At 35.7% G+C, this 244,068-nt stretch overlaps 10 protein-coding genes across 13 annotated transcripts in view; 5 read left to right on the top strand and 5 right to left on the bottom strand.

The window, feature by feature from the left end:
* The first annotated feature begins 3,327 nt into the window (after positions 1 to 3,327).
* On the top strand, positions 3,328 to 18,716 carry LOC131845304 (uncharacterized). The gene is made up of 11 exons (XM_059194348.1): positions 3,328 to 3,631; positions 4,426 to 4,562; positions 6,267 to 6,349; positions 7,803 to 7,936; positions 8,443 to 8,563; positions 9,285 to 9,435; positions 11,119 to 11,205; positions 11,814 to 11,928; positions 12,447 to 12,557; positions 14,453 to 14,559; positions 17,535 to 18,716. Exons 1-11 carry the CDS (start codon positions 3,562 to 3,564, stop codon positions 18,408 to 18,410), a joined length of 1,992 nt encoding a protein of 663 aa, XP_059050331.1. The 5' UTR covers positions 3,328 to 3,561; the 3' UTR covers positions 18,411 to 18,716.
* A 7,510-nt stretch (positions 18,717 to 26,226) lies between these two features.
* Positions 26,227 to 48,956, top strand: LOC131845305 (transmembrane protein 26). The gene is made up of 9 exons (XM_059194350.1): positions 26,227 to 26,429; positions 33,050 to 33,170; positions 34,157 to 34,316; positions 35,294 to 35,471; positions 38,160 to 38,316; positions 41,512 to 41,651; positions 44,425 to 44,532; positions 47,599 to 47,694; positions 48,785 to 48,956. The coding sequence occupies exons 1-9, from the start codon at positions 26,227 to 26,229 to the stop codon at positions 48,864 to 48,866; spliced, it is 1,245 nt and encodes a 414-aa protein (XP_059050333.1). The 3' UTR covers positions 48,867 to 48,956.
* A 4,763-nt stretch (positions 48,957 to 53,719) lies between these two features.
* On the bottom strand, positions 53,720 to 56,566 carry LOC131845255 (juvenile hormone esterase-like). Its single transcript, XM_059194295.1, has 3 exons — positions 56,396 to 56,566; positions 54,522 to 55,804; positions 53,720 to 53,900 (listed from the first exon to the last, which is right to left on the bottom strand). Exons 1-3 carry the CDS (start codon positions 56,564 to 56,566, stop codon positions 53,720 to 53,722), a joined length of 1,635 nt encoding a protein of 544 aa, XP_059050278.1.
* A 1,927-nt stretch (positions 56,567 to 58,493) lies between these two features.
* On the top strand, positions 58,494 to 60,513 carry LOC131845311 (zinc finger protein 26-like). Its single transcript, XM_059194358.1, has one exon. It carries the CDS (start codon positions 58,750 to 58,752, stop codon positions 59,311 to 59,313), a length of 564 nt encoding a protein of 187 aa, XP_059050341.1. The 5' UTR covers positions 58,494 to 58,749; the 3' UTR covers positions 59,314 to 60,513.
* Positions 60,514 to 65,308: 4,795 nt separating this feature from the next.
* LOC131845254 (zinc finger protein 70-like) lies at positions 65,309 to 66,004 on the bottom strand. Its single transcript, XM_059194293.1, has one exon. The coding sequence runs from the start codon at positions 66,002 to 66,004 to the stop codon at positions 65,309 to 65,311; it is 696 nt and encodes a 231-aa protein (XP_059050276.1).
* A 2,110-nt stretch (positions 66,005 to 68,114) lies between these two features.
* Positions 68,115 to 172,371, bottom strand: LOC131845225 (translational regulator orb2). 3 transcript variants are annotated; one of them, XM_059194263.1, is made up of 10 exons: positions 172,299 to 172,371; positions 129,506 to 129,590; positions 89,887 to 90,009; positions 88,979 to 89,107; positions 86,178 to 86,290; positions 84,532 to 84,742; positions 83,418 to 83,503; positions 82,681 to 82,782; positions 82,170 to 82,274; positions 68,115 to 75,988 (listed from the first exon to the last, which is right to left on the bottom strand). In XM_059194263.1, exons 1-10 carry the CDS (start codon positions 172,341 to 172,343, stop codon positions 75,872 to 75,874), a joined length of 1,116 nt encoding a protein of 371 aa, XP_059050246.1. In that variant the 5' UTR covers positions 172,344 to 172,371; the 3' UTR covers positions 68,115 to 75,871. The 3 variants fall into 3 exon arrangements, with proteins under 3 accessions (XP_059050246.1, XP_059050245.1, XP_059050247.1); XM_059194262.1 differs by lacking the exon at positions 172,299 to 172,371 and adding an exon at positions 167,510 to 167,743; XM_059194264.1 differs by lacking the exons at positions 129,506 to 129,590; positions 172,299 to 172,371 and adding an exon at positions 97,667 to 97,816.
* Positions 172,372 to 178,748: 6,377 nt separating this feature from the next.
* LOC131845253 (probable galactose-1-phosphate uridylyltransferase) lies at positions 178,749 to 215,426 on the top strand. Its single transcript, XM_059194292.1, has 8 exons — positions 178,749 to 178,779; positions 180,352 to 180,515; positions 181,215 to 181,342; positions 181,843 to 181,920; positions 208,674 to 208,826; positions 213,902 to 213,977; positions 214,323 to 214,542; positions 215,212 to 215,426. The coding sequence occupies exons 1-8, from the start codon at positions 178,749 to 178,751 to the stop codon at positions 215,424 to 215,426; spliced, it is 1,065 nt and encodes a 354-aa protein (XP_059050275.1).
* LOC131845241 (uncharacterized) lies at positions 186,088 to 187,099 on the bottom strand. The gene is made up of 2 exons (XM_059194281.1): positions 186,775 to 187,099; positions 186,088 to 186,428 (listed from the first exon to the last, which is right to left on the bottom strand). Exons 1-2 carry the CDS (start codon positions 187,063 to 187,065, stop codon positions 186,333 to 186,335), a joined length of 387 nt encoding a protein of 128 aa, XP_059050264.1. The 5' UTR covers positions 187,066 to 187,099; the 3' UTR covers positions 186,088 to 186,332.
* A 461-nt stretch (positions 215,427 to 215,887) lies between the features above and the next one.
* Positions 215,888 to 239,798, top strand: LOC131845308 (zinc finger protein 57-like). 2 transcript variants are annotated; one of them, XM_059194354.1, is made up of 13 exons: positions 215,972 to 216,127; positions 217,358 to 217,477; positions 219,407 to 219,578; positions 220,690 to 220,868; positions 229,595 to 229,819; positions 230,332 to 230,537; positions 231,486 to 231,596; positions 232,341 to 232,445; positions 233,336 to 233,548; positions 235,165 to 235,276; positions 236,803 to 236,916; positions 237,885 to 238,037; positions 239,440 to 239,798. In XM_059194354.1, the coding sequence occupies exons 1-13, from the start codon at positions 215,996 to 215,998 to the stop codon at positions 239,590 to 239,592; spliced, it is 1,995 nt and encodes a 664-aa protein (XP_059050337.1). In that variant the 5' UTR covers positions 215,972 to 215,995; the 3' UTR covers positions 239,593 to 239,798. The 2 variants fall into 2 exon arrangements, with proteins under 2 accessions (XP_059050336.1, XP_059050337.1); XM_059194353.1 differs by lacking the exons at positions 229,595 to 229,819; positions 230,332 to 230,537; positions 231,486 to 231,596; ... (4 more) ...; positions 237,885 to 238,037; positions 239,440 to 239,798 and adding an exon at positions 224,812 to 226,879 and having other exon boundaries at positions 215,888 to 216,127.
* A 4,045-nt stretch (positions 239,799 to 243,843) lies between these two features.
* LOC131845317 (U6 snRNA-associated Sm-like protein LSm4) overlaps positions 243,844 to 244,068 on the bottom strand; it is a 575-nt gene continuing 350 nt past the window's right edge. Inside the window, exon 1 of the mRNA XM_059194366.1 lies at positions 243,844 to 244,068. This exon is cut by the window's right edge and continues 350 nt beyond it. Within this exon, the coding sequence (XP_059050349.1) occupies positions 243,885 to 244,068 (184 nt within the window). The 3' untranslated portion in view covers positions 243,844 to 243,884.

Genomic DNA, 244,068 nt, shown 5'->3' with positions numbered 1-244,068 from the left:
ATAATGTGTTTGGCAATATCGTCATTTTGGCGGTTAGAATTTGTTTAAAAAAATATCATGTTGCTTTCCATAATATTTGTAATGGTGTATTTTTTTTAAAGGATAGATCAAAGCAGGCTTTGAACGAAAGTCTAACAACAATTTTACTATTTGACAAAATGGCGTCTATTTTAAAAGATATTGCGTTAATAATCTGCAGATCAATATTTTGACATAAAGTAGACTATTTGAATTACCATCACGTATGATTGTTAAATAAAAATTGTTTTCATTAAAAAATAATGAAATAACGTCTTTTTTATTCCTCGTAACTGCGTATAACCCCTTGAAGAGTGAGACGGCAGTGAAATGACAGCAATAATTAATAATTAATACTTAATTTATATTATTTTGTTTAATTCCGCTATCATTAGCATATGTGAGACCACAAATATTCAGTGCAACCTATAGCTTGTACTTGTTCTAAGGTTATTGGTAATCAAATATTTTTTTTTTGTATATACATTGAAAACACCCAGACCGATACAAACAATCATACTCATGAATTATGTAAAGCGGTGTGCTACCACTCATATTGTGACATGTGTTCGAATTCAAATATATTTTTATTACTTTTAAGGGTTACTTTACATAATAATAACCCTGGACAATTCACACAGTACCATTGAGTCCTAAGCTAAGCAGAGCTTGTGTTATAGGTACTATAAAACTGATAGAAATACATACATTTTTTTTTGTAACCAATAAAAACAATCATACTCATTATTATAAATGTTTCCATCGTACAAGGAATGGAACCCGCGACCATCGGAAGTGAGGCGGTGTGCCAAACCGTTAGGCTCTGCGTCACTTTATATTATGTATGTTTTTGTGGAGAAAAATAAATATTTTTATTATTATTAATTAAGATGTATCGAAATTATGTTTTGAATGTGGAGAAAAATAAGTATTTTTATTATTATTAATTAAGATGTTTCGAAATTACGAGGGCTTGAGCCAAGGTTCGTTCTAGCGGTGCCCTCAGACTTAAGTCGTATCCTATATATAGTGCAGATTAGGAAGTGAAATTACAGGATAAGAGGCGTGACATGTTAGTACTCTGGAATAACGCGTGAGTGGTATCACGGGTGTCACGTGATAACGTGATGTCGGTAGTGCTGTTCACGTATGCGACGGTTACCACTTACCATCAGTTAGATCATCATCTTCAATCCCTCGCCAATCAAACGGGTATCGAAATTACGCCGCCTGAGTCGAGGTTCGAGCTCCTAGTGGTGCTCTCAGACTAAAGTCGTATCCGTCAGGCGGGAGTTGTCTTTCAGCCGCTCAATAAGTCCTTCCTTTGGAGTGCCATCTGCACTCGCCCATATAGTCCGGTGAAGATGTAAAGGTCAGCTGCGATCAACAGCATTAGAGTACTTCGAAAAAACCCGCACTTATCCCTTCTTAATGTTATGTAAGTTATGGTTGGTTCCTCTATTATATGGTATATAGTTAATTTAATTATTTGTTATATTCAATATTATTAAATATATTTAATGAATGTAATCGCTATTACATATCTTGCAGTTTCATTTCTTATACCAACAAAAGTAGAAGAAATGCGAAATTTTATAACAAAACTAATATTAAAATCTTTAAAAAATGTAATGTAATAACTAATAGAACAATATGTTATCTGTGCTAATAGTTAACCTAAAAAATAGACTTATGTTAGAACTTTTGTGATATGTCAAAGACTAAAAAATAGACTTATGTTAGAACTTTCGTGATATGTCAAAGACTAAAAAATAGACTTATGTTAGAACTTTTGTGATATGTCAAAGACTAAAAAATAGACTTATGTTAGAACTTTTGTGATATGTCAAAGACTAAAAAATAGACTTATGTTAGAACTTTTGTGATATGACAAAGACTAAAAAATAGACTTATGTTAGAACTTTTGTGATATGTCAAAGACTAAAAAATAGACTTATGTTAGAACTTTTGTGATATGTCAAAGACTAGAAAGAAAGAAAAATGTAATGTGACAATTATCATGAGTGTTGCCTAGCAATAGTTGTTGACTGTTGTTAATTATAAAATAAAAAGTTCGTAGATGTTATAAATAACCCTGGACAATTAACACAGCGCCATCTAGTCCTACGGTAAGCAGAGCTTATGTTACGGGTACTAGACAACTGATATAAATACTTAGATGTTGTTTTTATAAATACATACATATTATACATAGAAAACACCCAGACAGATAAAAACAATCATACTCATGAATACAAATGTTTGTACCGTGCGTGGAATCGAACTCGCGACCATGGGACGTATAGCGGTGTGCTAAACCACTAGATTACCGAGGCCGTCATTAGTATCAATTATTGTAATCATTATTACATAATATAAAACAAAGTTGTTGTCGGTGTCTCTCCGTCCCTATGTATGATTAAATCTTTAAAACTACGAGTGATTCAAGAGGAAGGTTTATATATATAATACACTAGCTTTTGCCCGCGGCTTCGCTCGCGTTTTTATTATTATTATATAGGTATAGTTTTTGTGGCTTTACTTTTGTTTCCTATCTTAGTGGATGCCTACGTCATAATAGCTTTATGCATGCAAAGTCTCAGCCCGATCGGTTTAAAATTGACAAAGTTTCATATGTACAAACTTTCATCCCCTATTTTATCCCCTTCGGGGTAGACTTAATCAAAATCCTTTCTTAGCGGAATGCTACGTCATAACATATACCTGCAAGCCAAATTTCAGCCCGATCCGTCCAGTGGTTTAGGCTATGCGTTGATAGATCACTATGTCAGTCATCTTTGAGTTATATATATTTAGATGTACACAAGTTGTAAATTTGTGACAATAAACAGACATCAATTTTATTTATTTGTATAAATTGAGATAAACAAAACATTTATCAATTGGGTCGTTTATTGTGAAACACAATAAACCTTTGTTATTATTATCTCTTAATATTGAACAATAGCGCATTCAATGTCTGAATATAAATGTTAAACTACACTACCTATAGGGTGTTCATATTTTACCTCGGTAGACATTTTTTTTTTACAGATGTCAATGGAATGGTGCACCCGCCTGCGCTAACGATATACGCTGGCGGGGCACCAGTGGAGAATCATAAGATGAACATGAGGTCAGGTTAGTAATCGGGACAAATTCTCCAAGAATTTATCACTATAGTTTCCAGGGAGAACCGCGTGGAGGTCAATCTGCTGATCTGAATAAGGTCAACAGATTGACCTCCACGGGGTTCCCCCTGTTCACATTACTAACAATCCCCTTTCACCGCCAGGGACCTCGGTAGGCATTTTTTTTACGGATGTCAATGGAATGGTGCTCCCGCCTGCGCTAACGGTATACAGTGGAGGACGATAAGATAAGCCCATCGTGACAAATTCACCAAGAATTTATCTCGATGGTTTCCAGGGGGCACCGCGTGGAGGACAACCTGATAGGGTACATTGCTAGCAATAAGATCATCAGTCCACATTACTAACAAGGAGTTGCGATTCGTATTTGCGTATTCCATATGTGGCCAGGATGAGCCACCCAGTTGGGAAAATAATCCCAAGGTACCGGCCTTTCACCTCGCCGGGCTACATGCCAAAAGGTAACAATTGCTCTTACTAAAATAGCTTTTTTATCAGACTACTCTAATGCTGTTGGTCACAGCTGGTCTTTACAGCTTCATCGGGCGCTAGGGGGCGAGTGCAGATGGCACTCCAAATCTACGGAAGGACTTATGGCTGAAGGCCAATTCACACCTGACGGATACGACTTTAGTCTCAAGGCACCGCTAGGGAATCTCATAATTTCGATATCCGTTTGAATTGGACGGGGTACCGATTGGAGGGGCAATTTATTACTGTTGCCAAAATAACGTATCTACAAGAACAAGCGAAACGTGAAGGAGAAGACAAATGTGTAAATAATTAATACATAATCCTTGGGAATGGCAACACATGAGGTGTACTACTGATGTCTCATAATGTGATGTCCGTGTGGTTTAAACACACTAAACGGTTGGATCCAATAATATACCAAATCCGTAAAGCTATTTATGTGATTAATAATGTGATTACCATTTAGTTGTCAAATTACAATATGAAATCAAAGTGACATGTATCATATCCTTTGCCTTTCTTACAAGAATAATTAAAAAAAATAAGTGACAGATGTCACATTGACATCGTGTGTCAAAAACATGCAATTGGTTGAAATACTGTTTTATTGAAAATTATTTATAAGAATTTCTTTTTATTTTTTTTATGTAAGCACGAAATTATCATTAATATGTACTAAATAATTTACTTGTTATTGTATCTATATTTAATTACCTATATTAGTAAAAAATGTTAGACTTCTTGCTATATATTATTACATTTAGTAATTGCTGAATTTCAGGTCTGAATATTCATATAAATATAAGTTTGCTGACTATGGAACAAATATACAAATTGGAAAAAGATATACAGGAACTGCGCAAACTATTGAGAAGTAAAGAGAAAGAGTTGTATGTAATGAAAAAAGAATATTCACAGGTTAGTGATTTACTATCTTTACATAGTATAAATTGAAGTAGCTTCCGATATCTGTTCGCTTATAACTTTTAAAGTACGCAACGGATTTTAATGCAGTTTGTAGCAATAGATAGAGTGATTCAAGAGGAAGGTTTATATGTATAATACATGCTTATGAAGTGGGTAGCTTTTTAGATAATAAAAGAAATGTAAGACAAACATAGTATATTGTATATGCGGTATACCTGTGTCATGTGAAATACACCTATAATACTCTCTTATACATAGCTGTCTGTAGGTGAAAGAATTTTTAAGTCTCTCAACTAATTTATGAGTTTATACTTTACAAACATAATTTCTATTTCAATTATTTCTATTTCTATTTCTATAACGGATAATGAACTTAGTATGTTTTGGTCTATTGAGACAGTTATTTCGACTTCATACTAGGGTTGCTTATATGTTTAAAAACAGGGTGCAGTAATAGAATTGCAATCATTATTAAAAAAATAAAAAATTAAAATGTATTATTTTACTTATTTTCACTACATATTAATTAAAAATTAAAATACAAATTGCAGTGGTTAACACTTTTATTTTATTTTTTATTTTTTAATTAATAGGTATTGGAAATAGATGAAATATAATTAAAACAATCATATTTGTTGTAATTAAAATATTTGAAATCTTTGAAAAAATTATTGGCCTGAAAACTAGCTATTAAAACAGAAGCAAATTTTAATGTAACTCAAATAATCATATTTTTTGTAAACTAAGTATTTGATTAAAATTATATGGCTTGAAATATAGGGAAAGTTTGGACTCAGAGTGCAAGGGACCGAACCCTATGGAAATACTTGCAGGCCTATGTCACATGACAGACTGTTGACATTCAGATGTCGAAAAAACTTTATAGACTATCAGGACTGCAGTTACTGCTGTAAATTTGTAATGTAATGTTAACAGTAAATAACTCTGGCCAACTGAAGAGGAAACGCTGCTTCACATCCTATGTGGTTGTAGCCCACTCATGCATAAACGAAATATCTCCTTTGGAAAGTTTACACTCTTTCCCTAGGAGATAAAAACGATTGCTCCTAAGAATATCCTTCAATTCTTGTACCTGACGGGTCTAGGTAGTGAACTCCGAAAGGGCGAGCACAATAGATCTATGTAGGTCGCAGTGCGACAGGTGCTACACATCTGAACAATAGCCCAAACAATCCAATAAAAAAAAATACAGTAAATAAAGGCATTTATTATTATTATTATTATATATGGCTTGAAAATCATTAATTTTTATATAGAAGTAATAATCGTAATCTTAAAAACTCAGGATGCTACTTAAAAACTATTCAGAGCACAACAAAAGCTAGGACGTTATGGGAAAATGGGTAACTCTATACTTCAAGCTCTAAACTTCATACAAATATCTTCTGACAGACAGACGTAGGTCATTGTAATATATTTATATAAACTTTAAGGCACAATGTTGGAAACTATTTTATTTACCTTTTCTAGTGTCTATATTTTTTATATTATATTGTTTTTATATGACATAAGTCAATTTAATACAAAAATATTCTACAACTACAACGGTGCTGTTTTACTTATTGCTTGTCATCTTGGTCTCCATCCTTCACACACAAGTATGCACATATATGGCAGACTTAACTCCTTGAGGGAATACCTTGTTATTAACCCGTGTTTAATTAAAAATTTCAGCAAATTCAGCAACAACATACAAATATACAATCAGATGCTGTGTATGTGTGTGGAGATAAATTACCTAAATGGGCCATAGAGAGGTATGTTTTTTTTTAATGGATGATACTAGAATGATACATCTACCTTTGGTAATAGTATATGCTCGAGGCGCCAGTGGATGATGATAAGATGAGCATAAACTTAGCTCAGTTATCATGGATGGTTATAAGGTATAAGGGCAGAGGACGATCAAAAAAGAGATGGATGGACTGTGTGAAAGATGATATAGTAAGAAAGGAAGTAAATAACGCGATGACTCTGAACAGGGATGAATAGAAGAGAAAAACATATTACGACGACCACAAATTAATGGAATGATGATAAAGACAGGTCAGCAGATCATGATGAATGCACTGACCTCCGCCATTTTAAATTAAATATATAAGGTCTCATTTGAAAGTGAGAGACCTTAAAGGAGGTGAATGTACACGCCCCTTTAGGGTTAGGTTTATGACCTACTTTGTTGAGATCTTGGGAGCTTGTAATGATACAGCCGAGAGACAGATCAGAAGTGTTTTTATTGTAAATATATTTCAGCCTTCTACATATATGATTTTACACGTGTCGCGTTTAAGCTCAGCTGCAAGTAACGACGACTTGAAGGTCGCACAGCTGCGTTTCTAATAGAATAGAATAGAAAATCATTTATTCAAATAAACTTAATTTAAGCACTTTTGAATAGTCATAACAATTTGTTTTTTATCTACCACTCGTTCGGAAAGCTGTCTCATCACAAGAAGAACGAGCAAGAAACTTATGTGTTGCTCTTTTAAATAAACCTTGTAAGTTTACATTTACAAGTCGAAACGTGTGAATACAAACTACCAACCAGCACTAATTTTTTGGGTCAAATATAATCATGCAATAAGATTAAATCAGTCGTAGTGATAAGAGCAGACCAGTCCCTACAAGCAGCACTCGTTCACGAGTATGACGGATGAGCCAGCCATCTCTGCGCTCGACCATATTTTAGGGAGCCCATTGACCCGGCCCACCACGCCGCCACATGTCTGGACATTTTAGTGAGCATGACTACTCATTCCACACGACCACGTCACAGCTACAAAAATTACTATATGGTAGTTACAGTATTCGCACTTTACATAAGGATGCATGCGGCAATCAATACAAAAGTCGCTACGCTATCATATATCAAGAAAGCAGTATGAAAATTAAAATTATAACGCTGTCCGCAAATAAACTTATTCTTGCTATATATTGCTATCATCTATAATGTTACACCTGCCACGCGGTTCTCCCTGGAAACCATCTTGTTAAATTCGAAGTCGTGGGCGTAGGCTACTGGAACTCGATGATTAACCAGGACCACCAAAACAGACGATGATTCTGCTGGGAATCACGCTCTACTCGCGACGTAGCACCTACACCACATCTGTTCATAGTCTCCGACTGATTGCAGGATAGGCACAGAAAAAATCAGTTAAAATATAAAATATATAAAACATATATTATTATGTACTTCGATATTTGCAGGTACAGTCGCCAGATATTGCTGTCTGATATTGGAGTGGCTGGCCAGGAGAAGCTGTGCAGCGCGAAGGTGCTGCTGGTGGGAGCTGGTGGTCTAGGCTGTCCCGCCGCTATGTACCTAGCGGGCGCTGGAGTTGGTAATTTACTCTTCTTTTTTAAGTTCATTCATGCTTGAAGGCAAGAGATCGATATGTTAATCGTTACCGTGTGGTAACGATTTAAATTTAATTGGACGAGATGTGTATCTCGTCCAATTAAAACGAGAGTTGTCCTTCAGCCGTTGCATAAGTCCTTCCGCAGATTGGCAATGCCATTGGCGCATTTTCTTCTTCTTAATATAGTTATATACATAAAGTAAGTGTTTTGTACGTTGAGTAGTTTAACCCCTACTTATTTCTACGGCTGTAATGGATCGATTTAACACACCACTTTACTTCAAATGATCGCGGATTCGATTCCTTGTATGGTGCACATTTGTGTTCATAAGTGATTGTAACTAGGTATTTTCTATGTATATTATGTTGTATTTACATAAAAAAATATCTAAGTATTTATATCAGTTGTCTAGTACCCATAACACAAGCTCTGCTTTACGTGGGGCTAGGTGACGCTGTATTAATTGTCCAGGGTTATTTATTTACAGGTGAGATTGGCATAGTGGATTATGATGCAGTGGATCTTACGAACATTCACCGTCAGATACTGCACGGGGAAGGTGACCAGCACATCAGTAAGGCAGAATCTGCAGCCCAGACCTTGAGGAGGTAGGTCAGAAGTCATCCATTTTTCTGCTATACTCTATTCTTTATTGTGCCACACTCATATGTTAGGGATCACGTCAATATTGTAGAAAAATCCAATATTTTAAAAATATTTTTTTTTATTTAAATTTATTTATTCAGATAACAGAGATCCAATTTGTTAGTAACAATTGTACTTAGCCTACGTTAGTATATCTAAAATTACATATTATCATTTAAAGGCCCCCGTAACAATTTGGGTCCAAAAACAAAGTATTGGGCTGTCAAATTTATTGCACAGCATTTTTAGAATGCTGTTACTGCTGCCCCGCAGTCTGTGCAATAGAGAAGCGATCCGTTTGCGTCTGATGGCATACAGGTCGTCTGTTGATGCTGCTGCAAACATTGTGGATGCACTACAAAAGCGCGGCAAACGCAACACCATTCTGAAAACATTGTATTGAACTCGCAGAGCGCTGTATGCCTGCTGTGTATAGTTAACCCACAAGCTGCTTGTGTAGAAAGATTGACAGTAAGCTTTAAATAATTTATAATGAATCTGTATTATTGTAAACACGTACATTTATTTGAAAAGAATACGAGCTGAGTTTCTTGTCAGTTCTTCTCACCTAGAAATCATTCCGAACTGACGGTAGATATGTTACATCATAAGAGTTTGTAATAGATCTACATGAATAAAGATATTTTGATTTTAATGTTGAATAAATAAATATTATTGTTTCAGCATCAACTCCAGAATCACCATAACGCCGTACAATGTCCAACTGACGAGTTCTAATGCTTTGGACATCTCGTCTCGATATGATATCATATTGGACTGTACAGACAACGTGCCTTCCCGGTACCTGCTCAATGATCTCTGCGTTATGTCTAAGGTGTTTTTTTACCACAGCAATAATAATAATAATAATAATAACCAGGCACACAATAAGTACACACACACTCACACATACATACTCGCGCACACACACATACACACACTCTGCACTTACTTGGTTTCGGCCCGTAAGTGTGGAGAAAACCAGCAATAGCTGAGAAAAAATAAAGAATAATAATAATATATCTCAGGACAATTCACACAGCGCCATCTAGATCTAAGTTAAGCTAGCTAAAGCTTGTGTTATGGGTACTACACAACTGATACATATATATAGATTTTTTTTTCGTAAATACACACATATTATACATAGAAAATACTCAGACCGATACAATCATACTCATGAATACAAATGTTTGTGACGTGCGAGGAATCGAACCCGCGACCATCGGACGTAAAGCGGTGTGCTAGACCGCTAGACCAGCAAGGTCGTTAGTGGATGACTAGTACACCCGCGCAACTTCGTCTGCATTACACTTACTTGACATTTATCGTTATATTTTACCCAATTTACATAATATATTTTTAAATTATAGCCTATATGTTATTCTGATATATAAGCTTTTACCCGCGATTCGCCCGCTTGTATTTGTTTTTTTTTTAATGAAAAGTATCCTGTGTTCATTGTAAAACCTCCAAGAACATGTGTAATGTATTAAATTAAATTGCATGATGATCGGTTCAGTAATTTTTGCATGAAAGCATATAATATTAGTAAGGACGTTATTGTGAAGTTTCATCAAAATGCGTACAGTAATTTTTGCGTGAAAGAGTAACAAACATCCATCCATACTCAAAAAGCGTTTATAATAATAGTAGGATAATGGAAAGCATGCGCTAAATTTTGTATGTACTTACAAAAAAAAACATTAAAATATTTCTTTAGTCTAGATAACACAAGCTCTGCTTACTACGGGACTAGATGGTGCTGTGTTAATTGTCCAGGAATATTTATTATTTATGTATAGAAAAGTTGCGAGGTAACAGATTGAGCTGGTATGGGCATGTTATGCGGAGGAATGAGGACCATGTCTTATGGAAAGTGTATAATATGAATGTGGATGGATGTAAAGGGAGGGGACGCCCTAAGAAAAGATGGATGGATTGTGTGAAAGATGATATGAATAAAAGAAGAGTATGTTTAGATATGACGACCGATAGAGAGCAGTGGAAGAGAATGACATACTGCGCCGACCACAAATAATGGGATAAAGGCAAGGCAATGATGATGATGATGATGTATACACTAGCAGACCCGCCTCACGTTGCTGTGGCTAAGGTTCTTGAATAAAATAATATTGCGACTATAAATTGAGATGTAAGCTATCCTATCTTTCAAGTTGGAACAAATTGCACACAATGTGCAAATCAAATATGCAATCGATTCAGTAGTTTACGAGTCCATCGCGGACAAACAACGTGACACGTAATCTAAATATATATAACTCAAAGGTGACTGACGTAGTGATCTATCAACGCACAGCCCAAACCACTGGACGGATCGGACTGAAATTTGGCATGCAGGTAGATGTTATGACGTAGGCATCCGCTAAGAAAGGATTTTGATGAATTCCACCTCTAAGGTGATAAATTAACGCGAGTGAAGCCGCGGGCTAAAGCTAGTTTTTATATATAAAGATTATTGTGTATAATATAATATTATATTAATGTTATTCAACAGGTGCCATTAGTATCTGGTAGTGCATTGAAAATGGAAGGCCAACTGACTATCTACGGCTATAGGAGTAAGAAAAATATGAATGAAATGGTAAGAATTGTAACATTTATGTATTACGGCTACTAGGCTCATATTATAAATAGCTTATAGAGTAACATAGTGTATATATCTTATATATAAAATTCTCGTGTCACAGTTTTCGTTCCCATACTCCTCCGAAACGGCTTGACCGATTCTCATGAAATTTTTGAGCGTATTGAGTAGGTCTGAGAATCGGCCAACATCTATTTTTCATCCCCCTAAATGTTAGGGGTAGTCCACTCCTAATTTTTTATATATAATATGTTTTTCTCTTCCATTCATTCCTGTTCGCAGTCATCTCGTTATGTACTAGAGGTAATCCTCCACTGGTGCCCCGCCAGCGTAAACCGTTAGCGCAGGCGGGTGAACCATTCCATTATCATCCATAAAAAAAAATACTGGTGTAAACCATAATCCTATTTTATTCTGAAATTAAGAACTATGATAAAAATGTCTAGATTAGGTTGCAGGTTGTTTTTGATTGCTATCAAATTAGACAAAATAAATACACGTGATATCTTACTACACTCTTCCTCCCTCTTGTGATATTTTCCTGATCCCCCCCCCCCTCCCCCTCCTCTCAAGCCTCACGTGATTAATGGACAATCTCTTTTCAGGATGCCTCATATATAGGACCTTGTTACCGCTGCGTGTTCCCCTCTCCTCCGCCACCGGAGACAGTCGGCAGTTGCTCGGCGAATGGCGTCGCCGGTCCCGTGCCAGGGGTCATAGGTTCGTTACCAATTTATATTGTAGAGACGTAGGGAATTGTTAGTATTAGGTTCATAACCAATTTGTAAATGCGTAGATTATTAGTAATTGGTAATTAGTAATAAAAAAAATGTAAAAGTTCGTGTCGATAGCAATGTATATCTTTATCATCATTACATAGTATAAGACAAACTCGCTGTAGCTATCTGTCCCTATGTATGCTTAAATCTTTAAAACTACGCAACGGATTTTGCAGCGATTTTTTAATAGAGTGATTCAAGAGGAAGATTTATATGTATATATATACATGTACAACCACGCAAAGCCGGGGCAAGTAGCTAGTAATATTATAAACGCGAAAATTTATAAGTATGGATGTTTGTTACTTGTTACTCTTTCACGCAAAAACTACTGAATGGGTTTTGATGAAACTTTACAGTAATATACGTTATGCATCAGAATAACACCTAGGCTATATTTTTTATTGAAATTTAATGCGGATGAAACCGCGGGCACAGCTAGTATCTATTCCTCTGCAGGCTGTCTCCAAGCTTTAGAAGCTATAAAATACATTGTGGGACATACACACGAACAGCTGCTGGTGGAGAGAATGTTACTTTTCGACGGCGCAGACAGCAGCTTCAGAACTGGTATGTTTCTATGAAATATGATTTCACAAAACACAACCCTAAGAACTATAATGACCTGACCTCATGCTCTCATCTTATCTTCCTCCACTGGTGCCCCACCAGGGTATACCGTTAGCGTAGACCGTGCACCATTCCTTGCATATCTACTTCTTCCTTATCTCATTTATTTGTGGTCGTCGTAATATGTTTTTCTCTTCCATTCATCCCTGTTCGCAGTTATCTCGTTATTTACTCCCTTTCTTATATCATCTTTCACACTGTCCATCTATCTCTTATTCGGCCTTCTTCTGCCCTTATAACCATCCACATTTATATGTAACACCTTTCTTATGATATTATCCTCATTCCTACGCATTACATGTCCATACCACGACAGACGATTACTCTTCAACCTCTCCGACACCGGTGCCACTTTCATACTTCCTCTAATGTATTCATTCTTTATCTTATCCATTCTTGTCACACCACACATCCGTCTATCACATATTCTTTCGTCTGTTGCCATCCAATATCATGAATATTACATTATTTAAAATTAAGATACACTTAGATTGTGGAATGAACTACCTGCCGAGGTTTTCTCACGAGACTACAGCATGGGGTTTTTCAAGAAGGGTGTATTAAGGTTTCTTAAGAGTCGGCAATGCGTACGTGACATCCCTGGTGTTTCAGGCGTCCATAAGCTACGGTAACCATTTACCATCAGATGGGCCGTATGCTTGTTTGCCACCATCGTAGTATAAAAAAAAATAATCAAGAAAAAAATATATACATGAACAGCGTTATGAAAATCATGTTATCATTTGACGGTCGTGATACCACTCACGCGTTGTCACTCCAGAGTACTAACATGTCACGCCTCTTATATTGTAAATTCTCTTCCTAATCTGCACTACAACCGAAACAGCTTACAAAGCAAGCTGCTTGGCTGAAATAGGTGAGACTGAGGTACACACGCAGACGAGTTTTTACAGTCTATCTTACAAAAGAATTACAAATTGCAGTGAATTTCTTGCCTTTACTTCACCTCACCTCACGACAGAGGGCGAGTGCAGATAGCACTCTAAACGAAAGAAAGGACTTATGGAGCTGTTTTTTGGATGCTGTTGGCCGCAGCTGGCCTTTACTTGACCTCACGATAGGCCGAGTGCAGATGGTACTCCAAACCAAAGGAAGGACTTATGGAGCGGCTGAAGGACAACTTCCGTCTGACAGATACGATTGTAGTCTGAGGGCACCACTAGAGATTTGAACCTCGTCTCAGGCCGTCGTAATTTTGATCCCCACTTGAATTGGGCGGGGGATCGATCGAAGAGGTTCTCGTAATCAGCAGAAATAGATGGGTCTTAGGTGCGTGGGTGACGCAGACGACTTTGTACAGTCTACCGTACAAAATAGTGACATTAACTTTCAATTTGCAGTGAAAATCCGCGCTTGTCATTGTCGCGTCATACTCGTGAACGGGTGCTGTTTGTAGGGACTGGTCTGCTCTAATCACTACGACTGATTTCCTATTATTTAGTTATTTAACCACTTGGTTGTATATGCAATATTTTTTCTATTCGAGTATTTAATTGAATTAGTGCTAATTGGTAGTTTGTATACACACACTTAAACCTTAAAATGTAAAGTAATAATAAAATTATTTAAAAGAGCAACACGCAAGTTTTTTGCTAGTTCTTCTTGTGATGAGACAGCTTTCCGAATGAGCGGTAGATTAAAAAGATGTAATGACTATTAAAAAGTGCTTCAATGTAAGTTTATTTGAATAAATGATTTTCTATTCTATTCTATTCTTGTAAAGCTCAAATTGTTAAGACTTAGGTGCATGGGTGATGCAGGCGACTTTTTACAGTCTACCATACAAAATAATAACATTAACGTCCAATTTGCAGTGAAACTCCGCGCCCGTAATCAACAATGCGCGGCGTGTTCAGAAAACGCAACTATATCCCAACTACTCGACTACGAGGTGTTCTGCAAAGCACAGGCCAAGGAAAAGGTTAGAATTCACTTTGTAATCACCAAATTAAATAGTTTGACATGTTTGTTTGTCTGTGGCATCGTGACTCCTAAACGAGTGGACCGATTGTAATGCGGCTTTTTATGTTGAACTAGTGCCTGCGAGTATGTTAGCGTTATCAAAAACACTTCATACATGTTTTTTCGGTAACCTGAACTGTATACGCAGCGTGCTCAACGGAAGCTCGCAATTATGAATAATTTTCCACGTTTTTACATTTTTCACTGATGCTTCGCTTCTATTGGTCGTAGCGTAATGTTATATAGCTTAAAGCCTTCCTCGTGAAATGAACTATCCAACACAAAAAGAATTTTTCAATTTTAACAAGTAGTTCCTGAGATTAACGCGTTCAAAAAAATAAACAAACTCTTCAGCTTTATAATGTCTGTATATATAAAAATGAATTGCTGATAACTCGAGAACGGCTGAACCGATTTGGCAAATTTTAGCCTAGAAATATTCGTGAAAGTCCAGGAAAGGTTTAAAACAGTGATAAAATATGAATAAATTGCATAGCTTAAAGCCTTCCTCGACAAATGGACTATCCAACACAAAAATATTTTTTCAATTTGAGCCAAGCAATTCCTACGCAAGGGATTTTAATGGAATTTCTAGCAATAGATAGAGTGATTCAGGAGGAAGTTTTGTATGTATAATACATGTAAAACCGTGCGAAGCCGGGGCGGATAGCTAGTTCATAATACCGTTCTCTCGGAAACTGCCGTAAATAAATAATTGCAAAGTTTTGAAAATGGACATTAAGTCTATATAGTTAAAGTCGGTTTCCCAAAAAGAAATGTTTTTGAGTTAACGCATTTGAAAATGGACTTAAGTCTTTACTGTTAAAGTCGATTTTACAATAAAATATGATATTGAGTTAACGCAATAGAAAATGGACTTAAGTCTTTATTGTTTAAGTTGATGTTTGGGAAACTACTCTACTACCAAAATGTTAGGGAAAGTACTTTATATATATATATATATAGGGAAAAATTAGTGTGAGCGTCAGTTTCGTACCTTCTGTTTCCGTATGGTTCTGCGGATTTCTTGGGCTTCAGGGTCTCGAAGGTATCTTCGCTAGCTTTCCAGTTTCACAGTAGGTTTCACAGTTCTAATTTATTTTAATTCACAACACAATGCGCGCGCGCGTCAATGCCGTCGTACAGTCGGTTCAGTACTAGTTAGGGAGGGGAAGGGAACGCGCGGGAACAGAAAACTAACGGACTCTAATATAATATAATATCTGTGCTTACGATGATACAGAGTAGATTTTGAACAGGCGATTTTACAATAAAATATGATATTGAGTTAACGCAATAGAAAATGGACTTAAGTCTTTATTGTTATATTTTAATATATGATTGAGTTAACGCATTTGAAATGCTTAAGTCTTTATTATTAAAGATTTTACAATAAAATATGATACAGAAATTGGTTAAGATTTTAAAGATTTTACAATAAAATATGATATTGAGTTAACGCAATAGAAAATGGACTTAAGTCTTTATTGTTAAAGTCGATTTTACAATAAAATATGATATTGAGTTAACGCATTTGAAATTGGACTTAAGTCTTTATTATTAAAGTCGATTTTACAATAAAATATGATATTGAGTTAACGTAATAGAAAATGGACTTAAGTCTTTATTGTTAAAGTCGATTTTACAATAAAATATGATATTGAGTTAACGCAATAGAAAATGGACTTAAGTCTTTACTGATAAAGTCGATTTTACAATAAAATATTATTTGAATTACATTAGAAAATAGTCTTTAAGTCTTTATATTTAAAGTCTGTTTCACAAACAAAATATTTTGAGTCAATGCATGGGATGTAGTATAACGAAAATGTGTGAATTATTGTGCACTTCAAAACTGCGAATGTTGCATTCAAGGTAAGTTGATTTGGTTTTTTTTTGTTTAATTAAAAGTGATTCTGCTGCGACATTCGTGGTATTGAAAACTTTATATTTGTTTATTTGTTATATATAAAATATATCTTTATATATAAAAACGTGTCACGTTGTTTGTCCGCGATGGACTCCTAAACTACTGAACCGATTGCAAATTTGATTTGCACATTGTGTGCAGTTTGATCCAACTTGAAAGATAGGGCATCTCAATTTATAGTCGCAATATTATTTTATTGTAAACTAGCTGTGCTCGCGACTTCGTCCGCGTTGAATTAACTTTATTTTTCTAAAATAAAAGTAGCCTAAGTTACTCCTTATTACATTACATCAAAAAAGCTAAAATCGGTCCAGCCATTTCAGAGATTAACCGGAACAAACAGACAGACAGACAAAAATTGTATAAAACGTTATTTTGGTGTATGTACCGTATTTATATTCATTTGCATGTAGTAAAAAACGGTTATTCCAATATTATAAACAGACACTCCAATTTTATTTATATTCGACTGATATAAATTTATTTGTGTTATTTTATTTGACGGCCTCGGTGGTCTAGCGGTTGTGCACACCGATTTACTTCCGATGGTCGCAGGTTCGATTCTTTGAACTCACGAATGCAAATATTTGTATTCGTGAGCATGATTGTTTGTATCGGTCTGGGTGTTTTCTATGTATATTATGTATGTATTTATATAAAAACATATCTAAATATTTATATCAATAACATAATCATAATCTATACCTATAACACAAGCCCTGCTTACCATGGGACTAGATGGCGCTTTGTTAATTGTCAAGAGTTATTATTCTACTAGCTATGCCTGCGGTTATACCCGTGTGAGATTTATAGCCTATGTGTTATTCTGATGTATAAGCTATATGACTGTAAAGTTTCATCAAAATCTGTTTAGTAATTTTTGCGTGAAAGAGTAACAAACATCCATCCATGCTCACAAACTTTCGCTATTATAATATTAATAATATAATAATATGATTACAGTCATATAACAGTTTATAACAAATAAATTAATTTCATTTCAGAAGAAGAAAGAATCTCGTCTTAAATCAGAGCGCCGTAAACAAGAGAAAGAGAAACGCATGACCGGCCAAAAGTACTACGGGTTCCGTATAACCAAATCTAACGACACCAAAAAATGGATACAGGACGTGCCGAAATCTGAACGAAAATTGGGCTCCCCCTGTATATCGGAGTTTTGTGCGAAAGGGACGGCGCGATACTGCTCACAATTCACTGAGGAACAGAGACAGGAGATATTCACTTACTTCTGGAACTCCCTAGATTGGAAAGGGAAGAAGAATTACGTAAGATTACTAGTCGACAGTGTACCACCAAAGAGACGTAGACTAAAACATAAAGGCGAGGTATCACGGAAAGGCGATTCTAAACTCTACCACTTATACAATAAGGATCAAAGACAACCAGTTTGTAGATTAATGTTTTTAAACACTTTAGGTGTTAAAGAAGCTATGGTCAGGTGTTGGTTATTGAACGAGGACAAGCCGAAGTGCAAGAAGAAACCTTTGAAGTCGTTAAATGTAGATGGCTATATTGATAATTTGCCTAAAGTACCCTCAAAATGCCAATATTGTATAAATTCAGGCTGTAATATAATGTATATAGATCTCGATGTAAAAAGTCAATACCAGTTATATAATCAATATATTAAAGATATGAAATCGATCAACATAGTACCAGCGTCAAGGAAGACCTTCTCCAAAGTGGTTCTTATGAAGAATGTGAGGATATTTAAGCCCAAAAATGATACGGATGTATGTGATCTGGTCGCACAACATAATGTGTTGCCGAGTTTAGGATATCAGAGTGTGAATATGGATAAAAATGAATTGACTAGTCAGAATGTGAATGCGAGTTATTTTTATAATGCACAATGGTAATACAGTGGACCCGCGGTAATCCGGCCCCCCTTGTAATCCGACATTGTCTATTATTTGTTATTGAATATTACTTTGACAATATACTTCAGAGTGCATATACATACATACATATATAACATAGAATCTTATCACTGGATCTGTAATTTGTCGGATTACAAGATACTCTTTTGTAAAAAATTCCGGACTATAAGCAGAGGACCCTTAAGCAGCACTCTATAATCCGACAAATACGATGGTCCGACACTGCCCTGCAAAACGTTTGTCGGATAACCGGGGGTCTACTGTATATGTATATAATATAAAGAATCATCATTGGATCTATAATTTGTCGGATTACAAGGTACTCTTTTGTAAAAAAATTCTAAGGGGTCTTAGGCAGTACTCTATAATCCGGACTACCGGGAGTTGTCGGACTACCGGGGGTCCACTGTAATGTAATTGTAGTCGTAAGGAATTTACCACGATTTCCAGGGGACACAGCGTAGAGTTACAATGTACAATAGCAATGGGTCAACAGTCCACTAGTCCAGTTAATAACACTCCCTTTTGTTGTCACCATACCGAATATAGAAAAGTATTCTTTTTTTTTTTATTTCAATATCAGCATAAAATTAGTAAAATATTTTTTGATTAGCGATAATAAGTACAATAACATTATATGACATTTTTTTTATATAAACGTAAGCAAGTATGAATATGTAATTTGTATGCGTAATAAGTGGAACGACGTGGTGGTACGTGAGTGCGACGTTCTTCTGTCTCTTTCATTTTATTATCGCAAATATAAAGGATTATTTAAAAGAGCAACACGCAAGTTTCTTGCTCGTTCTTCTTGTGATGAGACAGCTTTCCGAACGAGTGGTAGATAAAAAACAAATTGTTATGACTATTCAAAAGTGCTTAAATTAAGTTTATTTGAATAAATGATTTTCTATTCTATTCTAAACGCGCGCGGCTACTGACTGCGTTCTGAAATGCAGTAAAAGGTCGCAACTATTACTCATATATTTTGTGACTGTTATTATATTAAATTTAGTTGCATTTCGGAACGCAGGGTGAGTGAAAAATATTGTAAATGTACCGATAATATGCATCATAACTAGATCTCTAAATATGCTGACGGCCTCGATGGTCTAGCGGTTATCACACCGCTTTATTTCCGAAGGTCGCGGGTTCGATTCCTCGCACGGCGCAAACATTTGTATTCATGAGTATGATTGTTTGTGTCGGTCTGTGTGTTTTATATATATAATATCTATGTATTTACGAAAAAAATATCTCTGTATTTTTCAGTTATCTAGTACCCACAACACAAGCTTTAAGTAGCTTAACTTGGGACTAGATGGCGCTGTGTGAATTGTCCTGAGATTATTGTTATTGTTATTGCTGTTACCTCTGAGAATGGCTAAAATATGCAAATGCATATGCGAATATGCACATGCATATAATCCGATCTCTAATCATGATAAATTCTCCGCAATTTGTCATGTTTCCGTCAATGAGCCAGCTTCATCAAATCAAATCAAATCGGGGGGAATGAGAATGTTGAATATGAATGGGAATGTGGAATAATTACCCCATTACTAATAATGTACCCTGCCTGGTTGACGTCCACGTGGTTCCCCTGGATACAATCATGATAAATTCGTGGTCAACTTGTTACGAGGGGCTAACTGACCTGACCTCATGCTCATTCTATCATCCTCCACTGGTGCCCCGTCTGCGTATACCGTTGGCGCAGGCGGGTGCATCATTACATTATCATCTATAAGAGAAAAATATTCAAATATACAGAGCGAAATGTGGTCATGACACAGTTGACAATGACTCTGACCACCCCGTCTGGAGTTATAGTCGTTATGATATATTATTTTAATATATTTTACTTTGAAAATAATGTACATATTTATGTATTAAAATGATCTGACTGCTTTTGTAAGTATTTATTGTAAATATAAGTGTGGGAAATAAATTATTATTTATTGAAATTTATTTTATTTACTCTGTGTCAAGTAAATATGTGATTTTATTATAAAAAACGATTAAATAGAAACCCATCTGTTTCAATGTTTTTTATATTACTAAATTTGAGAACAATCTCACCTGATATTAATTGATTATGCGGTTTTATCTGTTACAATCTGCAGATTTTGCCAAGCAGAAGAGGAAACGCCAGTACATATCCTATGTGGTTGTAGCCCACTCATGCATAAACGTAATATCTCCATTGGAAAGTATACTCTATCCTGAGGAGATAAAAACCATCGCTCCTACGAATATCCTTTAATTCTTGTCCCTGACGGGTCTAGGTAGCGAACTTTGAAAAAGGGCGAGCACAATAGATCTATGTAGGTCGCAGTGTTAAAGGTCAATAAATTGCCGAAGTCGTTTTAAAGATACAGCAGGTAAAAGAAAGAGCGGTTCGGAGCGGTGAGTTGGCAAGAGACCGGGCCTCCCTCCAATAGAAAAACAAGCTATTACAATCTCATAGTGCCTATACACTCTTGTCGCGTACAAGCAGCAACAAAACGCAACACAATGGGAGCGTTCTGATTGGAGCGCACACCCATCCAATTTTAAATACGCAACGTAACGTACAGACTTAAGAAGCTATCAAACCGGTTTTCGAAGATTCGAGGAGCAGAGACACAAAACAATAACGAATCTTTGAATTCTTTGATTTGGACTTTCGCTCCTAAACATCTTCATTCTGGTCCCAAAGTTGTTGAAATTGCTAAATATCAACCGATCTAACGTACTTTTGTTCACTCCACCAAAATTGTAATTTATCACAGTATTTACACATTAAATTGAAGACTATAAGCAAATCTATCATTTCTACAACCCTGTAATCTGCTGAAGACAACCTCATCTGCCATCTGAGCATTCGGGCCGCATCATCACGTACCACTCTTGAAAGACTTAATGCTGTATAAACACCAAGAAACCTAGATACATTGGGGGGAAATGGGATTGTTAGTAATGTGGAATGATAACCCCATTGCTAGCAATGTACCATGTCAATTCGACCTCCACGCGGTCCCCTGGAAGCCATCGTGTTAAATTCCTGGTGAATTTGCACGATGGGCTAACTGACCTGAGCTCATGCTCATCTTATCATCCTCCACTGGTGCCCCGCCAGCGTAAACCGTTACCGCAGGCGTAAAAGGCGTAAAAGGTTCTCCTGGAAAAAATCATGATGACTATCATGATGCACTGACCTGACCTCATGTTCATCTTATCATCCTCCACTGGTGCCCTGCCATTGTATATCGTTAGTGCAGGCAGCTGTACCATTCCATTACCATCTATAAGGTTGCCACAGTACAAAAAAGATTCTCACCATTTCACACATTTTAACTTAAAAATGTAAAGTTGCAATTATTTAAAAGAGCAACACACAAGTTTTTGCTCGTTCTTCTTGTGATGAGACGGCTTTCTGTATGTGCGTTGGATTAATAACTATGATTATTCAAAAGTGTATGACATATTATTATTTGCACAATTTGACCCTCTCAACACTTCCTACACCACGCTGTATTGGTTTGACTGGAAGAGATCTCTTTTAGAGATAAGTCCTCCTTTGTTAACATTATTTCTAATTAATATAACTAAAAAATGTATTTAAGTGCATTAAAAAATATTTGTAACATTTATAATGAAATTTCTATTCTATTCATCAAATAGAATCTTTCAATTATATATGTTTATTTACAGGATGTGGAACTGCATATATTACCGCCAGAAAGTCGAGTCTCGCCAAACCAACTGGCTGAGAAACTCAAGACAAACATAAATCACGAACAGCGCCATCTATTGGTAGATGTCAGAAGCGAGTCTGAGTTCAATATGTGTCGGATAGATGGCGCTGTTAACTGGCCCATAGAGAGTCTGCACGGGTCGCGATTCGAGCAGCTTTTAGAGCAAATCAAGAAGTGTTCAAGTGAAGGTTATTGTTTATTTATTTAATTACTAGCTTTTGCCCGCAGTTAATTTATCCCTTAAGGGGTGAAATTTATCAAAATCCTTTCTTAGTGGATGCCTACGTCATAGTAGCTTTATGCATGCAAAGTCTCAGCCCGATCGGTTTAAAATTGACAAAGTTTCATATAAACTTTCATCCCCTATTTTATCACTTTGGGGGTAGAATCAATCAAAATCCTTTCTTAGCGGATGCCTACGTCATAACATCTATCTGCATGCCAAATTTCAGCCCGATACGTCCAGTGGTTTGGGCTGTGCGTTGATAGATCACTATGTCAGTCCCCTTTGAGTTATATATATTTAGATAATACATTATTATTGTTATTATTATTATTATCACTATTGTCTCATTTTCTTAGCTTTTGCTGGTTTTTTACTCTGTGACGTATACCACATCTTGAAAATCTCTGAAATAGCTGGACCGATTTTGACAAGAAGTTCACATGCAGATAGCTAATGTTAAAGGAGAAACTTAGGCCACTGTAATTGATAGAAGGGAATTGTTAGTATTGTGAACTAATGACCTCACACGGCTCCACGCGGCCCTCGTCATCCTACTGCGCCTGCGCACCGTGCATTGTGCATCTGTGGTGCATTACGTTTGCGCGGGAAAAAGATTAACAAAATGGCTTCCTCTGACGACATACTGATTCTTAATTGTTTTATACTATTCTACATAAAGTTATATGTTTACTAGCCGTACCCGCGACTTCGTCTACGTGGAATTTAACTTTATTTTTCTAAATTAAAAATAATTTAAAAGTAACCTAAGTTACTCCTTATTACATCAGCTACCTACCAAAAAAAGTACCGTCGAAATCAGTCCAGCCATTTCAGAGATTAGCCGGAACAAACAGACAGACAGACAAAAATTGTAAAAATGTTATTTTGGTGTATATACCGTATCTATATTCATATGCATGTAGTAAAAAATGGTTATTTCAATATTACAAACAGACACTCTAATTTTATTTATATGTATAGATTTTCGGTTATATCAATATATTACTTTTATATACAACAAAGCGAATATGAATCAGCTTGCTTAACAATCTAATTACATACAAAAATGTTACCTTTTCAGTTACCTTCATTTGCAGAAGAGGGAACGATTCCCAAATAGCAGCCAAAAAGGTTCTAGAAGCAATAGAAGACGAATATAGAAGCAAGATTACTGACTTAACTGGAGGTCTACACGCTTGGTCTAGAGATGTAGACAACGATTTTCCAGTATATTAAATTTTTATTTCCAATGAGTGAATGAACGAGACAGAAAGTGTGGCGTCTTATTCTTTCTCGCAGAAGCAATAGACTAAGTTATATAGGAAGTGAAATGATTAGAATATATATTGAAATAAGTATATATGTACGTAATAAAAGTATTACTGCCACATTTTAAAAAAAAATCAAAATTTATCCAAAAAATAAAGAAAAAATGTTAGGGATGGCAACACATATCACTTAAGGGTATGAAAAATAGATAGCCTATTCTCAGACCTACTGAATATGCATGTAAAATTGATTTCATTTCATTTCCTAGACATAGACACTTTCATAAGTTCACAATGTAAATAAATTGGCTTTTAAATCTTGAGTTTTTTACCAGTTCTCAATAGAAATGGAATACTGAACTGAACTGAACTTACGTTCATAAGCGACTAAAATGTCCTACATGAAATAAATATTTTGATTAAAAAACCGGAACAGACAAAAATTGTAAAAATGTTATTTTAATTATTATGTACCGTATTTATATTCATATGCATGTAGTAAAAAATGGTTATTTCAGACAGATTTTCAAAAATATTACTTTTATATACAACAAAGAACTGAAATTACGAGCTGAGTTTCTTGTCAGTTCTTCTCATCTCGATATCATTCCGAACTGACGGTAGATTTGACATATCATAAGAGTCTGTAATAGACCTACATGAATAAAGATATTCTGAATTTTGAATTTGAATTTGATTATTTGTGTCAGTCTGGGTGTTTTATATGTATATTTCAAGTATTTATATCAGTTGTCTAGTACCTATAACAGAAGCTCTGCTTAGCCTGGGACTTACTGGAATTACTGTATTATGAATGTGGATGGATGTAAAGGGAGGGGACGCCCTAAGAAAAGATGGATGGATTGTGTGAAAGATGATATGAATAAAAGAAGAATATGCTCAGATATGACGACTGATAGAGAGCAGTGGAAGAGAATGACATACTGCGCCGACCACAAATAATGGGATAAAGGCAAGGCAATGATGACTAGCTGTGCTCGCGGTTTTACCCGGATGACCCGGATGATCCGGATGACCCGGATAACCTGGATGAAATTTATAGCCTATTTGTTATTCTGATGTAAATCCCTTCAGTAGATTTTGCGTGAAAGAGTAACAAACATCCATACTCACAAACTTCCACGTTTATAATATTATTAAGATAAGATTTCTAAAATTTAATAAATTGTTTTATTATTTAACCTTATTATTTGCGTTGATCTTCTTGTGTAAATTTCTTGCTCATTTCAGTGCGCAAGTTTCTTGCTCTTTCTTCATTAAAAAACATGCTGAGATCTGTATTCCTCTAATTATTGGATTGAGTTCCTAGCGATTTCTATATTGATCATCGCATGCCTCCACCTTGTTAATGTGTATTTACTTAAGACAACATTTAGTCAGAAGAGCAACACACAAGTTTCTTGCTCCTTCTTCTTGTGATGAGTCTGCGTTCCTAATGTGTGGCAGAATAAAAAAAAGAAGACTATTCAAAAGTAATAATAATAATATATTTTTTTTATATTATTAATTTGACGACCTCAGTGGTCTAGCGGTCACACCGCTTTACGACCGATGGTCGCGGGTTCGATTCCTCGCACGGTACAAACATTTGTATTCAGGAGTATGATTGTATTGGTCTGGGTGTTTTCTATACTATACTATACTATATAATACAAGCTCTGCTTAGCTTAGGACTAGATGGCGCTGTGATAATTGTTCTAGGCTATATTATTATTATTATGTTTATAAAACAGGTTTCATTCGTCACAAACTGACAAAATAACCAATAAAATATATATAACTAATATTCATACACTTTTTAAAGTTTATGAAGTGACTAATAGAGACTACCCTACTTGCAAAATTGCATTTTCAATTGGTAAACTCGGTTGACACGATTTTGAACTTTACTCCTAACACAATAAGGTTTAGAGGTAATCTATCGTTAAATTGTGGCAATTTTGTAATGTATCCCAAGCCTTTTTCTTGGTAAAGTAGTCGGGATTGGCTCGCTCCTGAAATGCGCGCGCACTACAAATTTGCAACAACAATTTTTATGCAAGAAAATGAATACATTGATGGTTTTGTATCATTTCATTGTTTTGTTGTGCAAGGGGAGGAAGCAATGTATTTCGTGAACTTAGATATCGAAATAAATCGAAATACAATGTTGCAATCAGTACCTTGGACTGAGAAGACATCTTTTCTGTTAGTTTGCTTCGTTTCGTGTTGCTCGTAGTGCTTTTTTTTTATAAAAAAATATGACTTTTTTAAATATTTAATTTAATATTAAAGTGTTCGTTGTAATATATAAAATGTAATTAAAAAATAAAAAATACTGCATCAATATCGTAAATGTGTTCTTAAAAAAAAAGAATAGTTATTAATTAAATATTTAATATAAAAAATTAGTATAAATATTATACGGTGATAACTTTTAAAAACATTTTTAAAAAAAGAATTGGTATTTTTTTTAAATAAAATGCATTCAAGGATATGATGTCATACAGCCATAACCCTTCCTGTGTTATGGAACGTTAGGTTGTATTGCCAGGTTTAAAATGGCGAATGTTACGAAAGTTTTGGCCACAATAAAAGCGGTTATTACAAGATTAGTGTTCGCGTGCCATGGCATCATAGCTATATGGCAGGTTACCGAGTTTAAGAACAGTATTGAGTATTGGTACTTGGCCTCTCCCATTTTGCTTCTCATTTTCGAAGGGCTCTTCACTTTGACCATAAAGGAGAACCAGGAATGGAAATGGTAAGTAATTTAATACTTATATATATGTACGTAGATAAGAAATTTGTTTGTATCTTCAGTTTTTTTTATTTTCTGACTACTCTAATGCTGTTGGCCGCAGCTGGCCTTTACGGCTTCACCGGACGATAGGGGGCGAGTGCAGATGGCACTCGAAACCAAAGGAAGGACTTATAGAGTGGCTGAAGGCCAACTTTCGCCTGACGGATATGACTTAAGTTTGCGGGCATCGCTAGGGGTTCGAGCCTCGGCTCAGGCCATCGTAATTTCGATCCCCGTTTGAATTGGACGGGGGATCGATCGGAAGGGACCTATCTTCAGTACAGTTCAGTTTAGTAACAAACCATTATGGTTATTAACAAGACTGCCAACTATGATTTAACTCTGTTCTTACTTGCTTAAACTTTCCTAAAAACCGGAAAAAAATAGTTTTAAAAATTATAATAATTAACAAAACTGCCAGATACGAGTTAACTCATAGTGTTTACTTATTAAAGTTTATTAAAAAAAAAAAACTAAAATATGTAGTTACAGAAATTATAAATAATTAGATTCAAGAAATAAAAAAGTTTATTTATAATATCAAATTCACATTTTGGCTTGATTACTGCAATATTCAGGAGCGGGCTATGTGTGCAAGATTAAGACGTGGCGGCGTGGTGGGCCGGCTCATTGGGCTCCCTAAAATATGATCTGGCTCATCCGTTATACTCGTGAACGAGTGCTGCTTGTAGGGACTGGTCTGCTCTTTTACGACTGATTTAATCTTATTGTGATTTTATATTTGAGCCTAAATAAATTAGTGCTGGTTGGTAGTTTGTATTCACACGTTTCGACTTGTAAATGTGAACTTACAAGGATTATTTAAAAGAGCAACACACAAGTTTCTTGCTGGATCTTCTTGTGATGAGACAGCTTTCCGAACGAGTGGTAGATAAAAAACAAATTGTTATGACTATTCAAAAGTGCTTAAATTAAGTTTATTTGAATAAATGATTTTCTATTTTCTATTATATAATTCCAAATGACCATACTTCATGTTTATACTAAAATTGCATTGGCCCTATTTAAAACATTTAATGACAGCCTTGTAGTTTAGTGGTTTAGCACGCCGCTTTAGTATCAAAATTCAAAAATTCGATTCCTAAATTCAATACATCTAAACAGTTCATAAGTATTAACACTAGTATTCAAGAGTATGATTGTTTGTATCGGTCTGGGTGTTTTCTATGTATTTTTTTACGGATGATAATGGAATAGAATAATATTTATTACATTCATAAAGATTACATACATAAAATTACAAATGGGGCACCCGCCTGCGCTAACGGTTTACGCTGGCGGGGCACCAGTGGAGGATGATAAGATGAACATGAGGTCAGGTCAGTTAACACATCGTGGTAAATTCACCAATAATTTATTATGATATTATGATTGTTTCTAGGGGGAACCGCGTGGAAGTCAATCTGCCATGGTACAGTTCTACCAATGGGTTTATCAGTCCACATTCCCCCTTCTGTGTATATTATGTATATATTTACAAATACATCTTATATATAAAATTCTCGTGTCACAGTTTTCGTTCCCATACTCCTCCGAAACGGCTTGACCGATTCTCATGAAATTTTGTGAGCGTATTGAGTAGGTCTGAGAATCGGCCAACATCTATTTTTCATTCCCCTGAATGTTAGGGGTAGTCCACCCCTAGATTTTTTTTTTATTTTAAGGCAAAACAACGTTTGCCAGGACAGCTAGTAAATATATATACATATATATGCGAGTATATTTATCAGTTGTCTAGTACCCATAACACAAGCTCTGCTGAGCTTGGGACAAGATGGCGCTGTGTGAATTGTCCAGGGTTATTATTATTTAAATATTATTTAGTTTCAACTCTTTCGTTCAGAAAGTGTCTAATAATATCAACGTTTATTTAAATCTCACGAACTGTCTCCGACATGGTAGGGTGAGTCTTCACAAAGCTACCAAATGTCACATAAGCGCCCAATAAAGCTGTATAAGGTCAAGATCAGGCGTTTCCCTTGATTTGGAATGAAATGAAAAAAAAAATAAAAAACAAATTTGGCGGGAATTTCTTTTCTTTTTATTTTGATGGTTTGGCTGAAAGTGTTTTCGCCAAAAACTGTTTTTGAGAAAGTTTACGAATTAAAGAGAATAATGAATATTCGGATATTACTACATTATATAGAAATACTAGATTAATAAGTTTAGTTTATTTATAATATTAAGTCTAGTGTTTTACTACCCAATATTGACCATAAAGATTGTTACTTCAAATCTCGTCGATACAAAAATAAAATAACTTTGACTTACATTTTTCTGTTACTTACTGACATTTCGGTGATGGAAATATCAACGTTAAACTGAACTAATCGGCTCGCTAATAAAAATGCCTCTGACAACCCCAACTGGACCTAGACCCATTGCTAACAATGTACCATATTAGGTAGATCTCCACGCGGTTTTCCCTGGAAACCATCGTGATGAATTCTTGGTGAATTTATCACCATGGCCTAACTGGCCTGACCTCATGCTCATCTTAACATCCTCCACTGGTGCCCCGGCAGCGTAAACCGTTAGCGCAGGCGGGTGCACCATTCCATTATCATACACTAAAAAAAAACCCCCCAACTAGGATAATAGAAGAATAAAATACAAAATCATTTATTCAAATAAACTTACATTGAAGCACTTTTGAATAGTCATTACATCTTTTTAATCTACCGCTCATTGGGAAAGCTATCTCATCACAAGAAGAACGAGCAAGAAACTTGCGTGTTGCTCTTTTAAGTAATTTTATTGTTTCTTTACATTTTTAAGTTGAAGTGTGTGAATACAAACCACCAATTAGCACTAATTCAAAGTCATTCAATAGTCGTGAAGGTATGTTAGTTGTTTCGTTATTTATTTAGCAAACATTATTAACATGTATTTACAAATAGTTGATATTTATGGCGAGGGGATTGTTAGTAACCCCATTGCTAGCATTGTACCATGTCAGGTCGACCTCCACGTGGTTCCCCCTTGGAAATCATCGTGATAAATTCCTGGTGAATTTAACACGATGTGCTAACTGACCTGACCTCACCTGACCTCATGCTCATCTTATCCTTCACTGGTGCCCCGCCAGCGTATACCGTTAGCGCAGGCGGGTGCACCATTCCATTATCAACTCATCATCATCTGCTTCTTCCTTATCCCATTTATTTGGGGTCGGCGTAATATGTTTTTCTCTTCCATTCATCTCTGTTCGCAGTCATTCCGTTATTAACTCCCTTTCTCACCATATCATCTTTCACACAGTCCATCCATCTCTTTTTCGGTCTTCCTCTACCCTTATAACCATCCACATTCATATGTAACACCGTCCTTAGGATATGATCTTCATTCCTACGCATTATATGCCCATACCACGATAGACGATTACTCTTTAACCTCTCTGACATCGGTGCCACTTTCATACTTCCTCTGATGCATTCATTCTTTATCTTGTCTATCCTCGTCACACCACACATCCATCTCAACATTCGCATTTCAGTTGCATGCAGTCGTCTCTCATCCGTCGCCATTAACAACTATATGAAAAAAAAATTCCCGATACAAAAATGATTACAAAAATTATTGCATTGTAAAAAAATAAGGTTTATTTAACGCCTCCTTTTTTAAGTAGGTTGTGAAATTCCTTCTGACACAACATTAGTTAAATGCTTACAAAGCTAATGTTCACATCCGGGCCTCTCCCCTGCTGTCTACATTAACTCGATGATTCTTAAAACTATCGCAATACGGTTTATTATAGCACAACAATTGATTTGTTCAATTATTTCTGCTAATACCTATATATCGTCGGTTAAATAGAAAAATGGCACTACTTATTATGTTGTTGGGAAAGTAATTTCGTTTTTTTCCTAACTTAGGATTTAATTGTATTTTTTGCACTCAACTTCACACTTAAGCTGTATAATTTTTATATGCTTTGAGAGCTCATATAGCAAGGCTTGTGTGTGAAAAATTACAATTAGTTCTACGCAGTAGTTTTTGGTTGGTGCCCTTTTAAATATGTCGAGCCATATGCAGCATTTTCGACATATCTTACTGTTTTACTACAGAAAGGGCAAAAATGCTGTTCAAGCCAGAAAGAAATTGACCGATGTGTGTGGAGGTGTGTTAACAGTACACCAGTGCCAGAACTGGTTCGCTAAATTTCGATCCAGCAATTTTGATGTCGAAGATGTACCACCCTCGGGAAGGCCGGTTGAAGCTGATAATGACATTGGTTGATGGGAACCTAATATATATTTATTTAAACTTTATGGCATTGTACAATAGGCGGGATTAATGCTATTAGCATTCTTTACCAGCCAACCTTAGGGAGTGCAGAGATACTCGATGGCGGTTTAGTATATTAAATAGATATGGGTACATAGAATAATAATAATAATAATAATTTCAGGACAATTCACACAGCGCCATCTAGACCCAAGTTAAGCTAGCTAAAGCTTGTGTTATGAATACTAGGCAACTGATACATAGATAATTTTTTTTTTTCGTAAATACATACATATTATACATAGAAAATACCCAGACCGATATAAACAATCATACTCATGAATACAAAATGTTTGTGCCGTGCGAGGAATCGAACCCGCGACCATCGGTCGTAAAGCGGTATGCTAGACCGCTGGACCACCGAGGTCGTCGCATATAAATAATGAAATATAACATACATACATATAATATATATTATAAATAAACTACACATATATATTAGATGATGATGAGTCTTATTACTATTCAAACTATACATTTATTTTCATTTGTTTTTTATTTAAATTGTATACAATGCTCTGGAGATGAGCGCAAATAACTGCAACACAGTTTTTTGTAAACTAATGTAGTTGTTTACGTTTAATATGTTATTGTTATAACTTTGTTTGTGGTTTAAATAAATTATTTAAAACTTCTATTCAAACTGTATTCTTTTACAAGACAAGCAAGCAGTTATTAAATTTATTTTTTAAATTAATTAAATTATTTTTACCTTCATAGTTTTAAATTTACAGAGGTAATATATATCATTTTAAAAGTATTTAGATAATGATTAAGACGGCGTGTTTAATTTAATTGACTTAAAAGGATGCAATTCTAGCTTCTAATTTTGAAAAATGACATATTTCTATTTAATCGATGATATGTATTATTTTTTTTTACATTAAGTTTTTTTAATTATATGTATGAATATGTATGTATATACATACATACTAGACGTCAAGATCTCTACTAACTTTTAATACCTATCAATAACAAAATGGAGGAAGGTGATTTTCAGTAATGAGAATCAAAAGGGCAAAGAACAATAGGTAATAATATAATATACTAACTGACCCCGTGAATGTTGTTTTTCCATATATATTACACAAACCTATCAAATATTAATATATTGAGAGTTGCGAGATAAAATGGTTGAAATTTTAGGGTTGTATTTTTAATGCCACATTATAAAAAAATAAAAGAAAAATTTTTGTCCATAAATAAATGTTAGGAATAGACAACTCTTATCACTTAGGAGTATGAAAAATAGATAGTAGCTGATTCGCAGACTTGCTGAATATCTCATCTCTTTTGTCATACAAAATATATCATAATATTAAACTCGGTCATTTCACATTTATGTTTTTGATGGGATATGGGATGTAACGATACATGTGTTTTTCCTTATATTATACTGTTTGTGCTTTTTAGGGTTGTCTTTTAATGCCACATTATACAAAAATAAAAAAAAAATGTCTAAAAAAAATATTCTATCTGATCTCTATCTATCATAAAAATCGGTCAAGGAGTATGGTTTAGTACTAACATTGTGACACGGGAATTTTATTTCGGATTCGATTCCTCGCATGTTACAAACATTTGTATTCATGAGTATAATTGTTTGTATCGGTCTGGGTGTTTTCTATATATAATATGTATGTATGTTTGGGAAACTACTCTCTGCTACCAAAATGTTAAATATATATCTGTCACGTACCTGTATGGTTCTGCGGATTTCTTGGGCTTCATTCTCGAAGGTATTCACTAGCTAGTTTCACAGTAGGTTTCACAGTTCTAATTTATTTTAATTCACAACAAATTGCGCGCGCGCGTCAAGGCCGCTGTACGGTCCGTTTGTTACTAGTTATGGGTGGGGAGGCAAAGGCGCGGGAACAGAAAACTAACGGACTCTAATATAATAATCTGTGCTTACGATGTTACAGGGTAGATTTTGAACAATGTATTTACGAAAAAAAATATATATCTATGTATTTGTATCAGTTATTTAGTACCCATAATACAAGCTTTACTTAACTTAACTTGGGACTAGATGGCGCTGTGTGAATTGTCCTGAGATTTTTATTATTATTACTAGCTACTCTCCCCGGTTTCGCGCGGGTGTACATTTATATATATATAAATATAAACCTTCCTCTTGAATTACTCTATCTATTAAAAAAACTGCTTCAAAATCCGTTGCGTAGTTTTAAAGATTTAAGCATACATAGGTACAGACAACAACAGCGACTTTGTTCTATACTATGTCATGATTACATTCTAATTGTCCCCAGGTTCTGTCCATCAGTCTTCATATACCTGGGCCTGGTGGTGCCAGCGATCTGGCTGCTGGAGCTACACAAGGTGGACATCAGGCTCGCAAACAAGAACAACCTTCAGAATACATCCCTTGACGTAAGTTCTTTTAATATACTTTTTTTAACAGCCTCAGCAGTTTAGTGGTTTAGCACACCGCTTTACTTTCGTTGGTCGCAGGTTCAAATCTTCACACGGTACAAACATTTGTATTCATGAGTATAATTGTTTGTATCGATCTGGGTGTTTTCTTATATATGTATTTACGAAAAAAATATATCTATGTATTTGTATCGGTTATGATGATGTAATCCTGGCTGATTTCGGCCACACCAACTGTCTTCAACTCCGGTTTTACCGTTGATGTTAGTAGTTATCTAGTACCCATAACACAAGCTTTAGATAACTTAACTTGGGCCTAGATGGCGCTGTGTGAATTGTCCTGAGAGTAATTAAAAGATTAAATCAGTCTTAGTGATCAGAGCAGACCAGTCCCTACAAGCAGCACTCGCATTATTGAAACTCGAGAATTGTCCAGAGTTATTATTATTATAGTTCACTAGCTGTTCCCGCGACTTCGTCCGCGTGGAATTTTGCTTTATTTTTCTAAAATAAAAGTAGCATTATTACATCAGCTACCTGTCAAAAAAAGTCCCGTCAAAATCGGTTCAGCCATTTCAGAGATTAGCCGGAACAAACAGACAGACAGACAGACAAAATTTGTAAAAAATGTTATTTTGGTGTATGTACCGTATTTATATTCATATGCATGTCGTAAAACGATTATTTCAATATTACAAACAGACACTCCAATTTTATTTATATGTATAGATGTACTTACAAAAAAAAATATTTCTGTAGTCTAAATAACACAAGCTCTGCTTACTATGGGACTAGATGGCGCTGTGTTAATTTTCCACGGATATTTATTATTTATGTATACACTAGCAGATCTGGCCACGTGCTGTGGCTAAGGTTCTTGAATTAAATATTGCCACTATCACTTTCAATGTTACAAACAGACACTCCAATTTTATTTATATGTATAGATGATCTTAGGTCTACAAGCATCAGTATCTTTTCAGATTGACATCGTAATACCAGGTGCTACGAAGATCCCCACCAACATGTGGGTGACTCTCATTGAGCAGTTCCTGATGCTGACGCTCATCGTGGGAAGATGGTTACTCCCGAAAGGGGACCTCACCAGGGACCAGCTCAGTCAACTCCTTCTTGTTTATATTGGTATGTTATTTTTTATGGTTATTAAGATCCAGTTGATATTTGTACAGTTCTTTATTTACTTTATGAACACACTAGTTGACCCGCGTAACTTCGTCTGCATCCCACTTACTTGACATTTATCATTATATTATACTAGCTGTCCCGGCAAACGTTGTTTTGACTTAAAATAAAAAAAAATTAGGGGTGGACTACCCCTAACATTTAGGGGGATGAAAAATAGATGTTGGCCGATTCTCAGACCTACTCAATACGCTCACAAAATTTCATGAGAATCGGTCAAGCCATTTCGGAGGAGTATGGGAACGAAAACTGTGACACGAGAATTTTATATATAACATTTCGCCCAATTTACATAATATCTTATTAAATTATAGCCTATATGTTATTCTGATGTATAAGTTATATTACTGTACAGTTCCATTAAAATCCGTTCTGTAGTTTTTGCGTGAAAGAATAACAAACATCCATAGTCACAAACTTTCGCGTTTATAATATTAGTAAGTAGTTATACAACAGAAACTTCTTAGATAAAAACGAACAGGAACAGAAAGCATATTTTGAACTAGCTCTACCCGCGGATTCATCCACGTGTTTCTAGCCTATATGTTATTCTGATGTATAAGCAATATTATTGTAAAGTTTCATTAAAATCCATTCAATAGTTTTTGCGTGAAAGAGAAACAAACATCCATCCATCCATTCACACTCACAAACTTCCCTATTAGTTAGACTATATCTGTATCCGCCACAGATTAATAACACATAATCTTGATATAGATTATAAAAAAAGTTTTTTAGAATCATCCGAATGATGTTGATCTCAGCTGACCTTTATAGCTTCACCTCACAATATGGACAACTTAAGGAGCGGCTTAACGCCAATTCCTGCCTCACGGCTACGGGACCTTGTTTGCGCAAACTTGTTTCCAATTACACAAAAAAATAAAAATAAAAACAAAAAAAAACTTATCAAACAGGAACAGCGGCAGATATCATCGAATTCTTCGACTCGTTCAAGGATGAGAAGGTCGCAACCGAGAAGGTTCTAGTACTCCTAACCCTGGCCATTTGGTCGTGGTCCCTGATGCAGTTCACAGTGGTACTCACCGCCACCAAGTCCAGGAAATCCCGCGGAGCTGCTAATAGGTCTGAAATGTATGTAAAATTACTTGGTACACCGCACGCAGGCCTAGCACGCTGATGCACTGATTTGTCGCTTCTGTGGACGAGTGGGATATAACATATGTTGGTAGTGTGAGTTATGTTCTATATTAAATAACAGTTATGATCGGTAAATGAAATATGTTGGTAGTATGAGTTATGTTGTACGGTAACAGGCCATTTATAAATCACGTCATACCGTTTTCACCCCCTTCTGTCACAGCTGGTCACACTTCGTCATCATCTACTCCTTTCTGATCCCATTTATTTGTGTTGTCGTAATATGTATTTCTCTTCCATTCATTTTTCGCAGTCATCTCGTTATTTACTCCCTTTCTTATATCATCTTTCACACAGTCTATCCATGTTTTCGGCCTTCCTCTGCCATTATAATCATCCACTTTCATATGTAACACCTTCCTTAAAATATTATCTGCTATTTTAGTTGATCACACTTCGTGTAACAGTAAAATTGAAATTTGATGTAACGAAATCTAAGACCTTCACTAGAAGGTTGGGAGAAGTTCTAGTATTCGTATTTTGGACGAAATATGTTGTATTTTTTTAATAATAATCGTTATTAGCCAATAAAACACTCTTATATTTATGATAGTTCGGCGAACAATACACTAGATATGCAAGTCTGTATCGTGTAATTCAGAGGATACCTTTAGACATTTAATATGTTAGGTGCTCGGTTGTGACTCATAAAACCCCTTGTAATTGCTATATCACACTTTCTCGACCCTTTACGTATGACGTAATTTACGAATGGCCTGTATAAAATATGTTGTTAGTAAGAGTTATGTTGTATTAGTACGGTAAGTACATTAGTTAGAGATATGTTGTAGGTACATTATAGAAGTATGTTGTATTATTTTTAAACTTTCAATATTAACACAAATTGTTTTATATGTAGTAAATATTTCTTTTTATAAGTAGATTTGTATTTATAGAGTAACTTAGTAGTTTTAATGTTGAGGTCAATAAAAGTTATCTTTTAAGAAGGATCAAATTAGGGGTCGTCTATAACTTGTCACATAAGGAGATAGCGGGGGTTGATGAAGTGTGACACTATGTGACAAGAAGTGGAATGAGTCATAAATTCTTCTTCTGCGTCTGTTGTAATATTATACAGTAGATATAGCTTGCACGCTGTTTGTTAGTTTATTATGTATTAATTTATATAAAAATACATTTTGTTATTGTCAAAATCTTTACATATACTATGTAAACATTTTGACAAAGCAGAGCGTCGTTGCTATCTGTTCATTTATATCTTTTAAATTATGCAACCAATTTTAATGCAGTTTTCAGCAATAGATAGAGTGATTCAAGAGGAAGGTTTATATGTATAACACATGCGTGTTATAGTATAGAGCAAGCTGGGGAATTCAAAGATTTAAAACATCCGTGCGTAGCTGGACTTGTCGCTGATAGTAGAAAAATCGGGGACTTTTTTTGTAAAGCATTCAATTATGTGTAGGAAATGGGTTGTTAGAGACCTGTGCTTAAGTAGAAATATTGTTAGCAAAGCAGGACATATCTCTAAAAGAGATTTTTCCAGTCAATATAAAACAGCGTGACACAGAAAGTGGGAGTAAAAGTTGAAAAAACAACTTTCCTACCAATGGGGTTCTCTCACAAGCCTTGATCTACTAAGGTCTAAGACCTTAGGTACTAATTGATCAACTTTGTTTGTCACTTTAATGACTTCTAAATATACGGTCATGAAACGAGAATTAATCTGTGAGACGACGGTAGGTGGCCCCCATTTTGTTTCGAGAGGAAATGTTAATACAGACCGCTTTTATGAAGGGGTACTGTGGGCTCCTGACCCATTAAAACCCCCTGGTTTTCCGCTCATACGCGATTAGTAGCCGACGTCTCAGGTACGCTTCCGCAATCGGTCGAGACGCGGCTCGTTCTCCACTGAAGGAGCCCCCTCCGAATGTGGGACACGGGGACCACATGCGCCCACTCTCACAGATCACTCGCCTCCTAGGGAGGCTCGCCCCCTGGCGCGTTGTATTTACAAAAAAAACTATGTATTAGTAATCTAGTACCCATAAGTCTGGGTGTTTTCTATGTATAATATGTATGTACTTACGACAGACAGACCGATACAAACAATTATACTCATGAATACAAATGTTTGTACCGTGCGAGGAATCGAACCCGCGACGATCGGAAGTAAGGTGGTGCGCTAAACCGCTGGACCACCGAGGCCGTCAACGTTAACAGTAAATTAACAAAACACACATGGACTCTGTTTAATGCAAGTTTTAGTAGCAATTTCGTAGATGACTCTATCCATATTTTACAATACCCATAACATATTATTATTATATTATATTACTAGCTATTCCCGCGACTGTGTCCGCGTGGAATTTAACTTTATTTTTCTAAAACTAGCCTAAGTTATTCCTTAACAGCAGCTACCTGCCAAAAAAAGTCCCGTCAAAATCGGTCCAGCCATTTCAGAGATTAGCCGGAACAAACAGACATACAGACAAACATTTTAAAAACGTTATTTTAGTGTATGTACCGCATGTAGTAAAAAACGGTTATTTCAATATTACAAACAGACATTCCAATTTTATTTATATGTATGTATGGATATTATTATTATATTATTATTATTATTATTATTATTATTATATCTTGCATCTCTTTCTACAGGAACAGTCGAGCATGCTGTTGTTCTATAGAGGTTTGTGCTATAATCATGAATATAGCACTGCAGGACGCCCCGTTCCTGGCGTTCCGGCTACTTATTATATGTCATTACAAGATTATAAATTATATGAACATATTCTTTACATGTAAAAATACATTGGTAAGTATATATTTGCAGCATTTTCATATCATTTCATATTTTAATCGCCCATAAGCAAATAAGATAATCGCAAGAAATCGCCCATAAGCATCTCAGTGTGTTGTTTGCCCCACCCCGACCACACTTTTACACACATACACGACACCGTCCTCGCCGGCGAAGACGACGACCTCAAACACACATTATCGCGCATTCTAGCGGGCGCTCCACACCGGCGCCCCAGGGCGCCCCTCAGATCGATCCCCCGTCCAATTCAAACGGGGATCGAAATTACGACGGCCTGAGCCGAGGTTCGAACCCCTAGTGGTGCCCTCAGACTAAAGTCGTATCCGTCAGGCAGGAGTTGGCCTTCAGCCGCTCCATAAGTCCTTCCGCGGGTTTGAAGTGCCATCTGTACTCGCACCCTAACGTCCGGTGAAGCTGTAAAGGCCAGCTGCGGCCAACAGCATTAGAGTAGTCCGAAATGAAAAGTGTTGTATGCGCGAGCGGTTAACCACTGATTTTCAACTGACATACGCGAGGATGCATGTAACAAGATCGACTAAATTACTAGAAGAACTAATAGTTCAAAATCAAAATTCAAAATATCTTAATTCATGTAGGTCTATTACAGACTCTTATGATATGTTAAATCTACCGTCAGTTCGGAATGATTTCGAGGTGAGAAGAACTGACAAGAAACTCAGCTCATATTCTTTTCAAATAAATGTTGTACATGTTTACAATAATACACAGTCATTAAAATTCAAATTTGGGAGAATAGAGTGACCACAAGCATATGCTATTGCAAAAAACAAAAAATCTAATCAGTGTTCGCAACCTGAACAGACGAGTCCCCACATGCAGCACCCGTTCACGATTATGACGGCTGAGCCTGCCATCATTGCACTCCACCATATTTGAGGGAGCACATCGACCTACGATCTACGACTTAGTAGCTGACGTTGTATTGCCATATAAATTAATATCGCTATTAAAAATAGGGGTTGATGATAGAAGGGTGAATTTAGGAGTGTATGTATTTTTTACATGCTACATTATAAAATATTAAAATAAAAATTAAAACCCGTAACATAAAAATAAGTTTTGCGGTGGACCGCATAAGGTTGAGCCTACACTTGTAATATTTCTGTCGACACTTGACACCCTTCCATTAGTTTACGTCTCCACTAACATAGATTTAAGTTAAGTGTAAAATCAGTCTTTATTCCCGACTCCGCGTCGACTGGAAGCGTTATTAATAAACCATGTTGATTAAAATAAAAATTAACACCCGTAACATAAAAATAAGTTTTACGGTGGACCGCATAAGGTTGAGTCTACACTTGTAATATTTCTGTCGACACTTGACACCCTTCCATTAGTTTACGTCTCCACTAACATAGATTTAAGTTAAGTGTAAAATCAGTCTACGTCCTGACTCCGCGTCGACTCGACGCGTTATTAATAAATCATGTAGATAGATAGATAATAGTTTTTATTTGTATGTTACTACACACATATAGGCCTAATTATAACATCACATGACAAGTACCTATAATATAACAATTCAATAAGGGTGTGCTACAGCAATACCGGGTCATTGGGCTCCCTAAAATATGGTCGAGCGCAGTGATGGCTGGCTCATCCGTCATACTCGTGAACGAGTGCTGCTTGTAGGGACTGGTCTGCTCTTATCACTACGACTGATTTAATCTTATTGTATTTTTATATTTGAGCCTAAATAAATTAGTGCTGGTTGGTAGTTTGTATTCACACGTTTCGACTTGTAAAATGTGAACTTACAAGGATTGTTTAAAAGAGCAACACACAAGTTTCTTGCTTATTCTTCTTGTGATGAGACAGCTTTCCGAATAAGAGGTAGATTTAAAAAAATGTTGACTATTCAAAAGTGCTTAAATTAAGTTTATTTGAATAAATGATTTTCTATTCTATTCTAATACAAAACTGGTACATAGCTCAGTGTGGAGAATCACTCAAGCAGCAAAACACTGATTTTCAGCTATGTCCTCGAGGGTCAATAATGTACCTTTTATTTATGTAGCACACAACCAATAAACTTAATAATGTCTTATAAATCGTGCAATCATTTCACCGGTATACTCACTACCTACATACTACAATAAATAATATATTATGTCGTGCCACCTCATCACAACATATATAACGCTACAGTGATGAGGATAACCACCGCGCTGCAAGGGTATGAAAATTCGTAGCCCTATTATAGGAAATTAAACCTCTTTCCCGAGGAGATAAAAGCCATCGCTCCTAAGAATATCCTTCAATTCTTGTCCCTGACGGGTCTAGGTAGCGAACTTTGAAAAAGGGCGAGCACAATAGATCTATGTAGGTCGCAATGCTACAGGTGCTACAAACATCTGACAATAGCCCAAACAACCCAATAAAAAAAAAAAAATAGGAAACTATTTTGTTTATGACCTATCCTCAGACCTACTGACTGCACACACAAAATTTCATAAGAATCAGTCAGCCGTTTCGTAGGAGTTTTATTACAAACAGTGACACGACAATTTTATATATTACATTAACTAATAATATAAAACAACAATTATGTATTATTATTTTGTATGTGTACATGTATATGTATGTATGTATGTGTGTATAATAATTATTATTTATGTGTATGCAACAATGCAATGATTGCAAAAAATATTTTCTGTCTTCCTTTCTAATTGGATTTCCTTATTATGCTGTACTTTGTATACATATATCTTATTATGTACACAATAAAGTTTTTTATGGATGATAATGTAATGGTGCACCCGCCTGTGCTAACGGTTTACGCTGGCGGGGCACCAGTGGAGGATGATAAGATGAACATGAGGTCAAGTCAGCACATCGTGATAAAATCACCAATAATTTATCACGTATGTTTTCAGGGGTAACCGCGTGAGGGTTCTGACCTGGTACATTGCTAGTAATAAGATCATCAGTCCATATTACTAACAATCCCCTTTCCCCCTCACAACATAGTTTTTTTTTATTAATTTTATTTGTCTCTCTACTGTTTTTATTATCACGCTTTTTTTTTGGAATATAAATATATTGTCTAGTACTTCAGCCGCGATTTGATACGGCCAAAGACACACAACATAAAATTAAATAAAAATTTTTAAATAAAATATTTTCTTTCTTTTCTTTCTTCTTTATATCTAACCATTTATGTTTCAGGTAATATTATTGCAAATATATAGGCTATATGTACTACATTTGGAGACGGTTGACGAGGGGAATGGAGGTTCAGTGTACAGGAAAACCCACAAGCACAAGTCTAGCGAGAGAAAAGACAAGGACAGGAAACACGACAAAAAGTGAGAGAAAAAATATTTTTATATAAATGATAATAATTTTTTTTAGGAAATAATTAATTTAAAAATCATAGCGCTGACAGTGTTGTCTGATTGAACAAAGATTGAGTGATTAGCGGTTTCTATGTTGATTGTCGCATGCCTAATCCTTGTTAACTTAACGTAAATCTACTTAAAACAATATTTATTTAAAAGTGCAACACACAAGTTTCTTGCTCATTCTTCTTGTGATAAGTCTGCGTCCCTAATGAGTGGCAGAATAAAAAATGTGACTAATCAAAAGTGCTTATATTAAGTTTATTTGAATAAAGTTTATACATGTAAGTATATATTTATATCAGTTGTCTAGTACCCATAACACAAGCTTTGCTTAACTTGGAACTAGATTTCGCTGTGTGAATTGTTCAGGGTTTTTTTTTATGTGTTATTATGAAATGGTGCACCCACCTGCGCTAACGTATTACGCTGGCGGGGCACCAGTGGAGGATGATAAGATGAGTATGAGGTCAGGTCAGTTAGCCCATCGTGACAAATTCATGAGTGCAATGATGGCTGGCTCATCCGTCATACTCGTGTACGGGTGCTGCTTGTGGGGACTGGTCTGCGCAGGTTGCGAACACTGATTAGATTTTTTGATTTTTTTATATAGCATATGCTTGTGGTCACTCTATTCTCCCAAATTTGAATTTAAATGAAATAGTATTATCGTAAATATGTACATTAAAAAAAAAATACGAGCTGAGTTTCTTGTCAGTTCTCATCTCGAAATCATTCCGAACTGACGGTAGATTTGACATATCATAGAGTCTGTAATAGACCTACATGAATAAAGATATTTTGAATTTGAATTTGAATTCACGAAGAATTTATCACGATGGTTTCCAGAGGGAACCGCGTGGAAGTCAACCTGACATGGTTATGCTAGCAATGAGAACATCATTCCACATTACTAACGATCCCCTTTCCCCTACTGTTCAGGGTATTAACAATAATAATATATATTGACGAATATATCAGTACATTTTTTATATTTAGCTCTGCGGTTACTATATTTGTTTCATAGCTACACGACTCTTCTACCAGATGGGGTAGCCAGAGTCATTGTAAATTGACAATTTCATAGTGATCACAACACTCGAGAAAATAAACAACATACATGTATTTGATGGCCTCGGTGGTCTAGCTGTTTAGCACACCGTCTTACTTCCGATGGTCGCTGGTTCGATTCCTCGCACGGTACAAACATTTGTATTCATGGGCATCATTGTTTGTTTGGGTGTTTCCTATGTATAATATGTATGTATTTAAGAAAAAATATATATCTGTATTTGTATCAGTTATCTAGTACTTATTACACAAGCTTTAGCTAGCTTACCTTGGGTCTAGATGACGCTGTGTGAATTGTCCTGAGACTATTATTATTTGGGGGTGTTTATCGGTAAAGTCTATCCATCGACTATTACCCCATTTTCCAAAATCTACTCGAATTCGCAAGTTACAAGTTACGGGGACTAAGTTGACCTCTTTCAAGCTATTATGTTACTCTAAGGTCATCCCAAGTTGACCTTGAGAACGACCTTGTGTCTTACAATCAAAGGGTGAACTTAACCTTACTTCCTGTTCGTTATTCGAGCACGGTGATGAATGACTCATCATACTCGTGAACGTGGCCTGTTTTAATCACTACGACTGATTATTTAGTTACTGAACAAGATGATTGTGTTATTGTGTATTTATTTTGACTCTAATGAATTGCGAAATGGTAGTTTGTATTCACATATTTCAAATTAACGTAAAGTTAGAATTATTTAAAAGAGCAACACGCAAGTTGCTTGTTCATTCTTCTTGTGATGAGACAGCTTTCCGAATGAGCGGTAGATAAAAAAAAAGCAGTGCTTAAATGTAAGAATAGAATAGAAAATCATTTATTCAAATAAACTTAATTTAAGCACTTTTGAATAGTCAACATTTTTTTTAAATCTACCGCTTATTCGGAAAGCTGTCTCATCACAAGAAGAATATGCAAGAAACTTGTGTGCTGCTCTTTTAAACAATCCTTGTAAGTTCGCATTACAGTAAGTTTATTTGAATACAATTAAATTGTGAATTGAACTATGTGCCGAGATTTTCTCACGAGACTACAGCATGGGGTTTTTCAAGAAGGGTATATTAAGGTTTCTTAAGGGTCGGTAACGCGCATGTGACACCCCTGTAGTTTCAGGCGTCGATAGGCGTTCAGGTTACGAATGCTGATAAGACTTTTTGCTTTTGCAATATCATATGCTGGTGGTCACTCTATTCTCCCAAATTTGAATTTAAAAATGTATCTGTATTATTGTAATTATAACATTTAATCGAGTTTTTTGTCAATTCTTCTCATCTCGAAATCATTGCGAACTGTCGGTAGATTTAACATATCATAAGAGTCTGTAATAGACCTACATGAATTAAGATATTTTGAGTTTTGAACTGTTCAGATATATAAGCTACAATTTGAAAGAAAGAAAGAAAAATATTATATTCAGTGCAATGTAAAAAATACAATATAAACAACAAACGAAAAAAGAGCAAATAAAATGTACATATAATTTAACTTAATTTACCATGTAGATAATTAAAAATAAACATAAAATAATCATTTTTTACATCCATATGTGCACTGAAATGGCTCCACTCAGCTTTAATGTATGTCCTAGGTGAACATACAGCTGGTTTTCAGTTGCACCATTTGACGTTAACCATCTGTTGCCATTAAAGAAAAAAAACTTTTTTTTAGGAAACATCATAAATCGAAGAAACACAAAAAGCATGATATTGGGGAAACTTCAATAGCAATGATCAGCGATCCTCGAAGACACGACAAGGGTGATGGCGGACGTATCAGGTAAGACTATCAAAATGTATAAATTCAAATTTAAAATCATTAAGTAATTAATTTTCGCCAACATCTGCATGAAATTTTAAATAATTTGTTTTTGTATGTAGGGTAGGGTAATGTAGGGTACATTACCCTACCCACCCGGAAATGTACCCTACCCTAGTAGGGTACATTTCCGGTCTTATGTATGTAATTTTTTAATACTATTATATTACTAGCTGACCCCGCAAATGTTGTTTTGTCATATATATTAAAATCGCTATTAACAAATAAGGGTTGGTGATAGAAAGGTGAAAATTTAGGGTTGTATGTATTTTTTAATGCCACATTATAAACGAATAAGAAAATAAAAAAAGGGATTTTTTTCCATCAATTTAACATAAAATGATAGGAGTGGACAACCCATATCACTTAGGGGTATGAAAAATAGATAGTAGATTCTCAGACCTATTGAATATGCATATGAAATTTCATAAAAATCGTTCAAGCCGTTTCGGAGGAGTATGGTAACTAACATTGTGACACGAGAATCTTATATATAAAATTCTCGTGTCACAGTTTTCGTTCCCATACTCCTCCGAAACGGCTTGACCGATTCTCATGAAATTTTGTGAGCGTATTGAGTAGGTCTGAGAATCGGCCAACATCTATTTTTCATCCTCCTAAATGTTAGGGGTAGTGCACCCCTAAATTTTTTTTTATTTTTTGTTTCTATTTTTTTATGATACAACATACAAAAATACATACAATCCTAAATTTTCACCCTTCTATCATCAATCCCTATTTTTTATAGCGTTATTAATTTATATGGCAAAACAACGTTTGCCGGGACACCTAGTTTTATAAGATACTAGCTGCGTCCGCGACTTCCTCCGCGATACTTCCATAGAACCTTTCATATTCCCTTTCAACCCCTTGCAACCCTTTTTTCACATTAAAAAGTAGCCTATGTCCTCTGTCAGGGTCTAGACTATCTGTGTACCAAATTTCATTTAAATCGGTTCAACGGTTTAGGCGTGAAAACGAGACAGACAGACAGACAGAGTTATTTTCGCATTTATAATATTAAGTAAGTATATATATAAAATTCTCGTGATAAGATGGGGTGATAGATTTATTATTATTATTACAATATAACTTTGACGGTAGACGAAGTGACCGTTCATTGAAAAGAAATCTAATTTGGTTCGAGGTTCGCGCTCGTAAGCGACGAAAAGTAGTTTTGAATAGATAGGGGTGGATATATAGGGGATGGGGGTTGCTCGTCACCTTGACACGACTTCAAATTACCTCTACTAGGGCTGCACTGCATGTCGGTAATGTCGATAGAAAATAATCGTCTCAAAATTCATACTGTATACTGGCAGACCCGCCCACGCGTTGCAGTGGCTGAGGTTCTTGAATAAAATAATATTGCGACTATAAATTGAGATGTAAGCTATCCTTTCTTTCAAGTTGGTTCAAATTGCACACAATGTGCAAATCAAATTTGCCATCGGTTTAGTAGTTTAGGACCCAAGGCGGATAAACAACGTGACACGTAATTTTTATATATAAACATTCTTCTTGTGATGAGTCTGTGGTCCGAATGAGTGGTAGAATAAAAAAACTGTGACTATTCAAAAGTGCTTATATTAAGTTTATTTGAATAAAGATTATTTCTATAGAGAATTTTCTCGATTTTCTAATTGTGAGTTGTGCTCGCAATTATTTAACCGTGGTTTTGAATAATGCTTACTAATATTATAAATGCAAAAGTAACTCTGTCTGTTTGTCCCGCTTTCACAAAATTACTGAACCGATTTAAATTGAATTCGGTACACAGATAGTCTAGACCCTGAGAAAGGATATAGGCTACTTTTTAATGCGAAAAAGGATGGTAAAAGTTTGAACGGGGACATTAAAGGTTGTATGGAAATATCGTCATTTTTAAATGTAGAAGCGTGAAACTTATTTTTTAGGCTGTTGATTAAATATAAATATATATGTCATTCGAAGAATGTAAAAATTTTACCCTTAGGAGGGGTCAATTTATTATTCAAAAAATATTTGAGGTCCTTTTTGAAGCTACAATGTTCAAACTTTATTCTTTGACTTTTTTTTTTAAAACACATACCCTTTTGTTTATTGTTAATCTGTGGTCAAATTAAGTATAGATTAATATTGTTTGTCTATAAACTGAAGGTAAAATGTAATATAAACTTAAAATTTCATTATAGTCGAATTTCGACCAATAGTATAAATATTTATGTATTTATATCAGTTGTCTAGTACCCATAACAGAAGCTCTGCTTACCGTGGGACTAGATGGCGCTGTGTGAATTATCCAGGGTTATTTATTATTTATATCGATAAAATGACTATCGACACATCCCCATACTATCAACTAAAGGGTGGGGCTAGCAAATGACTGGCCGCACAAATCGTTGGATGATCCGTGTCTCTATATATATGTACACATATATATGTATGTCTGTTTGTATATTTGAAGAAATACCAGACAAAGCCAATTTTAACAGAACTATTTCATCAGAATAGTCTTATTAATATTATAAACGTAAAAGTTGTTGAGTATGGATGGATGTTTGTTACTCTTTCACGCGAAAACTACTGAACGGATTTTGATGAAACTTTACAATAATGCATCAGAATAACATATAGGCTATAAATTTCATGCGAGTGAAATCGCGGGGATAACTTATCTAAATATATATATATAACTCAAAGGTGACTGACATAGTGATCTATCAACGCACAGCCCAAACCACTGCACGGATCGGGCTGAAATTTGGCATGCAGGTAGATGTTATGACGTAGGCATCCGTTAAGAAAGGATTTTGATTAATTCTACCCCCAAGGGGATAAAATAGGGGATGAAAGTTTCTATGTAACTTTGTCAATTTCAAAACCGATCGGGCTGAGACTTTGCATGTATAAAGCTACTATGACGTAGGCATCCCCTAAGAAAGGATTTTGATAAATTCTACCGCTAAGGGGATAAATTAACGCGAGCGAAGCCGCGGCCAAAAGCAGTAATAGCAGTATTCAATATCAACTATACTCCATTTTCAGAGCTATAATCCTAACAAATTCGGATGAAATAAGAGAAGTGGAACTGTCAACGCTTTTCAGAGATCAGATATCAACAGAGAATGAGAGGAAGAAAGGGTAAGAATTATTATTATCTTAATAATTTATTTATTTTAATTGCACACACATTTCTTACAATTGTGGTTCCATTATTTAGGCCTATGTCCAGCAGTGGACGTCTTTCGGGCTGCAATGATGGTGATGATAGAATAGAATTCTAAAATAAATAAAATTTTATTAACTCGTTTTTACAGTAATAACATAAGAAATACAAGAATAATTTACACGTTAAAAAACGGAATCAATGTGGACCACAACTCGGCATAATCCTGGAAATAGTTTCCAGCGCTGATTTTCAGCTGGGCCCTCAGTACGGACGCGCAAATATTACAATTAAAAAATAATATACATAATCTTAATAAATCAGATATTATACAATGATGATGAATTTACGTCACAGGTTAATAGATTCATTGTCACACTCTGTCCCAACCTCCCTCGGGTTGGGACAGAGTGTGACAATGAATGTATTTAAAAATATATTTTTTTTCGAACTGTTCTAATGGCCGCAACTGGCCTTTATAGCTTCACCGGACAATAGGGGGCGAGTGCAGATGGCACTCCAAACCAAAGGACTTATGGAGCGGCTGAAGGCCAACTCCTGCCTGACGGATACGACTTTAGTCTGAGGGTGCCCTCTAGCTAGGGATTCAAACCTTATATTAGCTGAGACGTTCGTAATTTCGGTTCCCGTTTGAATTGGTCGGGTATCGATCGGAGGGGGAGTATGTACTGACTAGTTGTGACAAGGAAAGGCCACCCCCTCTAACCTTTGTCACATAAGCTTTATTTTTTACCAAGACTGATACAAACAATCATAATGAATACAATTTTATTGTTTGTACCGTGCGAGGACTCGAACGTGCGACCATCGGAAGTAAGGCGATGTGTTAAACCGCTAGACCACCAAGGCCGTCAAATCACCAATAGTTCGCTTCTAAAACACTTTTAAAATATTTATTTAAACTACAATTATGCCTGAGAAACTAGTTTGGCGGGAAAAGTCATAGATTTCAGTATTATAACAAGTTTCTGAAATAGAGAGATATGCATATTACTCTGTACAAATTTGCCTTGTGTTAATTTGTTATTAAAAAAACTTTTTCAGGACCAAAAAGAAGCAAAAGTCGGAATCATCAGAGGAATCGTTGAACAATATTCATCATACCACAGACGATTCTGGTATTTGACATCACCGGGTACGTAGGGAGAGCCCGAAACGAAGTCCCAAACATAAAGACAAGCACGACAAGCGAAAAGACAAAAAGAGCAAGAGGAAAAAGGAGAGCACTGACAGTGAGACTGACAGCTCGAGTTGAACACGGCAGCATGACGTATGGTTCTTTGTCTTATAAAATGTTTGGTTATATAAAGTGTGTGGGCCACGTATGGCAGTGTGCGGTTATGTCTTTTGCCTGAGAACGGCGTTTAATAAAAATGGTATATTGGCAAAATGGCGGGCTTGGAAAATTGTGCACTTGAAAGGAAGTTCACAAAATGCACAGAATATATTTGTTATTTATTATATTTCATAATATAAGCGAATGTTTTTACACAATGAATAAGGAATATGAAATAATGGAGATTTTTTTAAAAGAATGATATAAATTCTTTTATTAAAAGTTGTTATCAGGTCGTGCGTAGTATTCTTTTACACTTTGATTAGTAGCTTGTTTAGTAATTAGCTGTTATTACATTAATATATTATATAATACTAGGCTCGGCCGCCCACCCGCCTCGGCTTTGTACGGGTGTATATGTATTCCATACCTACATATAAACCTTCCTCTTGAATAACTCTACCTATTACTAACCCTAATAAATTAGTGCTGGTTGGTAGTTTGTATTCACACGTTTCGACTTGTAAATGTGAACATACAAGGATTATTTAAAAGAGCAACACACAAGTTTCTTGCTCGCTCTTCTTGTGATGAGAAAGATTTCCGAATGAGCGGTAGATTAAAAAAAATATATTAACTATTCAAAAGTGCTTAAATTAAATTTATTTGAATAAATGATGTTCTATTCTATTCTAAAAACTGTATTAAAATCCGTTGCGTAGTTTGTAAGACCTAAGCGAACAAATAGCGCAAGCGATTCCATTTACACTATGTAAAGATAATATATAACTTAATAATAATAATATCTCAGGTCAATTAATAATAATAATAATAATCTCAGGACAATTCACACAGCGCCATCTAGACCCAAGTTAAGCTAGCTAAAGCTTGTGTTATGGGTACTAGATAACTGATATATACATAGATTTTTTTTGTAAATACATACATATTATACATAGAAAACACCCAGACCGATACAAACAATCATACTCATGAATACAAATGTTTGTGCCGTACGAGGAATCGAACCCGCGACCATCGGTCGTAAAGCGGTGTGGTAGACCGCTAGATCACCGAGGTCGTCAAATTCGTAATCTGTTTGAGAATATGGTCATAAAACAGAGTTTAAACGTGTTTTTGTCATTATATGGAGGTGAGATTATACTAAACACTGTAGGAACATGGTGTTAAAACAACAACATATAACTTTTTTTACTAAACTGATATTTGTATCTACTAAACTTTAGGTAAACATTAGATACTTTTAATATTGGTGCAATAAAGAATTATAAATAAAATAAAATAAATTAACTTACTAATCAAAGTGTAAATACACGAAGCACTATTGATATTTCAGCCATTTTGTAATCAGTGACGTTTTCGTAATAGAAAAGAATTAACTATATATTTTTTTGTCGTAAAAACATAATATATATATATTTGATTTTACATATTTACTACATATATCTAATATATTGATAGACAAATATAAATGAGGAATAATATATATTGAATGTTGAATATTTAGAAAATATATAATAATCTATATATATAAATAAAATTGGAGTGTCTGTTTGTAATATTGAAATAACCGTTTTTAAATGCATGTGAATATAAATACGGTTCATACACCGAAATAACATTTTTTGCAATTTTCGTCTGTCTGTCTGTTTGTTCCGGCTAAACTCTGAAAAGGCTGGACCGATTTTGACGTTACTTTTTTTGGCAGGTAGCTATTTTGACGTTACTTTTTTTGGCAGGAAGTTGATGTAATAAGGAGTAACTTAGTCTAAGTTACTCCTTATTACATACTAAGTTACTCCTTATTACATCAACTTCCTGCCAAAAAAAGTAACGTGTCCAACCTTTTTTTTTAGAATCTTTTTTTAGACTTAATTTTAGAAAAATAATGTTAAATTCCAAACAGCTAGTATACCTATAATAGTAAGATAACCACGTCAACACAGAATCAACACTCAGAGAGAATCCGTAAATGTATTATCAGCTGTAACACAGTTATAATAATAATAATATATTTATTTGTCAGAATATGGTATATACAACGGTGATAATTATATATATTATATATTTCATCATAATTCCATATTGCTTCTCTTTGTTAATCATATATATGTATATACATCGTCGATTGAATAGAAAAACGACATCTTACAAAATTAGAAGCTAGAATTGCCTCCTTTTTATATAAGTCAATTAAATTAACCACGCCGTCTTAATCATTATCTAAATAGTTTTAAAATGATATATATTACCTCTGTGTAAATTTAAAACTTTAAAGAAAATTATAATTTTAATAAATTTAAAGACTAAATGCTTCTATACAAGACAATACTAAAATGTACATTTTGTATACTGCCATTTTTTTATTTAACCGACGAAATATGCTCCTAATTGTATACATATATATATATATATATATAGAGAGAGAGAGAGAGAGAGAGCAATAATTACATATATATCTTATATATACTATACTATATTAATTTTATACACAAACTATGTAGCGTACCGTCCCTGATGGCACGGATACATTACGAATCATTGTTTTTCTCGGCTTGTTCTATACTATAACACGCATGTATTATACCTATAAACCTTCCTCTTGAATCGCTCTATCTATTGCTGAAAACTGCATTAAAATCTGTTGCGTAATTTAAAAGATATAAATGAACAGACAGCGACGACGATTTTGTTTTGTACTATGTAAAGATATATGATATAATAATATTTATTGATAATGAAAGATATGTATAAATATATTTATCAGTGCCTTAAAAGATTCGTGCCTGTTTTGAAATGTTTTATTGTGTAATAAATAAATCTATACATCTATACATATAAAGAAAATTGGAGTGCCTGTCTGTAATATTGAAATAACCGTTTTTTACTACATGCATATGAATATAAATACGGTACGTACACCAAAAATCACTTTTTACAATTTTTGTCAGACAGACAAGTTTGTTCCGGCTAATCCCTGAAATGGCTGGACCGATTTTAACGGGACTTTTTTTGGCAGGTAGCTGATGTAATAAGCAGTAACTTAGGCTACATTTATTTTAGAAAAATAAAGTTAAATTCCATTCGGACGAAGTCGCGGGATCAGCTAGTTGTTAATAAAATTGTTTATTACATATAAAACAATATTGATTTTTGTAATAAGTATTTGTGAATTTCTAGAATATTTATTATATATTATGTAAAATTAAGGCACGCACAATTAAGATGTAATCAATTATATAATAAATACATAAGTAATCAATTATTCATATTTTAATATGTTCAGTAGATTTTTATTAAAATTTGAAAAGCATAAGTGTCTTTTATTTTTACATTTATAATTAATATTGACTGGCCCGCATAACTTCTTATATTTCGCCCAATTATCATAATATCGTTTTAAATTTTAGCCTATATATTTTTCTTATGTGTAAGCTATATTACTGTAAAATTTCATCAAAATCCGTTCAGTAGTTTTTGCTTGAAAGATTAAAACATCCATCCATACTCACAAACTTTTATAGTATTAGTCACATTGAAGTTGTTTAGCAACTTGTAAGTTTAGTGGAAATAGTTACTGGACTGGCTACTTGCATATCCAGTGCTCTTATCACTACTTTATTTAATCTTATTGTTTTTATTTGAGCCTAAATAAATTAGTCCTGGTTGGTAGTTTGTATTCACACGTTTCGACTTGTAAAATGTGAACTTACAAGGATTGTTTAAAAGAGCAACACACAAGTTTCTTGCTTATTTTTCTTGTGATGAGACAGCTTTCCGAATAAGCGGTAGATTTAAAAGAAATGTTGACTATTCAAAAGTGCTTAAATTAAGTTTATTTGAATAAATGATTTTCTATTCTATTCTATTCTATTCAGTGCAGACAAATATTATATTTCTTTTGTGGAAATAGTCACTGTCTGATGAGACAGTAACTACATATTTTAGATTTATGTAAATTAAATATTGTAATGGGTGATAACTGTGATTGGTACAGTTTATGCTGTAAATAATATAAATGACGTAGTGGAGTAACTTGAAACAGTCATGCTCGCTATAAAGTTCAAACTTGTGGCGGCGTGGTGGGCCGGATCAATGTGCTCCCTCTAATATGGTTGAGTGCAATGATGGCTGCCTCATCCGTCATACTCGAGAACGGATGCTGCTTGTGGGGACTGGTCTGTTCGGGTTGCGAACACTGATTAGATTTTTTGATTTTTTTTTATATAGCATATGCTGGTAGTCATTCTATTCTCCCAAATTTGAATTTAAATGAAATAGTATTATTGTAAATATGTATAAAATTTAAAAAAAAATACGAGCTGAGTTTCTTGTCAGTTCTTCTCATCTCGAAATCATTCCGAACTGATAGTAGATTTGACATATCATAAGAGTCTGTAATGGACCTACATGAATAAAGATATTTTGAATTTGAATTTGAATTAGAGAGTTTATCTAACAAACTAAAGAGTGAAAGATTTGCGTACTAGTTCGCATAGTTTCCATCTTTGTTTTAGTTCATTCGTGAACTATAGAAGCATAACAAATTACAAGGTCATGATTATGTATTTTGAGGAATAATCTTCTCAGTAATAATTAATTTCCATTTCTTTTATTATTATTATATTTATAAGCAAATTAACACAATCTTAACAATAGAATAAGTTAATAAAAATTATTGTTTAAATAGAACTGTCAATATTCCCGCCAAAATCTATTTCGGCGCCATATTCGAGGTACAGTGAGCGCCAAAAGTACGCGCGGTCCGGTGTTAGCGGTGCGACGTATTGCGGCTCCAAACTTATCGCCAGGTGGTGTGGATACGGAAGCCATTGGCCATTATCCTGTTCTGGTGTTGGGGTGCTGAAAGGAAATCATAATGTTGACTTAGTAAGTGTTTCTATACTCTTTTACTATTATAATGCTGTGGCTATAGCTTACAGCTTCATAAAAGCGATGTAATAAAAATAATAACCCGTATAATTCACAAAGCCACATCATAACGGCCTCGGTGGTCTAGCTTTACTTCCGAAGTTTGCGGGTTCGATTCCTCGCACGGCACAAACATTTGCATTCGTGAGTATGATTGTTTGTATCGGTCTGGGTATTTTCTATGTATAATATGTATGTATTTACAAAAAATATATCAATGTGTTTGTATCAGTTGTCTAGTACCCATAAGACAAGCTTTAGCTAGCTTAACTTTGGTCTAGATGGCGCTGTGTGAATTGTCATGAGATTATATATTATTATATCTATTAATTGTCTAGTACCCATAACACAAGCTCTGTTTAGCGTGGGGTTAGATATAAATAAACACGTGTGAATGTAGACGCATATGTCTGCCCATAAAAGATTTGCCATCTACCCGCTGCTCTTCAGTTTACCCGTGATCATGGCGGTGAAAACACTGGCAAAATATCGGAAATAAAACGTGATAAGATTCCGTGATTGTCTGGTTTCATTAAAAACGATGCTACTCACCCATATTTCGCAAAGTTGGTCCACATCATGGTCATAAAAGTGACCATCCGCGCGTCATTCTCGTCCATCGGCAACGGCAGTCTCTCCAGTTCGAAAACATAGAACAACTCGTCTTGATTAGTCGTGGCCAATAAACTACTATTCGTTAACATTCTACCAAGGTTTCTATTACCCGTATAGTTGAATACAAATTCGTATACTGGCAACACTGAATTGTTAGCATACAATTCGGAAAGCAAAGACATTGGACCCACAAACCCAAAATCTGTATTCAAATTAATTATACCCCCAATAACAGTTTCTTCAGATTTTATATCAGAGAAGTAAGTTTCTTGTAACGTGGTTCTAAATTCTTCTACATCCTCTTTTGGAATAATGAAACTTCTTTGATCCAGAACAGAATAATCTTCATGCATTATTCTATCCATTTGACTGGTTATTGTATTATAATCTAACGTACTTGTTAAACCTTCTACTGTATTCAGACCGAAGACAGCGGGCACCGGATGAAATTTATTATCAACTATTATATTATAAGGCTTATCTGTTAAGAATGCTTCCTCTCCTTCGAATACTGTCTCTACTGATGGCACAAAAACGTTTTTAGCGTGCATTTGCTTAGATATAGCTTCTTCTACTTTCTGAATCTCAGTTTCTGAATAGATCTTCAACAGTTTAACAGGATCTACAGTATTAACGCCCAACGATTTGGCTACTTGACTGGCAGTCTCCAAAGGTTTAGGATCAAACGATCCAGGACTAAATAGCGGGCCGCTTTCTGATATAATTCTGTGGAAAAGACCTTTAGTAGAATCTGATAGGGTAAGATAAATAGCTGCTGTTCCGCCACTACCTTGCCCTAATACAGTTACATTGTCAGGGTCTCCAGAAAATCCTCGGATATTATCCTTAATCCATCTCAATGCAGCTCTGATATCCTTCAAACCAGCATTACCAGGTGCATCTACTGTGCCTAGATTCAGGAAACCGTATGCATTTAGCCTATAGTTGACAGTGACTAAAACTATACCATGGCTGACTAGGTATTGGGGTCCATAAAAGCTAGGGGAACCAGACCCAACACCAAAATCTCCTCCGTGTAAGAAGACGATTACAGGTAAACTAGTGTTAGTGACTGCACTAGGGGAGAAGATGTTGAGGACCAAGCAGTCTTCATTATCGCTGGGTGCAGCGAGAGGATCGTGGCAAGGAAACTGTGGACAGAGTACTGCTCGATTATCAGCTTTGTAGACTTCGTCGAATGTCGGAGGCTCTTCTGGGGCCTGTGGAATAATATTTAAAATATATGATTTACGAAAGCATTGCATTATAAATATATATAAATGTTATTACTATAGCGACAATTTAATATATTATAACATAAATTCTATAATAATTATCGTTCAATAAGTAGAACGGTGAATTTTTGGGTTATAATCTAACTAAATATCTATTTCTTTATTTGGTCATGCTGACGAAGCATACCACGCAGACGAAATCGCGGGCACAGCTAGTTCTATAATAAATCATTTATTTAAATATATAATAATTATATTACATTTCTAGAACTAAGAGAGTGTCATTACTTATAGGCCTAGAACTAGTATAACTGGTAGTGTATTAGATAAGAAAGAGAGTTAATTTTTTTACGAGGAAAATAAACTTGGAGACCTCTGCACTGACTTTAGGAAGCTTTTGATTGAAGGGTATTATACAAGATTTATATAGGTTATTTATTATTTGTGTTATATACAAAATTCATATTAAGAACACGCGAGGGAAACAGTTTTGATGATTTTGTCATAAAAGAAGGAAATATACTTGTATTATAATCTATTGCTATTAATTATTAATATTCGTTGCATAAAACTTACCCGAAATTTCACTGGAACTCCATATCTGATTCCTAAATACTCATAGTAGAGTTCGTTAGACGCCAAACTACCTTCAACTCGACCTTGCTTAGTTGCTACAATCTTCGTTTTATCAATTGAAAAAGCGACGCCAAAAAAGGCGGCAAAAATTATAGATGTATAAACATACATTCCTTTGCTTCGAAACTTACACCTAAATTTATTTTTTATTCCTTAACCTTTTTAAACATAGACAATTGGATTATAAAACAATTTATTTCGCACCTTATTGCGTAACGTTTAAAATTCAAAGTAAGATATCGATTTTAAAAAGTACGTGATCACTGTTTAAGATTTAATAACAATATTTTGTTCAATGAACTTACGTGTTTATATATTTGGTAGATAACAATAAAAATGCAATACTTGCATAATTTGTCTTATCGTGATTTGCATATATTAATCAGTAGGTATTGAATAATACTCAAATGATTATCGTACATAAATTAAAATGTAATATATATTGTGTAAATAATTATCTTTTACAGCGATGTAATTCTTTGATGAAACTTTAGTATATGCTTGTATCCCCGGCTTCATCTGGGTGCATAATACCACTGTTGCTCACATTTTTAATGTACAAGAAATTACTATTTTAAGTAACAAGTGGAATGTAACGTATTTAGTAACAGATAGGCTATGTATTATTAAATAATACATAACAATTACCATACAAACAGTGAAATCGAGTTTACTGTTCTCATAACAAAATCTCTCTTTAGAATATTATTAGGAAAATCTTAAACATGCAATGTTATAAGTCCGACTGCTAATTGATGGGTAGTTAGGCATATGTTTGTTGCTTTTTTTTATTAAGTATTTTACGGCCCTGGAAATTTCCTTTCAGCCAATTTTTTGCTTGTTTAATGGATATTGCTATCATTGTATTTTATGTATCATAGCAGGTCGACCTCCACAAGGTTTCCCTTGGAGTTTACTATGGTTAATTACTGGTCCATTTGCCGCGATAGGCTAAATAACCTGACTTCATGCTCGTCCTATCATCCCCCACTGGTGCCCAGCCAACGCAATACAGGCTGGTACACCATTTCAATATATTTAATTAAAAATAACGGCCTCGGTGGTCTAGCGGTTTAGTACATCGCTTTAGTTCCGATGGTCGCGAGTTCGATTTCTCGCACGGTGCAAGTATTTATATCGGTCTGGGTGTGTTGTGTGTATATTACGTAAGTATTTACAAGAAATAAATATCTAAGCATTCATATCAATTGTCTAGTACCCATAACACAAGCTTTTTACCCTGCGACTAGATGGCGCTGTGTTAATTGTCCAGGGTTCAAAAAAAAAGAACCGTTTTGGGAAAAGAGGGGACTTGCCGCCGTAACTTGAATTACTTTGAAACTACTGATTACAATGATAAGCCAAAATTAAAAACAGGGTAAGTGTCATAAGAACACAACAAGTCAATTACGATGGAGTGGAACGAGTAACTTGACTGAGTCAAAGAGAAAGAAATTGAGGGGAAAGGAGATTGTTAGTGATGTGAACTGATGATCCTATTGCTAGCAATGTACCATTTCAGGTTGACCTCCACGCGGGAACCATCACTCCTGGAAACCATCGTGATAAGTCCTTGGTGAATTTGTCATGATGGGCTAACTGGCCTGACCTATGCTCATCTTATCATCTTCCACTGGTGCCCCGCCAGCGTAAACCGTTAGCGCAGGCGGGTGCACCATTCCATTGTCATCCATAAAAAAAAGATAAAGAAATTGATCGACTGATTGTTTGTCATCTACGTAGTTTAAAAAAAATGGTAGGTAATGTCAAATTCAAAACATCATTTATTCATGTAATATATTATAGACCTTTAGGTAAGCCAAGATATTGTTTTATTATATATACCTTCAATATTTAATTGAAAAGAACTGGCAGATACTCAGTTGTTTTTAAGTCAATTTTTTTGGTCTGTTTCCCATCTCTGGGATTTAAGTCCAATTGCCAACTGTCTGTCCAATTGTCAACAGTCAATATTGTCAAATTTGAAATCTGTCACAAGCTGTCACTTCTGTCCGTTTAATTTTTCTGCCAGTTTTTGTGAACTTGTCACTTCAGTAACCAATAATACTCATCGTTATTTCTAATAATCTAATTAAAATTATATTAATTTTAGCACAATCTATCCGTTTTTCTAGTACATAAAACAAACAAGCTAATAAGTGATTATTTAATGGTGCAACACGTCAAAATTTAGTTCAATCACATGTACACAATATCCATTTGTCTACGTGTTTAGTACAATATTGAATAACTGTAAGTGGATTCATCAGGTATAAGGATAATAAGGCTCAATTATGAATAAGAAACCCATTAGAATGGGTCCGAAAATAAGAATAACACGGCCTGTAAATCGCGTAAGGAAACTAGAAGAAGGCATTATATCAGCGCCTAGAGTTGTGGACGAACGCAGCTATATATACACCTGCCAGTATTGTGGTCTAAAATTCTCGCAAAACAGTCATTTTTTCCGTCACATGACCTCCAATCATGAGAATCAGCAGCGCCAAGCTACTTTTCAATGCAACGAATGTCAATTAGTCTTCACAAAGAAAGCTAAACTCGATACTCACTGCCAAACTCAACATCAGACCAAAAGCAAATCTAGATGCGAGATGTGTTCCATAACTTTCAAATCGCGGTATTGTCTACGGAGACATTTAAAAATAAAACAGTTGATGCAAGAGAACTCCTGTCTAAAATGCCAAAAAAAGTTTTTATGCAAAGAACAGTTAACCAAGCACATAGAGAACAAGCATACATTTAAAAATATAATGTTTCAATGTGATTTGTGTTCATTGAAGTTTAAAGTTAAGGGATCATTGGTGACTCATTTGAATCGAATACACAAGAAGTTATGATAGTGTTGTATAGTTTTTTTTTATACATTTTTAGATAATATCTGTTTCTTTTTCTCGAATAAATGTTTACACTGTTACAATTTTACACTTTATGTAAATGGAATATGTATAATTATATTATTTATGAGCTGGATTCTATCACCTTGATAGCTCAAATACAAAGCTACTTGTAAACTCATTCCATAGCTAGTCATAGTATTCATGATATTAAACAACTTTGCCAAGAAGTAAATAGTAAATTAAAAAAAAAACAACTAAGTTACATGATCAACTTAGTAAAAAAATGTTTAAATATATTTTCATAAATCTACTTTGTTTGTTGGTAAAGATTTAGTTATATGAGTATTCCTACTTGTCCATTGCCCTGGTATACCATTTACCATTAAAGTCGTAATATATATTTATAACATTCTCTTTGTGTAATGTTTACAATTGATAAAATATATTTGTAATAACTTTGTAAAAGTTACATTACTGTACATATTTATATAAGTTAATTTATTTATTAGCTAATATTGTGTAGTACACCGGACTATATGCAACATAACCTGTAAATATACAAGAAAAATACTTTAAAATGACAATAATCTGGAATCTTTTTTTTTATATGGCATCTTAAAAACAGTGTATTTTATTTTCTATAAACTTTACAGTCAGACTTTTTATTAATTAATTAATATTCAGGATATGTTTTAAATGTTACAAACTAAAATATTGTACATAATTTTCTGGTATTGTAACTAGAAACAATCTGTAATTTTTTTGAATGTATTCACTGCAAACAAAATTAATTTTTGTTTCATACAAAAATTAATTTGTGTGATACCAACTGTGATACCAATATTTTTTTTACCATGGCATGTTTGTAAGCATTAGTATATTAATTTTAATAGTTTTATGATCATTTCCAAACATTTCTTACTGTAAACAACTAAGTTAAACTTCAAATTTTTTTTTAAATATCACAATTTGTTGCATAGATTAAATTTTAGTTAAAACAAACTTATTATTAAATATTGTGTTAATTACTCTGTTGTGAGATTGTTGTATTTGTTCACTATAAAATGTTTTTTTAACATGTCCGATCACCGAAGTAAAGCAATATTGGGTGTGGTCAGTACTTGGATGGGTAACATTTTTTTAATCTATTTCAAAAATATTCATATGTAGGTGAAAATGTAATAATATTCTAGACTATAGTCTATAGTCCGGTCTACTCTAGTTATTTTATTTTTTAGTATTAATTTTATGTACTTAAGTACAATTTTTTTTCTGTAACATATTTGCATAAGGAACACATTTTATAAGTACTTATTAGATAAAAGTTGAAAAAAAAATATTTATAATGAAAACTGGTTTTTGTTTTACGTTTTGAGATTCTCAATCCGGAATGGTCTACAATACACAACCTATAGCCATTGTTTGTTATATTTAACTCAAGCCTGTACATTTTTTTTAAGAAAAGTTATTTTAAGTACAATATGTTGTTTTATAATCTACATTTAACAGCCTGTGGAATATTTGAAAACTTGTTAAATGAAATTATTAAATTTTATTAGTATATTTATTTAAAAAATTATTAGTTGTTTTTTTTCGAATACACAAATAGTAATTAAAATCTCTTCTCTTTTTGCTTGCTGTTCCAACAGGGTCTATAATTAATCTGTTTCGAATTTAATCTACCTACCTAACCTATTATGGAATGCAAAACTGAAATAAAATAATCTATGCACTGCTAGATAGCGCTGAAAAGAAATTTTATTAATATACGTTGATAATAAATATTATTTACATTGTCTTCGAGGAAGACGAAATTTGTAATCAGAAATTGGAATATGAAAAAAATATAGTTTTAAAATTCACCCCGGCAAAAAATATGGCGGGCCTTTTGGTTTAAAATTAAATGTAATATTAATCATATCATAATATATTTATTTTAATTGATATTGAAGTGACAATTATAACCATTACCAAACCAGTTTGTATTCTCAAACCCCGGATATATATTTATTTAAATTTTTGCCCCGCCTCCAACAAAATTAAGATCGGGAATATAAAATTAGGATCTGAATTAAGATTAAGATCTGCTATCGAATATATATCGAAGTACTCTCATGTTGGTCGCAGATTATTAATAAAAAATAAATACTTTATATATAAACCATGTATTAACAATAATTAGGTATTTACATTTACATAATTATAAAAAAAATATAAATGAATTAGTTTCTAAAATTATTTACCTTAATTAGATTAAGGTATCATCATTGGGAATTAGGGTCTTACAAAATAATATTTTATGTACAAATAATACACAAAAAATGTATAAAGGGGGCCGTTCAAGTGTTACGTAAGCACAATTTGCTTTGCTCACTTTTGCTGACTGTAATAAATTTGTTACAATTTTTGAAATAGGAATAAATTTGCTTACGTATTTCTTGAACGGCCCCAAACTATAGTCAGGTATATGAAAAATAAATACATTTCTACATCATTATCTCTAAATTTGTCAGCCTCGGTAGTCCAGCGACTAGTTGTTAACACACCGCACACACTTACTTTCGAAAGTATCGGATTCGATTCCTAGCACGATACAAAAATTTGTATTCATAAGTATAACCCAGATACAAACATTTGTAATTTTATGTACAAGTATGTTTATATCGGTCTGGGTGCTTTCTATATATTTATATATGTATTTACAAAAAGTATCTATGTATTTATATCAGTTGCCTAGTACTCATAACACAAGCTCTGTTTAATTTGGGACGACATGTCGCAGTGACTTGTACTGAGATACTATTAATGTTATGTTACTGTACTTCCATGGCTTTCACATGTTGATCATAACTTTCTGAGTTTTTAGGAAAAAAAAAATGTTTTATTTATTTTTATTGCGTTCCCGATATTCCGGCAGTGATTCAAACGCCATGATCACGGGACGGGTAAACTGAAGAGCAGCGGGTAGATGGTAAATAAACTCTTTTATGGTCAGACATATTTCTGAGTTTTGTATATCTGGACAAAATATACACAGAATGTATATTTTGTCACCCTGGTATAATGTATCTTTCAAATAGTGAAAGTTTTATCAAATTAGTGCAGTTGTAGTACCGGAGTTTCAACTGTCTCGCGCTGAGCGCACACGGTCCGTGAAGCGTGAGAATGTAGACATTCCCCGACTAGACGCCGCGGAGTCGAGACGTAGCTGTGGCTAACGAGCCGATATTATGGCATAACAACTAATATACTAGGAGATCTAAGAAGACTTAAATAACAAATATGTTAACACTACACTTGTCATAACAAAATTTACTCTCCTTTTTATAACATTAGTAAAGATTTACATTTACTCTCTTTATATACAAAAGTAGAAAAGAAATATTAATATTTTTTATCTTACTCTTGTTTAGTTATCAAGAGATTCATTGTACAAATAAATACAGATCATAAAATGAGACTAGAATTCAGACTGATGGTTTAGGGATCATCTTTAAATGACGTCATTATAATTTAATTATTTTTACAGCGGTGATGGGGATAGCCCTTCTCCCTAACTATCACCGCTGGTCACATTTTAATATTTATTAACAACAATAGTAGAAGATAAAATAAACTCTGCTCTCTATCTTTATAATATTAGTAAAGATTTACATTTACTCTCTTTATGTACAAAAGTATAAAAGAAATATTAATTTTTTTAATATACTTTTGTTATGTTGTTAAGATATTCGTTATACAAATAAATACAGATCATAAAATGAGACTAGAAATTTACACCAATGTCTTTAGGGACCATATTTAAATTATGTCACTATAATTTAATTATTTTTACAGCGGTGATAGGAGAGTCCCCCTCCCCCAACATATCACTGATGGTCACATTTTAAGAGTTAAAATTCTTGTTATAAATATTATAATTAAAATGTTAATCACAACATTGTCTCAAATTACTTTTTAGAGCGGTGATAGGGAGACCCCCCCTCTCCCCAGGTCACATTTCAATAGTTACAATTTCGTGTTTTGATATTAAAATTAAATGTTACATTCACAAAATCTAGGACCCATCCCACGGTTGGGACCCCACCTAGATTTCATGATTTTTTACATGAAGATTATAATTTTACCAACCAGTTGTCACACTTTGACGCCCTCCCCACAACATGTGACGTAATTTACAGATGGCCCGATATTGATAGAATACTGATATAATTAGATGTTAATATTGTGATGAATAACGTATGTAGACACGGGGGAGATGAGTATGCCTGTCTACTTATATTATTCCAGGGAAGCACTCCCCCTCCCCTGAAAATAGTATTCTTTACCGTATAAAATGCTGTAAATAAACAAATTTGATTGCACCTCTAGCCCGTTTCTGGGTTCAGATATTGCGAACACATAATTGCTAGGAAAAAATATGTAGTTTTTTCTCTCTATGATTAATAAAAAAAATTTTGTATAAAAAAGTTATAAATAGAATGTCTTATACATAATAATATGCTATATCTTATAAATAAATTCATAGTAACAACTATATATATATTGTTTTCAGTAATGTATATCAACAACAATTTGTTTTATATTAGTACTAGCTGACTCCGCAAACATTGTTTTGGTATATAAATTAAAATGGCTATTAAAAAATAGAGGTATAAAAGGGTGAAAATTTAGGGTTGCATGTATCTTTTAATGCCACTTATTAAGAAATTAAAAATTAAATTGTTAGTGTGGACAACCCTTATCACTTAGGGGTATGAAAAATAGATAGTAGTTGATTCTCAGACCTACTGAATATACATATATAATTTCATTAAAGCGATTTCAGAGGAATATGGTTTATATTAGAAATAAATAAATAATAATAATATTTATTTACAGTAATATTAACTTCTTTCAAATTGTCAAATTATGTCAATGAACGCTTTAAATTTAAATTATATATGTCATATAATATAATTCCTCATGATGGTCTATTGGGTTAGCACACCACCCTACTTCTAATGGTCATAGGATTGATTCCTTGCACGGCACAAACATTTATATTCATGAGTATGATTGTTTGTATCGGTCTGGGGGTTTTCTATGTATATATATGTAGTTATGAAAAAAATATATATCTAGGTATTTGTATCAGTTATATAGTACTAACATAAGCTTTAGTTCGCTTTACTTGGGTCTAGATGGCACTGTGAATTGTCTTGAGATTATTATTAAAATCCTCGAGCCTCAACATCAATCTCAATGAAGTAATATTAATGTGGTAAACCGTACAGTCAGGTATATAAGTAATCTACTGTATAAGGTGGCAAAAAGCTTGTTTGCCATTCCAATAAAAAAAGCATATATAAAAAATAAGGTACATAAAAAAATAGATGGTCTTATCTATTACAGTTACAAAGCAGGTTGCATTCATATTATTCACTTATTATTCACACATTTAGTATAATAATGAATTAACTTAAAAATTACAAACATTGAAAAATACACTCTTAAGTACTAACTTTAAAGTCTAATTTCAAAAATTTCACACACTAAAAATGTGTAAAAATATTTATTTAAAAAAGGAATGCACAAGTTTTTTCCATATTGTTCTTGTGATGAGTCTGTGATCCAAATTAATGGAATTAAAAAAATATGACTATTCAAAAGTGCTTGTATGAAATTTATTTGTATTAGGAATATTTTTATTTTTAATTTTTGAATCAATCCAGTTTTGTACTAGGTGTGCAATATGCTAAGGTAGTAAAACAATAAACTATTATGAGGAGGCATAATACTTTAGTCCTCCAGAATGGCAACATATGAACAGGTTGTGCCATGTGCATATGTTGCCTGAAGAGGTGGGAGTGGGTACAAGGGGTGTCAGATTATATTCATGTGTATAGGTGACGGTTGCCACTTACCATTTGTTTTCTCTTCCAGTTACATAAAAATAAAAAAAAATTGTTGATATACATTAATGAAAAACTTACTATATAAAAGTATATTGACTTTATAGAATATCCGAGGACTTGATTAATTTACCATTAAGCAATCCCATTTTGTGTTTCTCCCTAACATGCCTGACTACATGGTCTTTCCGTTTGTACACCTGTCCGCAAATCGGACACACTACAAACTGGTTTAAATGCTGGGACTTGACATGTCTCAACATGTGATCTCTTCGCTTGAATGTCGTCTGGCAATGGGGACAAACATGCCGTTCGGTCAGCAGATGCGTCTTCTCATGACTGTCGAGTTTCGACAGCGTACCACACTGGAATTTACACTCCCTGCAGTGGAAAACCTCTTGATTCCCATTATGTTTTCTTTTAATATGCTTCAACAGAATGTCTTGACGTTTACAATCTTTCCCGCACACAGGACAATTGCAGTACTTCTGGTTAATATGCAAACTTTGTATATGCCTCTTCAAGTGGTCTTGGCGCCTAAAAGTGGCGTTACATAAGTTGCAAGCTACCACTTTCTTCTGACCATGCATTTCGACATTATGATGTTCATATTCGATTAAATCGTCAAAGCTCAAGTCGCAGTGCCCACAATAACTGCTGTACGGCTCTGGTACCGGCAATTTAGGTACTGATACCCTCTCAGAGCTATTTGCGAATGGATTTATCGCGTACTTAGTGCCGTCTGAACACTCAAATATAGCTTGCGTGTAGTAATTACTCTTTGAGGTATCCACCATATTGAATTCTGAATTATCAGTGATAATTTTAGTTTGTTATTTAGACATTTATTGTTTGGATGTTTTGTTATTTGCTGTGGTAAAAATAAACAATTTATGTACACCCAATACTTGCGCAAAATCAATGAAAATTGACATTGATTGATTTGACTGACATTTGGCTAGTGTTGCTTGTATAGTACACCAGTGTTGCATACTTCATTTTATAAAATTCTACTAAAAATGCATGATATACTTCATTGAAGTAACTTAAATAAAAATGTCCTATTTATTGGATTAATTTGAAGTTCATAATTTTTATATATTTTAATATAAATTATTAAAATTAGTTTATATATATTTTGTGGCGGATTACTTACTCAGTGTGGAAACACGGGAATAAGGATTCAGGAATGAAAATAAAAATACCGTCTTTTACTGGTTTTTTAAAATATACTTAATATGAACTTAATAACAATTTGTAATCTAATTGTATTTACCCTTACCTGTTCTTTATCTTTGCTTCTGACCTGTTTAAATGTGTAACTGTATAGTTTTTAAATAACCAATTTAAATGTAACTTTAATATTAAAAATAAATTCATGAGGTATCTGTTATTGGCTTTACTAACTATGTAATACTATATATTGTCTATAAATTGTATAGGCTGTTGATTACCTAAAATAAATAAATAAACAATCTCTAAATATCTGTAAATTTGAGCACAATAGATCTATGTAGGTCGAAGTACCACACGTGTTATACAACTCTCACGTCATACATAACGCTTCACTGGTAAGGTGATATATACACGTTACAGTATTGTTTCGTGAGAAAACGATGGTAGTTCAATCCAAATCTAAATGTACAAGCAAACCGCACTATCGGACCCATTCCAGCGTGATGGTTCTCTGTCGAAACGAGCGGTGATAAAAGGTAGCTATAAACATTTTTTATGCTACTGTAATGGCAAACAAGCATGGCTCATCTGATGGTAAACGGTTACATTAGCATTATACTTACTCTGGAACCACAGAATATTGTAGAGTCCTACTCCATGCTAAAAGTCAGACTGATTGCACTTTCCAATCAGTCTCACTCTGTCCTTCATAATCAGTCAGTCATCTCTTAATTAGTCATAATCTTATAATGGAGATACCAAAGGATTCCAGAGGCAGTGCAATATTTAAGAATAAAGATTTATACTACCTGTGCTACTCCTCACTTCTCTTTTCTTATATAAAAGATAAAGCGGACGGTATTGCTTTCACATCAATTTTTAAAGCATCAAAATAAATCAGAATATCCTTATTCATGCAGATTGATTACAGACTCTTATGATAAATCAAATCTACCGTCAATTCAGAGTGCTGACGAGAAGAACTGATAAGAGACTCAGCTCTGTGCTTTAGTTGTATGCGTCTAGTCCCAACCAAATAAAGCTTATTATAAGTAGGCACTGAACAACCAATAGAAATACTTAGATACATTTTTTGTAAATACATAAATAACTAATAAGTAATATTCTTTCATACAGTCTAATATAAACAATTATACTTATGAATCCAAATGTTTATATTGCGCTAGTAACCGAACGTGCGACCATCGGAAGTAAGGCGGTGTGCTTAACCGCTAGACCACCGAGGCCGATTACAGAAAACTTTCAGATGTTTTTTTCTGGTCCAACTATCCATGGCACATAAAATATCGCTCGTCTGTACAGGGCACTAAAATTCACCAATTCTCTTATTTAAGCTTACTTTTTGTGATATAGGTATTCAGTGTTCAAATATATTAGTAGTTTCCCGGTAATCGAATTTTGATCATAGCTTATTAAATTAGCCATAGTTGAAATTTGATTACTGAGACTCTATACGCCTGATATTTGATAACAGAAACTTAATATTTTATATTAAATATACTTGTCAAATACACCATGTATTTGACAAGTATATTTAATATTAAATATTAAATATATTAGATTAAAAAAGTATAAACATTCTGCTGTCCTGTTGCATATAAATTTAAACTGTATATACACGTCATGTGTCTTTTGTAAAAAGGGGTTATTTATTATATAATATATAAGTAATATAAATAATTAATAGGATCATAAAATAAAACAAGCATATAAAGATTTAATATTGGACTAATATTTAGTAAAATACCATATTATAATAATAAAATTCATATAAAAATTCAAGTATTTCAATTTTAAACAATACCTACGAACTTGCGGGGGCCAGCGTCAACGCGTTTGTACCAAGAGAATATTTCACATGAACACTATTACACACGATTTATTGTAGTTGGTTTTTTTATCGGCGACAAAAAGTCGCTAGTCTACCTGGTGTTCCATCTGAAACTCTAGCTTAGCACAGACGATTGCAAAACAAATTGAAAGTGTAAAACAACGTTTAAAGATTTACGTTGGTTATATGTAGTGGTCGATTTGCAGGCGAGCGACACTCGAGCGATAAGTAGAGGTAAGAATGGTGATAAGACGTCGTTGCGTCGCTCATGTGCAGTCGACCTAACAACTAACGTAACTCTAAAGATTCTTAACCACCGGCTCCCCACAAGTATTTAACGCTATAATTAATTTCTATTATTTCAAACAAGAAAAAAAATATAATTCACTCTCGATAAAAAATAATATAAACACAGGTAAATTCAAACTACATAGTTTTACGCCTAATAAGTTTTTTACATAAATATAAATATATAAAAAATGTACGGTATTAAATTTTAATTATAATACATAAAACGAAAACAACTAAAATATACGCTTAAACTGGTAAAGCTCTGATTTATAAATTTTTGAATCTACGTCGCGATGCAGTAGGTAGTTATAGTATTGACAAAACAGTTATTTTTTTACATTTTTCCGTAATATTACCATGTCATTAAATATACATAAATATCCTTAAATTTATTTCCTTACGGCCAATGTGCATTGTTAACTTTTTAATTCTTTATATTGGCGAAAGCTTAATCTAAGTTGCAGTGTATATTACTTATCGAAAACTCTGAAAATACTGAAAAAACGATTAACACTAATAATAAAAATATAAACAACTAACTACAGTGAATAAACATTACTATTTAAATAAAAAAAGTTATACAAAAAAAATAGTAAAAAATAAATAAATAGGAATAACGTCAAAATACATCAAAACAAATGGGTGATATATTAATTACAAAAGCTTAATTTGGGCCCGCAACACACGAGTCTACTGTAGCCATAAAACAATTTGTTTATCAAATGACTCCTAGAAAGTGACAAGAATATCGCTACTCGGTATCATGCGTAGCATATCTAAATAGAGATGCCAGTATCCTAGAAAGTATAGTCAGAGTAGAAATTTCTGCATATGGCAACACTATTTCTTTCTAGTTCCTTTACTGTAAACAAATTGCTTTCCGCTCTAGTTCGAAGACCGCATATGCGCCAGCTAAAGCCACTCTCCAGAATTAAGTAAACATTAGGAATCACTGGGCGTCGAATTCCCACCCTTGTCTTTTTGGTACTCGTCTTTGGTCAAATGGAGACGTAGCAAAAATAAATGTACTTAATAAATTAGGGCGTGACAACACAAGATTCAGAAATGTCTTTGGGCGACTGCGACGAGTATAATGCCGCAACTTGTGTTTACGCCATTGCAATGTATATATTCATGTGCCTTCGGCATAAATAAATAAAAATAATATAGAACCAATTGCACTATCCCAAACAAAACTACAAGATGAAACACAGGAGAAAGATTTCAAATTCATTTTAATAGTTCACAATAGTCTAAAATAATTTAAACAATCCGGCTACCGTTTACAAAAGCAGAGAGAAACAGTTTTAGCGTAAATTCACAAAACATTTCATTTATCTATTTAAAAAAACATGACGTACGCTCGCTCGATTCGGCTGTTTCGAAAGCCATGACATAAAAATACGCTTCGAAACTATAGTGTATGTCATCGCAGTGTGCTTAATTCTAAAACAAAGCTTAAAATTAATCTTAATTACGTCTCACTAAAGCTGTCACTAATTTAAAAGTCGCAAGTGTGGCGTCCGGAGCAGACTAGCGACATTCAGAATGGTCAAAATGAAATTTGAATACGGGCAGAAATTTCGAAAATCGCCGCAAATCCACACCGAACGTAAAACGACTGAATCGAGCGAGACAACAGAAAATGAGCACAAAGTCGCAAATTTAAATTATGAATAAAGAAAATCGATTACATTGGTAACGTGTCACTGAAATAACTGCCTATAAAAATATATAAATCTTATTTCAAATCAATTTAAATTATAGTTTTGCATTTGACTCCTGTACGTAGGAAGGAAATCCATTGGTAACATTTAGGATTTTGCAAGGAGTCATCTTTAAAAAGTCTATTAAAAAAATAATTTCAATGCACCACAGTGTCGTCAAAATATAGCATCGAGAGTATACGAAGTAGGTACACGACACACTTGCCATTATTAAAAAAACCGACGCCCGGTGCATAGGAAATATTTAAAAATAATATTGTCTAGCAACGTTTTCAAATATTTAGGTACTATTATCTCATACATTATACGTAACTAGGTAATGTATTCGATCAATTGCTCTACTTTTGCTATTATTTTAAAATTATGTTATAATTTTTAAGTCCGTACGCGGTATTCATCGATTTATTCCGTTGCAGAATTCTTTATTGCCTGCAAGTAAACAACTCCACTTCTAAATATGTTTATTAACTATTTTACACACGTTTTCTCCTCATGGCGCGTATAGCTCAAAATATTTTTAGAGAAGATATCGTTTACCTGACCAGGCTCATCCCATTCGCCTTTCGACACTACCAACCATGTCATGTCCCAAAATGTTTGAGACCAAAATGGTACCAGTGAGTAGACGGGAACCAATCGACGAGAATACCGCGTGCGGATCAACAATTTCACTAGAGACCCTAGCACGAATTTACATGGCGCCGACGCGTGCGAACGCTAAGTCGAAAATCTAACACGGTCCGCCGCCGCAAATTGTAAAAAAACGTCTTTTTTTGCGGGATTTTTCAAAATTTTCTCTATTCACTAAGAAAAGTTCAACGTACGAATCACTATTTACATGCAAGTGATATAAGTGCGAAAAAACTCACTCGGGAACGACGAGGGGTCCGACACAGATCAACAACAACAATACAAAGTTTATATCGTCGAGTACAAGTCTCACAAAAAAATGTACACTTATAAACATTTATTAAACAGTGACAATGCCCCCCGTGGTGCGTCGCAAGTGATATGAACGTCAAAATTACCGTCTAAAAGGAAAAATGTTACTAGCACACACCCTTAGCTCGAACAAACAACGTACAACAAGAACAGACCCGCAACGCGGTATAAACAAGAAAGCAAAACAACCTACAAACTAACAAACAGATAGAGAAAGCCTCCGCTCCGCAACGTACAAACCATTCAACAAAAAAGCCTCCTCTATAAACACAAACGCCTCCAAATTAACTAAATAGTATCAAAATAAAACTTTGCGGAGCGAAACAAGTTAATATAAAACTAAAACACACCCCCGACCAAAATGGATTCATTCCTTGATCTTTGTCAATTGCAGAGCAGAACACTATCGATACCAAAAAGTTCATATATTAAGTAACTTTTTGGGACTAACAGAAGACGAATCCACCTGAAATATTAAAGAATAAGATATTCGAGAACTGCCTTTGATCAGGGGCTAAAAAATAATAGGAAATCTCCTCCCATGTTTCAATTAAACTAGACAACACATCCAAACCGCCGGCTATGAATGAATTGGGCTCAACGAATCACTATTGTCCTCCAATGCCGTAAGATCGCATCTTAAACAAAGCGTATTAAGGATCTGGATAATTCGAGTAAAGTTACATTATGTTTTAATACAATGTGATTGTGAAAGAAGGCAGTTTAGTAAAACGACTTTTGTCCCTCATAGAAGCTCTTTAAAAATCCAATCGCTTTGTCTATGACAAATCCGTTAAACAATTATATGTACTGGCAACTCGAGGAGTCATCTGTATACGGTTTCCGTCTAGTAGATCTACATACAGTTTAGCACAATGCAAAAGCTTAGCAGAGACCAATATCCCAAACACCTCGGTCATAATCTAAACACCAATTAAGTTTATCGCTGGGTTTTTGACAGACCTTCAAGGAATCAGGGCGAATGTTCACAATTCGATTCGCATTCCTCTTTACCAATCATAGTTAACAACTCGGTACTAGCGTGATATTCCTGTACATTATATGTTTTAATGTGTTCCATGTATATATTTTGACTACACCTCCACGAAATAATTTAGGTATTATCAAAATAAATACGAGATAAAATTGAAGGCACCCCGTGACGGTGGCAAATCCTTGAAGATCTGTACTCGGGTCGAGACGACCGTTATATACAAAAACATAAAATCATTACCCAAGCGTTCAGCTACAAACGTTGCGCGCAAAGTAAATAACCACTTCCGAATTCACAATTGTCGTTTTTTATAAAAATACAAAAATACAAAATGGGACAGAGCGACCACACAACAACACTCACGCGTCCCACCTCTTTATTTCAACTAGGAGGGGTTAGGGGGCACCAAACAATTTCACCAAATATATATTTGAGCAATTTCATCCAAATAAACGGTAGGGTACATCAAACGCACAAAAACAGCATAAAACAAACCATAACAACAACAATGACGTCATACATCAAGGACAAAATAAGTAGGTAACAAACAATATTTTTCAAAAGTGTTGTCACATAAGAAAAATCTACCAAAGTGGAAGTTTTAAAAATGCAATAGAAAAATAATGTTGGATCGTTGTAACGGTTAAAATCGAGGTGCCGAGCAAAGTGACGATGAGATTATTAAGTGTAATCGGAGCATACTCAAGGGCGTGTCGAAATTATCTCCTAGGAAACTTCTAATTTTAATTTATGAACAGAGTACCACGAGCTGGCAATCTCAATTATTTGCTATTACTGAAACTATTCAATATTTCACTATAACTATAGAGTTTCTCTGTCACAGCGTGTGACCATCGAATCGTTCGACTTTTTGTATCAATATAAATACATATCAATATACTACATACTAAGAAAATATAAATATTTCGCAAATATTCCATTTTGTCTACATTTAATTGAGTTAGTTGAACATTATTTTTGAGTTTGCGACACAAAAAGTCGACAACACGTGCAAATATTATGGCAAAATTTTCACTAAAATGCTCTATTAGTAATAATACAAATTGTACCTACTTATCGTTTAAAAAATTGAAATGGACCAATTTCGCCCAACCAACCAGCAATATTCAGGGTATAATATTGCTTACAGCCTGCGAGGGGTAAATTGGAGAGGCAAAATTGTCCCGAAGGTATTCTCATCCCGATATATACCCTTACTTTTAGTTTCCGATAAACGCGTGCCAAACGTTTCAATATGTCAAGGTTTAAAAATTATGTCCTGTAACCGATGGTGTTTCGTAGCCTAGAGTAGATTTTACTAGTATATTTGCTCAAAATTTACGATTTAAAGTGTTTTTTTTTTACAAAAAATCGCAATAAATACGACGGACATCGGGCAACAACAACCATCTAATGAAGAAAACGCCAGAGTCGGGAGGGGTACGCCAAACGTAGTCGCATTCAAGGCACTATAAAGCCCTTTTTCATCTAATTTCGAAAAAGATACACAACATTAAAAAATCTCTTCAAAATCATGAAAAAACCATCAAAAAATTCGCGCAAGTCTTTTACTACAGTCTATAAAACGTCCGTGGTCGTCGGGATACGGTGTCTTACCGCGCGGTGAAACCGCAATTTAAGTACATACGAAAAAGAAAAACCCCGAAGTTTTGTTTTATAACAACGAAGAACACCTGGCGATAACACTAGTTTCATTCTATCCGTCAAGAAATTTGAAAGTAACCTATAAATTGCACAAGTCGCAACGTCGTGCCAATAGATGGCGTTGTTAACAAAATATACAAGTTCCAAATTCAAATGAAATCAGTGTTACCATATACCAGATAATAAACTCCTTCCATTACACTAATATAATAAATTGGTTAATATATTCCCTAAAAGAGACTAAACTATACGCTATTGCACTATCCCGGCTGTACGAAAAAATATTTTTTACCTTTAACGCTAAATAACTCGAGAACGTGCCTACAGCCGCAATGGTAACACGTTTGTACTAAAAATGAGTCCCTACCGCCTCCCATAATAATGAAGTAAACACAGTATAGGAACAAAATTATAGAAATACATCCCATTCGGGTCAAAAGGAATAGTCGACCAGCCGGCACTACTACCAGAGTCGAGCCAACCAAGTTATATGCACTAGGTACAATAAGACTCGCCGTCCTACTTCCCCATGGTTAGTCAAAGATGGACAATTAGTGAAGCATCCAAATTACTTTGAATAGCACAATCCTTATTAAACGGTACAAGTGATGTTTTTGTAGCAACTGTTAATAGGTAAACAATCACACAAAAAATGTCAACAGACAACAATGCAATTCTTGGAAGTAATTCTTTTCGATTTGTGTAAAATCAATAATCAGATATACCGTTTAAAAAGTCTTGTGAGCAGATCTAGAACTGCGCAGACCTCAATGATAGCGTGAATTTGATTCAGACTAACAACATGTAGGAAAACAGACGAGTGATTGCAAAAATAATGCATCAGTATCGACAACGCCAAAAATCGTCTTGAAGGCGATAACACGGAAACAGTAACATAGCTAACTTCTAATACATAAAACATTAAATTATACTGAACACAAAACCATGCGGTAATACTGAAAGTCGACAGCCGACTAATCGCAAATGCACACGAAGGGGACGAAACAATCGCAACAATATCCAAGTCCAGCGTCCTAATCGAAATTCGAGGATAATCTTAGGAAATTGATTCTAGCTAAACAGGTACAATTATGTTTTTTTTTATCGAAAAAATCAGACATTCCACTTATGTCTTACATTAATATCTTACGATAAGTGAGCGTACGCGCCTGCGACAAGTCGCAGCGACTGGTCGCAGCGATTAATCGTCGGGCGCGTCACTTCGTCTCAAGATAGAGCTTACCAAAACGGATATCTAGCTAAGTTTTATGGATACATATTTTTGCTTATATCGAAATCTATGGTCCGCTACGTCGCTGTCTCCGTGAACGTGAAAAACTACCAAGATAGTAGTTTCCCATCTGGCAACACTAGGTAACCGTTTACGGAGACAGCAACACAGCAAACGTAACGCTTGTACTTGAATTCTATAATATTCTGCTTAATATTAAACATTGGATAAAGTTGCTTATTAAATTGTTTTATTATTATTATTAATTTACTATTGCCATAGCCAATGGCTTACAGTTTCCTATTGGTATGTCGTATCCGTTAGTGACATTCAATTTTCTGTCATTACAATGTTGCCAGCATATCTTCCAGTTGTTACCAAACGATAGAAAAAGAAACCGACTAGTTAACATTGTAACTGTTCGGAGCGCATATTCCTATTCTACGCCGTTCCGTATGATTAGGGTTTTATGTTTAGAATTGAATCATTGCGGTAGTAAAAAATACCGCTCAGGAAACCGAACGAGTGAAATGACTAATAGCGCGGTATTACAAAACTACCGCTGCAAAACAATTCAGACAGAGTTATGGCAGGGGTGAGTAGTGAGAGAACAGTCAGCGAGAGATAACACCTTGACACTCAGTAGTAACAATCGCGAGAACAAAATGGCGCAGGTGTGGTAGCTATCTCCATCTCTGTCGCTCACTACCCATCCCTGTCAGTGTCTCCCGCTCACTCTCGCCTACTCCCGCTCACTCCCACTGACTCCCTCTCACTCCTACTCCACTAACACCAGCGGAATGGCACGGCCCGCGGACGGTCAGCGCCTTCCTTGACGAGCGGCTTGTGGAACTCGCGTCCGGGCCGCGAGTGGATCGTCGCCCAGCAATGCTCGCAGTAATACTGAAATGGAAACATTTTATTATACTGAAATGGTTAACATGATAAAAAAATAAAAAATAACTGAAGGCTGGTCTAGCACACCGATTTACTTTCGACGGCCGCAGGTTCGATTTCTCGCATGGTGAGAACATTTGTATGAGTAGGTGGATACGGATCCACAAACCTGATGGTAGATTTGCGCTAATATTTGAAAGATGTATACTGTACGAGATATTGACGTATTGATTGATGGTAATGTTTGAAGGGTTTCATCAAATAAAACCGCCTGGATTAAATTCTACTTGAAGACTAACGATTGTTAGGGTTCACATCGATATTGTCGAAAAATCTGATATTTAATATTAAAAGAAGGTAGTTTCATTATTACTCGGTATCGTTAAACTACTTGCATATAACCCCCACTCATATCTTCTCTGTATAAAAGGGAGGGTTTTTGTAGGCCGCGGCACGGCATTCCGCTGACCGACGCGCTAGCGAACGCACGTATGTGCTCGCTAGTCCCGCCGCCGTCTCGCTGTTCTCTGCTCCCTCGAGCAAACCACCGCGCGCGCGCACGTAGCGCAGTTACGTTCGCGCGTTCTAATTCTTATACTTCGCCGCGTGTTAGGTGCACTCGGTGCACCTTATGGCCCGGGGCCTCCGTGTCCCGCGCCGACCGCGGCCGACCGCGCTCTCGGCATCCGTTCCGACACAGTGCTACCGGACTTTCCGCGAGTGTAGTGTTGTGTTGTGAGGACTGAAGGAGAAACTCTCTTCGTTCAAGTGAAGTGAAGTGTTGTGTGTGGACGTTCAGTGGCACGGACTGTCGTGAGTTAGGGAGGTGCGTCACGCCTATTGCGCGACGCGCCGATCCGAGCCGCCGCCGCTGCCACCAACACCCGCCGACGCCTGCTGCCTGCCGCCCGCCACCGACGCCACCAAGTAGGTTCGCTTAGGTACACATTTTTCACTCAATAAGATTAGTGATCTTACATATTAGAGTCACATATCAATAGGCACTCACCCCCCTGCCTCACCCGGCAGGGAGGCCCCCGCTGACACCGTCGGCTGCACCCGCCGACGACCGTCCTTATCTTAAGTACTGACTTACCCTATTGTTTCATTGTATTGTATTGTTATTGTGTTGTATTGTTATTGTATTGTTTATATTACTATTTCTACTCTTATTCTATTCTTTTGAACAGTGGTAATTAACATTACCACTGTTCAAAAAAAATGTCCTTATCAGAGGCCGATATGCCTCTGTTCTTCCAGTTCCTGGAAAAAAAGCCGGCATCTTAAATGCTTTTATAGCATTCAAAGCCGCCAAGCCCGTCCACTTAGTGTACAGCTCGCCCCCCGCGTCCCCAATGATGACTCACACTGACGAACCGAACACTGACACTGACGAATTCGAGGACGACTCGCAACGGCTCCCGCCGCTTCCCCCGACCCAAGCCGACCAGGCCGAACCCGCCTCGCCCGCCATGGAGCAGGACGACTCCGTCGCGGAGCTTGACGCTCCTAGTATGGAGCTCGACGCCATCCGCGACGGCGACGTCCCCTCTCCCATCCCCCCGGTCTCCTCAGACGAGGACGATTTTATTCTTGTTGGCAACAAGCGTGCCAAGAAGACCCAGGGCTCCCAGCCAGCCAAAACAAAGCGTGCCCATGACGGCACCGCTAAAACCGCCCCCGGTCCGAGTGCACGCAAGTCGCACCCCGAGACCAAAGCCCCGCCCCCCGTCATCATCCAGGACAAAAGTGCCTGGAACACCGTATCCAATATGCTTAAAAACAAGCATATCAATTTCAGCCATGCTAAGGCTACCTCAATAGGGATCAAAGTATCAGTCCCATCATCTGACGACCATCGTCGTCTCACCACCTTCCTGCGGGAAAAAAACATAGGTTATCACACCTATGCTCTCGAGGAAGAGAAAAAGCTCCGCGTTGTAATACGCGGTTTACCCAAGGAGCTCTCAACAGACTCCATCCTTGAGGACCTTCAGTCCCAGAATTACCCAGCGCACGAGGTACATCGTATGTACCAGTCGCGCTCACGCAACAAGGCCGCTATCGACCTTGTTCTAGTCGTATTAGATTTATCCCCAGAAGGCAAATCGATCTTTGATATAAAGAGCGTTTGCCAACTATCCTCGCTCTCCGTAGAGGCGCCTCGCAAGCGTACCTACCCCGGACAATGCCACCGTTGTCAGAACTACGGGCACTCTGCCCGTAATTGTTTCGCTTGCGTCAAGTGCCTAGGCGATCACGCCACCGCAGATTGCGGCCGTAGGCCCAACACCCCCACGCCCCCCAGTTGCACCCTCTGCCTCACAGAGGGTCACACCGCGAATTACCGCGGTTGTTCACGCGCCCCACGTCCCGCCAAAAAGAAGGCCACCCACACCCAGGGCAACCGTGCTCCGGCACGTGCCCCCGCCAAGGCTCAAACACAACCCGAGCCGCTCGTACCCGCCCCTCTGCCTGCTAACAATGCCTGGATTAAACCCCCGGCAATTGTAAGCAAGGTAGCACCCAACCCGCCCGCCCAGAAAGCCCCGCCCGCCCAGTCGGCCCCGCCCGCCCAATCGGCCCCGCCCATGCCCATACACAAACCCGTCCCCAAAACACTGCCCGCGGCCCCCAAGGCCAACGGCAGCTCCCTCGCGCAGGACTTCGCATTGGTCGCTCGCTTAGCCAGCACCATCGACCCTAACGAGATTGCCCTTCTGGCCTCCAAGCTCCGCCTGTATAAGGAGTCGCCCCAAAATAGGCTCGCAGCCGTCTGCGAGCACATCGGCGTACTTACCGCCATCCTCAATTTTAACCTGTAATTATGGGTACTCGAGCTCAGAGAGAAAAGCCTCGGTCCGTTCGAATAGCGTTTTTTAACGCGTTCGGATTAAAAAAACAAAAGGAGGAAATCGCCTCCTTTCTCACTGACCACCAAGTCGATATTCTCCTCGTGCAGGAGACCCTACTGAAACGTTCAGTCCGCGATCCTAGAATCGCCAATTACAACTTAGTTAGGAACGACCGCACCGCCTGTAGAGGCGGCGGTACGCTCATATACTATAAACGGTCCCTACATTGTATACCGCTACAAACACCGCCTCTCACTCATATGGAGGCCTCCGTCTGTCTTCTCGGCATGACCGGCCACCGACCGCTCGCCGTGGCATCCGTATATCAGCCTCCCGGCAAACTACTGCTGGAAAGCGACCTACGCGCCCTCCTAGATATCAACAGCGCCACCATTCTGGCTGGCGATTTGAATTGTAAACACACCCGCTGGAACTGCCACGTGTCCACGACAAACGGCCACAAACTAGACAGACTAGCCGACTCGCTCGAATTCGAGATAATCGCCCCGCTCCGCCCTACTCATTATCCCCATAACGTGAACCACCGACCCGACATACTGGACATGGCACTGCTGAGGAACGTAACCCTACGGGTGAGCTCCCCAGAAGTCCATGCCGAGCTTAACTCGGACCATCGACCGGTAACCCTCCTTCTGGGCCCTCCGCCCGACACGCCACTACCAACCAAAACAATAACAGACTGGCAACGACTCGAGAAATCTCTCGAATCGACCGACACACCGATACTAAACCGTATTCCCGACGTCATAGAGTCCACCGAGGACACTCTCATTGCGATCGACTCGCTTACTAACCACCTGCAGTCGGCAGTCAAGGACTGCTCCAGGGAGGTACTGGCGACGGACGACCGTCGCTGGCAGCTTCCCGATGACGTAAGGAGGTTAATAAGCGATAAGAACGCAGCCACTAGAGCGTACGATCGCTACCCCTCCGAACCGAACCGGGTGCGCCTGCGAGCCTTACAGCGTAGCGTTAAGGAGCGCATCGCGCAGATCCGGGACGGCCGGTGGGGAAAGCTCATAGAAGAGATAACGCCATGCCACACCGCGTACTGGCGCATAGCGAAATCTCTCAAAACCGACCAACAGACAAACGACATGCCCCCGCTAGTCCGACCCGACAACACTATAGCCTTCTTCGACGAAGACAAGGCTGAGTGTCTAGCGTCCAACTTAGAAGCCCAATGCTCCCCCAGCACGCTCCCAGTCGAGGCAGGTCATCTCGAGAAGATAGACACCGAAGTCGAACGCATCGCGTCCACCCCGCCCACCGAATCCCTCTCACCAGTCACGCTTGATGAGGTCAAAACGCTAGTTAAACAACTACCTATCAAAAAATCACCCGGCTCAGACGGCATATCGAATAGATTAGTCAAAAGTCTGCCATCCCAACTTTTGTTATTACTCGTCGCTATTTTTAACGCGGCGCTGTCCAACGCTATATTTCCAGACAGCTGGAAAGAAGCCGTGGTCATTGGCATCCCCAAGCCCGGTAAAAATAAATCCGACCCATCCAGTTATCGTCCTATCAGCCTCCTCAAGGCTATAGGCAAGCTGTACGAGCGAATCCTCCTCGCCCGCCTAAAGGAGTTTATATACTCCAAAGGCCTGCTCATCAATGAGCAGTTTGGCTTCCGAGCCAAACACTCATGCGTCCATCAAGTGCACCGCATCACGGAGCACATTCACAAAAACACTCTGTACTTCGCCACCAAGTCCCCCAAAGGCGGTACAGGCGTCCTATTTTTCGATGTGGCTAAGGCTTTCGATAAAGTCTGGCACAACGGCTTGATTTACAAGCTTCATCAGTTAGGTGTCCCCGACAGGCTAGTACTCATTGTACGAGATTTCCTGTCGAATCGCTCTTATCGCTACCGTATAAACGGAGCGTTATCCGACCCGCACCCCATACGAGCCGGCGTCCCTCAGGGCGCCGTCCTCTCTCCGATGCTCTACTCGTTGTACACCAACGACATCCCCAAATTCTCCGACTTAAAAGTCGAAATATCGCTGTTTGCCGATGACACGGCTCTCTTTACATCCGCCAAGTCCCGTGCGACAATAGCCAGACGGCTTCAGAAAGCCGTAACGATACTGGGCGAATGGTTCCGTCGGTGGCGCATAGAAGTCAATCCCGAAAAAAGTGCAGCAGTGTACTTTAGCAGGGAATTCGACTCTATGAATCACCCGATCGAACTATTCGGCCAAAACATCCCGTGGGTTTCGAAAACGAAATATCTCGGCGTCACCCTAGATAGGAAACTAACGTTTCGTCCTCACATCAAGCGTGTCCGCGACCGAGCCGCCTTTATACTAGGGCGACTCTATCCTTTTATTAACAAGCACAGTAAAATGTCGCTTCGCAACAAGCTGACATTATACAAGGCTTGCATCCGTCCCATCATGACCTACGCTAGTCCCGTATTCGCCCACATACCCTACTGCTTAATCAACAGACTGCAGGTCATTCAGAATAGGTTTCTGCGTCGAGCCACCGGTGCGCCGTGGTTCGTTCGCAGCGTATATCTCCACCGCGATCTTAATCTGCCCTCCATCAAGCAGTTTATGAAGGAAGCGTCTCGACGCTACTTCGACTCTGCCCAATCCCACCCTAATCCGCTTATAGTCAGTGCGGTCGACTACGCACCGAGGAGTAATATCCGACACACGCGACAACGTCGCCCGAGGCACGTTCTCATTGACCCCGACGACCCCATAACGGCAGGTAACCTCCCCACGGGCCCACCCGTTCCACCCCGACCACACTTTTACACACACACACGACACCGTCCTCGCCGGCGAAGACGACGACCTCAAACACACAATATCGCGCATTCAACCGGGCGCCTGCGCGCGCCCGGGCGCTCCACACCGGCGCCCCCGGGCGCCCCTCCGATCGATCCCCCGTCCAATTCAAACGGGGATTGAAATTACGACGGCCTGAGCCGAGGTTCGAACCCCTAGTGGTGCCCTCAGACTAAAGTCGTATCCGTCGGGCAGAGTTGGCCTTCAGCCGCTCCATAAGTCCTTCCGCGGGTTTGGAGTGCCATCTGCACTCGCCCCATAACGTCCGGTGAAGCTGTAAAGGCCAGCTACGGCCAACAGCATTAGAGTAGTCCGAAAAAAAAAAAAAAAAGGCCGCGGCATTCAGTCTTTGTGCACAGGATGTGCTGGTTGTATTTTAATTGCTAAAGTGAATTGTGTTACGAGACATAGTTAAATTATTGTTATATAGTTGTTATTTTATTATAATACATATTTTTACTAGTACATAGGGTTGATATATCTAACACTATAGTTCTAGATATATACCTGCAGACAAGTGACGTTGGCGCAGAAGAACGGTGCGAACTTCGAGCCGCAGCGAGCGCCTGCACACTCGTCACACATCTGGTCGTCCAGCACGTACGGCTTCACCTGTGAATAAATAAAGTGTTTACTCTGATGATGATCATGATAAGGACAATGACAGTGGTGATGGTGGTGATGATGATGATGATGAAACTTTGAAAATTCAGAAAATTTCACGGCCTTTTCAACTTCGGCGTTTTACAGTTTGCCCAATTGCCTACTAAAGAACAATTTCTATTGGGTTAGCTATTTAATACACGTTATAGTCTTCTATATACCTCAACCAAATTGCTCAGAAAATTGGAAAAATTCAGAAAACTTAACGGGGCTTTTTCAACCTCGGAAAAATTCATAGAAAACTTAACGGCTTTTTCAACTCCGGGTTCTGACAGTTTGCCCACTTACCTACTAAGAAGGAACAAGGTTTATTGAGTCATATTTAATACACGTTAAGGTATAATCTTCTATTTACCTCGACCCTCTTGTCGATGTCGCCATGCTGCAGCTGCACGAACCGCGCCGAGATGGCCGCTATGTACGACTGTTGGTTGGAAAATGCTACCCGCCCAGCGCCCTGCAACCGCACAAATACGTTGCTTAATTATATTATTTTGTTTAATTCTGATACCATTTACACTGCGATGGTGGCTAACAAGGATATGGCCCATCTGATGGTAAACGGTTACCAACAGCAGCCTAAGGCTACCTAATTGGATCATATCCTTTAGTGTTATGTGCTTCACAGTTGACACAGGTCTTTTTTCAGATGCATGCTTACGAAACTCTGTTTATTAACCACTAATCATGATGCCTGGAGTTCACGAGTTTACTCTTCAGAATCCACTCTCTTTAGTACAGTATACACATAAATTATTCTAATATAGTTGGCCGCAGCTGGCCTGTACAGTATCACCAATTTATAGGGGTCGAGTGTAGATGACAATTCAAACACGCGGAAGGACTCATGAAGCGGCTGAAGGAAAACTCCTGTCTGACGAATACGATTTTAGTCTGTGCCCTCAGACTAAAATCGTATCCGTCAGGCAGGAGCTAGAGGTTCGAACCTCGGCTCAGGCCGTCGTAATTTCGATCCCTGTTTGAATCGTACGGGTGGTCGATAGCAGAGGAGTATACATAGATACTTTATACAAGAGATCCGACGGAAAACGTAAATTTGTTGCATCATGCAGCATGTCCGAAAGTACTTACCTTGGGGTACTTGAGCTCGGGGTCCGTGTCGATGCCCGCGTAGCACACCCCGCCGTACAATCGATCCATGATCATGGCCAGCTCCACTGTAATAATAATAATGATATCTCAGAACAAATCACAAAGCATCATCGTCATATTTAAGAATTATGTGTGAATACAAAATTAATAGTTACTTAAGTAACCAATAAACCAGTCATGATTATCAGATCACACCAGTACGTAATAGAAGCAGCCATACACAAATAAAGGAGCCATCACTGCGCTCATCCATAATTTAGGGACCCCAATGACCCGTCCCCCACACCACAGCCTTCTACTGTCATAGTGCCATCCAGTCCCAACCTTAGCAAAGCTTGTGTTATACAAGGCAACTGATACAAATATTTTTTTTTGTAAACACAATTATTGTATCTTAGTCTTTGGAATTGTGCAATGTTTCACGAGCTTCAAATAGTGAAGTGGCGTTGGTAGCGCTGTTCATATATAGGCGACAGTTGCCACTTACCATCAAGCAATAAACTTGATCTCTTGACAATATTTGTAAATTAAACATTTAAAGTCAGTGGTCAGTGGCTTACTGTGACATATATATTGACTTTATTTAAGATGTACTTGAATAGCCTTGGTTTTCCTTTAATAAATAAATAAATAAAAAAATAAAACGGAAATTGTAAATTACAATTGGCTATTTCATTCTATTCACCGCCTTACTTCCGATGGTCTCGATTTCGATTCCTGGCACACCTCAAATATTTGTATTAATGAGTATAAACAATCATACTATCGGTCTGGGTGTTTTCGGTATGGGTATTTTCTATGTATATTATGTATTAATGAAAAAGCATTTAAGTATTTACATCAGTTGTCTAGTACCTATAACGCAAGCTCTGCTTACCATAGCACTAGATGACGCTGTGTAATAATTGTTCAAGAAATTTATATACTATCAGCTATATGAAATGTATACTCTGTGTTATTCTGATGTATACGTTATTACTGTAAAGTTTCATGAACATCTGTTCTGTAATTTTCGCGTAAAAGAGTAACAAACATCCATCCATACTCATCAAATTGCGCTTTTATAATATCAGTAAGAAATATTTATACTCACCAGCTTTTAGCGGGCGCGGCACACCGCCAACGAACACCGTCTTGCGAGGATCCAGCGGCATGCTGGCGTCCAGCACGAAGTCAGCATCGGCCAGCCTCCACGGCCGAATCTGGACCGGCTTGTCGCGGATCGTTGGCGACGACACGCACAGATACAATTTGTCGTCGTCTGTGATGCACGCTTCCATCAGAGCTGCCACTGAACTCTCATCCTGTAGGTGAGAGAGTATAACCACGGATTAATTAGGCCCATATTATAAATACCTTATAGACTAACATTCATAAGAAATAATAATAAAATATAAATTGAAATTGTCTTTATATCACATTGCATTGGCAACGGCAATCTGCCACGGTAGCACTGATACACCATCTTCGGCCAATAGTCCTCCCTCATGAAGGTGAGCAGCATGTTGGACCAGGGCCACAAACGCTTTGAAGTTCGCGTGGTGACTTGATTCCAGCTGCATCACCTTCAATGTCAGGTTACTTTGATCCGGATATAGTCGATGTCCTGCTCCTTGTTGGAGTTGTTGCGGCATGGTACTGACACAATAAGGATAGGACTGGTCCGTTCCACTTACAGCTACTGATTGGATTATTTCCGTCTTATAAAAACGCAATAGCATATGCTGGTGATCAATATATCCTCACTAATTAAATTTAAAACGAATCTATTTCTCTGTAATCACGTACAAGCTCATTTGAAAAAAATATGAGCAGATTATCTTCTCAGTTCTTAGCACGATAGCACTCCATAAAGTCTGTAATAGACCTACATAAGATATTTTGTTTTTCAATTTAAGTAGGCCTAAAAATAGACAAATCAATAGACTTAAAAAAAGGTCTCATTTAAGGCCCTATATTTTGCACATGTAATCTTCTGTAAAAATGGATCAAGTTTGGTATTTTTTTTAAAGTAACTGCTTAATGTTATTCCGTTCTTTCCAAACTTGGTACGTTTTAAGAACTGTGTGATGACAAGATGGATCAAAATTTAAACCAGATCCAATTGGTCCATCTATTATTTGGTTCAAATAAAGCTATCTACTAACCCATCACCTATATATATATATATATATAACTCATGACATAGTGATCTATCAACGCACAGCCCAAACCACTGGACGGATCGGGCTGAAATTTGGCATGTAGGTAGATGTTATGACGTAGGCATCCGCTAAGAAAGGATTTTGATTAATTCTACCCCCGAGGGGAAAAAATAGGGGATGAAAGTTTGTATGAAACTGTCAATTTTAAACCGATCGGGCTGAGTCTTTGCATGCAAAAATCTACTATGACGTAGGCATCCTCGAAGGAATTTGATAAATTCCACCCCCAAGGGGATAAATTAAAACGAGCGAAGTCGCGGGCATAAGCTAGTTTACTATAAATTCTTCATCATGCTTCATCCGACGAGTGACTATTCGTCATGACTCTTAAATAGTAAAGTAGTGTACATCCATAAATTTCTATATTGCTCTAAATGATTTTTGAAGCAAAGAATTTCGTAAGATGAAGTTGTAAGGCCAGATACGGCCAAAGCAAAGAGTAAAACCAAATATGTATAGACATTGCTACATATATAAATGGCTCTAATTTGGTTTGGTCTAATAAATTATTTAAACTTTAAGCGATGGTACTCACCTGAAATAGTAGGAAAGCATATCCCTTGGGCGGAAAGTAACTCTTGCTTTCAGCTTTGTGTGGCCAGTCCACCACCAGGGGACCGAACCGCCGGAATGACGACGTTATCTCGTCTGGAAAAAGCAAAAATATTTGTTTTTAATTTCACTCGTTCGCACCAATACATCATTTTCGTTGATTGCTTAATCATCTGCAAGGGTACGAGGGTTAACATAAGAGGAATGGCATCTTTTTGAGGCTTTTTGAGGTAACGGTTGAGTGCAATGATGGCAGGCTCATCCGCCATACTCGTGAACGGGTGCTGCTTATGGGGACTGGTCTGTTCGGGACGGCCACTGAAATGCTGGTGGTCACTATACTCTCCCTAATTGAATTTAAAAATGAATCTGTATTTCTGTAAACATGTACATTAATGTACAAACAAACCTTATTTGAAAAGAATAAGAGCAGTTTCTTGTCAGTTCACTCCGACGGACTGACGATAGATTTGACATATCATCGGTTAAATAGACAAATGGCAGTATTCAAAATGTACATTCTTTACAAGACAAGCATTTAAAGTTTTAAATTTACACAAGTATTATATATCATTTTAGATAATGATTAAGACGGCGTGGTTAATTTAATTGACTTACATAAAAGGTGGCAATTCTAGCTTCTAATATTACAAAATGTCATTTTTCTATTTAATCGACGATATTCTAAGTGTCTATAATACACCTACATGAATAAAGATATTTTGATTTTGAAGTCACGACCTTCTCAGAGTAGTAAAACCAATACTTCTTACGATGAAACAGCTTTCCGAATGAGCGGTAGATTAAAAAAAGTGATGACTATTCAAAAGTGCTTAAATATAAGTTTAATTGCATAATGATTTTCTATTCCAATAGGCGATGATGCTCTCTCATCCTAAATATAGGCTTAAAAATAGTTCTCACTCAATTCGTATTACAAAAGAATGTTTTTGGCTTCAGTTTTTATGTTATTTGAAATAGGCCTAAACATAAATGCATATATAATATTACTGTTGCTATATTTTTAGGTCAGACGCTAGCTGTGATCTCTTTTAACGAATTAAGGTCTAGTTTCAATTGCATACCGGTTACTATTGTATTGTTACAGAAATAACAATGACACGACCCGATTGTAGACACCGACATCCGGTTGGCGAATGCGACAGTGCTGACAACTGAATTTCGGATATAGAAATATAAATAATCTTTATTTAAATAAACTATACATATAAATAAAATTGTAATATAAATACGGTACATACACCAAAATAACATTTTTTACAATTTTTGACTGTCTGTCTGTACTTAATATAATGACTATAAAAAAGTAATATTTTTAATTCTATCACTGTATGAGTGGTAAAATCAAAAATATTCCTATTTTGGACCAATTATAGGACCATTGAACAAATATTTTTATTCACGTGCAGAAACTTTAGACCATTTTTAATAGAACAAATCAATTAAAATAATTTATTCACGTTAGTAATTCATTTTATGGTAATTGCGTAAGATTCTATAAAACTTTGACATTAAAATCTTAATTAAACAAATGTTATGTAAAAAAGCCTAAAATTATATAGCAAGAATAAGTTTATTTGCATTTAATTTTAATTTTCATACTGCTTATAAATGTCCAATTACATTTTAACACATATAGTGCATAATGATTTATCACTAAAATGTCCAGCATCCTTAAATAAAAAAAAATTGCTATGATAAACTATTTGTATTCATTTCGACTTGTAAATGTAGGATTATTTAAAAGAGCAACACACAAGTTTCTTGCTCTTCTTGCAGCTTTCCGAACGAGTGGTAGATAAAAAACAAATTGTTATGACTATTCAAAAGTGCTTAAATTAAGTTTATTTGAATAAATGATTTTCTATTCTATTCTATTCTATTCTATTCTATTCATATACATCCTCCGTCTGTATAATTTTCATAAATCGTGCAAAGGTACTACACGTATTAATATAGTGATAAAAATTAAGATGGCTATTCATATAATACTAAAGCAATTTAATCTACGTATAATATTCAACACGTTATATGATTTACATGCAGGCACGTTCTTCACATCACGATTTTGTGTCCATGTGTCCATTAGAAACAATCTAATGTCTAATGGATATTATTATATGGATTTTAATTAAACACAAAAGGTCAGCCATGACTTTTAGATGCTCCAAAAAGTACGCTCACGACTACATTTTTTAATAATGATAATGGTATGGTGCACCCGCCTGTGCGAACAGTTTACGCTGGCGGGGCACCAGTGGAGGATGATAAGATGAATGTGAGGTCAGGTCAGTTATCATGACAAATTCGCCAGGATATAGAAGGAAATCTGAACTAACAACCCCATTGCTAGTATGGTTCATCTCCATGCGGTTCCTCCAGGAAGCCATCGTGACAAATTCCTAGTCAATTTGCCAGGATGGGCTGACTGACCTTACCTCATTCAACTTATTATCCTCCACTCGGGCCCCGCTAGAGTAAACCGTTGGCATAAGCGGGAGCAGTAGCCCATTACATTCATCTTTTAAAAAAATCGCCAATAAAGATATTCGATTTGATATATTTACTACTATCTTCTGGCAAAATGATTTGAATTGAATCAAATTTGAATGGCAAATTTCTGGCAGAGTCTCTCCTTCTATGGACCTTACATTTGACTCGTAAGTACTCCGAACTGACGGTAGATTGACATATAAGAGTCCTACATGAATAGACATTTTGATTGTTTGATTGATAAATCGATATATTGATTTATCTACTCACCCTCGTCGATGTCCGGCGGCAGCCCCCCGACGAAAACCTTCCGACTGAACCGTTCGCCGTGCTCCGAGCCGGCCGACACGGGCGACGACCGCGCCGGCGACCCGAGAGCACTCACGCACATTGACAGCCCTGCAAACACATTTTTTTATATATATGGAATGGTATTTTATGTTATTGGAGTCTTGCACTACTAGAACAAAGTTTTCTAACATTATTTACGCATGTTGGAAAGATATTGCTAGTAATACGAACAATTTTATTAGGCTAAGACCTGTAAAAATAGATGTAAGTGTGCAAAAAAAGAATAAATAAATAAAAAATTTAGCCATCGCTAGCAATGTACTAAGTCCGATTCTCCCTGGAGGCCTGTGAACAATTCCTGGGGAGTTTGCCATGATGTGCTAACTGAGATGACTATGAATCTTATCATTCTACACTGGTGGGGCACCAGTGGGGCCAGCGTAAACCTAATACATTTTTTTATTAGATTGTATATATTTTTTTATTTTTTTAACTTTGGACATTTAACACACCGCCATCTAGTCCCACGGTAAACAGACCTCGTGTTATGGGTACTACACAACTGATATACATACTTACATACTTTCTTTTGTAAATACATACTCATACAAATAGTCATACTCATGAATATATACATATATGGTTATAGAATATTTATGTATACCAAAAAAGTAATACAAAATATACACTATTTGTTTAATGAAACTCGTCAATCGCCGTCTATTCCATGCGGACGGTGTCGCGGGTACAGCTAGTATTATATAAAATAGAAAAAAACATATGCCGCAGCAACAAAAGAGCAATCAGACTGTATATTAGAAACAATAGATTGGTGTGTAGAGATGCAAATGGCGCTAGTGTTAAAGTACAACAATCAGGCTACTCACCAGCCGCGCTGAGCCTGGAGACGACATCCTGGGCCTGGTCTGCAGGCACCGATGGTGAGCCCGCGCCCGCCACGCCCGCTGCCACCGCCGCGTCCTCCACGCCGGGGAAGAACGGCGACTTGCCTGCAACAAACGGAGAAGAAGGTAAACATCGTAAACGTAAGCGTGAGCAACGTACTATGTCAGGTTGACCTCTACGTGGTACCTTCTGGAAACATCGTGATAAATTTATGGTTAATTTACCACGATGTGCTGACACTGAACTGACTTGACCTCATTGCTCATCTTATCCTCCACTGGTGCCCCGCCAGCGTAAAACGTTAGCGCAGGCTGGTGCATCGTTCCATTATCATCCGTAATATAAGAAAAATTACTTACGAATAGGAATTACTGGCAATAGTCTATATTACATTTAGGACAGGATCCTACTGTATTAGTGTCTTTGTAATTGTGAAAACAATTTCTACATTGTAAATAAACTATGATTTTTTTTAAATAGAATAGAATAGAAAATCATTTATTTGAATAAATGATTTTCTATTTTATTCTATTTAAAAAAAAAGTAATTCAATTGAGTTTATTGCCAGTACTTCTCAATTGGATCTATATACCGAACTGGACGGTTAAAATGTTCTACATAAATAAATGATTTTTAAATCAAATTGCTTGACAGTATCAGTGGTCTAGTGGAATAGCTTGCAGCGTGATGGTCGCTGGTTCGATTCCTTGCACTGTACAAATATTTTTTCTTTATTTATTTACTAAATAATGCTCACCTATGTACATGAACAATACTCTGACATTCTGCCATAACCATCATCTAGTTGCCACCCATTGTAGCCTCGCCTGCGAGAACCGTTCCATCACAGTCATAAAAAAACCTATTAACAAATATCTGTTCTAACTTGATGCAAATACATGTCACGGCATGTTGAGTAGAGAAACAATTCTGTTACAAAATAACTAAGTCGATGGCATGTACACAAAAACATTTATTTGGCATCTTTCCAACTGCCGTAATTAAGACCAAGTCTAGTGCTTTACCTAGTATCGACCATTGAACAGATCTCTCTAAATAATATTACATATTGTGTAGTAAAATTACAGTATAAAAGGCATATCTTAATCATTAAAATGGACTACAAGCAGCACTCGTTCACGAGTATGACGGATGAGCCAGCTATGACTTCGCTCGATCATATTTTACGGAGTCTAATAACCCGGCCCACCACGGAGGAAGAGAGTTGTCAGTAATGTGGACTAAAAATCCCATAGCAATGTACCATGACAGGTTGACCTCCACGTGGTTCACCTGGAAACCATCGTTATAAATTGCTGAATTTACCACAATGGGCTGACTGCCCTAACCTCATGTTCTTATCATCCTCTACTGGTGTCCCGCTAGCGTAAACCATTAGCGCAGGTGGGTGCACCATTCCATTATCTATACATATAAATAAAATTGGAGTGTCTGTTTGTAATATTGAAATAACCGTTTTTTACTACATGCGCATATGAATATCAATACGGTACATACACCAAAATATATTTTTTTTACAATCTTCGTCTGTCTGTCTCTTTGTTCCGGCTAATCTCTGAAATGGTTGGGCCGATTTTGACGGGACTTTTTTTGGCAGGTAGCTAATGCAATACGGAGTAACTTAGGCTACTTTTCTTAGGCTTTCTTTTCTTTCTTTCTAACTTAGACGACGAAGTCGCGGGAACAGCAAATATATAAAAATACTGAACAACTATTTCATTAATATTATACATTTATATATTCAACTTACAGATATAAAAAGGCATGATATCTTAGTCTTTAGAATGGCAACACATGAGTGGAATCACGGGTATCATATGATAATGTAATGTCCACAGTGCTGAGTATATAGGTGTCAATATATGACGTAGCTTTTTCATTGCAAGAATATTTCTAAGTGTAACAACACAATTTTTGGGGTCGGTGTTACAAACAATACGAAACGAAATAAAAAGTACAAAAATATAATAAAATAGTCAATGAATAAAGCGACGATTTTGCAGTCGTATTATAAACGGACAAACAAACCAACTAGATCGAGGTTAGTACCCTCAAAATAGGTATCGTTACAGTATTTATATTCCACGTAAGCTGGTCTGTGTATACAATCAAGTTAGTATCGAATATAGCTATGCTCTACAGATTTACATCGTCCATACATGACAAATATTTCAGCGCTCAAATTTGCTTACAGCGCTGAAATATGTATTTAGAATTTTACCTAGTTAGGGGACACCATTGTATCGACCTCCAGCTTTCAATTGCTATAAATTTTATAGCAATTGAAAGTTGGATTTAAAGCAATTGAGCATTTAAAATTTAAGCGCTGAAATACTTATAGTATAAATATTTCAGCGCTTAAATTTGCTTACAGCGCTGAAATATGTATTTAGTATTTTTACCTAGTTAGGGAAACCATTATATAGACCTCCAGCTTTCAATTGCTATAAAATTTATAGCAATTGAAAGATGGATTCAAAGCAAATGAGTATTTAAATTTAAGCGCTGAAAAATTTATAATATAAATAATTCAGCATTTTTTCTAGTATTTTTACCTAGTTACTCGACCTCCACTTTTAATTACTATAAATACTTCAGCGCTTAAATTTGCTTCCAGCGCTGATATATGTATTTTTTATTATTTTTACCTAGTTAGTGTGGATACCATTGTATCGACCTCCCATCTTTGAATTGCTATAAATATTTCAGCGCTTAAATTTGCTTGTGGCGCTGAAATATTAATTTTTTAGCAGTCGTTAGACTTGGTGGATACCAATGTATCGACCTTTTATCTTCCCGTTATGATATTTCAGCGCTTATTTTGCTTAACAGATCTGAAATATGTATGTATTTTAGCATTTCTACCTAGTTATCGACTTTTAGAGTATTCTTACCTAGTTGCCGTGGATATCATTGTATCATCTTCTGAAATATGTATTTTTTAATATATTATACCTAGTTAGACGTTATGTATCTTTTTATTAGCGACCGATTTTGACGGGACTTTTTCCGCACATGGCTAATGTTATCTATACATATAAATAAAATTGAAATGTCTGTTTGTAATATTGAAATAACCATTTTTTACTACATGCATATGAATATAAATACGGTACATACACCAAAATAACATTTTTTACAATTTTTGTCAGTCTGTCTGTTTGTTCCGGCTAATCTCTGAAATGGCTGGACCTATTTTGAGGGGATTTTTTTTTGACAGGTAGCTGATGTAATAGGCAGTAACTTAGGCTACTTTTATTTTAGAAAAATAAAGTTAAATACCACGCGGCTTACAGCTGCGGCTTTACAGCTAGTAAGGAATAACTGATTAGTATAATATTAGGATTCTTTTTTATTATAGATATTTTATTTTCTTTAATTCCACGCTAACTAATCTAAAGTTTGTCTGTAAGAGATTGTTTAGCGATAAGCCCGGCTTTTGTACTCGTCATTGTACATATATATTTTTATATTCATTAATATTTTTCTATATCTGGTGCAATGAAGTGTTTAAATAACATAAAATAAAAAAAATCATATACGACCAAGTGGGCTATCAACTCGGCTGGCATTCCAGATTCAAAGAATAACCTATAGCTACAGCAAATATACTTAGATTGGATTCAAACTTATTCGAGTTTGAATCCCATCTAAATATATAGAGACACATAGGTATGATCTCTTATTAGATGAGAACGTGCCATCTTTACGACTGTGGCAGCCATTTTCGCTACAAATAAGCCAACACTGTGACAGAAAACTGCAAAGTGAGTGCATTTTTGTTGCACCAAACTACATAAAGAAGATAAACAAAGCTAGGAATACACCGAGAGCAGAAAAATAATAAAACATAGGCCAGAGTGTAACAAAACATTAATATACCATTAGAGGCAGAAAAAGCGCACCACCTTAATTTCCGATTGTTTTGGGTTCGATTTCTCGCACAGTATAAGCATTTGTATTCATGAGTATGATTGTTTTTGGTCTGGATGTTTCCAATACAAAAAATGTATTTAAAATGTTTTTTTTTAATGAACTTCACGAATAAACAATCTAAATCTTAATGAAATAATCTTCCTAAACAATTCATACAGCACCATCTAGTCCCAAACTAAGCAGAGCTTGCGTCACGGGTACTAAATGACTAATATATATACTTAAATACATTTTTTTAAAATACATATTATACATAGGAAACGCTCAGTTCAAAAAAAAAATACTCTTTAATAAAAATGGGTACTATGTGAGGAGAATCGAACTCGCGATAATCTGAAAATAAGGTGTGCTAATAATCCGCTAGGCCACTAAGCCCGTTAAATAGTTACACATTTTTGTTGTTTTTACATAAAGTTATAAAGTTTTAGTTGTGCAAGATTCCAATTATCAAGGTTGAATTTAATATATGAGAATAGTAGAAAGTTTTTTTTATAGCACATGGACAAACCAGCAAGCGGCTCGCCTGATGGTAAGTAATTACCAGCACCAGCAATACCAGGGAATTACAAATGCGTTGTCGGCCTTTTAAAAAGCAGGTCTTAAGATTAAGAAGGAACTTGGAGATTCTATTTTTTTATGAAAGTACAAAATAGAGACCTCTCGATGTGTCCCAAACCTAACGGAATACAGCTGGTAAAGCAAGACCCTCTGGATTTAGGGTTCGTTCAACCTACCGTGACCCGAATGGCTGGGGTCAACTAGACACTATATGATCGCGTGTGACCCCACAGGTAAAGGTACTGTATGTTTTGCTAAGAATTCAGGCGGGAAAGCATCGTGACCTTGTAGTTTAATAGTCCGGTTTGGGAACTGTAAGGTCGTGGGTTCGAATCTAGTCAAATAGGAAAACTTATTTTTTTTCTAAATACTTTCTGAAAATGGAAATACCGATAACAAACTAAATTAACGCGAAGGACGGCGGTAGGCTCGCCTCTTGCCGCGTTGTATTCAATTATACAAAGCGATATGTAGACATATCAAGTGTCCCACATACGATCAATAATAGACTATATATGTATTTTTATGGTGTATATATATAGAGTTCACATATAAGATTTTTTTATTTATTTCAATCAATATTACAATAACATTAAACAGAAATGTTTACCTACTTTATGCAATTAAAATGGTAAATATGCTGACACTCCACAAGAAAAGATGGATGGATTGTGTGAAAGATGATATGAATAAAAGAAGAGTATGTTTAGATATGACGACTGATAGAGAGCAGTGGAAGAGAATGACATACTGCGCCGACCACAAATAATGGGATAAAGGCAAGGCAATGATGATGATGATGCTGACACTCCACCTGATTGTAGGTGGTGATCGTTACCTATAGATTATATTATCTGTGCCTATAGACATGAACAGTACTACAGACACATCACGTTATCACATCATGCTCGATACCACTCAAAATGGATGATAATTTTAACAGGAATTTGTGATAAATTGTTTCCAATTGGGGAAACGCGTGAAGTCAACCTGACATTGTATTTTTTTAACATCACGATGGTGGCAGACAAGCATACGGCCCATCTGATGGTAAACGGTTACCGTAGCCTATGGACGCCTGAAACGCCAGGGGTGTCACGTGCGCGTTGCCGGCCCTTGCTATATATTGCTAGCAATATGTTTATTAGTCCACATCACTAACAATCGCTATAATATCAGAATTGTATAAATTATTATTGACGACCTCGGTGGTCTAGCGGTCTAGCACACCGCTTTACGACCGATGGTCGCGGGTTCGATTCCTCGCACGGCACAAACATTTGTATTCACGAGTATGATTGTTTGTATCGGTCTGGGTGTTTTCTATGTATAATATGCATGTATTTACAAAAAAAAAATCTATGTATATGTATCAGTTATCTAGTACCCATAACACAAGCTTTAGCTAGCTTATCTTGGGTCTAGATGGCGCTGTGTGAATTGTCCTGAGATTATTATTATTGTTATTACTGTGGCTAAGGAATAGTAAATAGAAATATAATTTATTCAAATAAACTTAATTTAAGTACTTTTGAATAGTCAACAATTTTTTTTTATCTACCGCTTATTCGGTCTCGTCACTCGTAAAGCTCATCAAGAAGAATAAGCAAGAAACTTGTGTGTTGCTGTACAAATACTAATTTTAAATCTGATGGAGTATATTTTTTAAATTGAGCCATGTGCCCAATAAAAATCGGCGAGACTGAGGTACCTACGGTAGACGGTAGACTTTTTACAGTCTACCTCAGTGGCTAGGCCAAGGAGTCAAGCAGGGCGGGGTATGCAACAAGAGTCTTGAAAACCATAAGCAATAAACAGAGAGTAATTTCCCTAACAGTGCAATATATATGCAGTACCGCAATAAAAATAAGTAAGTGTAAATATTTGTAAATATGTGTATAATTACTATTAATGGGTATTACAAACATTTAGAAAAAAAAAACAATTGACCACATATACAGGATAAAAAAAAGGCCAAAAGGATGTCGCCACAGAACAAGCTGCAAATAATTAAATTTTTTTTTTAATTTATAATTTTTTTTTTTAATTTAGCCATATGTCTAATAAAAATAGGTGATACTGAGGTACCTTCGGTAGACTATTTCTACCTCAGTGTGGCTAGGCCAAGGAGTCAAGCAGGGCGAAATTATGTAATCGTTAACGCATGACCGACTCGAGTCCAATCGATGGTTCGACGACCTCAAGTTTTTTTTCCGTCCCGGAATGACGGCACCGACTTTACTATTTAAAGCCTTAGATTGAATAGTTGTTTAAAAATAAAACAAATTGAGAGAATGTGACTAAATGTAAACCTTTTAGATTAAACCCCGAAAAATTTACTATCAATTCTACAGATATACATGGAATTATCAGGGACAAGCCTGTGATAATTGCAAAAAAGAATCATCAATCCTTTTTTGTTAGATTAAACCACGAAAAATTTACTATCAATCTTAGAGAATTTTAATTATCAGGGAGAAAGCCTCTGATAATTGCAAAAAATAATCATCTAAATCAACAATAGTTTCGTGAAGCTATACCGGTGAAAAATACTGACAAATGGACTCAATAAAGAGAATTTAAACATTAAGTATATAGAAAAAAAAAATTTTTTTTAATATATTTTTTACGTTTGTTCATTTATAAATTGATTTTTTATTTGAAAGATTATACTTTCAGGAATTACATAAAATTTTTCAGTTATATATTAAAACAATACTAGAGAAATAACGATTTTAATATAGACCTATTTTACTTTAACAATGCCTGAATACTCAATTTTCATTATGAGCATTATTTTCGGTCCAGGGAGGACCGCGTGGAGGTCGCTTTAGAGGATTATTGCTAACAATAGGGCCAATAGTTCCCAAAACTAGTCATTTACTACCATTTTATGTTTAGTATGGGCTAAAGAGTTGTATTGAAAACTGATGACTAGAAATTGTAGGTATATATGATCATCTATAGCTAACCAAAGTTATACGTTACGCAAACATTCCTGTTTCATTCGGAAATTGTATCCGAGACCTTTAAAAGGTCCCGAAATTATGAGAACATTTGTTTTTGATGCGGAGAATAGAAACGTAAATAATTATGTTGAAACGTCTACGCCGATTTGAAATGTAAAAACTTTCTTGAAATGTTTTTGTTCGGCCCAAAAATAACGTTTGTAAAAGTTGAATTCAGCTTGAAAATAAAATTTCATTATGTTTATTTCTATTATACGGAAAATATGTAAGTACTCACTCTTTCTATACGGGAATCTCGGGCCTCGGATGAAGGGTGTAACCAGAGGGATCGTATGCACCGACATAATATTTTATTACAACTCGAAATATAACAAATATATCGTGATTTTTCTATAAAATAAATCAACCAACTATACGAGTCACCTCCGCCAAGATTGACTACGCAAATGAAAAAAATGAAGAGCGCATTCGAAATTTAAATATTTTTTTATTTTTATGTATGCGGCCTGCATTAACATTAAAATTATACAGCCATATTATTTTACTCGACATTTAAATATTACAAAAACTATTTTTATATGCACACATTTTAATAGTATATACTAACTGCATACTGCAGCGTTACTCGTGTGAATTTGGGTAAAAATTATATATTTTATTTAATCTACATCTTTTATTTAATAATTTCATGCCTATCCAAAAATCGTCTTCAAATCTGGACACAAAAAACTATATTAACTCAGATTACTGACTTACTCTCCGATGATAACACCGATAACAAATCAAATTAATCCGAGAGACAGCGATAGATATGCCCTATTATGTTACGTACATACTAATAGCTTAAGAAATGTGACTGTCCGTCTGTTTGGTACTTTCTAAGATTGATCTTAATGATACTAAACTTGAAGATATACTGTATCACAATAAAGTATTAAATGAGAGCCCGTATCACAAGAAAAGACATGGTCAGTTTTATCATTTTTTTATGCAAACAAGCTGTTGGCACACTTAATTGTAAGTGATTACGTTATCATGTGACAACCGTGATGGATTCATCCTTTGCAATCACCGTGACATCTTAGTCCTCCGAGGAACAAACATATGGCAAACCTAAGTCTATGCACAACAAAAATCAGCAAATTTTGCCAAACTGAAGAGGAAACGCCACTACACATCCTATGTGGTTGTAGCCCACTGATGCATAAACGTAAGTCCACACTCTATCCTGAGATATAAAAACGTAGCACAGCCTAACGAATAAGTGCTACGTGATGCCAACGAGTGTGCACCGTCGTTCGGTGAGGGTACGTCGTGTATTCTTCACCCCGACCTATCGGACATACGGTGCACGAGCACCTCTTCTGTGTATTTAACACCACATTTCCTGATTTAGATATATTTGATTTCATACTTTAAATTTAAGAAAACCCTATTACACATATTAGTTGGAAACCAGTAATAAATAATGTACATAATAATTAATAATATATAGTAACATAACATAAGTATTAACCCGTGGATATCTGTATTCGTTTTACTATTATTAATTCATATCTATGTACTTAAATACATACTACATTGTAAAACTGTTTGTATCCCAAATAAAATAAAAAAAAAAACCATCGCTCGTAAGAATATCCTTCAATTCAGGTCCCTGACGGGTCTAGGTAACTCTGGGAAACGGCGAGCACAATAGATCTATGTAGGTTGCAGTGCTACAGGTCTTAACACCTGCCAATTTTTTTTTTTTATTCAAAACCAATATAAATGGGATAACTTAATAGCAACTTTCGTAGTAATATAGCCTTTATTCCTTTTTTCATTGGGAGTTAATACATAAATAGAGCTCCACCGACGAGAGCATCATCATCTGCTTCTTCCTTATCCCATTTATTTGTGGTCGTCGTAATATGTTTTTCTCTTCCATTCATCTCAGTTCGCAGTCATTTCGTTATTTACTCCCTTTCTTACCATATCATCTTTCAAACAGTCCATGCACACCCACATTCAAATGTAACACCTTCCTTACAACACTCATTTACTAAGATTTGGGTTCTTCTGGGTTACTTCGCTGGTGGTCACTCTATTCTCCCAAATTTGAGTTTAAATAACTCTGTATTATTGTAGACATATACAACATTTATTTGAAAAGAATACCAGCTGAGTTTCTTGTCAGTTCTTCTCATCTCGAAATCATTCTGAACTGACGGTAGATTTGACATATCATAAGAGTCTGTAATAGACCTACATGAATAAAGATATTTTGAATTTGAATTTTGAGATCTCCACCGATAAGAGGGTGGCTCTTAAATTATGAATGAATGAATGAACCTTAGTAAAAATCTATATCTATATATATATAAAACTCAAAGGTGACTGACTGACATAGTGATCTATCAACGCACAGCCCAAACCACTGGACGGATCGGGCTGAAATTTGATATGCAGGTAGATGTTATGACGTAGGCATCCGCTAAGAAAGGATTTTGATAAATTCCACCCCTAAGGGGATAAAATAACGCGAGCGAAGCCGCGGGCAAAAGCTAAATATACGTTCGAACTACATATTTCTAATCGAATTGTTACTTATTTCGTTTAAATGAAACAGAAGGACTATATTAAGTGGCAAGTCAGTATTTACATATCTGCATATTCAAACATTGCGCCATATTGGCGGTTGCAATGCTGTTGCACCATCGCAGTGACATTGGCAACTATGCCAGTTAAATTGGCACCCAGCGATGATACAAGTAATCTATGTATAGGGGGAGGGAATTTTTTTTTAGTGAATGGTCCCCTCCCCCCCTCCTCTCCGGCTAGCTGTTTACACTAGCCTTTCAACTGTTAGCTCTCAAAATGACTACCTACAGATGGGTGTTTGGGCCCATCCACAGATGGGGCTATGTTGATTTTCTACAAAAGTTTTAAGTCTAAACTGCATCTTAAAATTATAACTGGCGTCAATTACCTACTATGTACGTAGATAATAATAATAATAATAAAACTCTTTATTGTGTACACATAAAATAATAAGAAAATACAGTAAATAGTAAAATAATAACAAAAGGCGGTCTTATCGCTAAATGCAATCACTTACTGACAACCTAGAAGAGAGGACTTATGTACATAGAATAGGGTAGGTGGCACACATAAGACACTATTTATTATACTACTAGATATACATACTTACATTAGGGATAAATATATAAACCTACATATATACAAAATATTGGAAAAAATGAGAAAAAAAATAAATAAAAAAAAATGTACTATGAAAAGAGATAATGAGATTTTAGTCTATTTTTAAATGACGCATGTGTTGTGTGTTGTAGATACCTATCTTATAAAAGTATGTATTTGAGAATAAATGGCATTTTCCTTTCAAACACAATAAAAATCCTTTCAAAATATAAAAAAAAACAAGATTCTTTTTATTATGGCAACGACCCGACAGAGTTGTCCTAGAATTGTCCCGATTTGATAAATTTTTATCTGGCAACCCTAGGCTATATTTTCCGAGTCCAATAATTGGCTGCTTCGCAGATGAGAAGCTGGCGGGGCACCAGTGGAGGATGATGTGTTGAGCATCAGGTTAGAATATGAATATGGTTATGATATAAGTAAAGAATCTATCTATTGGACTACGGGATTGGTTTTATTTATGACTAGCTGTACCCGCGACTTCGTCCGCGTGGAATTGTAACTTTATTTTTCTAAAATAAAAGTAGCCTCAGTTACTCCTTATTACATCAGTTACCTACCAAAAAAAGTCCTGTCAAAATCAGTCCAGCCATTTCAGAGATTAACCGGAACAAACAGACCGACAGACAGACAAACAAAAATTATAAAAAATTGTATTTTGGTGTATTTATATTCATATGTGTGTAGTAAAAAACGGTAGTACATAGACCAAAATAGCATTTTTTACATTTTTTGTCTACCTATCTGTTTGTTCCGGCTAATCTCTGAAATGGCTGGACCGATTTTGACGGGACTTTTAGAAAAATAATGTAAAATTCCACGCGGACGAAGTCGCGGGTACAGCTAGTATAAAATAGACAGATAGATAATACGTGTGGTATAGTTATGGCCATGTTACACGTACCGTATAACTCTATAATCATGTTGTGGAGGTCGCATAATGAATGGCTTCCTTTCCAGCTGATGCCACGGGACGGTGAGGCTGACAATTGTCGCATTATTTTTAACCGACTACGAAAAAAGAGCGTATTCTTTTATCGATTTTTTAGCGAAGGTAAGTGTACCAATCCATTATCATTTTCTACATGGTATAAAATAAAGTCGCTGTCGCTGTCTGTCCCTATGTACGCTTAAATCTTTAAAACTACGCAACAGATTTTAAAACGGTTTTTTAGTATAGTAGAGTGATTCAAGAGGAAGGTTTATATACATAATACATGTACACCCGTGTGAAGCCGGGGCGAGTAGCTAGTCATCATTACAAAGGTACAATGGTATAAAACAAAGTCGCTGTCACTGTCTGTCCCTATGTATGCTTAAATCTTTAAAACTACACAACGGATTTTGAAGCTGTTTTTTAAATAGATCGAGTGATTCAAGAGGAAGGTTTATATACATAATACATGTACACCCGTGCAAAGCCGGGGCGAGTAGCTAGTCATCCATAAAAAGAAATATATGTTCCACTCCCCATGTCAATTATTTAAATTTCTATGCAGTTTTTTATATTGAAATGGGGGAGATGACTTCAAAAAGGGGGTCAGTAATACCAATGGGCCAAATAAATATAAACTTGATCCATCTAAAGCTATATAAATCCTGCGTTGATGCAAACGAGAGCTATTTTTTAGAATAATCAGATTTCTTTATACACATACAGTTTCTTTTAGCGTTATTGAAATAGCAAACAACTTGATGGTCTTATAGGATGGTAAATGGTTTACCATTAGAATAGAATAGAATAGAAAATAATTTCTTCAAATAAACTTAATTTAAGCACTTTTGAATAGTCATAATCATCATTATTTTAATCTACCGCTCATTAGGAAAGCTGTCTCACCATAAGAAGAATGAGCAAGAAACTTGCGTGTTGCACTTTTAAATATATCATTGCAATGTTACATTTCCAATTTGAACAATCAGATTTCCATTTACAGAATAAATTACAGAATATCCATACTAATAATATAATAGACAAGTCTGTTTGTCTACCTGTTCACTTGTAACTGTTGGATATAAAACTTATTTGTTGTATTGCCATATATTTTGTATATAAAAAGAGAAAAAAAATAAATAAAAAAGACGACTGCAAATAAAATGGTGTTTCCGTTTTCCTTTGCCTTCTTTCTTCTATATCTATATCTATACATCTATACATATAGATAAAATTGGAGTGTCTGTTTGTAATATTGAAATAACCGTTTTTTACTACATGCATATGAATATATATACGGTACATATACCAAAATATCATTTTTTATAGTCTGTCTGTCTGTCGGTCTGTTTGTTCCGGCTAATCTCTGAAATGGCTGGACCGATTTTGACGGGACTTTTTTGGCAGGTAGCTGATGTAATAAGTACTCCTTATGCTACTTTTATTACTTAGGCTACTTTTATTTTAGAAAAATAAAGTTAAAAACCACGCAGACGAAGTCGCGGGTACAGCTAGTCATAAATAAAATCAGAATAATAACGACTAAAAGCTAATGGCCATGAAGACAGATTGCGTCAGGAGAATAGATGGCGATCTATTACTCAGTTAATAATCTAGAGGGGATGAAATACGGGATTTCATCCTATTTAGTTCATTAAATTCATTCTTAATCATCTTCATCATTGTGTCACGACATACATACGAGTATAGTCAATCAATTATCTGAAAGGGATGAAAGAAGAGATTTCATCCCGTATACATTCGTTCATGATCATCCCAATCATTGTATCTCGAGGACATATATAGGCAATCAATTATCTAAATCTGGACAGGATGAAATAAGGGATGAAAGTTTCTACAGACTTTCATTCCCTATTTTCCAAGTCCCCGTGACACGGACGTGGTCTGTAACAAACGGCAAAAACTTTCATTACTGCTTGTGGTTAAAAATTTAATTTTAAAGTTATTTGACAAATTGACTAAGGCGCCTTGTCAATGTCAATGTCAATTTGTCAAATAGCCCATGCAACCCGAACAAAGTCGGGGACAAAAGTTAGTTATATGTAAACATAGGTAGTGAAGTGCGAAGTATTTCTAAAACTAGGTAATCCAGTAAACAAGATACTGACACTTTAAGGCCAAGAATAATGGAAATAAATGGATTACCACAACAACTGGTTAGCGTAGGTAGGTAGTAACCAGTGGCGTGTTATAAGACCATTTAAAAATTACAATATGTATAAATATTTTTCTTATTTTAATCTAAATGTATATAACTTAAAGGTGACTGATACAGTGATCTATCAACGCACAGCCCAAACCACTGGACGAATCGGGCTGAAATTTGACATGCAACTACATGTTATGACGTAGGATCCGCTAAGAAAGGATTTTGATTAATTCTACCCCCAAGGGGATAAAATAGGGGATAAGTTTGTATGAAACTTTGTCAATTTTAAACCGATCAGGTTGAGACTTTACATTCATAAAGCTACTATGACGTAGGCATCCCCTAAGAAAGGATTTTGATAAATTCTGCCCCTAAGAGGATGAAAGTTTGTATAAATCTTCCTAGATTTTGTAGGCCCTAATTTTTAACCACGCTAAACAAAAGTAAAGCCTCAAAAACTACACCTAATTAATAATAATACTTACTACTACGCGAGCGAAGCCGCGGGCAAAAGCTAGTTACTTATATATACTCGTATATTGCTTGCAGGAATTGCAAAATTGAAGTGGCAATGAGCACGGCACATAGCTCGTAGGACAGATGGCCGTTGGGGCAATAAAGTCCTCGAGTGGCGACCGCAGACCGGAAGACGCAGCGTGGGAAGGCCTCCAGCAAGATGGACCGACGATCTGGTCAAGACCGCTGGAAGGTACTGGATGCGAGCAGCGCAGGACCGATCGTCCTGAAGATCTTTGGGGGAGGCCTTTGTTCAACAGTGGACGTCTTCCGGGCTGAGATGATGGTGATGATGACGTTTTTTTTTTGCGGACTACTCTAATACTGTTGGTCGCAGCTGGCCTTTACAGCTTCACCGGACGTTAGGGGACGAGTGCAGATGGCACTCCAAACCCGCGGAAGGACTTATGGAGCGGCTGAAGGCCAACTCCTGCCTGACGTTATATTGGTCTGTTATAACGACAGAGGAAGGCCAAAAATGAGATGGACTGTGTGAAAGATGATATGGCAAGAAAAGGAGTAAATAACGAAGAATATCATCTTTCAATCAACAAAATCAGTAAATAACGTGCTGACTGCGAACAGAGATGTTATATAAAATACTAGCTGTCCCTTAAAATAAAAAAAAAAATAGGGGTGGACTACCCCTAACATTTAGGGGGATGAAAAATAGATGTTGGCCGATTCTCAGACCTACTCAATACGCTTACAAAATTTCATGAGAATCGGTCAAGCCGTTTCGGAGGAGTATGGGAACGAAAACTGTGACACGAGAAATTTATATCAACACGTAATGAATGGGATAAGAAAGAAGCAAATGATATACATATGTTTCAGGAGAATTCACACAGCGCCATCTAGTCCCAAGCTGAGCAGAGCTTGTGTTATGGGAATTAAGTTATATAAATACATAGATACATTCTTAATACATACATAACATACATAGAAAACACCCAGACCGATACAATCATACTCATGAATACAAATGTTTGTACGAGGAATCGAAGTCCCGTCAAAATCGATTCAGCCATTTCATAGATTAGCCGGAACAAATAGACCGGCAGACAACAGACAAAAAATGTAAAAAATGTATGTACCGTATTTATATTCATATGCATGTAGTAAAAAATTGTTATTTCAATATTACAAACAATCCAATTTTATTTATATGTATAGATATATATATTGAGGGAAAAGAGGAGACTGTGAGAGTGGACTAAGAGTGGACTGATGACCACCGCTAGCAGTGTACCAAGTTAGGTTGACCTCCATGCGGTCCCTCCAGTAAACCATCGTGATAAATTCCTGGTGAATTTCTCAAGATGTTCGAACTGTCTGACCTCATGTTCATCTTATCATCCTCCACTGGTGCCCCTCCAGCGTAAACCGTTAGCGCAGACGGGTGCACCATTCCATTACCATCTATTAAAATACACACACATGTCTAAACACACAATACTTCTAAAGAAACGCATTGGGTTAAAAGTTCCCAAATCACTAAGTTCCCGGCCAAGTTTCCGCAGGGTCGTTGACCCGGCACGTGGTCGGCGCGCGCATGCGTCGTACCTCTCGTCCTTGCTCGTCCTTTGCAACTATCTAGGTAGACTCCTAACGAGATGATTGACAGCAACTGAGAGCATTTGAATAAAGAATCTGTCTATCTATCTAGATAGACAGATTCTTTATTCAAATGCTCTCAGTGGTCTAGCGGTTGAGCACACCGCTTTGCTTCCTATGATCGCGGGTTCGTTTCCTCGCACGGTGCAAACATTTGTATTCATGAGTATGATTGTTCGTGTCGTCTGGGTGTTTTCTATGTACTAGCTGTACCCGCGACTTCGTCGTATTTATTTACGTTTAATCAACAGATTCAAAAATAAGTTTCAGACTTCTATCTTTAAAAATGACAAATTAACATACAAACATTAAATACAAACAAAATGTCATATTTATTTATATTTAATCAACACCCTCAAAAATAAATTTCAAGCTTTTAGGTTAGTAATGACGATTCTTCCATACAACCTTGCTTCCCCCCTTTCAAGCCTTTTTACATACTAAAAAGCAGCCTATATCCTTTCCCTAAGAAACTGGACTATCTGTGTACCAAATTTCATTTAAATCGGTTCAGTTCAGACAGAATTACTTTCGATTTATAATATTAGTAAGGGTTATAAAAATATATCTCTAAGTATTTATATCAGTTGTCTAGTACCCATGACACACCCATAACGCTGTGTTAATTGTCCTGTTATTATTATTAGTTGAGTCATGAATAAAATATTTGCATTGTACAGGAATCGAACCCGTTACCTTATAGGAAGTTGAGGCTGTGTTAAACTAGATCAACGAGGTCAATTGAGCACAAACAAACCATCCGTTATGTTGACAATGATGTTAATAGGAATATGTAACAACCTAAGTGCATTCAGATGCGCCTACATACTTTAATATCGGGCCTATTTCATGCCTGAATCATATTGAGGTATAGAAACAGAAATAGAATGTAATAATAGCGTAAAAAAATATTATTTGCGAAATTTATCTTCACAGTAACATCGCTATTGTATCGATATTATTATTTTACTAGCTGCACACGCGATGGTATTCCGCATGGAATTTAACTTTATTTTTCTAAAATAAAAGTAGCCTAAGTTACTCCTTATTACATCAGCTATCTGTCAATAAAAGTCTCGTCAAATTCGGTCCAGCCATTTCAGAGATTAGCCGGAACAAACATACAGACAGACAAAAATTGTAAGGAATGTTATTTTGGTGTATGTACATAACATTGCTAAATTTAAGTCAATACAGTTAATAATTATTTAATATATTGTGAATGTAGTACAGCTTAAATACTAAGTATTTATATTCATATACATGTAGTCATCATCATCATCATCATCGCAGCCCGGAAGACGTCCACTGCTGGACATAGGCCTCCCCCAAAGATCTCCACGACGATCGGTCCTGTAGTAAAAACTGTTAATTCAATATTACAAACAGACACTCCAATTTTATTTATATGTATATATAGGTGTATGTATGTATATTGTATATGCTATAGTAAAATTTGCGGACTATTCTACAGGTGTTTAGAATTACAGCTTTTTGGAGAAGTATGAAAGTAAGTGGGCGAAGCTGTTATATTTTGAGCCTATTATTATTATTATTATTAATAGTAATAAAGAGTTTATTATTATTGTTTACGCTATTGTCGTATTTTCTCAGCTTTTGCTGGGTTTTTTCCACACATACGGGCCGAAACCAAGTAAGTGCAGTGCGTGTGTATGTGTGTGTGTGTGTACTTATTGTGTGACTGGTGTTATGTCCCATTATTATTATAATTAATAACACATTAACAGCGCCATCTAGTCCCGAACTAAGCAAAGCTTGTGTTATGGGTACTAGACAACTTATATAAATACTCAAATACTGGTTTATATTGTAAATACATATATAATATACACAGTAAACACCTAGACCTATACAAACTATGAATGAGACCTATACTCATGAATACAAATGTTTGTGCCGTGCGAGGAATGGAACCCACGACCATCGGAATGAAGCTGTGTGCTAAACTGCTAAATCACCGAGGCAACCGAGAAATAATTAACCGAGAAATAGGCAACCGAGAAATAATTTTTACATCTGCTATTTATTAATTTAAATGAGAATTGAACCCAATACTATTCAATGTAAATTGTACCTCACTAAAGTCCCGCATAATTATATTGACCTCAAACCAGACGGAATCTCGCATCGGAACTGACAATATTCAATAACAGTTCGACCGTAGAGGATGTAACTTGTTTAGTAAAATTCTCTATGGCATGATAGCATAGAGTGTCCGCCTGTCTAACAATACCTTTCTATAAAAAAAAACTATAGCGTACCTACACTTATCTTTAACTCTATCAAATTAAAACTCAAAAATCATTAACACATTTTAACCGCTTATGATGAATTTTTGACATTATATTTTTTCCCTACCGTCTAGTTCAGTATATAGATCCAATTGAGAAGAACTGGCAAGAAAGTCAATTGAATTACTTATTTTACAATGTATTTACGTATAATTTATATATGTCTAACATTATCTAACACCCAATGGTGGCAGATTGCCGTCATCAGTGCCGTTTTGATATCATTCTTATGTATGTCTGTAAGCTATTTATAATATGGCCATTAGTGGCCTGAAATACATAAATAAAAAAATAGTCTGGAAGAAATAACTTAATTAAAACCACTTTTTATAATGTATATTTATTTATATTATTTTCTGATTTTGAAATTCAGTAAAGAATTTCAATAAAAAAAAAATAACGCGATGTTCTATATATATTATCATCATGATAAATATTTTGACGTATTTGTATCAGTTATCTAGTACCCATAGCTTGATCTAATTGTGTGATAGTTATTATTATTATTATAATAAAAATATATATATATATTATAATTATTATAAATATTTTGACGAGGCCTAGCTTGATCTAATTTGATAGTTAAGGGAATTCAAAAGTGGACTTTATTAAAATTATATAGAATGTGATTTTCAATTATCCATTATGTTTTGAAAAATTTGCTTACTGTTTCACTAACAATTTCCTAGTGATTTATTCCTAAAACCTATTGTTTAACTTTCTTAAATGATCAATAAATTTTTTTAGGTTGTAAATTATGTAGCGATTTAGTAAGTAGATAAGAGAGAACTACGTGCTGACAAACCCCGATAGGATTTTTGCAGGATAGTATTATTAATAATGTAAAAATTTGAAAAATAAAGCACTTTAACTATCTATGTATTTTACATAAGAATTTTATAAAGGCTAACGTGGCACTAAAAAGGTTGGGAAATATTGCATTAGAGAGTTGCACAGAGCACTCAATCAAAGGAGTATTGACATTGCATATAGTTATTTGTCTAATATACTTATTGGGCGTAGACATTAAAAGTTGCAAAACTGAAAAAAGATGACGCAAACAAAATTGCACGATGAAACTAGTTGTTAATATATTTTAATTCTAGAAATAAAAATCAAATAAACTCAATACAAGCACTTTTGAATAGTCATATTTTTTATTCCACCACTCATTCGGAACGCTGACAAGAAGAATGAGCAAGAAACTTGTGTTTTGTTCTTTTGAATATTTTTTTAAATGAATAATTACACAATAGTAAGTATGAGGCATGCGACAATCAACATAGAAACCGTTACGCTCTCATTCTTAGTGCTATCAGATATTGTCAACGCTATGCATTTTAAGTTTTTTCTACTAAACAATACTAAACTGCTAACATTGTACTTAAACTTCTGTAACAGTAATATAGAGATGGAGGAGACAAATGTTAGTCAACCCTGGTCCACACCAATAACAACCCCCTCCCCTTATTCTTTCACTATTAGAAAAGTATAATTTTTTATTCCAGAATGACATTCACTATATATAATACACTATCAGACCCGGCCACGCGTTGCTGTGGCTAAGTTTCTTGAATAAAATAATATTGCGACTATAAATCGAGATGTAAGCTATCCTATCTTTCAAATTAGATCAAATTGCACACAATGTGCAAATTAAATTTGCAATCTATTCAGTAGTTTAGGAGTCCATCGCGGACTAACAACGTGATATGTAATTTTTATATATAAAGATTATGTTAATATATACTCTAGAGATAGACTGTAATCAGATAATATTGTCAGCTCTATGAATTTAATTTTTTCTATAAAACAATACTAAACGACTTCTATAATATATAACAGTAACATAGAGATATCTATAATCCTGCACTGGTACCCAGCCAGGTTATACCGTTAGCGCAGGCGGGTGCACCATTCCATTAAAAAAAACATCCTACCATGATTGGTGTTATCATACGCCACACCTTATCAACTTTGACGTTTGATATAACGCATGCGCGGTCGCCATGGCAACGCCAATATGGCCGCCGACGTTGCCATAGCAACCAAATGTAGGACAATGTAGACAGCGTGCCTAGATGACCTAGAAAGTTTGAGGTTTGGTGGTTCTCACATTATATAGTACCGTAAATTGTATGGGTATAACAATATTAAACGCATGGTTATAAACAACCTTTTAAAAAACCATTTTGTGGTATACCTATACTTAAAATTGACTACACCCAAAACCTCTCACGGACTGACGGCCTCGGTGGTCTAGCGGTTTAGCGCACCGCTTTACTTCAGATAGTCGCAGGTTCGTTTCCTCGCACGGTAGAGGCATTTGTATTCATGAGTATGATTGTATCGGTCTGGGTGTTTTCTATGTATATTATGTATGCAGGTCAGGACCATGTCAAGTTGATCTCCACGCGGTTCCCCCAGGAAACCATCGTAATAAATTCCTGGGGTGAGTTCCTCAAGATGTTCGAACTGACCTGACCTTATGTACATCTTATTATCCTCCACTGGTGCCCCGCCAGCGTAAACCGTTAGCGCAGGCGGGTGCATCATTCCATTATCATACTGTTACCATTTATCATCAAGTTGGTGATCAGCTTGTTTTCCATTCAAATTTACAAAACACGGACAAATCCAAGGCAGGCTACTAGTGAATGTATAATAAAAGAAAACTTACCATAATACGTCATATTGCTCACTAAACGTTCATTAATCATAATTGTGCACTGATATCACAGAAATTACAACAAACTCATCAACATATCAACACATCAACATATCTTATTACAACACTGCAATACAAAATCATAACACTGAAAAGAAATGGTTTACATGAAGTGGTGAGTAGAAGAAATGTCTTGTTTTGGTAAATGACTGACATTTTATATAAACTATTGTAATAATAATATCACCGAACTATTCACATAGCGTCATCTAGTCCTAAGCAAAGCAGATCTTGTGTTATAGGTAGGTACTAACAATTAATCCAAATACTTATACATACATATTTTATAAATACATACATAATATACTAGGAAACACTAGACAGACCAATAGACCGATACAAATACATACTCATGAATTCAAATGTTTGTACCGTGCGAGGATTCGAACCCGTAACCATTGGAAATAAGCTGATGCGCTAGCCGATATCATATTTGTGCAACGCAACATAAATAAATAAACAAATAAACACTTGATTATGATTTATCAGTAATCGATTAATGTGATAATAAATTATTGTTATGAATTAGATAATTGTAATTCAGTTAGTTGTATTTATCTTTGTTTATAAAAGATTTATTATAGTTACGGAAGTAAAATTATCTCAGAGGTATGATCTTACTCCTCAGAAATAGAAACGTATAAAAGGCGCTAAAAGAGAAATTAAGGCCAATAAATTAGTAGCATTTAGTATAAAGATTAGAAGAAAGAGAAAGACAAAAGGAGGGAGAAAAAGAAATATAAATATTCTTTATTGCGCTTAAATACATTTGTAAGTATATTAATTACAACTAATGTTAACAAAGCAGGACTTATCTCTAAAAGAGATCTCTTCCAGTCAACCCAATAGAGCGATTCATCATATTTAATTTAATAAAATATATTAAATGAAATATGAAGAAAATCCAGGCAATTTTGCTCGTCATATTAAAGCAGTTAAAAATCTTTATATAAAAAAATTACGTGTCACGTTGTTTGTCCGCGATGGACTCCTAAACTACTGAACCGATTGCAAATTTGATTTGCACATTGTGTGCAATTTAATCCAACTTGAAAGATAGGATAGCTTACATCTCAATTTGTAGTCGCAATATTATTTTATTCAAGAACCTTTGCCACAGCAACGTGTGGCCGGGTCTGATAGTTGGTTTACTAGTGTTGACTTATGAATTTCTGAAACAGTTTTTTGGATTGACTGTAAAGTTGGGTTAAGTGTCGAAAATTCCGTTTCTTCCGACGATATGAGCGAAATATTAGAAGATAGCGAAAAAACGTTTAATTTTTTACTAATCTATACAACTATACATATAAATAAAATTGGTGTGTCGGTTTGTAATATTAATAACCATTTTCACTACTACACATATGAATATAAATATAGCACATACAACAAAATAACATTTTTACAGTTTTTGTTTGTCTGTTTGTTCCTGCTAAACTCTGAAATGGGTGGACCGATTTTGACGGAACTTTTTTAGATAGATTGCTGATGTAATAAGGTGTAACTAAGGCTACTTTTATTTTAGAAAAATAAATTCCACACGGACGTAGTCGCGGGAACAACTAATAAATATTAAATATCCTTGGACAATAATACACAGCGCTATCTAGTCCCACGGTAAGCAGAGCTTGTGTTATTGGTACTAGAGAACTGATATACTGTTATCTGTTATACATAATATACATATAAAACACCCAGACCGATACAACCAATCGTATTCATGAATACAAATGCACCGAGCGAGAAATCGAACCCGCGACCATCGGAAGTAAAGCGGTGTGCTCAACCGCTAGACCACCGAGGCCGTCAAATCTTCACGACTTTCATCATAGATTAAAAAAAGAAGACGACGTGTATTTTTATCTAGTTATCTGATATATCAGGTTTGAAGATGGGAATATGACAACGTTATTTCAAGGCATTCAACAGAACAAATGAATTTTGTGTTGACGCGTAATGCGTTTCAAGGTACGTAATGTAATGTTGAATAGAATTGAATTGTAATATATATAAATAATAAATAACCTTGATTCAATTAACACAACACTTTCAACTCCCACGGTAAGCAGAGCTTGTGTGGGTACTAGACAACTGATATAAATACTTAGACGACTTCGGTAGTCTAGCGGTCTAGCACACCGCTTTACGTCCGATGGTCGCGTGTTCGATTCCTCGCAAACATATTCATATTCATGAGTACGATTGATTGACGATTGAAGTACGATGATTATTTGTATCGGTCTGGATGTTTTCTATATATGTATAATATGTATGTTTTTACGAAAAAAATATGTATTTATATCAGTCATCTAGTACCCATAACACAAGCTTTAGCTAGCTTAACTTGGGCCTAGATGGCGCTGTGTGAATTGTGCTGAGATTCTAGATATATATATTTCTATATATGCATGCATAATATACATACATAGAAAACACCAAGACCGATACAAACAATCATACTAACGAATACAAATGTTTGCAGAAAGTTTGCAGAGCGATGTGCTTAACTACTACACCACCGAGGCTGTCAAATATCTTCACGACTTTTATTATAGAAGGTGTAATCAGAGGCAGTATTATCTATATCAGTATATCTGTCGTGAACACAACAATAATGGCCACATTTCGCTAATAATGTTTGCCTTCCAAGTGGGTAATAAACATTCCTATATCCACTCGATTGATTATTTATTTTATTCTTATTTATTCATTCCTATAGCACCAAACATGTAATACAAGAATTAAACTCTATCCACCACCTTCTATCTCTTCTCCTCTTCCCAAATGTTGTCTGGAAGAGATCACTTAAGCGATAAGATCGCCTTTTCTACCTACATACTATGTATATTATTTTGTTCTGTATTTTTAATAAAGGTGCAAGAGTCATATATAAAATAAATAAAATTAGCATTGATTTGGAAATAGAAATAGAAATATTCTTTATTCAAATAAATTTATAATACAAGTTTTGAAAATTTTCATTTTTTTATTCTACCGCTCATTCATTTCATCCATTGGATGTACAAAATCAGTCTTATAAGTCCAATTCAGTTGAGTTTCTTGCCAGTTCTTCTCAATTGAATCTGTATACTGAACTGGATGCTAAAGACCAAAATATATAAAAAAAAATGACGTTCATAAGCGGCTAAAATATCCTACATGAATAAAAAAGTTTTTGATTCGTTTTGATTCAAGTAATCCCTTACAGATAACCTTCAAGAAGAGAAAAAAAGGAGAGAAAACAGAGACGTATGCATAGAATAATAATTAAAAAAAAAGAATATTCAAAAACGCTTATTTAAAAAAAAATAAGTATATTTGAATAAAGAGTACTTATGTTTCTATTTCATAGATTCAATCGGTTTAAATTATGACAAAACCAATTTATTACTCCATCTACATTTATTATTCTAGTCTCAGCATTGCCAGTAAATAATAAATACAGTTACAATTATTTAAATCAGTAGTCACGACAAGAATCGTAACATCGCAGCCATCTATTAAGTCTAACCTTGACAATATCGATTAAGCGTGACGCGCACATCACTAATGTTAGATGACGTAATACTTTCGCGCCTAAAATTACTATTTACAATACAATATAATCCTTACTAAATATTGAGTAATAGTTATATTGATTAGGCGCTATAAATGTGAAAGTAACTTGTCTGTCTGTCTCGCTATCAGGCCAAAACTTTGCTGATTTGAATGAAATTTGGTACACACGTAGATTGGACCCTGAAAATAACATTTGCTACTTTTTAATCCGACAATAGGGGTTGAAAGAGGAGATGAAAGGTTGTACGGAATTATTGGTATTTTTATAAATAGAAGCTTGAATTTGTTTATTGACTATTGATTATGATTAAACATAGATAAAGATGACTTTCAAAATTTATTATTATAATATATATATATTTTTTTGTAATGTTACCCTTGAAATGAAAGTTTGTATGGAAATTTTTAAAGCTAGAACGATGAAACTTTTTTCTTTGGATTTTTTGACTTAGATCATATATAACTATCTTATTAATATTATAAACGCGTAAGTTTGCGAGTATGAATGTTTGGTAGAGTTCACGTAAAACCTACAAAACGGATATTAATGAAACTTTGTAGTAATATTATATTTACATCAAGAATAACGTAGACTATAATTTAAAAAAATCAAAATATCTTTATTCATGTAGGTCTATTACAGACTCTTACGATATGTTAAATCTACCGTCATATCGTAGTGGTCTCGAGATGAGAACTGATAAGAAACTCAGCTTGTATTCTTTTCAAATAAGGATACATGTTTTACAAAAAGAAAAATATGTAAATTAAACTAAATATATCACTATTTTTTGCCCAATTTACATATAGTATTTTTCTTTTTGTCAATCGAATGTCAAAAGGTCGGAAATGTATTTTTTCAAATAAATAATTATATTTTTTTTATATATTTGTTTTGTATGCGCCAAATAAATATATCTTGCTTTCTTTCTTTCATACGAGTGTGATTGAGAGTTGCGCGAGTCGATTAGTTTTTAATATTTAATAGAGATAACAAAATTATTCCACTGTTAAAAATGTACTAAATATTTGAAGGTACTCCACATGAGTTTCAAATCTTATCTAAACAAATGTGACCGTTGTTCAGGTTACTCGGTCAATTGGCCATAAAGATTTTTAACATTTTTTTTTCAGTAGGCACAGTAATTAAGTTTATAATGCTATGATTGTAATAAATATTAGAGTGGAAACTTTTTATTATTTTATGCGTTTGCATTGAATTATATAATTAGTCAACGAGTAGTTTTTAATTTATCGTTTCATATAGCGACGGTCTCGGTGGTCTAGCGGTTTAGCATACCGCCTTACTTCCTATGGTCGCAGGTTCGATTCCTCGGACGGCACAAACATTTGTATTCATGAGTATGATTGTTTGTATCGGTCTGGGTGTTTATTATGTATAATATGTATGTATTTACGAAAAAAAAAGACATCTATGTGTTTGTATCAGTTATCTAGTACCCACAAGCTTTAGCTAGCTTAACTTGGGTCTAGATGGCGCTGTGTAAATTGTCCTGAGATTATTATTATATTAATGACATTACGGTTCAATTTTAAGAGTTCAAAAATCTCGTGTTATAAAACAAACATTTAAATGTTAAGTTACTAAATATTGGACCTAAGTTGGCCCAGTTTATCCAAACTTACGCGTTTATAATATTAATAAGATTTATGATATCACCAACTACTGTTACTACGTTACATGATGACGTGATGATGAGATACGTTACATGAATATAGACAGCAGTTACCAGTTACCGTCAGGTGTGCCAGATTGTTTACCAGTCCAATTGCATAAAAAAACAGAGAAAAACCACACTAATACAAATATATAAACAGTATAGGAATCGAACTTGCGACCATAGAAACCAATGGCTGTGTGCTAAACCGCTAGATAACCAAGGTCATTAAATAATCTTATAATAAAAACATTCAATATTATATAATTGATTATATAATTACATACAGATAAGATTATAACTGTTCCGCATGATGGCTTTGCTTTGCATTAAACAAATAAAAAAAAAGTGATTCAATTAGAGATGCCCTTGACCGATTGTGTATCGATTCACAGCGACATGTACATCACTATGTTTGCGTAACTTCTTTCGTAAACGCATCACTCAAGGTTACCGCTTCACACTTAGCATTGTTAGTTATATTTACGGTACGAATTTGTTTGGCATCGTGAATTGTGTTGTCAGGACTTTAGCTAGCTACTTTTTAAAAAAATATATAGAGTTACACTATTTTTTATTTTATTTTATGTAATTGGAAATAAGCTTATACGCGTATGTATGAATAGCATCAGGGATATTATAAATAATTACTAGTGCTTGAAAAAAATGTATAGAAATACGTTATTATTTTTTTATTTTAAGTAACTGGAAACAACTCGTATGTATGAATAGCATTAGTAAGATTATAAAGAAATTGTAGCGTTTTAAAAAAATAAATAAACTATTATTTTTTATTTTAAGTAACTGGAAACAAGCATCTACTCATATGCATCAGGAATTATAAAGAATTTGTAGCGCTTGAAAAAAAAAGTTTTATTTTTATTTTTTAATAAGAATTTGTAGTGCTTGAAGTGTTCTTCATAAATTACTATTCTTAAGGAGAGAAAGAGAGACAGGACATCAACCACTACATACGGACCAGGAGTAACCTAATACTGAGCGTGACTGACTGATAGCTGGAGTAGAGTTACAACGCGAGTTTCAAGCTGTTCGTGGCCCGGATCCTCAACATGCAGCCCACCTTCATGAAGGAGGACTACTGGCCGAAGTGGGTGGTGTATCGGCGCTACCGTGGCAGATTGCCGTCGACAGTGCCATGACCACACAGACAATTGATATTATTATTATTAGATATGAATGTTAGTCTATAAGATATTTATAATACAGGTCATTAGTAGCCTGAAATAACTAAATAAATAAACATTAGTCCTTCATGCCTCAACTAAGGTGTTTAATACATGAATAATTTCACTACACTTGACTCTTCAAATTAAAATATATCTTACAAAATAACATATTTAACGGAAAATTAGGTAAGACAGAAGTATCTAGACAATTGACTTTATAGAAAGTTATCTCAGTATAAAAATGTCATCACAAACTTTCATAGACTAAATATAAAATGAATAAAATTATAAACGGCCGGGAGTAGCCGAGGCGGCCTCTAGTCTATGGTAAACCGATATGTCTCTCAACAAACATAACCTAAAATGATGTAATATTGTAAGTACAAAGTAAATGTGTTCACATGATTCTCTCTTAAGATAACGTTTGTTTTCTATCTCGCATTTTACTGTTGTGAAATTCCATAGTTGATAATTTATTTCCTTTGCCACGTACGAATATGTGAAAAATATAGCGTCCCGCCTTAATTTATTAAAAAAAAAATTAAACCAGAGAGTCTTATTTGTTAAAAAAAACTATAACCGATATTTTAATGTATTTGTTGATAATATATCTTTTTATTTTTCAAAATAATTTTTAAAAGCAGTTTTACGAAGTGAATTTTTGACTTTATTCATTAAAAAATAAATAAACACGTTTTTCCTCTATTCAATACTTGATAAAATGTCTCCTAATGTTCTTTTTCTACAGATCAATCAAAGTTTTCGACATTATAATTTATTATCTGTATTACCATAAACTAAATAGAGCGTTGTCGTATTGTCTCGACAATTGGCGGGAAGCCGAGTGATTCAGCAATGTAAGTACGCACGTTTATTTTTCTTAGAGTATTTACGATTTGTTGCATAATATTAATAATATTCATAAAAATAAACTATTAATATATTTATTGCAATTTCAATTAGCGACGAAAATAATAATCTAAAATGTACAATTCTCGTGTCGCTCTGTTTGTTACCAAACTCCTTCGAAAAGATTTTACTGATTTTTATCTAGTCTGGATATCAGGTAGGTCTGAGAGTCGATCAATATCTATTTATTTATTTTTTTTATTTTATTTTTACACTTTTTTGCACCAGTTACAGAAAATATTAATTACTATAAAAACATATTTTTATAACAATGACGAGTACAAAAGGCGGCCTTATCGCTAAGCAATCTCTTACAGGCAACCTTTAGTTTATAATACCCCTCAATGATAAGGGTGACCCACCCTTAATTTTTTTTTAACAAAATGTATCATTTTTATTTTACGATTTACATATTTAATCTTTTTGACAAATAACGTTTGGTGGGTGAGCTAGTTTGAATAATTTATTTAATTTAGATTTCTTGTGCCCGCCAAAAGTCAAGGCGTGTGAGGTAGGTCATTAAAAGTGTTGTAATTTAATTAAAATTAACGACTAACTATTTTTGTATAAAAGACCAGAAACTAAAACTAATTGAGTTATAACCTGTTATACGAGGTCAAAGTATTGCTTTCTATATGAATATAGGTTAAATAAATTGAAAAATCTATCTAATATTTTAAGTTTTTACCGTAAAAAAACAAAAATCTAATGATTAATATACTTAAGTATAGATAAAATAAAGAAATTAAATTAAGTATTTAATGACTTAATGCTAACTTAATTTATGGTCTACTGTAACGTTTTAAATCTCAATAAATCTCAGGACGAAATTCATACAGCCATAGTTTATTAATTTAGATAAAGGAAACAAATAAAGTAATTTAATGACATAATAGTCTATATGAATGTAATGTTTTAAATCTCGATAAATCTCATCGAAATTCATACAGCCATAGTTTATTAATTTAGATAAAAAAACAAAAAAGTAATTTAATGACATAATAATATACTGTAATGTTTTAAATCTCGATAAATCCCAGGACGAAATTCATACAGCCATAGTTTATTAATTTAGATAAAGGAAAGAAATAAAGTAATTTAATGACATAATAGTCTATGGTCTACTGTAATGTTTTAAATCTCGATAAATCCCAGGACGAAATTCATACAGCCATAGTTTATTAATTTAGATAAAGGAAACAAATAAAGTAATTTAATGACATAATAGTCTATGGTCTACTGTAATGTTTTAAATCTCGATAAATCCCAGGACGAAATTCATACAGCCATAGTCTATTAATTAAGATAAAGGAAAGAAATAAAACAATTTAATGACAAAATAGTCTATGGTCTACTGTAATGTTTTAAATCTCTATAAATCCCAGGACAAAACGCACACAGCCATGGTTGTTATGAACTTGTTACATCTACATAAAATTGAATGAAGCTTATAATAAAACTCGCTCGATACTGCACCGATGCGGGTGGAGTGGGATGTTCCCGGGCATTCCAGGAACAGCTGAAACTAGGTCGACCCAGCCAGCGCTCACCTGAATGTACCTACCTCATCAGATTCATATATTTTCAATAACGTACAATTAAACAACTACATATTTTTACCAGCACTTCTAATGATAAAAATAACTCTTTATTGTATCACTAGCTTTGACCCGCAGCTTCGCTCGCATTGAGTCAAAAATATTTGTACTTTTTAATCTTAAATCTAAATTACATTAGTATCCTATGTTCATTCTAATACCTCCAAATTTCAAGATGATAGGTTCCGTAGTTTTTGCGTGAAAGAGTAACAAACATCCCTACTTTCACATTTATAATATTTTTAAGGATTAAGAATATAATTATTTATAGATAGATAGATATATCGTTTATTTGTTTGTTACTAATCACACACAACATGTTCATAAGAATAGACAATACATAATACAACATAAGATTTATAAAATTGTGTTATTATGTGTGATCTGTAGCAATACAAAAAGGTCGAAGCTCAGCGTGGGACATTGTTCAGGGAACAAAACACTGATTTTCAGCTTTAACCCATTTGAGGGTACGTGAAAATAATAATTAAAATAAATATAAAATAAAAGGAGCAATATTATTGGTGAGTGTGTGTGCGGTGTGAGTATAATAAAAATAATGTAAATAGTTCACAGTATAATTTGATATAATTTTAACTGAGTGGTAAGGATCAACAAAAAGAAAAACAGAAAATATTAATAAGAGTAACATAGAAATTTTTTTTATTAAAAATCATTACGTGAGATTGCAATATTATATGTATTATATACTAGCTGTCCCACGCAACTTCGATTGCGTTTCATTCCCCCCCCCCCCCCCCCCCCCCCCCCCTTATGTAATATTTTTCATTGCAGCTCCGCTCCTATTGGTCGTAGCGTAATGTTACATACGTAGGCTTAAAACCTAACCTATCCAATATAAACAGAATTTTTCAATTCGAACCAGTAGTTCCTGAGATTAGAGCGTTCAAAGAAACAAACAAACTCTTCAGCTTTATAGATTAATTATTACGATATGTATAAACCAATTAATTAGATATGTAAATAAGCAAATAAAAATATGTCTGATATAATTGAGAAGATAATTAAACTATGTTTTATTCCAAGACTTTGTCCATTGCGACATTAATATTTTATTACTCTGTTTGTTTGACTGAGAGCGTCCTGGTATAGTGATTTCCGACCGAACCGTTCGAATGATCGTGAGTTCGTATCTGGACGACCCAAAAAAAATTATTTATATTTTTGTTTATGTACCGTATGTTTGTCTTTGAAAACCTATATCAATAACATAATAATAATACTTCATCATAATTAATACAACGCCATCGTCTAGTACCCATAACACAAGCTCTGCTGACCGTGGGACTAGATGGCGCTGTGTCAATTGTCCAGGGTTATTTATTTATTTAGCTGACCCAGCAAACGTTTTGCCTTATAAATAGAATATCACTGTTAAACAATTGGGATTGGTGAATAGGAGGTGGTGATTTTATTCATGTAGGTCTATTACAGACTCTTATGATATGTCAAATCTACCGTCAGTTCAGAATGATTTCGAGATGAGAAGAACTGACAAGAAACTCAGCTCGTATTCTTTTGAAATAAATGTTGTACATGTTTACAATATTATCTTATCTCATATATATTTCTATATATCTCAATATATATTATACTAGCTGTACCCGCAACTTCGTCCGCATGGAATTTAACTTTATTATTTTGAAATAAAACTAGCCCAAGTTACTCCTTATTCCATCAGCTACCAGCCAAAAACAGTCAAAATCGGTCCAGCCATTTCAGAGATTAGCCGACAAACAGACAGACAGACAGACAAAAATTGTTATAAATGATATTTTGGTGCATGTACCGTATTGATATTCATATGCATGTAGTAAAAAACGGTTATTTCAATATTACAAACAGACACCCCAATTATATTTATATGTATAGATATATCTCAATAAATATTTCTTTTTTTGTACTAGTTAAGTAGTGGTGCCTCGCATATCACAATGTATAAAGTCTACTTACATCTGGTTATCTGCCAGTAACTGTCATTGTTGGCCGAACATTTTTTTTATAGAATGAACGTTGAGGCAACGGTACAGAAACCTTGACATGACTACGAAGGGAAGGTTATCGGAGGAAAAAACTCAATGAGCTGAGTTTTCAGGTTGAGGTGAAAACTGAAAGTGTAATGGTTGGACAGAGGCTCGAGGAGACTATTGGTGGAGGCTAAATTTTATAAACAAACTAACTCTCCCGCGACAGTGAGAAAAATAAAGTTATTCCACGTGGATTCGTCCGCGTGGAATTTAACTTTATTTTTCTAAAACAAAAGTAGCCAAGTTACTCCGTATTACATCAGCTACCTGCCAAAAATATCCTGTCAAAAACGGTCCAGTCATTTCAGAAATTAGCTGGAACAAACAGACAGACAGACAGACAAAATTTGTAAAAAATATTATTTTGGTGTATGCACCGATTTATATTCATATGCATGTAGTAAAAAACGGTTATTTAAATATTACAAACAGACACTCCAATTTATTTAATTACATGTATAGATGTATAGATATTAAATTTAATTTATCAGCAGAATAAAGATTATAAATGAAATAAATAAAAAATATCATAAAGAGGTAAAGTGTGTGAGATTTGTAGAGGGTAATCTCTGGATCTGCTGAATGGATTTTGAAAATTCTTTTACTGTTGGATAGCCCATTTATCGAGGAAGACTATAATATAATATATAATATATAACATCACGCTACAATTAATAGGAGCGGAGCAGCAATGCAATGAAATTCTTAGCTAAAACGTGGAAAATGTGATTCTACTTCACATTATCCACAGTTTTCATTAGAATTATTCTAGAGATCGTAGACATCATTGAAACACATTTTATTTTCCGTTATTTAGTTTATTTTTATCTTATCTTGCTATTGCACCGATAAAAAATCATTGCATAGTATAAAACAAAGTCGCTGTCGCTGTCTGTCCGTCCCTATATGCTTAAATCTTTGAAACTACGCAACGGATTTTGAAGCCGTTTTTTAATAGATAGAGTGATTCAAGAGGAAGGTTTATATGTATAATACGTGAAGCCAGAGCGAGTAGCTAGTAGTGCATAAATAGAATAATTAAGGAAAAAAACGAGTTCTGGTGGTAAAAAATATAAAAAATACGCAATCGTAGAACTCTAATTCAAGAAACTCTATTTTAAAAAACCGGTTAAATGAGTTAATAGCCTTCTTTTCGATGTGGGTAGAAACATAGAGATACATAGACCACGTGAATAGTGATATTGCACAGAAATCCATAGACAATAATATAATAATTTCTATATTATAATAGTTTAAACGATCGATTGATTTGGTGTTCAAGTTAACTTGAGTATTTCTTCTGTTGTCGAATATCCACTATAGCTTTGCTTAGCTTGAGATTAGATGGCGCTGTGTGTATTACATTGGGTTGTTATTAATATTATTTAATTAGATTCGCACTGAAGTTTTGTATAAATAATTTTGATAGTTTTTTAAATTCTCTATGTGATATTAAAGGTAGTATGGGCATGACGTTATATTCATAGTGCTATTCTAGATGAAGTCTATGGCCGCGGTCATAGACTTCATAAGGAAATAAATATTTGGACCTTAAAACCTAAATGGTATATTGCATAGCACTATATGCCATAATAAACTTCTTCCGAAGTTTCCGCTATTTATTTTTATTTATGGCTGTATATAAAATTATCGTGGTCTCATTTGTAAGGTTAAAAAAAATACGCGGTTTATGGTTGTTATCCTTGAATATGATAATAGATAATATTATGTACATACTACCAAAACAAAATATTTTCTCCCCACTTCCACTTTTCCCAAAACTTAACATTAAATCACAATTTTCGAAACTCGAGTTCACTGCACTCCAATGCGTACGCACAATATTTTTTTTTATAAATAGACGCACCGCGCCTCGCCTACGCTTCTAAATTTGAAATTAAAAATTTTTAATCTGTACCGCAGCGGTGCACGCATGCGCTATGTTCGCGCGCGCTTTCCTACTGACAGGACGGAATGACGCGACCCGATTGGCTTCGTTCTACTATTAACCGGCTAAATTTGAAACACTAACCTGACTATATAACACATCTTACCTGAACAACAACCCAAATCGGCAGGTTCATTTCAGCATGGTAATTCGGCCGATTTAAAAATAGATAATCCGCTATAGACGTGGTCGGCGCACCACGTTATTTTAAAACGGTCGCTTTATATGGAAATTCTATAAGTACCTAATAGGTATTTAGTCACGAGGCGATGTATTTAGAAACATAGTCTATGATCCTAGTTATTTTTAACTGCTTTTCGTCTACTGGCGGACGCGAAAATGTCAAATTTGATGCGGTTGTTTTTCATTGATTCGTCTTGCGTTTATGTAATTTGTTTGTTAGGAATGATTGACGATTCCTAAGTGGGGTAATTTATCTCTGAAATAGACATAATTATGTATACTCTGCAACTAAGTAGACAGATACTTAACTGCATAATAGACAATGTAAATGAATTTGCTTTTTAAGTATTAAAACTATTATTTTTTATACCATTCTATACATGAACCATCAAATTGAATGCATTGCATTTTTGGTAAACACATTCATATGAAATATTATTCTAAAACGGTGTAAATATAAAGAGTAAGAAATAAAAATTAGAATTTTAACCTTTTTATAGTAAACAGACCCTGTATACTTACGCAATATAGAGTACATATATTGCGTAAGTATACAGGGTCCTCTAAGTTTTTAATATAATTTGAATAAATAAGTAATTGGAAACAAGCTCATTAAACACCTGATAATAGGCAGTAACCGTCACCTATGCTCATGAATAGAATGTCCATCACGTTTTCATATAACACCCGTGATACTACTCATGCGTTGATATTCCAGAGGACTACTTAAGTCATGACTGTTATCCTGTAATTTCACTGCCTAATCAGTATCTACAATTTACAACCAAACATTACGAAGCAAGCTGAGTTGACGGCTGAAATAGGTGAGACTGAGGTAAACACCCAGACGACATTTTACCTCTGATATACTGTACCCTCTGACCCCCCGGCAAATTGAAATGGGGATCGAAATTGCGACGGCCGAGGAGGTTCGGACCCTAGCGGGCTCCGCTAGATCAGACTAAAGTCGTATCCGTCGGGCGGGAGTTGGCCTTCAGCCACTCTATAAATCCTTCTTGACGACCTCGGTGGTCTAGCGGTCTAACACACCGCTTTACGTCCGATGGTCGCGGGTTCGATTCCTCGCACGGCACAAACATTTGTATTCATGAGTATGATTGTTTGTGTCGGTCTGGGTGTTTTCTATGTATATTAAGTATGTATTTACGAAAAAAAAATATCTATGTATTTGTATCAGTTATCTAGTACCCATAACACAAGCTTTAGCTAGCTTAACTTGGGTCTAGATGGTGCTGTGTGAATTGTCCTGAGATTATTATTATTATAGATTATTATTATTCTTTTGGTTGGAGTGTCATCTGCACTCACGTATCATCATCACATATCGTGAGGTGAAGCTGTAAAGGCCAGTTGCGACCAACAGCATTAAAGTAGTTCGAATAGAGATACGGTTTACGAACCAAATTTCTACCGACTTCGAAAAGGATAATTTTCACATTCCTGTTTTTTAATAGTATCTTTTTTCGGATTTGGAGTCAAATCAAATCAAATCAAATCAGAAATTATTTATTCATATAGGAAAGTTTAGAACGTAAAAGGTTTTGTATTACATTTTTTCCTATCGTACAGTTCGATATACAGATTCAATTGAGAAGAACCGACAAGAAACTCATTTTTTTTTTAAGAAACTACTTTATTTACATTTTTTTCATACTACGGTGGTTGCAATCAAGCATACGGCCCATCTGATGGTAAATGGTTACCGTAGCCTATGAACGCCTGTAACACCAGCAGTATCACGTGCGCGTTGCCGTTTTACACATATCTATGTAAGTAAATTATATAGATAGTTGTACATTACATGAAAATCTCGTGCATGAACAACCACTGTCACGCACGTTCGTCATTCAAGTAACCGTTTAGTGAGTAAATATGATTTACAGATGTTTTGAATTTATTTAAAGGTAATTCCAATATATCCTTTGGTATGTTATTATAAATTTCATTTCTGGGAAATTTAAAGTCCAGAAACTTAAAAAAAAAACTACTGTATATACCTACTATAAAATAATGTATACACAAAACACACAAACAAAACAGTTTTTCAAAGCGTTCTAACCGAGTTAATTATTTAACAAAACCCGTTCAAGGTTGCCAGTATACAAAAGGTTGTCGCATGCCAGTTGCGTAAATGACATTGTCCAACACAGACATACATCCATAGATATAATCTTTTTTTTATATAGGTACCTATATAAAAAGTTCGTCCCGATTTCACACGAAATCTTTGAATATCGAAATAATCAAAGATTTGTAATGCATCTTACATGGAATATATCGGTATGATACGACACGATGAATTTATGAAGATTGAGGGAAAAATAGAAGGGAATAGGGAGAACATTGGAGCCGTGTTGTACCAACATTTAAAAGCACGATGGAAGATCGTGGAAAGTGGCAAGAGTTCCACCGACAAGAGCGTCCGTATTAATTTATGAATTAATGAATGAATAGCATCTATGATTAAGTTGTTTCTGACTCATGTGCGTATATCTGCAAAATATTATATACAAATTAAAACTATAATTATTATATTATACCTATATAAAATCAAATTCAAAAATCATTTAAATTCAAATTAAAAAATAAAAAATCATTTAAAAAATAAGCAAAAATGTCCTATATTAAATAGGACATTTTAACTGCTTACGAACGTAATTTTTTTTGTATTATATTTTTCCGTACCGTCTAGTTCAGTATACAGATTCAATTGAGAAGAACTGGCACGAAACTCAATTAAATTAAAATTAAACCAGTTATTACCCACTCCAATACCTATGCCACTGTTTTGGGTTGACTGGAAGATATCTCTTCTAGGGATAAGTCTACCTTTGCTTTAGTTTCTTTAGAAATTTCTTTATTTGTGCAATAAACAATGATATAAATGTCTAAATAAAATGTAATGGCGTATCTAGTAAGACTTTATGCGGTTGTTTCGTTCTTGTGACGACACCTATGCAAACAGTCGGCCAACAAAACAGATTCACAGTCGCTAATACTCAATGGCATTACAATTGCAGGGTAACAATCATTTTAGCAGTTTATTGGTAATACTACATAGGGATACTACACAGGTATCACTCAAGATGTATTTGTATTTCTATACGTTACCTATTTTTTATGTATTTAAAATGAATAGAAAACAATCGATTGAAAATATGTTCTTTAATTATTTTTAAATTGCTACTCGCCCCGACTTTGCACGGGTGTACATATATTATACATATAAACCTTCCTCTTGAATCACTCTATCTGTTAAAAAAAACAGCTTCAAACTCCGTAGCGTAGTTTTAAAGATAAGCATATATAGGGATGGACAGACAGCGACAGCGACTTTGTTTTATACTATGTGATGATTACAATTATTTTATGGCTTTTACACAGAAATATGTGCTAAAACTAGAAGATCGCGGAAAGTGGCAAGAGCTCCACAGACAAGAGCGTAGCTCTTAATGAATGAATGAATGGACAATAATTTTATGGCTTTTATACAAAAAAAAAGTAACTAATAGTTTACTTTTCTGATGACGCTACGCTCGATAACGCTAAAAAGGAAGTAGAGAGGAATTAGCGTGTCGCCATCTTTACGCAACTTACATTAGTATTTTAATGTGGTTTGGTGCTGCTTGTGGGGATCGGTCTGTTCAAGTTATGAATTAGACTATGTATAAACTATCATATGCTGGTAATCACTCTATATAAAAAATAAAAATGTATAATATAAGAATTTAAATTGAAAATAAAATATTATTTTGAAAAACATCCTTTTTATAATATAACAGAATATATGACTCAAAATGTAATTATATAATTATACCGTAATCATGATTTTTAAACATTATTATGACGTATTATATTTGTTTATACCGTGTATTGTGTACGTAGTTAATTTATTTTATTTAATAATATAATTGTAATCGAATTTAAATTTTATAAATATCATTATTGTATATTATGACTTGCCATATATGTAAAGATGTTTTTTACATTGGTCAATAAATGAAACTAAACTAAACTAAACTATTCTCCCAAATTTGAAATTAAAAAATTAATCTGTATTATTGTAAACATGTACAACATTTATTTGAAAAGACTACGAGCTGAGTTTCTCATCAGTTCTTTTCATCTCGAAATCATTCCGAACTGACGGTAGATTAGACATATCATAAGAGTCTGTAATAGACCTACATGAATAAAGACATTTTGAATTTGAATTTTTGATATTGGCTGTATTTACAATATTAGTAGGAATTTAGGGCACTGTTACTAGGTTTTTTTTAATCTTGTTATAAGTTTTTGATATATGAGTATCGGTCAAAAGACTGATATAGGTTAGAGAGTTAGTTATTTTGTGTATGTTTATGTATATGTTTTTCTCTTCCATTCATCCCTGTTCGCAGTCATCTCGTTATTTACTCCCTTTCTTACCATATCATCTTTCACACAGTCTATCCATCTCTTTTTCAGCCTTCCCCTGGCCATATAATCATCTACATTGATATATAACTTTATTTAAATATTATCTATATTTAAGTAAATAAATATACCCCTGGACAATTAACACAGCGCCATCTAGTCCAACGGTGAGCAGAGCTTATGTTATGGGTACTAGACAACTGATATGAATACTTTGATATATTTTTTATTGAAAATATATATATATTAAATAAAATAATGTAAATCCATTACCTAATGAAATTGACTTCCGGAAAATAACATCTATTTCGATAATATATAAGTATACAAACTTTTTTCGTCGGTCAGATTTGAACTGACGACCCCTTGGACGTAATTCCGGGTAGTAAACCACTAAGTAACGACGGTATAGTATTATTGGTAACACTCGTAATGCAGAGATGTTAGTTTTAGACATTATCCCGAGAACATCACTGTATCAAAATAATAGCAGTGCTATGTTTATTAACATTTATAATAAAGTTCCTGATACTATCAAACAATGTAATAATAATAATAAGGCATTTTAGGGCAACGTTACAGGAGTGGCTGATTGGAAATAACTTCTACAGTATAAGGCATTATTTGACATACGAACTCTGACTTCATGTAATTATAGTTTTAATAATATTGATTGACGTTAGTGGAATACTGTGACATTTATTACTTTATTGTGGTACCTATTATAATGTTTTAATGAAATGTAATGACATATTGTAATTATGATATCATTTTCAATATTTGCACACCTCTACTGGGTGCTGCATGTCGTGTACTTATATTATATTGTAAGATCAAAATTACCATGTAGCAGGCAAATAAATAAATTATTATTATTATTATTATTTTTATATATATATTATATATCTCCCATTGATGGGGTAATAGACTGATCATTGCGGGTAAAAATCACCAAACAATGACAGTATAAATTATGAATGATGAGGATGGATAATTTTTAAGTGGAAGACAAAAATTTGCGGACTATTTATTCTACAAGTGTTTAATATTACAGTATTATTATTATTACTATTATTATTATTGGTTACCTTTAAGATGTTCTGACGTGTCGGCCCTCATTATATCCGTGAGATAATGTTCTAACGAGCGCATGTTGTCCAGACCACTTCTCTCCTGCAACAAACAAGAAGTACATTAATAAATTATGTTTTGACCATCATTACATAGTATAAAACAAAGTCGCGGTCGCTATCTGTCCGTCCCTATGTATGCTTAAATCTTTAAAACTACGCAACGGATTTTGAAGCGGATTTTTAGTAGATAGAGTGATTCAAGAGGAAGGTTTATATGTATAATACATGTACATCGGGTTATGTCGGGGCGAGTAGCTAGTTTTGATATATAACTAACGAGACCAGAGATCCCGTTCTAAATGGGGCTCGCAAATAAATAGGGGCACTATTTATTTGCGAGTCCCGGTGTCAACAAAATGAACCTTGGGACGCAAAATTGTTCCGTTTTCGGAAACTCCACGAAAATTTGTGCAGTCGAGCGGATCGGTTGTGGTGTAGATTATTGTTGATAATTAAATAAATAAATAAGCTTTTATTCTGCACTTTTCAATATATTTTTGTTACACATCATGTTAGTGTAATTATTCCACTCTATAATACATATATTTATTTTTAACATTATTAATAATTGTGCAATTGTTTAGTTTCCTATGTTTTTTTTTTGTATTTTTATTCATTATTAATTATTTTATATCCTGCAGTACGGAGTGCCTTATGGCAAAGGCCTCTTCTAATTTCTTCCAGTGAAACTGAATAAATCTCTCTGAATCTGAAATCAATGTTTCAAATCATATAATTCATCAACTTTGACATTAAAGTAAGAAAATGCGAGACCTTCTCGCTAAGTACCCAGTTTAAGATGACGCCCCATCGGTAGACAAATAATAGTACTTAGGGTTCATTATAACTGGTCATTACAACCAATTTAACATGATCCCTAAGAATATTATGATATGATTTTTTTATTAAGATATTTGATGTTTCAATGTATAAATAAAAAAATATAACGTTTTTAATAATCATAACAATCTTAGAACAATTCACACAGCGCCATCTAGACCCAAGCTAGCTAAAGCTTGTGTTATGGGTACTAGGTAACTGATATAAATACATAGTTATTTTTTTTTCGTAAATACATATTATAAATAAAAAACACCCAGATCGAAACAAACAATCATACTCATGAATACAAATGTTTGTGCCGTGCGAGGTATCGAACCCGCGACCATTGGAAGTAAGGCGGTGTGCTAAACCACTAAACCACTGAGGCTGTCAATGATTCTCTCACATATACAAATCTACACTATCAGTGAATAATACTGGCAACATAAGCACCGAAGCCGAGGTAAAGTGTTGGTTATAAAAATCAAGGTATATTAGTATTAAGTAAATGTACCGGTGTTTCCATCATCGGAGAGTAAGTCAGGAGCATTAATTAATACAGTTTTATTTTGTACTACTTTGCTTGTTTGTCATGTTGCTTATTTTTTGAAGCTAAAAACAGATTAATCAAGTAGCCATGACACAATCTATTTATTTTTCAAATTTCATCAAGATCTGTTCAGCCATTTAGAAGTGACAAGGTAACAGATATACAGACAAAGTTTCGAATTTAATATTAGTAGGGATTAATGAGATTCTAACAAAAATCATATATTTTGGTGTCTAAAGTCAGGGTAGTAAACCACTAAAGCATGACACTCGAATTTCAAAGAACTCAAAGAATTTATTTAAAATAATTCAAAGGCTATATACATCGGCGGGTCTTTTAAAACTGGATACTAAGTCCAGTATATGAAGACACGCATTGCGGCAATATCAATATAGATATTACAGCTCTACCAACACTGGTCATTGAATGTATACGGCAAACCCACTGACCCATTTTCTGTTACGCAGTGTGACGTCATTGCGCCATTGCGCTATAACGTAACGGAACGTGCCAAGAGAACAGCAATCTTGCGGCCTTGTAATAAAGTTGAGAGTTGTTTAATTATTTTATTCTTAGACGGCCATGAAAAGATTTCTGCAAAAATTGTCTTCTGGGAGTCAACAATGAGATCGATTTTAGTAGGTTTGGTAGTTTTTTTTATACTACGTTCGTGGCAAACGAGCATTTGGCCCAACTCAACAAACGATATACTAACTAAAGGGTAAGCCAAACAAAAAACCCTTTATATTGATGTTTTACTATTACTAGCAGATCCGGCCAAGCGTGTGGTAAAGGTTCTTGAATAAAATAATATTGCGGGTATAAATTGAGATGTACGCTATCCTGTCTTTCAGGTTGAATCAAATTGCACACAATGTGCAATTTGATTCGCAATCGATAGGGAATTCATCCCCACACGCTGGAACTTAAGTGGTCTCGGACAGTGCAGTTTCAAAGGAGCTTCCTCCCGCGTACACTTAGACTGTGAATGAATTAACTACCTGCCGAGGTTTTCTCGAGAGACTACAGCATGGGGTGTTTCAAGAAGGGTATATTAAGGTTTCTTAAGGGTCGGCAACGCGCATGTGACACCCCTGGTGTTTCAGGCGTCCATAGGCTACGGTAACCATTTACCATCAGATGGGCCGTATACTTGTTTGCCACCTATGTGGTATAAAAAAACCCGATACATGTCCTATTTTTTGGAGTGTCCTGAGAAGTCCTGAATAGTTGTTTGGCAGCGTCTTGGGTTTTTATAATATCCGCGCCTCTTAATTCCTGATTTTCAACAGTATAATTTTATCAAATACTTTTTATTAAAAACCTGATTATATTAATTACTTGAATGTTACTACATATTAAAATAACTATTGCAACACTATTACTGCGTTCTGTTTTTTTAAAACTGGATAGTCCTGGTTTTTTAACATTCTTTTGGTGTAAGCTATCCTATCTTTCAAGTTGGATCAAATTGCACACAATGTGCTAACCAAATTTGCAGTCGGTTAGTAAGTTTAGGAGTCCATCGCGGACCAACAACGTGACACATAATTTTTACATATAAAGATTAGAAGTAGATAATAATAATAATAATAAAACACCAAATGCTGATAAAATAAAGCAATATAATAAAAGTAGAACTAGTGGTCGCCCTGTGCTCGAAATTCGACCACAATTAACTTAACATTCAGTGTGACTATAGACAAATAATATTGTAGACAAACAATATTAATCTATTCTCAATTTGACCACAGACTTTAACAAAAGAGTGTATACAGGGTGTCCCAGAACTCACCGTCAAACCGAAACGGGGTGACAGCATTGATTGTAACCATCATGAGAAGGGGAGTAAGGGGAATGTACTCTGTCAGGTTGACCTCCACGCGGTTCCCCCTGGAAACCTTCGTGATAAATTCATGGCGACTTTACCACGATGGGCTAACTGACCTGACCTCATGCTCATCTAGTCATCCTCCACTGGTGCCCCGCCAGCGTAAACCGTTAGCGCAGGCGGGTGCACCATTCCATTATCATTCACAAAAAAACCATCATGAGAAAAATCATAAAAAATCTATCCCATGCAATTTGAAAATTAAAGGCATTTAAGAATTTTTTTAAACTTTGAGCCGTAACCCTAAATAACATTTCTAGAACCATAGTTAAAAATAATGACACAATTGACCCAAGTTTTCTAGAATTAAGACTATTTTCTATTACAATATGGTCGAGCGCAGTGATGGCTGGCTCATCCGTCATACTCGTGAACAAGAGCTGCTTGTAGGGACTGGTCTGCTCTTATCACTACGACTGATTTACTCTTATTTAGTTACTCAACTTGTTCTGTGCTAAATATTTTGACTCTAACGAATAGTTGGTAATTTGTATTCACACATTCCATCTTAAGAATGTAAAGTTACAATTATTTAAAAGAGCAACACGCAAGTTTCTTTTCGTTCTTCTTGTGATGAGCTTTCCGAATGAGCGGTACATTGAAAAAAAGTGATGACTGTTCAAAAGTGCTTCTATGTAAGTTTATTTTCGCCACGTACAACCACATTGTGGAATCACCTTCCAACAATGGTATTTCCAAACCGATACGATATTGAAACCTTCAAGAAAAGAGCTTATTCCTTCTTAAAAGGCCGACAACATGCAATTCCGCTGGTGTTGCGGGTGCTCATGGGCGGTGATAATCACTTACCATCAGGTCAGCCGTAAGTTCGTTCACTACATAAAATTAAAAAAGTTTCAATTGAATAAATGATTTTCTATTCTATTCATTAATAAAATTTTCTACCGTGTGAGGAATCGAACTCGAGAATATCGGAAGAAAAGCTGTTTGCTAAACTGCTAGACCTCCTATGATTGTCTATTTAAGAATATAAAGTTTCTACCATGCGAAGAATCGAACCTGCGACCATCGGAAGTAAGGTGGGGTGCTAAACCGCTAGATCACCGAGTCCGTCTACGAATAAACATGGTAGGTCATTAATTATTCTTGTAACTGTCTTATGAGCAAATAGCGTCAACTTGCGTGTACTATATTCACGATATGTTCCCCAGGGGACGTACAGAGATGAATTATAAATGATTCGGAGAGAAAGGTTGTTTATTATGAAGGGATGAAAATTAACCCTAAAATTACATGGCTTGGGAGTGTATGCTACAGATTAATTAATAAAACGTTATTTAACTTTAAAATACTTAATTTAGTTATGAAAGGCATTGACGACCTCGGTGGTTTAGCGGTTTAGCACGCCGCTTTACTTACGATTGGTCGCGGGTTCATTCCTCGCACGTCACAAACATTTGTACCTATTCATGAGTATGATTTGTATAGGTCTGGGTGTTTTCTATGAATAATATGTATGTATTTACGGAAATAAAATCTATGTATTTGTATCAGTGATCTAGTTATATTAAGTTTTTTTTCTATTCCTATTTGCCGTTGGAAAACATCGTAGTTAATTCCTAATGAGTTTTGTCACGATGTGCTAACTGACCTGACCTCATGTTCATCTTATCATCCTCCACGGGTGCCCCGCCAGCGTATACCGTTAGCGCAGGCGGGTGCATCATTACATTATACTATTAATATTATAAACGCGAAAGTTTGTGAGTATGAATGTTTGTTACTCTGTCACGGAAAAACTGCTGAACAGATTTTGATGAAACTTTACAGTAATACAGCTAATATCTACGTCAGAATAATACGGGCACATCTAATCATCCATAAAAATACATGTTAAATTTAGTACACCAATTAAGTTTAACTATTTAAAAGTGTATAAATAATTATCTCACCGCGGGAGTCGAATCCACGTACCACAAAATAGTTTAGTTCTAATAATAAATACAAACGGTTCGTAAGTGACGAGCGACGTCGGGTCGTGTAATGAGTTTTTGATGATCCAATACTTCTTTTATAGATAAAAGTCGTATCTAATTTAACCAACTTCAAAAAGAACGTGTTAAATTTGATTTAATTTTTTTGTGAATTAATAATAATATAAATAATCTTTATTCAAATAAACACAATACAAGCACTTTTGAATAGATATATTTTTTTATTCTACCACTCATTCGGAACATAGATCCGATAGAAGAAGATTAAGAAAGAAACTTGTGTGGTTCTCTTTTGAATAAATGTTTTATTTTAATAAATAATTACACAATAACAAGTAAAAGGTATGCGATAATCATAACAACCATATAAACATAGAAACCGCTACGCATTCCTTCTTAGTGCAATCAGATAAAATTGTCAGTGTTATGAATTTTAAGTTTTTTCTACAAAAACATTATTATCGTTTGCAAACTCTTCAATTTTATAATACGCATTTTTATAGAGAAGTGTTTTTCACATTTTAATCTTTTCAGGCAGATTTAGAAAGTGGGTTTTACAATTCAACTCTACTTTTTGAAGCAATTAACAAATAGAATGTAATGCCCTATTTACACTCAGCCCGAGTGGGCAGGAAAGTGAGCAGCACGAGAGTGTAAACACTTCCCATGCCATTGCCGCTGCCACTCGCGTAGCCCGGCGCTCCCTCTATTTCGGTTTTCGTGCGCAAGTCAAAGGACTGGCAGCGCGAGTGGCAGCGTGTTTTTACATTCAGCCCTCTCGCTCAGTTGTCGCCCTGCAGCGCCAGTGGCAGGGGAAGCGGCTCAATGTAAACGTAGCATAAACTCAGAGGTGACAGTGAGTCCATCCTCTCTGCTATTCTGTTCTAGCCTTTACCAGTAAATTAATACAATAAGACATCGACGACGAAGTTAGCACTTAGGTTTAAAACTCTAACAAAGTAACAAAAAATTGACAATAATTTAACAAAGTTATATAAATACGTTTAACACTACATCTTTTTGTGTTTGAAAATACATTTCTGTCTGTCCGTCTGTAACTTAAGTATGTAGCTACGTTCCTAATATAACACGTCAGAATGCAGGAAGAACTAAATGTCACGCCTATTTTCAGAGTGTATTTGCCTGTATAAGTACTAAACTAATGACGTAATTTAATTACTGCGGTAAATTTCTGTCCCAAATAAGATGGCGCCACACCTGATGGTAGGTGGTAACCGTCAATTATAGGGAAAGGGGATTGTAATGTGAACTCATGACCCCATTACTAGCAATCTACCATGGCAGGTTGACTACGTGTTTCCCCTGGAAACCATCATGATAAATTCTTGGGGAATTTGTCATGATGTGCTAACTGACCTGACCTCATGCTCATCCTATCATCTTCCGCCAGTGTCCCGCTCGTATATACCGTTAGCGCAGGTGGTTGCACCATTCCATTATCATCCATAAAAAAAACTGACCTAACCTCATCTTTATCTTATCATCCTCCACTGGTGCCCTGCGAGCATATACCGTTAGCACAGGCGGATGCACCATTCCATTATCATCCATAAAAAAACTGACCTAACCTTATCTTTATCTTATCATCCTCCACTGGTGCCCTGCGAGCATATACCGTTAGCTCAGGCGGTTGCACCATTCCATTATCATCCATAAAAAAACTGACCTAACCTTATCTTTATCTTATCATCCTCCACTGGTGCCCTGCAAGCATTTACCATTAGCTCAGGCGGTTGCACCATTCCATTATCATCCATAAAAAAAATTGTGGTATATATACATGAACAGCACCATCGACATCACGTATTCCCGTTATTGTCTCTGGTTTACCCCTCATTCTCCCTTACTTCCGGACGGTGTAATGTCACTACCTTATCTTAACCTTCAACCGCAATATGTTGCAAAGGAAACTGCTTGACGTCTGAAATATCTGGGACAGATACAGACAGACGGCTTTGAACAAAGTCATTATATAGTCGTATTGTAAAGGGAAGATTTGATCTCGTTTCCGTGGAAAGCCGGGCGGAGAACTAGTCTTCTATCTATCTATCTTACTAATATTAGAAAATTGAAAATTTGTGAGTATGGATGGATGTTTGTTACTCTTTCACGCAAAGACTACTGAACGGATTTTGATGAAATTTCACAGTAATATAGCTTATACATCAAAAAAACATATAGCCTGCAATGTAAAAAGATATTATGTAAATTGGGCAAAATATAAGGATAAATGTAGAGGAAATGTTATGCAGATAAAGTTGCATTACACCGACCGAGTTCGTTTTACAATCTCGGTTTAGTTGCATCATTTTTAATTTAAGAACGGCTGATGAACTGTATTTCAATTATTTCTGATTTGTTGGATTCGTCGACACTCCGAATAGCAGTATAACTATACAAATATCTGTACACTTCACGAGAAGAAATATAATTTGCAATACATAAAAATACTCCAATAAGAATGTAAATAGAAATCAACAAGACATCTGTGAATATCAAATTGGTCATAATCATTCCAGATCAGTTCGATCGATCAACCCGCTGGCCTGGCTAATCGACCCGCCTGATCTGGAATGATCATGGTCAACCAAATAATATTATTAGTAAGTAGTTTTCAATAACAGATAGACAATTCATAACAAGAACTAATAGTTGACCGGTGGTGTTGTGTGACCGTTCAATCGGTCGATTAACTGATCGACCGACTGAACTGGAATGATCATGCACAACGAAATAATATTATTAGTGTGTAGTTTTCAATAAAAAATAGATAGATAGTTTTTCACGTGACTAGTGATATGACAGTTCAATCGGTCGATCTACTAGCTCAGCTGAACGACCGACTGTTCTAGAATGATCTTAACCACCCAATAAGTATTATTAGTGACTAGTTTACATTAAAAAAATTACAAAAGTGTTTCTTCTGATATGTCAAATCTACCGTCAGTTCGGAATGATTTCGAGATTTGAAGAACTGACAAGAAACTCAGCTCGTATTCTTTTCAAATACATGTTGTATCTGTTTACAATAATACAGATCAAATTTGGGAGAATAGAGTGGACACAATTGATAACAAGAAATAGTCGTACATTTGACCGGTAGTGTGGTGTGACAGTCCAATCAGATCAGATCAGTCGGTCGATCAGTCGGGCGAGCAGATCAGCCGTCTGATCTGGAGTGATCATAACCAACCAAATAACATTATACGAGTAGTTTTCAATAAAAACTAGACAATTGATAACAAGAAATAGTCTTGCACGTGATTAGTGGTGTGACAGTTTAACAGAATACAACAACACTGATACGATTGATAAGAATGTTCTATTACAGTACCATAGATTAGGCATAAACCAGATGGTGCTTTTTATAGATAATAGAGATGTTTGCAGCTTTGTAGCCGTTTGTTTGTCAGCGGGTTAGACGGCTTTGAAGCCAAAATACGGATAACAACTGCATCACTGATGTGTAGAATTCTGAAGAGTGCAGACAGCCTCGTAAATATTATAGAAAATACTAGCTGTACCGGCAAACGTTGTTTTGCCTTAAAATAAAAAAAAAATTAGGGGTGGACTACCCCTAATATTTAGGGGGATGAAAAATAGATGTTGGCCGATTCTCAGACCTACTCAGTACGCTCACAAAATTTCATGAGAATCGGTCAAGCCGTTTGGGAGGAGTATGGGAACGAAAACTGACACGAGAATTTTATATATAAGATGTTGGATTGTCCACTCCAGAGGCACTGGACATCAATATATGAATTGAAATAAATAAGCCTGGACGATTATTAACACCCTGAAGACCTCACCCTGGGACTAAATGACACTCATTTAGTCCCAGAGTAAGTAGAGCTTGTGTTACTAGACATCTATATTATATATAATATATATGTATATATACATAGAAAACATCCAGACCGATACAAACAATCATACTAATTAATACGAAGTATGTACCATGATAAAATCGAACCCGCGACCATCAGAAATAATACACTATGCTAAGTCGACATCATATACTAGTGATAATAATTCTAAACGTTAAAATATCTTATTGCTCGTTCAAATAAATAAAAAATAAAATTGCTCACAATACAACCTACATAATGTTAAACTGAGCATCAAAAGCCGTCAAATATTATCAGTAGCTGTGACATATCTGCAGATATAATCTGTGGTGACATCAAGCGGGGGGCGTTCATGTTTCCCTCTCATTTCATTGTGTTATATCTGTCTCTTTCTATTCAAAGATACTGAATGACTGCCCCGTAATATTGTTACGGAGCAGGGGTGCCAACCGTAGGGAGATTCTTATACTTTAACTAGTTACTCGCCCCGGCTTCGCACGGGTGTTCATGTATTACATGCAATATAAACCTTCCTCTTGAATCACTCTATCTATAAAAAAAACCGCTTCAAAATCCGTTGTGTAGTTTTAAAGATTTAAGCATACATAGGGACAGACAGCGATAGCGACTTTGTTTTATACTATGTAATGATAATAAAGAATTGCAAACTGAAATAACTCGACTCTGGTACTTACAAAAAGTAAAAATAGTCCCTCGTCCTCTCAACTGGTGTCATACCGAAACAGATACATCAATCAATAAATACCCTAAAGCCTCCTAGTATATACTGCCAACTACAGAAGGCTGTAATCCTAAATACACGCCGTATAGTCAGAAAATTTCTACAAATAGATTAGGCCAATATTCATAGTATACACACGTAAATACATATAACATTTTTATGTACTTGTCGTAGGCCCGTACATACCAAAATTACCGGCGAAATCTGAGAAGAAAAATAATACTAACAGGCTCATACTCCATTTATGTGGCCAGAGAAACACGAGCGGTGAAGGTGAGTGTTGACGTCGGTAAGGGGCCTTAAACCTACACCCGGGTCACAAGTCTTGGGAACTGGGACGAGTTTCCCTCTGACACCCGCACCGTGAATACACGCTATGAGGCAAGAGGCGTCTTAAACCTACACCCGGGTCACAAGTCTTGGGAACTGGGACGAGTTTCCCTCTGACACACGATGGACCCGGCACCCGCACCGTGAATACACGCTATGAGGCAAGAGGCGTCTTAAACCTACACCCGGGTCACAAGTCTTGGGAACTGGGACGAGTTTCCCTCTGACACACGATGTACCCGGCACCCGCACCGTGAATACACGCTATGAGGCAAGAGGAGTCTTAAACCTACACCCGGGTCACAAGTCTTGGGAACTGGGAGGAGTTCCCCTCTGACACACGATGGACCCGGCACCCGCACCGTGAATACACGCTATGAGGCAAGAGGCGTCTTAAACCTACACCCGGGTCACAAGTCTTGGGAACTGGGACGAGTTTCCCTCTGACACACGATGGACCCGGCACCCGCACCGTGAATACACGCTATGAGGCAAGAGGCGTCTTAAACCTACACCCGGGTCACAAGTCTTGGGAACTGGGAGGAGTTTTCCCTCTCTGACACGAGGGAGGAACCCGCACCGTGAATACATGAAATGCTAAGAAGTTCGTGTCGCTCGTAGGAGGCAGTTTCAAGACTGGCAACCCTACAGAGCTGTCCTAGTTAGAAATGTCACGGGGCAGAGGAAATAAGCAATGGAAGGTATGAATATCAAGTAATATTATAGGATACGGAAGAATAAGGGTTGAAAGGAGGGGGAAGGGGATTGAAAGAAAGAAAGAAAGAAAGAAAAACATTTATTGACAACCATTATTACATTTACACATTTGACAAATGCACACACACACTCATATACATATATACATACATACACACTTAGAACAATTACAATAATTCATCTTATATTATTTCTACATATGGTTGGCAACATGGCTGACACTCAGCATATGCCGTGACAGCTAACTGTCATGGCGCTGGTATTCTGTGCCTGCCATTAGTGACAACACGTACAACTCCTCCTGGAAACCATCATAATAAATTCCTGGTGAACCTGTCACGATGGGCTAACTGACCTGACCTTATACTCATCTTCTCATCCTCCACTCGAGCCAGCGTAAACCATTAGCACAGGCGGGTGCACCATTCCATTATCATCCAGGAAAAAAAAAGGATTGAAGAGATTCGGAAGATACCAAAGGATATATTGGAATTACCTTGAAATAAATTCAAAATATCTTGTAAATCATATTTACTGAGCAAAGCCTATTACTCAGATTGACGAGCGTGCATGGCAATAGTTGTTCATGCACGGGATTTTCATTTAACCTTACACATAGGCTCCTATGTATAAAAAAACAAAAGAAATTCAATTGAGTTTCTTGCCAGTACTTCTCAATTCTGTATACTGAACTGGACGGTAGGGAAAAAATATTATACTAAAAATTTGACGTTCATAAACAGCTAAAATGTCCTACATGTCTTTTGATTTGATTTACTTCGGTAAAGATGTCGAATCAAACCGCAGATTTCAGATATACAAATACTTTTTTAGTGCGAGGGTAATGTTATCAATCTGTGAATCATTGATAAGCTATCAACCCGATAATACCTACTATAAATATATATATATGTACATATACCGACAAATATATTGTCTATTCTAGTAAATAGCGAGATGACTGCAAACAGAGATGAATGGAAGAGAAAAACATATTACTCCGACCACAAATAAATGAAGAAGAAAGAAGCTGAAAATGATGTATTTTCTATATCACTAAGAATAGAAACTTAGCCGCAAGTAATTGAATAGAATAGAAAATTATTCTTATAAACTTACATTTAAGAATTTCTGAATAATAATACTTATTTTTTTAATCTACCGCTCATTCGGAAAGCTTGTCTCATAACAAAAACGAGAAAGAAACTTGCGTGTTGCTCTTTTAAATAATTGTAACTCTACATTTTTAAGTTGAAATATGTGAATACAAACTACCAACTAGCACTAATTCACACAAATATTGAATACACTTAGATATTAATATCTATATAATATGAGATTTACAAATTTGAAACCGCTACTTTCTATTCATTACCAAAAGTAATGCGTATCGAAACAAATCGAATCGAATAGTTACTCGTATTTACTTGTATCAGAACATCGAATCATGACTCCGAACTAAAGCTTAACGTTATCAACGCCTTTAGAATAAAATAAATAAAAAAATAACCCTGTACAATTAACACAGCGCCATCTAGTCCCACCGTAAGCAGAGCTTGTGTTATGGGTACTAGACAACTGATATACATAAATGTGATTTAAACGATATTTACAACAAACAAATAATATGAATACAAATGTTTGCACTGTGCGAGGATTCGAACCCGCGACCATCGGAAGTACAGCGGTGTGAACACAATAAGATTTGTTTAAATAATAAGTGTATTATAGCAGAATGGCTATACTACGTTGCCAGGTGATATTTTTAAAAAGTTACAAGTCTGAGCTTGATTGCTCTAGGGTGGTTATTCAAACGCAAATGGCTTGTTCTATTTTTGAATCTCGCCACCTAACCTAATTCCCTCGGAGTTATTGTGAGTATTCCTTCTTTTGAGCAGTTTATGTTTTTGTCTTGCACCGACAGTATTTTACGAGGAAAAGAAAAAATATTTTAAACGCAAACAAAAAATGTCTTTTAAATATCGAATTCCGTTTGAAAATCTATTTTAAGATTTTTGGTTTAACTGAGCAGTTTGTCTTGATGTCTTTGTTTTGGGAAAAAAGTATATATTTTTAAAATGCCTTTTTAAAGTAAAATTTCATGTTCTAAATTTAAAATAATACTTTTTTCTCTTATTTAGAGACAGGTTTGGGTCACTAGAAACAAAACTATTTATATAAATTTGTGTGTTCATGTAACATTTATTTAATGTATATTTATTTTTATAGAAAGGATTGTTTACATATAAATTCAAAGTTCTCGTCTACAATTGCAAGGTCGCTCCGATTAAAACAAATCCATTTTGCGTAAAAATTAAGATGTTTTTTTTATAAATTCAAATTGATTTGCATAGATTAAATTTTGGTTTCTATCTCCTAATGCCAATGCCGATTCTTATGAAAGATAGTGGTAATTGCTCTGTGGTAGTTAGTCATATACGTTTTGGGAAAATAGAGGAAAAATATTTTTTTAAAAACAAACTTTTAAAACATGGCATCATTACACAACCATTGCTACAAATTTACAGCCTACGATTTATTCTGATGTATAAGCTATACTACTGTAAAGTTTCTTTAAAATCTGTTTATTAGTTTTTGCGCGACAGAGCAACAAACATCCATCCATATTAAAAAACTTTCGCGTTTATAATATTAGTAAGATACAGACAAAGTCACGCGTGAAAACTAACTTATGGAGGCTTCAAACCGCTACGGGAGCATATGTTAGGAGTTTACTACCTATAATCCATCATTCACGTTAGATAAAGCTTCTGTCTTACTATGAGCGTTTAGCAGAATTACTAACCAACGCAGCAAAAATATCTCTTTTATAATTAATTCGCTTTAAACTTAAAAAACATACCTATGACGGCTGATATGGATTAATGGAAGAGGATAACATACTGCACCGACCACAAATAATGGGATAAAGGCAAGGCAACATACAGAAATAGCAATAATCTTTATTCTTTATTTAATTCTTTCTTTTTCTATCTTTATCTACCGAGCTTTTCTAACGAGACTACTACAGCATGAGATTTTTAAGGTTTAATGCAAAAAAAGCAAATTCTATCTTTCTATCTATTGTTTTTTATTAACATCTAAAACGCTTACATTAAGACCTCAGCTGAAACTGCGTGTAATACAGCATACAATTACATGATTGATTACATAGTCGATAAGAAATAACGCTGCCAGCCAGAATATTAAGTTCCCGTGATACGAAAAAATAGCAATACTAACTTATTGAACAAGTCATTCAAGAATAAAAAACCGTATGGTCTAGAAACCTTTGCCTGTTTATATAGAAAAAAAAATATATGAAAAAAAAAATTCGTCATAGAAGAATAAAAAACTGTGTGATCAAGAAATCTTTGCCTGTTTATATAGAAAAAAATACATAAGAAAAAAAAAAGAATCCGTCATTGAAGAATAAAAAACCGTATGATCTAGAAACTTTTGCCTATCTATATTGAGAAAGGTACATAAAAAAAATCGTCATTCAAAAATAAAGAACCGTATCATGCAGAAACCTTTGCCCGTCTATATATAAAAAATATATATTTTACCGCGGTATATTTGGGTGATATTTCTATAAGTAAAAGTGTAAACGAAAAATTTTTAATACAAAAATTTGACGTTCATAATCAGCTGACAAGTGCTGCTTGTACTGACTGGTCTGCTCTAATCACTACGACTGATTTCAGACTTTGTGTATTTAATACTAGCTGATCCGCGCAACTACGTCTGCGTTTCATTCCCCCACCTTTTGCAATATTTTTCATTACAGCTTCGCTCCTATTGGTCGTAGCGTAATGTTATACAGCTTAAAGCCTTCCTCGACAAATGGACTATCCAACACAAAAATAATTTTTCAATTCGAACAAAGTAGTTCCTGAGATTAGCGCGTTCAAACAAACAAACTCTTCTCTTTATATTATCAGTATATTATATTATCTGTGATATTAGTATAGACAATTATGTTATCTGTGGTATAGATAAGTACAGAATTGACCCTAATAAAATATAATAAATTAGTGCTAGTTGGTAGTTTGTAAATTAAAAATGGAAAGTTACAATGATTGTTTAAAAGAACCAACACGCAAGTTTCTTGCTCGTTCTTCTCGTGATGAGACAGCTTTCCGAATGAGCGATAGATTAAAAAAAATGTGATGACTATTCAAAAGTGTTTAAATTAAGTTCATTTTAAACAAATGATTTTTTATTCTATTTTATTCATCTAAAATGTTATGCATGAAGATGAATAACTGATTTTTTATTTGTAGAATTATAAACCACTTTTTACACTATACTATGGTTTATGGGTCATCAACTTCTTTCATCGTCATCTGCTTCTTCCTTGTCCCATTTATTTATGGTCGTCGTATTATGTTTTTCTCTTCCATTCATCCCTGTTCGCAGTCATCTCGTTATTGACTCCCTTTCTTACCATATCATCTTTCACACAGTCCATCCATCTCTTTTCGGACTTCCTCTGCCCTTATAACCATCCACATTCATATGTAACACCTTCCTTAAAATATTATCTTTATTTCTACTCATTACATGCCCATATAGCGTCTTTGGCGCTCATATTTTTTGACGGTGTTCTCGTGGTTTAGCCTTACTTCCGATGGTCGCGGGTTCGATTCCTCGTCGAATTTCGTATTCATAAGTATGATTGTTTGTATCAGTCAGGGTGTTTTCTATATATAATATGTATGTATTTACGAAAAAATAAAAATATATCTGTGTATTCATTTCACTTATCTAGTGTCCATAACACAAGCTTTAGTTAGCTTCACTTGGGTCTAGATGACGCTGTTTGAATTGTCCTGAGCTTATTATTATTATATATAAAAAAATGACTCATCAATTTGTGAAATTGTTAATATAAAAGTACAATACTAACAGTATATTGTATGTACCGAAACTGATAAGGTTGTGTGCCCAAAGCATGTTATAACAGGTGGCAAGATAACCTAGTTATGTGATACGTAAAGCAGGTACCTTTAGCGGCTTTGATAGTATTACCACAGATAACATAATATTACATACAGATACCCCATCCCATACAAGAAAATGGTTCCTTCCTAACTCGGGCTATTCTTCGGGCTATTTTATTTCGCCACCGTAGCCGCTAGATGTCGTTAGATCTGAAGCAGTTCGGATTACTAGTGGGTGCTTAGTAACAAAGCATGAAAATAGATGGCAGTCAATTCAGTCTACATGACATCTGTTTTGCAAAGATATGTATATAATAGATATGTAGGTAACTGTATCGTGTACCTCATTAGGGACGATTCAAGATTCAATGTAAATGTGTAGGTATAATATCGTTAGCCGGCACTCTGCAGATATGGCTTATGTGCCAATGTATATACCTATTATGTTATGGTTTATTTTACATTCCATGCCTATTTTTTTGATATGTTGTAACGCGTCTGCGCTATACGTACGTATCAAAATCGGGCTATACGATTTTTTATTTCAATCGTTATATGTATGAGACTGATTTTAGCTACAATTAATTTACTGGTATATACCTCTATATATATATATATATATGTATTCTACGATGTACCCCTCTTTTACCTAATGAGAATTCCGCTATATCTTATATATAAATTTTGTATCACAGTGTTAGTTGCCATATTTCTCCCACATTTTGATGAAATTTGATATGTATACTTGCCAGGTCTGAGGTAGGGTTGTTATCTATTTTTTATACCCCTAAATCATAGGGGTGGCCTACCACGAAAAAATATTTTTTTGTATTATGGACAATTTTTTATTTATTTATAATGTTACATTGAAAATACATACACGCCTAAATTTTCACCCGTCTTTCACCAACCCCTATTTTTAATAGCGATATTCTTACAAATATTATAAATGCTAAAGTAACTCAGTCTGTCTGTTTGTCTCGCTTTCACGCCAAAACTACTGAACTGATTTAATTGAAATTTGGTAGACAGATAATGTAGACCCTGAGAAAGGCTACTTTTTAATGCGAAAAAGTATTGAAAGGGGAAATGAAAGGCTATATGAGGATATCGTAATTTTTAAAGTCAGATCTTGTAAGATTAAGTGAACAGGGTCGGTCTAGGTTTTTCATTATTAGAAATGTGTAACGGGGTAACACGTTATTTAGTGCGAAATTGTGTATATTACAATAAAATTTAACGAGAAAATATTATAATGATGTCACTGGGACACTCATTGCCTTACTACTATATCGTCCGTTAGTCGCGAACTTTCTGGAAACACGCGCTCCTATTGGTCGGTCGGCGCGGTTACCGCGCGTAGATGAGTAGATGAGGTACCTAGACGAGTCTCACGGCGCCGCAGCGTAAGTACTTACTATACATACGTAGTATATGGGTACATATGGGTGTTACAAATGTTTTTATTACGAGTAATATTACTCTGTTATCTAAGCAAGTAATGTGTGCTTATTTTGAACTTGATAACATTCTGAATTACTCGTATATCTTTCAATATCTTTAGCGGTATAAACCAGGTTATGTACTACTACTAGTATTGTTAGTGAGGGATAAAGTTGATGAACAAAAATAAAACAATATTCGTATTAAAAATATATTCATCTAATATTTTTGGCATTATTTTTAAGTTTCTTCCAAATACAAGGGGTCTGACATGGGGTGTTATGTACCTACATTAAAAGATACTTTTTGAAATGTATGAAATGTATGTACCTACATTAAAAGATAATTTTTGAAATATATGAAAGAAACATATTGTATGAAATTTTTGAAATGTGTGAAATGTATGTACCTACATTAAAAGATAATTTTTGAAATGTATGAAATGTAAGGACCTACATTAAAAGATAATTTTTGAAATGTATGAAATGAAATGTATGAAAGAAATGTATGTACCTACATTAAAAGATAATTTTTGACATGTATGAAATGTATGAAAGAAATGTGTGTACCTACATTAAAAGATAATTTTTGACATGTATGAAATGTATGAAAGAAATGTATGTACCTACATTAAAATATATTTTTTGAAATGTATGCACCGTACAATAACAATACACGTTAAACATCATACCACAGAGTCATACGCAAGTTAAAAACAAACTGCTATGATATTAATGAGAAAGGAAAATCAACTTTATGGCATTCGAGTTAGGGTCGATTTCTCTCTTTTTTTTTTAAATACTATTTTAATCTTACCAGTTGCCAGTATTCGAAGACAGCTACGATTCGTACTCGATATTTTAAATTATTATGTAATCGATTTTTCAGTACAAATGTAAATAACCAACGATACTAATAATGTACTACTATATTCCGTTCTTTGAAACGGAACACTGCTATAATACAAAATAATGAAAATTTAGTGTTCACAACGACTCATTAAAAGCATCATCGAATAATGCGCTGTAATAAAATCCTGTTATCGATTATTCAAAAAAATCGATAATACATGTATTTATTTTTAATATGACAACACTTCATACATAAGTATTATTGGAAATAGTATTACTTGCTTGTTCGGCTATTTTTAATTTACTTAAAAAATTTTTATATGTTTAATTTACAATAATAATATATTAAGTGCTTATTATTGGAAAATATAAAAAAGACATTTAATTAGGCCGATACAAATGACGACAATGCCATCTATGAAAGCATTTTGAAAACATTGAGCCCCATATTAGCACTGATTAAAGTGTAATTAAGTACTGGAAAATAACAAAATGAGTAAATATATGAAAATTACTTTTCTAAACGCATTATTTCATTTTAACATGTATATATAACTTTTTAAAAATTGATTAAACATTTTTGAAAACACAGTTTTGTTTTTTAAAACGTTTGCAAAACTATGAAGAATTCCAACGATACCAATCACGCCATCTATATGCAACTTTTAGCAATAATAATGGCTACTTCCTCATTGATTGCCACTGGTATTACGAATATTTCACATTTTTAATTTTTCAGTAACAGTTTGAAGTTTACAATTATAAGTATATATATATATATATATCTATACATATAAATAAAATTGGAGTGTCTATTTGTAATATTGAAATAACCGTTTTTTACTACATGCATATGTATATAAATACGGCACATACACCAAAATAACATTTTTTACAATTTTTGTCTGTCTGTCTGTTTGTTTCGGCTAATCTCTGAAATGGCTGGAACGATTTTGATAGGACTTTTATTGGCAGGTAGCTAATCTAATAAGGAGTAACTTAGGCTACTTTTATTTTAGAAAAATGAAGTTAAATTCCACGCGTGTACAGCTTTTGTAAATATATTTACACATGGTTAAAATAATAATTAATTTACTACAGATATATTCTGAGAGATATTGGTATTCATGAGTATGATAGTTTGTACCGGTCTGGATATTTTCTATGTATATTATGTTAGTATTTATGAAAATACATCAGGCATCTGAGCGCAGTAGATGTAGATACCATCTTGTCGACAGCTGGTTGACAAGATGGTATAGAATCATAATCCTCAACAGGAGGGAAGAATTAGAAGAAAAGAAAGATTAAGAAGAAGAAGATTTACAATAATAATGTATCTTTCACAGTCTAGTACATATAACACAAGCTCTGTTTAGCTTGGGACTAGATGGCGCTGTGTTAATTGTTCAGGAATATTATTATTATTATAATTTTATTTACTTTTTTCTTTATCTTTTTACACAGTATAAAACGAAGCAACTTCGGCTATCTGTTCGCTTAGATCTTTTAAACTACACAACGGAATTTAATGCAGTTTTTAGGAATAGATAGAGTGATTCAAGAGGAAGGTTTATATGTATAATAAGTACACCCTGTGAAGCAGGGACTGGTATCTAGTTTAGTATAAAAAAAAGGTAATACTTACCCACAGGGGCCTAAGCCGAGTTTGGGAGAGATTGTGTAATGATAGGATATTATGACTGAGGAAGTAATTTTTTTTTGATGTGGCAAGACTTCAATATTCTGACTTTTAATTTTTATTATCATAATTATCGTGATATTCAGTTATCACATCACGAATCTTAACACGGTATGAACTAGTCTATTTAATTTCTTAGAACAGGGTTCAATGGACGATAAATCTAATAAGTTCGTCGACCTACAAGCCTGGGATCTGATAACTGTTCTGATTTAGAAAAAGGAATACAAAAGAGGTTTGCAAACATCAGAAGAGGAAATTCTTAATTTGAAAGTTTTTTTATTTCTGTATTTCAGGCAACATAATATTATTTTTATAACAATAATGACCCCTATTACCTTAAGGGCTTAAGGGCTAACATATATACAAAATATGAACATAGATTGTGGTTTGTGGTGGTAATAAAAAAAACTTTCAAATTAAGAATTTCCTCTTCTAATGTTTGCAGACCTCTTTGTTATTCCTCTTTTCAAATCAGAACAGTTATCAGAACTGTTCTGATTAAGTTGCCTGAAATACAGAAATAAAAAAGAACTTTCAAATTAAGAATTTCCTCTTTTGATGTTTGCAGACCTCTTTTTTATTCCTCTTTCTAAATCAGGCCAGTTATCAGATCCCAGGCTTGTAGGTCAACGAACAGAACGACTGTCATTACTTTTTCTATACATATTACAGATAACGGTGCGTTTTTCCCCCCTCCAATTGATCCCATGCCCAATTCAAATGGGGATTGAAACTACTACGTACTGAGTTAAAGTTCGAACTGCTAGCACTCCTCAGACTAAAGTCGTATCCATCAGGCGGGAGTTGTCCTCCAGGCGCTTCATAAATCCTTCCTTTGGTTTCGCCATCTGCACTCGCCCCCTCGTAAAGGCTGTAGCCAACAGCATTAGAGTAGTCCTCCCGCCTGACGGATACGACTTTAGTCTGAGATCACCGCTAGGGGTTTGAACCTCGGTTCAGGTTGTCGTAATTTCGATCCCCGTTTGAATTGAACGGTGGATTCATCGGAGACTAAGATGTCATGTTTCTTAACCTGAAATTTCAATGCATTATCTAACTCTATAAACTAGTTAACTAGTAACTTAGTTTACAAAGCAAGCTGATTGGCGGATGAAATAGTGTGATTCAGACAGACAGATAAACACATTCTTTATTGGCCAATTACATACACACAGCATAATTAAGATACAGAAATAATAAATATTCGAATAAAAGAAATACTTTTTACAGTGTATCACACATAAAACGGACGTTTCTAGAAATAGAAATAGAAATAATCTTCATTCAAATAAACTCAATACAAGCACTTTTGAATAGTCATATTTTTTTATTCCACCACTCATTCTAAATGCAGTATTGCTCTTTTCCCCTCCGATCGATCCCCCGTCCAATTCAAACGGGGATCGAAATTACGACGGCCTGAGTAGAGGTTCGAACCCCTAGTGGTGCCCTCAGACTAAAGTCGTATTTGTCAGGCAGGAGTTGGCCTTCAGCCGCTCTATAAGTCCTTCCGCGGGTTTGGAGTGCCATCTGCACTCGCACCTAACGTCCGGTGAAGGTGTAAAGGCCAGCTACGGCCCACAGCATTAGAGTCCGAAAAAACAAATTCGCATTTTTGAATAGATATTCTCTTTTTTCTAAATCGGTTAATCGTACTTGTTTATAGATAGGCACTTGGTTAAAATGATACACAGATTACAAATGATACAAGGTTCGATTCTGTACTGGGAAGAGATGATAAAAATGAATGATCTATAAAAAAATCTGTCAGTTTCGCTTTAGATAACGATATGTTGTGATAACTGATAAACATGTTACTGATAAGGGAGAGTTTCGTGATCTTCGCAGGTAGTTACAGTTTTCAGGTGACTTTAATAATGATTTCTCTTTTTTAAACAACGGCGTCGGCTAACTTGCTTACGGCCCATCCGATGGTAAACGGTTACCTCAGAATCCGGCAGTTCCCATCCGCTTCTAAGCCGTTGGCTGTGAAGATTTTCCTGACGTAAAAAAGGGCTGTTAACCCTAAATCAAAAAATAAACCGGAATTGAAGTTGGAAACACCAGGATCTATACTACCTAGGTAGGCCTCTGTGAAGATTATCCTGACGTAAAAAAGGGTTGCCAACTCCAAATTAAAAAATAAACAGGAATTGAAGTTGGAAACACCAGGATCTATACTACCTAGGTAGGCCTCTGTGAAGATTATCCTGACGTAAAAAAGGGTTGCCAACTCCAAATTAAAAAATAAACAGGAATTGAAGCTGGAAACACCAGGATCTATACTACCTAGGTAGGCCTCTGTGAAGATTATCCTGACGTAAAAAAGGGTTGCCAACTCCAAATTAAAAAATAAACAGGAATTGAAGTTGGAAACACCAGGATCTAAGCTGGTAGGCCTCTACGAAGATTATCCTTTTTTGCTTACTATTTTCGTACCATATTTTATCTCTGTGCAAAAGCAAGTGTTTTTCATTGATTGTACGGATTTTTCGTACGGAAAAAGTATTAATACAAAAAAATTTAACGTTCATAAGCGGCTAAAATGTCCTACAATGATTGACAAAAATTACTTTTATTCGATTTGAAATGAAATTATATGAAAATGAAACGTAAAAAATTTTTTATTCAACTTACAGAAAGAAAATAATAATTAATCAATAGCTTTGATTTATTACTGTTTGTTATTACTGGTGGTCACTTTATTTTCCCAAATTTGAATTTTAATGACTGTGTACTATTGTAAACATTTTTTTGAAATGAATACGAGCTGAGTTTCTTGTCAGTTCTTCTCATCTCAAAATCATTCCGAACTGACGGTAGATTTGACATATCCTAAGAGTCTGTAATAGACCTACACGAATAAAGATATTTTGAATTTTACAACACGAGTTGTTCCTTCTTTTTCGAAGTTGGTTATTTTCGTCAATGTAAAATGTGTTTATCTGAAAACACGTGTGTCAGCTAACCGCGGTTACGCAAAACCTTGAGTTTAAATGTTCACTGATAAGAATTCACTATAACGAGCGAAATTCAGTTCCATTATCGTATGGAGTTTTTATAAAAGACATTAAATTTGTTTGAGTTTTTCATTTTAAACAAATCGGGTATACAGACTTACAATCAAATCAAATCAAAATATCTTTATTCATGTAAGTCTATTACAGACTTATGATATGTCAAATCTACCGTCAGTTTGAAATGATTTCGAGATGAGAAGAACTGACAAGAAACTCAGCTCTTATTCTTTTCAAATGAGCTTGTACATGATTACAAAATATCAGATTCATTTTTAAATTCAATTAGTGACCACCAGCATTTGCTCTTGTATTTTGGTCAAAAGTAAATACTAATAATAATCTCAGGACAATTCACACAGAGCCATCTAGACACAAGTTAAGCTAGCTAGAGCTTGTGTTTGGGTACTAGATAACTGATATTATACATAGAAAACACCCAGACCGATACAAACAATCATACTCATGAATACAAATGTTTGTGCCGTGCGAGGAATCGAACCCGCGACCATCGGTCGTAAAGCGGTGTGCCTGACCGCCAGACCACCGAGGTCGTTGATATATCGTCAAATAGTCTAATTAACGCCATATATTCCTAAACTAAGTTGAGTTTGTGTTGTGTACTGGACAATTTATATAATTACTAAGATATTTTTTTATAAATATATGTAATATATACCTACATATCATATATAAGGGGATTGTTAGTAATGTGGACTAATAGCCCCATTGCTGGCATGTACCATGTCAGGTTGACCTCTACGCGGTTCCTCCTGGAAACCATCGTGATAAATTGTCATTTGCCAAGATGTGTTAACTGACCTAACTTCATACTCAACTTATCATCCTCCACTGGTGCCCCGCCAGCGTATACCGTTAGCGCAGGCGGATGCACCATTCCATTACCATCCATAAATATATATACATAAAACACCTAGACTGATACAAACAATCATGAATGCAAATGTTTGCACCGTGCGAGGAATCGAACCCGCGACCGTCAGTAACAAAGCGGTGTATCAAACCGCTGCACAGTCGACAACTTATACAAGTTTGATGTAATAACATGAACTGCAAATAAACAAAATCGTATTGGCACGAATGTTATCTATATATAAACATTTTTATCTATTTTATCTTTTTTTTTATATAGCTGGAATGGCAAACAGTCGAATGACCACCTGTTATGTTTTTTTCGGACTACTCTAATGCTGTTAGCAGCTGGCATTTACAGCTTCACCGGACGATAGGTGGCGAGTGCAGATGGCACTCCAAACCAAAGGAAGGACTTATTGGATCGGCTGAAAGCAAACTCCCGCGTGATGGTACAAGTGGTAACTGTCGCCTATATACATGAACAGCACTACAAACATCATATATGTCTGTGTGTGTATTTATTTTTGTCGTTATTGTTGTCTCAAGACGAGTATGTAATATTCCATTCTAACACTTAAATGTTGTATAATCGATTACTTGAATGACGAGCGTGGATGGCAATAGTTGTTCATGCACGGGATTTTCATTTAATGTTAGACATAGACACCTATATAGGTACACAATGTAAATAAACTGACTTTAAAAAAAAGAAATTCAGTTAAATTTCTTGTTAGTTCTTCTCTATTGAATCTATCTACTGAAGTGAAGGGTAGGGAAAAATATTAATACCAAAAACTTGACGTTCATAAATGGCTAAAATGTCCTACATTAATAAATGAGTTTTGATTTCATGATGATTTGCCATTTAGGAAGCTTAGGCTTTTTTTCATAAATGATAATGTAATGGTACACCTCTACGCACTAAACAACTGATATAAATACTTAGATACATTTTTTTGTACATACATATATAAAGAAAACACTGAGACCGATAAACAATCATAGTCATGAATACAAATATACAAATATTATATCGTGAGGAGAATCGAACCCGTAACCCGCAACCATCGGAAGTAAAGCGGTGTGCTAAACTGCTAGACTACCGAGGTCATCAATATACTACAGCAGATCTATGCACCTTCGGCTACATCATACTTATTCGACATTTATCATTATACTAGCTACACCCCCCGGATTCGCACGGGCGTGTATACATATATTATGCATATAAACCTTCCTCTTGAATCACTCTATCTATTAAAAAAACCTCTTCAAAATCTGTTGCGTATTTTTAAAGATTTAAGCATACATAGGGACGGACAGATAGCGACTTTGTTTTATACTATGTAATAATAATTTCGCCCAATTTACATAATATCATTTTAAATTATAGCCTATGTGTTAGAATGACGTATAAGCTATATGACTGTAAAGTTTCATCAAAATCCGTTTAGTAGTTGCGTGAAAGAGTAACAAACATCCATCCATACTCACAAACTTACGCCTTTATAATATTAATAACATAAGCAATATATTGCAAACAAGTTGTACTACAATGTGGCAATTTATACCACAGTTTTCTTCCGGAATGTGGCAATTTACGATTCTTACTTCCCACAGCACAAATAGATAACACATTTATGAAGATAGCAAGAAATTCTAATCTCTCAAGATCTCTACTAAGTCTTAATATCTAAAGATAACAAAATGGCGGAAGGCGATCGTCAGTATTGAGAATCAAAGACCATTTGTTAAGAATGTACCATTAAAATAGATAGAGGGGGAAAGGAGATTAGTAATGTGGACCAATAACCCCATTGTTAGTCAGGTTGACCTGCACATGGTTCCCTGGAAATCATCTCGCTAACGCATCATCGTGCTAACTGACCCGACCTCATGTTCATCTTATCATCCTCCACTGCCCCGCCAGCATAACCGTTAGCGCAGGCAGGTGCACCATTCCGTTATAATTAATAAAAAAAAGTAATAATAAAATAATAGCAAACTGATCTGCACATTTGCACATTATTTAAATGAAAAAATACTATGGAGGTTACTCTTAGTTCAGAAGCAAAATATTTGTTTTTAGAATATAATTTAAATAATTCATTTGAAACCACAAAAAAAAAAGACAAACAGAATGTTCTAGAATTCAAAATAAATGTGTTTGGAGATTGACTTTATTCCATAAATAAAGAAACTAAAGTCTTTAATATCATAAAACAAGACGAAGATATAGTAGATGTATATTACGAAATGACTTAAGGTATTTATAATTTAAATAGTGAAAAAATAAGGAAGTATTATGATAAATTTGAAAAGAGGAATTTCTCGCTATCTATTGATGTTTACTTAAGTATAAATCATTTCAATTAGTCAACTAACCAAATTGATACACTCTACAAACCGGGTTCGTATTTGTATAAGTTATCTACATGCAAATATTAATAAATAAATAACAAATCTTATTTTATTTTATAAATTAAAACTCTAATACTCCATCTACGAAATAAAGCTGAATAATATTAGATCCGTTGTCTCACTGCATTTAAAAATGCACCACCACTGGCTCTATGATTCGAAAAAAAAGTATCGCGGTGGTAGTGACGTAGAGAGCAGGCGTCGCAGTGCGGGACGCGAAACTGGGTCACGCTAGCCGGGACGTAGATGCGGCTACAATGTAGGTTGTGTTTCATGTACATATATAGCTATATCTGTGTTTACACTGACATGTAATCACTTACTGATAACCTCTAGTTATAGTATCCATTGAAAAAATGTATTTATTGATAATAATATTAATTTTAATCTGATTAATAAAGGACAAAGTACTCCTTCCGCATATTTATCAAATTAGACACTTGATTAATTTTAGAGTTCAGAATGAAAATATTAATAATATCAGGACAATCTAAAGCTAAAGCTTGTGGTATGGAACTAGATAACTGATACAAATACATTAAATATATTTTTTGTAGTAAATACATATTATACATATAAGTCACTCAGACCGATACAAACAATCATACTCATGAATAAAAATGTTTGTGTCGTGCCAGGAATCGAACGCTAGACCGGTAGACCAACAAGGCCAACAAATTAATTAAATTAACATCTTCAGTATTCTTAGACGGAATATTTGATATTTGATATTTATTTATTCAGTAACAATTTATATTGTGTTTGAAATTATACAATTTTTGCTGCTAAGAAATTCATCAACACTGTAAAATGATTGCTCCAACAGAAAACAACGCAACCTCCTCCTAAAAAGCTTCCAATTATGTATTTTCTTTAAACTATTGGGCAAAGAGTTGTAAAGCCTTACTGCTTGGAAACCCTCACCATTCAGAAGAAGTGTAAATTATTTATTCTATTAGTAAAGCTCAGTCAGTCACTTTAGCCAGCCGTAAAGCCAGGCTTTGTAAAAGTTTCGGTTATTTTTAATGGATGATAATGGAATGGTGTGCTAACAGTTTACACTAGCAGAACACCAGTGGAAAATCATAAGAGGAACATGAAATCAGGTCAGTTAGCCCATCGTGACATATTGACGTTGGTTTCCAGGGAGAATCGTGCGGAGGTCAACTGACATGGTACATTTTAGCATTGGGGTCATCAGTCCACACGCCATAGAGGCCTAGAAATTTGGCAACCTGTCTCTTTGATCCGGGAGTGAACGAATAGTTCGCAATAGAGCAAAAAGAGCGAGCAAGTCGTTAAATAAACCTTCCTTTCTTTCTCAAACCCCTGTAAATAAGATTCTCGGATCCATTACTACGCCACCTGTCCGAGTAAAGATATATAACCAATAATAAATTTGGACAATATCTGCAATTTTTACGTTTCTGGGTTACAAATGGTGTATTACGAATTGTTTGGTTAAAACTATCTTAAAATTAGGGCAGTATAGGAATTTATGCCATGCTCAATGACGAACTTCTGGAAAAATATATTGATCAAAACCATAGCCAATAATAATAAATTTCTCGAACAATATATTGATCGAAAACATAGACAAATATTTTTAAATCTCGAAAATTATATTGTTTAAAAAACTGTAGACAAAAATAACAAATAATAAGTTCTCGAACAGTTTATTGTTTAAAAAAACCATAGACAACATGTATGTTTTCGGGAGGTGTACACTAGTCACTATTATTAATAATACCATTCCCTTCCTTAGGGATGGGGGATATTAGGGAAGGACAGCCGCCTCTTCATCTTATAAATATTATAATCGTAAAAGTTTGTGTGTGGATAGATGGATGTTTGTTAATCTTTCACGCAAAAACTACTGAATTGATTTTAGAACATAAATCAGCTTATAATTTAAATTTCAATTGCCGGTGACATTTTGGGCACACCTTGTAATTATATACTTTACGATTTAGTATACGTTAATTTTAGAAAATATCGGCCTAAAAAACCCTGAATTACTGCCCTCTTTCCTGAGGCAGTAGCTCACTACGTTACTCCTCGGATCGATCAAAATTACGAAGGCCTTAATCAAGGCTCGAACCCCTAGCGGTGTTGTCAGACCAAAGTCGTGTTGTCAGTTGCTTTAGACCTATAGCACTATGACCTACATAGATCTATTGTGCTCGCCTTTTTCAAAGTTCGCTACCTAGACCCGTCAGGTACAAGAATGGAAGGATATCCTTAGAAGCGATAGTTTTTTGTCCTCAAGATAGAGTCTTGAAGGATAACCTCAAGAGCGATTTTTTTTATGTCCTCAGGATAGAATTTTGAAGGATAACCTTAGATGCGATCGCTTTTATGTCCTCAAGATAAGAGTGTTGAAGGATAACCTCCTTAGGTTATCCTTCAACACTCTTATCTTGACAGGACATAAAAACCATAGCTCCTTAGCTATGGTTTTTATGTCCTCAAGATAGAGTGTTGAAGGTTAACGTCAGAAGCGATACATAGTCTTTATGTCCTCAGGATAGAATGTTGAAGGATGACCTTAGGGGCGATGGTTTTTATCTCCTCAGGATAGTGTTTAATGATAACCTAAGGAGCGATGGTTTTTATATCCTCAGGATAGAGTGTATGCTTTCTATTGGATATATAACATAGCATACCTTAGCATTGTTAATATTGATTCTACTTTTTCCTGTTTATTATATAACATCGGTTATTTTGAAAAGAAACGCAATCACCATTGTTTGTATCGTATTGTTGAGTGATTGTAGCATACGTGACGACGTAAACATAGTGCATAATTTATACCTCAGTGGTGTAGTGGTTTAGACATCGCCTTACTTCCGAATGTGGCGGGTTCGATTACTTGTTCGCACAAATATGTGTATTTGTATTGGTTTAAGTGTTTCCTATAGACCTACATGAATAATGATATTTTGAATTTGAATACATATATATTATGTACAACTATTTGTATTTTATTAATGTGATTGTTTGTATTTGGTTTTAGTGTTTTCTGCATACAGTAAGTATGTATTTACAAAACAAAAGAATTTGTATTTCTCTAACTCTAGTATCAGTTGTCTAGTACCTATAATACAAGATCTGCTTAGCTTGGGAGTAGATATCACTGTGTGTATAGTGTGAATTGTTTAGCAGAAAACAAACTACCAACTATTTATTAGTTTTTATTAACACATATATATTAGTTTTTTTGAATAAATAAATAAGTAACCCTGGACAATTCACACAATGCTATCGAATCCCAAGGTAAGCAGAGCTTGTGTTATGGGTAACTAGAGAACTGTTATCAATGTAATATTTATATAATTTATTTTGTAAATAAATAGAATAGAATAGAAAATAGAATAGAAAATCATTTATTCAAATAAACTTACATTGATACACTTTTGAATAGTCATTACATTTTTTTAATCTACCGCTCATTCGGAAAGCTGTCTCATCACAAAAAGAACGAGGAAGAAACTTGCGTGTTGCTTTAAATAATTTTATTATTACTTTACATTTTTAAGTTTAAGTGTGTGAATACAAACTACCAATTAGCACTAATTCAATTAAATACTCAAATAGAAAAAATATTGAATATATAATAACCAAATACATAATATACATAGAAAACACCCAGACCGATACAAACAATCATACTCATCAATACAAATGTTTGCATGAATCAAACCCGGGACCATCGGAAGGAAAGTGGTGTAAACCGCTACGCCACCGTGGCCGTCGTATCAAAAAATAACCCCTATTTACTAAGTACTCCTGTGTTATAACTATGGGTATAAAGGGCGGCAGCAAGAGACTGTTGGGTGCGTGACCCAGATACTTGGAAGAAAATCGATGACGCCAATGCCGCGTCGCCCGGGTTCCGGACAAGGCTGGCTGGAAGGGAAACTCCCTTACCGATGAACTTACTACCTCAATGTAATAGTATCTGCAGTTTATTTTTTAATCCCGGAGACAAATTTGACATTGTTATCACTTGTCAATTTAGAACAGAATAGAATAAAATCATTGCTTTGAATAAACTTAATTTAAGCACTTTTGAATAATCATAACAAAATTATTCTTTTAATCTACCGCTCATTCGGAAAGCTCACAAGAGAACGAGCAAGAATCTTGTGTGTTGCTCTTTAAATAATCCTTGTAAGTTCACATTTTACAAGTCGAAACGTGTGAATATAAACTACCAACCAGAAGGCTTTAGTCTTTGGGATTTAAAAACAGACTTTTATGGTCGATATTGGACCATAATTAAAATAACAATATCTAGTTCTAGGTGGAAATTTTACCATAATTAATTTAACGTTCAGTAAGACTATAGAACATTTTTAACAATAAATATATCGTTAAAAATGTTCTATAGTCTTACTGAATGAAAAAGGTACTGAAAGAAAAAGGGTAAAATCTGTAAAAGTGGAATACCACTTTTACAGATTTTACCCTTTTTCTAAAATTCTTAAGCATAATTAAAAGCCCCCTATACATAATTTATAACATAAAAAAAATTAATCGTTCACTTAAGTAACTTAAATAATAGGTTTTAGGAAAACACTAGGTGTTCCGTACAAGGCCTGCTGGAAGGGAAACTCCCTTACTGATTAACTTACGACCTCAACTCGACCATAAATAAAATAATAATAGGTCAAGTTGTAGGTAAAAATTCTACCATAATTAATTTCAGAATTAGTAGAATTTCGATCATAATTAAAATAATAATACCTAGTCAGGTTGTAGGTGATAATTCTAGCATAATTTATTTCAGAATTAGTAGATATTTGACTAAAATTAAAATAATAATACCTAGTCAAGTTGTAGGTGAAAATTCTACCATAATTTATTTCAGAATAAAAATAATAATATCTAGTCAAGTTCTCAGTGGAAGTTCTCAAAATAATAATAGTGCTTGAATCTTGACCTTATTTAAAAATATCTAGTGTTCAAGGTGGAAATTCTACCATAATCAATTTAACATTCAGTAAGACTATAGACCAATGTTTACTAACCTTTTTAGCGGTATGTCCCACTTTTACAGACCTTAGCCTTTCTAAAATTCTTATGCACCCCCGCCCTATGATACATACATAATTTACAACTTTAATACATTGAACTGTTCACTTAAGAAACTTGACTTGATTTTAGGAAATCACTGAGAAATTGATAATGAAACTAAAAGTATTTTTTTTAAATATATAATGAAAACTTGAAATGCACATTCCATAAATATAGAGTCCATTTTTGAATTGCTCCCTGTATTAGGAAATCATTAGAAAATTGTTAATGAAGCAGTAATAAATTTTCAAAACATATAATAAAAATTGAAATTCTCATTCTATATAATTTTAATAACCCATTTTCAAATTGCCCCCCTTAATAATCAAATTGCCCACCTTTGGGGCGTGGACTCTACGTTAGGAAACACTTCTCTACACGAATAATATTAAACTAAAAACAAACAATATTAATCTATTCTCAATTTGACCACAGACTAACAATAAATAAAAGAGTATATATATCGGTCTGTGTGTTTTCTATGTGGAATACGTATTTAAAACAAATATCTATGCATTTATATCAGTTGTCTAGTATTCATAATACAAGGTCGAATTAGCTTGAGACTAGGTGGCGCTGTATGAATTGGCTAGGGTTAATATAATCTATCTCTTCTTAATGTGTATCAGTATGAACACTTTATACTATGAAGAGAGAGCGGATTTTGTTATGAGAAAAGTAAAGTACACTCGGGAACCACTGCATGTGTGGTATATAAGAATTTCTTTCACTGTTTGGCGTATACATCATTCCAAAATGATATTTTACTAACTATAAACACGAATGTTTGTGAGTATGGGTGGATGGATGTTTATTACTGTTTCACGCAAAATCTATACAACGGATTTTGATGAAACTTTACAGTAATATAGCTTATACATAAGAATAACACATAGGGTATAAATTTCATGGGGATGACATAGTAGTACATATATTATATTCATACATATAAAACTTCGAACGTTGAACCTATGTTCCCATCCTTAACGAACTCAATATCAGAGAGAGATTATCGTCGACTGTGCAAATACGAATTCTCAAGTATTTTGGTCACATTAGCCGGAACGAACACTGTATGGAGCGGGTAATTATCCAAGGTTCGGTTGAAGGCAGACGTTCTCGGGGTCGATCACCAACGAGATGGACTGACAGTATAAGAACGGCTACACAGCAGTCCATGGTACAATGTTCTCGTGCAGCCAAAAACCGTACCAGGTGGAGACAAATTGTAAGGAGCTCTTTCGCCAAGGACCACAATGATACCATATCACAAAATATACCATCATGAAAGCCACGACCACTCTGCCAAGAGTGAACGACTGAAGAAGAAGAACATATAAAACTTACAAAGTTATGAACACCCGGACGAAACCGGGGCGGGTCGTTAGTCTGATAAGAAACGTACGCAGGTGTAATTGAAATTTACCTACCGCTGACCTACTTAAATGGAAGTATTACATGAAAATCGATACTTCACGTCGTAGCAAAGTTATTATGCCTTTCAAGAGACTTATAGGTTTCCCTTTAGAGAATTTAAAAATGAGAAGATATTCTAATCGTTTTGTAAAAATTCCGCCATAGTCTCATATATATCAACAGTTTTACATCATCATCATCATCATTTCAGCCCGGAAGACGTCCACTGCTGAATTGCCTCCCCTAAAGATCTCCACGACGATCGGTCCTGCGCTGCTCGCATCCAACGCTTTCCAGCGATCCTGACCAGACCGTCAGTCCACCTTGTAGGAAACCTTCCCAGCGTCTTACAGTCCACGGTCGCCACTTGAGGACTTTACTGTCCCAACGGCTATCCTTGCCCTATTATTATTGCCGCTTCAGTTTCGCTATTCGTTGAGCTATGTCAGATTCGTTGAGCTATGTCAGTCACTCTAGTTCTTCTGCGGATTTCCACATTTCTGATTCTATTTTAAATACTAGCTGCTAATCGCGACATTTGGTGCAATATTTGTATTTCAATTTATATGGCAAAACAACATTTGCCGGATCAACAATATTTCTATAGTTTTTTGGAAATACTCTTATAATTATGTCATTTAACTTGACTTTAATCAATCAAACTTTGCTAATTACATTTTTCTTCTTTTGAAAGCCCTCTCTATAATATATTCTATTTATTACTATCATTAAATTATTGACGACCTCGGTGGTCTAGCGGTCTAGCACACCGCTTTACGTCCGATGGTCGCGGGTTCGATTCCTCGCACGGCACAAACATTTGTATTCATGAGTATGATTGTTTGTATCGGTCTGGGTATTTCCTATGTATAATATGTATGTGTTTACGAAAAAAAAAATTATCTATGTATTTATATCAGTAATCTAGTACCCATAACACAAGCTTTATGTAGCTTAACTTGGGTCTAGATGGCGCTGTGTGAATTGTCCTGAGATTATTATTATTATTATTAAATTATACAAAGCTACCGCCCCGGCTTCGTACGGGTGTACATGTATTATACATATAAACCTTCCTCTTGAATCACTCTATCTACTGCTAAACTAACTGCATTAAAATCCGTTGCGTAGTTTAAGAGATCTAAGCGAACAGACAGCGGAAGCAAACTCATATTATGTACAGATATGTTATTCTTAGTAATATTATAAATGCGACAGTTTGTAAGTATGGATGTTTCTAACTCTTGCACGCAAAAACTATTGTACAGATTTTGATGAAACTTCACAATAATATCAGAATAACATATAGCCTATATTTTATATCCAAATTTAACATGTAGATGTAGATTTATGAAATTTTGATTTTGATTTTTTATGAAAAATTGAATTACAAAAACATGTAGATTTATTGTTATTTAATTTCACGTTGACTGTTATAAAATGCCTCAAGATTTTAATTCTGCCATATGCAGCTTTATTTGTGTATTTGTGCATTGAAGTATTAATAAATAAAAAAATAACAGTTTCTTTTTCAAGCAATACTACAGTACTGCTCTATATTGGAGTTGGCAACACTGGCTAGTGTATCTAAATAGCAATAAATCAATATACATGACCTAATTACCTACATAAACGACAGTAGAATCTTGAAACACACCCACTCTCCACTCTAAAACACATCATTATTTACTCGTGTGGAGTTCAATAAATATACGGTATTGAATTTTATAACCTATATGTTATTCTCATATAAGCTATATTATTGTAAAGTTTCATTAAATTCCATTTTTATGTGAGGGGTACACGTTTTTACATTGTAAAAATGCATAGACTTCGTTCTGGACATTATCCATCGGTAAAGTTTGCATACCTGATGAAAAAAAGCAATTCACAAAATTGTGAAGTATGTGGTACAATAGAGGATGTTTATCATTTGCTGATGGAGTGTGTCAGCAACGAGAGTCTACGACATGGAATAACGTCAGACCATGAAATAAATATATTAGATGTTGGTGCCATACAAACTGTTTTAGCCGATCCTTCGGGCGATGCGGCTAAGGCAATTTGTTCACTGGTGAGGTAATGGAGTGATTGGTTTTAGGGTACAATGGGACTGACATGTACTTAGATGGTACAAAAGTCCCTAAATTTAAAAAGAAATTAAAAAAAAAAAAAAATTAAAATCCATTTAGTAGTTTTTGCGTGAAAGAGCAACAAATATCCATCCATACACACAATCTTTGGCGTTTATAATATTAATAAGATTGCGGCGTGGAAGTCCATCCGGGTACTGCCGGACTTACCAATTAAAAACCCGAGGTGTTCCTTCTTTTTACCTTTTGCCGGAGGTTCGGGAAAATGGTTCTAGAGTAACTAAATTTTAAACTAGTTTTAAACCAGTTACCAATACTACCAATAATACCGATATACATACCAATAATAAAAATATAATATATATATCTCATGTCATATTCTCTGTTAACTTTATAATGCCTTTATACGTAGTGATGTAATTTTTTTAAGAATTAGTCTATTGTTATTAGTGAAAGCCTGTCAGTGGCTTATTATGACGTATATATTGATTTTATTTAAGATGTACTTGAATAGCCTTGGTTTTCCTTTAATAAATAAATAAATATATATATATAAACCATAATAATAATATGAAATGAAATGATATTTATTCAGTAGAAGAAAAAAATAAAACACACATTAAAGAAACAAAAAAAAAATAACAAACAGTGCGACAATAAAAAAAAAAAACAGTACACAAATTACGTGTGTGCGTGCGTGTGCGAGCATGTGTATGTCTGTCATATAAATACCAATAACACCAATGCGTCCATTAACTTTTAATTTCAATAATATAACAGTGTAAAAGAATAGCTTGTTTTTTATACATTTTATTTTGTAATCAAAACTATTTATGTTTTTTTTTTATTTATATATGTACTCAACTATCTACAAATGTAATTAACATGTTTATAATATCGGCACTATAGTGGCAGATTGCCGCCGTCGCTGTTTTTTACTTAATTTTATTTATTTATATAACTTTAATGCACACAGTACAAAAGTAACAGTACATTTGGCGGACTTAACACCATGCGGTATTTTCTACCAGTCAACCATAGGTGGTGCAGAGAAAAATTGTTGGCATAAAAAATGATATAATAATATTTATACTATTACATTTACAATAATACATAAATATAAAAATATATAAACAAAGAAGGAATATATAATATGATATACAATTATTATAATAATATATTATAATATGAAATACAATTAATATTAGTGCCTAGGCTCACTAAAATGAAGTAAAAAATTTTCGGCACTCAATGTCTATTGTGAAAATTACTTTTATTTGTATATTTATGTTTTTATAACGACTGTTTGTTGCCAATATAAAGAGAAAAAATAATAAGGTATTTATAATGACCCATATTATAAACTTATCCTAATAGACGTAGAAGCAAGCGTAGCGTAGTAGTAATATAGTCTGAAATAAATTAATAAAAAAAATATATAATTAATTGGAGGGATAGTTAGTACTAGCTTTATATATCGAAAGCCAGGATTAAATGTTTTAAATTATACTGTATATTTGTGAATAAAATATTATTATTATTATTATTAAAAAAAAAAGAAAATTCTAGAACATAAGTAGCATAAGTTACTCCTTATAACATTAGCTATCTGTGAATGAAGGTCCCGTAAAAATCGGTCGATTCGTTTCAAATATCTGGTGGGATATGATGGTATTATGATATAGCGTGCTTCTCCAGAAGAAATTTACTCACCATAGACTTTAATAGTCCAAGGTTGTATTTCACCATAATCAAGAAAGTAGGAAGTGTGTCGTCACTTTAGCAGTATTGTTAAAAATATAGACAGAAAGGTTTAATATTCTAAGGAAGGTGTTACATATGAATGTCGTTGATTATAAGGGCGATGGAAGACCGAAAAAGATATGGATGGACTGTATGAAAGATGATATGGCAAGAAAGGGAGTAAAGATCGAGATGGCTGCGGTCAGGAATGAATGGAAGAGAAATACATATTACGCCCACCACAAAAAAATCTTCTATATACATATATATATTTATTACAAATAAGTATACATATATATATGCAGGCTGGCTTTTAAAAAGAAAAGAAATATTGTCGAGTTTCTTGTCAGTAATCAATTGAATCTGTATATTGAACTGGGTGGTAGGGAAAAAACATTAATACAAAAAATTTGACGGGGGTTCAGAAGGGGTTAAGTTAGGGATCTTACATGTATAAATGATTTTTGAATTAGAATTTTGAATATACGGACCTGTACGGTAAGGGAAAAATATGAATACAAAAAAAATTATACGTTCATAAGCGGCTAAAATGTCCTACATGAATAAATATTTTTTTATTTGATTTAAAGGTGTCATTAACTCTAACCTCCACAAAATAAACTTTGTATGTTTAGTTATATTTCCGACTAACTCTCCGGTGATGGTAACACCGATAACATACCCCAGAACCGATAAGAAAGACATTAATCATCAGACGGCAGTAGTCTCGCCCCCTGCCACATTGTATTCAAATATACTGAGCGAAATGTGGACATGTCAAGTGTTGTGTTCACCACCACGACCACAGTTGATTATGACTCTGACTACCCCGTCTCGGGTTATAGTCGTAATGGTATATTAATTTACATTTTACATTAACTTAGTATGTTTAAGAATACATTTGTTTTCGTTTATATTAATTTATTATTTCTTATTCAATTACTTGAAATGAAATTTAAATTCTAAATAGGTATTTGTTTATATAAATGCATAAAAATATAATTATTAATAATTTACTTATGAAATAACTTACAATATATAAATAATAAGTAATTAATAATAATAATTAAATAATATGTCGTAAAGAAAATAGTGTTATAAAACTCTATATATTTTTTTGACTATTTACAAAAATAACAAATTTTAATACGAAAAAACATTTTTTATACGAAAAACATTTTACTTGTTTTTCAATATTTGAATGAGATATCAATATGCTGATTTTGAAAACGCGTTCTTCAAATGTAGATTAAAAATATATTTTTTTAACTGGACTTTTTCTAAATATATGGTAACCCCACCAATTATCGGGAAACAATTTTTCCAGCGATGTCGCATGTTTTGTCAGCGTACAACGTGTCGAATTACGTGTTTTTAAAAGCAACATTGTAATAATGACATTAAAGTTGAAATTCATCAATCATGAATGTTGAGTTACCTACTTTTTATGGAGTATTTAGTACGTGTACCGTTTTCTTTGAGAATTTCCTTACCTGGTAAGGTTCATCCGGTTTGCCAGGGTAAGAGGCGCTTCGCCTGTAATCTGGTGCTCGCGGCGGGGCCGGCGCTCTCCGCCAGGGAGCGAAGGCCGACGGCTGAGGGGGCTGCGGTGCCGGCCATCTGTACTGTGGGGCCCGCCGGAACGGAGCCCTATATTGTCTCTCGTCGTCTGCGACGCTTGGTGCGCCGGGGTACTGTAGCTCGCCCATACAGACATACGTCCGACCAACGCGGAGGTCGGACGTGCACTAAGTCCCGATAAGAGATATCGGGTCGATGCTGTATGCGCGCGCACGCGGCGTTCCATTTTCGAAAAATTCGCCGCGACATATCATTTCGAAATTGGAATACTACATTTTTAATTTTCTTATTAAAATATTTTTAATCTGTGCCTTTATATTTATTAGAGTATTATAGTTGTTTTCTGTTTCATAATGTTTTCAATTATGCCAGTGCGTGTTCATACATCCTATTTAAATTTGAACTTTAATGCTTAGGATATAGAGTGCATTTCTGTTAGGTAGCGTAACACAGCTGATACGCCCCATGTTTAAATTCTTCCTACAGCTGGGGCGTAATTTAATTATTCATTTAGCGATATCTCTATTCTCACCGTAAAATAATATTGACTGTGGTTATAGAATTGAATACATTTTAAAACTATATAGATAAGGCGTAGTAAGTAGTAAATTATAACGAGTAAACAGAAAGAGATAGCGAGAAGAAAGTGTATAGCGTGTAAGTGAGATAGAAACAACATGTGTTAAGCGGTAGTTTTGTTTTTTTTTCATCGGATATTGCGTTGTGTCATGTGTCTATATGCCACGTCAGAAGTTATATCCCGTTGTTTGTTTTGCCGTAAGGATTGCAAACAACTAACTGTTATCCGCGACTTCGCATGTTATTTTAGAGAAAAGATAGCCTAGTTACGAAATCTATCGTAATATCAAACTTAATTGATATTTGTTCTGCCATTTGGATTTAAAAAAAAAAACACGAAACTGTTATGTCAATCAAGTCATTCATGTAGGACATTTTATCCGTTTATGAATGTAATTTTTTTGTATTTAATTAATCCGTACCGTTACATTTCGTATAATATTAGTATAGAAATAAATAAATAACACATTATTACACTTCACACAGCGCCATCTAGTCCCAAACTGAGCAAAAACGGTACTATGTGCATTAGACAAACGATAGACATACATACATATTTCTTTTGGAAACGGCTATATAACAGATATAGAAGGGGGAGGATGGGGGGGGGGGGGGTTGTTAGTTATGTGGACCAATGATCTTATTGCTAGCAATGTACCATGTCAGGTTGACTTCCACGAGGTTCCCCCTGGAAACCATCATGTTAAATGGTGAACTTGTCACGATGGGCTAACTGACCTGACCTCATGTTCATCTTAACATCCTCCACTGGTGCCCCGCCAGCGTAAACCGTTAGCGCAGGCGGGTGCACCATTCCATTATCATCCACAAAAAAAAACCCTACTGGCGAGGGGGGGAAGGGGGTCGTTAGTAATTAGGACATCAGTCCAGTGGCTTTTAAAAAAAGTAATTCAATTGAGTTTCTTGCCAGATCTACTCAATTGGATCTATATACTGAACTGGACGGTAGGGAAAAAACTATAAGATAAAAAATTTTACGTTCATAAGCGGCTAAAATGTCCTACATGAATAAATTGTAATGATTTTTTCATTTTGAATTGAATAAGTAAGTAAGGACTTAATCGGTACAAGGAACCGAGCCTTTACAGGCATATACTGCACTGCGGAGTTGTTACCGCATCCTATATTGTGGTGCGATGAATGAACTGCGAAGGAGAGGGCCGGGGAGGGGGGCAGGGCAAGGGAGGGGGTTAGGAATAGGGCCTAATAATATAGGTTTCTGTTTTTCATTAATAATGGTATGCAGAATTTGGCGAGATTTTGCCAAACTGAAGAGGAAACACTACAACATCGTATGCAACGGCGGATCCAGGGGGGGTCATGGGGGTCATGACCTCCCCGAGCCCAGGATTTAAGTGGATCACTAATTGAACATAATGATTTTATTTATATATTTTGTCACCACACAGATTTTATTAAATATCTTTAAGTACAGTATTTACGTACATTAATAAAATACCTACATTTTACTTGCATCTATTATTATCAAAATTAAATAATAATTTCTTGACTTGACCAAGACTATGTGACCCCCTACTGGCCAAAGCTGGATCCGACTTTGTATGTGCTTGTAGCCCACTCAAGCATAAACGAAACATCTTTGGAAAGTTTACACTATATCCTGAGGGAATAAAAACCATCGCTCCTAAGAATATCCTACAATTCTCGTCTCTTGACGGGTCTAGGTAGCGAACTTTGAAATAGGGCGGGCACAATAGATCTATGCAGGTCACAGTGTGTAGCATATTACAATAGCCCTGTTTGTCAGGTGCTTCACAACCCAATAAAAAAAATGGAATGTCCTTTCTCCACCCTACTTAGAACTTTCCCCTATGAGACCCTTCATGCTCATTCTCATCCTATCATCCTCCACTGGTGCCCCGCCAGCGTCAGCCGGCAGCGCTGGCGGGTGAAGTACAACATTAAAATCATTAAAAAACTCTGGATAATTCACATTAATAAGTGCGGTGGTTTATCTCGACCAACAAAAGGTCGTGAGTTCAAATAAGGTTATAACAAAAAAAAACTGTATGCCAATTAATATTGCTAACTAACTCTCCGCTGAAGGAAACGCCAAACTAATCTATTTTGCAGCCTTTAAAGTTTGCTTAGTAAGGTGTGTTTGTAGGGTGCAGATTAGAAAGCGAAATTACAGAATAAGAGCTCCAAGAACATGTGAACAAAATTTCATGATGATCGGTTCAGTAGTTTTTGCGTGAAAGTTTAACAAACATCTCTACTTACACATTTAGGTATAATATTATTAAGAACTAGCTGCACCTGCCACTTCGTCCGCGTGGAACTTAACTTTAATTTTCTTAAATAAAAGTAGTCTAAGTTACTCCTTATTACATCAGCTATGTGTCAATAAAATTCCCGTCAAAATCGGTCCAGAGATTAGCCGGAACAAACAGACAGACTTTGTAAAAAATGTTATTTTGGTGCATGTACCGTATTTATATTCATATGCATGTAATAAAAAACGGATATTTCAATATTACAGGCACTCCAATTTTATTTATATGTATAGATATTGCAGAATACCATAAAGTGTTAAAAAAAGAAAACTGTGTTTCAATTGATAGGAATAGCTAAAATTAACAAGTGCACGGACTGCTGTCTATGGAAATAAATAAATAAAACGTTGTTTGCCACTACAATTACATAAAAAAACTAGCTTTTGCTCGTGGCTTCGCTCGCGTTAATTTATCCCCATAGGAGTGGATTTTATCAAAATCCTTTCTTAGGGGATGCCTACGTCATAGTAGCTTTATGCATGGAAAGTCTCAGCCCGATCGGTTTAAATTTGACACAGTTTCATACAAACTTTCATCCCCTATTTTATCGCCTTGGGGGTAGTATTAATCAAAGTCCTTTCTTAGCGGATGCCTACGTCATAACATCTACCTGCATGCCAAATTTCAGCCCGATCCGTCCAGTGGTTTGGGCTGTGCGGTGATAGATCACTATGTCAGTCACCTTTGAGTTATATATATTTAGATGTACATGACCTATTTCGTACCATAATAATCCAATAAGTAATTTAAAAATAATTTTTGTTATTGTTATATGTATGGAATACACTTGTTTTTTTTCTTTCTTTCTATATATAGGTTAGGAGTATTTTTTTGTTTTTATATCATCATTACATAGTAGGTATAAAACAAAGTCGCTGTCGCTGTCTGTCCGTTCCTATGTATGCTTAAATCCTTAAAACTACGCGACGGATTTTGAAGCGGTTTTTTTAATAGATATGATAGAGATATTCAGTGGATTACGTATACAGTTGTAAATATAATTTATTTCGTTCCGATTGCAGTTGCACGTTACATACAAACTGTTACTAAGCAACAACACTTATTTTAAATGTGATGGATTATACTTTTTCTACTTCAATCAATGTGCCTAATAAGATAGAGTGATTCAAGAGGAAGGTTTATATGCATAACTAGCTGACACCGCGGACTCCGTTCTGCCTTAAAATTAAATATGTCAAAGGTTTTTTGAACTTCAGTTACACAATAAATTTCTTAACGCACCCTGTTTGACAGGTATCAGCAGTTTGTATGGGAAAATATAATTGTTATTTTTACTATTTTATATGCAATATATTCATATTTTATCACCGTTTAAATATATACATAATTTTTATTTTTAATATTATTATATAACTAGTATTTACATAACCTAATTGTACAACTAAGAACTAAAATAAAAAGCTTAAAAAAAAAAATAGAATATGATAACTAAAATATATTATTAAAAGGGGTCCCTTTAGGCAACGTTCCGAAGATACTGGCAGCGTTCCCTCTTTGAATAGCTAGACTAATTCTTTGTCCAAGGTAGCTGCCAGCTCTTCGGTCTTCTGTGATGTCGACTAACCTTTTCGTTATTTCTTTGAAGAGTCTTACATTATTATATTATATTATTATATCTAATATTATATACATAATATTTCAAGATTAAAATTAGCCAAATCGGTTCAGCCGTTCTCGAGTTTTAGCGAGACTAACGAACAGCAATTCTTTTTTATATATATAGATACATGTACACCCGTGCGAAGCCGGGGTGGGTGGTTAGTTTTACATAGTTAATTTTTACCATAATCGCGATGTCTTCTTTCTCTGTCTGTTGTATATGCTGCATCTTTGGTCATTTTGTCCCATTGGCCGATATTCGGAACCGTTGTAGGTAAACTTGGCTCCCTCCCAAACTGGTACTGTACTGCAATGCACCAATAGTCGATTATGTTAATTTATATACGGAATACATTTATATTTTTGTTTATAACAATTTATTTATTTATTTATTTTTAAGGATTACCAACATAAGATACAGCAATAAAAAAAATTGTTGTAAAAAATCATTCTATACAATTCTAATGATCTTAAACTAACTGTTCTCGTAATTATAGGTAACCACAACATGCTTTGAGTTACAAGATTATATCACTACTATTACATATGTCAATATAATAGTAAAGCGAAAAATTACCTGCAAAAGCTGAGTTAATGAGATATAAATAAATAAATAATAAATAAATAAATAATAATAAATAATAATAAATAATAAATAATGATGATGCTGATGACGATAAACGAGAGCTCCTCTGAAAATCAGCGCAGTAGCTTCGGCTGCAGCAATATGCTGAGCCGAGTTCTGTTTAGCAAGTACTTGTTAGTAGTGTATCGGTTTTAATGATTGTTTTACTGCATAGGAGTGGCGGTGTGTGTATGTTCATTCATGTATACATACTGCAAAATTAATTTAATGTATGTATGTCAATGTTGATTTTTTTTTTTTGCTAAAAAAATGTATATTATTATTACTATAATAATATAATAATCTCAGGACAATTCACACAGTGTCATCTAGACCCAAATTGAGCTAACTAAAGCTTGTGTTATGGTTACTAGATAAGTGATATAAATATATAGATATATATTTTTTTCACACATATAAAATACCCAGACTGATACAAACAATCATACTCATGAATACAATTTTTTTGTGTTGCGTGAATCGAACCCGCGACCATAGGAAGTAAGGCGGTTATCTAAACCAGTAGACCACCGAGGCCGTCAATTTATAATAATAATGACACGATTCATTCAATTCACACAGCGCCATCTAGTTTCAAACTAAACTGAGCTTGTAATAATACATGTATTATATATATACCTAAGTCTTCCTCTTGAATACTCTATCTATTAAAAAAACAGCTTCAAAATCCGTTGCGTAGTTGTAAAGATTTAAGCATACATAGGGACGGACCGACAGTTTTTTTGTTCCGGACTACTCTAATGCTGTTGGCCGCAGCTGGCCTTTACAGATTCACCGGACGTTAGGGGGCGAGTGCAGATGGTACTCCAAACCAAGGAAGGACTTATGGAGCGGCTGAAGGCCAACTCCTGCCTGACGGATAAGACTTTAGTCTGGGGGCACCACTAGGGGTTCGAAACTTGGCTCAGGCCGTCGTAATTTTTATCCCCGTTTGAATTGGACCGGGGATCGATCGGAGGGGCAAAAAACAGCGACAGCGACTTTGTTTTATAATGTGATTGTTATCATGAAAGGGAATTGTTAGTAATGTGATAACCCCACAGGTTGACCTCCACATGGTTCCCCTGGAAACCATAGTGATAAATTCATGGTGAATTTACCACGATGTGCTAACTGACCTGACGTCATGCTCACGTTTTTTACAAAAAATAAAAGAATTTTATTTATGTACTAGCTGTCCCGGCAAACGTTGTTTTGCCTTAAAATAAAAAAAAGGGGTGGACTACCCCTAACATTTAGGGGGATGAAAAATAGATGTTAGCCGATTCTCAGACCTACTCAATACGCTCACAAAATTTCATGAGAATCGGTCATGCCGTTTTGGATGAGTATGGGAACGAAAACTGTGACACGAGAATTTTATATATAAGATATGTGCTGAACAAAAGGCGGCCATATCGCTAAAAATGTCATATTTTTATAATTAATACAAAATTCAACAGATGTCAGCACTTTCGGTGCGGTACAAAGTCAGTAACGGTACGACATATAGGATTATTTTAAAAAGAAAACACTTGTAATCTGCATTAGCATATTAATTTAATCTTATATAAATACTATTATTATTAATTATTTAATAAATAAAAACCTTATAAACAAAAACTATTTTTAACATAACACAGATAAAAAAGTCTGCAATCGCGCTATTTAAAAGTTGTTATAGCGCCATCTGTATATGGGTTTGTAAACTAAAATGTATTCTGTATCATTGAGCATTGCGTCATGAAAATTACGTAACTGACACTGATCATCCGCCCCCCACCCCTCAGGGGGTGAAGGTTTTTTTTATTGATGACTAGCTGTACTCGCGACTTTGTCCACGTGGACTTTGACAAAAAATTAGATAACTTTTCTAAAACAAAAGTACCCTAAGATACTCCTTATTACAGAAGCTACCTGCCAATAAAACTCCCATCAAAATCGGTCCAGCCATTTCAGAGATTAGCCGGAACAAACACACTATTTATTTATATATATAGATAATGGAATGGTGCACCCGTATGCGCTGACGGTATACGCTGGCGGGGCACCAGTGGAGAATAAGATAAGCATGAGGTCAGATCTGTTAGCATATCGTGATAAATTCACAGGGAATCGCGTGAAAGCCAACCTGGCATCTTATGTTACTAGCTATGTTCCACATTACTACCAATCCCCGTTTCCCGGGGGTGATAGGGCCTCGGGGCAACCCCCTTTGCTCCGGTATCAACTCAGACAAGGGTTGCCAACCATACTTTATAATATATAAGTAACCTACTTTGTAGTTTTACATACAAATAAAGTTTGATACGTAAAACAAATTACTCATTATTGGTACTTAACGATTTATAATTACTGAACGAAATGTTTTTTTTTTCTCCTCCTCCATCTTAGGCTTTGCCTTCGCATTTAGCCAATATCAAAGTTAGGGAAATATACACAAAAATATACGGAATAGAACGGAATTTTGTAGGATAAAGGATATGTCAATTGTGAGTTGTGACATTTGTCACAGCTCTAGTGTTAAAAGCATACAAAAATACGTTTTTAAAGCAATAAAAACATGATTTTTTTTCCTTATATTTTAGTTCAGACGTTTTTTTTGTTAAAAAAAGTTGGCAACCCTAACTCTGAGGGCAATAACCCCCGGTTGTAAGCCTTAGGCCGGAATTAACCTATAAAGAAAACTAAACTAAATAATCAACTTACTTATTATTATTACATACCCTTACTAAAGAATTAGTGTCATACTTGGGGTTACTTTTTTGGGATTTAGTCGTTTTCAAACTACCTATTTACTTGTTACCATAACTTTTAAGTTTGTTTTGAAAATAATACATTTTTTTAATTTAATAGGAATGAAAGAAAGAAATAAAGAACCTTTGAATGGCAACCTTTCTCCACCATATGAACAGCACTACTACATCACGTTATCACACGACATCCATTATATCGTTCATGCATCGCCAATTCGGAGCACTAAAATCTCATTCGATTTATGCTGTAATTTCACTGCCTAATCTCAACCTATAACTGTAATACAGCTTACAAACCCCGTGCAATTCACACATAACAATCACATTATAAAACAAAGTCGCTGTCGCTGTTTTTTTCCCCTCCGATCGATCCCCAGTCCAATTCAAACGGGGATCGAAATTACGACGGCCTGAGCCGAGGTTCGAATCTTTAAAGGTACCCTCAGACTAAAGTCGTATCCGACAGGCGGGAGTTGGCCTTCAGCTGCTCCATAAGCCCTTCCTTTGGTTTGGAGTGTCATCTGCATGCGCCCCCTATCGTCCGGTGAAACAGTAAAGGCCAGCTGCGGCCAACAGCATTAGAGTAGTCCGGAATAAAAAACTGTCTGTTCGTCCCTATGTATGCTTAAATCTTTACAACTACGCAACGGATTTTGAAGCTGTTTTTTTTAATAGATAGAGTGATTCAAGAGGAAGACTTATATATATAATACATGCATTATTACAAGCTCAGTTTAGTTTGAAACTAGATGGCGCTGTGTGAATTGAATGAATCGTGTCATTATTATTATAAATTGACGGCCTCGGTGGTCTACTGGTTTAGATAACCGCCTTACTTCCGATAGTCGCGGGTTCGATTCACGCAACACAAAAAAAATTTTATTCATGAGTATGATTGTTTTGGTATTTTATATGTGTGAAAAAAAAATATATCTATATATTTATATCAGTTATCTAGTACCCATAACACAAGCTTTAGAGTAGTTCGAAAAAAAGCTGCTTGGCGACTGGAATACTGAGTTTGATGATTTAGAATCTACCTCGGTCTATTATAGAAAAAATAATTTTCTACGCTTATTAATAAGCCAACTCTTTATATACCTGTTTTTGTTCAGGTTTAAATATTAATTAATTGATTTATATTTCAGCGAACTGTCATCGTTACACAGACAAGTAATCAACTGACAATTATAAGTATCTTGACAAATAAAAAAATATTTCATAGACAATACACATAAAATAAACGTACATACTTCCTTTAAAGGATTAACAGAAAAAAAAATAGAACATATGTACTAACTACGTATCATCTTCTACTAGTACTCTTCTACTTCTACCAGTGTTAGATAAGTGTATCATTCCAATCAAACATTAAAATAAAAATATTAATTTAATTTTAACCACAGGCAATAATAAAAGTTCATATATTTTATCCACAAGTAGTTAGACAAAGGTACAAGACCATACAGCCACATAATCTTCAGTAAAATGTATAATTCTAGATAAGATCACAGAGTAATTACAGCACTACCTAATTCTTCATCCAAACTACGTTTCAGGAGTTAGCGCGTTGGGTTCATAATTTTTTTTTCTAATCTGAATCAGATCAAAAAATTACATGATGTTGTTATAGTCATATCAAGAATTTTCCTAATATTATATACGTGAAAGCTTAAAAAAAATATAATATGATGACTAAAATATATTATTAAAAGGGGTCCCTTTAGGCAACGTTCCGAAGATACTGGCAGCGTTCCCTCTTTGAATAGCTAGACTAATTCTTTGTCCAAGGTAGCTGCCAGCTCTTCGGTCTTCTGTGATGTCGACTAAACTTTTCGTTATTTTGAAAAGTCTTATAGTGAAAGTATGGATGGATGTTTGAGGATTTTTATGAAACTTTACAGTAACATATCTTATACATCCGAATAACACAGGCTATATATTTCATGCGGATGAAACCGCGGGAACAACTAGTTACGCAATAATTTTTATATTATTGATCGAATTTATACTACAAGTAATAATTGTTATATTATGTAATAGATAGCCATTTGATTTGATAAATGCATATAATATTATTATTATACATTCAAGATACAAGCGTTCCTAGGACATAGAGTAAAATTAATCATATGTAGGTTCATATGTAGATTCATTAATATTATAAACTTGAAAGTGTCTCTCTGTCTGTCTATTTGTTATCTTTTCAGGACTAAAGAGCTGAACGGATTTTAATGAAATTTTACATAAAGATAGTCACGGAAACGGATTACAAAAAGAAACGATTATCTTTTATACAAAAAAAAATTTATTTTGAAAATTGATTTTCTTGTGATTAGTATAAAATTCATCAAAAATTCATTCATTTTCCGCGATATATATTCAAAATACGTCCAAACAAGTTGGTCATGCAATGGACATGGCATCATTAACCGTAAGACAATATTCTCCATATCAGAATCGCTGAAAATAACTATGTACCATGTCAAGTCGACCACCACGCGATCTTTGGAAGCCAACGCGGTTATCATTTGGTAAATTCACAATTCACGATAACGAACCTAACTTGATCCTCATCTTACCATTCTCCAGTCTTGGAGGGTGAATCTACCGTTACCACAACAATAGCACCGCTCCATATTCATCCAATAAAAAACTCTGTAATGTACTTAAAGGTTACAGTTGTCCATCTATAATTTTTATAATCTATGGCATCGCCCATTACATTTTATCAGTTCTGTCAACTGTGAACGAGTATTTTATAGCAGTGTGGTCAACGACTTAGTACTCGTTACGCGACCAAAGCTTGTAGACGTTAAAAAATAAACAATTCCCGCCATTTTCCATAAAAACCATTCTCGCGGCACTTAGAATGAATTTATTTTTGTATTAATCTGTGAAACCACATTTTTAATATTGTATATTTGGTAAACAGTCGGTAGCATAGATTAATCTTGAAGATTTCGTTCCCAAAGGTCAGTGTCTTTTAAAAATATAGTGTTTATTTGCCCAGTGACAATAAAGACGAGTTTCTTGTAACTATATTATATTTATTATTATACATAGATAGATAAACGTTTTATTTGTATCTTTATCACATACACAACAAAATCAAAACAAAAATAGTGTCATCTTCTTTTATTTAAGCTGTTTTTAGTTCGAAAGAAAGAGAGAGCAGTGTGTTAGTTAAGATTAATTTGTAGGTTTTAGTTTTTGTAAGTAACAAAGTAAAAGTGTTTGTGATTTATAAGTTATGAAGAAATCACAAGTGTTTCATGCTGCAGGTATGTACCTAAACATATTTATATTAACAATACTTGGAATGTATATTTATATTATTGTTCATAACAATCATAACTCAGAATAATTCACACAGAGCCCTTTGATCTCAGAGTAAGCGTAGGTTGTAGCGCAGAAAAAAACATGATCTGTGGGTATTTCTGCAAAATATATTTATTTATTTAATAAATACCAACAACGTTAATAACAGTTTAAGAAATAAATGTATGAATATAATATGCAAGTTTAATTCGAGTAGTTGTGCTTAATAATGATTTAATTATACATTATTAATTAAGATTAGGATTAAGGAGAGTAGTGGGTCACAAGATGGCGGCCTACGAATAGTGACTCGGCAAAAAGTGCATTGTACGAGCAGCCCGCGAACGCAACGGACGTGCCGCGCGCAGGATTCTAATACAATAAACGTCGTTATGGGTGTTCCTTTTGGTGTAAATCAGTCAATAATTTAGTATGTTAAGATACTAACTGCCCACGACTACTACTGAATTAATCTCTACATAAATTCATACACAAATATATTTTATGTCGCAAGATTTGAACTTACGACCTCCAGGTATACTCCAGGGACACTCGAAACCCTAGCAGTGGGGGGAAAGGGGATTGTTAGTAATGTGGATTGATGATCTTATTGCTAGCAATGTACCATGTCAGGTTGACCTCCACGCGGTTCCCCCTGGAAATATTCGTGATAAATTATTGGTGAATTTGTCACGATGGGCTAACTGACCTGACCTCATGCTCATTGTTATCATCCTCCACTGGTGCCCCGCCAACGTACGCCGTTAGCGCAGGCGGCACCATTTTATTGTCATCCATAAAAAAAAACGCCTAGCAGTAGGTAGTTTTAAGCTGAAATCGCATCCATCAGGCTTTTGGTCTTCAGCTGCTCCATAGACATTTCCGCGAGTTTAGAACAATGTCTGCACACTTCCCCACTTTTCGTCAAGTTATTTTTTTTCAGACCACTAATAGCCTTTATTTTAAATACCTTATACACGAACAATAGCAATATAAATAATCTTTATTCAAATAAACTTCATATTTTACACTTTTGAATAGTCATATTTTTTTTATTCTACCACTCATTCGGAACGCAGACTCATCACAAGACGAATGAGCAAGACACTTATATGTTGATCTTTTAAATATATGATGTTTAAGTAGATTTACATTAACAAGGACTAGGCATGCGACAATCAACATAGAAATCGCTATGCACTCAATCTTTGTTCAATCAAATAACATTATCAGTAATATGAATTTTAAGTTAGTTTTCTACAACATACATATTTAAATTAATGTAAATATAATTTGTCTGTATGGTCACGGTACTGACAGCATCTGCCACGGTAGCGCCGATACACCACCCCCTTCTGCCAGTAGTCCTTCATGAAGATGAAGCATGTTGGTAAGGACCCGGGTTACAAACACCTTGAAACTCGCGTTATGACTCGCCTTCAGCTGCATCACCTTCACTGTCAGATTATTATAGATATGTAGTCTATAATCTGTAATAGCATTAGATCGAGATAAAAACACTCCATGACTTCCAGAAAACCCCCATATACGGTACAATCCGCTGAAAGATGAATGGGTACTCGTCTCCCCTCACCGATGTCTCCGACCCTGGAGCGGACAGACCGAGCCACCACCAGAGGAGCAGGCTCCGGATCCCAACAATCCATTAAAAGCTGGAACTGTCAGGGCTAATGGACAGGTGAGCAAATATTTTTTTATTTGAACACTTTTTTTATACAACGGTGGTGGCAAACAAGCATACGGCTCATCTGAATGTAAATTAGTTACCGTATGAACGCCTGAAACACCAGGGGTGTCACGTGCGCGTTGCCAACCCTTAAGAAACCTTAATATACCCTTCTTGAAAAATCCCAAGCTGTAGTCTCTCGAGGAAACTTCGGCAGGTAGTTCATTCCACAATGTAAATGTTTTTTTTTTATACTACTATGGTGGCAAACAAGCATACGGCCCATCTGATGGTAAATGGTTACCGTAGCCTATGGACGCCTGAAGCACCAGGGGTGTCACGTGCGCGTTGCCGACCCTTAATATACCCTTCTTGAAAAACCCCATGCTGTAGTCTCGTGAGAAAACCTCGGCAGGTAGTTCATTCCACAATGTAAGTGTACGCGGGAGGAAGCTCCTCTAAAACCGCACTGTCCGAGACTACTTAGGTTCAAGCGTGTGGGATTATAAAAAAATATATCTTAGTTTTTATATCAGTTGTCTAGTATCCATAACACTATCTGATCTACTTGCCGTGGGACTAGATGGCCTTGTATTAATTGTCCAGGGTTCAACACCCAGACTGATACAAACAATCTTACTCATGAGGAACCGAACCCGTGACCCCAAGGCCGTCAATTATTTATTTATAATAGTATATTTGTATTGTCAGCGAAATCCAAACTACACGTCTACCTACGTGTTCCCCAATGACTTCCCAGCCTTGTTGGAGCGTGGACCAGCTCCTCCGCAGTCAGACCATCCTCTGTTTCAGGCTGAAGAAGCCAGAGGCACTTGCAGGTAACTATCATACCTTTATTCCATGATCATTTGTAATTTTTTCATCCATGTGACGGCCTCGGTGGTCTAGCGGTAAAGCACACCTTTTTACATCCTAAGTCGCGGGTTCGATTCTCGCACGGTATATTTATAAAACTTTGGGTCTAGATGGCGTTGCGTGAATTGTCCAAAGTATTATTATAAATGCAACATTTTGTGAGTATGGATGGATGGACGTATGTTTGTTATCTTTCGCTTCATGCAAAAACTACTAAACGCATTTTTATGAAATTTTACAGCAATACAACTTATACATCAGAATAACACATAGGCTGACAGATTCACGCAGTTGAAACCGCGGGCACGGCATATCATATTTTCAACTTTATCCGTATAAACAAAAGGTTCAATTTATTTCGTCGATGAGTTTACACTTGGCTTACTACTACATACATAAAGGCTATAAATCTCATGCATTTACAGGTAATAGAGGTATAAATTTAAGTCAAATTTATTTTCAGGGTTATGTGCTTCCATCCAAACTCTACAGTATCAATTCCGTTGATGACAGAAGATGAAATACTCTCCGTGGTTGAAGAGTAAGTGACTATTATTTATTTATACACCTCTTTATTGCACTATATAAAATAACAGAGTGTGTAGGAACAAAAGGCGGTCTTTTTTTTATACCACTTAGATGGCAAACAAGCATACGGCCCGTCTGATGGTAAACGGTTACCGTAGCCTATGGACGCCTGAAACACCAGGGGTGTCACATACGCGTTGCCGACCCTTAAGAAACCTTAATATACCCTTCTTATCACTTAGCAATCTCTTCCAGACAATCTTTTGGTAGAGAAGAAAAAACAAAAGGCACGTGGCACTAGAATGGAATAGTAAAAAAGTAAATAATTAATAATAAATAAATGCCAATTATTTATTACATTACATTATAAATTCATAATAATGAAAACACATTGCATATAGATATAAAAAGTATATATCTATATGAACATACATATATAATAGCTGACTACGCAAGTTTTTTTTTTGCCATATAAATTAAAATCGTTAGTAAAAAATAGGGGTTGGTGATAGATGGGTAAAAATTTATGGTTGTATGTATTTTTGACTTATTTGGATTTTTTTAACTTACATCTAAGAGGTTGTGAGTTTACGCCTAAAGTCTTCTATTAGCAATAATATGCAATACTAACAATTATTGCTTCGAAAATATTTTAGGCGCTTCGCATTTTATAATCTATGTCAAATAATACCCTTGGACAATTCACACAACGTCATCGAGTTCCAATATAAGCAGAGATTGTGTTATGGATACTAAACAACTGATATAAACACTTTTTTTAAATAATATAATATACATAGAAAACACCCAGCCCGATACAAACATACTCATGAATATCTACAAATGCTTGCACCGTGCGAGGAAATGAACCCGCGATCATCGGAAGTAAAGCGGTATACTAAAGCACTAGACCACCGAGGCCGTCAAATAACCACTTTAGTTTCCAGGGCAGACCGCGTGGAGGTCAACCGGCACTAAGAACATTTTATCCTCTCTCCAAAACCGAGCTAAAGTTTTAGTAGTATTGTATATTGACGACTTCGGTGGTCTAGCGGTCAAGCACACCGCTTTACGGCCGATGGTCGCGGGTTCGATTCCTCGCAGGGCACAAACATTTGTATTCATGAGTATGATTGTTTGTATCGGTCTGGGTGTTTTCTATGTATAATATGTGTTACGGAAGGAAGGACTGTATGAGGACTGGTTAAAAATGAGACACGTTCTTAGATGAGGTAAAATAGCTGTAATCAGCTCGCTAGCAAAAATATAAAGACAATATGGCATAAGAAAACAAATAGTATATAAAAACAGAACGTCAAAATATAAAATTCAAATATATATAAAAAACATAAAAACTATCAAAAAGGTTGCCATCGGCAACATCCTCCCCAATTTAGCTGATGGGCAACCGCACCAGCTTCTTGGGAGCTCGACGTAGTGTTCCGCCAGCCGTTTGAACGTCGACGACACGTACACCCCCATCGTAGCCAGGATGGACCGCCGAAACTCAATGTTACGGAAGGAAGAATGGACTGTATTAAGGCTGGTTAAAAATGAGACACGTTCTTAGGTGAGGTAAAATAGGTGTAATCAGCTCGCTAGCAAAAATATAAAGACAATATGGCATAAGAAAACAAATAGTATATAAAAACAGAACGTCAAAATATAAAATTCAAATATATATAAAAAACATAAAAACTATCAAAAAGGTTGCCATCGGCAACATCCTCCCCAATTTAGCTGATGGGCAACCGCACCAGCTTCTTGGGAGCTCAACGCAGTGTTCCGTCAGTGGTTTGACATCGATGAGACTTGCCAGGGTGGACCGCCATCGTTGCCAGTGTGGACCGCCGAAACTCTGCCTTTAAGTCAGCTACCTCGAGGAAGGTTGCTCTCTAAAATTGGGACCGACCGACGTCGACGACGCGTAGGAGACTGGGCATTTCTATCAGTCCTTGATTTTGGTATTAATTTTAATGTTCTTAAAACCAGCGTGCACAAGGGAACATCAGAGACATGGGTCAAGGGACGTGAAGTGGCTAAGACTTCTGCATCTACAATAATAATATTTGTCAGCATCCCTTCAAAAACTCGTAGCGTAAATGCAATGATGACTTCATGGCGCACTTAACATTTCTGACAAGGCGTTTTCAAGTGTCACCCATAAACGATGTTACAGAAGGAATAATACGTAAAAGGTGGTGCAATTGTCTGCTGCATATAAATACTGTACAGCTTACTCAATGTCTCAGGAACTCTCACAGTACTCAAGGCTGTGCAAGTTATCCCAGATAATTTTGTAGTAGTGTCCCTCTTCTCGAAACGACTCAATATTGCAACATCTATTTTAATACCTCGAGGTGTTGGCAGACCACAGTAGTTTATTGCTGCTAGCTCTTCCGTGCATGAAGATACCTGGCTCTGGCGTATGGTTCCGACAACCAGTCCGCTGTATCTCTTCAGTTGTTGAAGAAGGCAAACATGTGAGGCTTCTTGAAGCTGCCGACCTCGTAGTTTGGCTACGGTTGCCCATCAGATGTGCCAAATTTAATAAAATAGAAATCGCTCGCGTGTCTGCGGAAGAGGTAGACATTTTAGTACCTATTCCTGTCGGGTCTAATTTAAAATTATTTTTATTTAATTTGTCTATTTCTAAAGTGTCAGAAGTTGTTACATAATTTACATTAACTTCTGAATCCGTCCCTGATACATTATTTGACGAATGTGAAAAACCAAAAATGATCCAACCCAATTTAGTTAAGTATGCCACGGGTTCAGAGGGACCATTCTCTCGAACTTGTGAAGGAAGGGATAAAAACCAATTATCAATACCTATAATGAGAGTTGGTTGCACATTTTCATAAGAAATAATATTTTTCAAATCTGACAAATGAGAAAACCTTTCTAAGTCAGTCGCACGTAACGTCTGTCGTGAGACACCCAATCTGGCAATGGAACGCACTCTACGTAGTTTAAAAGGATCACCACCAGAATTGCGCCCTTTAATACATATGTCGACAAACTCTACTTCAGACAGTTTTGAGAGCCCCCCAATGCATTCAACCTTGAGGCTAGCCTTCGGTCCAGATACCCCTATAGCGCGAGAAATCTTAGAATCAATAAAGGTAGAGGTCGATCCATCGTCCAAAAGAGCAAATGTATCGACACTACCCTTAGGGCCGCTTACTGTAACCGCCACAACTTTTAACAATGGCCGTAAAGTCTTATGTTCATTGACAGTCTGACCAATGAACGTATGAGCAACTGTCTCGTTAACGTTTTTATCGGTTGTCATTATCGGAGGACAATCTGCGGAATTCATGGAAATATGCGCTCGTGGTTGGTCCTCCTGAGATATATCCTCTATAGTAACATAATTATTACTGACAGAGGACCCCGACACACCCGACAAAAAATGTAAAAGTTTATGATGCTTATATTTACACCCCGAAATATTACATAAATCTCCTCTAGTACAATATTTATATCTGTGTAAACCTTTCTTAAGGCATCTGTTACAAACTTTTTCATTTTTACACCACTTAAACCTCTTTTGAGGTGTGAGAGAAAGAAATTTTTTACATATTTCTATTGCATGACACTGCTGACAATAAAGACATATTAATGTCTTGTCATGCGTATTATCAACATTGTCACTCAAAGAAAATGTACTAGAATGTGATGAATTTTTCATTTTAGAATTTATTTTAGAATAATTATCGAAAGAACTACCAGGATGATTATTAATTATACCAAATTGTAATTGAATATTTACCTCCCTAGTCAAAAAATCAGCTAAAAGTTCAAGTTTTGTTGGTGAACCTACAGACGTGTTGGAGGTGAAATTTTTGTTGGAAATAATAAAATCTATCCACCGTGATCTCATTAGTGGGGTCAATTTGGATAATACAGAGTTAAAAAGTTCAGGAGATTCTAAATAAGCTTTGTTTTTCAGTAATTTTATAATTTCGACACTGTTACGAACGCGACAAGCAAGAATATGTAAATCTCTCGATTCTGTGCCTAGCCTAGGAAGGGCCCGCAGTGTATTCACTTCATGTAGTACAATGTACTCTGGTCGAGCGAACCGCATTTCTAGCTGTGCCATGACTGGCGCAGGGTCGTGTGCTGTCACCAACAATACGGCAACGGCCTCTCGTGCACTACCACGTAACGCCATGCCAATACGTGCTAAGTTTTCAGCAGGCGTGTACGAAGAGGCTGACTCTTCGAAAACTCTTTTAAAAATAAACCAATCTAAATGTTTACCATCATAGGGAGGTAGCCGATCATCCCTGTGTTTTGAAGGACGGTTAACATTCGTTAAAGCTGTTATTGCATTTGCTAATAAATGAATATCTGACTTACCTGTGTGTGTATTATTTTTACAACAAATATTACTTTCCGGGTGCTGATTTGTAGTTACTATTCCCTGAGGACACTGGTAACTACACTGTGCCGATGATTCAGCCAGCACCGCATTAATAGGACCTGAAGATTGAAGATATGTAGATTGGGGCTCTGAAAAAGTCAAATGTCTGTTAGTGAATTTATTAGAAACAGAGACGCGATCCACAAGGGCAGACGTACCGAGGCGCGAATAAGCGACCTCCGAAACAGGGGTACGACTGCGGGGACACGTTGTAGAAGGTAGGAAATCCACAAGAGCCGAACTACCGGTGGCTTGAATACCAACAGGGGCAGTACGACTGGGAATGACCACCTCCCTAGGCTCCGTTGCAACATCTACACATTTGTTGAGCCAACCCTGGACATATTTAATAGACGAACGAACGCTACGTCGACTGTTACGTTCATCTTCAGCTTCAATCTCAGCTAGTTGAGCGGATAGCTCCAATTCGAGTACCTCACGTTCTCTTTGTTGTAATTGTCGTTCTCTCTCCGCTTCTTTTTGTTGGCGCTCCGCTTCTCTCGCAGCTGCGGCTCGTTCCAAATCCAAGAGCTTTTTTGCATGCTCGATTTGAGCGGCTACGGAACGGGCTCTGACAGTGGAAGATGAAGTTGTGGAACCTGAAATAAAAGAGCGTGCTGCGCCCGTTGTTTCGAGCGGCGCGCTGGATTCCTCACCAACTATATCCGCGGAGGATTCCGCTCTTGGCTGACTACTCTCACCCTTCGTTTGGGAACGTGTCTTCATGTCGGAGAAAAATTTAGAATTTTTAAATATATTATAATACTAAAGACGGCGAAAGAAAGGACCACAATGTTGCGGAAGGAAGGACTGTATAAGGACTGGTTAAAAATGAGACACGTTCTTAGATGAGGTAAAATAGCTGTAATCAGCTCGCTAGCAAAAATATAAAGACAATATGGCATAAGAAAACAAATAGTATATAAAAACAGAACGTCAAAATATAAAAAACATAAATACTATCAAAAAGGTTGCCATCGGCAACATCCTCCCCAATTTAGCTGATGGGCAACCGCACCGGCCTCTTAGAAGCTCGACGTAGTGTTCCGCCAGCCGTTTGAACGTCGACGACACGTACACCCCCATCGTAGCCAGGATGGACCGCCGAAACTCTGCCTCTAAGCCAGCTACCTCGAGGAAGGTTACTCTCTAAAATTAGGACCAGATCTCCGACGCGTAGGGGACTAGAATTTCTATCAGTCCTTGATTTTGGTATTAAATTCGGCAGGTATTCTTTAAGCCAACGCATCCAAAAATGATCGGTAAGTCGCTGTATCTTTCTCCACTGCTGTCTTCCCACCAGGTCTCTATCAGAGAATTGTGTTGTCAGTGTAGGTTGCGCTCCTGATGATGTACCCAAGAGAAAGTGCATTGGTGTTAATGCTTCTTCTGAGCCTGGTTGATCAGAGATATGTGTCAAGGGACGTGAGTTGACTAAGGCTTCTGCCTCTATAAGGAGAGTTGTCAGCATCTCATCAGAAACTCGTCGATCTTGTAATGTTGACTTCAGGGCGCACTTCACGCATCTAACTAGGCGTTCCCAAGCGCCTCCCATAAACGGTGCTGCTGGTGGAATAAAACGCCAACGAATGTTGGAATTGGCTGCGGTATTTAAAATACTCGAACCGTACAGCTCCCTCAATGTCCTCGCAGCACCCACAAAGGCTGTCCCATTATCAGAGATAATTTCTAGTGGGGTCCCTCTTCTTGCAATAAAACGACGGAGGCTCAGAATTGCAGAATCAGTCGACAAACTATGTACTACTTCAAGGTGTATAGCACGAGTAGTTAAGCAAGTGTAAAGTGCACAATAACGCTTCTCAACGTGTCGACATACGGATACCCAGAGAGGGCCGAAGTAGTCTAAACCCACGTAAGAAAACGGTCTCTTGTGATGAGCAAGTCTTATTTCTGGTAAGTTTCCAACTGGTGTACTAATTGGTGTTGCTTTCTTTATACGGCAGATCTGACACGAATTAATAACAGCTCTGACCGTTGATCTGAGTTTCAAAATCCAGTATGACTGACGCAACTCATTAACTACAGTATCATGCTGCGCATGTGCAGCTTTTTGATGATAATGAAGTACCAATAATCTTACCGCATAGTCTTTACCATCAAGGAGGATCGGACATTTTGTGTCATTGCTGACATTCTCTACTACATCTATTCTCCCTTGCAGTCGTAAAAGTTCTCCTTCTCCAAGAAATATGTCGATATTACCTATTCTACCACCTCGAGGTACTGGCAGGCCACAGCGGATTGCTGCTAGCTCTTCGGTAAAGGAAGATACCTGACTCTGACGTAGGATGTGATTCTCCGCCCGTTGTATCTCTTCAGTCGTTAAAGGAGGTAAGTGTATCACGCTGCTTGAAGCTGATGACCTCGCAGGTTGAGTGCGATTGCCCATCAGTTGTGCCCTTCTATTCGCAACATTGTACCTGTTGATGAGAAGAGTGATAAACTGATGTGAACGGGCAGTAGATCTAAGTAATCTAAGGTAACTACTAAAATGTATAGGAGAGGCTGCGATAGGTGAAAAGATGTCGGTGACATTTATGTAGTGTGATAATTTATAAGATGGTTTCAACTCCTCTATACATGGGAGAGTTGAGATGGATGGTTCGAGAGGCCAGTTATTTGGAGAAGACCGCAAGAACTCAGGACCGTTGATCCATCTACTTTTTTCAGTAAGGTCGCTGGGTATCGAACGAGTCGCGTCATCTGCTACGTTTAAGCTTGTAGGTACCCAGCGCCATTCGGATACGTCTGAAAGTTCATGGATTTCCCCCAAATGAACAGAAACAAAGGTTTGATATTTTCGAGCGTCATTACGAATCCAACCAAGTACATTACGAGCATCCGTCCAGAAAACCCTAATATTAGGTTTAAACGCATGTGCCGAACATATCGTACGCGCAAGACGAGCTGCAATCAGTGCACTTTGAAGTTCTAAACGTGGAATGGTATGGACTTTATTTATGGGATTTACTCTAGCTTTACTGGAAACTAACATGAGCTGCACATTTCCATCAGAGTACGTAATACGCCAATATGCTACTGCTGCGCACGCGTCCTTACTAGCGTCGCAGAAAATATGCAACTCACGATGTTCTACATGATTTGATAGAAGATACCAGCGTGGGATTTTTAAAGTTAGAACAGACAACACGTCGTTATGCCATAAACGCCATTTTTTTAATAGATCTTCCGGCAATTCGTCATCCCAGCTGATACTTACACGCCAGATATTTTGAAATATTATACGTCCTCTAATAGTAAGAGGTGACAATATACCCAAGGGATCGAATATACGCATCAAATCCGATAGAACAACCCGTTTAGTAAGTTTTTTTGGTAATTCTTGAACAAAATTGTTACTAAAACCGAGAGTGTCTTTATCTGGATGCCATATCAAACCCAATGTCCGTACGCTTTGGGGAAAGTGACCTAAATCAACTGAATCGACAGATGTCGACTGTACAAGACGTAAGTGTGGAGAGACGAGTGCTAAAGCAGAAGGCTCGTTCGAAACCCACCCACGAATTTCAAAAAGTGCTCGACTATGCACTTCGATTACGTCCCTCGCTACTTGAGACGCTTTCTCTATGCTAGGATGACTACCTATATAATCGTCCATATAAGTGTTATGAATAATAGCTTCCGCCGCGTCTGGATATTTGTTTTGATACTCTGTTGCATTTTTGTTCTTAATATAAATAGCCGCAAAAGGACTAGAAACTGCCCCAAAAATCATAGAACTCATCCTATAGATGCGGATAGGTTCGCGAGGACTGTCACGCCATAGGAAGCGTTGAGCATCCCTATCGACCTCTCTAATCTTTACTTGTGGGAACATCTCACGAATATCCGCGATTATTCCTATTTTGCCTTCACGAAACCGAAAGAGTATATCTATGAGAGATTGTAACAAATCAGGACCCTTAAGCAATAATGAGTTGAAGCACACACCGTCGCATTTCGCAGCGGCATCATGTACTACTCTTAACTTGCCTGGTTTATTGGGATTTGTGACTCCAAAGTGCGGTAAATACCAAAGGACAGACGATTCTGACACGTCATTCGTGCATAGTTCCGCATAACCTTTATCGATAGTGTCTTTGATATTTTTACGATAACTATCGGCGTATACAGGATCCCTGAGGAATTTCTTTTCTAGTGCTGAAAATCTAGATAAAGCTAACCGATAACTATCTGGTACTTTAATATTATCAGACCGCCATGGTAAACCGACTTCAAAACGTCCTGTCGGTAGACGTCGGGTCGTATTAACCAAAATAGAAACGGCTCGCGCGTCTGCGGAAGAGGTAGACATTTTAGTACTTATCCCTATCGAATCTAATTCAAAATAATCTTTAATTAATTTGTCAATTTCTAAAGTATCAGAAGGTGTAATACAATAATTTACACAAACTTCTGAATCCGTCCCTGGTACATTCTTTGGCGAAAATGAGAAACCAAAAATGACCCAACCTAATTTAGTTAAACACGCCACGGGTTTAGAGGGACCATTCTCTCGAACTTGAGAAGGAAGTGATAAAAACCAATTATCTATACCTATAATAAGCATCGGTTGTACATTTTCGTAACAAATAACATTTTTCAAATCTGATAAATGAGAAAAACTTTCTAAGTCAATTGTACGTAACGTCTGACGTGACACACCCAAACTAGTAATGGAACGCACTCTACGTAATTTAAAAGGGTCACCGTCAGCATTACGCCCTTTAATACATATGTCGACAAACTCTACCTCAGACTGTTTTGAGAGCCCCCCAATGCATTCAACCTTGAGGCTAGCCTTTGGTCCAGATACCCCTATAGCATGAGAAATCTTAGAATCAATAAAGGTAGAGGTCGAACCATCGTCCAAAAGAGCGAATGTGTCGATACTACCCTTAGGGCCGCTTACTGTAACCGCTACTACTTTTAACAAGGGCCGTAAAGTCCTAAGCTCATTGAAAATCCGACCACTGAAAGAATGAGCAACTGTCTCTTTTTCATTTGTATCGTCCGTCCTCGTTGATGAACAACTCGCGGGAGTCAAGGAGCTCTGCGTTCGGGGTTGGTCTTCCTCAGGCACCTGATATGATAACAATGATGTTGCCGATGGCAACCTTTTTGATAGTATTTATGTTTTTTATATATTTGAATTTTATATTTTGACGTTCTGTTTTTATATACTATTTGTTTTCTTATGCCATATTGTCTTTATATTTTTGCTAGCGAGCTGATTACAGCTATTTTACCTCATCTAAGAACGTGTCTCATTTTTAACCAGCCTTATACAGTCCTTCCTTCCGTAACATTGTGGTCCTTTCTTTCGCCGTCTTTAGTATTATATTATAACAAAAATTCTAAATTTTTCTCCGACATGAAGACACGTTCCCAAACGAAGGGTGAGAGTAGTCAGCCAAGAGCGGAATCCTCCGCGGATATAGTTGGTGAGGAACCTAGCGCGCCGCTCGAAACAACGGGCGCAGCACGCTCTTTTATTTCAGGTTCCACAACTTCATCTTCCACTGTCAGAGCCCGTTCCGTAGCCGCTCAAGTCGAGCATGCGAAAAAGCTCTTGGATTTGGAACGAGCCGCAGCTGCGAGAGAAGCGGAGCGCCAACAAAAAGAAGCGGAGAGAGAACGACAATTACAACAAAGAGAACGTGAGGTACTCGAATTGGAGCTATCCGCACAACTAGCTGAGATTGAAGCTGAAGATGAACATAACAGTCGACGTAGCGTTCGTTCCTCTATTAAATATGTCCAGGGTTGGCTCAACAAATGTGTGGATGTTGCAACAGAGCCTAGGGAGGTGGTCATTCCCAGTCGTACTGCCCCTGTTGGAATTCAAGCCACCGGTAGTTCGGCTCTTGTGGATTTCCTACCTTCTACAACGTATCCCCGCAGTCGTACCCCTGTTTCGGAGGTCGCTTATTCGCGCCTCGGTACGTCTGCCCTTGTGGATCGCGTCTCTGTTTCTAATAAATTCACTAACAGACATTTGACTTTTTCAGAGCCCCAATCTACATATCTTCAATCTTCAGGTCCTATTAATGCGGTGCTGGCTGAATCATCGGCACAGTGTAGTTACCAGTGTCCTCAGGGAATAGTAACTACAAATCAGCACCCGGAAAGTAATATTTGTTGTAAAAATAATACACACACAGGTAAGTCAGATATTCATTTATTAGCAAATGCAATAACAGCTTTAACGAATGTTAACCGTCCTTCAAAACACAGGGATGATCGGCTACCTCCCTATGATGGTAAACATTTAGATTGGTTTATTTTTAAAAGAGTTTTCGAAGAGTCAGCCTCTTCGTACACGCCTGCTGAAAACTTAGCACGTATTGGCATGGCGTTACGTGGTAGTGCACGAGAGGCCGTTGCCGTATTGTTGGTGACAGCACACGACCCTGCGCCAGTCATGGCACAGCTAGAAATGCGGTTCGCTCGACCAGAGTACATTGTACTACATGAAGTGAATACACTGCGGGCCCTTCCTAGGCTAGGCACAGAATCGAGAGATTTACATATTCTTGCTTGTCGCGTTCGTAACAGTGTCGAAATTATAAAATTACTGAAAAACAAAGCTTATTTAGAATCTCCTGAACTTTTTAACTCTGTATTATCCAAATTGACCCCACTAATGAGATCACGGTGGATAGATTTTATTATTTCCAACAAAAATTTCACCTCCAACACGTCCGTAGGTTCACCAACAAAACTTGAACTTTTAGCAGATTTTTTGACTAGGGAAGTAAATATTCAATTACAATTTGGCATAATTAATAATCATCCTAGTAGTTCTTTCGATAATTATTCTAAAATAAATTCTAAAATGAAAAATTCATCACATTCTAGTACATTTTCTTTGAGTGACAACGTTGATAATATGCATGACAAGACATTAATATGTCTTTATTGTCAGCAGTGTCATGTAATAGATATGTGTAAAAAATTTCTTTTTCTCACACCTCAAAAGAGATTTGAGTGGTGTAAAAACGAAAAAGTTTGTAACAGATGCCTTAAGAAAGGTTTACATAAATATAAATATTGTACTAGAGGGAATTTATGTAATATTTCTGGGTGTAAATATAAACATCATAAACTTTTACATTTTTCGTCGGGTGTGTCGGAGTCCTCTGTAAGTAATAACCTTGTTACTATAGAGGAGGTGCCTGAGGAAGACCAACCCCGAACGCAGAGCTCCTTGACTCCCGCGAGTTGTTCATCAACGAGGACGGACGATACAAATGAAAAAGAGACAGTTGCTCATTCTTTCAGTGGTCGGATTTTCAATGAGCTTAGGACTTTACGGCCCTTGTTAAAAGTAGTAGCGGTTACAGTAAGCGGCCCTAAGGGTAGTATCGACACATTCGCTCTTTTGGACGATGGTTCGACCTCTACCTTTATTGATTCTAAGATTTCTCATGCTATAGGGGTATCTGGACCAAAGGCTAGCCTCAAGGTTGAATGCATTGGGGGGCTCTCAAAACAGTCTGAGGTAGAGTTTGTCGACATATGTATTAAAGGGCGTAATGCTGACGGTGACCCTTTTAAATTACGTAGAGTGCGTTCCATTACTAGTTTGGGTGTGTCACGTCAGACGTTACGTACAATTGACTTAGAAAGTTTTTCTCATTTATCAGATTTGAAAAATGTTATTTGTTACGAAAATGTACAACCGATGCTTATTATAGGTATAGATAATTGGTTTTTATCACTTCCTTCTCAAGTTCGAGAGAATGGTCCCTCTAAACCCGTGGCGTGTTTAACTAAATTAGGTTGGGTCATTTTTGGTTTCTCATTTTCGCCAAAGAATGTACCAGGGACGGATTCAGAAGTTTGTGTAAATTATTGTATTACACCTTCTGATACTTTAGAAATTGACAAATTAATTAAAGATTATTTTGAATTAGATTCGATAGAGACCTGGTGGGAAGACAGCAGTGGAGAAAGGTACAGCGACTTACCGATCATTTTTGGATGCGTTGGCTTAAAGAATACCTGCCGAATTTAATACCAAAATCAAGGACTGATAGAAATTCTAGTCCCCTACGCGTCGGAGATCTGGTCCTAATTTTAGAGAGTAACCTTCCTCGAGGTAGCTGGCTTAGAGGCAGAGTTTCGGCGGTCCATCCTGGCTACGATGGGGGTGTACGTGTCGTCGACGTTCAAACGGCTGGCGGAACACTACGTCGAGCTTCTAAGAGGCTGGTGCGGTTGCCCATCAGCTAAATTGGGGAGGATGTTGCCGATGGCAACCTTTTTGATAGTTTTTATGTTTTTTATATATTTGAATTTTATATTTTGACGTTCTGTTTTTATATACTATTTGTTTTCTTATGCCATATTGTCTTTATATTTTTGCTAGCGAGCTGATTACAGCTATTTTACCTCACCTAAGAACGTGTCTCATTTTTAACCAGTCCTTATACAGTCCTTCCTTCCGTAACATTGTCGACCTGGTGGGAAGACAGCAGTGGAGAAAGGTACAGCGACTTACCGATCATTTTTGGATGCGTTGGCTTAAAGAATACCTGCCGAATTTAATACCAAAATCAAGGACTGATAGAAATTCTAGTCCCCTACGCGTCGGAGATCTGGTCCTAATTTTAGAGAGTAACCTTCCTCGAGGTAGCTGGCTTAGAGGCAGAGTTTCGGCGGTCCATCCTGGCTACGATGGGGGTGTACGTGTCGTCGACGTTCAAACGGCTGGCGGAACACTACGTCGAGCTTCTAAGAGGCTGGTGCGGTTGCCCATCAGCTAAATTGGGGAGGATGTTGCCGATGGCAACCTTTTTGATAGTTTTTATGTTTTTTATATATATTTGAATTTTATATTTTGACGTTCTGTTTTTGTATACTATTTGTTTTCTTATGCCATATTGTCTTTATATTTTTACTAGCGAGCTGATTACACCTATTTTACCTCACCTAAGAACGTGTCTCATTTTTAACCAGCCTTAATACAGTCCATCCTTCCTTCCGTAACATTGCTAGCGCGCCGCTCGAAACAACGGGCGCAGCACGCTCTTTTATTTCAGGTTCCACAACTTCATCTTCCACTGTCAGAGCCCGTTCCGTAGCCGCTCAAGTCGAGCATGCGAAAAAGCTCTTGGATTTGGAACGAGCCGCAGCTGCGAGAGAAGCGGAGCGCCAACAAAAAGAAGCGGAGAGAGAACGACAATTACAACAAAGAGAACGTGAGGTACTCGAATTGGAGTTATCCGCTGAACTAGCTGAGATTGAAGCTGAAGATGAACGTAACAGTCGACGTAGCGTACGTTCGTCTATTAAATATGTCCAGGGTTGGCTCAACAAATGTGTGGATGTTGCAACGGAGCCTAGGGAGGTGGTCATTCCCAGTCGTACTGCCCCTGTTGGAATTCAAACCACCGGTAGTTCGGCTCTTGTGGATTTCCTACCTTCTACAACGTATCCCCGCAGTCGTACCCCTGTTTCGGAGGTCGCTTATTCGCGCCTCGGTACGTCTGCCCTTGTGGATCGCGTCTCTGTTTCTAATAAATTCACTAACAGACATTTGACTTTTTCAGAGCCCCAATCTACATATCTTCAATCTTCAGGTCCTATTAATGCGGTGCTGGCTGAATCATCGGCACAGTGTAGTTACCAGTGTCCTCAGGGAATAGTAACTACAAATCAGCACCCGGAAAGTAATATTTGTTGTAAAAATAATACACACACAGGTAAGTCAGATATTCATTTATTAGCAAATGCAATAACAGCTTTAACGAATGTTAACCGTCCTTCAAAACACAGGGATGATCGGCTACCTCCCTATGATGGTAAACATTTAGATTGGTTTATTTTTAAAAGAGTTTTCGAAGAGTCAGCCTCTTCGTACACGCCTGCTGAAAACTTAGCACGTATTGGCATGGCGTTACGTGGTAGTGCACGAGAGGCCGTTGCCGTATTGTTGGTGACAGCACACGACCCTGCGCCAGTCATGGCACAGCTAGAAATGCGGTTCGCTCGACCAGAGTACATTGTACTACATGAAGTGAATACACTGCGGGCCCTTCCTAGGCTAGGCACAGAATCGAGAGATTTACATATTCTTGCTTGTCGCGTTCGTAACAGTGTCGAAATTATAAAATTACTGAAAAACAAAGCTTATTTAGAATCTCCTGAACTTTTTAACTCTGTATTATCCAAATTGACCCCACTAATGAGATCACGGTGGATAGATTTTATTAGTTCCAACAAAAATTTCACCTCCAACACGTCTGTAGGTTCACCAACAAAACTTGAACTTTTAGCTGATTTTTTGACTAGGGAGGTAAATATTCAATTACAATTTGGTATAATTAATAATCATCCTGGTAGTTCTTTCGATAATTATTCTAAAATAAATTCTAAAATGAAAAATTCATCACATTCTAGTACATTTTCTTTGAGTGACAATGTTGATAATACGCCTGACAAGACATTAATATGTCTTTATTGTCAGCAGTGTCATGCGATAGAAATATGTAAAAAATTTCTTTCTCTCACACCTCAAAAGAGGTTTGAGTGGTGTAAAAATGAAAAAGTTTGTAACAGATGCCTTAAGAAAGGTTTACACAGATATAAATATTGTACTAGAGGAGATTTATGTAATATTTCGGGGTGTAAATATAAGCATCATAAACTTTTACATTTTTTGTCGGGTGTGTCGGGGTCCTCTGTCAGTAATAATTATGTTACTATAGAGGATATATCTCAGGAGGACCAACCACGAGCGCATATTTCCATGAATTCCGCAGATTGTCCCCCGATAATGACAACCGATAAAAACGTTAACGAGACAGTTGCTCATACGTTCATTGGTCAGACTGTCAATGAACATAAGACTTTACGGCCATTGTTAAAAGTTGTGGCGGTTACAGTAAGCGGCCCTAAGGGTAGTGTCGATACATTTGCTCTTTTGGACGATGGATCGACCTCTACCTTTATTGATTCTAAGATTTCTCGCGCTATCGGGGTATCTGGACCGAAGGCTAGCCTCAAGGTGGAATGCATTGGGGGGCTCTCAAAACTGTCTGAAGTAGAGTTTGTCGACATATGTATTAAAGGGCGCAATTCTGGTGGTGATCCTTTTAAACTACGTAGAGTGCGTTCCATTGCCAGATTGGGTGTCTCACGACAGACGTTACGTGCGACTGACTTAGAAAGGTTTTCTCATTTGTCAGATTTGAAAAATATTATTTCTTATGAAAATGTGCAACCAACTCTTATTATAGGTATTGATAATTGGTTTTTATCCCTTCCTTCACAAGTTCGAGAGAATGGTCCCTCTGAACCCGTGGCATACTTAACTAAATTGGGTTGGATCATTTTTGGTTTTTCACATTCGTCAAATAATGTATCAGGGACGGATTCAGAAGTTAATGTAAATTATGTAACAACTTCTGACACTTTAGAAATAGACAAATTGAATAAAAATAATTTTAAATTAGACCCGACAGGAATAGGTACTAAAATGTCTACCTCTTCCGCAGACACGCGAGCGATTTCTATTTTATTAAATTTGGCACAACTGATGGGCAACCGTAGCCAAACTACGAGGTCGGCAGCTTCAAGAAGCCTCACATGTTTACCTTCTTCAACAACTCAAGAGATACAGCGGACTGGTTGTCGGAACCATACGCCAGAGCCAGGTATCTTCATGCACGGAAGAGCTAGCAGCAATAAACTACTGTGGTCTGCCAACACCTCGAGGTATTAAAATAGATGTTGCAATATTGAGTCGTTTCGAGAAGAGGGACACTACTACAAAATTATCTGGGATAACTTGCACAGCCTTGAGTACTGTGAGAGTTCCTGAGACATTGAGTAAGCTGTACAGTATTTATATGCAGCAGACAATTGCACCACCTTTTACGTATTATTCCTTCTGTAACATCGTTTATGGGTGACACTTGAAAACGCCTTGTCAGAAATGTTAAGTGCGCCATGAAGTCATCATTGCATTTACGCTACGAGTTTTTGAAGGGATGCTGACAAATATTATTATTGTAGATGCAGAAGTCTTAGCCACTTCACGTCCCTTGACCCATGTCTCTGATGTTCCCTTGTGCACGCTGGTTTTAAGAACATTAAAATTAATACCAAAATCAAGGACTGATAGAAATGCCCAGTCTCCTACGCGTCGTCGACGTCGGTCGGTTCCAATTTTAGAGAGCAACCTTCCTCGAGGTAGCTGACTTAAAGGCAGAGTTTCGGCGGTCCACACTGGCAACGATGGCGGTCCACCCTGGCAAGTCTCATCGATGTCAAACCACTGACGGAACACTGCGTTGAGCTCCCAAGAAGCTGGTGCGGTTGCCCATCAGCTAAATTGGGGAGGATGTTGCCGATGGCAACCTTTTTGATAGTTTTTATGTTTTTTATATATATTTGAATTTTATATTTTGACGTTCTGTTTTTATATACTATTTGTTTTCTTATGCCATATTGTCTTTATATTTTTGCTAGCGAGCTGATTACACCTATTTTACCTCACCTAAGAACGTGTCTCATTTTTAACCAGCCTTAATACAGTCCATTCTTCCTTCCGTACAATGTTACGGAAGGAAGGACAATGTTACCAGCTTCTTGGGAGCTCAACGCAGTGTTCCGTCAGTGGTTTGACATCGATGAGACTTGCCAGGGTGGACCGCCATCGTTGCCAGTGTGGACCGCCGAAACTCTGCCTTTAAGTCAGCTACCTCGAGGAAGGTTGCTCTCTAAAATTAGGACCGACCGACGTCGACGACGCGTAGGAGACTGGGCATTTCTATCAGTCCTTGACTTTGGTATTAATTTTAATGTTCTTAAAACCAGCGTGCACAAGGGAACATCAGAGACATGGGTCAAGGGACGTGAATTGGCTAAGACTTCTGCATCTACAATAATAATACTTGTCAGCATCCCTTCAAAAACTCGTAGCGTAAATGCAATGATGACTTCATGGCGCACTTAACATTTCTGACAAGGCGTTTTCAAGTGTCACCCATAAACGGTGCTACAGAAGGAATAATGCATAAACGAGTGTTGTGATTGCTTGCTGCATCTAAAATACTCGCACCGTACAGCTTACTCAATGTCTCAGGAACTCTCACAGTACTCAAGGCTGTGCAGTTATCCCAAATAATTTTGTAATAGTGTCCCTCTTCTCGCAACGACTCAATATTGCAACATCTATTTTAATACCTCGAGGTGTTGGCAGGCCACAGTAGCTTTTTGCTGCTAGCTCTTCGGTGCATGAAGATACCTGGCTCTAGCATCTCTTCAGTTGTTGAAGAAGGTGTGAGGTTTCTTGAAGCTGCCGACCTCGTAGTTTGGTTACGGCTGCCCATCAGTTGTGCCGAATTTAATAAAATAGAAACCGCTCGCGTGTCTGCGGAAGAGGTAGACATTTTAGTACCTATTCCTGTCGGGTCTAATTTAAAATTATTTTTATTTAATTTGTCTATTTCTAAAGTGTCAGAAGTTGTTACATAATTTACATTAACTTCTGAATCCGTCCCTGGTACATTATTTGACGAATGTGAAAAACCAAAAATGACCCAACCCAATTTAGTTAAGTATGCCACGGGTTCAGAGGGACCATTCTCTCGAACTTGTGAAGGAAGGGATAAAAACCAATTATCAATACCTATAATAAGAGTTGGTTGCACATTTTCATAAGAAATAATATTTTTCAAATCTGACAAATGAGAAAACCTTTCTAAGTCAGTCGCACGTAACGTCTGTCGTGAGACACCCAATCTGGCAATGGAACGCACTCTACGTAGTTTAAAAGGATCACCACCAGAATTGCGCCCTTTAATACATATGTCGACAAACTCTACTTCAGACAGTTTTGAGAGCCCCCCAATACATTCTACCTTGAGGCTAGCCTTCGGTCCAGATACCCCTATAGCGCGAGAAATCTTAGAATCAATAAAGGTAGAAGTCGATCCATCGTCCAAAAGAGCAAATGTGTCGACACTACCCTTAGGGCCACTTACTGTAACCGCCACAACTTTTAACAATGGCCGTAAAGTCTTATATTCATTGACAGTCTGACCAATGAACGTATGAGCAACTGTCTCGTTAACGTTTTTATCGGTTGTCATTATCGGAGGACAAACTGCGGAATTCATGGAAATGTGCGCTCGTGGTTGGTCCTCCTGAGATATATCCTCTATAGTAACATAATTATTACTGACAGAGGACCCCGACACACCCGACAAAAAATGTAAAAGTTTATGATGCTTATATTTACACCCAGAAATATTACATAAATCCCCTCTAGTACAATATTTATATCTGTGTAAACCTTTCTTAAGGCATCTGTTACAAACTTTTTCATTTTTACACCACTTAAACCTCTTTTGAGGTGTGAGAGAAAGAAATTTTTTACATATTTCTATTGCATGACTCCGCTGACAATAAAGACATATTAATGTCTTGTCATGCGTATTATCAACATTGTCACTCAAAGAAAATGTACTAGAATGTGATGAATTTTTCATTTTAGAATTTATTTTAGCATAATTATCGAAAGAACTACTAGGATGATTATTAATTATGCCAAATTGTAATTGAATATTTACCTCCCTAGTCAAAAAATCAGCTAAAAGTTCAAGTTTTGTTGGTGAACCTACAGACGTGTTGGAGGTGAAATTTTTGTTGGAAATAATAAAATCTATCCACCGTGATCTCATTAGTGGGGTCAATTTGGATAATATAGAGTTAAAAAGTTCAGGAGATTCTAAATAAGCTTTGTTTTTCAGTAATTTTATAATTTCGACACCGTTACGAACGCGACAAGCAAGGATATGTAAATCTCTCGATTCTGTGCCTAGCCTAGGAAGGGCCCGCAGTGTATTCACTTCATGTAGTACAATGTACTCTGGCCGAGCGAACCGCATTTCTAGCTGTGCCATGACTGGCGCAGGGTCGTGTGCTGTCACCAACAATACAGCAACGGCCTCTCGTGCACTACCACGTAACGCCATGCCAATACGTGCTAAGTTTTCAGCAGGCGTGTACGAAGAGGCTGACTCTTCGAAAACTCTTTTAAAAATAAACCAATCTAAATGTTTACCATCATAGGGAGGTAGCCGATCATCCCTGTGTTTTGAAGGACGGTTAACATTCGTTAAAGCTGTTATTGCATTTGCTAATAAATGAATATCTGACTTACCTGTGTGTGTATTATTTTTACAACAAATATTACTTTCCGGGTGCTGATTTGTAGTTACTGTTCCCTGAGGACACTGGTAACTACACTGTGCCGATGATTCAGCCAGCACCGCATTAATAGGACCTGAAGATTGAAGATATGTAGATTGGGGCTCTGAAAAAGTCAAATGTCTGTTAGTGAATTTATTAGAAACAGAGACGCGATCCACAAGGGCAGACGTACCGAGGCGCGAATAAGCGACCTCCGAAACAGGGGTACGACTGCGGGGATACGTTGTAGAAGGTAGGAAATCCACAAGAGCCGAACTACCGGTGGTTTGAATTCCAACAGGGGCAGTACGACTGGGAATGACCACCTCCCTAGGCTCCGTTGCAACATCCACACATTTGTTGAGCCAACCCTGGACATATTTAATAGACGAACGTACGCTACGTCGACTGTTACGTTCATCTTCAGCTTCAATCTCAGCTAGTTGTGCGGATAGCTCCAATTCGAGTACCTCACGTTCTCTTTGTTGTAATTGTCGTTCTCTCTCCGCTTCTTTTTGTTGGCGCTCCGCTTCTCTCGCAGCTGCGGCTCGTTCCAAATCCAAGAGCTTTTTCGCATGCTCGACTTGAGCGGCTACGGAACGGGCTCTGACAGTGGAAGATGAAGTTGTGGAACCTGAAATAAAAGAGCGTGCTGCGCCCGTTGTTTCGAGCGGCGCGCTAGGCTCCTCACCAACAATATCCGCGGAGGATTCCGCTCTTGGCTGACTACTCTCACCCTTCGTTTGGGAACGTGTCTTCATGTCGGAGAAAAATTTAGAATTTTTATTATAATATAATACTAAAGACGGCGAAAGAAAGGACCACAATGTTACGGAAGGAAGGATGGACTGTATTAAGGCTGGTTAAAAATGAGACACGTTCTTAGGTGAGGTAAAATAGGTGTAATCAGCTCGCTAACAAGGTGAACATAACAGTCGACGTAGCGTACGTTCGTCTATTAAATATGTCCAGGGTTGGCTCAACAAATGTGTGGATGTTGCAACGGAGCCTAGGGAGGTGGTCATTCCCAGTCGTACTGCCCCTGTTGGAATTCAAACCACCGGTAGTTCGGCTCTTGTGGATTTCCTACCTTCTACAACGTATCCCCGCAGTCGTACCCCTGTTTCGGAGGTCGCTTATTCGCGCCTCGGTACGTCTGCCCTTGTGGATCGCGTCTCTGTTTCTAATAAATTCACTAACAGACATTTGACTTTTTCAGAGCCCCAATCTACATATCTTCAATCTTCAGGTCCTATTAATGCGGTGCTGGCTGATTCATCGGCACAGTGTAGTTACCAGTGTCCTCAGGGAATAGTAACTACAAATCAGCACCCGGAAAGTAATATTTGTTGTAAAAATAATACACACACAGGTAAGTCAGATATTCATTTATTAGCAAATGCAATAACAGCTTTAACGAATGTTAACCGTCCTTCAAAACACAGGGATGATCGGCTACCTCCCTATGATGGTAAACATTTAGATTGGTTTATTTTAAAAAGAGTTTTCGAAGAGTCAGCCTCTTCGTACACGCCTGCTGAAAACTTAGCACGTATTGGCATGGCGTTACGTGGTAGTGCACGAGAGGCCGTTGCCGTATTGTTGGTGACAGCACACGACCCTGCGCCAGTCATGGCACAGCTAGAAATGCGGTTCGCTCGACCAGAGTACATTGTACTACATGAAGTGAATACACTGCGGGCCCTTCCTAGGCTAGGCACAGAATCGAGAGATTTACATATCCTTGCTTGTCGCGTTCGTAACGGTGTCGAAATTATAAAATTACTGAAAAACAAAGCTTATTTAGAATCTCCTGAACTTTTTAACTCTATATTATCCAAATTGACCCCACTAATGAGATCACGGTGGATAGATTTTATTATTTCCAACAAAAATTTCACCTCCAACACGTCTGTAGGTTCACCAACAAAACTTGAACTTTTAGCAGATTTTTTGACTAGGGAGGTAAATATTCAATTACAATTTGGCATAATTAATAATCATCCTAGTAGTTCTTTCGATAATTATTCTAAAATAAATTCTAAAATGAAAAATTCATCACATTCTAGTACATTTTCTTTGAGTGACAATGTTGATAATACGCATGACAAGACATTAACATGTCTTTATTGTCAGCGGAGTCATGTAATAGAAATATGTAAAAAAAAAAAAAAAAAATTCTTTCTGTCACACCTCAAAAGAGGTTTGAGTGGTGTAAAAATGAAAAAGTTTGTAACAGATGCCTTAAGAAAGGTTTACACAGATATAAATATTGTACTAGAGGGAATTTATGTAATATTTCTGGGTGTAAATATAAACATCATAAACTTTTACATTTTTCGTCGGGTGTGTCGGAGTCCTCTGTAAGTAATAACCTTGTTACTATAGAGGAGGTGCCTGAGGAAGACCAACCCCGAACGCAGAGCTCCTTGACTCCCGCGAGTTGTTCATCAACGAGGACGGACGATACAAATGAAAAAGAGACAGTTGCTCATTCTTTCAGTGGTCGGATTTTCAATGAGCTTAGGACTTTACGGCCCTTGTTAAAAGTAGTAGCGGTTACAGTAAGCGGCCCTAAGGGTAGTATCGACACATTCGCTCTTTTGGACGATGGTTCGACCTCTACCTTTATTGATTCTAAGATTTCTCATGCTATAGGGGTATCTGGACCAAAGGCTAGCCTCAAGGTTGAATGCATTGGGGGGCTCTCAAAACAGTCTGAGGTAGAGTTTGTCGACATATGTATTAAAGGGCGTAATGCTGACGGTGACCCTTTTAAATTACGTAGAGTGCGTTCCATTACTAGTTTGGGTGTGTCACGTCAGACGTTACGTACAATTGACTTAGAAAGTTTTTCTCATTTATCAGATTTGAAAAATGTTATTTGTTACGAAAATGTACAACCGATGCTTATTATAGGTATAGATAATTGGTTTTTATCACTTCCTTCTCAAGTTCGAGAGAATGGTCCCTCTAAACCCGTGGCGTGTTTAACTAAATTAGGTTGGGTCATTTTTGGTTTCTCATTTTCGCCAAAGAATGTACCAGGGACGGATTCAGAAGTTTGTGTAAATTATTGTATTACACCTTCTGATACTTTAGAAATTGACAAATTAATTAAAGATTATTTTGAATTAGATTCGATAGGGATAAGTACTAAAATGTCTACCTCTTCCGCAGACGCGCGAGCCGTTTCTATTTTGGTTAATACGACCCGACGTCTACCGACAGGACGTTTTGAAGTCGGTTTACCATGGCGGTCTGATAATATTAAAGTACCAGATAGTTATCGGTTAGCTTTATCTAGATTTTCAGCACTAGAAAAGAAATTCCTCAGGGACCCTGTATACGCCGATAGTTATCGTAAAAATATCAAAGACACTATCGATAAAGGTTATGCGGAACTATGCACGAATGACGTGTCAGAATCGTCTGTCCTTTGGTATTTACCGCACTTTGGAGTCACAAATCCCAATAAACCAGGCAAGTTAAGAGTAGTACATGATGCCGCTGCGAAATGCGACGGTGTGTGCTTCAACTCATTATTGCTTAAGGGTCCTGATTTGTTACAATCTCTCATAGATATACTCTTTCGGTTTCGTGAAGGCAAAATAGGAATAATCGCGGATATTCGTGAGATGTTCCCACAAGTAAAGATTAGAGAGGTCGATAGGGATGCTCAACGCTTCCTATGGCGTGACAGTCCTCGCGAACCTATCCGCATCTATAGGATGAGTTCTATGATTTTTGGGGCAGTTTCTAGTCCTTTTGCGGCTATTTATATTAAGAACAAAAATGCAACAGAGTATCAAAACAAATATCCAGACGCGGCGGAAGCTATTATTCATAACACTTATATGGACGATTATATAGGTAGTCATCCTAGCATAGAGAAAGCGTCTCAAGTAGCGAGGGACGTAATCGAAGTGCATAGTCGAGCACTTTTTGAAATTCGTGGGTGGGTTTCGAACGAGCCTTCTGCTTTAGCACTCGTCTCTCCACACTTACGTCTTGTACAGTCGACATCTGTCGATTCAGTTGATTTAGGTCACTTTCCCCAAAGCGTACGGACATTGGGTTTGATATGGCATCCAGATAAAGACACTCTCGGTTTTAGTAACAATTTTGTTCAAGAATTGCCAAAAAAACTTACTAAACGGGTTGTTCTATCGGATTTGATGCGTATATTCGATCCCTTGGGTATACTGTCACCTCTTACTATTAGAGGACGTATAATATTTCAAAATATCTGGCGTGTAAGTATCAGCTGGGATGACGAATTGCCGGAAGATCTATTAAAAAAATGGCGTTTATGGCATAACGACGTGTTGTCTGTTCTAACTTTAAAAATCCCACGCTGGTATCTTCTATCAAATCATGTAGAACATCGTGAGTTGCATATTTTCTGCGACGCTAGTAAGGACGCGTGCGCAGCAGTAGCATATTGGCGTATTACGTACTCTGATGGAAATGTGCAGCTCATGTTAGTTTCCAGTAAAGCTAGAGTAAATCCCATAAATAAAGTCCATACCATTCCACGTTTAGAACTTCAAAGTGCACTGATTGCAGCTCGTCTTGCGCGTACGATATGTTCGGCACATGCGTTTAAACCTAATATTAGGGTTTTCTGGACGGATGCTCGTAATGTACTTGGTTGGATTCGTAATGACGCTCGAAAATATCAAACCTTTGTTTCTGTTCGTTTGGGGGAAATCCATGAACTTTCAGACATATCCAAATGGCGCTGGGTATCTACAAGCTTAAACGTAGCAGATGACGCGACTCGTTCGATACCCAGCGACCTTACTGAAAAAAGTAGATGGATCAACGGTCCTGAGTTCTTGCGGTCTTCTCCAAATAACTGGCCTCTCGAACCATCCATCTCAACTCTCCCATGTATAGAGGAGTTGAAACCATCTTATAAATTATCACACTACATAAATGTCACCGACATCTTTTCACCTATCGCAGCCTCTCCTATACATTTTAGTAGTTACCTTAGATTACTTAGATCTACTGCCCGTTCACATCAGTTTATCACTCTTCTCATCAACAGGTACAATGTTGCGAATAGAAGGGCACAACTGATGGGCAATCGCACCCAACCTGCGAGGTCGTCAGCTTCAAGCAGCGTGATACACTTACCTCCTTTAACGACTGAAGAGATACAACGGGCGGAGAATCACATCCTACGTCAGAGTCAGGTATCTTCCTTTACCGAAGAGCTAGCAGCAATCCGCTGTGGCCTGCCAGTACCTCGAGGTGGTAGAATAGGTAATATCGACATATTTCTTGGAGAAGGAGAACTTTTACGACTGCAAGGGAGAATAGATGTAGTAGAGAATGTCAGCAATGACACAAAAAGTCCGATCCTCCTTGATGGTAAAGACTATGCGGTAAGATTATTGGTACTTCATTATCATCAAAAAGCTGCACATGCGCAGCATGATACTGTAGTTAATGAGTTGCGTCAGTCATACTGGATTTTGAAACTCAGATCAACGGTCAGAGCTGTTATTAATTCGTGTCAGATCTGCCGTATAAAGAAAGCAACACCAATTAGTACACCAGTTGGAAACTTACCAGAAATAAGACTTGCTCATCACAAGAGACCGTTTTCTTACGTGGGTTTAGACTACTTCGGCCCTCTCTGGGTATCCGTATGTCGACACGTTGAGAAGCGTTATTGTGCACTTTACACTTGCTTAACTACTCGTGCTATACACCTTGAAGTAGTACATAGTTTGTCGACTGATTCTGCAATTCTGAGCCTCCGTCGTTTTATTGCAAGAAGAGGGACCCCACTAGAAATTATCTCTGATAATGGGACATCCTTTGTGGGTGCTGCGAGGACATTGAGGGAGCTGTACGGTTCGAGTGTTTTAAATACCGCAGCCAATTCCAACATTCGTTGGCGTTTTATTCCACCAGCAGCACCGTTTATGGGAGGCGCTTGGGAACGCCTAGTTAGATGCGTGAAGTGCGCCCTGAAGTCAACATTACAAGATCGACGAGTTTCTGATGAGATGCTGACAACTCTCCTTATAGAGGCAGAAGCCTTAGTCAACTCACGTCCCTTGACACATATCTCTGATCAACCAGGCTCAGAAGAAGCATTAACACCAATGCACTTTCTCTTGGGTACATCATCAGGAGCGCAACCTACACTAACAACATAATTCTCTGATAGAGACCTGGTGGGAAGACAGCAGTGGAGAAAGGTACAGCGACTTACCGATCATTTTTGGATGCGTTGGCTTAAAGAATACCTGCCGAATTTAATACCAAAATCAAGGACTGATAGAAATTCTAGTCCCCTACGCGTCGGAGATCTGGTCCTAATTTTAGAGAGTAACCTTCCTCGAGGTAGCTGGCTTAGAGGCAGAGTTTCGGCGGTCCATCCTGGCTACGATGGGGGTGTACGTGTCGTCGACGTTCAAACGGCTGGCGGAACACTACGTCGAGCTTCTAAGAAGCTGGTGCGGTTGCCCATCAGCTAAATTGGGGAGGATGTTGCCGATGGCAACCTTTTTGATAGTTTTTATGTTTTTTATATATATTTGAATTTTATATTTTGACGTTCTGTTTTTATATACTATTTGTTTTCTTATGCCATATTGTCTTTATATTTTTGCTAGCGAGCTGATTACACCTATTTTACCTCACCTAAGAACGTGTCTCATTTTTAACCAGCCTTAATACAGTCCATTCTTCCTTCCGTAACATTGTCGGAAGGAAGGACTGTATAAGGACTGGTTAAAAATGAGACACGTTCTTAGGTGAGGTAAAATAGCTGTAATCAGCTCGCTAGCAAAAATATAAAGACAATATGGCATAAGAAAACAAATAGTATATAAAAACAGAACGTCAAAATATAAAATTCAAATATATATAAAAAACATAAAAACTATCAAAAAGGTTGCCATCGGCAACAATATGTATGTATTTACAAAAAAAAATCTATGTATATGTATCAGTTGTCTAGTACCCATAACACAAGCTCTAGCTAGCTTAACTTGGGTCTAGATGGCGCTGTGTGAATTGTCCTGAGATTATTATTATTCACCACACATGTAAGAAAATTATAATTATAATATTTGTTATAGATGGGTGAACCAGACTAAGGAGCTCGGTAGAAAATACTCCTGGGTTCAAATCTTCGAGAACAAAGGCAGTATAATGGGAAGTTCTAACCCACATCCTCATTGCCAAATATGGGCGTCAAGTTTTCTACCAAATGAGGGTAGAATTAAAGAGAGGTAATTTTTTTTAACCTAGACCAAAATATAATCTTACTATAGACTTTTTCGTGGGTAGGCAGATACAAAGCAACAGCTGTGTTTTGTTATCTCTATAATTTAATTTATTTAAAATATTTATAATACATAATATATAGTGAAAGTTCAATTAAGTTAATATAGTGACTTATGCAATAATAATAATAACTTAAATACCTGTCTGAAGCCGCCACCACATTTCTCACTATTTAACTATTTCTCACACACAAAATGGCAAACATCTTGGAAGTATTGAAAATACAAGCCACCATGGAGAAAAGTCTTAATGAACGCCTCAACATATTAGAAGCACAGCTTAAAGTATCCCCAACAGGAGAAGTCAGTTTAAAGCAGTTGAGTGAAGAGTTCCAATGCTTTCGTGAACATGTTTGTACATCACTGGCATTGTTGAGACAACAAATCAACATTCTTATAGTGAGCATGGATACTGTGGAAACCCGTCATCGAAAGAAGTTTTTACTTCTGGGGGGAATAGCAGAGAAGACTGATGAGGATACCCATGCTGCAACAGTCTCTGTGATTGTGAAACACCTTGGCATCCAGGACTGTACGACTGATAATCTTCAGGTGTGTCATCGTCTTGGTTCTCCCTCGGCTGGCCGTTGTCGTCCCATCCTCATAAGGTTTAATGATCCGTCCCTTCGCAAGTCAGTATGGGCCAAGAAATCTCTTTTTAAGGGTAGTCCTTATTTGTTGTCGGAATATCTGACACGCATGCGACAGTCACTGTTTCTTGACGCTCGGAGACATTTTGGTATCCGTAATGTTTGGACTCTGGATGGGGTCATAAACGTTAAGTTGCCAGACGGTTCACGTGTAAAGGTCTTCACACTAGAGGAGTTAGAAAAACTGATGGTGTTGCATAAACCAGCCGAGACATCTGCAGCCTCGGTCTCTGTAGCTTCGGCACCGGCTGCCCCAGGCGGTCGGTCTACTGCAGGTGCTACCAAGCAACGCTCCGCAAGGTTGGCCAAGAAATGAACTATGATACATTGTACTGTTTTCTATTTTATATTCCAGCGTTAACACGCTATAATTTCGTGTAACTGTTTCTTGTATTTGTGTTTCTTTTTTATTGTGGTCTAGTTAGTCATCCCTTTAGTAATTTTGTCTCATTACCAATTAGCTAAACCTTCGTAGTACCGTCGAAATAACACTTATTATTCTTTTTTTGTAAGTACCGTATAAAATATTTACATTTTAGTCTTCTTTTTTTTTTCGTAAACAAACTCTGTATTTACAATTTATATGTGAAAGATATTTGACGTATATCTGACGTGACTTTGACAACCACAATGTATTTTTTCTTTTTTTTTTTTTTATATGACATAACTGGATTCTTAATACAATATTACTTCATTCGTTTCACTGTATAAATTATAGTAGCTAGATTATTTCTGTATAATAATATCTGTTACAATGTTTTGATTCATACTTTTGTTACGGCGCGCCGGCAGGTAATAAGACATAAAGCGTTGGTTTTTGTAATTAAAATAGGTGTATAATTATAAGAACCTCATTAATAATATATTTTTTCTTTTTTTATATATATTAATAGTATATATTATTTATTTTAATATTTGTATATTATATATTACTTATTCAATATTGAAACAACATTATGCCAATAGATGAAGACTCATTTCAGACCACAACTGATAGTAGTTCTTCATTCTTTTCCGCTAATTCTTCATTTTGCGATGACAACATTGGTTTTTTATTAAAGGAAAGATTTAAGAACTCCAAATTTTTAAACATATGCCACATAAACGTACAAAGCATTCCTGCACATTATACCGATTTGATTGACACGTTCTCCGAACCTGACGTCCACGCGTTACTAGTTTCTGAATCATGGTTGAAACCTACACTCTCTTCTATCACATATGCATTACCAGGTTTCACCTTGATCAGAAATGATCGTACGGGGAAGGGTGGTGGAGGCGTTGCAATTTATCTACGTAGCTTTATTTCCTATAGAGTAATATCATCGTCTCCATCGGATTATCATGGTACCGCTGAGCACCTGTTCATAGAAGCAAACTTTAAGGGTATTAAAATGGTCATTGGTGTAGTCTACTGTCCACCTCTAGTGGATTATTTCTCTGATCTTGATGCTGCCTTAGATTTAATAAGCTGTTCTTATAAACATATTATCATTATGGGAGACCTGAACACCAACCTGATGAAGGACTCATTACAGACACGTAAATTGAAAACTATTTTAAACTCAATGAATCTCTTTATTCTACCTTTACAGCCTACTCACCACAACATAGATACTGAGGATTCTTGGTTGGACATTGTCTGTACATCCTCGACTGATTATGTCGTTGAGCATGACCAGTTATCAGCACCTGCTTTCTCACGTCATGACCTTCTGCTTCTATGTTACAAAATTAAGCCACTTAAGTTAAAACCGACCATTGCCTCCGTGCGTAATTTTAGTCGTATAGATATCACCTCACTACTCCGCGATGCTGCGCGTATAGACTGGAAGCCAATACTAGAAACTTCGATCATCAATAACAAAATTTCTCTATTTAATGCTCAGATATTAGGACTATTTAATAAACATGCTCCATTACGTACTCTCAAGCTGCGACGTCCACCTGCACCGTGGATAACAGAGGATGTTCGGAAGGCAATGGCGAAACGGGATCGGGCTTTCCAAGTCTTTAAAAAAGAAAGAAGCGTAGTAAATTTTCAGATCTTCAAGCGTGCTAGAAACCGCTGTAATCAGGTGGTAAGAGCAGCTAAACGCCGACATATTCATAAAAACGTACTAAATACTTCTTCGGCTAACATATGGAAATTCCTGAACTCTCTTGGTTTTGGCAAAGCGCCAGCCACCTTTAATGTAAAAGTACCACTTGATGACCTTAATATCCACTTCTCCTCTGCAAAGCCTCTTGATACCTCTATTAAAATGTCCACCATACAGGAAATAAATTCCATGCCTTTGTCGACTACCAACTCTTTCACCTTTACTCCAGTAACCGACGAGAGCATTCGCAAAACAATTATGTCTATTAAATCTAACGCTACAGGCCATGACGAAGTGAGTAGAACTATGATCACTCTCTTGTTAGACATAATTCTCCCAGTTCTTACTCACATAGTTAATTTCTCTTTGACTAATGGCTGTTTTCCTGAACTGTGGAGAAAAGCATTTGTAATTCCCCTTGCCAAGATAGCTAATCCTTCACTTCCTAGTCACTTTAGACCAATCTCAATCTTGCCATTCCTGTCAAAAGTTCTTGAGCATATTATTTTTCAACAAGTATCCATCTTCATTTCAAATTGTAACTTTATTAGCCCTCTTCAGTCTGGGTTTCGCCCGGGACACAGTACCACTACAGCGTTACTCAAAGTAACCGAAGACCTTCGTAACAGTATGGAGAAATCCCACCTCACCATCTTAGTATTAATCGATTTCTCTAATGCCTTCAACTGTGTTGACCATGACTTACTCCTAGCATTGCTCTCTCGTCTTAATTTCTCTCCGTCGGTACTGGAGTGGTTCTCTTCATATCTTCGCGGACGCCAACAAGCAATTCGTGCTGGGCAAGATCTCTCTGGCTGGAGTGATCTAAACACTGGTGTTCCGCAAGGCGGTATTCTTTCACCACTTCTATTTTCTCTCTTTATCAATCTCATTACACCTCACCTTCAATGCTCTTACCATCTTTACGCGGACGACCTACAGCTTTATGCTCAGACTGAACCAAATGAAATTTCTACTGCTATGGATAAACTCAATAGGGATCTTGAGAGCATATCGAAGTGGTCACGTCGCTATGGTATTTCAGTTAATCCAAAAAAATGTCAGGCTATTATAATAGGCAGCTCAAGACTTCTTGCTAAAATGAATACGACAAATTTGCATGTGCAGTGTGAGAACAGCATTATTCCGTTCTGTTCTAATGTTAGGGATTTGGGACTGTTAATTGACCCGTCACTTAGTTGGAATTTTCAAATGGCTGAGATTTGTCGCAGGGTTACAGGCATTCTACGCGCTCTTTATCGTTTTAAATTTTTTCTTCCGTCTTCTACTAAATTACTTCTCGTTCAATCTCTAATACTTCCGCATATTGACTATGCCGACGTGTGTCTTACCAATCTTACCCAAGAACAGTTGAATAAGTTAGATCGTTTACTTAATAACTGTATCCGGTTCATCTTTGGACTACGTAAATATGACCACGTATCTAAATTTCGATCCCAATTAAAATGGTTAAATATTCGTAACCGCAGAAACTTGCGCATCCTATGTTCTCTCTTTACTATCATCTATGACACTTCCTCTCCCTTATATTTGAAAGACAAATTCCAGTTCATTAGTGACTCCCATTCTCTTAATCTTCGTTCGGTCCACACCCTTCTTCTCTCAACTCCTTCACACCATTCTGGATTTATGTCTAATTCATTCACTGTCACTGCTATTAGTCTTTGGAATAGATTGCCTGTAGCCCTGCGCAAAGCACAGAGTAAGCCTGTTTTCAAACGGAAAATTTTTGATTATCTCTTGAATGAACAAAACGGTTCTTAATTATCTATTGTTGTCATAATATATATGTAAATTTCTCTTTTTTTTTTAATTTTATTGGTGTATAAAATTTTATTGGTGTATCATTATTATGTATTATAGTAGGTATATATTTATATTTATGTATGTATATTTGTAATTATTTTTAAGAAAACCTATTTACCTATATTAGGTAAAATTATAGGTTAGTCCTTTCCCACCACTGCCCATCAACCGCTTTCTGTTCTTACCTAATGGTTAGCTGGTAGAGAATGCCATATGGCATTAAGCTCGCCAAATTGTACAATTTTTAAAAGTGCAATAAAGAATAAATAAATAAATAAATAAATAATCGTTTTTTTTTAATAAAATGGTAACCCAAGGGATTATCCCTGGATAATTCACACAGCGCCATCTAGTCCCAAGTTAAGCATACCTTATGTTACAGGTACTAGATAAAAATACGCAAATACATTTTTTTAATTATTATCCTTTGAAATCATTACAGGTGCCAAATGGAGTACTATACCAAATATGGTAAAGTGTTATTAGCTGAATATCTGCAGATGGAGATGGAGAAGAAGGTAAGAAGAATCATGATTTGCTTCTTCCCTATGCCATTCATTTGTGGTCGGCGTAATTTGTTTTTCTCTTCCATTCATCCATGTTCGTAGTCATCTCATTACATACTCCCTTTTTTACCATATCATCTTTCACATAGTCCATCCATCTCTTTAGGCCTTCCTTTGCCCTTTTCTACATTCAGATGTAATACTTTCTTCAAATTAAAATGGTAAGGTTTTTAACCCCTGCTGTCTTTGTCATAGCCGGTCATATATGAGACCCCTTAGTCCGCTCCAATTCTACAGTGGATTGAGGATGATGATGATGATATCATCACCATCATCATCATAAAAATTCTATTACAGGAACGTATCGTGATACAGAATTCCGAATGGGTCGCATTAGTGCCTTATTGGGCCGAGTGGCCATTCGAAACCATGTTACTACCGATAAAGGGTAGTCCACAACGCATCACGGATCTTAACGACGATCAAAAAAGAGGGTTGGCAGTGATAATGAAACAATTGACTACGAAGTATGACAATTTATTCAACTGCAGTTTCCCGTACAGCATGGGCTTTCATGGTGAGTGTGAGAGACTTTTTTCAGACTAATGTTATTGGCTGCAGCTGGCTTTTACAGCTTCACAAGCCGATAGGAGGCGAGTGCAGATGACACTCCAAATCAAAAGGACTTATGGAGCGGCTGAAGAACAACTCCCGGCTGACGGATACGAGTATCTGAGGGTACCGCTAAGGGTTCGAACCTTGGCTCGAGCCGTCGTTATTTCAATCCCCGTTTGAATTGGGTGGGTGTCTTTGATAAGAGCTGTGTTGATCGGTATTTTTATATATTTCTCTAGAGACTACAAAATAAGGTTTTCAAGAGTGTATTAAAGTTTCTTAAGGGATAGTTGCGCGCACGTGACACCCTTGGTGTTTCAGATATTCAGAAGCTAGTTTTTTTACTCAATCTATCAAATAAACACGAAAAATCTCATAAAAACAACGCGTGGGCCGTTTCGGAGGAATTCGTTATCAAAAACTAAGACACGAGATTTTATAAGTATATTATTATACTTACGTAATATATGACCCTATAGTATTATCGAGAAAATACTTTTAGTCAGCCATGAAAATAGACTGAAGTGTGTTTTTTATTTCATATAGTGAGTAAATGGCCAGTAACTGCTTGTTTGGAGTTTCCCGCTGTCATAATAATATGGCATATGACACAACTTTTTTTTTATTACAGGTGCACCAACAGGCCCAAATAAATCTGTGGGAGATTCTCCCCATTGGTTGTTTCACGCTTTGTATTTACCACCATTGCTGAGGTCAGCCAGTGTCAAGAAATTTATGGTCGGTTACGAATTACTAGCGCAACCTCAGCGGGACTTAACACCAGAGCAAGCCGCTGAGAAATTAAAAGATTGTGACCATTTGACTCATTATAAAAATAAAGAATAACAATATTTTGACCAAGCTTGTATTATTTTGAAGAAGTCGACGTTTACTTGATATATAATTTGAAGACTCACACTTTAATTCGCTACACTATAATTATTATACCTTTATAGTACGTAGTTATAGCTGTTAGTATAACACCTACAAGGCCGACTGTCATTGCTTGAATCGTGGTAGGTATTTTTAGGCGACGCGAGACGCAGATATTGATTTTAGTGGGTAAAAATCCCATATTTATCTCCCGTTTCTCAGTATGTGGATGATTCTGGTGAATATTAAAATAAAGGTATATAGATATATTATCATCAAATATTATCTGAATCTGAAAAGAAATTGATCGAATACATGTAGTTTAGAATTGTTATAATATATTTATAGTTCCTCCACCTACCGCTAAAATTCTCAAACTGGTAACATTACATTACCATGACTGCCAACTGTATAATTCAAACTGTCAACAATGTCCAAAAATTAAAAAAAAAAGTGCTTAACAAACAAAATGGCCGAAAGAAAGCTATGAAGCTTCTATTCTTTGTAAACTTATTTGAATAATTCTTTTGAAAAATAACAAAATGGGCGAAATAGATATTAATATAGAGGGTTACAATGTGAACGGCATATGTGTCGGTTGTTTAAATTACAATCGCAAGATGTTTTACAGCGAAGAAATAAAAATTTGTTTCAAGATTATCGCCAATATTGATGTAAGTATGAACAAATATCAATGTATTATCTCCGAAAACGTATTAGAAATACGAAATTCTTATATTCTGGTATTATGTTTGTGTACTTCATGTTAAAAAGCCATAAGTTTAATATGTAAACAAGAACAAAAATCATTGGAAACGCCATACATTTTTTTTTATTGTTTGCCGACTGCGACGCAGCTGAGAATTGTTAATTTGATGCTTTTTGTATTATAAAATATATAAAACTACACCAATAATATTACTTAAATTGTACAACCAAAGACCTTACATGTAGTATAGTCTTTTCTTAGGGAAATGAGTATTTTTTCAATAAACATTTAAAAAGATTCTAATGTTTAAGTATCTATTTAGATTTTTAACTAATTTGTAACTAACATTCGTATATACATTTATTTAATAGATTAAAAAAAAAAAAAAAAAACATTTCGCGTCATTAACGTTTACAAAAAGAATCATCTAGTTTTTGCTGTTATTGCTCGTCAATATGGGTATGAAAAGATAGGGTGCAATATTTTATTTTCTCTGCTTATTCTACACTATACAAGGATATATTATACATATAAACTTCCTCTTGAATCACTCTATCTATTGCTGAAAACTGCATTAAAATGTGTTGCATGTTTAAATGTTTAAATGATTGTTGAAATATCTTATTACATGTTTGTAATGTTTGTGCCATTTAAATATATTAGCAGACCTGGTCACACATTGCTGAGGCTACGGTTCTTGAATAAAATAATATTGCGACTAAAAATTGAGATGTAAGCTCCAGCTTGAAAGATTGGGTATCTTTCAAGCTGGATTGAATTGCACACAATGTGCAAATCAAATTTGCAATCAGTTCAGTAGTTAGTAGTCCATCGTGGACAAACAATGTGACATGTAATTTTTATACATATAAAGAGTTTTTTCTTTGTTTTTTCTTTTTAATCCATGTGGTTTATAGGAAACAAATACAGTTGCAACCAAATTGGTGACCACTCAACTTTGTGTCTAGACTGTACTGCACAAACATTGATTTTCAGTGAAACCAGAGTACTAGATGGCTTTAGGTAATGAAAACAAAATTGTGTACCATTCTCTATATGAACATGCACTGTTGGAAGTACTTGGTGTATCTTTTGCCACTAGTATACTGAGGATTGTTGAATAACAATCTCTTTCCCATATCCCCAGATAATGAATTGTTCCAAGTTAATAAAAAATTCCAATACTGTATTCCAGGTTCCTGATGGCCTCTCAATCCAGGTGTGCTGGGAATGCCTGGCTGCTGTCAAAGCAGTGGGTCGCTTTCAAGCTCAAATCTTGAAGTCATATGATGTCCTCATTGAATACTCAAAACAGGTTACTAATTGTTTTCCTATATAATAATAATTTATTAAGCATCATAGTACAGAATAAAAAAGAAAACTTATAAACTAATATATACAATATTGACAGCCTCGGTGGTCTAGTGGTTTAGCACACCGCTTTACTATCCGATGGTCGTGGGTTCGATTCCTCACACGGTACAAACATTTGTATTCCTGAGTATGACTGTTTGTATCGGTCTGGATGTTTTCTATGTATAATATGTATTCTTTATTGCACTTTTAAAAATTGTACAAATAGGCGAGCTTACCATATGGCATTCTCTACCATAATATGTATTTATTTAAAAAAAAAATTTATCCATGTATTTATATCAGTTGTCTAGTACCCATAACACAAGCTCTGCTTAGCTTGGGACTATAAAATTTCATAAAAGTGTTTATTGAAAGACTCTTGTGTAATTTAATATAGCTTGAATATAATATAAGTAACATATTTATTTATTCAATATATATGTATATGTATATCTACTGCATTTATCTGCCACGTTTAATATTTTTGTACTTCGAGTAAATATTTTTTAAAATGACGATATAAATACTGTTAGGGAAAATACATTTGTGATGAATTAAAATATCGCGTACCTGCGGATTTCTGAGTGGGCTTCAGGGTCTAGAAGATATTTTCGCTAATTTCTAGTTTCACAGTAGGTTTCACTCAAAATTTATTTTAATATACAAATAATGCGCGCGCGTCATGGCCGCCGTAAAGTTCTGTCATAGATAAGGGGGGGGAAGTGAAATTTAATAGAAACTAATACTCTAATATAATAATCTGTATTACGATGGTACAATATATATGAACAAATATATCTGTGCTGCATTTATCTGTGTTCAATTTCAATATAAAATATAGCCTATATATTATTCTGATGCATAAATATTTTTTAAAATGCATCAGTATAACACAGTATAGTTTCATAAAAAATCCATTCAGCAGTTTTTGTGTGAAAGACTAAGAAACATCTACTCACAAACTTTCGTGTTTATAACATTATTAATATTAAGATGTGCAGAAATAGAAATATTCTTCATTCAAATAAACTTAATTAATATAAGCACTTTTGAATAGTCACATTTTTTATTTATTTAAATGCAGATTCAACATAAGAAGAATGCGCGCGTGTTTCTATTTTAAAGAAATATTGTTAATTAGATTTACATTAACAAGGATTAGGCATGCGACAATCAATATAGAAACCGTTACACACTCTAATCTCTAATCAGTCAGAAAATAATTATATTGTAATTATTTATATAAAAAAACATCTATTACAAAGAGCAACACACAAGTTTTTTGCTCATTCTTCTTGTGATGAATCTGCATTCTGAATGAGTAATCAAAATATGACTATTCAAAAGTCACGTAAACTAATTTATTATATATTAAGTATTGTATCATATCATAAATCGTGTACAACACGGCAATACACCACCCCAGGTCTTGTGCTGAAAAACAGCGTTGCAGCGCTCCCATGCAGCATTATGCTGTGTGACCTATTCAGTGGACTAAGACAACATACACATGCACGCACACTCGCACATACGTAATTTGTGTACTGTTATTTGTATGTAGTTGTTCGCACTATTTGTTATTTATTTTTGTTTGTTTAATGTGTGTGTTTTAGTTTTCTACTGAATAAATATCATTTCATTTCATTTCATTTCAAAAGTGCTTGTAATGAGTTTATTTGAATAAAGATTATTTCTATTTCTAATAACATTTATTTAGCAAAAGCTTAAGTAATGTTTTATCTATGACATATGATTATGGCAACGCGTGAACACCTCTGGTATTTCAGGCGTCCATAGGCTACGGTAGCCGTTCACCTTCAGGCCATATGCCAGTTTGCCAATGTCCTACATTATGTCTGTCCTTATTAAAAAAAATATTTTGTTGCAGCATACATTCCTCAATTCGCCAGTAGACATCACAGCATTTGCGACCACTCAACTTACTGTGGGTGTATTGGATAACATATCTATAGAACAAAGTAGTACTTCAGAGCCAGATAATGATTTCAACATGGACGTAGACCTAAAGTTGGAGGATAAAGCATTCCAAGATGATCCAGGTTGGTTTTAATGTACTACTTGTTTGACGACCTCGGTGGTCTAGTGGTTTAGCACACCGCTTTACGTACGATGGTCGCGGGTTCGATTCCTCGCACGGCACAAACATTTGTATTCATGAATATGATTGTTTGTGTCGGTCTGGGTGTTTTCTATGTATAATATGTAGGTATGTATTTACAAAAAAATATCTATGTATATGTATCAGTTGTCTAGTACCCATAACACAAGCTTTAGCTAGCTTAATTTGGGTCTAGATGGCGCTGTGTGAATTGTCTTGAGATTATTATATTATTATTATTATATTACTATACTTATTTTTTATTGTTAACATCATAGCCTAGTAGTTTACTACCCCAAACCATCAAAAAGGGGGGAAGGGCCTATACAAGTATTACGTAAGCACTATGGGGGGCGGGGGGACCTTACTTTGCTTATTTTGGATGACATGGGGGGTGGGGGAGTCCAGACGGTTATGTCATTGTGGTAGTTATTTACTTTTTTACACGAATGGCAACCGTCACATTGTCGTTGTTAAAAAAAAATACATTAATTGAAAAATGCTTACGTAAGTATGAGGGAGGCGGTAAGAGCTTTTCTTAGTTTTGCTGATAAAGGGGATGAGGGAGGGCCCCTCCCCTAAAATAATTAAAATAAATAATTGTAATAAATCTAGTTATGTAATACTTGAACGGCTCCTTAGTACCTCAAACCACCAAAAAGGGGGGTCATGAGTCCACATTTCTAGTACCCCCCTACTTGTCATGTTGTATTTAAATATACCCAAATGCAATGTGGACATGTCACCATCATGTTTACAGTTGACAGTGCCTCTGAATCATCTGGGATACTAGTCGCTACATTTGTTTTTTTTTTATTTGTACAAACCCATCAGTGTGGGTTATGGGTACTAGACAAGTAATGTACAATCATACATGTTAATATAATTATTTGTACCGTACGCGTAATCGAACCCGCGACCATTGGAATATGCTGAACCGATATACTATTGAGGCCGTCGAAATAAAAAACAATTTTTCTTGTACGCCACTACCCCATCAGGGATAATAGCTGTGAATACAATATATATTTATTTATTCTTATTTTTTCCAGATTTTATACTAAAGGAAGAAGAATACATAGAAGAATCACACTTCTCAGACAACTTATCTCAAGAACAAGATGGAACTTCCGACGATGACGTGCAACTGTCGCAATTGAAAACTGAGAAGACTAGGAAGAAGGAGAAAAGAGAAAAGAAAGGGAGAAAAATGAAGAGTAAAAAAGAACCGGTGAGTATTTTTATATTCGATTTAAAATTTATAACTATTTACTAAACATAAACCTTCCTCTTGAATCACTCCATCCATTAAAATAACCGCTTCAAAATCTGTTGCGTAGTTTTAAAGATTTAAGCATACATAGGTACGGACAGACAGCGACAGCGACTTTGTTTTATACTATGTAGTGACGTATTTGAACATTTATACTCTGTATTATAAAAAAAAGTCGCCGTCGCTGTCTGTTCGCTTATATCTTTAAAATTACGCAACGGATTTTAATGCAGTTTTCAGCAATAGATAGAGTGATTCAAGAAGAATGTTTCTTAACATATATCTATGTTTTATAGGAACAAAAACTTATTGTTGTTTTGAGGTTATAAAAATTATAGTATTCATTCATTTGCTATAATTTCATTCATAGCTAAAATCTAACTATAGTCTGTTTCTTAATCCCGGAGACAAATTTGACATTTCCGATGTTGCCAGGGTTTGCATTTTTTAAATAGTGTTGTGGCATTATCGGAAATTAATATTAATTAGAGTTTTTTAATACATTTAACGGTAGTATCTTCATTTTATGTAACATCTCGTATCATTTTTGGTTTTCTATATTTTAATGGTAATTAGATCGCAGATTATTTGCCGTAAAGTTGTCGTACAGATAGACAGTTTCAATATTTTAAATAAATTGATGAAATAATAATAAATAAATTTTATTTCATCTCCACAAATTACATAATTCCAGTTTTATTACATAAATGCCAACAATAAAAATCACAAATATAATTTGTGGGAAATCTGGAGCCCAAATTCAGTCATAGCCTGTACCTTAGACATCAGGTTTCTCCTTCATATAAACTTGTTATACATCTAGTTTTAAGTTAAACGTGGAGTGCATTGAGCATGTGTTTATGTGTGTGTGTGTTGTGTATGTGTGTATATGTGTGAGTGAGTGGGTGATCAATGTAAAATTTATATATAAACTTATAATTTATATTTTACTTATATTTACATGTGTGTATTTAATTTATGTATATTATAGCTTTACTAGCTGTCTCGGCAAACGTTTTGCCTTAAAATAAAATAAAAATGTAGGGGTGGACTACGCCTAACATTTAGGATGATGAAAAATAGATCTTGGCCGATTCTCAGACCTACTCAATACACTCACAAAATTTCATGAGAATCGGTCAAGCCGTTTCGGAGGAGTACGAAACCTGTGACACGAGAATTTTATATATCAGAATATCCTGACTCCCACTGGACAACGGCAAAAAAGTTACGAAACCAATATACAAATGTGATCAGTGCCTTGAGAACACGTCGATTAATTTAGTGACAACACTCATCCAGCAGCCATTTTGATTTCATCTTTGCCGCGACGCCAATCGGCCCAGTGTGTTTTGAAAAAATGAGTGGCTTTTTTGTGTGTCTACCGGACAACCAGCACAAAAACGTAAGTATCCGATATATCGTAGTAAATTGAACTGAAATATATTCTATTTAATCTATATTTTTCATTGCGCCTGACTTAATTCAAAATATCATTATTTATTCATTATTAACAGGGATGGAAAGAATTAGCTGGAAAGATAAAGTAAGAAACGAAGAAGTACTACACAGGGTAAAAGAAAAATGGCAGATATTGAACACAATAGAAAATAGACGAGGAAAAATGTTAGGACACTTGATACGGCACGATGATTTCATCGATTCAAAATTATTATTGAAGGGAAAATAGAAGGAAAGAGGGGGAGGGGAAGACCAAGGAATAGCTACATCAAACAAACTGAGGACAAAATGGGAGTCGTGTCGTATCAAGAATTAAAGAGCATGATGGAAGATCGCAGAAAGTGGCAAGAGCTCCACCGACAAGAGCGTAGCTCTTAAATTATGAATGAATGAATGGAGCGCAAAGACTGATAAATGTCACTAGGACAACCAGTCACATGGACAACCAAAACCATTGCTGTGGGGAATTTTGGTTGTCCACAGACCAATAATGATAGAATCCACATAAAGCAATACTTTTTCTTTCAATAATTAGTTACTAAAGAGCAATAATGAATGCTCTAGTCCTTGTATGAGACAAGGGCTAGAGCAAGGGTCTTCAACCCGCGGCCTGCTGGTGTGTTTTCTGCGGCCTACCAACAGCACAGGCCCAGTCTCAATAGCGACAACAATTAAGTAATAAAAAGTGCATTTAATATAAAATAAAAAAATCCTTATAAAAATGTCTATGGTGCGGCGCTGTGCAGAATAAAAATGTTTTTGGCCCTTCATTTATAAACTGTTGAAGATCGCTGGCTTAGAGCATTAATTATTGTTTAATATAAATTTGATTGATATTTTGACCAATTTCAATTTCGTACTTCCTGATGTGTGTTAGCTTACTTATCACATTTTTATAGTCTAATATTTCTCTATTCTAAATTATTTTTAGGCAATGGTTTGACGGAAAAAGAAAAATCAAGACGCTATAGAGAAACTTAAAGCAAGCAGAAATTAGCTGAGCGAATGAGAAAAAAATGGAAAGCTACCATAGGAATAAAAAACTAATTTCAAGAATGCTGCCAGAAGATAAAGAAATCTGCAAACTTACATGGAAGCTACACAAACACTCACAGAGAAATCGCTGTTGAGAATATAATTGAGAATGCGCCTCCAAGCTCTCCGTCCATTCTGCAGGAAATAATGTCTAATTCATTGTTAATGTTTTAAGTTAATTAGTAAGAAGTGTCACGTTTATAGATCTGTTCATTATTGTATTGTTGATTATTTCGTAAAAAAATATAATAAAACTGATAATTATTGTCATATTGTTGATTTTTACAAAAAAAAGAAAAAATACAGATGGTTTTAATCCTAGTATCTTTATTTATTTTACCTAGTATCCTAGTACCTTTGGACTCCCGAGGATGTCCTATGGACAACCGTATATGTCCACTGAACAACCATTTTCCCCATATATGTCCCTGTGTCCTAAAGGCACATTATCGTCATCATTACTTTAAAAAAAATAGTAAGGTTTACAAAATGTTTAAATATGAATGTAATTAAAAGTGAATTTATAAACTGTTAAATATCACGTATTAATTATTATTTTACAAGTTAAATGAAAAGTTTGTCGTTGTACAGGAGACAATATTATTGGGAATAACTTATAAATTAAAAGTCTCGGCATATGCATAAGCCACGGATCGTCTATCTTCAAGGAGTTATCCAGGAATTCCCAAGAAGTCATTCAGCAGGAAATAAATACGTTATATATAAAATTCGAAGGAGTTTAAGCAAAATAAACAGACAATCGGACCTACTTGTGAATATTGTACAAATATTGTATTGTGAGAGGATCAAACATGTGATCATCGGAAAGTAAGACAGCGTGCTAAACCGCTAGACCATCTATATAGTCCATTGGATGATGGTTGAATTTTTTAGCGATAAGACCGCCCGTTGCTACCTCCTGGCCTTATTTATTATTGTGTTTTTAGCTTCTTATACATAATTATATATGTATATTCTGTGAGAAGAACAATAAAGAGTTTCATTCATACATTCCTTTATAATATAACCATGTATTTATATCTAAGGCCATATTTATTTAATACTAAATTCCCATTATTATTTAAGTATACAAGATCTACGAGAATTCGCTATATTTCTCTTATATTTTAATTTGAAATTGAGATTTATTCTCTATCAAAAGACTTTCTGTCTAGATTTTCTCTGGAGACTACAGCATGAGGTTCAAAAAGAATATATTAAGGATTCTTAAGGGTCACAAAGCATACGTGACTGCCGTCGTGGTTTTGACGTCTATACGCTATGATAAACGTTTACTACCAAAAGCTTTATGCTAGTTTGGCATCAATATGGCATAAATAACGGAGGTTTCTTGAATGTTCGACACCGCTGCTCAAATATGTATTATATTTTCTCTTCGTTACAGGTCACTCTGTCTAAGATCAGCAAACGAAGCAAATATAAAGAAGGATACATGGAAAAAGCATTAGATTCCGTCAAAAAATTACGCTATTCTTATTATAAGCAGCAAAGAGATACAAAAAAACTAAGGGCTCTTGGTCAAACCAGGTGTGAAGCACTACAAGTGTTTTCTAACGAAGAAGAAAAAATTGTAGTCGATTGGATTACAGAGCAGAGGAAACGTGGGTTCCCAAGAAAGAAAGACGATGTTAAGTCTTTCATTGTTCAGTTACTCAACGATCTACCAAGACCGAATCCGTTTCCAGAAAACATACCTGGAGATGATTGGATAGAAGATTTTGAAAAACGACACCCAATTCTAACACAAATACCTAAATCACAGGACGCAGAGGCTGAGGTTAAACAGTGGTTCGAAAACGTAAACTCATACATAAATACAAATAATTTAAAGAAGGTTATACGTGATCCCAAACGCTTATTTATAATTGATGAGACTAATTTTAATATATCACCTAAAATATCACTTTGTAATTACGATAAAAGTCTAGATGCTACAACTGCTTTGGTAGAAAACTTCACAGTTATGTTCACGTTCTCAGCAAATGGCTTTTGTTGTAATCCATATCTTGTTTATCCGTTTAAAAATATTACACGGAAGTTAACAAACTGGATGCCAGTACAATGGATTAGTAATAATAGTGATAATGGTTTAATAACGGCCACATGTTTTCTAGAATATCTTTCTGAATTGTATGCGCAATTAAAGAGAGTTGCAATAACCTTTCCTATAATACTATTTGTAGATGGCAGAGTGCCTCTAAACATTGATATTACGAATTTATGCAAGAAGTTTGATATACATTTAGTAGCTTTTTATCCATATGCTGATAAAATAATTAATATTGATGAAGCTACTTACAGACCAATAATTAAGGCGTGGATGGAAATGTCAAAACTTAAAGTCAGTGACTATAATTTTGCACCGCAAATGCATAAATCATTATTAAAATCTTTGGATAAAGCAACACTTATTGAACGATTTAAAGTATTAGGGCTATTCCCTTTTAGACATAGTAAAATAAATTATAAATGTTTAAAAACAATAGTAAGAGATGAGGAGATACATGAAGAAAATGACAGTGAAAGAAGTATAGTAATCGATGAAATATACTTGGGTACCGGGGGTGTAACTGTCGAAGAATTACCCAGTAATACTGCTGTTAGTAAAACGGGCATAACAAATAATAAAGAATATGTGTTATTACGCAATCCTATGAGTGATAGTGAAAATAATTTAGGAAATGGGAAATCACTTTTATATATAACTGCAAATAATGGACAAGTTCCGGAAACAGCGTTTGATAAAAACACGAATATGGAGCACTCTTTAAATGATACACAATCTATTTTACGTACAACATTGAAAAATATTCAAATTTGTAAAACAGGAATGCGAATTGTAACACCATTGAAACCCTTAGATGAAAAAGAAGATGTATTGAAGAAACTTGTTGTTGAAGAAGCTAATTTAAAAAATGTAGATTTTAATATACCTTCTACGTCAACAGCTATTTTAATAAGTAATACAAATAATAATATGACAGAAAAGAAATCATTACAAGTTAAAAGTCCAAGTAAATTCACGAGACAAATAAACAATAATGATTTTGATAACATAGAATATTTAGAAGATGAAGAATTCGATATAGTTTCCTCAGTTAGTAGTAATGAAAACATTTGTGTAGTATGCGAAGAACACTCGGAAGCTGATATACTAAATTGTGTAAATTGCAAAGGAAAATATCATAGAGACTGCGTGCCAGGACATCATCAAATGCATATACCTGATAGTCAAGACGGAACATTTTTATGTCATAATTGTTCTGACGTGAATTCTGATTCCTCAGAATCGGGTGTTTATTTAATAGTTAATTGAAAATATATTATGGAAAGTTCTGAGAATTTCCTGAAAAATGCATCTATTGAATTCCATCATCCCACATTCCGCCAGAATGCAAAAGAGGCAGGATAGAGTAGGATGCTCATCCAGACCAATGCAAAAATTATCATTTGTTTATGGAATGGCAATGAAACTGACGATCCATCTTTATCTCATCTACGTTATGTTTAAAGATTAATGGGATTGTTTAAAATTCCAGATACATTAAGGACAAAGTCCACAAGGAATATATCCAAGGGACGTTTAAAGACATGACATACAGCAGAGAATGAAAGAAAATTGTTTGTCTTAGTATGGACACGTGATGAAATGTAGATAATATAATAAAAAAAATAATAGCCATTGTCGTAGCGGGACGAACGACCACCGATCACCTGAGCTCGAACCATGCACCAAGATTTTTTGACGATGGTTTTAACATTAGAAATGATGCAAAACTTCCAAGAGTAGCTTAATTTATCAGGAGGCCTGACCCCAAATAGAGAAATAGCCAGGAGAATAATGAACTGAAATAATTACATTAAAAACAAAGTCGTATAATTGACCAAATGAACTACGTGTGCCTAGATTAAGATTTATTTTTAATGTTTTAAAATCTGTTTTTTAGTAAATGTATGTTATTTATAAATCCAAGACGTTTCGAGATTTTTAGAAATATATAAAAATCTCGAAACTCTTCCGAAACGTCTTAACAGATTCTAATGAATTATTGGTAGATCTGAGAATAAGGTCCTAGGTATTTTTATAACCCTAGAGGATAAATTTTAACCCTATCCAGAAATAAATTATATGGCAAAACAACGTTTGTCGGTACAGCTAGTTAGTACAAATATAAAATACGTCATTGTTATATAATCTGTTGTTATAATATTGATAAGTGTATATAATAAATAGTTAAATCAATATTTATGGTTTCATGTTTTTTACAACCGCCATTTTGTTTACAGTGATCTGTATAAATACAAAATGACGACAAGACTCCCTAATATTTTTGTATAATATAAATGGAATTGTGATGCGATATTCGGGGCACCAATAGACCAATAGAATGATAGGATGAGCATATAATGAGGTCAGGTCACATAGTTGCGATTTTATTAGGAAACTTAGTTCGTTTGTTAAATTATTGCGGCTCGCTTCAGCTGACCATAAAGAATAGCAACTATTTTTTAAAATATGGAATATAGCTTCAAAATTAATCTGTTGCAAATAAATAGGTCTGAAGACTGTGTACAGGTTCTTTAATTTTAATTTGTTTACTTACGAAAATGTGCTTCACTGAATAAATTGAAATAACACAAAGATTACATAATCGAAGTGCAAGGATCCCCAACGGGGTAATCAGAGATTGATTTTTATGGATGAATATGATATAGTACTCCCATCTGTGTTACTGGTATTCGCTGAAGGTGCATCAGTGGAGGATGATAAATTAAGAATGAAGTCAGATCAGTTGTCCCATCATAGCAAATTAACCAAGATTATTTCCACTGATAACCTGATATGGCACATTCCTAGTAATGTGGCCATTAGTCCTATTATAGAAGGGGCTAATTCATCTTATCATCCCCCACTGGCGTAAAACCATTGACGCAGGCAGGCAATAATCACCACCAAGGAGATGTTTAGAATAGAATAGAAAATCCTTTAATCAAATAAACTTTAAGCATTTTAAAATAATCATACTTATTATTTTAATCTACCGCTCATTCGGAAAGCTGTCTCATTACAATAAGAACGAGCAAGAAACTTGCTGTCTTTTAAATAAACTACTAACTAATACTAGATAGATAGATAAAATCTTTATTCGTATCCCGATAACAAAGTGTACAAACAAAATTCAAATAACACAAGAATAGTAATTAATTATAAAAAAGATATCACATAACACTTTAACTTCCGCATAAAATAAACATTAAAATACATATTAGGTGCCACAGGGATACGAAAGGGTTGAGCTACTCAGTGAACAATTTGCTCAGCGAGTAAAACACTGATTTTCAGTAGCAGCCCAGTGGTGGTGCGATCGCGTGCAGCGACATATTCACTCAACAATCTTAATGTTACCAAAATTTAATTAAACTCATCATTAATAAAAATACTTAATAGAAGAAAAAAATAATAAAATAAATAAATCAAAATGTATATCAATATATATTCAAATACAAATAACTGTTGACGTAGACCATCACCTAAGAGCCAAAGACTTTAAAAAAAAAAAAAAAAATATATAAATGCTAGGAAATGTCTAGTAGAAAAAGTTTTATCTTTTTCTTAAATACCAGTTTTGAAGTAAATGTAATGTATTACACTCAAAATGTTAAATACACAATAAGACTAAATCAGTCGTAGTGATTAGAGCAGACCAGTCCCTGCAAGCAGCACTCGTTCCCGAGTATGACGAGGCTGATGTAATTCTATATACCATTATAATGGTCCATATTAAATTTAAATTCAAATTCAAATTCAAAAATCATTTTTTCAAGTAAGACTTTTTAGCCGCTTATTAACGTCAAGTTTTTACATTAGAATTTTTTCCCTACCGTATATTTTTCCCTTATAAACCAACATACATATGTAATAATAATAAATAGTCTCTATGATCACGGCACTAATGACGGCAATCTGCCACGGTAGCTCCGATAAACCACAACCTTCGGCCAGTAGTCCTCCTTCATGAAGGTGGGCAGCATGTTGGTGGAGACCCGGGTCAGTAACGCCTTGAAACTCACGTTGTGACTCGACTCCAGCGTCGCCCCCAATGTCAGGTTACTCCTGGTCCTTATATATCCTGCCCCTAGTAATGCATTTTATCCTGCATTTTCAGGATATAAAACCATCAGAAGTTAAACCCAACCATCGCAAATTGAAGAACCTGCCTGAAGGTCTGGTGGAGGTGTACACGATGACTGAGGAGGAAATGTGGCAGATCAGGTCTGAAGATGTCACCAGCAAGGTGTTCAGCAAACTGAAATACAAATGTGATATGTGCCTTATAGGTTTCAATACGGAGAAACTAATGAATGACCATATGAATGGAAAACATAGGCCGGTAAGTGAAAAGAAACATTAGACAGGCTCAGTTGTCTATGGGTTCGATTCCTCTCGCGATGCAAACATTTGTAATAACTGTTTTTATTAATAATTATTGTTATTTACCACTCACAATGGTTCTTACAATATTATTTTTAATAGCGTGTACTAAAACGATAGAACATTGAGATTGTCATTCAATTTGTTCAATTTGTTGTTAGAGAAATGCGAAATGTCTGTGCGAGAAATCAAACCCGCTACCATCAGAAAGATATCAAAACTGTCAGTTCTATTAATAAGAATTTACTTTTGCCTATGAAATGGCATATTACTGCGATGCCTGCCAATATTTATTTATTAAAACTTTAATACACAAATAAAGGTTAAACAATATTAACTGTAGTAAAAAAAGTTTACTACATTGAGGTCGTCGTTACATCTATTTGTTGTTATAGAAAGCCAAATGTCCTTGCGAGAAATCGAATCCGCGACCATCGGAAGTGAGGCCGTTATATCTATTTGTTGTTACAGAAAGGCAAAAAGTGCCATCAATGCGACGTGTGCCAAGCGTACTTCTTAACAAAAGAGAACGTGTCTGCCCACCGCGCACTCCACGCGTCCGCGTTCAGATGCTGCCGCTGTGACATACGAACTACCCTCAAGAGACTCATGCTGCGGCACGCACTAGTACATACGGGGCCGCAGCACCAGTGCGGCTCTTGCGGAGTTATGTTCAGGTGATTTAAGAATAGTCGATACTAGTCAGTTCAGTTCAGTTCGGTTCAGTTCTATTTTATTACTATCAATCACGCTCGTACACACCGGCCTGCAGCACCAGTGCGAATCCTACCCAGTTATGTTCAGGTAATTACTTTCAGTTCTTGGGAGTTCAGTTCGGTTCAGTTCTATTTTATTACTATCCATCACGCTCGTACACACCGGCCTGCAGCACCAGTGCGATCCTACGCAGTTATGTTCAGGTAATTACTTTCAGTTCTTGGCAGTTCAGTTCGGTTCAGTTCTATTTTATTACTATCAATCGCGCTCGTACACACCGGCCTGCAGCACCAGTGCGAATCCTACCCAGTTATGTTCAGGTAATTACTTTCAGTTCTTGTGAGTTCAGTTCGGTTCAGTTCTATTTTGCGACCTTACCTAAAAGAGAACGTGTCCGCCCACCGCGCGCTCCACTCGTCTGCGTTCCGATGTTGCCGCTGTGATATATGAACTACCCTCAAGAGATTCATGCTGCGGCACGCACTTCGAACATACAGGTCCTCAGCACCAGTGCGGCTCTTGCGGAGTTATGTTCAGGTAATAAAAAAGAATCGTCGCTTGTGAGTTCAGTTCGGTTCAGTTCTATTTTGCAATTGCACTTCGTGTACACTTGCCAGCAGCACCAGTGCAGATCTTGTGGAGTTCATCAGGTAATTATTTTACGTTACTAGTTTTCTTTACGTATTTACTAGAAATAATCGCTTCTTTTCAGTTCAGTTCGGTTCAGTTCTATTTTGCAATTGTGCTCTTTCATACTTACTTGCCAGCAGAACCAGTGCCGCTCCAGTTATATTCAGGTAATTACTTTCGTTTCTTGTGAGTTCAATGCGGTTCAGTTCTATTTTGCGAACTGAACCTAAAAGTGTATCTGGCAGTTTGTTTTAATTTTATAATAATTGTTGTTTCAGTACAAAATCGAAGTTGACTTACCATAGAAGTATATGTCGAAGGGAGCGCCCGCAATGTGACTGCTGTGGGAAAGTGTTCGCTAATAAGATGACCCTAAAGTACCATCTCAAGTTAGTACCATTTGTCTTCTTCATTGTTATCTGATTGAACAGAGATTAAGTGCGTAGCGGTTTCTATGTTGATTGTCGCATGCCTAATCCTTGTTGTTAATTAAATATAAGTAAATCAATATTTATTTAAAAGAGCAACACACAAGTTTCTTGCTCATTCTTCTTGTGATGAGTCTGCATTCCGAATGAGAGTAGAATCAAAAAACTTGACTATTCAAAAGTGCTTATATTAAGTTTTTTTGAAAATAAAGATTATTATTATTTCTATTATTCTTCATTATCAGAATGCTTTCACCGTAAGGCATATTCTTCTCCGATCCGTATCTACGCTGCACTCTCCATATCTTCTCATGGTGCTTGTTTTTAATAATAATACCTTTAGACAATCCACTCAGCGCAATCTAATTTCAAGCTAAACAGAGTATAATACCCACAACACAAGCTCTGCTTAGTTTGGGTCTAGATGACGCTGAGTTGATTATTTTGTAGTACGGTAGAATAATAATAATCTCAGGACAATTCCGTTAAGCTAGCTAAAGCTTGTGTTATGGGTACTAGACAACTGATACAAATACATAGATGTATTTTTTTCGTAAATACATACATAATATACATAGAAAACATCCAGACCGATACAATCATACTCATGAATACAAATGTTTGTGCCGTGCGAGGTGCTTAACCGCTAAATCGTTAGACCACCGAGGCCGTCATAGAATTATAATAAGTATTATTTATTTTCAGATTATTACCACAGAATAAAGATGACAAACCGAAGGAGAAACTCTACATTCCATGCAAGGGCTGCGACAAAGTGTTCCACTCGAAGAAAAGTTACAGATCTCACGTGTAAGTACACATACATACATACAAGTTATGTGCGCGATCAGAATGTATTATTGCAGATACTGATATGATGATAATAATGTTTCACAATCCACACAGCGTCATCTAGTCCCAAGCTAAGCAGAGCTTGTGTTATGCGTACTAGACAACTGATATAAATATATAGATACATTGTTTTTATGATACATATATGTTATACGTAGAAAATGTACAGAGAAACAATCCTACTCATTAATGCAAAAGTTGGTGCGTTTGAGGAATCGAACCCGTGACTATTGAAAAGTAAAGCGGTGTGCTAAACTGCTACACCACCGAGATTGGCAAAATATGAATTAGAGTTTAAATTATTTTGTTGACGAGTTTACATGCGGTATAACAGTGATATATTTGACGTCACTTTAGTAAGTGGTCTAAAAAATGTGACCAACTGTGACAGATGGGATAAAAAGGAATTAGGAAATGTCTGTGTTAATGTCACATTGTCCGCAGCGTGATACACGAGGGCAAAGCTGTTCTATGGGGAGGGGGGTAAATAGTTATAAAATTTGTGTAACAATGTCACATTGTCAACACACAGTGATACACGAGGGCGTGATATACCCATGTCCTATATGTGGCAAGCTATTCAAATGAAGGATAAATAATCTGGGAATTTGTGTAACAATGTCACATTGTCTACACTTAAATGTGACATACCTATGTTCCGTGCGGCGATATGGGTGGGGGGGGAATTGGGGTATTCAGTGGGTGGGGAAAATATTGATGATATTGGTGTGGCAATGTCACATTTTTAACAGCGTGATACACGAGCATGTTTCATATGCAGCTATATGTTTCAATGGCTAGGTGGAAATATTCATGAAATTGTTGTGACAATGTCACATTGTCAACAGCGTGATACACGAGGGCGTGACATACCCGTGTCCCACATGCGGCAAGCTGTTCCAATGGAAGCGTAACCTGGCGCGACACGCACGCAACCACCGGGAGCGCGAGCTGGGTGCACTGCACGAGTGCAGGGAGTGCAACAAGAGCTTCTCCAGCAGAGATTGCTACAACAACCATATGAGACTCAGCAAGCGGCATGTCGGTGAAGATGCATACGTGTGAGTATTATTGTTACTAGTAACTGCCTTTACTCGACCCGTTCTATCACGCGTGATAGAACGGGTCGTGTAAAGGCAGCTAGAGCGCGAGCTGGGCGCGCTGCACAAGAGCAAGTGCAACAAGAGCTTCTCCAGCAGAGACTGCTACAACAACCATATGAGACTCAGCAAGCGGCATGTCGGTGAAGATGCATACGTGTGAGTATTATTGTTACTAGTAACTGCCTTTACTCGACCCGTTCTATCACGCGTGATAAAACGGATCGTGTAAAGGCAGCTAGAGCGCGAGCTGGGTGCGCTGCACGAGTACAGGGAGTGCAACAAGAGCTTCTCCAGCAGAGACTGCTACAACAACCATATGAGACTCAGCAAGATCGGTGAAGATGCATACGTGTGAGTATTATTGTTACCATATGAGACTCAGCAAGCGGCACGTCGGTGAAGATGCATACGTGTGAGTATTATTGATGCTAGCTAATTTTACACGACATATTCTATCACTCATGATAGAACGGATTGTGTAAAGGCAATTTTTATCTCTTTAGCGTTAGAAAGCCATCTGAATTCCCATCTCTTTAATGGTTGATACGACATGATTCTGACTTTGTTATTATTCTGCTTTATATAACGGTATCTTGGTCTTCCCCTTCAAAGATACACATCGTATCAGGAGCGTGTAAGAACGTGTCGTGTAAAAGCAATTCCCATCTTTTCAGCACGGGAAAGATATTTCGTTTATACATGAGTGGGTTACATCTATTGTAGCTGTCCATCATAATTTAAGAGGCATGCTCTCATCGATTGAGTGGAGACAGTGAAGTTCCATCACTACTGCCTTTATACGTACGTTCTTTTATGCAACAAAGAGTGTTCCATGTAAATGTAGATAAAGAACTAGAAAAGACAACTAAATCATTTCCGCGTCCGTCAGTCCGTGCGTGCTTTAGAACGCGCTCCTGATCGCACGTGAAAGAATAACCGTGTTTTATCTGTCATTTATTTATTAACATACAAAACGGATTACAATCAATACAATAATATCATTAGGAGCGTGTAGTTCAGTACAAAACTGGATTGTAATCCAACACTATCATCATCATCATCTGCTTCTTCCTTATCCCATTTATTTGGGGTCGGCGTAATATGTTTTTCTCTTCCATTCATCTCTGTTCGCATTAATCCCGTAATCCAACACTATGTATGCCTAAAAGCTAAATTATATAGACGCATTCAATATACGCTAGATAAGGTTATATAATGAAATGTAAACGAAATAGAAAATAATATATAACTACGGAATGCAATGAAACATTATGTTAACAGAATTTTATTTGTATTAAAAAAAATTGGTACAATATTAAATATAATTTGTCTTTACGGAGAAAATTTAGTTGTCTCCGAAACTGGGCCAGTGTTGAATGGAAAATATATATTTCTATTCAAGACAAGAACTTCATTGTATTGACGCACATCCGATCTATTGGGTTATAATATGAAGTATTATTTGAGTAAACCTGAAGATGGTGTTATAATTACGGCTGCGGGATCTAAATCTCATATTAAAGTTTAATAGAGAAAGAAGAGTGGACAATAAATAAATAAAATGTTTTTTACAGCCACGAATGCAGTTATTGCGGTAAAAAGTTTGCAACCAAGTGGTGTATGGTGGACCATATTGACTGGGACCATCTCAAGCGAATCAAATACCAGTGCAGAGTTTGTTTCAAGGTACGCATTTCATTAATTACCACCTCACCTGCGCAACGGCGTTTAATTTCCAATATTTTTCATACCATTTTGTGATTATATAAACTCGGTGGGTTAGGAAAGCCGACCCCGAGTAACTGGAAGAGGCGAGGTTGAAGAAGAATATATAATTTGACGTAGTCTAGTGTTTTGAGTAGTCATGCTCACTAAAATGTCCAGACATGTGGCGGCGTGGTGGGCCGGGTCATTGGGCTCCCTAAAATATGGTCGAGCGCAGTGGTGGCTGGCTCATCCGTCGTACTCGTGAACGGGTGCTGCTTGTAGGGACTGGTCTGCTCTAATCACTATGACTGATTTCCTCTTATTAATTGTTTAACCAGTTGGTTATATATTCAATATTATTTCTATTTGAGTATTTAATTGAATTAGTGCTAATTGGTGGTTTGTATTCACACACTTAAACTTAAAAATGTAAAGTAATAATAAAATTATTTAAAAGAGCAACACGCAAGTTTCTTGCTCGTTCTTCTTGTGATGAGACAGCTTTCCGAACGAGCGGTAGATTAAAAAATGTAATGACTATTCAAAAGTGCTTCAATGTAAGTTTATTTGAATAAATGATTTTCTATTCAATTCTATATGTAGATTAGAAAATTAAAACGAAAACATAAGCACAAAAATAAAAAGAGTTATTTATGTAACTGGTTGGTTAATGTGAAGGGTGTGATTGCTTTCGGAGCACAGCTTATGGAACCGGTGAACTAATTATCTAACTTCGCAACTACTTTCGTATGTAACGTAGTGGAAATGACGTCATCTGCCAATAATGCGATGGAGGGCGTTGATATTTGCAATACAAATACAATACTTCTGTAAATGTCATCGTTTCTTCAGTGAATTGGTACCAGGGGCGGATCGTTAATTTGTGGGGCCCTGGGCTAAATCTACTTAGAGCCTATCTAATATTATTTAACTAAAAAAATTCACTCACAAAATAACAAACAGGCGACTAGAAATTCCCCGTTCCTTTCGATTGACGCGCACTTGCATGTGTTGATTGATCTCAGCGTTGACAACCTTATGATAGGTTTTTTAACATTCGAGATATTTTAGTATTCTAAACTAGTTGTTCCCGCGACTTCGTCCGCGTGGAATTTGGCTTTATCTAAAATAAAAGTAGCCTAAGTTTAGCCTTATTACATCAGCAAACTCTAAAAAATGTACCGTCAAAGTCGGTCCAGCCATTTCAGAGATTAGCCTGAACAAACAGACCGACAGACAGGAAGACAAAAATTGTAAAAAATGATATTTTGGTATATGTACCGTATTTATAGTCATATGCATGTAGTAAAAATCGGTTATTTCAATATTACAAACAGACACTCCAATTTTATTTATATGTATAGATATCATTTCAGTGGGAACTGGAGGCCCTTTGTATCCTCGGGGCCCTGGGCTGCAGCCCAAAAAACCATTAGGTAGATCCATCCCTGATTGGTACACATGTTTTCTGTTTTAAATAAATAAATAAATATAAACAATTACAGGCCTTCAAAACAGCTAAAATTATGGTCGCCCACATGAACAATATACACGAAGGGAAGAGAGATAAAGTACCGGACGGGGAACACCTGTGTGAGATCTGTGGGAAATCATACAAGGTAATGTATAAGTTTGTATTTAGGAGATACGTAGCACCAAACATGCGTAAAAAATAAAAAATGGGGACATAAAAATATTGTTAGTAAAATGTTCAAATCAAAACCCCTATACTATCCAATGGTCGCGGGTTCGATTCCTCGCACGGTATAAACATTTGTATTCGTGAGTATGATTGTTTGTATCGGTCCGGGTGTTCTATGTATATTATGTATTTGTTTATAAAAAAGGTATCCATGTATTTATATCAGTTGTCTAGTACCCATAACATAATTTCTACTTGAATTACTTTTTGTTTTAATTTAAACTATATATCGTCTTATATATAAAACTCTCGTGTCACAGTTTTCGTTCCCATACTCCTCCGAAACGGCTTGACCGATTCTCATGAAATTTTGTGAGCGTATTCAGTAGGTCTGAGAATCGGCCAACATCTATTTATCATCCCCCTAAATGTTAGGGGTGGTCCAACTGTAAGCGACGCACTACTTATATATAATTTATTGTATATTTTTCTGTCATGTTCCTCTTAAGATGTTCTTGTTTTGCCCTATTGTTTAGAAATGTATGTATACCTGTATTACGCACCTGCGTATGAATTTTATTAAAGGTACAGGTATGTGCAATGACCCGCCGTACTGTCCGTATGCAAGCCTCCCCACCTAATTGCTTAGTAGCTTCCCACCAACCAACGCGAACGCGGCTTGTTGCACGTCCTAGTTTTAAACTACGCAATATCTTTTATTTTTTATACCAACCCTAAATTGTTTTTTTTATTTTAAGACTAAACAACGTTTGCCGGGACAGCTAGTTATATATATATAAACCTTCCTGTTGAATCACTCTATCTATTAAAAAAAACGCTTCAAAATCCGTTGCGTAGTTCTAAAGATTTAAGCATACATAGGGACAGACAGCGACAGCGACTTTGTTTTATACTATGTAATGATGATAATATATTTTTCCACAGACTGTAAAACGGTTGAAGGGCCACGTGTGGGCGATGCATACGAACCGGTCTACCACTAAGAGCTTCAAATGCAAGCAATGCCCGGCGACTTTCACATGGCAGACGTCTATATACAAACACGTGAAGATAATGCATGAAAACAAACGGAGCAAGGTAAGAGGTTTTTTTATAAAACGTGTTTTTTTATATATATTTGTATTATTTTTATTAAAAAAGTAATGTAAGGCTTTTAAAAAAAAAATATTTTTAATGTGGTGAGTGATCACCACTCACCACATTGTAAAATTACCCCATGTCCACATCACTAACGATCCGCTTTCCCCATTACCAAATATATATTTATATCTAAGTTTATTTAATAATAATAATAATAATAATCTTTATTTGTCTCAAATAAACTTTTCACAAACAATACAACTGTTGCCCATAGAATAATATAATTTAAAACTAATGAATGAGACAAAACGGTCTATAACTCAGTGAGGGCAGTGAGTCCACCCTCTCTGCTATTCTGTTATAGCCTTTATTTAAGTTTTTATTGGTAAGGGGGGGTGGGGAGGGGATTGGATTAATAATGTGGAGTAATGTAATAGTCATAATATTAATACTAGATTTAAAGACAAACTTGCTGTCCCCAAGTATCGTTTAGAAAAAGTCAATAGGTCTTTTATGGGAATAGGTATAAAAATTTACAATAAAATACCAAAGGATATATTGGAATTATCCTTAAATAAATTCAAAACATCTGTTAAATCATATTTACTGAGCAAGGCCTATTACTCACTAAACGATTACTTGAATGACGAGCGTGCATGACAATAGTTTTCATGTTCGGGATTTTCATTTAATGTTAGACATAGACACCTATATAAATACCTATGCATTGTAAATAAACTGGCTTTAAAAAAAAAAAGTAATTCAATTGAGTTTCTTGCCAGTTCTTCTCAATTGGATCTATATACCGAACTGGACGGTAGGGAAAAAAATTATAATGTAAAACTTGACGTTCATAAGCGGCTAAAATGTCCTACATGAATAAATGATTTTTGAATTTGAATGACATGGGGGTCCTCAGTTCACATTACTACAAAAATACAGTAATATTATTTTTTTAATTAAATATAATATTGAATATATAACCAACTGGTTAAAAATTAATAAGAGAATTAGGGTTCATTGTCGACCAATGTGGACTGATGATCCCATTGCTCAGCAACGTACCATGTCAGGAATGCATGCGGCAATCAATACAAAAACCGCTACGCTTTCATATTTCTAAAATCAATCAATTAAATCAAGAAAGCAATGATTGCTAGCAACGTACCATGTCAGGTCGACCTCCACGCGGTTCCCCCTGGAAACCATCGTGATAAATTCCCGGTGAATTTGTCACGTTGGGCTAACTGATCTTACTTCATGTTCATCTTATCATCCTCCACTGGTGCACGTCAGCGTAAACCGTTAGCGCAGGCGGGTGCACCATTCCATTATCATCCACTAAAAATAAAAGTTCATTGTATCCCACCGTTATATACTTATTATTTTAATTTTCCAGCTGTACCAGCCCCGAGCGCAACCACCGCCTGCAAAGAAAGAAGAGCCCTACCCGGGAATGGATCTCGCGAACCGCATGAACTATTTCCAACAAAACGTAACTGGCAACATAGGGCCTATACACCCTGTGCCTATTATACAAAATGTAGTATAAATAATAATAATAATAACCCTGGACAATTCACACGGCGCCATCTAGTCCCAAGACAAGCAGAGCTTGTGTAATTGGTACTAGACAACAGATAGAAATACTGAAATATTTTATATTTTGTGTATATACATACATAATAGAAAATGTCCAGACCAATACAAACAATTATATTCATTAATACAATATTTTAAACATAGATTGTGGCCTATCTTAAAAAAAAAATATTATGGATAACGCAGGATGGTGTACCTTCTGTGTTTTCTCCTTTACCCAAATTTTGTCTGGAAAATTATCGCTTAAGCGATAAGACCGCCTTTTGTACCTACATACTATGTATATTTTATACTAGCTTTTACCCACGGCTTCGCACGCGTTAATTAATCCCCTTAAGGGTGGAATTTATCAAAATCCTTTATTGGCTGTTGCCTACGTCATAACATCTACCTGCATGCCAAATTTCAGCCCGATCCGAGTGGTTTGGGCTGTGCGTTGATAGATCACTAAGTTAGTCACCATTGAGTTATATATTTAGATTTTTCTTTTTAAAGGTGCAATAGTTATAAACCTAATTGGCAATATGCAGTAAACATAAAACAAACATAATGTATTTAAATTACACATGTATAATTATAATAAGGTTTGTAGTTAGCATCGTGCGAGGAATCGAACCCGCTTTTAGAAGTGAGGCGGTGTGGTAAACCGTTAGACCACCGAGATTCAAATACTCAATTACAATGATACTGCTACGCGATACTGAAGTTTATAGCAATATTGTTTAAGTCTATATTATAAGAACAAATGCCATAATATGAAAGTATTTTTAATTTAAACATAGTCTTTTTATACAAAGTCAAAATATACAAGTAATAAATTAATATATTGTTGTTTTTTTTAGCCTATTTATTTATTTTGGAATTAATATATTGTTGTTTTTTTTTTGGGGAGCCTATTTATTTATTTTGATTACATCCATATTGTGTTAGTAGACAACGCGTAAACTGTAAAACTTTATATGTAAAAATTTCGTGTCACGTTGTTTGACCGCGATGGACTCCTACTGAACCGATTGCAAATTTGATTTGTATATTGTGTGCAATTTGATCCAACTTGAAAGATAGAGTAGCTTACATCTTACATTTATGTCCGTGTGTTGTTTTATTCAAGAACCTTAGACACAGCAACGCGTGGCCGTGTCTTCTAGTTATATAGAGATATGCTCTCATTTCATATATATATGTCTACATCTAGATTAATCCAGAAGCATTAGGTCCGAATTTATTTATGTTTTATTGAGCAGTTATTTGATTTGTACTTCCTAAATTTTCTGGTGGCAACGACATTTTATTTTTCCTTTTGCTAAGTCCCTGGAAACCTGTTTGTTGGCTTTCTCTGGAAATGTACTGTTGATTTAATTTATTGGATTGTAAGATGCTGGTTTTCGAACAAATAAACTGAGTCATAACTCTATAGGTATAGTAAAATAAAATTGACTGGAAAATAATAGAAAACTTTTTTTGAAATGGACATATAAAATTGGTATTTTTTTTTAATTGTACAGAAAAGGGCGGGAATATTTAATAAAAATATATTTTTTTAAATCATATCAGTAATGCTCGGGTATTTCAATAAAAATGCTATCGTCGTGGCTCATGAACCATAAGTCGACTTGCTCGAAGCGGTTGTTCGGTTTCTTCATGTAATTGTAACTTCGGAATTTCCTCCTCTCAGTCGGACTTTTTAAAAAGAAGCATATAGTAAGGAACTCTGTAATATATTGTTAAATACATTATAGAAACCTTAACAAGTTATATATGATCGGAACACTGGCGGAATTGGCAACCATAGCGTGAAACCTTAAGACTTTGTAAATAATCACGCTGGCGTAAAGCAACGATCGCGTATAAGTTTTTTTTAATGGATGAATATGGAATGGTGCATCCACCTATTCTGTGTAGGCTAGTAGAGGATAACAGTATAACAAAGAATTCAAGTCAACCCATCATGGCGAATTAACCGTGATGGTTTACAGGAGATAGGGGGACCGTGTGGACGTCACGTGACATGGTACCTTGCTATATAGTCATAGAGCTGTCAGTTTTCGCCATAGTTAATTGTCGGAAAATTCATCACAACGCGACTAATTAACCTGACTTCATGCATGGTCTATGATCATACACTTATTCCATTTCAGCGCAGGCGGGTGCACTAATTCATTATATGTAATTAAATAGAAAATACTCTCCAGAACAGGTACTTACTCAATGTTAGAATATACATCCTCGCTGAGTAATTAAAAATATAATAACTTATGTTTTCGAAACAAAACGTTGCTATTAAAAATATCCTAACTAATGATAGTTGACCTTACGAAATTAAGGGCAAGCGTGATAATTTCTTTTATTTGTGTTTATGGAATGGTGTATACGTCTGCACTAATGGTATTACGCTGGCAGGTTACGAGTGGAGGATGATAAGATGAGCATGACATCAGGTTATTGCAGTATGTACTGGGACTTACCATAAAATGATAATGCCAGTACTCGTACTATATTTCTAGTAGTATTATCAACTGTGTAATGAAAAAACAATTGCTGGCTATGATTCAAGATCGGACAATACTCTTGGGTAACCACGAATAAGTGACTCACCAACAAATGTGCAGATTATTTAATATAATACAATAGGGAGAAAGGGTTAGTAATGTGGACTGATGACTCCATTGCTAGCAATGTACCATGTCAGGTTGACCTCCACCCGGTTGCCACTGGAAACCATCATATAAATTCCTGGTGAAATTACCACGATAGGCTAACTGATCTGACCTCATGCTCATCTTATCATCTTCCACTGGTGCCACGCCAGCAAAACCATTCCATTATCATCCATTAAAAATAAATCTATATGATTAATGTATTGATAAATACATATGTAATTTATAAAATACATTTAAAAAATATACTATAGTATTATTATTTATTTTCCCCTTAAATTGTTATTTGTTAATTTAATTATGTATTAACAGAATTTTTTCGACTATTTGCGACATGGCACTGTGAAATTACAATTTACTAATTGAGCGTAAAATTAATACAAAAATGCAGCATTCTTGAATTATGTAGGTAGTAACAAATTAACATGGTAATTGATTTTGCGACAAACTTCTTAGCATTGTATGGATTCACAGTACGGGTGTGGCAGAATGGAAAACTCCAGTTCCCGGGTGTTATGACCCGGGTGTAGGTTTACGGGGCTCTTTACTAATGTACATCAACACATTCCTTCCACCGCTCATGTATCTATCCCTGCTCAGACAATTCTAGAAGGAGCCTGCATTAGGCTTCAGACTTGTCTGTTCCAGATTTCTAATATAAAACTTACTGCAGTGCTAGAAAGGCCTAGACTTTTTAAAAGACCGTAGTGATTTCACTGGTATACCTCTGCCTCTTACTTGGACCTTATATGAATTAACCAACAAGTGACTCTCTGGTATCCTAGGGACGGGACCAGAAGACAGGGTCTCCAAAGAACACAATGGAAAGATGACATCAACCTGACTCTGGGACCGTTCTGGAACAGGGTTGCATAACACAGCTCAGTGGAGAGAGCTGGAGGAGGCCTGTGCCAAAAGGCACACCGAGTTGTGGGACATTTTGTAAAGCAGCAAATGTACTTCAACTTTTGGAAAAAAGGGCTATTATTATTATATATGAATTAACCACATAAGACATTTTACGTTAATTTGTTTGTTAAATTGTATTATTTATTTGTTTTTATTGAATGGTCTTTAGGTATATTTGTTTCCCATGGTACAGTGAACTCTACCAATAGTACAGGTATAGTATTTTCAAATATATTAATATATCTAGTATAGATGATGAAACACCTGCGTGCTCTGGAATTTTATAAAGCTATACATTCAGTAAAACTGTCAAAAACAAGTTTCAAGAAGACATTTAAAGTGGAATGTAGCTATCATCAACAATAATAAGTAACAATATCTTTCTTTATTCTCACAAAATCTTAAATATGTAGTGCTAAACAACAGTATTTAAAAGAGCAACAAGCAAGTTTGTTGCTTGGTCTTCCTGTGATGCCTACTATCCAAAAGAGTGGTAGAATAAAAAAATATAATATGGCTATTTACAACCTTAGTTTAGTTTTATTTCTATTTACTAATAACTATTTTAGCATACAAAGAGTCACTGAAGACACACTGGTTACAAAGACTTATAGCAATAAAACACTGGCTGACTTATAAAAAACTTAATTTATTAAAAAAATAAACTACATAAACACTACTTTTTATTTTTATTCTGTTGCGGATTCCGTCCTACATTCCCTCCACCTCGCGCCAAAGGTGCTGGCCTACCGCGGTTTCCGAACGCACCTCTTGCTCCGCCGCGTCCTGATCTCATGTTCTGACCACCTCCCCGCCCTTTCGAGATCTCGCTACGACCTCTCGCTTTCACTTGAGTTTCT

This window comes from Achroia grisella, unplaced genomic scaffold, assembly GCF_030625045.1.
Source record: "Achroia grisella isolate CSIRO2021 unplaced genomic scaffold, CSIRO_AGI_Agris_v1 utg461, whole genome shotgun sequence".
NCBI lineage: Eukaryota > Metazoa > Arthropoda > Insecta > Lepidoptera > Pyralidae > Achroia > Achroia grisella.
This window is presented reverse-complemented; position numbering and strand designations above follow the sequence as displayed.

Bases quoted from the DNA above. Each gene is read 5' to 3' on its own strand.
- LOC131845253 (XM_059194292.1), top strand. From the start codon at position 178,749: ATGAAGAAATCACAAGTGTTTCATGCTGCAG. The intron at 178,780-180,351 runs GTATGTACCTAA...CATGACTTCCAG, and splicing joins ACAAGTGTTTCATGCTGCAG to AAAACCCCCATATACGGTAC. The intron at 181,343-181,842 runs GTAACTATCATA...ATTTATTTTCAG, and splicing joins GAAGCCAGAGGCACTTGCAG to GGTTATGTGCTTCCATCCAA.
- LOC131845254 (XM_059194293.1), bottom strand. From the start codon at position 66,004: ATGGTGGATACCTCAAAGAGTAATTACTACACGCAAGCTATATTTGAG.
- LOC131845225 (XM_059194262.1), bottom strand. From the start codon at position 167,725: ATGGGCGAGCTACAGTACCCCGGCGCACCAAGCGTCGCAGACGACGAG. The intron at 86,291-88,978 runs GTGAGTAGATAA...TGCTTTTTCCAG, and splicing joins GCCGCCGGACATCGACGAGG to ACGAGATAACGTCGTCATTC. The intron at 82,275-82,680 runs GTAAATAGAAGA...ATTTATTCACAG, and splicing joins ACATCGACAAGAGGGTCGAG to GTGAAGCCGTACGTGCTGGA.
- LOC131845304 (XM_059194348.1), top strand. From the start codon at position 3,562: ATGAGCCACCCAGTTGGGAAAATAATCCCAAGGTACCGGCCTTTCACC. The intron at 6,350-7,802 runs GTATGTTTTTTT...CGATATTTGCAG, and splicing joins CCTAAATGGGCCATAGAGAG to GTACAGTCGCCAGATATTGC. The intron at 7,937-8,442 runs GTAATTTACTCT...ATTTATTTACAG, and splicing joins CCTAGCGGGCGCTGGAGTTG to GTGAGATTGGCATAGTGGAT.
- LOC131845305 (XM_059194350.1), top strand. From the start codon at position 26,227: ATGGCGAATGTTACGAAAGTTTTGGCCACAATAAAAGCGGTTATTACA. The intron at 41,652-44,424 runs GTGAGAGAAAAA...ACTTTTTTTTAG, and splicing joins GACAGGAAACACGACAAAAA to GAAACATCATAAATCGAAGA. The intron at 47,695-48,784 runs GTAAGAATTATT...AAACTTTTTCAG, and splicing joins GAGAATGAGAGGAAGAAAGG to GACCAAAAAGAAGCAAAAGT.
- LOC131845241 (XM_059194281.1), bottom strand. From the start codon at position 187,065: ATGAAGACACGTTCCCAAACGAAGGGTGAGAGTAGTCAGCCAAGAGCG. The intron at 186,429-186,774 runs GTACTCGAATTG...TGACTTTTTCAG, and splicing joins TACAACAAAGAGAACGTGAG to AGCCCCAATCTACATATCTT.
- LOC131845308 (XM_059194353.1), top strand. From the start codon at position 215,996: ATGGGCGAAATAGATATTAATATAGAGGGTTACAATGTGAACGGCATA. The intron at 216,128-217,357 runs GTAAGTATGAAC...ACTGTATTCCAG, and splicing joins AGATTATCGCCAATATTGAT to GTTCCTGATGGCCTCTCAAT. The intron at 220,869-224,811 runs GTGAGTATTTTT...TCTTCGTTACAG, and splicing joins TGAAGAGTAAAAAAGAACCG to GTCACTCTGTCTAAGATCAG.
- LOC131845255 (XM_059194295.1), bottom strand. From the start codon at position 56,566: ATGTATGTTTATACATCTATAATTTTTGCCGCCTTTTTTGGCGTCGCT. The intron at 55,805-56,395 runs GTAAGTTTTATG...ATTATTCCACAG, and splicing joins GAGTTCCAGTGAAATTTCGG to GCCCCAGAAGAGCCTCCGAC. The intron at 53,901-54,521 runs GTGAGTAGCATC...ATTTCCTTTCAG, and splicing joins ACCAACTTTGCGAAATATGG to CACCCCAACACCAGAACAGG.
- LOC131845311 (XM_059194358.1), top strand. From the start codon at position 58,750: ATGAATAAGAAACCCATTAGAATGGGTCCGAAAATAAGAATAACACGG.